The sequence below is a fragment of the Somniosus microcephalus genome, chromosome 4, assembly GCF_052327205.1.
Source record: "Somniosus microcephalus isolate GS21.2 chromosome 4, FLI_Smic_1.0, whole genome shotgun sequence".
Taxonomy (NCBI): domain Eukaryota; kingdom Metazoa; phylum Chordata; class Chondrichthyes; order Squaliformes; family Somniosidae; genus Somniosus; species Somniosus microcephalus.
In genome coordinates, this window is record NC_140990.1 from 352,060,409 (window position 1) to 352,348,766 (window position 288,358).

The following is a 288,358-nucleotide window of genomic DNA, read 5'->3' on the forward strand; positions in this document are numbered from 1 at the left end:
ACGTCATTCCTGCCATCCCAGGTATCAGTCTGGTGAAGCTTCACTGCACTCCCTCCATGGCAAGAACATCCTTCCTCAGATAAGGAGACCAAAACTGCACACAGTACTCCAGGTGTGGTCTCAGCAAGGCTCTGTATAATTGTAGTAAGATATCCTTGTTCCTGTACTCTAATCCTCTTGCAATGAAGGCCAACATACCATTTGCCTTCCTAACTGCTTGCTGCACCTGCATGTTTGCTTTCAGTGACTGGTGTACAAGGACACCCAGGTCTCGTTGCACTTCCCCTTTTCCCAATCTATTGCCGTTCAGATAATAATCTGCCTTCCTGTTTTTGCCACCAAAGTGGATAACCTCGCATTTATCCACATTATACTGCATCTGCCATGCATCTGCCCAATCGCCCAACCTGTCCAAATCGTACTGGAGTTTTTCTGCATCCTCCTCACAGCACACATGCCCACACAGCTTTGTATCGTCTGCAAACTTGGAGATATTACATCTAGTTCCCTCGTCTAGGTCATTAATATATATTGTAAATAACTGGGGTCCTAGCACCGATCTCTGCGGTACCCCACTAGTCACGGCCTTCCACTCGCAAAAAGACCCGTTTATTCCAACTCTTTGCTTCCTGTCTGCCAAACAGTTTTCTATCCAAGTCAGTACCTTACCCCCAATCCCATGTGCTTTAACTTTGCACGCCAGTCTCTTATGCGGGACCTTATCGAAAGCCTTCTGAAAGTCTAAATACACCACATCCACTGGTTCTCTCTCATCTATTCTACCAGTTACATCCTCAAAAAATTCCAGTAGATTAGTCGAGCACGATTTACCTTCTGTAAATCCATGTTGACTTTGTCCGATCCTGTCACTGTTTTCCAAGTGCTCTGCTATGACATCTTTTATAATGGACTCTAGCATTTTCCCCACTACCGATGTCAGGCTTACCGGTCTATAATTCCCCGTTTTCTCTCTACCACCTTTTTTAAATAGTAGGGTTACATTAGCTACCCTCCAATCCATGTGAACTGTTCCAGAGTCTATAGAATTTTGGAAGATGACCAGCAATGCATCTACTATTTCTAGGGCCACTTCCTTAAGTAGGATGTAGATTATCAGGCCCTGGGGATGTATCGGCCTTCAATCCCATCAATTTCCCTAACACCATTTTCCTACAAATACTGATTTTATTCAGTTCCTCCCTCTCATCAGACCCTATGTTCCCCGGCATCTCTGGAAGTTTATTTGTGTCCTCCTTTGTGAAGACAGAACCAAAGTATGTATTTAATTCGTCAGCCATGTCTTTGTTCCCCATTATAAATTCCCCTGATTCTGACTGCAAGGGACCTACGCTTGACCGTACCAATCTTTTTCTCTTCACATATCTATAGAAGCTTTTACAGTCAGTTTTTATGTTCCCTGAAAGCTTACTCTCATATTCTATTTTCCCCTTCTTAATTAATCCCTTTGTCCTCCTTTGCTAAATCCTAAACTGCTCCCAATCCTCAGGATTGCTGCTTTTTCTGGCCAATTTATATGTCCTCTCCTTGGATCTTATGCTATCCCTAATTTCGCTTGTTAGCCACGGTTGAGTCACCTTTTTTGTTTTATTTTTTATGGCAAACAGGGATGAACAAATTCTGTAGTTCATTCATGCGATCTTTAAATGTTTGCCATTGCCTATTCACCGTCAACCCTTTAAGTAACATTCCCCAATCCATCCTAGCCAACTCGCGCCTCATACCATCGTAGTTTCCTTTATTTAAATTCAGGACCCAAGTCTCTGAATCAACTACTTCACTCTCCATCTTAATGAAGAATTCCATCATATTGGGGCAGAAATTCGGATCGGGGGCTTGCCGCGCGTGCAAGCCCCCGATCTGCACTTACCCGACGCGCCTGCCGTTCACCTCCAGGGACGCCTGGAATTCCTTTTTGAAAGAGAAGAATCCCGGGCAGCGTCTGACGTCACGCCGCCCAGGAGTGCAGCCAGCGCGAAGCCTGGAGCGCGCTGTGCAACTGAGACACGCCCCTCGAGGTCTCAGTTTAATAGGACACGCCCCCAATGTTTCTCACAAGCTGCAAAGCATTTTTACATGCAGAGCAGCATTTCAAATAGGTTTTTGGTATTTTTATGAAGCTTTTGGTAACTTTTATAAACTTTTAAAAACGTTTACATTATTTTGAAGAATCTGAAGTAGTTTTAAACAGAATTAAAGCAATTTAAAGACTTTTAAAAGCCCTGAAAGAATTTTTTTCATTCCATTTATTTATTTAGTAACGTCGTCGTCATACATGTCTTCACATTGTTCCCTTTGAGGAACTGTATGAAGTGGTGGAAGGATTTATGGCCGTGATTAATGCTCCTTCCGTGACCATAAACATCTTTGTACCAGCCATTAGGGTGGTTAGTCCTATGGCGGGAGGGTTTTACGGGCTCCCACAAGCTATACGAGGAGGGGGGGCCACCCACACCCACGGACGCAAATATCCCACTGGATGTCAACCCAGAATTTAGAGCCGGAGCTCCGACTCCACTTGCCGGGACTGTCTGGAGCGGGGTTCGAAACCCTACCCCGTCTGGCCCAGCGGCGGGGATCCTACCGCTACGCCAAAGGCCCACTCCGATTAGCAACGTGAAATGGCTGGAATGAGCACAATTCACGGCATTAAAAGAACTCACAATTGAACTGATGATGACCTCAGCAATCTCCTCAACGAGGTGGAGGCACAGCGCCTGCTCATCATTGGTAATGAGAAGTCCAAGGCGCCGCAAAAAGGACAGATGATAGCTTGGTCTTTCAAGTGGCAGCATAGGGCTCCAGTCACGGGGAGGGAAAAGGCGTAGGAAACGTATGGGTGTCACCTTTTGCGCGGAGTGGGCCTTATGCATAGCGGTAAGCATCCCCGCCGCTGGGCCAGAAGGAGTAGGGTTTCGAACCCCGCTCCAGACAGTCCCGGCAAGTGGAGTCGGAGCTCCAACTATAAATTCTGGGTGGACATCCAGCGGGATACTTGCGTCCGCGGGTGTGGGTGGCCCCCACCTCAGATGGGTTGTGGGAGCCCGTAAAACCTTCACGCCATAGGACTAACCACCCTAATGGCTGGTATGAAGATGGTTATGGTCACGGAAGGAGCGTTAACGTGGCCAGAAATCCTTCCACCACTTCATACAGTTCCCGAAAGGGAACAGTGTGAGGATACGTACGACGATGACCTCTTGCGCAATGCACCTCCTTGGACCCTCAGTCGCAGATGCGAGGGGGCAAATCATGCAATTGTTAAATTTTTCATTTTATTGACATGTAAAATGTTGGCCCAGTAATTCCGTTCCAAACGCGTGAGTACGGTCGGGGTACTCACGCGTCTGGCCGGAGGAAATGCCGGTTTTCAGCATGCACAGCGCATGCCGGGAAAACCGGCATTTCCTGTCCTCTGAACGAAGGGGTTCAGAGGCAGAACGCGTGCGACTGCACAGGCAGCGCGTGCGCAGTAAAATTCGCCGGTTTCATTCATGCTTTCAGTGAGGTTAAGTCCTTACAACTTACACATGAAAAAAGCATGAGTACAGTTGCTCCAGAGGCTGCGGAGGAAGATATATTTTATCGTGGAGCTTCTGAAAGGCAATATTTTTGTTTGGGAAAGGGAGGAAAGTTATTTTAAGAAATGCTGAGGTAAGTTTTAAAGTTTATTTTTGTTTTTTAAAATGGGTTTTCAGTACTGTAGGTAGAAGGAGCAATTGTGGCTATGTGAATTGAATTTGCTGTGTTTATTAAATGTGAAAATGACTCCAACATTTTTAAGAAAGAAACTTTTCATCAGTAATATATTCTTTTAAGTAATTATGTATGTATGTCTGTATATATTCCTTTGCGTATATGTATGTATGTATATATTCCTTTACTTATGTGTATGAATGTATGTATTTAATTATGACTTTCAGAGAAAGTAACTTATTGGAAAATCATAATTAAATACATACATTCATACACATAAGTAAAGGAATATATACATACATACATATACGTAAAGGAATATATACGGACATACATACATAATTACTTAAAAGAATATATTACTGATGAAAAGTTTCTTTCTTAAAAATGTTGGAAATGTTACATTACTCATTTTAGAAGTCATTTTCACATTTAATAAACACAGCAAATTCAATTCACACAGCCACAATTGCTCCTTCTGCCTACAGTACTGAAAACCCGTTTAAAAAAAAAAAAAATTTAACTTTAAAACTTACCTCAGCATTTCTTAAAATAACTTTCCTCCCTTTCCCAAACAAAAATATTGCCTTTCAGAAGCTCCACGATAAAATATATCTTCCTCCGCAGCCTCTGGAGCAACTTTACACATGCTTTTTTCATGTGTAAGTTGTAAGGACTTAACCTCACTGAAAGCATGAATGAAACCGGCGAATTTTACTGCGCACGCGCTGCCTGTGCAGTCGCACGCGTTCTGCCTCTGAACCCCTTCGTTCAGAGGACAGGAAATGCCGGTTTTCCCCGCATGCGCTGTGCATGCTGAAAACCGGCATTTCCTCCGGCCAGATGCGCGAGTACCCCGACCATACTCACGCATTTGGAACGGAATTACTGGGCCATTATGATCACCCCTCCCCAAGGGGCCTCGCACAACAAGATTGTTAATTAATCCTTTCTCATTACATAATACCCAGTCTAAGATGGCCTGATCTCTAGTTGGTTCCTCAACATATTGGTCCAGGAAACCATCCCGTAGACACTCTAGGAATTCCTCTTCCACAGTACTGTTACTAATTTGGTTAGACTAATCTCTATGTAGATTAAAAGTCACCCATGATAACTGCTGTGCCCTTATTGCACGCGTCTCTAATTTCCCGTTTAAGGCCATCCCCAACCTCAGCATTACTGTTTGGCGGTCTGTATACAACTCCCACTAACGTTTTCTGCCCCTTGGTATTTCTCAGCTCTACCCATACAGATTCCACATCATCAGAGCTAATATCCTTCCTTACTATTGTGTTAATTTCCTCTTTAACCAGCAATGCTACCCCACTGCCTTTTCCTTTTTGCCTGTCCTTCCTGAATATTGAATATCCTTGGATGTTGAATTCCCAGCCTTGGTCACCCTGGAGCCATGTCTCCGTAATCCCAATTATGTCATATCCTTTTACATCTATTTGCGCAGCTAATTCATCCACCTTATTACGAATGCTCCTCGCATTAAGACACAAAGCCTTCAGGCTTTTTTTTTTTTTTTTTTTTTTAACATTCTTAGACCTTTTAGAATTATTGTTTACTGCGGCCATGTTTGATTTACACCCTTGATTTCTCTGCCTTCCACTTTTGCTTTTCTCCTTCCTGTCTTTTGCTTCTATCCTTGCTTCCCTTTCCTCTGTCTCCCTGCACAGGTTGCCAACCCCCTGCCATTTTAGTTTAAACTCTCCCCAACAGCACTAGCAAACACTCCCCCTAGGACATTGGTCCCAGTCCTGCCCAGGTGCAAACCGTCCACTTTGTACTGGTCCCACCTCCCCAGAACCGGTTCCAATGTCCCAGGAATTTGAATCCCTCCCCCTTGCACCATTCCTCTAGCCACATATTTATCTGAAATATCCTTCTATTTCTACTCTGACTAGCACGTGGCACTGGTAACAATCCTGAGATTACTACCTTTGAGGTCCTATTTTTTTAAATGACCTCCTAACTCCCTATATTCAGCTTTTAGGACCTCATCCCGTTTTTTACCTATATCGTTGGTACCTATATGCACCACAACAACTGGCTGTTCACCCTCCCCCTCCAGAATGCTTGGGGGGAGGGGGAACAGCCAGTTGTCGTGGTGCATATAGGTACCACATATTTAAGAAGGAGATAGATTTCTAGACACAAAAGGCATCAATGGGTATGGAGAGAGAGCGGGAATATGGTATTGAGATAGAGGATCAGCCATGATCATACTGAATGGCGGAGCAGGCTCGAAGGGCCGAATGGCCTACTTCTGCTCCTATTTTTCTATGTTTCGAAGTCCTCAGGACACGCCAAAGCACTGTTGTTGCGTAGACAAATGTGGCAGCCAATGTGACAACAGCAAGGCTGAACAAACAGCAAATTAATTAACTTACTTCAACTGAATATCAGAAAGATGAAAGCCATGGTTTTTGGTGCTCACAAATTCAGTTCCCTTAATGCGGACTCCATCCCCATCCCTGGCCTTTTAATTAGGCAAAGAAAGACCATGTGCACATTTGGCACCCTGTTCACTGAGCTGAACTTCAAATTGCATTTTCCCTCCATCACCAAGACTACTTATTTGCATCTCCACAACATTGCCTGTCTCTGCTCCTACTTCAGCCCTTCCGCCATTGAAACCTTTATCCATGTTTTTTTCAGCTCGAATCAATTGCGCTAGTGCTCTCCTCAATGGCCTTCCTTTGTCCATGTTCCTTAAATTCCAACTTGTTCAAAATGTAGCTGGCCACGTCCATCCTTCCTGTTCTCCACCGCAGCAAGTTTAAAATCCTTACCCCTTGTTTTCAGATCCCTACATGGCCTCACTTCACCCTATCACAGTAATCTCCTCCAGACTTAGTTTGCCTCCTGCATTCTTCAGTCCTCTGCTGTTGGCCTCCTACGCATCCCAACCTCAGTGTTAGCTGTGGTTCAGTGGGTAGCACTCTCACCTCTGAATCAGAAGGTGGTGGGTTCAAGTCCCACTCCAGAGACTTGAGCACCCAAAAAAAAAAAAAAAAAACTAGGCTGACACTCCAATGCAGTGCTGAGGGAGTGCTGCACTGTTGGAGGTGCTGTCTTTCAGATGAGACGTTAAACCAAGGCTCCGTCTGCTCTCTCAGGTGGACGTAAAAGATCCCATGGCACTATTTTGAAGAAGAGCAGGGGAGTTATCCCCGGTGTCCTGGCCAATATTTATCCCTCAATCAACATAACAAAAACAGATTAACTGGTCATTGCTGTTTGTGGGAGCTTGCTGTGCACAACTGGCTGCCACATTTCCTACAATACAACAGTGACTACACTTCAAAGAATACTTCATTGGCTGTAAAGCAGTTTGGGACATCGAAAGGCACTATATAAATGCAATCTTTGTTTCTTTCCCTCCACCCCACCACTGCCAGCAGAGCTTTCAGCCACCTAGGATCCCTCTGGAGATCCTTATGCCTCTTTACCCCTATAAAACCTTTTAAAAACTCATCTTTCCACCCATTCCTTCAATCACGCCTCCTTAATTCTCTCTCCAGTTCAGTGTTACATTCGCCTTGCTACTACTCTGTATAGTGCTTTGGGAAATTTTGTATATTAAAGGTGCAAGTTGATGTCACTCAAAGGGTTGACGGTGGATAGGCAATGGCAAACATTCAAAGACCGAATGGATGAACTACAGAATTTGTTCATCCCAGTTTGGCATAAAAATAAAACAAAAAAGGTGACTCAACCGTGGCTAACAAGGGAAATTAGGGATAGCATAAGATCCAAGGAGAGGACATATAAATTGGCCAGAAAAAGCAATAATCCTGAGGATTGGGAGCAGTTTAGGATTCAACAAAGGAGGACAAAGGGATTAATTAAGAAGGGGAAAATAGAATGAGAGTAAGCTTGCAGGGAACATAAAAACTGACTGTAAAAGCTTTTATAGATATGTGAAGAGAAAAAGATTGGTGAAGTCAAGCGTAGGTCCCTTGCAGTCAGAATCAGGGGAATTTACAATTGGGAACAAAGAAATGGCAGACCAACTAAATACATATTTTGGTTCTGTCTTCACAAAGGAGGACACAAATAACCTCCCAGAGATGCCGGAGAACATAGGGTCTGATGAAAGGGAGGAACTGAAAGAAATCAGTATTTGTAGGGAAATGGTGTTAGGAAAATTGATGGAACAGAAGGCCGATAAATCCCCAGGGCCTGATAATCTACATCCTAGGGTACTTAAGGAAGTGGCCCTAGAAATAGTAGATGCATTGCTGGTCATCTTCCAGAACTCGATAGACTCTGGAACAGTACCCATGGATTGGAGGGTAGCTAATGTTACCCCACTATTCAAAAAAGGTGGTAGAGAAAAAGCGGGGAATTATAGACCGGTAAGCCTGACATCGGTAGTGGGGAAAATGCTAGAGTCCATTATAAAAGATGTAATAGCATTGGAAAGCAGTGACAGGATCGGACAAAGTCAACATGGATTTACAAAAGGTAAATCGTGCTTCACTAAACTACTGGAATTTTTTTGAGGATGTAACTGGTAAAATAGATAAGGGAGAACCAGTGGATGTGGTGTATTTGGACTTTCAGAAGGCTTTCGATAAGGTCCCACATAAGAGATTAGCGTGCAAAATTAAGGCACATGGGATTGGGGGCAAGGTATTGACTTGGATAGAGAACTGGTTGGCGGTTAGAAAGCAAAGAGTTGGAATAAACGGGTCGTTTTCCGAGTGGCAGGCAGTGACTAGTGGGGTACCTCAAGGATCGGTCCTAGGACCCCAGCTGTTCACAATATGTATTAATGATCTGGACGAGGGAATTGGATGTAATATCTCCAAATTTGCAGACGACACAAAGCTGGGTGGGAGGGTATGCTGTGAGGAGGATGTCGTGAAACTCCAGTACGATTTGGACAGGTTGGGTGATTGGGCAGAAACATGACAAATGCACTATAATGTGGATAAATGTGAGGTTATCCACTTTGGTGGCAAAAACAGGAAGGCAGACTATTATTTGAATGGCAATAGATTAGGAGAAGGGAAAGTGCAAAGAGACCTGGGTGTTCTTGTGCACCAGTCGCTGAAGGTAAGCATGCAGGTGCTGCAGGTGGTTAAGAAGGCAAATGGTTATGTTGGCCTTCGTAGCAAGAGGGTTCGAGTACAAGAACAAGGATGTCTTGCTGCAGTTGTACAGGGCCTTGGTGAGACCGCACCTTGAGTGTTGTGTGCAGTTTTGGTCGCCTTATCTGAGGAAGGACGTTCTTGCCATGGAAGGAGTGCAGCGAAGATTCACCAGGCTGATACCTGGGATGGCAGGAATGACGTACGAGGAGAGATTGTGTCAATTGGGCTTATACTCACTGGAGTTTAGAAGATTGAGAGGGGATCTCATCGAAACCTATAAAATTCTGTCAGGCCTGGACAGACTGGATGCAGGAAGGATGTTTCCAATGGCTGGGGAGTCCAGAACCAGGGGTCACAGTCTAAGGATAAGGGGTAAGCCATTTAGGACTGAAATGAGGAGGAATTTCTTCATCCAGAGTGGTGAACCTGTGGAATTCTCTGCCAGAGGGCAGTGGAGGCCAGTTCATTAAATATATTCAAGAAGGAGTTGGATATATTTCTTAAGGCTAAAGGGATCAAGAGATATGGGGAGAAGGCAGGGACAGGGTACTGAATTTGGATGATCAGCCATGATCTCATTGAATGGCAGAGCAGGCTCGAGGGGCCGAATGGCCTACTCCTGCTCCTATCTTCTATGTTTCTATGTCGTCATTGTTGAATGAGCAGATAATCTGCTTTGGTCTCACTGGCTGAGGGAAGAAAGTTAGCCAGATGAATTCACTGCTCTTCTTGGAAAAGTGCTATGAGGTCTTTAATACCCCCCTAAGCAAGTTTAACATTACATCCAAAGACTGCACCTCTAAGACAACACTCCCTCTGCATTGCACTGAAGCATCATCCTAGATGATGTACTTAATTCTGTAGCAGGATTTGAGTCCAGAACTTTGACTCAGAGGAGGATATCCGATTAACTGAGCCAAGCTGACAATGACAATTAAAACAGAATTTTAAAACACTAAGGCATTAAGTTGCAAACCTAAGCACTGAGCAGAGCTGTCTTGTTTGTGACTAAAGTACCAATAATGACCAACTAAACTGAGCCATCTATTTAGATTTTGATAGTAATCCAACATTACATACAAACCATAGTCTTATTATCCAAAGTAGCAATCTAATTCTGGTCATTTATCTTTTGCCTTTCTTCCAGCTCTTTCCTAAGCATATCCATTCTGAATTAATGTTTGAAATGAAATAATCCAATTCATGGAACAAATGACAACTCAGTCAATGTAGATTTAAGTTCTTCATTTGCACCTAACGGACTGACTTAATACACAAAGGCATCGTCAAAGATGACATTGCATGTGCACTACAAAGCATCACATGCAATAAACATACAAAACTATCCTACTCTAGAAATGATCTTCCTGTTAAAAATCAGTCAATACACCTCCCTGTGAATCAGATCACATTGGCACAATCCAAGTTTTCTCATAAATGCTAGAAGCCTTCTTCCAGTCTCTTTTTTCCCCACTGCAGTTGCCAATCCTTACTGACTACACATTCCATTATACCTCCATCAAACTCATAAAATACTCTCAAAACTCCTTTATAAATGCATCACTCTACAATCTAATTACCTAAAGAGAACTTCAGTGTACAACATCCAGTGTATTTATCCCTATACCAGTCCTCTGCTTTTTCTATTAATTTGTTTATAAAACTATAATTATAGTCTAGCTGATGAAACCCTGCATATGTCTCATTTAATGGAGTAGCACACAGGGATGATGTCAGGCGAGGGGGTTCTTTTCCAGAGATGACAATATGGAACTTGCTTTGTGTGAACATGCCATTTACAGACTAATCTCAGCTTTTTATTTATGTTCTACTGGATAGTGTTTGTGTATGAATGGCAGAGAACAGGGTAATGTGAAGGGTCATACATTAAAAATAGTCACTTGCGTAGGGCTATCAGAGGGTGCTGGTGTTTATAAAAAAAAAATTAAAAATCACAATTTTCACATACTTTCTTGAACAAAATATCGAGTAGAATGGGTTATAAAAATATCACTTACAGACCTGGGTGCTCAGTGGATAAATGCATCATGTGCTGTGGTACTAAGAGGGTCCCAGTTAGTGCTGAATTAACTGATCTGAGCTGAGGCAGTAATATGGATGCCACAATTGGCCTCAGCATCCTAAATGAAAGAGTGGGGGGGGGGGGGGGGGTGGAATGTGCCCAGTGTTACCACTTCTGATTGACTCCTGATGGAAGTGTAAATGTGAGGGCATTAAATGGGATGAGGATCAGCTGTGATGCACCAGCACAGTCTGAGGATTGAGGTGTTGCCAGACCGGGAGCCAATGTCGGTCAGCGAGCACAGGGGTGATGAGTGAACAGGACTTGGTGCGAGTTAGGATATGAGCAGCAGAGTTTTGGATGAGGTCAAGTTTAGGTAGGGTGGAAGATGGGAGGCCGAACGGGAGGGCTCTGGAATAGTTAAGTCTAGAGGTAACAAAGGCATGGATGAGGGTTTCAGCAGCAGATGAACTGAGGCAGGGCAGGAGTCGGGCGATGTTACAGAGGTGGAAGTACGTACGGAACTCCCATAAGTATGAATGGGGAATCACTTAAAAAATACACGAACACACGAAATAAAACATTTTTAAATTACATATTTTAAATTAATTTAAATACCATTTAATTAAATATTTTAAACAAAAATTTAATTGTTTGAAAACATTTTTTAGTATGTTTTCACAGGGCTAAAAATAAACTTACCTTATTGGACAGGGTTTTTAATGTATAAATGTAAATGTAAATTTTTTTTTTCTATTTTTTAACAACTCATACTGGTAAAAGCAGGCCTTACGCCTGCTTTTACCAGGCATAAGAATTTCACGGGCATTCAGCGGGCGGAAGTTGGGCAAACCCGCGGAGGCCCTTCTCCCGGGGATGCGGAGGATCTGTCCTTGACAGGTCACAAGTTCGGGGTTTTAGCGCATGCGCTTCCCATGCCTAAACCAGGAACTTGCGCGGCCCCCAAGGGCACGTGCGCATCTCGTACACACCCATAGGGGTCGCAAAATACGGCCCATTCTTTTTGCTCTACTTTGCACATTTCCCTCCCTTCTTTGCTGCTCACGATGTGGTCTCCTCTACATTGAGGAGACCAAACGCAGACTGGGTGACCGCTTTGCGGAACACCTCCGTTCAGTCGTACAGGTGACCCCGAGCTTCCGGTCGCCTGTCATTTCAATTCACCGCCCCATTCCCACTCAGACCTCACCCTCTGCGGCCTCTTGCATAGTTCCAATGCAGCTCAGCGTAAGCTCGAGGAGCAGCACCTCATCTTCCGATTAGGCACTTTACAACATTCTGGACTCAATAACAAGTTCAACAATTTCAGATCATAACCTCGGCCCCTATTATATTTTCATACTTTTTATCCACACTTTTGTTTTGTGCCTTTTCCTTTTTTTCTCTCTCCCACATGGCAGCTGTCTTTCACTCTGCCAGCACATTTCACACTTCATCTAAAGCCATTGTTTGTTTCTTTACTTGTCCTATTACCATCTCGTCTCACCTTGAATATCTCTTAATGTCTCCTTTCATCCCCTCCCCCATTTCCCAGCCCCCAAACTGCCTTTTAATCAGTTTCATTTCCTGCCTTTTTCCTCAGTTCTGAAGGGTTTCGACCTGAAACGTTGATGCTATTTCTCTCTCCAGGGATGTTGCCTGGCCTGCTGAGTTTTTCCAGCGTCTTCTGTGGTTATTTCCCTCCCTTCTTTAATTGCTTCCCATTTAACATGAGTCAAAAAGAGAAGCTGCAAGATAAATGAGGGCTTAATAGGGCATAATTTCTTCCTTACCGCAATGATGTCTAATGTATTGTCACAGACTTTCCGTATCTCTGCATTTTTATCATGCATCAAGTCAATCAAGTATGCTGGAGCCTCTATGAGCAGCACATTAAGGAAAAGCAACATCCAAGTCAAGTATGCTTTATTATAATAAAAGGTCTATGGAAGAAAAGCATTTGAGTTGTATTACTGCCTACACACAATAACTGGCCCAGAATACAGAATAAAAAGTTGATAAGGAGTTGAATAGGAGATTTGTAGATAAAATTTTGGCACAGGTATTAATTGGAATACGGCAGTATAAATAGGAAGTTGGTTAAAGTACTGAATGTCATAAGCCAAGGAGAGACTTGCTCTGATCCATCAGTTGATGGGACTACTCAGCTGTTTATAACCTACTGAGACCGTTTAGTATGCTGGTAGCCCTCTTTGTGGCTTCACTAGGTTAGTACCTCATTTTAAAGTATGGCTGTTGCTGCTTCTGCACTCTGCAGTGAACCAAGATTGGTCTCCTGGCCTGACTGCGATCGAGGAGTTAGGAATGTATCATACCATCAGGTTACAGATGTCATTAACAACCATAGGGGACTGAGTGGCATACTGGTCATGTAATGATCATTCACCAAATCCTCACACAAATGCCACCCCGTCCCAATTTTAAAGATTCTAAAGGATACATCACATTAAAACCCAAGCTGCCAGTATTAATATCCACGGTACAAATCAGGAGTGAATAACAATCAGTTCATTTAAAAAAAAGGAAATCTCTGGCATTCTTAGGCATAAAAGGTGTCGAGTAAGTAAAATGGGTGGAACCAAGCCATTTATCTCACCACCAGCCATCTCATTCATGACTTTAACACACTGTTCAGTGAGTTCAATTGCCATAATATAGTCTGAAGTCCATAATGAACAATTTCACAAAATAATCATGTTCAGTCACTCTCTAACTGTAGTATTTAGCCTGTGTATTAATGAATTGCACATGCAGCCTTTTCATCTTTATTGTATATTCATCTGTAAGAAATTAACTTTAAAATATATGCTATTAACTTTTACAGATTTTTGTCTTTAAACATTAACAGGACATTGAAATCAACTGAGGTTTTTGACCCGTTGACCTAAAATGCCAAGATATTGTACAGTACCAGTATTTGAACAACTTAAATTTTTCAGTCTTGTACCCTTGCTTTCTGGATCAAGTTGACGGAAGCACTAAATAGAAAGGGGAGAAAAAATCTCTGTCATTCAGAAAGGATACGTGTTTCCTTTATAATCACATCTCTGGTAGCTTGGTGGAAAACCATCTGGTAGAAGACATATACAATCTGGCAAACAAATTCATCATCCTCTTGTTTGGCTATGGGAAAGAGCAGAAATATACAGTCAAAGGAGATTACATTGCAGGAAAGGCACCTGAATCCCAACTGATTACTGTAGTTAAAATGTCCTAAATGTATCCTCAAAATGGTTTTATCAACAATCATACTGAACCCTGGAAAAAAGAAAGAGCCAAACCCAAAAATCTGACTTTCACTAGAATTTAATGGCCCGAGTTTGTCAAGGTCACAACTTTGAGATGGCATGTCAGACGGCTAAAAACAATTTACTTCAGTGGTCCCTTTGTTATAGAAAGCTGAGAAGATAGGAGAGTAAAACCACCAATTGAAATGTCTGTTTTTTTTTAAATAGCTAGTCTAAGGTCATTATAATTTCTTTACATATCGGACACCAAAAGAGGTGAACCTTTCAATACATCTCACAATAGTTAATAACACCACAAGGTTTATTTGAGAATCAAAAGTATTAAAGATGGTGTTTTTTGACTCAAAAAAGTAGGTATGCATGCATGTGGGGTGAAAAGAGGCCAAAACGTCATCCCAGCTCTCTGCTAAAAAGCAACATTTTTTTCTCTATTTTATTTACATTTTATATATATTTTTAAGATTTATAGACTTCCCAAATCAAAGTACAGGCAAAGGTTTTGATATATGAGAAAGGAAAACAAAACTTGAACCAGTTGTAGTCCAAATATAGCTATCAACATGGAAAGTGGACCTATCCTTGAGATGGACGATTCAAGAGCGAACAGACATCACATCTACAGATGGCGGTCCACTCTTCCGACATCCCAGGAGATGACGAGCATTCCAGAAGGCAAGGCAACTAATTCTACTATGCCAACTCAGAAGGGCACGGTTGGATAAGGTCTTAGAATCACTGCTAAAGCTGCGATCACATCAGTAATAAGCTGATCAGTCTTTTAATATAGCCAATTGACTTGGAACTTTATATGGTTTCTCCAGCAGTGAATGTGCCACGGTTTAGATTATCTTACTCAAAATCACTGAAATGTCTGAATATCATTTTGGAAACACAGTACTCATGATAGAATTGGACTTTGAGACTTTAGTTATCCAACATTTTAATAAAACTTAAATAAATGCTAGAAAACTTCAAAGCAGCTAGGTGACTGCAAGAAGTTTCTTTTGGCTGTCTGTGCTGCCTTTCTTTAGGAATTTATGTTAGTTTTCCAGTTAATTCAGGGGTTTGAGTAATTTGGGTCGATTTCCATTGTGTGCCGCCACCTAGTGGATATTTGGTACCTAGCAACTGCAGTAAACTACTGTATATCACAGACAGACCTGCAGCCACACATGGTCTGGGAAGTTATATTGTTGTCACGCTCCAGCCTTGGACACTATTTGTCTGTAAGTACTTGAGAATGTTATAGATGATTAGTGTACACTATATTTTGCAGAAAATGTTTAGTTTGTAACTTTTCTTTGTAAGCAAACTTACACAGCTAGCCGTGAAGTGCTCGCTCCCTGTCTAGCTGGTTAACTTGTAGCTGTATTTTGATGCACTATGTACAGAGAATTTAAAGAGAATGCCTTCCAGTTTGCTAAATGTATATTCGCAGTAAGCTGTGTTTCCACATGTTTGGTAAGTTACATGCCAAATGTACTGTGTTGCTCAAGCGTACCTAAATTTGTGTATGCATATCAGTTATGTGTTTGTATACTAATATGTGCTTCCATTTCTGTATTGTATTTCAGTTTCACAATAAGAATCTTTCAGTAAAGTTTACAAGAAAAGTCAAGCCTTGTGATTTTTATGGGAAGGTATCAATTTGTTAGCTACCTGTCTAGCTCTGCATAGGAACGCGCTGTAAGGGCAGAATAGTGAAAAGACAACAGCACAGCGGGCTCAAGCACAAGAAGATACCACCCAGCTACCATGAGTCTACGCTCAGGAAGACAATATACCACAGAGGATGTCGACCAGCCAACCGAGAAGCATGAGCCTCTTCGAGCAAATGATGCCAAGTCACAGTCCTCTAAAGCATCCTCTAGATCATCTCGGCGGTCCAGCAGACTGTCGTCATCGACAACTTCTGCAGCCGCCAAAGCACATGCCAAGGCAAAAGCTGCCCAGGCTCAATTGTCCTTCGCTGAAAAAGAAGCTATTGTGATGAAGCAGAGAGCTGACCTCGACGCTAGTGTGATGAAGCAGAGAGCTGACCTCGACGCCAGTCTCCACATTCTCCAAAGCCAGAGAGCTGCCGCTGCCGCTGAAGCTGAGGCTTATGAAGAAGGTGAGGAGAACGAAGGCGGGGAGCACAGCCATGAACCATATGTTCCAGAACAGCCCCTCAGTCCAGTGCAACGTACAAGTGAGTATGTCCAACAACACTACAAATTGTTCTTCAAGGAAACATCCAGGTATCTCGACGCAGAACCAGCTACTCACCACAGTAACAAACAGCCTGTTTTCGGAGACACTGAGCTTAAAAGAGAAGAAACAAGTAAGACTTACCTGTAGAGACCTCCACAGCACTCGGCCAATCCAGCCAAGCAGTCCTCACCCGAGCCACAAGGTGCACAAGACCTCGCCAGGTACCTCATCCGCCGAGAATTGTTAAGTTCAGGTCTTCTAGAATTTGATGACCGTCCTGAAAATTATTGGTCATGGAAAGCGTCCTTCCTGAGTACCACCAAGGACTTGAATCTGTCAGCCAGAGAAGAACTAGATTTGATGACAAAGTGGCTCGGAGCCGAGTCGTCAGAACAGGCGAAGAGAATTCGCTCAGCGCACGTCCGCAATCCCACAGCAGGCCTCAATCTGGTTTGGCAACGTCTCGAAGACTGTTATGGGACACCAGAAGTCATTGAACACGCACTGCTTAAGAAGATTAAGGACTTTCCAAAGCTAACCAACAAAGGTAATGTCGAGCTTCGACAACTGGGTGACATTCTCCTCGAACTGGAGTGTGCTAAGGAAGAAGGTTACCTGACAGGCCTCTCGTATTTGGATACAGCTCGTGGGGTAAACCCAATAGTGGAAAAGCTCCCCTACAACCTTCAAGAGAAATGGATAGCTAAGCGATCCAAGTACAAGGAGGATTACGGAGTGGCATTTCCCCCCTTCTCTCTCTTCTCCAGGTTCGTCCAACAACAGGCAAAGGTGAGGAATGATCCAAGTTTCACTTTCTCCACCTCCAGCAGTTACGCTCCTTCGAGAACAGAGAAACCCACAAAGTACAGCAACAAAGCCTCTGTGAGCGTGCACAAAACAGATGTTCCAGCCAAACCCTCAGTCAACCAATCCAGTTCTGCTGGGAATAAAGTGGTTGACCCAGATCGTCAGTGTCCAATACACAAGAAGCCCCACCCACTCAAAGTGTCGAAGCTTTAGAGGCAAGCCTATTGATGAGCGCAAATCATACTTGAAAGAGAATTGCATCTGCTTCAGGTGTTGTGGGTCGACTATGCACATGGCAAAAGACTGCAAGGCGACAATCAAGTGCTTCGAGTGCAACAGTGAAAAACACATCGCAGCCCTGCATCCAGGTCCTCCTCCTTCGACCACCGAGTGTGCTGCGGTTGACAAAGAGGATAGCGGGGAGCAAAGCGAAAGCGCATCTTCTTCCGTCACCTCCAAGTGTACAGAGGTTTGTGGAAATGCAAGCAGCCCACGCTCATGCTCCAAAATCTGCTCGGTTAAAGCATATCCTGCAGGGAGAAAGGAGAAGGCAATCAAGATGTACGCAGTGCTTGATGAGCAAAGTAACAAGTCTCTAGCGAAGACAGAATTCTTCAATCTCTTTGAAGTCAAGGCCAGCGCAGCTCCGTACACGCTAAAAACCTGTTCAGGGACAACAGAGACTACGGGTAGGAGAGTTGGCAACTTCATGATCGAGTCCATGGATGGGAAACTACAGCTTCCCCTCCCCACCTTAATTGAGTGTGACATGATGCCAGATGATAGGACGGAAATTCCTTCCCCAGAGGTCGCACACCATCAGCCCCACCTACAGCCAGTTGCCAACAAGATTCCAGCTGTGGACCCGGACACTCCAATCCTCCTGCTCTTGGGAAGAGACATCTTAAGGGTGCACAAGGTGTGTGAGCAAATCAACAGGCCCCATAATGCTCCTTATGCGCAGCGGCTTGACCTGGGATGGGTCCTCGTGGGTGGAGTTTGCCTGGGAACAGTCCACAAACCAGCGGATGTCAACGTATATAAAGCAAACGTGTTGCACAACGGTCGTACATCCTTTCTCAGCCCATGCCCAAACAGGATCCAGCTAAAGGAAGACTACGATGGCATGACGCAGCATCATAGGTCAACCTCCTCTGCCTGTGAGGAAGAGGCAGGCCTCACTGTGAGCATAGACAGCCTAGGATGCTCAGTGTTTGAAAGGTCCAAGGATGATGACAAACCAACACTACCCATGGATGACAAAGCTTTCCTAACCATCAGTGCCCTGAGGAGGTTTTTCTCAATCCGTGGTCCAGCCAAACTTCTCCGCTCCGACAGAGGGACTAACTTCGTGGGTGCCTGTAAGGAGTTGGACATCCACACGGACGATGCAGCGGTAAGAAGCTACCTCCAAAAGAAAGGATGCACGTGGGTGTTTAACCCCCCGCATTCATCCCACATGGGTGGTTCATGGGAGAGGCTCATCGGTGTTGCCAGGCATATTCTGGATGCTATGCTGCTTCGGACGGGACCCACTCGTCTCACACATGATGTCTTGAGCACTCTCATGGCTGAAGTCATGGCGATCATGAACGCAAGACCCCTGGTGCCGGTGTCCACCGATCCAGACATGCCTGCAGTCCTCACCCCAGCGATGCTCCTGACTCAAAAGATGAGTGCTATTTCAGCCCCCTCTGGAAACTTCGACATGGCTGAGCTGCACGGGAAGCAAGTCCAGTGTCTTGCAGACACTTTTTGGAAGAGATGGAGAGGAGAGTATTTGTCCACCCTACAGAGCCATAGGAAATGGACAGAAGACAAGCCAAATGTCAAAGTGGGAGATGTTGTCTTGCTGAAAGACAGCCAAGCACACAGAAATGAATGGCCAGTGGGACTGGTTGTCAAAACTCTGCCGAGCAGGGACAAGAGGGTCCGCAAGGTGGAAGTGAAGATTGTCAAGGAGGGTACTGTCAAAGTGTTTCTGAGGCCAGTCTCAGAGATCGTAGTCCTCCTTTCTGAAGAAACCTAGAGAAAGGATTCTGAGTATGTTTGCAGCCAAAGAACGTTTTCTTTAGGTTTATTTTGTATCTGTAGTGGTACAACCAAGCAGGGAGTGTGCTGCCTTTCTTTAGGAATTTATGTTAGTTTTCCAGTTAATTCAGGGGTTTGAGTAATTTGGGTCGATTTCCATTGTGTGCCGCCACCTAGTGGATATTTGGTACCTAGCAAGTGCAGTAAACTACTGTATATCACAGACAGACCTGCAGCCACACATGGTCTGGGAAGTTATATTGTTGTCACGCTCCAGCCTTGGACACTATTTGTCTGTAAGTACTTGAGAATGTTATAGATGATTAGTGTACACTATATTTTGCAGAAAATGTTTAGTTTGTAACTTTTCTTTGTAAGCAAACTTACACAGCTAGCCGTGAAGTGCTCGCTCCCTGTCTAGCTGGTTAACTTGTAGCTGTATTTTGATGCACTATGTACAGGGCTAATTTAAAGAGAATGCCTTCCAGTTTGCTAAATGTATATTCACAGTAAGCTGTGTTTCCACATGTTTGGTAAGTTACATGCCAAATGTACTGTGTTGCTCAGACGTACCTAAATTTGTGTATGCATATCAGTTATGTGCTTGTATACTAATGTGCTTCCATTTCTGTATTGTATTTCAGTTTCACAATAAGAATCTTTCAGTAAAGTTTACAAGAAAAGTCAAGCCTTGTGATTTTTATGGGAAGATATCAATTTGTTAGCTACCTGTCTAGCTCTGCATAGGAACGCGCTGCAAGGGCAGAATACTGTCAGTCAGTTGAACAGGATGAAGCATAAAGAGGTGGAAACAATCACGTTACTTAACATCTTCAATCATAGTTATATTATGATCTCACTGAAGAGAAATGCCCGCTTCCCAAAATGCCCAATATTTTTGTACTCAATTCTGTTCATCTCAACCAAGGTACAGTTTCAAAAGGCAAGAACGCTATTAATAAATACGATGAGACATCAAAACAGTTCCAGTTTCAATAAATCCTAATGTTAATCCATTCAACAGCAATTTCATAAGTGCCAAACCAATCTATCATAAATCTTCATTATAAGCTGCAAAATGACAAAAGAGAGACGATTTTAATACAGGCCTGCAAAAAGCCAAAAGAGTTGCTATAAATATAGCAATTATTTTAGCACAGATGCTACCAAGCAACCACAAACTTTACACATCCCAGGGTGCATCAAATGGCTAATTCCAAAATGCTGCTCATGCGCAATAAAGCAGATGGTGTGCACAGGAGGGGGAGGGTAGACCAGAATGAGGAAGAGGTTCCATTAACCTCATAAGTACTTAATATTTTTTTCCATTTGTAAAAAGCAAAATCATTTTTAAATGCAAAATAAATATGCATATTCTTAATGTTTAGAATTATGAAACATTAGTAAATTATATTCTGACAAACTAAGCGCAAATATTAAGTTTTTAAAGTTGAAGTGCCCATCAGTAATCCAATTTTTAAGCGCAACAATACATCATTAGCTGCCTCTACCTTGCAGAACAAAAATGCTATAAGCACACAGGTCAGTCAGCATCCGAAAAAGATGCATTTCCATTGCAACGAAGGGTCACAGCTGAAACTTGTTTTTTTTCCTTTCAGCTGCTAACTGACTTAGTGTAATTACTGTATTTTGTTCTTATTTCAGGTTTCCAGCATTTATGAGTTTTATGTCCAAAAATTGAATCTTAAAAGCAAAAAGGTATCATTTCATTAAATTGTTCAATTATATTTAATTTTCAATGCAAATTTTATTTCACAAAATACAATTCCCTCTAATAGTCAATTAAAATGTACTTGATGTAATAAAACTCACTACGCACTTGGTTTGACTATAAAGCAAGGCTTTAATCAACTTGTTTCAGAACATGGAGGTCTAGTTGTACTTCACTAGTTCCTGTCATACAAAATGTCCCTGGGCAAGCTGGGCCCACGCCTGAGTATTTATACTCCTTGGACGGCGCCACCAGCTGGCTCTCCAGCGTTAATTCATGAGTAGTTTCTTGATGAGATTTATAACATTCTTCCTGCCTAAAAGATTTGGAAGTCCGACGACTTCCTCTTAACAGATTAGGCGGACCACGAATAGCCGCAGTCTTTTAGATCTTTGTTTATGGCTAGAAGGCACGTCTCCCCGGACTGTGTCTTGGTCCCTGGGCCGCTTGATCCGTACCGGTGGATCGACAGGGCCCGTGTTGCCCTGATCGACCCGAGGGAGGCTGGGGAGATCGTGACTCCGGGTGCGGGTCCCCACAGGCGCAGAGCTAGATTCATCCTGTTTGATAGGCGGGGATTGACCGGCATCCTGGCCTCGGGTGGCCATCCCACAGGGAGCACTCGGCTCCCTGAGTGAATCCGGTAGGGCAGCCGGCAGATCTCGATATCCCAGGTAGGGCATCATCCTCGCGGGAGCGCAGAGTGTCGGCATCATCACCGTGGGTCCCTCTATCAGTTGGGTCCGTGGAACCGGCTGGACAGGGAGCCAGGTCCCAGAGCGAAACAGTGGACTCCCGGCCATCAGGGTACCGCACGTGCGCGTACGTGGGATTGACGTCCGTGAGTTCTACCTCGTCGACGAGGGGATCGTTTTTAGAAGATCGGACTAATCTTCGGAGCAGCACGGGGCCGGGAGCTGCCAACCATGACGGTAGGGACGTCCCATGGGTGGAGCGACGCTGGAAGCTGAAGAATCACTCATGAGGTTGACATTGGTGGACGTAGAAAGCGACCTGATGGAATGCAACACATCAGGGAGCATAGTTTCCCACTGGTGACCTCAGCGCAAGACGAACAGCGTTCCAGATGATAGCGTTGTATCTCTCAACCTGTCTGTTACCGATGGGATGGTATGGTGTCGTTTTACTTGTGGCGATTCCCCGTTGGGAGAGATAACTTTTGAGTTCGCTTGACATGAAGGAGGGACCCCGATCAAAGTGGATGAAATTGGCCGTACTGCAAAGGGAAAAGACTTGATCAAGGCATTTGATCACTGTGGAAGTAAGCAGATTGGGACAGGGGAAAGCGTGAATATTCGTCCACCATTGTAAGCAAGTAGCTGTTTCGCATTGAGGAAGGCAATGGCCCTTTAAAGTCAATGCTGAGTCGCTGCATAGCGTCTATGAGCGAGCCAACCGATGGACGGAAGAATTGCGGTTTTAATTCCGCACAAATTCTACAGGAGCATATTCTTTTCACATCTTCCATAGAAAATGGGAGATTTTTAGATCGCACAAAGTGCAACATGCGGGTAACGCCAGGATGGCATAAGTCAGTATGAAGATCCGCAAGAGTCGAAGTTGACATAGAAGAGCAAAATGCCCGTGTGAGGGTATCCGGGGCCACATTCTCTTTGCCGGGTCGATAATGTATGGTGTATTCAAAGGCGGCCAATTCCATCCTCCAGAGTTGTATTTTGTTATTCTTGATCTTAGTGCGTTTCCGGTTATCCAGCATAAAGGCCACGGAGCGCTGATCGGTTATAAGTGTGAAATAGCGACGAGCGAGAAAATGACTCCATTTACATACAGCTTCGATGATGGCCGTAGCCTCCTTCTCGACAGGAGGATAATGGAGCTCGCTACCCTGCAAAGTTCTGGACAGAAATGCAACGGGTCGACCACCTTGATTCAAGGTAGCAGAGATCGCCACATCCGATGCATCGCACTCGACCACGAAAGGAAGATTTTCATCAATGGAACGAAGCATGGCTTTTTCCAGTTGTCGCTTGAGGAGGTTGAAAGCTGAAATAGCCGTTGCCTCCAATGGAAATGACTTTGCGTGAAGCAGGGGCTGGATCGTGTCGGAGAAGTGGGGTATCCATTTCGCATAATAGGCGAACATGCCGAGTGCCCAACGAAGAAAGCCGAGATTCATAGGGGGAGGGAGCTCCTGAAGCGGACAAAGTCGCTCCGGATCCGGTTTGATGACACCATTGCCCACCCAGTAGCCAAGGATGTTGACTGATGGTACTGATTTCACAGATTTGGACTCATTTAAGGTTAAGTTGCGACGACTGAGAACGTCAAAAAATTTCTGGAGATTGGCATCGTGCTCCTTCTGGTCATGACCAGCAATGGTGATATTATCCAGATATGGAAAAGTGTCCGTTAAGTTCTCCTGTTTGACTAGGCTATCCATTGCCCGTTGAAAGACAGCCACCCCATTGGTGACCCCAAATGGAAGGTGACAAAACTGGTAAAGCTGACCATTGGCCTCAAAGGACATATACTTTTTGTCAGAGTCCTTTAACGGTACTTGATGATATGCGCTCTTTAAATCAAAAGTTGAAAATACCTTGTAGTTGGCAAGGTTATTAACCATGTCATCGATGCGTGGTAGTGGGTAGGCATCCAGGTCAGTATACTGGTTAATAGTTTGCGAGTAATCGATGCAAAGACGTTTCTTGTGTTGCTTCAGAGGATTTTTAACAACGACGACTTGAGCCCACCAGGAAGATGAACATGGCTCAATGATACCATCAGCTAGAAGGCGAGAGATTTCTGCCTCGATAAAGGATCGATCATCTCGGCTGAAAAGTCGTGATTTAGTGACTATGGGCTTACATTGGGGAGAAAGATTGGCAAACAAGGAGGGCTCATCGAGCGAAGCCGCCGAAAGCGCACAAAACGGTACTTTGGTAATAGTAATCTCCGGCTTTGACCCTCCAAACTCGAAAGTGAGTCTTTTGTGTTGTTTCTGGAAATCCTGTCCCAGGAGCACATCACTGCATAGGTTTTTGAGCACTCCGAGCCAGGTGGAAAAATAAGTGCGGCCATTGAGAATATGGTCGACAAGACAAAAGCCGGAAGAATTGGTGGTCAGTGTCGTCAGAGCCATTGCAATTTCCCTGTCCGAGGGGTAAATACACAGTTTTAACTTACTGATAGCCCGCTCACTAATGAAGCTGTCAGAGCTGCATGAGTTGATTAGTGCGCTCAAAATGTGTCCATTTACCGAAACCTTCGTGGTTGCATGGGACAGACTTTGGGGAAAAACAGTTGTGAAGAGAGGAGGGGCAGTTTTACCCTTGACGGCTGTAACCTTAGTAGTGGTTCTTGGGGGAGGAGCAGTTTCATAGATAGCAGCTGTAACCTTAGTAGTGGCTCTTGGGGGAGGAGCAGTTTTATAGATAGTAGCTGCAAAACTAACAGGAGCTCTTGACCGGTATACCTTAGAAAAGTGACCTTTCTTATGGCAATGATTGCAGGTTGCGTTATGAGCAGGGCAAAATTTCCTATAATGGAACACACCTCCAAAGAAGAAACACTTCCTTCCAGATTGCCAAGGTGCCGCTAGGGCAGGGTCGTCATCAGTGAAGGCTTCTAGGGTAGGGTTGTCATCCGCTAGGTTAGAGTCATCATCAGTGAGGGCTTCCGCCCGAGACCTATCGAAGGAGTCATTCAAAGTGATAGCAGCAGCCCGTGCACGAGGTAAAAGATAGGTATCTACATTCCTCTTTGCTAAGTCCCGGGAACATGCCTGGTCATAGGCAGCCTGTAACTCGAGGGTTTTATTCTCCAAAAGACGCTGGCGTATGAAGGGAGACACAATCCCATTAATAAAGGAATCACTAATTAACTCCTCCTGGTACTGCTCAGCTGTGACAGCTTTAAGATTCCAATCTTTGCTGAGCCTGCGAAGTTTCTGAAGGAATTCATCAAGTGATTCCCCGGGCTGTTGTCGAGTTGTGGCCAGTAGATGCCGAGCAAAGATTTTGTTTGGGGCCTTAACATATAGTCGCTGTAATATTAGGATAGCGGCGTCGTAGTCTACACAGTTTTTGATATAGTCAAACACATGAGGAGATACATAATTGGCAAGTACCTCTAATTTATCAGGAACATTCTCACCACACACCCTGAGGAAGTTGCTGAAAGTACGATACCAGTGTTTCCATACCTTAGCAGTTGTAGGTGAATTCGGGTCCAGGTCAAGACAGGCGGGTCTGAGTAGTTTGTCCATGATGGATTGATTATTATGCCGGAGTTCCCTTCTGCTGTTGAAGTCATAGCTAGCTGTTCCCGAAATCACTCAGAGCGTGGAGTCGATATCAAGTTGATTAAATTGACGTAATAAAACTCACTACGCACTTGGTTTGAGTAGAAAGCAAGGCTTTAATCAACTTGTTTCAGAACATGGAGGTCTAGTTGTACTTCACTAGTTCCTGTCTTACAAAATGTCCCTGGGCAAGCTGGGCCCACGCCAGAGTATTTATACTCCTTGGACAGCGCCACCAGCTGGCCGTCCAGCGTTACTTCCTGAGTAGTTTCTTTATGATGATGAGATTTATAACAGTACTCAAAAATCACCAAAAGAATTTAACTAAATCTTAAAGAAAAAAATAATTCAATCTTGTAACCTATCATCACTGTCTGATTTTAAGGCTTAAGGGGGCAGGTTTTCAACTTGCTGTCAGGGCATAAAATTGGTGTTGCAGATTGGCTGCCCATTATAGAAACCGACCGATTTTCATTGTGATTGAAATCAACAGAAATGAAAATTATGCCTTTTCTATAACTGGTGGCCGATCAGTAACACAAGTTTTACGCAGGGGCGGGAAGTTGAAAATCTACCCCAAAATTTTCTTACGGGCTGTAACATATTAGGGACGTTATAAAAACTACTAGCAATCCACACCATCAGTTTTCACAAGTTGCATTTTTACACGTGCGAAGGTTAAAAATCGCAATTTATTTTGATCAGACAGCCATCTGTGTGCAAGCAAAAATGTATCTCCATCTTCACATCATGTAACTACTCATGTTACAGAAACGTTTTCATGAAATCATAATTACTTTGCCACTTCTTTTTTAAAAAACTGTTTTAAATTAAATTCTGGCTTTTACACCAGTTCAGTGACTAAATACACCACATGATGTGGCATCTAGCCATAGCAACTGAGAAGAATGCATTTTTGATTTCTTACCTGTGCTGAATTCTGCAATATCAGCCAAGAGGGAGGGGGGTGGGGGGAGGGGGGAGAGGGGGCAGGGGAAAGACACTAAAATTGTCCTTTGCATCCCTGGGCTAGGGGAAGGAAGAAAGGAAAAATAAACAGCAAGCATCTATGAAAACCGTTCATTTGAATGCCAGAAGACGATGAGATTGGGCTCAGCTGCGATGCCTCCCAAGTTCGAATGGTCTGTGTTCACTCATTGTCTAGCTTCCCATGTACAGAATGGTCACTTGGACGAGAGCTGCCATGAAACTGTACTCAGCCGGAGGTACCAATCTCAAACAGGGAGAAAAATCATACTACGATTCTGTGGGAAAATATGTACTTCTATGATAAACACAGGCGTAATCTGTGCAGCACCCCAGATCTTCCACTCACTGAGAAACTGGGATTGTTCTCCAAAGAGCAGAGAAGGTTAAGGGGAAAGGTATTCGAAATCATGATGGGTTTTAATAAAGTAAATAAGGAGTAAACTGTTTCCAGCGGCAGAAGAGTCGGTAACCAGAAGAGATAGATTTAAGGTAATTGACAAAAGAACCAGAGACGATTCAAGGAAAAAATACTGACTGAAAGTGTGATGGAAGCAGATTCAATAATACCTTTCAAAAGAGAATTGGATAAATACTGGAAGGGGAAAACTTTGCAGGGCTATGGGAATAGAGCAGGAGAGTGGGACTAATTGAATAGCTCTGTCAAAGAGCCGGCACAGGCACGATGGGCTGAATGGCCTCCTTCTGTGCTGAATCATTCTATGATTCTATGAGCTGAGCTGCTCAACAGTAAATACTACAGCTACTCCAATCTCATTAAAAGCTTGTTGAAATACTGCATCCAGATTACAGCGCTGATCCTCAATATAAACATATACTGCAGCACACCCAACCAAGTTATTCTTCTATTGCTCTGGTAGCTCCACTCACTGAATACTACCGCAGGCACTACAGCTGTACTCTATAAAAACATGCTTTCATAGTGAGGCACTTCCTGTTGCTTGTAAGTATTGTGACAATGATCATTCTACACTCGCTGAGAAATTGTATTGATCTGTGCTTGCTTTAAATAAGGATCTTCAGTCATGACCAGATCCAATAGTGAATAGCAATTTCAGATTAGTCATGAAAATTTATGCTAAATGTTGTGTTAGTTTACAAATCCTTGCCAATATGCAAATCATATGCCAATCAAATACCTACTAAAAAGGAAAGAAGATGTGGCTTCACTTGATCCAATCAGGGCATTTTGGCAGAATATACAAACGAGTCTGCCGGCACACAATTTAGTCACATAACATGCAACAAAATAATCGCTATTATTGTACTATATCTCTGAAAAAGGTAAAATATTCCTTTGTTATACTTGGTTGCAAGTGAAATGATTTGTTCTCATCAAAGTACTTATAATTACATTATTCAAGCAAGCCGAGTCCCCTTTTTCTAGTACAATAGCAAAATATTGCGATGCTGGAAATCTGAAATAACAACAGAAAACGCTGGAAAAACTCAGCAGGCCAGGCAGCATCCATGAAGAGAGAAACAGAGTTAAGGTTTCAGGTCTGGGACCCTTCATCAGAACTGGAAAAAGCTGGAGATGTAACAGATATTAAGCAGGTGCAGAGACAGGGGGGGGGGGGGGGGGGGAAAGAGAGGGGAGGAAGGAATTGAAGGAACAGCCAATTTTTCAATTTTAAGGCTAGAGCACTATTTTTGGAGTACAGAAAAATGCAGATGACATTATTAAATAAAACGTGGTTGCCCACTTGCCCTTTTAGATGTAGAATGTGTTCACTGTACTTTAAAAGGGAGTCTCACTCAAAGCAAAATAAATCTCAATACAAAATAAAAGTGCTATGAAAAGATTGTGCTGTATTTGGACTAACAGTAACATTGCGTACTGCAGGTAAGGAAAGAAACAATACAATTCAATAATCGTGAATGGTGGTGGACCATTAAACAACTAACGGGAGGAGGAGGCTCCATGAATATCCCCATTCTCAAGGATGGTGGAGCCCAGCACGTGAGTACAAAAGACAAGGCTGAAGCGTTTGCAACCAACTTCAGTCAGAAGTGCCAAGTGGATGATCCCTATCGGCCTACTCCCGAGGTCCCCACCATCACAGAAGCCAGTCTTCAGCCAATTCAATTCACTCCACGGGATATCAAGAAACAGCTGAGCGCACTGGATACAGCAAAGGCTATGGGCCCCGACAACATCCCGGCTATCGTGCTGAAGACTTGTGCTTCAGAACTAGCCGCACCTCTAGCCAAGCTGTTCCAGTACAGCTACAACACTGGTATCTATCCGACAATGTGGAAAACTGCCCACGTATGTCCTGTCCACAAAAAGGACAAATCCAACCCAGCCAATTACCGCCCCATCAGTCTACTCTCAATCATCAGCAAAGTGATGGAAGGTGTCATCGACAGTGCTATCAAGCGGCACTTGCTCACTAATAACCTGCTCACTGATGCCCAGTTTGGGTTCCACCAAGACCACGTTGCTCCCGACCTCATTACAGCCTTGGTCCAAACATTGGCAAAGGAGCTGAATTCCAGAGGTGAGGTGAGAGTGACTGCCCTTGACATCAAGGCAGCATTTGACCAAGTCTGGCATCAAGGAGCCCTAGTAAAACTGAAGTCAATGGGAATAAGGGGGAAAACGCTCCACTGGCTGGAGTCATACCTAGCACAAAGGAAGATGGTTGTGGGGGTTGAAGGTCAATCATCACAGCCCCAAGACATCGCTGCAGGGTTCCTCAGGGCAGTGTCCTAGGCCCAACCATCTTCAGCTGCTTCATCAATGACCTTCCCTCCAACATAAGGTCAGAAATGGGGATGTTCGCTGATGACTGCACAGTGTTCAGCGCCATTCACAACTCCTCAGATAATGAAGCAGTCCATGCCCGCATGCAACAAGACCCGGACGACGTTCAGGCTTGGGCTGATAAGTGGCAGGTAACATTCGCGCCACAGAAGTGCCAGGCAATGACTATCTCCAACAATCGAGAGTCTAACCACCTCCCCTTGACATTCAATGGCATTACAATCGCCAAATCCCCCACTATCAACAACCCGGGGGGTCACCATTAACCAGAAACTTAACTGGACTAGCCACATAAATACTGTGGCAACAGGAGCAGGTCAGAGGCTAGGTATTCTGTGGTGAGTGTCTCACCTCCTGACTCCCCAAAGCCTTTCCACCATCTACAAGGCACAAGTAAGGAGTGTGATGGAATACTCTCCACTTGCCTGGATGAGTGCAGCTCCAACAACACTCAAGAAGCTCGACACCATCCAGGACAAAGCAGCCCGCTTGATTGGCACCCCATCCACCACCTTAAACATTCACTCCCTCCACCACCGGCGTACCGTGGCTGCAGTGTGTACCATCTACAAGATGCACTGCAGCAACTCGCCAAGGCTTCTTCGGCAGCACCTCCCAAACCCGCAACCTCTTCCACCTAGAAGGACAAGGGCAGCAGGTGCATGGGAACACCACCACCTCCAAGTCACACACCATCCTGACTTAGAAGTATATCGCCATTCCTTCATCGTCGCTGGGTCAAAATCCTGGAACTCCCTACCTAACAGCACTGTGGGAGTACCTTCACCACACGGACTGCAGCGGTTCAAGGCGGCGGCTCACCACCACCTCCTCAAGGACAACTAGGGATGGGCAATAAATGCTGGCATTGCCAGTGACACCCTGATCCCATAAACTAATTAAAAAAATATAAAGATAAAGAAAGACTTGCATTTATATTGTGCCTTTCACGACCTCAAAGCGCTTTAGAGCCAATGAAGTACTTTTTGAAGTGTAGTCACTGTTGTAATGCAGGAAGTGCGGCAGCCAATTGTGCACAACAAGCTCCCACAAACAGCAATGTGATAATAACCAGATTAAAAAAAAAAAAATTAAGTGGTGTTGATTGAAGCAGCACTCCCTCAGTACTGTACTGGAGCGTCAGCCTAGATTTTTGTGCTCAAGACTCTGCAGTGGGACTTGATCCCACAACCTCTGACTCAGAGGCGAGAGCGCTTCCAACGGAGTCACGGCGGACACGTTAATTCACGTTAATGCATTAAATTTCTTTAATAGGCTTGTGTTGGAATGCTGGTGCAGAATACTTCGAAATATCTAAGTTATGAACTTGCACCAGGACCTAAAGTTGTATTTTGATGAAGCAGCAAATAGGTACCAACTCAAAAATTTGAAGTGCAAAGTTCATTCTGTTTTTGTTTGTACAAATATACTTCCTCTAGGTAGCTTTCAGGATTTTCCTCTGCCTATGTATGGCATATTTACACCTTTATGTCCATAAATTTATACCCAACTGGCAGCTTAAAATTGTGCATTAGTACTTCTGGTTGGCTTTGTCTGTTGTTCCTCTATTCTAATTGTCACTAGTAATTTAGCTGTAAATTATGACCAGTGCTTAAAATAAATGGAATAGGTCACGATATGACCTTGTACTACAAGGATTTTAGTGTATCAATTACAGTATTGTCAGAAAGCCAATGAACAAATATGTACAGCATTGCTGCATCTTACTTTGTGCCAGAAATTTCTGATGGAAAGCCAATACTTTTGTTTGTTTTTGTTGGAAATTGTCTGAACTCAAAAGGTGCAATATTTAAAAATATTTGTTCCCTGGATGTGGGCGACGCTGGCAAGGTCGCATTTATTGCCCATCCCTAGTTGCAAATCTGGATATGAAGCCTTATCTAATGACCACTATTCAAAAAAGGTGGTAGAGAGAAAACGGGGAATTATGGCCTGACATTGGTAGTGGGGAAAATGCTGGAGTCCATTATAAAAGATGTAATAGCAGAGCACTTGGAAAACAGTGACAGGGTCGGACAAAGTCAACATGGATTTACAAAAGGTAAATCGTGCTTGACTAATCTACTGGAATTTTTTGAGGATGTAACTGGTAGAATAGATAAGGGAGAACCAGTGGATGTGGTGTATTTGGACTTTCAGAAGGCTTTCGATAAGGTCCCGCATAAGGGATTAGCGTGTAAAGTTAAGGCACATGGGATTGGGGGCAAGGTACTGACTTGGACAGAGAACTGGTTGGCAGACAGGAAGCAAAGAGTTGGAATAAACGGCTCTTTTTCCGAGTGGCAGGCAGTGACTAGTGGGGTACCGCAGGGATCGGTCCTAGGACCCCAGCTAGTCACAATATATATAATAAATGATCTAGACGAGGGAACTAGATGCAATATCTCCACGTTTGCAGATGACACAAAGCTGGGTGGGCGTGTGTGCTGTGAGGAGGATGCCGAGAAACTCCAGTATGATTTGGACAGGTTGGGTGATTGGGCAGAAGCATGGCAGATGCAGTATAATGTGGATAAATGCGAGGTTATCCACTTTGGTGGCAAAAACAGGAAGGCAGATTATTATCTGAACGGCAATAGATTGGGAGAAGGGGAAGTGCAACGAGACCTGGGTGTCCTTGTGCACCAGTCGCTGAAGGTAAGCATGCAGGTGCAGCAGGCGGTTAAAAAGGCATATGGTATGTTGGCCTTCATAGCGAGAGGGTTCGAGAACAAGAGCAAGGATGTCTTGCTGCAGTTGTACAGGGCCTTGGTGAGACCACACCGTGAGTATTGTGTGCAGTTTTGGTCGCCTTATCTGAGGAAGGATGTTCTTGCCATGGAGGGAGTGCAGCGAAGATTCACCAGACTGATACCTGGGATGGCAGGAATGACGTATGAGGAGAGATTGGGTCGATTGGGCTTATACTCGCTGGAGTTTAGAAGAATGAGAGGGGATCTCATTGAAACTTATAAAATTCTAACAGGACTGGACAGACTGGATGCAGGAAGGATGTTCCCGATGGCCGGGGAGTCCAGAACCAGGGGTCACAGTCGAAGGATAAGGGGTAAGCCATTTAGGACAGAGATAAGGAGGAATTTCTTCACCCAGAGAGTGGTAAACCTGTGGAATTCTCTACCACAGAAGGCAGTGGAGGCCAATTCATTAAATATATTCAAGAAGGAGTTGGATATATTTTTCTTAAGGCTAAAGGGATCAAGGGATATGGGGAGAAGGCAGGGACAGGGTACTGAATTTGGATGATCAGCCATGATCTCATTGAATGGCGGAGCAGGCTCGAGGGGCCGAATGGCCTACTCCTGCTCCTATCTTCTATGTTTCTATGTCAGTTCCACTCAATTTAGCATTCATACCAATACTAGAGTTTAGTTTCAATTAAAGAAAAAACAATGTTGAATGGCACTGTAGACTTAGTAATAATGTATGGGAAATTGCATGGTACAATAGGTCAAGCATTAACCTTTCACCTCTGCGATCTGAGTTTAAATCCTGCCCAGACTGATGAAATGAAAGTCTCCCCTGTCTTTTGGCTGGAAGGGCCCTATTGAGTTTGGGTACTCTTAACCCAGTCTACTCCTTATATTGCATTAACTAGCAATCTCACTCACAAAGGCCTCATGACGCTGGTTGGCAATGGAAAAAAAAAAAAAAAAAAATCGGCATACTGTACTAGGGAGTGCCCTTGAGGTTGGGGCCAAGTACAGGAAGCTTTACTGTGCAGTGCATTATGTTTGATGCTGACACTGGATGCCTGAATTGGCAAAAGTTCCATTTCCCATCACATCCCCCATCTGGACAAGCACAAAATAAAAAATAAAAAAATATATTCTGTGATCCCTTACCATTTAGAAGTTCAATGAGAGCTGGAATAATTCCCGATTTTGCGAGCATTGCAGCACAGGAATCGTCCATGGACACCGTGCCAATCATTATTACCACTTCCAGAACCAGGTCATCTTCTGTTGAACCTGATAAATCAGACATACAAATGTGTTACTGCAACACACTCACCTACTGACAGAAACTAGTTACTCTTAGTTCTTAGTTTGAAGCTTCCACTTAGTCTGTTACTTTGCTGGGGGCCGCAATTCCAAGTAATACATTACTCAAGGCTCACTCGCATGAATGCTCCATCCTAAAATGAAGATAAGGCTTCCACTCTCAACTGCTCTGCTGTGAAGATTAGCTGAATGAAAGCCAGACACATTCCAACAAGGGGTGGAAGGGGGAAAGAGAGAAGAAATCAAACGCCAAAGTCATGCTGGGCCATTGGTGCACACTGTGGAGTGGCTGGGTTATAAAGGGTATTGGTGGAGGTCTAGAACATAGAAGCTGAGTGGCGGAAGAAAAAAAGAAAAAGAAATTACTGAGCTGACTTGGGGAGTAAAATTCTGTTTCTACCTCTTGATTTGTTCTGTCTCTATGCATGACCCACCTGCCTGTGAACTACTGCCAGTGTTTGATGGCAGCTCTATTTTCTTTCCTTAATTTGTTCTCCAGCAAAAGAAAGAAATAGAACACGAGTAGGAAACACAAATATCCCAGCATCCATAGCAGAACTGAAACATCTCTATAGTGTGAGAAAGGGAGAGTACTGCGGAATCCAAGTATCACAGCTTGTCTCAGTAGCAGCGTTCTCATCTCTAAGTCAGAAAGCTGAGGATTCAAGCTCCATTTCAGGGACTTGAGCACACAATGCAGCCTGATATTTCAATGCATTACTGAGTGTTACATTAGTGGAGGTACTGCCTTATGCACAAGATGTTAAAGCATATGTCTAATCAGATAAATATAAAAGTTCCCATGGCACTATTCGACGGACAGCAGGGAATTTTCCATCGTCCTCTTTCTACCTCCACCACAAACATATTAACTGGTCTTTCGTCTATTTTTGCTATTTGTCATTTTAACGTGCACAAATTGGCTGCCAAGTATTCCTAAATAACAACGGTGTCTGAAATGTAAAAGTGTTTTTTGACATTTGAAGGACATGATAAGGATATATTTATATAATAAATATGCATGTTCCTCCTCCTGCCCCAGCAACATTCCATAAAAAAGCAGGCTGGGAACAGGAGGAAAACAATCACAATGGTCTGCTGAGATCTACAAGAGAGAGAGGAGAGGTAGTCAAGTCATAGTAACAGTACCGAGTCAACTGACATTTTCAAAACTGAGATTGATAAATTTTTGTTAGGTAAGGGTATCAAGGGATTATGGAGCAAAGGTGGGTTAATAGAGTTGGAGTACAGATCTACCATGAACTAATTGAATGGTGGAACAGGCTCAAGGGGCTGAATGGCCTACTGCTAATCCTATCTTTGTGTACATTTGCACCATTTTCCACAAATTGGGCTGCACCACATTTCTAGAAATTCTCTGAAAAATGATTGTGCCATGTGTGGATATCCAGAACTAACCTCCAAGGCATAGTCTCCGAATTAAACAAAAACTTATTATAAATGAAGCAGTTGCTCGCGACAGGAATTAAGTACTACAGAAAGTTTTGAGATTATGACCACTTTGGGGAGGGAAATCCCACCATGCAAATTACATAAGAACCGTGAATTATTAATGGTCAACAGAAAATATAACCAGAACCAAAAAGCTTTCATGCTGGAATATGAAAGCTTTTTTCAACAAAAATTGCTTGAAGTGAAATAACCTGTACTACATGTTAAATGGCTGAATTTATTTCCACTTGCTGAAAGAGGTATATTGTACTCGAGCATCACTGTGATTAATGGGATGCCTGATAAACTTCATTAAGGCCAATTTCTGATTAAATTTATGACTAGAAAAAAAAAATCCAGTTGTCCTTGGAGAGTAACGTAACAAGCATCAAAGATGTCATGGTGTCAGATGCAAATGTCCCCATTTCCAAGAATTGTCTGTTCGTCAATATAGATGAGGTGCCAACTGCAAACCCAAATAGACTGAGCATAATACAAAAATAGTTTTATAAACTGAAGCACGATATTATGATAAAACATAGAAACATAGAAGATAGGAGCAGGAGTAGGTCATTCGGCCCCTCGAGCCTGCTCTGCCATTTAATGAGATCATGGCTGATCATCCAAATTCAGTACCCTGTCCCTGCTTTCTCCCCATATCCCTTGATCCCTTCACTCCTTCTTGAATATATTTAATGAATTGGCCTCAACTGCCTTTTGTGGTAGAGAATTCCACAGGTTTGCCACTCTCTGGATGAAGAAATACCTCCTCATCTCTGTCCTAAATGGCTTACCCCTTATCTTTAGACTGTGACCACTGGTTCTGGACTCCCCCGCCATCAGGAACACCCTACCTGCATCTAGTCTGTCTAGTCCTGTAAGAATTTTAGAAATTTCAATGAGATCCCCTCTCATTCTTCTAAACTCCAGTGAATATAAGCCCAATCGACCCAATCTCTCCTCATACGTCATTCCTGCCATCCCAGATATCAGTCTGGTGAATCTTCGCTGCACTCCCTCCATGGCAAGAAAATCCTTCCTCAGATAAGGCGACCAAAACTGCACACACTACTCAAGGTGTGGTCTCACCAAAGCCCTGTACAACTGCAGCAATACATCCTTGCTCCTGTACTCGAATCCTCTCGCTATGAAGGCCAACATACCATTTGCCTTCTTAACCGCCAGCTGCACCTGCATGCTTACCTTCAGCGACTGGTGCACAAGGACACCCAGGTCTCGTTGCACTTCCCCTTCTCCCAATCTATTGCCGTTCAGATAATAATCTGCCTTCCTGTTTGTGCCACTAAAGTAGATAAGCTGGCATTTATCCACATTATACTGCATCTGCCATGCATCTGCCCAATCACCCAACCTGTCCAAATCATACTGAAGTTTCTCGGCATCCTCCTCACAGCACACACACACACCCAGCTTTGTGTCATCTGCAAACTTGGAGATATTACATCTAGTTCCCTCGTCTAGATCATTAACATATAGTGAGTAGCTGGAGTCCTAGCACAGATCGCTGCGGTACCCCACCAGTCACTGCCTGCCACTTGGAAAAAGACCCGTTTATTCCAACTCTTTGCTTCCTGTCTGCCAACCAGTTCTCTATCCAAGTCAGTACCTTACCCCCAATCCCATGTGCTTTAGCTTTACATGCTAATCTCTTATGCGGGACCTTATCGAAAGCCTTCTGAAAGTCCAAATACACCACATCCACTGGTTCTCCCTTATCTATTCTACCCGTTACATCCTCAAAAAATTCCAGTAGATTAGTCAAGCACGATTTACCTTTTGTAAATCCATGTTGACTTTGTCCGATCCTGTCACTGTTTTCCAAGTGCTCTGCTAGTACATCTTTTATAATGGACTCTAGCATTTTCCCCACTACCGACGTCAGGCTTACCGGTCTATAATTCCCCGTTTTCTCTCTACCACCTTCTTTAAATAGTGGGGTTACATTAGCTACCCTCCAATCCATGGGAACTGTGCCAGAGTCTATAGAATTTTGGAAGATGACCAGCAATGCATCTACTATTTCTAGGGCCACTTCCATAAGTATCCTAGGATGTAGATTATCAGGCCCTGGGGATTTATCAGCCTTCAATCCCATCAATTTCCCTAACACCATTTCCCTACAAATACTGATTTCATTCAGTTCCTCCCTCTCATTAGACCCTATGTTCCCCGACATCTGAGAGGTTATTTGTGTCCTCATTTGTGAAGACAGAACCAAAGTATGTATTTCATTGGTCAGCCATTTCTTTGTTCCCCATTGTAAATTCCCCTGATTCTGACTGCAAGGGACCTACGCTTGACTTCACCAATCTTTTTCTCTTCACATATCTACAGAAGCTTTTACAGTCAGTTTTTATGTTCCCTGAAAGCTTACTCTCATATTCTATTTTCCCCCTCTTAATTAATCCTTTTGTCCTCCTTTGCTGAATCCTAAACTGCTCCCAACCCTCAGGTTTGCTGCTTTTTCTGGCCAATTTATATGTCCTCTCCTTGGATCTTATGCTATCCCTAATTTCCCTTGTTAGCCATAGTTGCGCCACCTTTTTTGTTTTATTTTTATGTCAGATAGGGATGAACAAATTCTGTCGTTCATCGATGCGATCTTTAAATGTTTGCCATTGCCTATCCACCATCAACCCTTTAAGTAACGTTCCCCAATCCATCCTACCCAACTCGTGCCCCATACTATCATAGTTTCCTTTATTTAAATTCAGGACCCTAGTCTCTGACTCAACTACTTCACTCTCCATCTTAATGAAGAATTCGATCATATTATGATCGCGCCTCGTACAACAACATTGCTAATTAATCCTTTCTCATTACATAATACCCAGTCTAAGATGGCCTGATCTCTAGTTGGTTCCTCGACATATTGGTCCAGGAAACCATCCGGTATACACTCTAGGAATTCCTCCTCCACAGTATTGTTACTAATTTGGTTAGCACAATCTATATGTAGATTAAAGTCACCCATGATAACTGCTGTGCCCTTATTGCACGCGTCTCTAATTTCCTGTTAAATGCCTTCCCCAGCCTCAGCATTACTGTTGGGGGTCTGTACGCAACTCCCACTAATGTTTTCTGTCCCATGGTATTTCTCAGCTCTAACCATACAGATTCCACATCATCAGAGCTAATATCCTTCCTTACTATTGTGCTAATCTCCTCTTTAACCAGCAATGCTACCCCACCTCCTTTTCGCCTGTCCTTCCTGAATATTGAATACCCCTGGATGTTGAATTCGCAGCCTTGGTCACCCTGGAGCCATGTCTCCGTAATCCCAATTATATCATATCCGTTTACACCTATTTGCGCAGCTAATTCATCCACCTTATTACGAATGCTCCTCGCATTAAGACACAAAGCCTTCAGACTTGTGTTTTTTTTAACACTCTTGGTCCTTTTAGAATTATTATTTACTATGGCCCTGTTTGATTTACACCCTTGATTTCTCTGCCTTCCACTCTTGCTTTTCTCCTTCCTGTCTTTTGCTTCTATCCTTGCTTCCCTTTCCTGCCTCCCTGCACAGGTTCCCAACCCCTTGCCATTTTAGTTTAAACCCTCCCCAACAGCACTAGCAAACACTCCCCCTAGGACATCGGTCCCAGTCCTGCCCAGGTGCAAACCGTCCACTCTGTACTGGTCCCACCTCCCCCAGAACCGGTTCCAATGTCCCAAGAATTTGAATCCCTCCCCCTTGCACCATTCCTCTAGCCACGTATTCATCTGAAATATCCTTCTATTTCTACTCTGACTAGCACGTGGCACTGGTAGCAATCCTGAGATTACTACCTTTGAGGTCCTAGTTTTTAATTTACCTCCTAACTCCCTATATTCAGCTTTTAGGACCTCATCCCATTTTTTTACCTATATTGTTGATACCTACATGCACCACGACAACTGGCTGTTCACCCTCCCCCTCCAGAATGTCCTGCAGCCGCTCCGAGACATCCTTGACCCTTGAACGAGGGAGGCAACATACCATCCTGGAGTCTCGTTTGCGGCCGCAGAAATGCCTATCTATTCCCCTTACAATAGAATCCCCCATCACTATAGCTCTCCCGCTCTTTTTCCTCCAGTCCTGTGCAGCAGAACCACCCAAGGTGCCAGGAAGTTGGCTACTGCTGCCTTCCCCCGATAAGCCATCTCCCCCAACAATATCCAAAGTGGTATATCTGTTTGAGAGGGGGATGGCCATAGGGGACTCCTGCACTAGCTGCCTGCGCCTACAACTCTGCCTGGCGGTCACCCATTCCCTTCCTGCCTGTGCAGCCTTTACCTGCGGTGTGACCAACTCCCTAAACGTGCTATCCACGATGTCCTCAGCATCGCGAATGCTCCAGTATGTATTAATTCGCAGCTCCAGCGCCACAATGCAGTCTGCCAGTAGCTGCAGCTGGATACACTTCCCGCACACATGGTCATCAGGGACACAGGAAGTGTCCCTGATTTCCCACATAGTGCAGGAGGAGCATGCCATGGGGCCGAGCTGTGCTGCCATGACTTACCCTTTAATTAATTCAAATTAAATGAAATCAAATCAATACCAATAATTACACTACAATTAAATGATATACTCAAGGGCCCTTGTTTACTAGCACTCCCCGCTACACAACAGAGACCCTAGGAACTATAAACCACAAAAATTAAGTTTGGAAAGTAATACATTAGGGAAGGAATGCCAAAATAAAGAGCAAATTACTAACATCAACATAGGAAAGGGGTGAGGGAAGCCTTACTATGCGGTTGTATTAACTGATTAAGGCAGGCTCGTTAAGCAATGATGCGCAGTACAGCTCTTAGACTCCTTCTAGTGGATAATGTGGCCTAGGAGCAGACTGCTCGTCAAGCCCCTTAGACGCGGAAGCTGCATTGTGACCAGGGACAGTAGTTTACAGAAATTGAATAAATCAAATTCTGGGGGGTTTTTTTGCATGGGATTCCAACTTGTGCTTTGAGAATGAAATTCTGTGATTTTTGTCCTTTTTGTCATGGAAACTGTAAATTAGTGGCCTTGATTATGACCCTTGGGAACCACTAAGGAAAAAAAATGGGGAAAGATTGACAAGAGTTTGGGAAACAATTCAATTTGTCATGACCTCTTCATTAAAAAAAAGTATGTTAACAAGCACATTAGTAGAGGTTTCTTTATTCCTTCCGAATACCTTAGAAACTCTTTTTAAAAACTTTGTGAAGTACACTACTTTAATAATTCTGACCATACATCATAAGCAGGGCCACTAAAAAATTATGGCCATGTTTTTAATCACAAGAATCGCTTCCCCATCCCCCCAAAAAATCACCCCTTGCTACAACCCCTACTTGATGTCGCTGCTGTTCTAGGAACTCGGAAGCTACTATACACTGGAGGGTATTTCTGATCGTGCAGTAATTCATCAAGTACAAGGGTGATAGGTGACTGAGACTTAGTGCGAGATAGGATACAGGCAGCAGAGTTTTGGATGAGCTGAAGGTTAATGAGGGTGGAGGTTGGAAGGCTGGCCAGGACAGCATTGTAAAGTCCAGAGGTGACAAAGGCATGGATGAGGGTTTCAGCAACAGATGGGTTGAGGTAGGGGCAAGATGATGTTATGGGCATGGAAGTAGACAATCCTTGTGATGGAGAGGATATAGGGTCAGATTTAGCTCGAGGTCGAAGAGGATGCTGACGTTACAAACAATCCAGTTCAGCTTGAGACAGTGGCCAGGGAGGGGGATGGAATCATTGGCATGGGTAGAGAGTTTGTGACAGGGGCCAAAGACTATGGGGGCCGAAATTGGGTGCCTCTGCAACTTCCGTTAGCACAGAAATCGACTCCCATCATATTCGGTGGGAGTTTTACGGCATTGTGCCCCGATCTCCTTCGCCCGGAGATCGTGACGTCATCGCTGTGTGCATCGCCCCAGACCCGAAATTGACTTCCGCCCCCTGCAACAGCTCCGGTCGAAAACACCGACAGCTGCAGGAGGCATGCATCGGGTGGCCGGCCGGCCGCTTCGGGGCGATGATTAAAGACGAGGTGGCAGAGGTAAATTTTAAAAAAAAACTTACCTTTCTTGTTCCCATTTTTTGCACGGATTCCTGCTCACGATCTATCAGCCCTGCACTCTGCTCGAGTGCCGGGCTGATCGCGCGGGATCGCGGCTGCCTTGGTGGTCCAGGTAGGTACTTTTTATGTTGCAGAGCCTGCAGCGATGGCCCTTCCCTTTAAGGGAGGGAAGGAGCCTTTGAACGCTGCAGCGCTGCTGAAGTCTCCGCCCCATCTGCTGCCAATTGCGCTCCAAGAAGGAAGTGGAACGCTCGATTTAGTGCTCCACTTCCTTCTCAGATTGAGCAGTGCGACAACAAAGGCGGTGGAGGGGTTGAGAGAGTTCGTGGAGAGGTAGAACTAGGTGTCATCAATGTACACATGAGACCTGGCCCCATGTGGATGATGTCACCTTGGAGCAGCATGTAGATAAGGAAAAGGAGAGGGTCAAGGAAGAGAAGTTGGATAGACAGCAGTTTAGTGGAAATGAGATGAAGAGAACAGGAGCTAGGTCTCAGACAAGATGAACTTAGAGAGGGCACAATGGGAAATGAGAGAGAAGCTGGAGAAATACACAGGTTCAGGGCTAGGGCAGAGGGGAGTCTTGGAGGAGGTTTGGTTTGGTGGACAAGAGGAAGGAAGGAATTACTTTTTTGTTTTATCAACAAAGGAAATTATAAATATATTTGCCTTTTTCTGCTTTTTAGGTGGTTACAAAATTATAATATGCTTATCAAAAATGCGTTTCACAATTTATAAACTCCTTAACTAAATTTTACAACCATGTTTTCATTACCCATTAGTCAGTATAATCCACCCCTCCAACAAACCTGGTTTCAATTTGTCCTTGAGGAATGGAACCAAGTTATACTCCTTCAGTACAAGCTCCCAGTCTAGATCCGGAACTGTAAGATTAGCAAGTGTTCCAAGACACTCGATAACAAATTCTTCACCTTCATTACTACTGATCTGAGCTGCCAGGTCCCCAACGTAATCCTGAAAGACAATACAATATTCAAATTGTGTTTTGTTTTCACTCTGTAGAACCTGGAGCTATACAAAAGCAATTCTTCTAAAAATTAAAACTTAATACCACATGAGGAACCCTACTGAGTATCAGAGCACACTGTTTAAAATTCATGAACTCCCAGAAAATTTAATTTACAATCACCTTGCAATTCAGTGCGTTGTACAAAACTATTTTTTTTAAAGCTGGAGTAGTAATGGACACCATGCTCAATATTCAAAAGCCAGCTTTACAGTCACATTGAAGGACCATAAATTTAATGGTGTTAAAAACCTGTGATTTCACAATTTTTTTTTTTTAAATGACACCATTACTAGTAAATATTATTAAATTGTAGCATTACAGTAACTTAATCGCAACATCTATAAGCACACTCTTCACAGTGCCTGCCTGACTCAATCAGGATATATAGACTCTAGTATATTCTTGGTCATGTGCTACAGAAGTAATGTCTTTCCTCTTCTCAACTACCCATTTTCATTTTATATGCAATGGAAATTTCCAAGATAGGTAACTATCGTTTGCTGACCCTTGGACCAGTGAACCATATTGCTTCAACTGACAGTTTGTTATTCTGCCCAACTTTTCATAACACTTAAGTAATTTTTCTGTAATTTATGACCTAAAAATTAATAGATAACATTTCAATACTGGTGCATTAGTACTTATGAAATTCTTGCATGGATGCAAAAAGTAGAATTCTCCCAAAAGGAGGAAAAGGAAGAGACAGGGATGTGTGACACTCGATAATTTTGGAGAAATTGCCACTCTGTGCTTGGTGTAGCTGGTATTCTATTAGGAAACTGAAGCAGCACCTAGTTTGTAAATCCGCTGCTATTGAAACTTAAAAGTTGCAAGTTTTAAAAACACCTTTATGGTTCTAATAACAGCATTAATTGTTATGGTCTATATCAAGTTCAGTTTGATTCAGTCTAGGGATTAATATTAAACATTCCCTGATGGGGAAACCCTATGGGGGTTTCTTTTTAGAACTGATGTCTACATAATTTGTTTTCCATTAACTAAATTGATGTGTGATAGAACTCTACTGCAACAGGCAACTAGTTGAATATCTTGGGAATCAGTACTGCGTCCTCAAATATTCATAAAGCTTTCCTTAATGGTCTTAAGTGAAGGATAATTACTAAAAATAAAACACAAATGACCTGGAAAGACTGTATGGAATGGGGAAGTAACAAATTGCCTTTAACGCCACTGTAGTGAGTTTGATCAGGAGTTTTCAACTGACCTCTTCTCAACTCTCTCTCATGGGCCAGCAATTCATTTACAAAGTTCAACATTAAAACTAAACTGCCAACAATATCGGCGCAGGGGAGGGCTCTGGGTATCGGAGACAGTGAAGGCTCGCCGCAGACTCAATGGGCCGAATGGCCTTCTTCTATGCTGTACTACTCTATGATTCTATGAGTACAAAACAAAGTATCGAGCCAGGATGAACATTGACTATTACATATGCCTGTGCTTGTCAAAGATACCTCCACGTCTTGACAGAAATGCTGCTCAGCACCAGCAACAAGTTTCACATTAAGTAAAACAAAAATATGTTTAACTGTACAACAAATTTTTTATACAGAAAAGATACTTGTATTGTGTTACAGGGGTCCGTGGAATATTTGTAAAATGGGAGGGGGGCAGGGGAGAAAGATTGGGAACCCCTAACTTAGATAATACTCAGCCCTGCTGTCTCCCTTATACTGTATCATTTTTGATGAAAACATTATAATCTAAGGCATGGAAGCTGGCCAAGTGATCCCAATTGCTCACCCTGGGTACAGATCTGACCAGACCATCAGTCAAATCTCACTAGTCTCAAATTACTTACAATGATAACAATAACAAACAGGAGTTTGAGGAAAATTAGAGGAAATGACTGAGGCATGGTTGAAAAAATAGGTTCTGAGAAGGCTTTTGACCTCAGTAAATGGTGGGACCAACAATGTATCTCCTTAAGAAATGAGATTTAAGGACTGAGAAAGAAACAGAGGAGTGACTGAGAAGGAGGGTGAATTAGAGTGGGTGAATTTAATGTCAAATCAGGTACAGAAAGATAAATAGAGAGGGAAAGAAAGATTTGATAGAGAGAGAGAGAGAGAGAGAAAGAAAAAGAGAGACAGAAAGGAAAAGTAAGTAAAACATTTTTAAATTTAACATTTTTAAAATCTCTAAGAACAATTTACCACCTGAAAGAATTAGATGCCACAGTTTAAATTGTTCCCTTTCTGGGTCAGAGAGGCTGCTTGGCACGGCATTAACACTTATGTCGTTAAAAAGGTACTTACGCTGTTAATTACCAGAGTTAACTTTCTGTGGCAAGTTTAATGGGCAATTAATGTGCAAAACCAGCAAATTCTTAAAAATTACAGGACAGCTATTGGCGAGAGGCCGTTTGTGTGAAGCTAACAGCAAAGTGGTATAAATTGACCAGCAATTCTGTAAATTCACAACTCATGGCGTATCTCTTAATCCCCTGAACTTGCTGGCCGATTTGCTCATTAATAATTGCATGCATCGTTAACACACTGTTATTTTCCAGCAAGATCGGCCCAATGAAATGATATACTGATGCAATGCACCAATCTGGGGAATCTCCCTGATGTCCCTTGATATAAACCAGATGCTTGAAAAATACTGTATTAGATTTTGCATTTACAAACTAGTCACTTGTGTCATCAATGACAAGTTGCTAAACTGGAAAAATGCCATTCTTAATTTAATTTCAGTAAGAGAACACTATAGAATTCAAAATGAAACAGCATCAATGGTACCGATCTGCAACCCAGTGTATCGGGGACCCAGCGAGTTCTTGATATTTGTCAACAGTGTCCCCAACAATGTAAAGTATGAAATAGATCAGATGACTATGGTAGTTATCAACCATGGATAAACAAGCAATGGGTAGCTCCTTTTATTCTAGCTTGGTGAGGACTATTAATTGAGCCATTTAAGACTAAAATACTGACCATCAGCTGGGCCAGAGACACTACAAAGATAAATTGAAGGAGAGCATTAAAAATAGTATTTAAGCATGGGACAACAGTGCAGGAAAGCATGATTTGGAAAATAAAGATTAAAATATTAAGTAGCCATAATTCCTCCTTTAAGGGAACAGTCCATATATGGAATAAACTATTGATTAATATGATGATACAATAGCAATGGACTCTTTTTTTTTAGTGGAGTTGACATGTTTATGTTCCTGGAGGATATATAAGTACTGCACAGGATATGGATCTAAAGATTAATAGATGGAGGTTTTAAAGGAAATTAAAATGGGAATGGCAGGCAACAATACAGAGATAGATAATAGGGTAATATTCTTTGTTATGGACAATTGATTCCATGGTCTAGATTACAGATCAATGGGATAAGCTGTGCTGAAAAGCCTTTTCTCAGTATTGGATTCCTAATATTTGTAATCACAACTCATCAAAAAAACCTGAACATAGCAAAACTCAGGATAATAAGTTGTGCTATTTGCAAGTATAATTACCTTCTGCATCACCGGACATAGGAAAACAGTAATTATCATTCCCATACTTAAATAGGCTATAAAACACCCACCACCTTCCTTTACCTCCACACCTTCCTCAAAATGTGTACAGGAAACTTTGTGCTATCCGGCAGCGACGGGACCAAGCTGTTGCCGTCCCATCAAAACTGCCGGACGAACCAGTGCTAATGTTGAAACATACGGAGATTTTGAGCTCCGTATCTGGCAACAAACCCATCTTCTAAACAGTCGGCCGTACCTTGCAAGCGTCTCTGTAGCTTAGCAACAGCTTCAGCGAGACCTTGCAGAGCCTGACTGGTGAAAAAAAAGCAACGAAAAGAAAAAAAACCTAACAAAACGGCTCCTGATTTTTGCCGGTGGCTCGAGCATTCCGGACAGTTAACCTCCGGATAAACCAAAGTTTCCTGTACAAACTAATGTATCGAGAGAACAAGACTGGCATGTTTTGCTACATTACAGATTGACCAGAGTCTGATTTTTCCCAAACTGTTGCAGGACACATGTAAAAAAATCTTTGTTCCTTCTATTAACCGTAAAATCATTTTGAAGTTAAAAGCTTAACATTGTAGGGATTTCTTTTTGTAAAAAGGCTCATTATACCTGTTTATCGTGACCCAAAGATGGGCAAATATAATTATACACTGGCTTTTTGCCACCTTCATTTCTAAAACAGCACAATATAACCAATCCATATTTCTGGAACTATGCTGCGCTTGCCAACTTTATTTATTTATTTTTTTTTAAAAAGCACAGCAAACAATTTTGGTTCAGATTAACTATAAAGCATCACAGGCCTCCCTCTCGTATGCAGTGGAGAATTTTTTTGAGGCTGGTAGGCGTTGAGGCAATGGGAACATCCTTTGTGTTACAGTGTGCTCTGTATTGAGGACAATCCAGACGACATTTTATGGGAGGGAAAGAAAAACCTATGATCAAGGTTCATGGAATCAACAGTGAGCCACAGGATTCAATTCCAGTCGAGTGAACAGCAATCCAGAGAAGCTGCTCCCCCCGTCTCCCCACCCCCTTACACTGAGGGACCACTCCACTTACCCAAAGGGACCACTCTCTCAAACTATACATAGTATCTGGCAATTAAGAGTTTGAACCCTCATGCTTAGATAGTGGGTGCAAAACAACAGGAAGCACTGCTACATTTGTGCTTTTGTAAAATAAATCTCTGGTGCAATCAACAGAGGGAGGTAGGTCAAGGCAGCCAATCATCAAGTAAATCTGAATTAACCACATTTGCGTGTACTCAAAAAAACACCCCACAAGCACTGCCCTAATTACTTACAGGTAAATCGCTCTACGGTACTTACAATAAATAATTTTTTGGTTTGACCTTCATGCTGAGAAATGTTCCTGATCATTTTCATCAGTAGTGAATCCTTGAATTTGAAGGCTCTTTTCATTAGCATTTTCAGGCCATTTCCTAAAATGTATAATGTTCAAAGTCAGCCATCTTGAGTCAATTTTCTCAGCAAAATGATATGATTAGACATATACCCACTTCAGCAATTTCCTGATTAACTATGTTCCATGTCAATTATTTAGTATTGTAAGTAAACAGGAATAACTACATCGCAAATCAAGGGATTACAAACATTAATTCCATTGATTTAAAAATGAATGTTAGAAAAAATAGAAGCTAACATAGAAACTATTTAAAAATATGAAGTTTCTTGCAATGGGATATCACATTTGTTTCTAAATGAAATTTCATACTGATTCGGTCTAACAGTATCAAATCAGCAAAGATTACAAACACAGAAAGTATATTGTGGAAGAATACATGGGACTCCAGCTTTATTAAAGAAATAGTAACAAGGTAATGTTCAAGTTATCCACAGATTACTTGCTCAAAAGGAGTCTATTACTGATGCCTGTATACTCATGCAGTTCCATGATAGCAAGTGTTTCGGTGTGCTGCAAATTTAACTCAAAACAAGAGACACTAGCAGTTCATAGAATGAAAGAGATCACAATCGGTACAAGCATTGCAAGCCACAAATAATCTTAGCAAGGGTGTGGAGACCACATGGCTAGAATACAAGGCACTGCTCTCCTTCTGCAGAAGTGTATCCCCAGAGTGAAAATTTATTAAAAAATATAAATTTTGCACAAAGGTGCAATAATTACAGAGTGGGCCCGACTGCACAACACCAGCACCAAAGCCATGAACTTGTTACAGTGGGCCCACTTGGATAAGCATATTACATCAGTAGTCACACGATATCCTAATATTTTCATTTTTTTTTAAATCACAATGGCATTAGATTTTACAGCAGCTGTCAATGACCGACACAGCTGATTTTGTCAGCTGGTTTGCAATTTTTAAACTGCAGTTTTCAGTTATCCCAATTGACATGGAAAACTCTGCATCACTTTGCAGAACACAATCAATACATATCACATTCAGCTACAACAGCAAACTGAAAATCTGTAACAGCAGATGCAAGTACTTAGTACAGTTTTGCACGTGGCTGAAAACAAGCTGAATTTGGCACAATTAAGCCTACAAAACAAATCAAGACCGTGGGGGGGGGGGGAAAGAGGGGGGGGGGTCCAATTTGTTATTGCTTTAAATGAGATCAGTTTAAATATTAAATATAATGTACTTATATTTCAGAATACTTTTGACATAAAAAGGAAGTCTCATCAGATCAGCTGGGATCTGCGTAGTACAATACTGAACATGCAGTTCATCTTGTTGTCCAGGTGCTGTCCTGCTGAAGACCACAGATATCCGACAGCAAAGGACCAACTAACAAGGCAGCTGAGCAGTCAAATATTTTCAGTAGGAAAAAAAAACTGAATTTGCAGAGGCTTTAGTCCCACTAATCTCTGCTTACACTGTTGAACAGCCACAAATTCAAATATTAGTTTCATCTTGTAACCTCAGTCCACTTTCTCTCATTTGAGAGATTGCTGTATTTAAGTCATAGGTGAAATAACCTTGTGTAACATCCTAAATTAAATAGCTCCAGAAGATATTTAATTACAAAGAAAAAAAACACCACAAATCACAAGTAATGCTACCTACAGCTGGAGATGCAAGATTTCAGTTTCTCAGTTGTCAAATAAATCAGCGAAAACGAATTACTTACGAATTAGAAGTAATTCCTTAAGAATATTCTTCACAAATATTTGCAGTTTAAATTTTTTAAATCTTAATTTACAATACTGCTCACAACATATTAAAACAAAAAATATAATCTGTAACCCCTTTCTGAATCAGTGTGCACACAAGTATGTTACACACATAAATTAGTAGCAGTACATGAAAAAGTGTGTCTGTAGCTTTCTCACAAAAACAGATGATCACTTGTGACAACCAGGACAAAAGAACTGTAAACATTCAACGGTCTTACTGGAATCCAAAATGTGTGGTCAATCAAGCATAAGTGGCTCTCTCGGAACTTCAAACATTTAAGAAAGTAGATTGAAAGGGTTTGCAAGTTGCTAGTAAGTGTAAAATCTGTTAACCTATATTTTATCAACTAAACTGACTAGAAGGGTTTTCCTCAAGTTATCTTACAATAAGTCAGGCCTTCTGTATCACAAATTTAAAAAAAATCTAAGCAATTAAAAGGCACAAAACAACTTATACTCAAGTGACAGCTAAATCAATGAAATGCCATAATACATAGCACGCTACAGAAAAGGACAACACTAGAATGTGGTTTTAGACTGAGCACTGCAGCCAAAAACACCCAAGTGATTCTGCAGGTTGAGAGTCACAGGGAAAGCTACTCCGCTCCTTGTCCGTAAATGTTCAGTATTTTGATGGCACAGGTGGGAGCGTTCACACTTTCAAAACATTAAAAATAACTCTGCTCGAGTGTGAAAAGTGCTTATGAATGCTAATGGACCTTCTGAGCACTTAGTAAGTCTGCCTTGACACCATACTAGAGTTATACTCATGTGATGTGGTGGTGTGAGGCAGCCTGCTGAGGAAGCCTCAAATCATTGCATGCCAAGAATCGGCCTGGGGCCTGAACATTGTCATTTCTGCATTGGATATTGTAAACATCTTCACAGTGACACAAAAGCATAAGTATAACTGCACCCTCAATCTACTTGTATCTATTATTACATACTTTTTAAAAATCACAATTATAAATAGAAGAAGTGAAAACTAAATCTAAGGTTACAGTCCCTCCGATTTTGATATAAAAGTTAAGATTCTGCTACATTTCAGATATCAGATAAATTCTTACCTTCGCAAATCAATTGCACATTTCTCTTGTTAGAAGCTAGGTTAATACAAAAGGATATTAATTCCATGTCAATGTGCTCCTCTGCACATTCAAACAACATCTTCATTAACTGTCAACAGATTAGCACACAAATGCATCAGTTCCTGCAATTGATCTTCAATGTTCAAATATTACTGCACCCTTCCTCTACAATATATTCACAGCTGTTCAAATAAAGTAACATGATTTACACTTTTTCTTTTGAAATGAAACTGTAATTATCTAACCCGCACTTGAACTGTAAAAATATTTTACATGTGGTTTGACAGGTAATTTTAACCTAACCCACCCAATGAGGAAACTGACTGGATTGGAGGGGCCAGAATTTTTAACATGCCTGATATTACATTCCATTGACTTCAATGGAAAGTAAAATTGGGCGGGGTGCAAAACGGACAGCCAATCCAGTCAGTTTCCCGCCAGACGGGTTTAGTTAAAATTTCCTCCAAGAAGTTGCAAGTAGTTGAACATTTAAATGAGAAAAAGGTAATAAAGTTTCACTCCTAATAAAACCATTGCTCAAACTTGCTAGCATTAGCTGCATCCAGTTTCAAGTAGGCTGCGAGAAAGAAAGCCACATGGAAGCAGGAAGATCCATATTTTAAGAGGTATAGAACGATGGTGGTGTTGGGAGTCTTAGATAAGAAACATTGGCCAGCTCACCTGTAGTGTATGTACCCGTCTATCTTTAAGGGAACTATTGAATGTAACCGTTCACCTTTAAGGGAACTACTTTAGGTGTGGCACTGTTTGTTTGGCTTCTGTATACTGTAATACCGATAGTGACCACACCAGTATATAAGTGTTGTGCCAGGAGTTATTGGGCAGATTCGCCCGGACCTTCGAATAGTAAAGACCTGTTTTGTTTGTTACTTAAGTCTGTGTATTTATTAACTGCACAACCCACAGACTTTACAGTGGCGACGAGTCCGATCGTACCCTGCGGCAAGATTACCAAAGCAAGAAGAGCGTCGAAGAGAGGCAACCGCCCTCGTCGTGCTGCTGGAAGAAAACACGAGGCTGCAGCAGGAGAGAGGTGGAAGACTTTAGCAACAAAAGCTTCCATTAGCAACAGGCACTGACTACCCTTCTACCACGGTGCGGAGTGAGCCGATCAGCAGGGAACAAGGCGGCCGAAGAGACTGTGAGTAGGGGAAGGTGTAGAGAATATCCGGAGGATAAGGGCAGAGCACTCGACCTCGGTCGAGGGGGAGCTGTGCCGGCCAAAAGTCGGGTCCAACGGCGTCGGGTGACAGCCGGACCGCGATCGGCGGGAAAAATCCGGGCAGCGACCGCAGCGCTGAGCCTGCGAGTAGGCGCGGGAAGAGAAACCCAGCCGCAGCCGGGGAGGGAAACACCGGTCTGCGAGAGGGCTGGGGAGGCGAACGGGAACCGTGCGGGTGAGAGCCGGGTGCGGAGAGAGAGACTGCGAGGAGCCAGTCCAGCGGCTGAGCTGTTCTCCACCAACGGGGTACTCAGAGCCGGCAAAACCGAACGTGCGGGAGTGGGTGAGAGACACAGCCGAAAACGGGGTGAGAGACTGCGCGAGAGCCAGTCCAGCGGCTGAACTGTTCTCCACCAACGGGGTACCCAGAGCCGGTAGCACCGAACGTGCGGGTGAGAGCGACAGAGCCGGGTACGGAGAGAGAGACTGCGCGAGAGCCAGTCCAGCGACTGAACTGTCCTCCGTTAACGGGGTGTACCCAGCGCCGGTTGGGCGGGAGGAAAAGACATAGCCGAGTAAGGGGAGCTGTGCGGAAGCCAGCCAGCGGCTGAACCTGTCCGCTGTGGGGGAAGCGTACCCCTTCCACCGGAAGAAACGCGGGAAGCCGCCATTAGGCGGAGAAGACGCCAGAAGCGGGATACCGCCATTGAAGTGGGCGGGGAGAGAAGGAAAGAGCGGGAAACCGCCGATTTCGCGGGAAAACCGCCATCTTAGAAATACACAAATAAATAAGAATACTTAAAGAAATACTGGTGCTGCTCCCAAGGGAAGAAAAATGCCTAAGCGAGGGAATATTAACGACTTTAATTCGGAAATAGAAGACTGGGCCACGTACGTGGAACGCATAGAGATCTATTGCGAAGCCAACAAAATAGAGGAAGACGACAAGGCGATAACATTGCTAAACTCGATGGGGGCAAAAACATACGGGCTCTTGAAGCATCTACTAGCACCAAATAAACCAGCGGATCAGACCTTCGAAGAGATTGTGGCTGTGCTGAAGGACCATTTGAACCCCACACCGCTGATGCTGGCTGAACGATTCAAATTCTACGCAAGAACGCAGAAGAAAGACGAAAGCAATGCGGAATACTTGGTCGAACTGCGTAGGCTAGCGAAATACTGCCAGTTCGGAGGGAATCTGACAGAAGCGCTGCGGGACAAGTTCGTATGCGGATTGTCCAAAGAAGGGACGCAGAAGCGACTACTGGAAGAGAACGACCTCACACTGGACAGGGCTGCCCTTATAGCTGCATCGCACGAAGCCGCAGCGAAAGGAACGGTGGAAATGCAACTAAAGGCGGCGGCACTTGGGGTGGACCAAATTACTTCAAGCACAACAAAATGCTACCATTGTGGGGAGACCACGCATGACCAGAATCAATGCTGGTTTAAGAACCAAGAGTGTAGGAAATGTGGCAAACTGGGTCACATCGCGAAGGTATGCCGGTCCGGGAAAAAGACCAAAAATCAAAGGAAGCCACCACAAGAAAAGTACAACAAGGTACACAAGGTGGCTGAGAAGAGTTCAGACGAACAGAATTCAGACTCAGACCCAAACAACCAGGAGCTGGGTAGGCTGAGAATCCACAATGTGGGTAAAGAAACGGATCTACAGGCCATCTGGGTCATACTAAAAATAGCTGGAGTCCAAGTAAGAATGGAGCTGGACACTGGATCAGCTCTATCAGTCATCAACCGAAGGGACTACCACCGGCTATTCTCTCACATACCTTTAAGAAATACCAAGTTCGTATTACAGACATACACTGGGCATAACGTATACCCCGTGGGGAAAATAAGAGTCAAGGTGAGAGATAGGGGTAAAGAACACCCAAGAATGAACTTGTACGTATTACCTGAGGGAGGACCACCACTTCTAGGACGGGAGTGGATTAAGAAAATAGACATGGAATGGCATTACCTAAAAGCCATAATGAGGGAGGACTCGGTGCAAGCTATTAGCTCAGATTCTGAAATGGATGATGATAAGACCAAGTCGAATATGGAAGACAAGGCTAAAAGGGACTTGCCGACGATGGGAAAGAAAACGAAGACATGCAGAAGGACTTATGGTACCAAGAAGAATAAAGCTGCAGAGCAGAACTCCAGGTTGACAGAGAATTCTGAGCCTGTTCAAGCAAAGGATTCATCCATGACGGAAGAACACCGAGCTCGGACGCAAACTTATGTCAAAGTACGACAACAATTAGAACAGTTGAGTGACCGTCTCGTACAAGAGATGAAAAATATGGAAAGGTTCTGGGACACCGAATGGGAGAACCTGGAAAGACTACAGAGACAGCTAGCTCAAGCAGAGAGCGACCATAGAGCCATCATGGTCAAATACCAATCACATTCCCCTGATGCTGTTCAGGAACTAGAATATTTACAGAATGAACCAAAGGAAGAGGAATCTTCAGGGAGCCAGGATTTTATTCCAGTTCTGCTCTACGACTCCTTACAAGCAGAGTGTGAGAAGTTGAAAGAACAGTATGAACAGGCCCAGGCTACAATTCTGGAGGGGGTCAACTCGGCAGCCTCCGAAAAGCTAGTTTCAGTAGAAGCATATGAACAACTAAAGGTTGAACATGAGCAAGAAGTCCAACGGCTGCAGGAAATTCTTGATGAGCTCAAGGCCAAGACAGACTCATCGGTAGGAGATCCATCCATCGATGAGAAATTAGAGGTGAAAATCATGGCAGAGCATGAAAGACAGGATGTCCAAGAACTCATAAAAACATTGAAGGACACCCAAGACAAATATGAGGCGGCAATGGCCGAGGTTCAACAACTTGAAGAACAGATTCAACTGGGAATCCTTTCAGTGGAAGAACAGGACACTGTAAGAATGGTCCCTGAACATGAACTAGAGAGCATCAGGGCGCAACTTTTCCGAGCGCTGAAAGCCAAAGTTCAAGAGGAACGTAAGGTGGAAGTATTGGAGAAAGAGGTGGAGGAAATGGAGAAGACTCTGATCCACCGTGTTCCCAGGGAAGAGTTAACGGTCAGCCAACTCCTTCATATGCTGAAGGACAAGACTCTGCAAGGGGAACAATCTGAACACGAGCTTCAATCTTCAGGGGGAACGAGTTCGGAGCTCTCAAAAGTCACGGAGATAGCTGAGGTGGCAACACAAATTTTACAAGGATGCCAAAAGTACGTTGAATCACGTCAAGGTGAACAGAAGAATGTGGAAACCGTTACTTCAGTAGAAGGGTTAAATAGCCTGATAACGCAATTACCGATGGAAAGGAAGGTATTGAACTCACAAATGAGGTCCGTCGTGAAGGAATGGCAGATAACCCAGGAAGAGCGGGATGAATATGAATGCATGAAGAAGGCTTTTCAAGAAAGATGTTTAGGGAAGGAACCACCGTCAGCTAACGTCCAGACGGGTGAGGAGGAAGAAGAAGTCTCTCTCGCTGGCCTAACTCAGGACGAACCCGAATATTACCATGACCTGTTGAGTGACACTGAATATTACGAGGATGTGGTCTGCCCAGCTTGTGATGAAAACTCTCAAAGTGCTGAAATCCGGATGAAGCACTTAAGGTCTAAGGAACATAGAGAGTTGGTGGCGCTACAGCTGGCAGCCGAGAAAGGAGCTCCGAGAGTTTCAAAAAGGCAGAAAAGAAAAAGAAGCAGAAGATAATAGCTGTCTAAAATATTAGCACTTCTACCATTCCAGGCGGGACATTACGAAAGGAGCTAAATTAGTTGAAAAACTGGAAAGTGTCAAGACAGCCAGTTGGTTGTAAAAGTCCGCACTGCTGGTTCAACAGGACGAAGGTTCAAGCTGTTACGTCAAGAAAAAGGCTATGGAGGAGTCACGCTAGCCAGGTAATCAGGCTACACCAAAGAAATGTTGTTCGGAACGAGTCAAGATCAGAGACTGAATCTATGAACTGTTTCCGCAGAGACTGAACCTGTGAACTGTTTCCACCGAGATTATATTTGTAAATTGTTTTATATGACATTGACTCCACCGAGATTATATCTGTAATTTGTTTTATAGGAAGTTGAAGATATGTATGTTTAACGGGGACTCTGTAAGTAATAAGCTAAAAAGGGAGGATTGTAGTGTATGTACCCGTCTATCTTTAAGGGAACTATTGAATGTAACCGTTCACCTTTAAGGGAACTACTTTAGGTGTGGCACTATTTGTTTGGCTTCTGTATACTGTAATGCCGATAGTGACCACACCAGTATATAAGTGTTGTGCCAGGAGTTATTGGGCAGATTCGCCCGGACCTTCGAATAGTAAAGACCTGTTTTGTTTGTTACTTCTGAAGTCTGTGTATTTATTAACTGCACAACCCACAGACTTTACATCACCTGCCTGAATCACTTCTTACAGGCCCAGTGGAAAAGCTTAGTATGGTGATGAGTCACACAGACCAGAAGGTTCCATGTTCAATACCAGATCTGTGCTGAGTAAAAGGATCTCAGCCACAACAGTTAGAATGCTGAAAATGGAGCTTTAGCATCTTTGCATTAAGGAGAGAGGGAAAAAAATCAACCAGAATTCCCATTGCTAATTGATGTCCAGTGACCCCTGCTGCAAAAGTGTACATGTATGGAAGTTGAGTGAGGCATGATGAGGCACGGCTGTGAAGCTCTTCACTGTCAAACAGCTTTGCAATACACAATGCCTAGGCTCATATGAAAAACTGCGCACGATACTAGAGCACTGCCAGTGCCAGAAGAGTCACACCCCAACACGGGTCTGTGTTTTAAGGAGAAGAGAATAAGAAAAACAAGCTGGGGGAGAATTAAGAAAATGGCACACTCATTTTCTTCAAAAAAAGATTTTAAAAAAGGTAGTGTAAATTATTTTTTTTTAAATGTTTCTGCTAAGAACAGATAGATTTTGAGTAATTTAATAAAGCTTAATCCACAGTATTTTCCAAACAAGTTATTTTTGATACAGAAGCCTGATCACCTGCTTTATAATGGGCCAGAAATTCCTAAACGGGGCTTGCAGCGCGTGCAAGCCCCGTATTTGCACTTACCCCGCGCTACTGCCGATCAGCTCCAGGGACGCCTGGACTTGGTGTTTGAAAAAGAAGAATCCCGGGCAGCGTATGACGTCACGCCGCCCAGGAGTGCAGCCAGCGCGAAGCAAGGAGCGTGCAGTGCAAGTGAGACACGCCCCTTGAGGTCTCAGTTTCACTGGACACGCCCCCAATGTTTCTGTCAAGCTGCTAAGCATTTTTACATGCAAAGCAGCAGTTTAAATTGGTTTTTGGAAGTTTTTTGAAGATTTTGGTAACTTTTATAAACTTTTTAAAATGTTTACATTATTTTGAGTAATCTGAAGTAGTTTTAAAGAGAATTAAAGCAATTTAAAGACTTTTAAAAGCCCTAAAAGAATTTTTTTAATTCCATTTATTTATTTAGCAATGTCGTCGTCATACGTGTCTTCACACTGTTCCCTTTGGGGAACTGTATGAAGTGGTGGAAGGATTTATGGCCATGATTAACGCTCATTCCGTGACCGTAACCATCTTTGAACCAGCCATTAGGGCGGTTAGTCCTATGGCGGGAGGGTTTTACGGGCTCCCATAAGCTATACAAGGAGGGGGGGCCACCCACACCCACGGACGCAAATATCCCACTGGATGTCAACCCAGAATTTAGAGCCGGAGCTCCGACTCCACTTGCCGGGACTGTCTGGAGCTGGGTTCGAAACCCTACCCTGATCTGGCCCAGCGGCGGGGATCCTACCGCTATGACAAAGGCCCAATCCAATTAGCAACTTAAAATGGCAGCATAGGGCTCCAGTCACGGGGAGGGAAAAGGCGCAGGAAACGTATGGGTGTCACCTTTTGTGCGGAGTGGGCCTTTTGCGTAGCAGTAAGCATCCCCGCCGCTGGGCCAGAAGGAGTAGGGTTTCGAACCCCACTCCAGGCAGTCCCAGCAAGTGGAGTCGGAGCTCCAACTTTAAATTCTGGGTGGACATCCAGCGGGATACTTGCGTCCGTGGGTGTTGGTGGCCCCCCCCCCCCCCTCAGATGGGTTGTGGGAGCCCGTAAAACCCTCCCGCCATAGGACTAACCACCCTAATGGCTGGTTGAAAGATGGTTACGGTCACGGAATGAGCATTAATCACGGCCATAAATCCTTCCACCACTTCAAACAGTTCCCCAAAGGGAACAGTGTGAGGATACGTACGATGATGACCTATTGCGCAATGCACCTCCTTGGACCCTCAATCGCAGATGCGAGGGGGCAAGTCGTGCAATTGTTAAATCTTTTATTTTATTGACATGTGAAATGTTGGCCCAGTAATTCCCTTCCAAATGCACTAGTACGGTCGGGGTACTTACGCATCTGGCCGGATGAAATGCCGGTTTTCAGCATGCACAGTGCATGTGGGGAAAACCGGCATTTCCTGTCCTCTGAACGAAGGGGTTCAGAGGCAGAACGCGTGCGACTGCACAGGCAGCGCGTGCGCAGTATAATTCGCCGCTTTCATTAATGCTTTCAGTGAGGTCAAGTCATTACAACTTACACATGAAAAAAGCATGGGTACAGTTGCTCCAGAGGCTGCGGAGGAAGATATTTATTATCGTGGAGCTTCTGAAAGTATGTATGTCTGTATATATTCCTTTGCGTGTTATGTATATATTCCTTTACTTATGTGTATGAATGTATTATTTAATTATGACTTTCAGAGAAAGTAACTTATTGGAAAATCATAATTAAAAACATACATTCATACACATTAGTAAAGGAATATAAAACATACATACATATACGTAAAGGAATATATGTGGACATACATACATAACTCATTCTCACATTCAATTCACACAGCCACAATTGCTCCTTCTACCTACCGTTCTGAAAACCCTTTTTAAAAAAATAAAAAAATAAAAAATTTTAACTTTAAAACTTACTTAAAATTTCTTAAAATAACTTCCCTCCCTTTCCCAAACAAAAATATTGCATTTCAAAAGTTCCACGATAAAATATATCTTCCTCCGCAGCCAATGAATAACTTTACACTTGCTTTTTTGAAGTGTAACTTCTAAGGACTTACCCTCACTGAATCCATCATTGAAATCCACAAAGTTCACTGCGCAAGCGCTGCCTGTGCAGTTGCACACGCTGTGAATAGACCTCGGGTCTGGAAATGCCGGCGTTCCCCGCATGCGCTGCTCCTGCTGAACGCCGGCATTTCCAACGGCCAGCTGCGTGAGTAACCCGACCGTACTCATGCTTCTGGCCTGGAATTTCTGGCCCAATATATGCCCGTTCCAACATCAAGTGGTGGGTACTGTTACTTCAATCTACAACTGAGGTCAAATATGATAATGTATTATTTATACTTCAATAATTGCTGCAAATCAGCTGCAAATCCAAGTCTGCAGCTGAAGTGTAAATATGGCTTCAAAATGTTACTGATTATTCATATATTATTAACGGAAGCCTAGTCACTACACTAACAATAAATTATAGTCCAAAGTATGCCTTGCTTAAATGTGCTTATTGTCACTCGTCACTGATTTAACAGGAAGGTATTTAGATGTTGAATCTATAGTGAAGAAGCAGTGGTATTCCTTCAGACAATTCCCATATTGAGTATCAGATACCACAGACCCGGACTGAAATCACTGTGTCTAGACTCTCTGGCACCTGACTTCACTTATTTACCAGCAACCAGAGGCCTACTCTGCACTCCCCACATCCACACACCTTCCCCTCCAACATCTTTGAATGATTACAGCAAAAAGCTTGCTTTCCTCTAGAATCGCTATCCTGACCAATGACTCCCGAGCTCACTGTTTGATCTGATCAACCAGCTTATGAACTTTGGCAGATAATGACTTCAAAGAGCAAAGGGCGCTGTATGAAGGGACCTTTAGCAGCATTCCATTAGCGGGAGAGAAAGGAGAGATCAAAGGGGACCATCAAAACAATGGTTTTAGAAAGTCTGGAAAGCCAAGACAGTAGTGTGTTGCTCCATGGCAAAACTGGTTTTAAACTGCATCATTATATAAGCATCTATTTTCATTGGTTCTGATAAATAAATGCCTGTAATTCTGTGGATCACTTGCAATGAGAGTTAAGCCACTTTTTTGGGCAATTTCTGGAGCTTTGCTTCCTGCTGCCGAAACCCACATTCATGCCTTTGTTACCTCTAGACTTGACTCTCCTGGCCGACCTCCCATCCTCCACCTTACATAAACTTGAGCTCATCCAAAACTCTGCTGCCCATATCCTAACTCGCACCAAGTCCCATTCACCCATTACCCACCCCTGCGCTTGCTGACCTACATTGGCTCCTGCTCCAGTAACGCCTCCATTTTAAAATTCTCATCCTCGTTTTCAAATCCCTCCCTGGCCTCGCCCCTCCCTATCTCAATAACCTCCTCCAGCCCTCCGCACTCCTCCAATTCTGGCCTCTTGCGCATCCCCGATTCTATTCGTTCCACCATTGGCAGCTGTGCTTTCAGCTGCCTATGCCCCAAGCTCTGGAATTCCCTCCCTAAACCCCTCTCTCCTCCTTTAAGACTCTCCTTAAAACCTACCTCTTGACCAAGTTTTTGGTCACTTGTCCCAATATCATCTTATATGGCTCGGTGTCAAATTTTGTTTGATAACGCTCCTGTGAAGCGCTTTGGGATGTTTACTACATTAAAGTCGCTATATAAATACAAGGTGTTGTCTATTATAGTGTACATAACACCAACTAATTTCTCCTTTACACATATGTACAACAAATTTGATTCCCTATCTGTGCTAGGTCCACTGATACGGACTAGTTGGGCCAAACGGCCTGTTTCCGCATTGCAACTTCTATGCGTAAATTAACTGATAACAGGTGGAGTGGCAGTAAGTGTTCTACTGTCAGCTTCAGTGCCTCTAAACTAGAGGAAAAATCACTCCCGACTGCTATCCAATTAATTCCCCAAAGTAAATGTGCATGTACATGCACTGGGCGAGGACAGGATTGGGTCCGACTGATTGCTTCTCCATCTCCCACAGAAACACCTGCAATGGCCCAAGCTCTGGAATCCCTGCCCTAAACCTCTCCACCTCTCTTTCCTCCTTTAAGACACTCCTTAAAACCTACCTCTCATCTGCTCTAATATCTCTTTAGGTGGCTCAGTGTCAAATTACGTTTGATAACGGTCCTGTGAAGCACCTTGGGACGTTTTACTTCATTAAAGGCACTACAGAGGTACAAGTTGTCGTTACTGCTTGCAGTGAATCCTTCATCATCCTGGAAGATTTAGGCCCAAAATCCAATTAACGTTAATATGCATGACAGGCCTCAGTGGAATACAGATTTTGCAGCACTGCTGAAGACTGCTTCATTGCTCATGACAAAGTGGTCATCCTGATAGAGAGCGCAGTGAGAACTGCCCGAAGATGAACACACAGCACCACCCAAGCCGTTTTTTTCCAGCAAGAACGTCTAACCTAGTTGGTACCCAAGTTTGCTTCCTCATTGATGAAAATTAGAATTTTTCACTTGAGTAAGAGAAATTTAGAATTTTTTTTTTTAATGCTCACTAAGACAAATATTTACTGGCAGTTCAATCATGAAGGAGCCCAAAGTGAAGGTGGAGATGTTTCTGCAATATTACTAAATCACCTGAAGGGGCTGGAGGAGATTACAGAGATAGGGAGGGGAGAGGCCACGGAGGGATTTGAAAACAAGGATGAGAATTTTGAAATCGAGGCGTTGCTTAACCGGGAGCCAATGTAGGTCAGCGAGCACAGGGGTGATGGGTGAACGGGACTTGATTCGAGTTACGACATGGGCAGCCAAGTTTTGGAGGGCCTCAAGTTTACATAGGGTAGAATCTGGGAGGCCAGCCAGGAGTGCACTGGAATAGTCAAGTCTAGAGGTAACAAAGGCATGGATGAAGGTTTCTGCAGCAGATGAGCTGAGGCAAGGGCGGAGACGGGCGATGTTTCGGAAGTGGAAATAGGCAGTCTTAGTTATGCTGCGGATATGTGGTCGGAAGCTCATTTCAGGGTCAAATATGATACCAAGGTTGCGAACAGTGTGGTTCAGCCACAGACAGATGTTAGGGAGAGGGATGGAGTCAGTGGCTAGGGAACGGAGTTTGTGGCGGGGACTGAAAACAATGGCTTTAGTCTTCCCAATAGTTGATTGGAGAAAATATTTGCTCAACCAGAACTGGATGTCGGACAAGCAGTCTGACAATTTAGAGACCGTGGCGGGGTCAAGAGAAGTGGTGGTGAGATAGAGCTGGGTGTCGTCAGCGTACATGTGGAAACTGGCGCTGTGTTTTCAGATGATGTTGCCAAGGGACAGCATGTAGGTGAGAAATGGGAGGGGGCCAAGGATAGATCCTTGGGGAACACTAGAGGTAACGATGCGGGAGCGGGAAGAGAAGCCATTGCAGGTGATTCTCTGGCTACGATTAGATAAGAATGGAACCAGGCGAGTGCAGTCCCACCCAGCTGGACGACGGTGGAGAGGCGTTGAAGAAGGATGGAGTGGTCGACAGTGTCAAAGGCTGCAGACAAGTCAAGAAGGACGAGGAGGGATAGTTTACCTTCGTCACAGGAGAGCCGTTTTGGTACTGTGGCAGGGCGGAAACCTGATTGGAGGGATTCAAACATGGAGTTGTGTGAAAGATGGGCACGGATTTGGGAGGCAACAACACATTCAAGTACTTTGAGGAGGAGAGGTTGGAGATGGGGCAGTAGTTTGCAAGGACGAAGGGGTCAAGGGTTTTTTTGAGGAGAGGGGTGATGACGGCAAATCTGAGGGAGAGGGGGACAGTACCTGAGGAGAGAGAACCGTTACCAATGTCAGCTAACATGGAAGCCAGAAAAGGAAGCTGGGTGGTCAGCAGTTTGGTGGGCATAGGGTCGAGGAAGCAGGTCTCATGGACAAAATGCAGAGAGGTCATGAGGAGGGATTGGTGAGAAACTGGAGAAAGATGAGAGTTCAGGGCTAGACACCAAGACAATAATCAAAAGGATAAAATGACATGAAAATAACCTGTACTTAATAAGGAAAGTTTCATAAAAACTGGGATATTCAAGAACTTTGTACATAGTGTAAAGAGTGGAATAAAAACAAAAACACTATAAATACAGACCAAGTTAGTCAGCGTCTGTAAAAAGAACGAACAAGTTAATGTTTCGGGTGTGTATACCTCTGCAAATGCAGAGGTCTGAAATTAAAATGCCACAGTGGGTCAAGTAGTACAGATAGAAAAGAAACAGGCACAGACCCAGCCGCTAACATGGTGCTCTGATGAACAGTCTAACCCCGATCAACCTGCCTACCTTCCTCCCAAATGCCGACAGATCTGCCCACATTACCATCACATTCTGTTGTAAAGAAAATGGAGGATAAAATAAGGTCTGAAGTTAATAAAGTCAGGACTGAACCAAAGAGCTCCAAAGCATCTAGACAAAAGATAAGACACTGCTCTTGAACCTTGAGTCGGAGGCCAAAGCGAGGGAGTTAAAGTGGCGAGCCACAGGGAGCTCCAAGACACACTTCCATACAGAACACAGGTGTTCAGCAATTGTGTCACCCAACCAGTGTTAGATAAGAGTGCACCATAAGCAGCAGTAGTTTGGAGGAAATACACATAAATCACTCTCGCAAAGTATGGATATATCTATCTATAGTCGTATTTTCTAAATGAAACAGATGTATATTTTAACAGTATCGTTCTCCGTTATCCATTCGTGAAAGTGCCAAATTAGAGACTCATTTAGTTGGTCATGCAGATATTTTTACCTGTGGGATGCAATCAGTGTATGCAAACATGGATTTGAAGCGATCATCCATGGTGACATGGTACAGAATACACATCACTATTTGTCTTTGGTTTTCAATTCCTGAAATAGAAAAGATGAAATAAAATGATAATGCTGTCACTTTCATCAAAATCTCAGGCTTTTTCCTTTTCCAAACACTTTCTAAGATAAGCATAGTAAAAGAATTCAAAAAATTATTTTGTAAAAGTGTCCATTGTAAATGGTGTGTTCTTAACAAAACTTTGATTGCTGTTTACTTATAGTACTGGAGTACTGTGTTCTGTTCTGGGCACCCCAGAAGGATTTCCTGGCTGACATTTGGTTGATGAGTGACATCCTCATTAAAAGATCATATCTGTGTATAATCACTGCACATCAGATTTAACCTGCAGTATATTAAGAGGAATAATGCACTCTGCCAATGCTTGTGTAGTGTAAACGGGAGTGTTATGCCCCAGTAGTCGCATATGGAGTACTGCATTCAGTTCTGGGCACTGCACCTCAGGAAGGATATATTGGTCTTGGAGAGGGTGCAGCGCAGATTCAACAGAATGATACCGGGGCTAAAAGGGTTAAATTATGAGGCAAGGTTGCATAGACTAGGCTTGTATTCCCTTGAGTATAGCATATCAAGGAGTGATCTAAAATTGAGGTGTTTAAGATGATTAAAGGATTTCAGAGGGTAGATAGAGAAAAACTGTATCCTCTGGTGGGGGAGTCCAGAACAAGGGCTCATAGCCTTAAAATTAGAGCTAACTGTTCAGGGGTGATGTTAGGAAGCACTTCCTCACACAAAAAGTTGTGGAAATCTGGAACTTTCTCCCTCAAAAAGCTGTTGAGGCTAGGACAATTGAAAATTTCAGAACGGAGATTGGTAGATTTTTGTTAGGCAAGGCTATTAAGGGATATGGAACCAAGGCAGGTAAATGGAGTTAGACAGATCAGCCATGATCTAATTGAATGGCGGAACAGGCTCAAGGGGCTAAATGGCCGACTCCTGTTCCTATGATCCTATTAGGGTTAGGATTAGGATGCATGTATACAACCCTTCATTAGAGAATGTCTATTTGTTTATTTTTCTAGTTCTTTTTGTAGCCTCTATAAGTTACATTACCAAATTTAACACTTTTCCTCTGAAAGTGTATTAAGGGTTGGTAACATGGAAGTAAATTACTCGCAATTTCAGATTCACTTGATCTCTTCCTACAGTCATTTTGGTTTATAAATAATTGCTACATTAAATCATAATATGCTAACATTTGGTCATATTTAACACTTTCGAGAAGTTAAGTTTTTTTCTCCAAGTCAGGTGCTGCCTCCTAAAATTATACTTTACACAAATAATTATTAGAAGTTTACTGATTACAAAGGTGGGTAAATAATGTGTAGCAAATATTTATTGTGTTTACAGCTAACTGTAATGAGTTTTGCCTTGTCCCATCTAAAGAGCCAAGGCCCCAATTAGATAAACCCCTGATAAACACTAATAACCTTTATTCAGATGTCATGCAGTGCAAATGCCAATGTAATGTTGAGTGCGATACCCTTCGGAACTTGTCATCTCAAAATGGCATCAAAAATGTACTTGTTTCAATTCAGCCTCATGTCATTAGCAAGCCACCTTCTCCTTAAGATAAAGCAAGCTGGAATGCATTCCATATTACGATACATAGCAGGCAGGGAAATTTCATACCAATACATTATGTTTGTGATGAATATCAGTGCCATGATTGCAACCCGAAGAACTGAAAGAAAGAAAATGCTGGAAAAAAAGTTTTCAATTGACAATAGAAAAGTGCAGAATGTATGAAACAAGCAGAATTTTCGTCAAACTCATCACATTTCCTGTTAACAGCAGCTTTCCCCAGTCCCAGCTAAAGTGCTATTATAGTCTTGCAATTGAACTCAAACATTGATGAGATGAAGGGCTGACAAGAAATATACCACAGAGGTAAAACTTCAGTTTGCAGGTTAGGACTAGGGGCTCTACACTGTGGATAAACATTATCTACACTGTGGAAAAACATGCTGTGGCATGGAGTATTCATGAAATTCTTTTTCAGTCCAATTCTTTTTGGCAAGTGAAGTGTTAATTTAACCAATCAGAAATGTTCCAATGGTCGAATGCTGTACAAATTTTCAATACTTTTTCAGCACTGACTCAGGCACAATTAAGTATAAATACTGATAAAATGCTGCAAAGTCAACACCATTTATTAACTTTCCATGTCTCCTTCATAACAGGATTGAAGTTTAATATTTGGTCTCACATCAGCACCACACCACTTCCTGTTAACACAAGTGGGTTTCATCCTGCACCTTGATAAATTCACTACAGGTTGTATTCTGTAGTAAATGGATAAAGCTGAAGAATTCCCAATAACAATCCAAAAGCTGGTTAGTTCTCCTAGAAATTAAGCAAATGGCCATTGTAAGGCAGGTAACTATAAATTTAAATCACTGATTGTTAATACAGTACACAAGATACAGTGCGCTATTTACATCTGTAAATGCTGCTCATATTATTCATAGAATTTGCACTTATATAGCACCTTTAATGTAGGAAAATGTCCCAAAGTGCTTCACAGAAGTGTAATTAGACAAAAACTGACATCAAGCTCAAGGAGGAAATATTACAATGGGTGACAAAAAGCTTGGTTAATGAAGTAGGTTTAAAGAGGATCTTAAAGGCGAGAGAGGTGGATATGCTAAGAAGTTTGAAGAGGGAATTCTAGAGCTTAGGACATAGACAGCTGAAGTCACAGCCTTCAATGGTGGGGCAAAGGGAGTGGGGGTTACACAAGAGGCCAGAGTTGGAGGAACGCAGAGTTCTTGGAGGGTTGTAGAGCTCTAGGAGTTAGAGATAGGGAGGGGCAAAGCCATGGAAGGATTTAAACATGAGGATGAGAATTTTAAAATCAAGACGTTGGTGGACTGGGAGCCAGTGTAGGTCAACGAGCATAAGGGTGAAGGGTGAGCGGACATGGTGCGGGTTAGGACGCAGGCAGTAGAGTTTTGGATAAGCTCAAGTTTATGGAAAGTGGAAAATGGGAGGCCGGCCAGGAGTGCACTGGAATAGTCGAGTCTGGAGGTAACAAAAGCATGGATGAGGGTTTCAGCAGCAGATGGGCTGAGGCAGGGGAGATATTACGGAGGTGGGAGTAGGTAGTCTCTGTGATGGAGAGGGGGCCAGTCCAGAGAGGGGGAGGGAACGGAGTTTGTGGCAATGGCCAAAGACAATGGCTTTGGTTTTCCCAATGACTAATTGGAGGAAATTGTAGCTCATCCAGGACTGGGTGTCAGACAAGCATTCTGACAGCACAGATGCAGTGGCAAGGTACAGAGGTGGTGGTGAAGTAGAACTTGGTGTTGTCAGCGGACATGTAGAAGCTGGCACCATGTCTTCAGATGATGCTGCCAAAGGACATCTTGCAGATGAGAAATAGGAAGGGGCCAAGGATAGATCCTTAGGAGGCTCTAGAGGTAACAGTGGGGGTGGCAGCAAGAGGAGCCATTGCAGGAGATTCTCTGGGTGCAACTGAATAGCTAAGAGTGAATCCAGGCAAGGGCAGCCCCATTCAGCTAAACATCAAAGGAGAGGCATAGCAGGAGGATGGTGTGGTCAACTGTGTCAAAGGCTGCAACAAGATCGAGAAGAATGAGGCAGCATAATATAGTTCACAGAGGATGCCATTTGTGGCTTTGATTCGGGCCATTTCATTGCTGTGGCAAGGGCAGAAACCCGATTAGAGATGTGAGAAATATGGGAACAGATTTTGGGATGCATCACAAAACATGTTTGACATTTGTACTGTATGAATACAAAAAATGAATACATCATCTTGGTATAGATTTTGTTCTGTGTAAATCCATTTTTCACTGCAGGAAATCATTTAAAGTGTACATCTTTAGTATTAATTTATGTGAAGTCATTTCGCTATGTGAAGCTGCTCAATTCAAATGAGGATCCACCCCTACGAAAAAAAAACCTAAGCGAGGCCATTTTTAAACTCCTTAATTCCCAAGACCATTTGTACATTGTAAAAATAGATTTGCGCGTAACTAAACTTCCCAATATAAAGCTCATCAAGAGTTTAATTTGTTTGATTGCTGTTCTAAAACAGAAGAGATACAGATTTCCACAAACTGCAATCTTACAAACGGACAGGGAAGATTCCATGTGTATTATACGGAACGCCATAACTTCATTCACTCATTGAGCGCTCAGGAGTTTAGGCAGGAGGAAACACAGAATTCTCCTTGTCCTCTCAATTTACTTTATTCTGTTCCTCATTTAACACGACATAAGCCCAACATTTTGTACTTCATTTCAGTGCCATGTATCAAAATAGCCAGATTTAAAACTAATAAAATGTTTGATTTCTGTAATCCACAAATTGAATGCAAGAAAGCACAACTTTACATCGCGACTCAGATGGTGAGGAGATTATGTTTGTGCGCTGAAGGGTACTTTTCAAAAGAGCAGTTTCTCTGCTAATCAGCTCTCTTATCCATACACAAAGAAAATACTGCAGATGCTGGAAATCTGAAATAAAAACAGAAAATGCTGGAGAAACTCAGCAGGTCAGGCAGCATCTGTGAAGAGAGAAAGAGAGTTTCAGGTCGATGACCTTTCTTCAGAACTGGAAAAAAGCAGGAAATGGAACAGATTTTTAAGCAAGTGAAGAGGTGGGGAAAAAGGGGAGGGGATGAAAGAACAAAAGGGAAGGTCTGTGATAGGATTGAAGGCGGGAGAGATTAAGAGACATTAAGAGATATTCAAGGCAAAAGGAGATGGTAATGGGACAGGTTAAGAAACAAAGGATGGCTCTAGACGAAGTGTAAATTGCGCTGGCAGAATGAAAGACAGCTGCCATGTGGGGGGAGAAGAAAAAAAGACACAGACAAATATATATATATCTATGATAGGAGCCGAGGTTATGGTCTGAAATTGTTGAACTCTATGTTGAGTCCAGAAGGCTGTAAAGTGCCTAATCAAAAGATGAGGTGCTGTTCCTCGAGCTTACACTCAGCTTCCGTGGAACAATGAAAGAGGCCGAGGACAGTGAGGTCCGAGTGAGAGTGGAGCGGTGAATTAAAATGACAGGCAACCGGAAGCTTGGGATCCCCCTTACGGACTGAGTGGAGGTGTTCCGCAAAGCGGTCACCCAATCTGCGTTTGGTCTCCCCAATGTAGAGGAGACCACATCGTGAGCAGCGAATACAGTATACTAAATTGCGAGAAGTAAAAGTAAATCGCTGTTTCACCTGGAAGGGGTGTTTTGGGCCCTGGACAGTGGGAAGGGGGGGAGGTATAAGGGCACATATTGCATCTCCTGCGCTTGCATGGGAAGGTGCCAGGCAAAGGGGGAAGAGGTGTTGGGGGCGATAGCGGAGTGGACAAGGGTGTCGAGGAGGGAATGCTGAAAGGGGAGGCGAGGGGAAGATGCATTTGGTGGTGGGATCCCGCTGGAGGTGGCGGAAATGGCGGAGGATGATCCATTGAATGTGGAGGCTGGTGGGGTGAAAGGTGAGGACAAGGGGAACTCTATCGTGGTTCAGGGAGGGAGGGGCAGGGGTGAGCGCAGAAGTGCGGGAGATAAAACGGACACGGTCAAGGGCTGTGTCAACCACGGTAGAGGGGAATCCTCGGTTGAGGAAAAAGGAAAGCATGTCAGAAGCACTGGTATGGAAGGTGGCATCGTCAGGGCAGAGACAGAGAAACTGGGAGAATGGAATCGAGTCCTTACAGGAGGCAGGGTGGGAGGAAGTGTAGTCCAGGTAGCTGTGGGAGTCATTGGGCTTGTAGTGAATGTTTGTCAATAACCTATCCCCAGAGATGGAGATAGAGAAGTCGAGGAAGGGAAGGGAAGAGTCGGAGATGGACCATGTGAAGGTGAAGGAAGGGTGGAAATTGGAAGCAAAGTGAATGAAATTATCTAGTTCAGGGCGAGAGCAGGAAACGGCACCGACACAGTCATCAATGTACCGGAAAAAGAGGTGAGGGAGGGGACCTGAGTAGGACTGGAACAAAGTGTTCCATATATCCCACGAAAAGGCAGGCATAGCTAGGACCCATGTGGGTTCCTATAGCCACACCTTTGATTTGGAGGAAGTGAGTGGAGTCAAAGGAGAAGTTGTTCAATGTGAGAACAAGTTCAGCCAGGCGGAGGAGGGTGGTGGTGGATGGGGACTGGTTGGGCCTCTGTTCAAGGAAGAAGCGGAGCACCCTCAGGCCATCCTGGTGGGAGATGGAGATGTAGAGGGATTGTATGTCCAGTGAAAAAGAGGCGGTTGGGGCCAGGAAACTGGAAACTGTTAAAGTGGCGGAGGGCATCCGAAGAGTTGCGGATGTAGGTGGGAAGAGACTGGACAAGGGGAGAAAAAAAGATTCGAGATAGGAAGAGATAAGTTCTGTGGGGCAAGAACAGGCTGAAACGATGGGTCTACCAGGGCAGTCCTGTTTGTGGATCTTGAGGAGGTGGTAGAAGCGGGTTGTGCGGGGTTGGGGAACTATGAGGTTGGTGGCCATGGGGAGATGCGGTCAGTGACCGTCTTGGAAACGGTGGCTTGATGTTCGGTGGTGGGGTCATGGTCCAGGCGGAGGTAGGAGGAGGTGTCGGAGAGTTGGCTTTCAGCTTCTGCTAGGTAGAGGTCGGTTCGCCAAACAACAGCACCACCCTTGTCAGCGGGTTTAATGACAATGTCGGGGTTGGATCTGAGAGAATGGAGTGCTGCACGTTCAGAGGGAGGTAGGTTGGAGTGAGTGAGGGGAGCAGAGAAATGGAGACGGCCGATTACACGCCGGCAGTTTGCAATGAAAAGATCAAGGGAGGGGTCCAGGTGGAACGAGGATTCTGAAAGCGGGAGAAAGGGTCAGCCATGCAGGGGGAAAGACCCCTGGCCAAAGAAGTGGGCATGGAGACGAAGGCGGCGGAAAAAGAGCTCAGCATCTTGCCAAGCTCAAAATTCATTTTGTTCTTTCATTCCCCTCCCCCCTTTCCCCGCCTCTTCACTTGCTTAAAAATCTGTTCCATTTCCTACTTTTTTCCAGTTCTGACGAAAGGTCATCGACCTGAAACGTTAACTCTGTTTCTCTCTTCACAGATGCTGCATAACCTGCTGAGTTTCTCCAGCATTTTCTGTTTTTTTATCTCTTATCCATACACCTCATTTAAAGTTTGCTTTCTTCCACTTAGTAAAAACAAGTTTTAATCATTCCAGAAATAAAACACAATCTTTTAAACACTCAAAACCATTTTTTTTGTTCTTTTCAAAGCTTGCTGCTTCACAATATGCCTAAAAATGCAGTGCTATCTGGCTGAATAACTATAATGCTCCTAAGTGCTTTTGAAAGAAAGAGGAAATCTCTTAAAATATTAACATAAATGGTTACTATACAGCAGCTGATCTCCCAATATGAGCTACAGTGTAATAATCAAGATTTGGCACACAAACTATGTTTCAACTTCAGCTCCCATCAAAATCCTCACCATTTGCTTCAAAGAAGGTACTGTAATGAGCATGAGTGTGTTGGGAGAAAAGACTGAACACCCAATTGGAAACACAACCTTACCTTAGTGTTGGAAACTACAAGACAGTGGAAATATATAACTGACTATTTTTAACTGGAGAATAATTTTAAAAGGATTTATTTCTACCAATAAATTAAAAATAAGGCCACTTATCTGAAGCATTTCTTGAAACTATTAGTATTCCAATAAAAATTTGCCAAAAAGAGTGCACATTATATTTTCCTGTACTTGGAATTTTTGCAAGCATCCGAATACCGACCATAGAACATATATATCAGAAACGCTGCCTACGGAGGGCACGGTCCATCATCATCAAAGACCCTACCCACCCCAGCCACAGTCTGTTCGCCCTCCTACCATCTGGAAGACGCTACAGATGCATTCGCACCCGTACGACCAGATTTAGGAACAGCTTCTTTCCCAGGGCTGTCATCCTACTGAACTCCACAAATAAACACTAAAGCCTGCACATTTGCCGATGCACTTTATTATGGTCATATTTATGCTAATATATATGTACAAATGTATGTTGAAATGTTTAAGTGTCCTAATCCAAATTGTACACTCTCGGGAGCCGCAAGCCTACATTTCGTTGTACTGCACTTGTGCACTAACAATGGCAAAAGTTGATTTGATTTGATTTTTTTATTCATTCTGATGAAATGTACAGTGTGCTATTACATTACAAGTATTTTCTTTTTTTAATTCATTCTTGAGATGTGGGCATCGCTGGCAAGGCCATCATATATTGCCCATTCCTAGTTGCCCTCGATGATGATGGGTCGCCGCCTTCTTGAACTGCTAGTCTGCGGGGTGAAGGTGCTCCCACAATGCTGTTAGGGAAGGAGTTCAAAAATGTTGACCCAGCGATGATGAAGGAGCAGCGATATATGTCCAAGTTGGGATAGTGTGCGACTTCGAGGAGAGCTTGGAGGTGGTGGTGTTCCAATGCACCTGCTGCCCTTGTCCTTCTAGGTGGTAGAGGTAATGGGGTTGGGAGGTGCTGTCGAAGAAGCCTTGGCGAGTTGCTGCAGTGCATCCTTTAGCCAGTAAACTCTGTAGTCACTGTACGCCGGTGGCGAATTTTTAGGCTGATGGATGAACTGCCATTCAAGCAGACTGCTTTATAGAAACATAGAAGTTAGGAGCAGGAGTAGGCCATTCAGCCCCTCGAGCCTGTTCCACCATTTAATGAGATCATGGCTGATGATCCAAATTCAGTACCCTGTCCCTGCTTTCTCCCCATATCCCTTGATCCCTTTACCCTTCACTCCTTCTTGAATATATTTAATAATTTGGCCTCAACTGCCTTCTGTGGTAGAGAATTCCACAGGTTCACCACTCTCTGGGTGAAGAAATTCCTCCTCATCTCAGTCATAAATGGCTTACCCCTATTCCTTAGACTGTGACCCCTGCTTCTGGACTCCCCCGCCATCAGGAACATCCTTCCTGCATCTAGTCTGTCTAGTCCTGTTAGAATTTTATAAGTTTCAATGAGATCCCCTCTCATTCTTCTAAACTCCAGTGAGTATAAGCCCAATCGACCCAATCTCTCTTCATACGTCATTCCTGCCATCCCAGGTATCAGTCTGGTGAATCTTCGCTGCACTCCCTCCATGGCAAGAACATCCTTCCTCAGATAAGGCAACCACAGCTGCACACAATACTCAAGGTGTGGTCTCACCAAGGCCCTGTACAACTGCAGCAAGACATCCTTACTCCTGTACTTGAATCCTCTCGCTATGAAGGCCAACATATCATTTGCCTTCTTAACCGCCTGCTGCACCTGCATGCTTACCTTCAGCGACTGGTGCACAAGGACACCCAGGTCTCGTTACACTTCCCCTTTTCCCAATCTATTGCTGTTCAGATAATAATCTGTCTTCCTGTTTTTGCCACCAAAGTGGATAACCTCGCATTTTTCCACATTATACTGCATCTGCCCAATCACCCAACCTGTCCAAATCATCCTGGAGTTTCTCGGCATCCTCCCCACAGCACACACGTCCACCCAGCTTTGTGTCGTCTGCAAACTTGGAGATATTACATCCAGTTCCCTCGTCTAGATCATTAATATATATTGCGAATAGCTGGGGTCCTAGCACCGATCCCTGCGGTGCCCCACTAGTCACTGCCTGCCACTTGGAAAAAGACCAGTTTATTCCAACTCTTTGCTTCCTGTCTGCCAACCAGTTCTCTATCCAAGTCAGTACCTTACCCCCAATCCCATGTGCTTTAACTTTGCACGCCAATCTCTTATGCAGGACCTTATCGAAAGCCTTCTGAAAGTCCAAATACACCACATCCACTGGTTCTCCCTTATCTATTCTACCAGTTACATCCTCAAAAAATTCCAGATGATTAGTCAAGCACGATTTACCTTTTGTAAATCCATGCTGACTTTGTCCGATAGCAAAATACTGTGGATGCTGGAAATCCGAAACAACAGAAAATGCTGGAAAAACTCAGCAGGTCAGGCAACATCCGTGGAGAGAGAAATAGAGTCAACATTTCGAGTCAAACTCTTTGTCAAGACTGGAAAGGCACAGGAAATGAAATAGATTGAGGCGCCAGGCTGGGAGAGAACAAAAGAGAAGAGACATTAAGAGGTATTCAAAACGAGACGAGATGGTGATAGGACTAGTGGAGACAAAAGACGGCTCTAGATTAGGTGTGAAATGTGCTGGCAGAATGGGAGACAGCTGTCATGTGGGAGAGAGAGAAAAAAAGAGGGGACGGGAGGAGGGCCAAAACAAAGGTGTGGATAAAAAAAAGTAAAAATGTAATGGGGGCCGAGGTTCTGATCTGAAATTGTTGAACTCGATATCGAGTCCGAAAGGCTGTAAAGTGCCTAATCGGAAGATGAGGTGCTGTTCCTCGAATTTGTCCGATGCTGTCACTGTTTTCCAAGTGCTCTGCTATTTTATAATGGATTCTAGCATTTTCCCCACTACCGATGTCAGGGTTACCGGTCTATAACTCCCCGTTTTCTCTTTACCACATTTTTTAAATAGTGGGGTTACATTAGCTACCCTCCAATCCATGGGAACTATTCCAGAGTCTATAGAATTTTGGAAGATGACCAGCAATGCATCTACTATTTCTAGGGCCACTTCCTTAAGTACCCTGGGATGTAGATTATCAGGCCCTGGGGATTTATCGGCCTTCAATCCCGTCAATTTCCCTAACACCATTTCCCTACAAATACGGATTTCATTCAATTCCTCCCTCTCATTAGACCCTATGTTCCCCGACATCTCTGGAAGGTTATTTATGTCCACCTTTGTGAAGGCAGAACCAAAGTATGTATTTAATTGGTCTGCCATTTCTTTGTTCCCTGTTATAAATTCCCCTGATTCTGACTGCAAGGGACCTACACTTGACTTCACCAATCTTTTTCTCTTCACATATCTATAGAAGCTTTTACAGTCAGTTTTTATGTTCCCTGCAAGCTTACTCTCATTCTATTTTCCCCCTCTTAATTCATCCCTTTGTCCTCCTTTGCTGAAGCCTAAACTGCTCCCAATTCTCAGGTTTGCTGCTTTTTCTGGCCAATTTATATGTCCTCTCCTTGGATTTTATGATTTCCCTTGTTAGCCACGGTTGAGTCACCTTTTTTGTTTTATTTTTATGCCAAACAGGGATGAACAAATTCTGTCGTTCATCCATGTGATCTTTAAATGTTTGCCATTGCCGTCAACCCTTTAAGTAACGTTCCCCAATCAATCCTACCCAACTCGCACCTCATACCATCGTAGTTTCCTTTATTTAAATTCAGGACCCTAGTCTCTGACTCAACTACTTCACTCTCCATCTTAATGAAGAATTCGATCATATTATGATCGCGCCTCGTACAACAACATTGCTAATTAATCCTTTCTCATTACATAATACCCAGTCTAAGATGGCCTGATCTCTAGTTGGTTCCTCGACATATTGGTCCAGGAAACCATCCGGTATACACTCTAGGAATTCCTCCTCCACAGTATTGTTACTAATTTGGTTTCCCCAATCTATATGTAGATTAAAGTCACCCATGATAACTGCTGTGCACTTATTGCACGCGTCTCTAATTTCCCGTTTAATGCAATCCCCAACCTCAGCATTACTGTTTGGGGGTCTGTATACAACTCCCACTAACGTTTTCTGCCCCTTGGTATTTCTCAGCTCTACCCATACAGATTCCACATCATCAGAGCTAATACCCTTCCTTACTATTGTGTTAATCTCCTCTTTAACCAGCAATGCTACCCCACCTCCTTTTCCTTTTTGCCTGTCCTTTCTGAATATTGAATACCCCTGGATGTTGAATTCCCAGCCTTTGTAAACCTGGAGCCATGTCTTCATAATTCCAATTACATTATATCCATTTACACCTATTTGCGCAGCTGATTCATCCACCTTATTATGAATGCTCCTCGCATTAAGACACAAAGCCTGCAGGCTTGCTTTTTTAACACTTATTATCTACTGTAGCCCTGTTTGATTTACACCCTTGATTTCTCTGCCTTCCACTTTTGCTTTTCTCCTTCCTGTCTTTTGTTTCTATCCTTGCTTCCCTTTCCTCTGTCTCCCTGCACAGGTTCCCAACCCCCTACCATTTTAGTTTAAACCCTCCCCAACAGCACTAGCAAACACTCCCCCTAGGACATCAGTCCCGGTCCCGCCCAGGTGCAAACCGTCCAGTTTGTACTGGTCCCACCTCCCCCAGAACTGTTCCAATGTCCCAGGAATTTGAATCCCTCCCCCTTGCACCATTCCTCTAGCCACATATTCATCTGAAATATCCTTCTATTTCTACTCTGACTAGCACGTGGCACTGGTAGCAATCCTGAGATTACTACCTTTGAGGCCCTATTTTTTAATTTACCTCCTAACTCCCTATATTCAGCTTTTAGGACCTCATCCCGTTTTTTACCTATATCGTTGGTACCTATATGCACCATGACAACTGGTTGTTCACCCTCCCCCTCCAGAATGCCCTGTAGCCGCCCCGAGACATCTCTGACCCTTGCACCAGGGAGGCAACATACCATCCTGGAGTCTCGTTTGCGGCCACAGAAATGCCTATCTATTCCCCTTACAATAGAATCACCAATCACTATGGCTCTCCCACTCTTTTTCCTCCCGTCCTGTGCAGCAGAACCACCCATGGTGCCAGGAAGTTGGCTGCTGCTGCCTTCCCCCGATAAGCCATCTCCCTCAACAATACCCAAAGTGCTATATCTGTTTGAGAGGGGGATGGCCACAGGGGACCCCTGCACTACCTGCCTGCGCCTACTACTCTGCCTGGTGGTCATCCATTCTCTTCCTGCCTGTGCAGCCTTTACCTGTGGTGTGACCAACTCCCTAAACGTGCTATCCACGATGTCCTCAGCATCGTGAATGCTCCAGTATGTATCCATTTGCAGCTCCAGCGCCGGAATGCGGTCTGTCAGTAGCTGCAGCTGGATACATTTCCCGCATGCATGGTCGTCAGGGACACAGGAAGTGTCCCTGATTTCCCACATAGCGCAGGAGGAGCATGCCATGGGGCCAAGCTGTCCTGCCATGACTTACCCTTTAATTAATTTAAATTAAATTAAATAAAATCAATACCACTAATTACACTACAATTAAATTATATACTCAAGGGCCCTTGGTTACTAGCACTCCCCGATGCACAACAGAGACCTTAGAAACTAGAACCACAAAAATTAAGACCTTCTAAATTTTATAAACTATTAATCTTAACTGTCAAACTATAGAGTAGTATAAATACTCACCTGGCCGTACTCACCCATGGATGGTGTTCAGTTTTGAGTGTTGTTGCAGTTGCACCTATCCAAGCAAGTGAAGAGTATTCCATCATACTCCTGCCTTTTAGGTGGTGGAGAGGCTTTGGGTAGTCAGGAAGTGAGCCACTTGCTGCGGAATACCCAGTCTCTGACCTACTCGAGAAGCTACAGCATTTATGTGGCTGGTACAGTTGAGTTTCTGGTCAATGGTGACCCCTCAAGATGTTAATGGTTGGGGACACAGCAATGGTAATGCCATTGGGTGTCAAGGAAAGGTGATTCGGCTCTTTCTTGTTGGACATGGCTGTTGCCTGGCACTTGTGTGGTGCAAATATTATCAGCCGAAGCCTGAATGTTGTCCAGGTCTTGCTGCACGCAGACATGGACTGCTTCATTATCTGAAGAATGGTGAATGCAGCTGAACACTGCAATCATCAACGAACAGCCCCGCTTCTGACCTTGTGATGAAGGGAAAGTCATTGATGAAGCAGCTAAAGATAGTTGGGCCTAGGACGCTGTCCTGAGGAAGTCCTGCAGCTATGTCCTGGGGCTGAGATAATTGGCTTGCAACAACCACAAGCATTCATATTTGTACTAGGTATGGCTCTAGCCACTGGAAAGTGCACTCTGACACTAATAGCACATTTATAACACAAAACCCCTTCTATAATACTGCATCAGGGAAATTGCGCTATAAAAATCATCGCACTTATATTGCAAGGTGACACAGCAGCTGTAACATAAATCAACTGCAAAATTGCTTGTAACTTCGTTTCTGCTCCCCAACTCTTCGCCAATGGCTCAAAAGGTTTATATAAGCAAGTAAATGCAAAATCAGTTTGCTGACCAGTATGGGCAGGCTGGGCTCACACAGCTGCCTTCAAACTCAATACGTGAGTTGACGTTGAACAGTGGGGTATCCAGGAGGTAAAAATATCTTCAGTTTACTAAGCTGTTGTGAATGAGAGTTCGGTCAAATATATACTACAAAATGGTATCTTCAGAGCAACAGTTATACTGTCACATTCATGCAAAATGATTTTGGGTGTGCATGAGGCAGTATAACTCAGTAGCTAGATTCCAACCCAACTCCCAAGCACACTAAAGCCAAGCAGTGAAACATACCTGCCAGTAAACCATTTCACATGTTTTCAACTTTAGTGCGGGTGCAGTATAACTAGTTCAACATGAAGCAGGGTTTATAAAGTGCTTACACCATCCACTGGGCCCCTGAGCACTTCATAAACATAGCACTGAGTCTTATATATGTAATGAGAAGCCAGATACTCCCGCTCCACACCCCCCTAACTTTAAAAAAGGCACTGTAGAGCTGAGGTCTATTATGCAGAGTTCTCTTCTCACAGCAGAGTGCCAGTCACAGCATAACTCCAATCTTGCCAGTTGCACTTCGCACTCTGTAGTTACTAGTGTCAGACCAGTAGCGTAATGTAACTGGAGAAAGCAACAAGTGGAACAAGGTGATTGGGAGATGGAGCATATCACGTACTTCCTTGCTTTTTTGAAATGCATTTCAAAAAAGCTTATACTTCTATTTTTGTGTTTGTTCAAAAAAATAAAAAATAACTTTTGTGCTAAGATACAGAGTGGTAACTTTAAAATAAAATGTACAGTATTTCAAAAATTATACAGCACCGCATCTTTAAATAAATGCTTAATCAAGTAATTTACTAATGGTTCATGGGGTCCAATCCAACTCAGGTACACTAACTATACCGGGTAGTTGACATTGAAAAGATTGTATAAAATTGACTTGAATTGATTGAGTGAATCATTGTAAAAGAGATACTCCGGTTTACTGGGTTTCATGAGTGATGCACACTTCACATTTAACAACCTATTTGTAAACTATATCCTCTTTAAGAAGTCTGCACTACAGAGACAGAAACTCGGGCAATATTTGCACATGATCTATTAAAACCATGTGTGCCCAGTCCAACACCAGGGGGAAAAAAAAAGCATCTCCATTTAATTGAGAAAACAGGAGGAAGCATAAATTTTACTGCCATCAATAACTTCAAGCAATCCTGATACAACTTTACTGCACCCCCACCGGCTGTGGCAGATGGTTTTAGTTAGGGTTTTTGCCACATCTGACCCCTGCTATTACCTCACTTCATTTGAAGGAAAAATGTATGATTGTTTATAAGCTGAATAGTAAAAGATTGGCCCTAAAAATAACAAGCAATGGTCTATTAAAACTAAAGAAGAACTACAGTAGCAATAAGGGCCTCTTTTATAGTAATCTGCAAGATTAATTGTCCCCCTAAGTCTGGTGAGGTAGTTAAGTTGAATACATACATTTTGGCAGCACTTATGTAAACTAAGTAGACAGCCAAAGGGTATCACAAACAGAATTATAATGCACACAATATTAACTCTTAGGGGACAGTGATGGTGATCCAAAACAGGGCACGATCATAGCTTCACATTTTTAGATACAAGAACAGTTTTGAAAAAAAACTAACCCAGTTTATTCCTCCATCAACATCTTCCTAAGGCCTCCCTTCAGTTGGAAGGATAGGATGGCCTGTGTCTCAGAGTTTGATATGAGTATCATTAATGTCATTCCATAACAGGGTTCAGGAGATGTGCTCAGCTAGGCTCTTTCTCTCACTCCACTACTTACAAGAACTCCTATTCGAGAACCAGTGAATCTTACTTACAGATGGAATACAAATTTCAAGAAATTTGAAGCGCGGTTCAAAATCAAGGAACCTCAAAGCTACTTTCACTGTACAGTGCTACTGCCAAAGGCAGCTACAATTTCACAGTAAAGTCAATGATGGCCTCTTGTCTGAGGCCATCTAAAAAGGTGTTTCTTGCTTGTACCTCAAGAGACAGCAGGTCAGAGACAGGGGAATGGTTGGCAGTTTTTCTGGCTGCACGTGTGCTGAACTGAAACATACTAGCAATGTCACTTTAGAACCTTTGGCCTGTACAGACCTGCCCCAGGTGTTAGGGAAGGTTTGTCAGCAAGAAAACAAAGTTAGGAACCGGGTCTTTCAAATAACTGCATGTGCGCAATATAAATTGGTGGATTGCAGATCATTGGTACTTTCTCAAAGAAGGCATGACCGCAACATTGAAGTCACTACACCAGCCCAAAACTGAGGATTTTCTCAATAACATTCAGCATTCAAAAGAATGAGTTTCATATTTTTTCTAAAATGTAACCAGATAGAAAATACTGCTTTGTGGACAAGAAATTTGGTATCTATACATGATGCAGGCAAATCTTGTCAATGTGACACAATTTCCATCTACCAAGAATAAGCTGTGTAAAGAACAACCACGTTATACCCTGGCAACGTGAACTGGATGACACAAAACTTAGTGAACAGTGAGGATAGGGATAGGCTTCAAGAGGATATAGACAGGCTGGTGGAATGGGTGGACACACGGCAGATGAAATTTAACGCAGAAATGTGCAAAATGATACATTTTGGTAGGAAGAACGAGGAGAGGCAACATAAACGAAATGGTACAATCCTAAAGGGGGTGCATCAACAGAGAGACCTGGGGATATATGTGCACAAATTATTGAAGGTGGAAGGGCAAGTTGAGAAAGTGGTTAAAAAAACATACGGGATCCTGGGCTTCATAAACAGGCATAGAGTACAAAAGCAAGGAAGTTATGATGAACACTGGTTCAGCCACAACTGGAGTAGTGTGTCCAATTCTGGGCACCGCATTTTAGGAAGGATGTGAAGGCCTTAGAGAGGGTACAGAAAGGATTTACGAGAATGATTCCAGGGATGAGGGACTTCAGTTACGTGGATAGACTGAAAAGGCTGGGGTTGTTCTCCATAGAGCAGAGAAGATTGAGGAGATTTGATAGAGGTGTTCAAAATCATGAGCAGTTTGGACAGAGTAGATAGAGAGAAACTGTTCCCATTGGCGGAAGGGTCGAGAACCAGAGGACACAGATTTAAGGTGATTGGCAGAAGATCCAAAGGCGACATGAGGAAAAACTTTTACACTCAGCGAGTGGTTATGATCTGGAATGCACTGCCTGAAAGGGTGGTGAAGGCAGATTCAATCGTGCTTTCAAAAGGGAATTAGATAAGTACCTGAAAGAAAAAATATTGCAGGGCTACAGAGAAAGGGCAGGGGAGTGGGACTAGCTGAAGTGCTCTTGCAGAGAGCCGGCACGAGCTCGACCGGCCGAATGGCCTCCTTCTCTGCTGTAACCATTCTATGATTCTATGAAATTGATACTGGATTGTGCACATGCTCTAGGTCAAGAAATTGCAATTTTGTTTCCAACTAATTCTGAAGTTAAAAAGGCCCGATTTAAGTAATGAGAGTTAAGTACAGTAGATTTCCAAGATAAAATGCATAGCATTAAACAGGCTTGTGAAAACAATCGAGATAAAAAAGAAAAAAAACAAAGCAATGAGAAACACAGATGAAATGCAATAAGCAAGATTGGCTCCAAGGTTCTAACTTCTAGCAGAAAAACCATTAACTTAAGTAGCAGGTAATGCAATCTCTTTTTTGTTTGCGTTTTTTCGGTAAAAATAGGGCCTCCACTCGTAAGATACTTCAGCATTGTATTATGACAGGTTTCCATGTAAAAGTAACACTCAGAAATGGGGGGGGGGGGGGGGGGGGGGAGAGAAGTGGGCGGGAAAGGAATAACGAAAATTGTATCGTACTGCCTTATGTGAAGTTTGCTCACATTGCACAGACACGGAATATTTAATAAAGCACACAAACCTCATTTAAGTCAGGGCAGGTACTCAGCACCTACATTAAAGACTGTGCGCGTTTGAAGCTGGAGTGAGAATTTTGAGACAAACCCCAAAGGAGTAAAGAAAAAGCCAAGACAGTTTTACAGGAATACTACAAAACAGTTGACAAGCACATAATAATAAATAAGGAAAAGCAGGAACCAATTAGCTGTAAATCTATTAATTAAATGTGTGGAGATCAAAATAGATTAAAAGATTAACTAATCATGACAAGAAACAGATTGTTCAGTCATTATGTTGGTTGAATTTAGTATTCACTGCCATTTAGAGATAAATTTAGATACAACAAATTCAGAACCCATAAACTGAGTTGCAGTTGTGCAGATAGTTCCAGTTATACAGTACAGTATCTAGAAAATGCTACAAACAAGCAGCTGGGATGATACCGTCCAATTGCACCTGTCAAGTCAGGAAAAGTGAAGTTTGTGCCTCTGTACTTAAATGCTCTGATCTCTGGTGACATTTTTAAAGTCAAAGAGTTGATAGGCGAGTTATCTCCTTCCTCACAATTGGCAATTTTAGAAAGCAGCACAACAAAGCTCGTTAAACTTCACCTTTTTGAGGTGGTCTCATTGCAGTCACAAAACCTTGGGAACTCAGAAATCAGCAGAATGATGATACACATTTGTGTCAGGCGAAGCACAAAAGATCATGTAGATGTGCCGCCAAATGTAACTGGGCGTAATAGAAATCGAAATGGAAGATGCTGGAAATCCACTGCAAGTCAGATCAGCATTCGAGAGAGGGAAAAATGCTTTTTCTTTCAGCTGCTGACCAACTTGCTGTGAATTTTTAACATTTTCTATTCCTAATTCAAATTTTCAGTAATCACAATGTTTCCTTTTTATCTCTGGCTCAATATAGCACAGTTTTTTAATCTGAAATTTAAAAGTTAACAGAATGTTATGATGTTAAAAATGCAGTAATTGAGATGTGTAGTGCAGTGCCATCCAATCATAAAAGAATGATTGGAGTTAAGACGAATGAGATGTGATTTGTCTGATTTTTTTCCTCCTGTGTGTTTACAAAGGCATTAGGTCATAGAAAACAGGGCGGCACAGCTAGGTCCAACACTGTTCTTTCACTCTGTGACCTGGGTTCAGGTCCACTGAAATAAATGGGATCTTTCAGACTGTTAAAGCGCATAAGAGAAATAAGTCCAAGCATCCAGACAACAACTTCCGTTTATATAGCACCTTTAACATAGAAAAATATCCCGCGGTGCTTCTCAGAGGAGGAAAAGTCTGGGGAATGTAAGCCTGGGGAAGGCTGAAGAGGTAGGACAGAGCAAGGCTTTGGATGGATTTGTAGATGAGTATGAAGATCTTAAATTCAACATTCTAGGGAACAGGGAGCAAGGAAGGGGCTAATAGGTGAGAGTGGCTTAGTGCGAGACAGATTGGGGTGGCAGTGTTTTGACTGATTTTGCATTTATGGAACATGGAGGTTGGGAGGCTGACAAGGGGGACTTTGGAAAAATCATGCTTGAAGTGACAATGATATGGAATGAGTTTCCACAGGAGTGGGTGTAAGGAAGGGACAGAAGTGGACAACTTTGTGAAGCCGAAGAGTAAAGAAATCTTCGTGATGGAGAGGAATTACAGTTTAAGGTACAGCTCAGTCAAACAAAATGGCAAAGTTGCACAAGGCCCTGTTCAGTTTGAGCAACCAGAAAGGGGAACAGAGTTGCTGGCAAGGGTGCAAGAGTTTTTACTGGGTGCTGAAAATAATGGGTTCCGTCTTCCTGATATTCAACTGGGGGAAATTCTGCCTCATTCACAACTTAATGTTAAATAGGCAGCCATGGGGTCAAGAGGAGTGATAGACATTCAAGAGAAAGATAGGAGGCTCAAATGAAGGGTCCCACCAGAATGTTAACCTAATATTGAGCATCAGAACTTATTTTTTTCCAGATGATGACTGGTCTGCTATTATTTAAGTACAGATGGAGATAGAGCAGGAGAAACTACCGTCAAATCCAGTCAGATGTGTTTTATGATTACATACTTAAGGCTTCCAAGAGTATTGTTGCTGCAGATTTATTCTAATGCCTTCCAATGATTTCTTAAAAGTATCAACATTCCAATTCAATAATCTTTCTAAATCACAGAGGCACCACTAGCACAGGGGGTGGCACCATAGTTTAAACATCACTCACAAAATAAAATTATAGCCATTTAGAGCCACCAGTAATGGCTGTGATCATGCCAATTAGAGGGTTTGGTTACGGACTGGAAGGAAAATTCCTCTTCCCTGAAATGAGCTAAAGAGGGGTTAGTGGCTCTTGTATTACGAACAGATTAACTGTAATAAATGAGTCATTGTTTTCTAACTCGAGGCCCAATTAGTCATCTTCACAAGGTTACTTTTTACAACCAACTGTCAAGTCAGCAAACTGGAAGACTCGACGAAAATATAGCTTGAACCTGTATTGAGCTAAAACTATTTGCCACAGCTACCACTTAGCTACCCATATGTCTGGAAATGTTCACAGTGCCATCACCGAGAAGGTTATAATTTTAGCTTTATTTTGTACGCCAAAACCTATACTGGTATTAATAGCTGGGCTCGTGGTTATGATGCACTCAACAGCCTACCAATTAACTTATTACGCAAGTAGCGACAGATAGTCTTGAGCAATTGAGGGAACAGCCACAGGAATGATGTGGTCCAAAAATATTGCCCACTAGAGGTCACTGTTGAATCTTTTTCAGAATCTTGGGGTCGATATTTTTGTGCCCAACACCCTGCTTTTCAACATGAACGCGGGGTGCAAATCAGGGGGAAAAAAGTTGAGTTTCTGCCACAGGCCCACCTATTGTGATTTTTGACCAAATAAATATATAAAAATGAGGGTCCTATTATATGATTAGGTCCTGGACTCCATTTTTGTGTAAGGCACCACTGCCACCACCACTTCTTCCTAAACCCACCCACAAATCATGAGCGGTACAAGGTGGGAAACAACCAGTTCCAGTGGTATTTAAAGGGGCATGCGTCTGTTACAAAGTTAACTCGCTGTAAAGGTTTGGAAGACATCTTGCTTATATTTTTCAGTCATGTTTGGGTGCAGAATCACTTTCTTATTTGCTTGTTGTTGCTCGACAACATTCATGAAGATTAAGGGGGCACTGGCAACATTCTCACTGAAAATGAGAATCCTTCTGACCATTCAATTCCATGGAGCTAGAACAGCAGCAACGGGTGGAAAGAGCACATAGAGCTGCAGCTGCAGGGAGAAAACAGAGGAGAGAGCTCACATCCTTCCCCTCCCAACAGGGTGTATAGGCCCAGAGTTAAGTATTTGGACTCAGAGGAGTAGCACATAAGGAGGCTGCACTTCTCCAGGAAGGCTGTCACTGACCTTTGTCACCTCCTGCAACCCACTGCAGGTGGCACTGCAATGCTTGTTTCTGCCAAAGTTGCTACGGCCCTCGACTTCTTTGTGTCCAGCTCCTTCCAGGCTGCAAGCCGTTATCAGCAACATCAATAAAAAGAGAATTTTTAAATGTGAGGTGCGGCCAGAGAGAATATAGTCAATTTGTAGATGATCAAAAAACAGGATTTTCCTAGGATCCCGAGGTAAATGAGAGAGGAAATTGCAGAGGTCCGAGAAATTATATTTCAGTGTTCTATTGAGTGTGGCTATGTGCTGGAGGACTGGAGAGTGGCCAATGTAGAACACATTTTTACAAAGCTAGACAGAGCAAACCAGGGTAATTCCAGGTCAGCTAGCTTAACATCTGTGGTAGGGAAAATGATAAAGTCCTTAGTTAAGGATGAAATTACCAGGTATATAGATAGAGAAAATAGTTAGAAGTTATCAGCACGGATTTCAAAAGGAATGACCATGCTTGACAAACCTCTTTAAAGGAGGGAACAAACATGGTCAATAGAAGAAATGCCATGCATGTGGAGTACATAGACTTTAGGAAAACCTTTGACAAGGTACCACACATATAATTACTAGAGAAGATTGGAACTAGGGGCAGAATAACAGACTGGATTAAAAACTGGTTCAAAGGGAGAAAACAGAGAGTAGGAGTTAAGGGCAGTTTTTCCAGAGTGGTTGGAAGTGTGTAGTAATTCTGGAGCCACTTCTGTTCAGTGTACATCAATGATTTGGATATAGGCCTCAAAGAAGTGACATCAAAATGATACCAAAATAGGTGGCATTAGCAATCAGAGGAGCAGTACATAAGCAGACGAAAGGAAACTGCAATGGGATATTGATAATATAGGGGTATGGACTAAAATGTGGCAGGTACAATTCAATGTCAGTAAAGGTGAGGTGATACACTTTGGCAAAAAAAAACACAGCAATAATTATATATTGCATGGAAGTTAGCTCAGTCTGTGGAAGAGGAGAGGAATTTGTGGGTATAGATTCATTGGACATTAAAAGGCAGTACCTCAGGTTGATAAAGTTGCAAAAAAAAAGCTAATGGAATTCTAGGTTTTATCACAAGAGGTATAGAATATAAAATTCAAGAGTTAATGATGAACCTATATAAAATCTATCCAAGACCTCAGTTAGAATACTGTGTGCCGTACCGGGCTTCACACTAGAGGAAGGATATTGAGGTATTAAAGTGCAAATTCACTAGCATGCTGCCAGGTTTGAGAAAATACAAATATTACGACAGACCTGAAAAATTGGGTCTTTTTTTGTTACAAGAATGTAGGTTACAGGGCGATATGACAAAATTGTTTAAAATTGTGAAAGAATGGGAGAGAATAGGTAGAAACAGACTATTTACAGCAGTTGAGGGGTTGAGGACGAGATGCCATCGATGCAAGATTAAATGCAAGAGATTCAGAAAGAGAGGAGAAATATCCTTGCACAGAAAGTTCTGAAGGTGTGGAATTCACTTCCAGGGTTCATGGTTGAGACAGGAACTTTCAAGATTAGATTGGAAAGTGGATGAAAGAAAAGGAGTTGAAAGTGAACAGGGCAGGTAAGCATGGTAAGAACTATTTATCATCATGGAAGATAAACAGCGACGTGGATTGGTTGGGCCAAATGGCCTGTACATAGCTTCTATGTATTAGTCTGTAGTTCATACTTGGATTTAGTAAGTCACTGATATCATAGAATGGTTACAGCATGGAAGGCGGCCATTCAGCCCATCAAGCCCATGCCAGCTCTCTGCAAGAACATTTCAGTTAGTCCCACACCCCTGCCCTTTCCCCATAGCCCTGCAAATTGTTTTCCTTCAGGTACTTATCCAACTCCCTTTTGAAAGCACGATTGAATCTGCCTCCACCACCCTTTCAGGCAGTGCATTCCAGATCATAACCACTCACTGCGTAAAAACGTTTTTCTTCATGTCGCCTTTGGTTCTTTTGCCAATCACCTTAAATCTGTCCCCTCTGGTTCTCGAACCTTCTGCCAATGGAAACAGTTTCTCTCTATCTACTCTGTCCAGACCCCCTCATGATTTTGAACACCTCTATCAAATCTCCCCCAACCTTCTCTGCTCCAAGGAGAACAACCCCAGCTTCTCCAGTCTATCCACATAACTGAAGTCCCTCATCCCTGGACTCATTCTCGTAAATCTTTTCTGCACCCTCTCTAAGGCCTTCACATCCTTCCTAAAGTGCGGTGCCCAGAATAGGACACAACACTCCAGTTGGGGCCGAAGCAGTGTTTTATACAGGTTCATCATAATTTCCACACTTTTGTACTCGATACCTCTATTTGTGAAGCCCAGGATCCTGTAAGCTTTTCTAACTGCTTTCTCAACCTGCCCTGCCACCTTCAACAATTTATATACATATACCCCCAGGTCTCTCTGTTCATGTACCCCCTTTAGAATTGTACCCTTTAGTTTATATTTCCACTCTTCATTCTTTCTACCAGAATGTATCACTTCGCACTTTTCTGCATTAAATTTCATTTGCCACGTGTCCGCCCATTCCACCATATCCCCTTGAAGTCTCACTATCCTCCTCACTGTTCACTATACTTCTAAGTTTTGTGTCATCTGCAAATTTTGAAATTGTGCCCTGTACATCCACATCCACGTCATTGATATATATGAAGAAAAGCAGTAGTCCTAGAACCACTACTCTCCGTTTCCTGTCACTTAACCAATTTTGCATCCATGTTGGCTTGTGTTCCTTGGAGTAGAAGATTGAGGGGTGATCTGATCGAGGTGCTTGCAAGGATTTGATAGGGTAGATACGGTGAGATGATATCCTCTGGTGTGGGAATCAAGAACAATGGGTCATAATCTTAAAATTAGAGCTAGGCCGTTCAGGAGTGAAATCAGGAAGCACTTTTCCACACAAAGGGTAGTAGAAATCTGGAGCTCTCTCTCCTCCAAAGATTGTGGATGCTGGGACAATTGGAGCTTTCAAGACCGAGATAGATTTCTATTAGGCAAGGGTATCAAGGGATATTGAGCAAAAGTGAGAAAAAGGAGTTGCAGATTAGTCATGATCTAATGGAAGAGCTCGAGAAACTGAATGGCCTACTCCTGTTCCTAATGTTTCTATATCATGTTGGCTAATCAAGTTCCCCATGGACAACTGGAAACAGCAGAATAAGGCTATAGAGTTCGTGCAGATTGCAGACTTCCTCAAGTAAAAGCATCACTGACAACACAAACGTCACCATGAGGGCTCTTGCAGACTGGCCCTCCGCCTTCATGAAACGCAGATTTGAATTTCATTAATGTGCAACTGGTGTGTGATCACCAGCAGTGCATCGTGCAGGTCTGTGCCTGCTTTCCTCACAGCTGCGATGACACTTTCACCGTACGCCAATCCTCCATCCCACCAGTCTATGCCTCTGCACAGCAAGAGGTTGGCTGATTGGGGACAACGGCTATCCCTGCACGTTTGGATCATGACTCGTCTCAGAAACCCATGCTCCTGGTATTTATTATTACATTACATCAGTGGGGTTATTTGCTTTGGCATTCACATGTTCAGCATCCTATATAGCAGAGGAAATTTTGAAAGAAGAAACTATCGTCTGTTGCTTGTGAGTAAAAAAATTACCTATCAGGGCAGTCAATTTTGGGAGCAGCCCCACTTGGACCATCTTATTCCGAAGCCCAGTATCGAAGGACAGGTTCAGCAGCAAGCGCAGAGTAATATTCAGGAGATCCTCATGTTCACAGGGCACCAACTTGGACAGCTTCTCAATGATGTTCAACTCTACCTGCAGTTTAACAGAACAAAATGCTGAATATTGGTCTCTTAGCATGTAAAGTTCTTTCCTCTTCAAAGTTCCAGGACTTTGTCAACACTGAGGGTACTGTACTTCATTTTCCCCATTAACAGTACGAAAGCTCAATGTTTCAAAAGCAGTTTCTGCTTGTAAAATCACAAAGGTGATTTGTTTGGTTGGATTTCACAAATATAAATAGCAATGGGCAACGAGAAGAGACAGAAAGAAATAGTACACAAATTATATGCATTTAACTCGTGTTGTTAAGGCCACTGCAGTTGAGAGACTGGCGAGATGGGGAAGTCAAGAAATTATTAATTTCACAAAATTTTCTAACTAGCCTTTCTCGGCACAGTTCCACCAATATATCTTTCACCAATACCATTTCGCCAACTGAAAATGATTTTCAAAAAGCACTTGTTTTACTGAAAAAGAAACAAATGCTTTTTTTCAGGTTCGAAGGATGTCCCCACTCCCTTGGTCATATTAAAAGGTTAGAATTTGGTCACGAAAAGTTTAGTATTTACTGAATAAAAGCATATCTTCTATCTCTTTTAACAATGAATTGCAGTGTTCTAAATATTTGATGCCACAGAACTTCCAACAAAATTATTCTCTGCAAATTTAGATGGTTGATAAACTAGAGTGAAGAAAACACATGTAACCTTTTACCATTTCTTAATTTACTACATTTTTGGATTTATTTTACTGCAGAAGTGCAGCTCCAGCCTTCAAAGGGGTTTTAAAAAGAAATGCCACATCATCTGTTTCAACACCACACAAGTAGCTGATGATGATGATTCAGACACCTGAACAGCAAATGTTCTGAAGAGAGGGTGAAGGTGGCATAAAAATATATAATTTCACAGCAGGAGTTTAATCAAGTCTTTATATGGGAAACATCAAACACTTTGTGATTGCAAAACACGCCTATGTGGTATTTGTAAAACAAATCCAAGGATTTGGTAACATTAAAGGACAGCTAAAGTACACTGATTTGTTTTGCAGAGAGCAAAACTCTAGAAATAGCACAAATAATTAAAAAGCATCCCACAGTACCTAGGCCTGCTAATTTTCACATATTCAGCAGAAATCTTACATGAAAGATTGTGATCCTCCATCCTCCCACTTCAGAATTACAGTGTCCTGAGAGCAAGAAATAGCCAGAGAGGCTCGGCTATTCAGCATTCATGGCAACAGTGAAAGCTCTCTGTTAAAACAAGTTTTAAGAGTGCTTTTACTATCAATATGAATGCTGGGTTAACTGTACCTCCATCACTATATCTACTTCCATAGCTATCTCTTGGCTGGTCTCCTCCAGCTAGAGGAGGAAAAAAAGCAACAGAAAAAAACTTGCAAATCCCACAGCCAGGCAGCGCTATGAAGAGAGACAATGAGAGAGAGAAAACATAAGAAATATAATAAAACCCACTTGTCAATCTGCTGGTGCTCATGCGACAGTTGCTCATTTAACCATGTTTATGCTTTTACTGCGAGTAAACACCACAGGTTTAAATCCTTTGGCTAACAATTTCCTATCTAAGATTTGTGCAATGCTAACAACTGCAAGTATCAACTTGTTACAATCCTCAGGTTAATAAATACTGCACTGAATTCCATAAACTCTACTGCACTTTGTTTTTATATTTATTTAAAAGTTTTTGAAAATATGAGTGGAACACTTTTTTGTTGTAGAACATCTTAAATGGTAGCGTCTCTGGAAAACCTGCTATCGGACACAAAGAAACCCAAGTCTAAACATTATTATAATGACTAGCAGGGAATCATAGACTGGTTACAGCACAGAAGGAGGCCATTCGGCCCGTCGAGCCCGTGCCAGTTCTCTGCAAGAGCACTTCAGCTAGTCCCACTCCCCTGCCCTTTCCCCGTAGCCCTGCAATTTTTTCCCCTTCAGGTACTTATCCAATTCCCTTTTGAAAGCCACAATTGAATCTGCCTTCACCACCCTGTCAGGCAGTGCATTCCAGATCCTAACCACTCGCTGCATAAAAAAGTTTTCCCTCATGTTGCCTTTGGTTCTTCTGCCAATCACCTTAAATCTGTGTCCTCTGGTTCTCGACCCTTCTGCCAATGGGAACAGTTTTTCTCTATCTACTCTGTCTAGATCTCTCATGATTTTGAGCACCTCTATCAAATTTCCTCTCAACCTTCTCTGCTTTAAGGAGAACAACTCCAGCTTCGACAGTCTATCCACGTAACTGAAGTCCCTCATCCCTGAAATCATTCTTGTAAATCTTTGCTGCACCCTCTCTAAGGTCTTCACATCCTTCCTAAAGTGTGGTGCCCAGAATTGGACATAATACTCCAGTTGATGCCGAACCACTGTTTTATAAAGGTTCATCATAATTTCCATGCTTTTGTACTCTATACCTCTATTTATGAAGCCCAGGATCCCGTATGCTTTTTTTAAACTGCTTTCTCAACCTGCCCTGCCACCTTCAACGATTTGTGCACATATACCCACCCCCAAGTCTCTCTGTTCATGCACCCCCTTTAGAATTGTACCCTTTAGTTTATATTTCCTCTCTTCATTCTTCCTACCAAAATATATCACTTTACACTTTTCTGCATTAAATTTCATCTGTCACGTATCCACCCATTCTACCAGCCTGTCTATGTCTTCTTGAAGTCTATCACTATCCTCCTCACTGTTCACTATATTTTCACGTTGATTAATTAGCATGAAACAGATAGCATAATGTATTTGCCAGATTTGGTATACAGCAACTTTCTGCCAACATCTAATAAATCTTACCTACTTTTTAAAAATATAATTAACAAGCTCAACTACACTGACAATACCTGTATTTCCTTTCACCATATTTAATACGAATGAAACATTTGAATCATCACTCTTAAAAACATCACAATGCAAGATTTTCCTTTTAACTGCTCAATTGAGATTGTGATTTATACTACAGTGGAAGGTAAAGAGACACAAAACTAGCAAGTCCATTAAGTATTAGACAGGTTTGTCCTTGAAGTACAGTACTACCATCCATCCAGTTACAATTCCAACAGAATGAAAGAACAGTTTGGTCATTCCACTTTGATGTGCACCATGGGTGTAGAATCTTTTATAGCTGAAAAGCTTTGACCTGTAGCAAGAAACTGCTGCCAGACGCAGTTTACAGTAGCTAGAACAAAATTCACACCAGATGTAATTTTTAATTTGCTGCATTATTATACACTATGTAGACGTCTACTCACAACCAGAAAGGAAACCAGCACTAGACAGCTGACCTTGGTCAGCTCTAACTGCAGCATCAGTGGATATATTTCAACTTAGACTGAATTCTGTTTTACAATCTGCCATGAAACGTTTCATGGAATTTTGCATAAACTTTAAAACGCTTTCATTCCATTAACATCACCCATTGTTAAAGCAGGCTAAAATCAGATATGTAACCTATTTCTAGAAACTATACTGTGCTGAGCCACGAGAGCCATTCTGAACATCAATTCTCAAATAACTATCAGTGACAAGTATTGTACCCCCGAGCCTTCCATGCCTTGGATAACTCCAGGAGGGTAAGCCGATTCCTCCTCCCAGAATCAGCTCAGCATTGCTTTACAACAATATGCAATTCCTTTCTGCACAGAAGTCCTCAGGTCCATTTAGTCCTCCCTTTCTGCAATTTAGGGAGGCAATTATGTGGCAAATTGCAGGAAGAAATGCAAGGAAAGACTGTAATTCTGTTTATATGTTTAAAATGCAGGAGCTATACTTATGTTGAACACCACAGAACTGTAATTATCTAACACCGATAAAACACTTACTTTAAATCACATTTCTGTATTTTTGAAATACAAAGTTTCATCCATTGGAATTCAGCAATGAAGTTCATAAATACTGTGTTATACAAAATGTGAAATGGAGGGACATGTAATATTAAGGAAACAACTGGTGTACGAATATTGTTCATCATTGGAGAACAGTGAATTTTCTTAGTCATACTGATACCTATTCGTGAACACAACCATTGCTGAATTTTTTGTAGATACAGAATAGTTTGTTGATGCATTAAAGGGAAACTGAGAAGGCAAGGAATAATTAATATACATACAGACCAGCGAGAGTTAAAAATAAAGCAAGTCACTCATTATCCACCAACAAGCTACAGTCTTCATACAGTACATTCGTGGTACTCAGCTCTCTTCATTGAACACTTTATATATGATCTAATTAAAAGAATTTTGGTGAGTTGCCCACTTTCAACAAATTCATACCACGTGTACACAGGTGGGATGAAAAAGAAATTGAGAACTTGTGAGGATGCCGCACATATGGGGGTCCATGTACAGATCATCTGGGTCTTAACCTGAAACATCTGCATGTCCAAATCGCTTTTCCTGTAACTCATTTTCAGCACTAAACAGTGCTTAATGTCTTTATAGGTTTTTCTTGATGCAAAAGCATTAGGCTAATGACAAAACACATTGAAGAAAAGCTGGCTTTAATTACAATATGGTTAAGATTTAGCACATCATTACAAAACATTTAAGGTCTTCAGACAGTCACACGTAACCCATGCTAGTTTCACATTTTTAATACCTCCAGGAAAAAAAGTTAGAAAGCATGCAATTATATGTAATGTACTTTTAATGATTAAGGTTATTAATGTTTAATAGGTAAACTGCATTTAAAGCCCTTTGGTTACTATGCAACATATGAGAAGATATAATCAAAACTCCCCATTTATTTCACAGTTCTCAATGGTATGAAATTAGCTCGATATAAAATTAAACTAAAATCTCTCATCCCGCACTTGTGCCCAGTATAAGCTCCATTTGGCAAGCGCAAGTGGGACCATTACTAATTCTAATTCTAAAGTGATTAATTAGCTTTCAGTAAAAACACAGCAAGCTACAAATGGGCTATTTTCTTTTTGTTTAAAAAAAAGTACAAAATCAACCAAAGAAAGCTTTCCTTGATGCTACGAAATAGAAAAAAAATTTAAACTTTTTGCCGGAGATTAACAATTTACCCAGTTATTAAAGTCAAGCTTTCAGGCAGACAAACGTCTTATTAATATCCCCAGTAATTATTCATTTTTACCAAATGTCCAGAGTAAATGAGTAAAATAAAACTATGGCTCCTTTTCTGGGACACAATGAAATACACAATTCTACAGTTGTAAACACATTAAAAAGTGCGCCATTATTCAACACTAAACAAACCTGCATTCGGAAAAGTGGCAAGATTTGAAACAACTGTTCATGTTTCAGCTTTGATGAATGCCTCTGTTACTCACATAGGATTACTTCCAGGTGTGACTTTTCAAAGACTTCCAAAGCTGATTAAAAAGTATGAAAAGCCTGGAAAATTTTGGAGTTACATTAACATGGTATTTTCCTCCCGCCCCCAAAAATATAAAAGTTCCGATACACATTTATTTAACATTTAAAAAAAGTGACAGAATACAGAGAAAAACAGTCTCTGTACTTTAGATAGAAAAAGGCCTAGTGGACTTATAGATGTAACTGTTCCCTGGCACTAAAAAAGCATGTAGAACTAGAACAATGTTGTTAGAACAGTTCAGGTTGTGTTAGCTCGAAGGCTCAGTGGGTAATCCACTGTCTAGTGTGGTACTGAGGCATTGTGATATACAGGCCAGGAACGTCCTAGACTTGATCCCCAAGTTGTGCTAAGTAACTGATTCAAGCCAGAGTGGGTAAAAGAGCTGCAATTGGTTTCAGCATCTCAATGGGTAGCGATGACAAAATCAGCAATGATTACCATCCCCAATGTCTGCAGGTGCAGGTGGCAGACAGGATTCGACTCGGTTCACAATCGAATAGCACACCTCACATCCAACACTTGCTGTCTAAGATCACGTAAAGGATGCAATGAGATACTGAAGGATTGCCAGCAGCCATAGAACTATATTAGCAATTAGGTAAAAAAAAACTATTCCAGGATGAAACCATTGTTACAACAACTTGTATTTATATAGCACCTTTAACGTAGTAAAACATCCCAAGGCGCTTCACAAGAGCGATATCAAATACAATTTGACACTGAGCCACATAAGGAGATATTAGGGCAGATGCTTGGTCAAAGAGGTAGGTTTTAAGGAGTGCTTTAGAAGAGGAGAGTGGTAGAGAGGCAGAGAAGTTTAGGCAGGAAATTCCAGAGCTTAGGGCCTAGGCAACTGAAGGCACGGCCGCCAATGGTGGAGCGATTCAAATTGGGGATGTGCAAGAGGTCAGAACTGGAGGAGTGCAAATATCTCGAAGGATGTGATGTGCTTGAGTAGGTCTTTAAATATAGAACTGACTACATAATTTTTTTTACACAAATCACATTCATACTTAATGAGTACATACAGCAGGTGATGGACTATTAGATGGTTTAGATAAGAGTAATTACATAGTCTAGAATCGAATAATTACTGAATAGGTAAATGTTCGCTTAATCTAGCCAGCCAATGAATTACCAACATTTGCAAAGATGAATGAGGCAACAAATGAATTTACCTTCATCAGTCTCTATATAACAAAATAAAATGTATTAAAATGAATAGAGAAGGCTAGCTTCTTAATTTAAAAAAAAACTATGCTCCATCAGAATATAGAACAGCAGTTACACAACCTGTCAGCTACACTAAGCTACAGAACTAACTCCTGAAATAGAAAAAAGTGCAAGGGAAAAATATTTAAGGCAAAAGCTTCAACTAAAATTCAAAAATAAAACTGGATTGAATTTTAGTTTTGCATTGGTTGTGCATACTCTGGTCAAATGCAAAAACATTTTCTTCTCTTTCTTTTCCTTTTTTTGTTTATTAAACGTATTTCCCTTTATGTTGCTTACCAATCTTTCTTCATATTCTTCTACTTTGCATGGTCTCAAATTGATTTTGACTTGTGAGCACTCAAAAAAATCTGATAAAGCCTGCTATTTGTAAATATTTATTTGGTTTTAAAATTTGTAAATTCTTTTGTATAATCCTGTTCGCTGACAGTATTATTTTGTACAGTAATTCAAATATTCATCTGAATTACAATCTAAATGATACTACTTTGAGGGGGGTGCAACAGCAGAGTGACCTGGGGCTACATATTCACAAATCTTTGAAGGTGGCAGGGCAAGTTTATAAGGCAGTTAGGAAAGCATATGGGATATTTGTCTTTATAAATAGGATCATTATATACAAAAACAAGAAATCATGCCTTTATAAAACACTGGTTATGCCTCAGCTGGAATACGGTGTACTATTCTGGACATCATACTTTAGGAAGGCATTGGAGAGGGTACAGAGGAGGTTTACCAGGATGATACCAGGGATGAGGAACTTCAGTTATGTGGAGAGATTGGAGAAACTAGGATTGTTCTCCTTAGAGCAGAGAAAGTTAAGGGGAGGTTTAATAGAGGTATTCAAAATAAGGAGGCGTTTTGATGGAGGAGATAAGAAATTGTTTCCTCTGACAAGTGGGTCAGTAATCAGAGGTCATAGATTTAAAATAATTGGCAAAAGAACTAGAGGGGAAATTAGGAGCATTTTTTTTCACAGAGCATTGTTAAGATCTGGAACGCACTACCTGAAAGGGTGGTGGAAGCAGATTTCATATGAGGAAAAGTAGGGGTGTAGAATTAAATTAGATAGCTCTTTCAATGAGCAGGCACAGGCATGATGGGCTGAATGGCCTCCATCTATGCTGCTGCAAGATTCTATGATTAAAAGAAAAACAAAATTCTTTGATCTTTTGTTCCTCCTTCACCGTACCATCCACCTTACACCTATCTCCTTAGAAGTGCTGACAGCCAGCTCAGAAGAGGTACTTCTAAGTCCAAGCAAAGTTCATTTATTCAAAATATTGTTTAATTCTCATTGCCCAGCTGAAAACTTAAAATTAATTATGCTTACTAAGTGCGCTGGTAAAGTTCACACCAGAGTGTAGCCCACGCCAGGTTTGTTTCTTTATGGATTTGGCAGAGTAAATAGCATTTCAGAAATTTAATTCAGTTTGGCCTAAAAGGCAAGAAATATTGGCTGAACGCCTCAACAGGCCAATTTTTTCCCCAAAAGTTGGTCTTTTTTGGACAACAGTTAGCCCCATCTTGACCTGGTCACCGGAAGATTAGTGAATTTCAGTGACTACGCTTTAGTATCAGGTGTAGCTGGACATAGTCAGTACCAACCGAGACTTTGTTTCTATTTATTCTCAGCTATGGGTGTTGCTGCTAAGGCCGACATTTATTTCCCATTACTAGCTACCCAAGTTCAGCCGTGGCTCAGTTGGTAGCACTCTTGTCTGAGTCAGGAAGTTGTGGGTTCAAATCCCACTCCAGAGACTTGAGCACAAAAATCTAGGCTGACACTGCAGTACTAAGGCATTAAACCAAGGCCCCGTCTACTCTCAGGTGGACATAAAAGATCCCATAACACTATTTCGAAGAGGAGTAGGGGAGTTACCCCCGGTGTCCTGGCAATATTTATCCCTCAATCGACATCACTAAAAAATGCTGCCACGTTTCCTACATTACAACAGCGACTACACTTCAAAAGTACTTCATTGGCTGTTAAGCAATTTGGGACAGCACTTTTTCTTTTTTTACCCTGATAACGGGGGGTCACTTTTTATCCCTTTGTTGATTTGCATATTCTCAACTTCATTTTGACATTTGAAAATACTAATTTCAATGTGATAAACTATTTTGTGATGGCTGCAGTTTTTCTTAATAATCCGGTCAGTGTAAATAAACGTGCCAGGAGCTCCAGTCTACCTACCATATCATTTTTGTTCTCCACAAATACACTGAGTTTCTTTAGGAAGGACATCACTAGGATCAGCAACTCAAAGTTTTCTCGATCGAGTGATTTCACAAGCATGTGGACAATGTTCTTGTTCCTCATTTTCAGTTCAGTCCTCGTGTCTTCAGCCAGATTCAACAGAAGATAGAAAGCAACTAATAAAGAACATACAAGAAGTTTGAAAAAAAAACAAGGATTCTGCGCTGCCATTAAACAATTCTGGACTATAATTAATAGTGGTATAAAGCATGACAATTGCACTCAAGCACTTGTGATAAAAAGAGGAAAATATATGAAACTAAACCAAATACAGTAACATGGAGTATGACTGAAGTCTCACTCAAACAAAATTACACATTAGGTATCATTTATTTTAAAATAATAGTAACACTGTTCAATGGAACTGAAAAATTGTTTCAATCATTCATATCAGAATTGTTCAGAAGTTTCATGCAAATACAAACAAAGATTGATTTTCACTATACATCAACTTCTGGAGCTACATCAGAACATAGAGGAGATTTCTATTTCTAACAAAACCATAAATGTCCGTACAGAAGAAAAGTTCGATTTCACTAAAAAAAACTAATGCAGGAAATCTTCTCCAACATCTAGAAGTGAGCATGACTGAGTATCAGAAATTCCTTAATCCCACTGCTATGTCTTGTAGCAACTTACTCTTTTTAAACCAGCACCACCTACCTCTCAACAGTTGCTCCTGCTTGATAACTAAACCTTGATATTTCTTGTACGTTTTCTCATAATCTTTCTTCAGTATTTGGTTATCAGCATCATCTTCAAGTGAAGGCTAAAGTTAAGGAATCATCAACATTTCCATTAAATTAATTTCGGTGTGATTAAATATACCATAAATATAAATGTACCATCTTTATGATATATTATTTAATCAGTAAAAAAAATAGGAAAATTGCAGTCTTCATTTAAATAAGGTACTGTATTAGGAAGAATTTTCAATATAAAACACCCCTTTATCTTAAAAAGAAAGTAAGCTGAATCACATCTAATTTTGCACTGTACTTTTAAACACACTGGGCTTGATTTTCATTGGGCCTTTGAGGCGGGATTGGAGGCGTGTGGGGGATTAAAATCGCGAAATCGGGGGGCACGAACCCATCCTGCCTCCATGCCAGTTTCAAAGGAGGCGGATACCCGACCTGTGCTGGGACCCTCCTCCCCGAGGCGGGAAGGGGATTAGTGCCAATTAACTGCCTGTTAACAGGTAGTTAACCGGCAGTTTTTAACCTAATCCCTATTTTTATCCCTGAAGTGTGGGATTCCCGATGGCTCCAAACCATGTCAAGTTAGCGAGGCGGACAGTCGGGCTGAAGGGTTCGAGATGTCCGGTGTTCAGGTGAGTGATGTGTGCAGAGGTAAGTGTGTTTGGTGTGTGTAAAGTGTTTAAATAAGTTTTACTTACCTTTACAGCTTCCTTCCTTCAGGTCTCGGGAGTCCCTCATCTCACCGGCACAGAAAGCAGAATGGCCGCGAGCTGTCAAAAGTTGCAGCATTCAGCTTTCTGTTCTGGAGAGATCTCTAAATCAGCTTGAGAGGAAGGAAGTAACTTGGAGTACAGATTGTCAGTGTTCGACAGCTTCAAAGAGCTGTCAAACGCTGATATTTCATCTGTCAAAAGCTCTTGACAGATGAAATGTCAATCTGTGACATCACCTGTTGCCGGGTGGCCCTTAATTGGCCTGCTGAGCCCACTGGGCAGGCTCAACAAGGTCAATCTAGTGAAAATCGCATGGGTTAGCCACAACTCTATGGAGGCGGGACTACAACCCCAAAAGTTGTAGTCCCGCCTCCAGTATCAAAATCCAGCCCACTATGTTCAGTTACTTTTGCAGTGGGCAGACAGGGAGGATCATAACCACCATTGAGGTAACCAGGCAGCTAGCTGGGGTTAACTTCTTTTCTGTTCAGAATTGCAGGGAGGACTGAAAACTAGGAGATAGTCTACCACCCATGGTCCATTTGGAATATTTGTTTAAGGTGCAAATATTTTATGTTTTATTCTTCCTCCTTTACATGATCATAAAGTTTTTTTTTCTCTTCCTCCTAACTTCCAACAGTGAACTTGCAATTCTTTCTGAAGCAGTCACTGTTCAGGGTGTTTTTCCCCACTATTAAGTACTCATTTACCAGCACCTTAATAATTGACCATTCATTATGGTTCAGGTCTGGCCTATTGACCAAATCTGTCCTTAACGTCAAAGGCTAAAATCAAAGACATCAAACATCAATCCCCCCCTCAGTGATAATGGGGGAGGGTTTAAACTAATTTAGCGGGGGGAGGAACACCAGGATGACGCATTAGAGAGGAAATACAAGGTGCACGGAGGACTGGGAGAGACAAACGGCGTCAGAATAAGGAGTAGTTCAGAAATAGGAGAGATCAGACGAAGGAACTGCGAAGAGACAATGATGGGTTTAGAGCGCATGTGCATAAATCCCTGGGATGCGATTAATAAGGTTGGTGAACTGCAGGCACAAGTAGCCACGTGGGATGATATAGTGGCAATAACCGAGACCTGGTTCAAACAAGGGGAGGAATTGGCACTTAATATTCCTGTATTCAGGAAAGATAGGAAGGGAAAAAAGGAGTCAGGGTAGCAGTATTGATCAAAGATACTGTTAGAGCACCAGAAAGGGATGATGTACTTGAGGGTTCAAAGACAGAATCTATTTGGTTAGAACTGAGGAGCTATTACACCACTGGGTGTATACGATAGGCCACCAAATCGTGGGAAGGAGATAGAGGAGCAAATCTGCAGGCAAATTACAGAGAGATGCAAGAACTTTAGAGTAGGGATAATAGGGGACTTCAATTGTCCTAATATAGACTAGGAAAATAACAGTGTAAAGAGCAAAGAGACAGAGGAATTCCTAAAAGGTGTACAAGAGAACTTTCTTGATCAGTATGTTTCCATCCCAATGAGAAAGGAAACAGTGCTGGATTTAGTTCTGGGAAATAAAGTGGGGCAAGTGGAGCATGTTTCAATGAGAGCATATTTTGGAAACAATCATCACAATATTAGGTTTAGAGTAGTTATAGAAAAGGACAAGAAATATGAAAATATGACTGATGTCCTAGGGGAGGTGTTTGCTAGTGCTCTGGGGGAGGGTTTAAACTAAAATGGCAGGGGGTTGGGAACCTGAGCAAGGGGACAGAGGAAAGGGAAACAAGGATAAAAGCAAAAGATAGCAAGGAGAAAAACAAAAGTGGCAGTCAGAGAAATCAACGCTTTAAATCAAACATGGCCACAGTAAATAATAATTCTAATAGGTCTAAGAGCTTTAAAAAAACAAACCTGAAGACTTTGTGTCTTAATGCGAGGAGCATTCGTATAAGGTGGATGAATTAGCTGCGCAAATAGCGGTAAACGATTATGATTTGATTGGGATTACGGAAACATGGCTCCAGGGTGGCCAAGGCTGGGAACTCAACATCCAGGGGTATTCAATATTCAGGATAGGCAAAAAGGAAAGGGAGGTGGGGCAGCATTACTGGTTAAAGAGGGATTAACACAATTGTAAGGATATTAGCTCTGATGATGTGGAATCTGTATGGGTAGACCTGAGAAATACCAAGGGGCAGAAAACGTTAGTGGGAGTGGTATATAGACCGCCAAACAGTAATGCGGACGTTGGGGATGGCATTAAATGGGAAATTAGAGAAGCGTGCAATAAGGGCACAGCCGTCATCATGGGTGACTTTAATCTACATATAGATTGGGCTAACCAAGTTAGTAACAATACTGTGGAGTAGGAATTCCTGGAGTGTTTACGGGATGGTTTCCTGGACCAATATGTCGAGGAACCAACCAAAGATCAGGCCATCTTACACTGGGTATTATGTAATGAGAAAGGATTAATTAACAATCTTGTTGAACGAGGCCCCTTGGGTCGGAGCGATCATAATATGATCGAATTCTTCATTAAGATGGAGAATGAAGTTGTTGACTCAGAGACTAGGGTCCTGAATTTAAATAAAGGAAACTACGATGGTCTGAGGCGCGAGTTGGGTAGGATTGATTGGGGAATGTCATTCAAAGGGTTGATGGTGGATAGGCAATGGCAAACATTCAAAGACCGCATGGATGAACTACAGAATTTGTTTATCCCAGTTTGGCATAAAAATAAAACAAAAAAGGTGACTCAACCGCGGCTAACAAGGGAAATTAGGGATAGCATAAGATCCAAGGAGAGGACATATAAATTGGCCAGAAAAAGCAGTAAACTTGAGGGTTGGGAGCAGTTTAGGATTCAACAGAGGACAAAGGGATTAATTAAGAAGGGGAAAATAGAATATGAGGGTAAGCTTGCAAGGAACATAAAAACTGACTGTAAAAGCTTTTATAGATATGTGAAGAGAAAAAAATTGGTGAAGTCAAGCGTAGGTCCCTTGCAGTCAGAATCAGGGTAATTTATAATGGGGAACAAAGAAATGGGAGACCAATTAAATACATATTTTGGTTCTGTCTTCACAAAGGAGGACACAAATAACCTCCCAGAGATGTCGGGGAACATAGGGTCTGATGAAAGGGAAGAACTAAAAGAAATCAGTATTTATAGGGAAATGGTGTTAAGGAAATTGATGGGATTGAAGGCCGATAAAGCCCCAGGGCCTGATAATCTACATCCTAGGGTACTTAAGGAAGTGGCCCTAGAAATAGTAGATGCATTGCTGATCATCTTCCAACATTCAATGGAATCTGGAACAGTACCCATGGATTGGAGGGTAGCAAATGTTACCCCACTATTCCAAAAAGGTGGTAGAGAGAAAACGGGGAATTACAGACCGGTAAGCCTGACATCGGTAGTGGGGAAAATGCCAGAGTCCATCATAAAAGATGTAATAGCAGAGCACTTGGAAAACAGCTACAGGATCGGACAAAGTCAACATGGATTTACAAAAGGTAAATTGTGCTTGACTAATCCACTGGAATTTTTTGAGGATGTAACTGGTAAAATAGATAAGGGACAACCAGTGGATGTGGTGTATTTGGACTTTCAGAAGGCTTTCGATAAGGTCCCGCATAAGAGATTAGCGTGTAAAGTTAAGGCACATGGGATTGGGGGCAAGGTACTGACTTGGATAGAGAACTGGTTGGCAGACAGAAAGCAAAGAGTTGGAATAAACGGGTCTTTGGCCGAGTGGCAGGCAGTGACTAGTGGGGTACCGCAAGGATCGGTCCTTGGACCCCAGCTATTCACAATATATATTAATAATGATATAGACAAGGGAACTAGATGTAATATCTCCAAATTTGCAGATGACACAAAGCTGGATGGGCGTGTGTGCTGTGAGGAGGATGCCGAGAAACTCCAGGATGATTTGGACAGGTTGGGTGATTGGGCAGAAGCATGGCAGATGCAAGATAACGTGGATAAATGTGAGGTTATCCATTTTGGTAGCAAAAACAGGAAGGCAGATTATTATCTGAATGGCAATAGATTGGGAGAAGGGGGAGTGCAACGAGACCTGGGTGTCCTTGTGCACCAGTCGCTGAAGGTAAGCATGCAGGTGCAGCAGGCAGTTAAGGCGGCAAATGGTATGTTGGCCTTCGTAGCGAGAGGGTTTGAGTACAGGAACAAGGATGTCTTGCTGCAGTTGTACAGGGCCTTGGTGAGACCACACCTTGAGTATTGTGTGCAGTTTTGGTCGCCTTATCTGAGGAAGGATGTTCTTGTCATGGAAGGAGTTCAGCAAAGATTCACCAGGCTGATACCTGGGATGGCAGGAATGACGTATGAGGAGAGATTGGGTCGATTGGGCTTGTACTCGCTGGAGTTTCGAAGAATGAGAGGGGATCTCATTGAAACTTATAAAATTCTGACAGGACTGGACAGACTAGGTGCAGGAATGATGTTCCCGGTTGTCAGGGAGTCCAGGACCAGGGGTCACAGTCTAAGGATAAGGGGTAGGCCATTTAGGACAGAAATGAGGAGGAATTTCTTCACCCAGAGTGGTGAACCTGTGGAATTCTCTACCACAGAAAGCAGTAGAGGCCAATTCATTAAATATATTCAAGAAGGAGTTGGATATATTTCTTAAAGCTAAAGGGATCAAGGGGTGTGGGGAGAAAGCAGGGACCGGGTACTGAATTTGGATGATCAGCCATGATCGCATTGAATGGCGGAGCAGGCTCGAGGGGCCGAATGGCCTACTCCTGCTCCTATCTTCTATGTTTTATGTAAATATTCAACTGGAGGTGGGCTAATTTCAGTGAGTTGAAAAGGGATCTGGCACAGGTGGATTGAAATCAAAGATTAGCAGGTAAAACAGTAAATGAGCAATGGGATGTCTTCAAAATAGTTCAAAAATTCCCATGAGGGGGAAAGGAAGGGCATCCAAAGCTAGAGCTCCCTAGATGACTGAATAGAGATAAAGATTAAAATGAAACAGAAAAATAAACCTTACGATAAATGTCGTGTTCATAATTCAGTTGGGAACTAAGCTGAATACAAAAAGTATAAGGGAGAACTGAAAAAGGAAATAAGAGGGGCAAAGAGAGTGTATGAGAATAGATCAGCAGGTAACACAAGAGGGAATTCAAAAGTCTTTTATGAACATATAAATAGTAAAAGGGTAGTCAAGAGAGGGTGGGGCCGATGAGGGACCAAAAGGGAGATCTTCATATGGAGGCAGAGGGCATGGCTGAGGTACCAAATGAGCACTTTGCATCTGTCTTCACTGAAGAGGATGCTGCCAATATCACAGTAAAGGAGGAGGTAGTAGAGAAATTGAATTTGATTTTTTTTTTAAAAATAGGTAAAGGAGGTACTTAAAAGGTTGGCAGCGCTCAAAGTAGAAAAGTCACCAGATTCAGATGGGATGCACCCTAGGTTGCTGAGGGAAGTAAGGGTGGAAATTGCGGAGGCTCTGGCCACAATCTTCTAATCCGCCTTAGATACGAGAGTGGTGCCAGAGGACTGGAGGACTGCAAATGTTAGACCCCTGTTCAAAAAAGGAGACTGATAAACCTGGCAATTACAGGCCAACCAGCCTAATGTCGGTTGTGGGAAAACTGTTAGAGACATTAACCGGGACAAAATTAATTGGCACTTGGAAAAACATGGGTTAATAAATGAAAGCCAGTACGGATCTTTTAAAGGCAAATCATGTTTGACTAACTTGATTTGAGTTCTTTGATGAAGTAACGGAGAGGGTAGTGCGGTTGATGTTGTGTATATGGACTTTCAATAGGTGTTTGATGAATTACCACATAATAGACCTGTTACCAAAGTTGAAGGAGTAGTGGCTGCGTGAATACAAAATTGGCTATGGGATAGAAGGCATAGAGTAGTGGTGATCGGTTGATTTTTAGACTGCATGAAATATGCAGTGGTGTCTCCCAGGTGTCAATATTGGGACCAATGCTCTTAAATGACCTGAACTTGGATATACTAGGAATAATTTCAAAGTTTGCAGATGACACAAAACATGGAAATGTAGTAAACAATGAGAATAGTAACATACTTCAGGAGGGCACAGACAGATTTGTGAAATGGGCAGACACATGGCAGTTGAAATTTAACACAGAAGTGTGAAGTGATTCATTTTGGTAGGAAGAATGAGGAGAGGCAATATAAACTAAATGATATAATTTTAAATGAGGTGCAGGAACAGAGCGACCTGGGATTATATGTACTTGAGTCTTTGAAGGTGGCAAGACAAGTTGAGAAGGCTGTTAAAAAGGCATAAGAATCCTTGGCTTTATAAATAGAGGCATAGAGTACAAAAACAAGGAAGTTATGCTAAACCTTTACAACACAGGTTAGACCCCGGCTGCAGTATTGTGTTCAATTTTAGGCACCATACTTTAGGAAGGATGTCAAGGCCTTAGAGGGTGCAATGGAGGTTTACTAGAATACCAGGGATGAGAGACTTCAGTTATATAGAGAAACTGGGGTTGTTCTCTTTAAAGCAGAGTCGGTTAATGGGAGATTTAATAGGTGTTCAAAATCATGAAGGGTTTTGATAGAGTAAATAAGGAGAAACCGTTTCCAGTGTCAGAAGGGTTGGTAACCAGAGGACACAGATTTAAGCTAATTGGCAAAAGAACCAGAGGCGATAGGAAGGAAAAAAAGGACGCTGCAAGTTATAGAAACATAGAAGATAGGGGCAGGTGTAGGCCATTCGGCCCTTCGAGCCTGCTCTGCCATTCAATGAGATCATGGCTGATCATCCAAATTCAGTACCCTGTCCCTGCCTTCTCCCCATATCCCTTGATCCCTTTAGCCTTAAGAAATATATTCAACTCCTTCTTGAATATATTTAATGAACTGGCCTCCACCGCCCTCTGTGGCAGAGAATTCCACAGGTTCACCACTCTCTGGGTGAAGAAATTCCTCCTCATTTCAGTCCTAAATGGCTTACCCCTTATCCTTAGACTATGACCCCTGGTTCTGGACTCCCCAGCCATTGGAAACATCCTTCCTGCATCTAGTCTGTCCAGACCTGACAGAATTTTATAGGTTTCGATGAGATCCCCTCTCAATCTTCTAAACTCCAGTGAGTATAAGCCCAATTGACATAATCTCTCCTCATACGTCATTCCTGCCATCCCAGGTATCAGCCTGGTGAATCTTCGCTGCACTCCTTCCATGGCAAGAACGTCCTTCCTCAGATAAGGAGTGAACTGCCTGAACGGTTGGTGGGAGCAGATTCAATCGTAACTTTCAAAAGGGAATTGAATAAATACTTGAAAAGGAAAAATTCACTGGGCTACAGGGAAAGAGCAGGGGAGTGGGGACTAATTGGATAGCTCTTTCAAAGAGCCAGCACAAGCACGGTGGGCTGAATGGCCTCCTTCTGTGCTGTATCTTTCTATGATTCTACACAAAAAAGCCTTTTATCCCAAATAACTTAACTGAATTTTTATTCACTGCTTCAATTCTATAAATGTATTTTTCGACTACTCTTTCCTCACAGTGATTGGTAAATGTTCTGATTATTGTAGCTACACAGAACCAGTTGAAAACTACAAAGGCTCAGTTTTATCATTCACACACAATTTCTCCACAGCAGCAAGAACTCCCTGGTACTTTTCTATCTGGATGTTAATTCTATGCTGCTTGTCAGACATCCAGTACTGGATGAGCAGAAATTTCCTCCAATTAAACAGAGTGAAGACTGAAGCCATTGTCTTCGGTCTCCGCCACAAACTCTGCTCCCTAGCCACCAACTTCATCCCTCTCCCTGGCCTCTGGCCGAGGCTGAACCAGTTCACAACCATGGCACCCTATTTGACCGTGAGCTGAGCTTCGGCCCCAAACCCTCTCGACTGCCTACGTCCACCTCCGTAATATCACTCGTCACCACCCCTGCCTCAGCTCATCTGCTGCAGAAACCCTCGTCCATGCCTTTGTTACCTCTAGCCTTGACTATTCCAATGGTCTTGTGGCCGGCCTCCCACCTTGCAACCTCCATAAACTTGAAGTCATCCAAAACTCTGCATGGCGTAACTTCACACCAAGTCCTGTTCACCTATCACTTCTGTGCCTGCTGACTTACATTGGCTCCCAGTCCGGTAACGCCTTGATTTTAAAATTCTCATCCTAGTGTTCAGATTCCTCCATGGCCTCGCCCCTCTCTATTGTCTGTAACCTCTTCTAGCCCTACAAGCTTCCGAGGTCTCTGCGCTCCTCCAATTCTGGCCTCTTTCGCATCCCAATTTTAATCACTCCACCATTGGCTGCCATGCCTTAAGCTCTCAACTTCCCTCCCTAAACCTCACCGCATCTCTTCCCCTCTTAGACGATCCTTAAAATCTCCCTAATAGGCCCTTATCTGGCTCAGTGTCAAATTTTGTTTGATAAGTGCCTTGCGATGTTTTACTACATTAAAGGTGCTATATAAATTCAAGTTGTTGTTGCACTGGATATCGTTGCGTTTAAGACTCTCAGACTTGAGGGAGTAAAGATAGGGACTATTGAAACGGCAAGGGTGGGGGGAAAGTGATAGCTGTGCTGGGAACAAGAGCAAAAATCAAAGTGGTCAGAGATAGCTTTGTTAGAGATTGAGACAACAGGTGAAGAGAGGCCATAAATTTTGGTGAGTTTGAGGTGGTCATGGATATGGGTAAGGAATTTTATATGAAAGGTGAGAGTGAGGGAGAACAGAAGCAGGAGTAATTGAGAGGAGAGAGCACTAAAGGAGTTTAGGGAAAAATTGAAATCACTCAGTGCGGAGGCTAAGTGAAGAGAGATGAGGGGAAGTAGATGTGGGGCTTGGAGATTACCTTTTAAACAGAAAGGCAAGCAAGCTTATGTTAGGGGGAAATTTCTTGCAGGCAATTCCAACATTAAATAACCAATATTATGGGTATGTTTACTAATTGTTTTCCTGTGTCATGTAATTTTTTGCATATTTTTGATGTTATAAATGGTGATCGACAACAGTGTGATGCAATTATTTGATCAATAGTCTTTTAACTGATTGGTTTTGTGATACTTGCTGATCCCTGAATAGTTAAAAAAAAGTGACTGTTCAGTTTTCTGTTGGTTACTTATTCCATCACTGAAGGAGAACATTGGTCATTTACAACTAAGTGAAATTAATGTGGCGTGGTGCTGCTGTGGCAATTATTTCTCAAACCTTTTATTTGAGGTAAATGGAAACAAAGTTGCAATTTGTTGTTGCTGTTAGATTTTGTTACATACAAGAAAGGATATCTACTTTCTTCTTCTTATGAAGCTCTTCTTGCCATAGGTCATGTCTCTTCAGTTCATGCTCGATAATGTTCATACAGAGTGCACCAATTTTATAGTGAGTGATTAGTCCATGAAATTGGGAAAAACTGCAAGACACATAAAATAAAATCAGTTTGGCACACAGCAACATTGTTGTTCTTATTACTCCAAGCCCCAACTGATCCTTGTAATGTCCATACCATGAAGCATTTCCATCCAATACAACTAAAATGTGTCTATAAAATGTGCTCTACAGGATTCTGAAAGTAAGAAGGATCCTGAAGCAGTTTAATTTCAAAATGGTGACAGCTAATGAGTCTAATAAAGCCCAGTGTTCAGAAGTTTGCTGTTGTAAATCTACATCTTAAACATTAGTGTGCAAAATAGCCATTCTCTGCCTTTTCACTTCAATTCAAAAATTCACTGAGGCCTGAAGGGTTATCAGTGCTTCATATACTCACCCCCATCCAATCTTTTGAAACAATTATTTCAACAAATTTTTAAAAAATAACATGGTGTTTTCCTGCAGTTTGGAACTGCCAATAATTCATCATTTACATGGCTCAGAAATGTAACGTTCTTTATACTCAGCCTCACTGAGTAGTACTCTGCACTACTCACTCCTTTCAGTAAATCAGTACAAGGTGCTGAGAGCCAAAGTAAAGCAAATAATCACCAGGTTTCCACACCCTAAAGCTCAAAATTGCTGATTCATTAACACTTTAAAAAAATATATACACACAAGGGAGATTTCACAAATATTTCTGCAATATTTCTTTAATAAACACATTACAATGAACACATATTACTGCAATACGATACTGAACAATTCTCCCACATTTTTAGGTTAACATTACAGTTTATTTGTAGATAATGACAAAATTATATATGCATTTTAAAACAAAAACGAACTTGCATTGATATAGTACTTTTTAAACATAAAGAAACATCTAAAAGTGCTTCACGTAGGCATAATAAAACAAAAGACGTTGAGCAGAAGGAGGAGATATTAGCAGGAGTGATCTAACTCTTCATCCAAGAGTGTTGTCAAATAGAAATCGCTGACTAGCCACAGGTGTGGCTATGGTGACATTTTTTAGCCACAAGCACTAATTGTAGTAAAAAAAAACCTTACATACACTGACACAGGTAAACATACTTGATGTATATATTTATTTAACATCTACCAAGGAAGTAAACCAGTGATCAAAAAGCACTCACACACTCTGCTTTTCATCTTATCATTTTACCAACAAATGCACAAAAAGGATTAAGTACAAATGTACACGCCATCCAAATGAGTATTGAGATTGCATTCCCAACGATGATGTCCAGTATTCATTTTTAAATTACTAATCAGAAATGCAATTTGCCACATCTGGATTCCCAATTCACCACGTGGCTAGTGGATAATGCTTTTGCTCTGTTGGACGGAGTATCAATCAGGAAATAGTTGAGGCTTGTAATAAGGGAACATCTATAATTATGGGGGATTTTAACTATCATATTAATTGGACAAATCAAATTGGGCAGGGCAGCCTTGAGGATGAGTTCATTGAGTGTATTAGGGATGGGTTTCTTGAGCAGTATGTAACTGAACCGACCAGGGGGCAAGCAACCTTAGATCTGGTCCTGTGTAACGAGACGGGATTAATTAAAAACGTCCTAGTAAAGGATCCCCTTGGAATGAGTGACCATAACATGGTTGAATTCCATATTCAATTAGAGGGTGAGAAGGTTGGATCTCAAACAAGCGTGCTAAGCTTGAATAAAGGAGACTATGAAGGTATGAGAGCGGAATTGAGTAGAGTGGATTGGGAAAATAGATTAAAGGGTAAGACGATACATGATCAGTGGTATACATTTAAGGAGTTATTTTACAACTTCCAAAAAATATATATTCCACTGAGAAGAAAAGGGTGTAAAAGAAAAGACAGCCATCCGTGGCTAAGTAAAGAAATTAAGGATAGTATTCAAATAAAAACAAGGGCATATAAGGTAGCCAAATCTAGTGGGAGGATAGAGGATTGGGAAAACTTTAAAAGACAGCATAAAATAACAAAAAGATTGATTAAGAAAGGGAAGATAGATTATGAAAGTAAATTAGCAAAAAATATAAAAACAGATAGTAAGAGTTTTTATAGTTATATAAAAAGAAAACGGGTGGCTAAAGTAAATGTCGGTCCCTTAGAGGATGAGACCGGGAAATTAATGGTGGGAAATATGGAGATGGCAAAAACACTGAATGAATATTTTACATCAGTCTTTACAGTAGAAGACACTAAGAATATCCCAACACTGGACAAACAGGGGGCTAAAGGGGGGGGGGGGAGGAGCTAAACACGATCAAAATCACTAAGGAAGTGGTACTCGGTAAAATAATGGGACTCAAGGCGGATAAATCACCTGGGCCTGATGGCTTACATCCTAGGGTCTTGAGGGAAGTGGCGGTAGGGATTGTGGATGCATTGGTAATAATTTTCCAAAACTCCCTGGACTCGGCAAAGGTCCCGGCAGATTGGAAAACTGCTAATGTAACACCCTTATTTAAAAAGGACAGTAGACAGAAGGCTGGAAACTATAGACCGGTTAGCCTAACATCTGTGGTAGGTAAAATTTTGGAGTCCATTATTAAGGAGACAGTAACAGGACATTTGGATAATCATAATTTAATAGGGCAAAGTCAGCATGGTTTTATGAAGGGGAAGTCATGTTTGACAAATTTGCTGGAGTTCTTTGAGGAAGTAACGTATAGGGTGGATAAAGGGGAACCAGTGGACGTAGTGTATTTAGACTTCCAAAAGGCATTTGACAAGGTGCCACACAAAAGATTATTGCTTAAGATAAAAAATCACGGGATTGGGGGTAATATTCTGGCATGGATAGAGGATTGGCTATCTAACAGAAGGCAGAGAGTTGGAATAAATGGTTCATTCTCAGACTGGCAATCAGTAACTAGTGGTGTTCCGCAGGGGTCAGTGCTGGGTCCCCAACTCTTTACAATCTATATTAACGATTTGGAGGAGGGGACCGAGTGTAACATATTAAAGTTTGCAGATGATACTAAGATGGGAGGGAAAGTAGTGAGTGAGGAGGACATAAAAAACCTGCAAGGGGACATCGACAGGCTAAGTAAGTGGGCAGAGATTTGGCAGATGGAATACAATACTGGAAAGTGTGAGGTTATGCACTTTGGCAGGAAAACTCATAGAGCAAGTTATTATCTTAATGGCAAGAAACTGGAAAGTACTGAAGTACAAAGGGATCTGGGGGTCCTGGTGCACGAAACTCAAAAGGTTAGTATGCAGGTGCAGCAAGTGATTAAGGCGGCCAATGGAATGTTGGCTTTCATTGCTAGGGGGATAGAATATAAAAATAAGGAGGTGTTGCTTCAGTTGTACAAGGTATTGGTGAGACTGCACCTGGAATACTGCGTACAGTTTTGGTGTCCATACTTAAGGACATACTTGCTCTCGAGTCAGTACAAAGAAGGTTCACTCGGTTAATCCCGGGGATGAGGGGATGGTGGACATATGAGGAGAGGTTGAGTAGATTGGGACTCTACTCATTGGAGTTCAGAAGAATGAGAGGCGATCTTATTGAAACATATAAGATTGTGAAGGGGTTGGATCGGGTGGATGCGGGGAAGATGTTCCTGATGATGGGTGAAACTAGAACTAGGGGGCATAGTCTTAGAATAAGGGGCTGCTCTTTCAAAACTGAGATGAGGAGGAACTACTTCATTCAGAGGGTGGTAGGTCCATGGAATATGCTGCCCCAAAAAGCTGTAGAAGCTACATCATTACATAAATTTAAAACAGAAATAGACAGTTTCCTAGAAGTAAAGGGAATTAAGGGTTACGGGGAGCGGGCAGGAATTTGGACATGAGTCTAGGTTCGGATCGGTCATGGCCCTGTGGGTAGCGGAGCGGGCCCAGGGGCCGTGTAGCCTGATCCTGCTCCTATTTCGTGTGTCTAATTCTGTTAGATTCAGGAGATAGTTCTGTGATAGTGGATTGGCGGTTAGGATCAGATCAGCCATGATCTTATTGAATGGCGGAGCAGGCTCGAGGGGCCGATTGGCCTACTCCTGCTCCTATTTCTTATGTTCTTATAACACTGGTCTAAGAGTTGGATTTTAAGGAGGTTCTTAAAGGAACAGAGGGAGATGGTAGAGGGGTTGGGGGGGGGGGGGGGGGGGTGATTCAAGAGCATGGGGCCTAGATTTCCTAAGACACAGCAGCCAGAGTGAAGAAGGGACGCACACAAAGCCAAAGTCAGGAATGGAGAGTTTGGGGGAGTGGATGCAAAGGTAAGGATTAAAAGGCAGGGGAGAGTGGGTTAAGGAGATGGTTTGTGGTGGAGTAAAGTAGTTGAGTTTTAGATTTGCTTTCTAGGATGAGCTTAGAGTACTAGCCAGTTTTGGCACAGGAGATTGAACCCACTGCTAGATCTGGCAATGGATGGCTAAGCTAGCTATGCGCTCAAGTCTGAACCCCTTAAACGCGAGAGAGCAAAGAAATGGGGCCATATGGCGGGGGGGGGGGGCAACTGGGATGGGAGACAGCAAAGGTTTTGCTGGGGATAAGGGCAACAAAGGTGGAGATGGTTGAGAAAATTGATGGTTGCAGAGGTATTGTGGTGAATGGACAGCGAAAGATTCATCTTGAGGCATGAGGTTGGAAAAAGTTTTGCTTTAATCATCTGCTAATTCTCACCAGCTATTTCTCTTGGGTTTTTAAATCTGCTTCTTTGTTTTAAGTCATTTGCCTGATGGTTTACATTATTGATATATTTACATATGGAAGTTTGAAAGTCCAGTTGTAAACAACTTTTAGAGAGGGAAAGACATTCCAAACTCTTAACAACTCTCAACTGGTACACATACTGCTACAATTTCAAAGATAGTCTTACCTAGAGAAACAGAAAAATATGTAAATAATGTTGGTTGCAAGCTCCACACTTTGCTTCCAGTCCTCTCGCAACACTCGAGCCAAAGCTCTCAATGCAGTCTCTGAAGACAGAAATATAAGCATTTAAAAAAAATCAAAATGGGGAAAATTCACACAAAATTAACTCTCGAATACTGTATTCTGAAACCAACATCAATATTACCTAAAAGAAAACATTCACAAAATTGGGCCAATAGGTGGCAGGTGCAATTCAATGTGGATAAGTATAAAATTATTAAAATGGAAGCAAGGAACAAAAAGAGCAAATATTTGTTAAATGGGAAATGTGTGCTGATCAGTAAAGAAATCTCATTAGAACCTGCCTTAGATCAAAGGCGGGTAAATAAAGTTGAGGTACAAATTAGCCATGATCTAATTAAATGGCAGAACAGGCTCGAATAGCCGACTGTAGTTCCTATATTTTGGCTGTGAGGCCTTCTACTGGTGGAAATGGAAAAGAAGTAAATTTAATTTATTTATAAGGGGTGGAAGACTATAAGATAAATGACCCAATATGTGAAGCAAAGAAAATGCAAAGCTACCGAATAAAGTGGATGGAGAATGAATACAGGAAAGTAATTAGTGAGAAAACCTGGAGTGAGACTAATGAAGCCTATGTGACAATGGTCGGGGGGCAGGGGGGAAGAGAGACATGCAAAAAGTAAAAAGCAGATACCTGAAGCAGAGCACCGGTGCTTTTAATCATAAAGTTAGCTTACCATTTTGTAGCAATTCTTCCAAATTATCAGGATTGCGAGCTAGTTGAAGAATGAGTGCTGAACCTCGCACTTTGTCAGGTATGTCCTCATACAGCAGTTCTATGTAATCTTCTATATCATTAATATTTGCTATTTCATCAATCTGTGGGTAATAAGGAACATGTAGCAGAAACCAGATACAGTATTCCTTATGCAACACATCTAATGTCAATACCAAAGGGGTAACATGTCTCAACCAAAAATGATAGAAAGTCTGCTTTTCCCCATAATTAATATACCACTAACAAAATTGCAGGAATGCATAACTTTGTAATACAATTTTGTACAAGTGCTATTTTGTTAATGGGTCATTAAGAAGCATGCCATCACTTTTCATTAAAAGTGGAATTTCACCCCCTTTAGGAGTTTATTTTGCACAGGCTAACATAAATAACGAAACTATATATTTAAAAGGAAACAGCCTTTAATCCAGATAAAATTTTAGACTTATTCCAATATTTGAATTTGATAGCTTTGTAAATTGATTAGAATTGATTCTATTGGTCAATTTAAGAGAATTTGCAAGGTTCAATTTCTCACCGGTTTTTGTCTCTTATTCTAGTGTATTTTGCATGCATTTAACACAAGAACGACATCTAGTGATATTTGAACTGAAAACTATTTTACTGTCTTCATATCCAACTCATGACTACATGGGGCCATTTCCATTCTGAGAAAAGTTAATTTATTTTCTCTTTCAGGTGCTGGCTGAGCTACTGTGCATTTTCTGTTTTCAATCACATATCAATATAGAATTGGCTTCAAATTGTCCATATAAAAAGGACCAGCTGCAGCAATCACAATTATTGAATATTTTATTACAGTAGCAACTCTGCATGCTGCTCTTACATTGCAACTTAGTTATGCAGCATACAGTGCATCCAAGTCTCACTATAATGTCACTTTCAGTTTCAAGTTCAATTTATTTTTGTCACTCACTTCCATTCCTTCAAAAGGAGGTGGGTCCTTAGGTTTGCTGACCTTTTCTCGCTTTTCTGAAAAGAAGACAAGGCCAATGGTTCTTACTTTGTGCAAGAAAGACACATTTTGTTCTGGCCCAAACTACAAAAACACCATCTTGATTATACGATGGCCCTTGGAAACCAAGTGCATAGTGTTTGATGAAGTTAATAATATAGAGATTGCACTTAAACAAATAAATAACAACAGTACTGAAGCCAGGACTCAAGTTACTGCAATCATATAATGGAGCATTACAATGAGGGTTGCATTTACAACAGTCAGATTATTTGAAATGGTGTTTTAAAAATTAAATTAAAATACTGAAGCCAATAATTAAAGACTAATCTAATTCAGATAAGCAGGCAATATTTGAGGTAGCATATTTCGACATGCAATTTAAGGGAACGTGAAAACCAGCGTTCATTACATTAGTCAAAATGTAATAATATCCATTTGGTTTCTACTAACTGCTGATCTTAAAACAGTATCACAATATAAAACCGAGTTATAAATTTCCTGTGTTCCCCAATTTCTAAAAGGTCCAATAACAAGTGCTTTTAACAATGCAACACAGTTTTTACAGTATGACTGGAAGGGGGTGGTAAAGATGCTGATGCAATGGTGCATTCAAGGGTTCTCCACTTTGGCTTCTCATTGGCTAGCTGGGCTACAACTGCATGTCGAGCAAGACAAATTTTCAAAGGTTCTCTGGTAGTACTATTTCAAACCTTAATTAGTAAGATTAGCAAAAAGTAATCTCTTCACTAGCATTAAAAAAATAACTGGTGTTCAAACACTTGAGTGGGCCTCTGGGCATGCAAGTTCAGACTAGAATCGGCAGTATAACCATGCCACAAATTACTCAAACTGGGCTTTTCTGCTGGCAAGCAACATATTAAAATCTAAACATACACCAGCACATTTAACTTCTCCCTAAGGCATGTTCCATTCTTCTCATATGAGGAAGGAGATAAATCTGTGGCACAGATTTCTCTTCTACTACCATCCTATTCATTGCTCAGCCAATTGAGGAAACTGAAGTGGAAGAGTTCCAGAAACATAACTCTGCAGGGTTACTGGTCCAAGACTATTACAGACTGCATTACTAATCCACAAGTTCCTAAAAATTGGAACAAGATAAAAGACCAACTACAAAATGTGGATTTTTAATCCATCACTACGACCGTTGTAGAATCAGAAAATAGCTTTCACTGGAAATGCATAATCTTGTAGCATCCATAGAAAAGGACACATCATGGGGTTCATGCACTTTTTTTTAATTGTAATCGGATTGAGTGATTTCCTGCTTTTAAATATACTGCAATATTTACCATATAGAAATGTAAAAATAAACCTCATTCTACATTGAAATAAACATTGACAGCACACTGCGGCTATGTACATCCTTCAGGTAAATTTCAATAGCTTGGTATAAATTTGAAGTTATCCATGCCATCATTACATATTGTGAAAGAGATCAGTTTCCATGCTGCTGCCTATGCCTGCCCTGTAATTGTGGATCAGCAAGTTACTATTACAGCCGGTTTCAACAGCAGCTCAAGCCAACTTCATGTTGTATTGGTGAATCAGGAACTACACATTTAAAATTAAATCAGATTTTGTCAGTCTGCCTAGGGTATACTTCATAGTTTTTTTAAAAAAAAACATTAAATGTAACAGCTCAATCATAAGTAATCTACAGTCTTAAATTGAAACTACTGTTAAAAAAAATTGTACAGACCTCCAATTTCTTTAACGTTCCAATTGGTGCTTCTCCCCACTTAAAACAAAATATATATTTTCATAAACAAAGATTGCCTACTACATATATTTCATAAAAATGAAAAATGAACCATCTTATTGTGCCTTTCCATCTTTTCAATTTGTCACCCAGCTCTGTACAAGATAAATAACTAACACAAATTATTCTGATGACTACCCTCCCCCCCAACAAGGTGTTAATAACAAAGGTTGGGTCAAAAGATCAATATTGGGTCAAAAGATCAGGATAATGAAACAGTTTGGGTGGAGGTAAGGAATAATAAGGGGAAAAAACCACTAGTGGGCGTATTCTATAGGCCTCCGAACAGTTGCAACTCTGTTGGACGGAGGATCAATCAGGAAATAGTTGAGGCTTGTAATAAGGGAACATCTATAATTATGGGGGATTTTAACTATCATATTAATTGGACAAATCAAATTGGGCAGGGCTGCCTTGAGGATGAGTTCATTGAGTGTATTAGGGATGGGTTTCTTGAGCAGTATGTAACTGAACCGACCAGGGGGCAAGCAACCTTAGATCTGGTCCTGTGTAACGAGACAGGATTAATTAAAAATGTCCTAGTAAAGGATCCCCTTGGAATGAATGACCATAACATGGTTGAATTCCATATTCAATTAGAGGGTGAGAAGGTTGGATCTCAAACAAGCGTGCTAAGCTTGAATAAAGGAGACTATGAAGGTATGAGAGCGGAATTGAGTAGAGTGGATTGGGAAAATAGATTAAAGGGTAAGACGATACATGATCAGTGGTATACATTTAAGGAGTTATTTTACAACTTCCAAAAAATATATATTCCACTGAGAAGAAAAGGGTGTAAAAGAAAAGACAGCCATCCGTGGCTAAGTAAAGAAATTAAGGATAGTATTCGACTAAAAACAAGGGCATATAAGGTAGCCAAATCTAGTGGGAGGATAGAGGATTGGGAAAACTTTAAAAGACAGCATAAAATAACAAAAAGATTGATTAAGAAAGGGAAGATAGATTATGAAAGTAAATTAGCAAAAAATATAAAAACAGATAGTAAGAGTTTTTATAGTTATATAAAAAGAAAAAGGGTGGCTAAAGTAAATGTTGGTCCCTTAGAGGATGAGACCGGGAAATTAATGGTGGGAAATATGGAGATGGCAAAAACACTGAATGAATATTTTACATCAGTCTTTACAGTAGAAGACACGAAGAATATCCCAACACTGGACAAACAGGGGGCTAAAGGGGGGGAGGAGCTAAACACGATCAAAATCACTAAGGAAGTGGTACTCGGTAAAATAATGGGACTCAAGGCGGATATATCACCTGGATCTGATGGCTTACATCCTAGGGTCTTGAGGGAAGTGGCGGTAGGGATTGTGAATGCATTGGTAATAATTTTCCAAAACTCCCTGGACTCAGCAAAGGTCCCGGCAGACTGGAAAACTGCTAATGTAACACCCTTATTTAAAAAGGGCAGTAGACAGAAGGCTGGAAACTATAGACCGGTTAGCCGAACATCTGTGGTAGGTAAAATATTGGAGTCCATTATTAAGGAGACAGTAACAGGACATTTGGATAATCATAATTTAATAGGGCAAAGTCAGCATGGTTTTATGAAGGGGAAGTCATGTTTGACAAATTTGCTGGAGTTCTTTGAGGAAGTAACATATAGGGTGGATAAAGGGGAACCAGTGGACGTAGTGTATTTAGACTTCCAAAAGGCATTTGACAAGGTGCCACACAAAAGATTATTGCTTAAGATAAAATATCACGGGATTGGGGGTAATATTCTGGCATGGATAGAGGACTGGCTATCTAACAGATGGCAGAGAGTTGGGATAAATGGTTCATTCGCGGACTGGCAATCAGTAACTAGTGGTGTTCCACAGGGGTCAGTGCTGGGTCCCCAACTCTTTACAATCTATATTAACGATTTGGAGGAGTGGACCAAGTGTAACATATCAAAGTTTGCAGATGATACTAAGATGGAAGGGAAAGTAGTGAGTGAGGAGGACATAAAAAACCTGCAAGGGGACATAGACAGGCTAAGTAAGTGGGCAGAGATTTGGCAGATGGAATACAATACTGGAAAGTGTGAGGTTATGCACTTTGGCAGGAAAAATCGTAGAGCAAGTTATTATCTTAATGGCAAAAAACTGGAAAGTACTGAAGTACAAAGGGATCTGGGGGTCCTGGTGCACGAAACTCAAAAGGTTAGTATGCAGGTGCAGCAAGTGATTAAGAAGGCCAATGTAATGTTGGCTTTCATTGCTAGTGGGATGGAATATAAAAATAGGGAGGTATTGCTTCAGTTGTATAAGGTATTGGTGAGACCGCACCTGGAATACTGCATCCAGTTTTGGTGTCCATACTTAAGAAAAGACATACTTTGAGAGTCAGTACAAAGAAGGTTCACTCGGTTAATCCCGGGGATGAGGGGATGGATATATGAGGAGAGGTTGAGTAGATTGGGACTCTACTCATTTGAGTTCAGAAGAATGAGAGGCGATCTTATTGAAACATATAAGATTGTGAAGGGGTTGGATCGGGTGGATGTGGGGAAGATGTTCCCGATGATGGGTGAAACTAGAACTAGGGGGCATAGTCTTAGAATAAGGGGCTGCTCTTTCAAAACTGAGATGAGGAGGAACTACTGCACTCAGAGGGTGGTAGGTCCATGGAATATGCTGCCCCAAAAAGCTGTAGAAGCTACATCATTACATAAATTTAAAACAGAAATAGACAGTTTCCTCGAAGTAAAGGGAATTAAGGGTTACGGGGAGCGGGCAGGAATTTGGACATGAGTCTAGGTTCGGATCGGTCATGGCCCTGTGGGTAGCGGAGCGGGCCCAGGGGCCGTGTAGCGTGATCCTGCTCCTATTTCGTGTGTCTCATTCTGTTGGATTCAGGAGATGGTTCTGTGATAGTAGATTGGCGGTTAGGATCAGATCAGCCATGATCTTATTGAATGGTGGAGCAGGCTCGAGGGGCCGATTGGCCTACTCCTACTCCTATTTCTTATGTTCTTATGTTCTTACCAAGTAATCATAACATCTTAGCAGCAGCACCAATTTGTCATTAATGATACGGTGTCTCCACTGTGATGATGCATGGCTGGCACAATGCTAGACCATGAGAAAGTTTCAAACGCTTGCTGATAGATGGTCACAGGACAAACTAGAATGTTCTGCCTTTGGCAGCAATATTTGACATCTCCATTTGACAAGTTAGGGCTGCAATCTGCCCCACAAAGTTGTGCCACTACCCGTATTTTTGGTGGAAACAGCTGGCAAGTGTTCAGGAACACCTCCTCCAAATGTCTCCCAAGCAATCGATCAGTTTAGCTGTGCTGGGAAAAAAACAGCTACCAGCCCACTCCGTTCCAGGTCCATCTAGGCCATTTTAACCCACCTTTAGTCCAGGCCATATTAAAGATCCTTATCCTCTTCCACCATGTGAAAGCAGCTATTTGAATAGTCAGTGATTAAAAACAGATTTGCCAATTTTAGCACCTCAGTGGGGTTTTCTTTGGTCACAGCCTATTTCTATTGGCTTTTTGAACACTTTTGTTTAAAATGGAAGTGCTGAAGACATTGTTGTGAGAACACAGACATTAAAATGACCAATCCACTGAAACCCCTTGCTGTTGATGTGGGGGCTAAAGAAAACATAAGGCTCAGTTGCTCCTCCACGCTACTTTCCAAGATAATGTGACCAGCACTCGCCAATTAAATAATCACACTTCAGAACTAGACTAGGACAAAGAGGGTGTTAATATTTATCAAAGTGCTTTAAGCCACTTTTCAAAGAAGGGAACTGTACTTGATATTAAGATCCCCTCTCTAATGGAGATGTAATGTCTCTATGAATAGGACATGTATATACTGGCTTATACAGCATCACTTCAAAAGAGATGTAAATACTTCACCATAGCTACAATATATCCACATTAGACCTATGCAGATCGTAGTCCTTCTAATTACTTCAAAGTAGTGGTTAGACAAGTCACTAACAGCTCCACAAGTGGCTTCCTACCTCTTCCTGGGGGACTTTCCCTGCGGTTCTGAAGATAGTAGAGCAGCTGCTCCACCTCTGCTAGTTTACTTGGATGGATGAGCTTGCATTCTTCAACCACCTTCCGTGCCAGAGATGCAATGTCGGTGTTAGCATTCAGGCTTTTCAGACGGATACTGAAAAGGAGAAGATTTTGTTGGTACCTTCCAAGAAAATGAATTTATTGAACAACTGCAACAAAGTTAATGGGCCAGAACTTGATGTCAACATATGGCAAGGCTAATGGCATTCACCGTTATTTATGGGTAAATGGTATAGCACAGTTAAATATGTATATCCAAACGTTGCTGTCCGAGTTCTACCGTTAGCTTTGCGCAAACGGCATCGCACCCTTTATTTTTAGGAACTTCCTGTCTTTGCCCATTAAACTCACCACAGAAATTTAAACCTGTTCATTACAAGTGCAAGTACCCTTTTAATGATGTGCTAAGTGTTAATGACTGCCAATCAACCTCCCTGGCACCGAACATTAAATATTACAAGTGTAGCATCTCATTCCTTCAGGTTTGGTATTTCTCAGGGCTATTTTTTAAAATGCCAATTTTTTCTTACTTTTCCTTTCTGTCTCTTTCTTCTCTCTCTCTCTCTCTCTCTTAATCCAATCTTTCTTAACCTTTCTTTATTTGACTGATTTGACAAATTCACCCTAAAATACTTTCTGGATAGCATAACCCTCTGTGTCCACTTCCAGCATCTTGCTCAAACATAGAAGATAGGAGCAGGAGTAGGCCATTCGGCCCTTCGAGCCTGCTCCGCCATTCAATGAGATCATGGCTGATCATCCAAATTCAGTACCCTGTCCCTGCCTTCTCCCCATATCCCTTGATCCCTTTAGCCTCAAGAAATATATCCAACTCTTTCTTGAATATATTTAATGAACTGGCCTCCACCGCCCTCTGTGGCAGAGAATTCCACAGGTTCACCACTCTCTGGGTGAAGAAATTCCTCCTCATTTCAGTCCTAAATGGCTTACCCCTTATCCTTAGACTATGACCCCTGGTTCTGGACTCCCCGGCCATCAAACATCCTTCCTGCATCTAGTCTGTCCAGACCTGACAGAATTTTATAGGTTTCGATGAGATCCCCTCTCAATCTTCTAAACTCCAGTGAGTATAAGCCCAATTGACATAATCTCTCCTCATACGTCATTCCTGCCATCCCATGCATCAGCCTGGTGAACCTTCGCTGCACTCCCTCCATGGCAAGAACGTCCTTCCTCAGGTAAGGTGACCAAAACTGCACACAATACTCAAGGTGTGGTCTCACCAAGGCCCTGTACAACTGTAGCAAGACATCCTTGTTCCTGTATTCGAACCCTCTTGCTAGGAAGGCCAACATACCATTTGCCTTCTTAACCGCCTGCTGCACCTGCATGCTTACCTTCAGCGACTGGTGCACAAGGACACCCAGGTCTCTTTGCACTTCCCCTTCTCCCAATCTATTGCCATTCAAATAATAATCTGCCTTCCTGTTTTTGCCACCAAAGTGGATAACCTCACATTTATCCACATTATAGTGCATTTGCCATGTTTCTGCCCAATCACCCAACCTGTCCAAATCGTACTGGAGTTTCACGATATCCTCCTCACAGCTTACCCTCCCACCCAGCTTTGTGTCGTCTGCAAATTTGGAGGCATTACATCCAATTCCCTCGTCCAGATCATTAATATATATTGTGAACAGCTGGGGTCCTAGGACCAATCCTTGCGGTACCCCACTAGTCACTGCCTGCCACTCGGAAAGCGACCCGTTTATTCCAACTCTTTGCTTTCTGTCCGCCAACCAGTTCTCTATCCAAGTCAATACCTTGCCCCCAATCCCATGTGCCTTAATTTTGCACGCTAATCTCTTATGTGGGACCTTATCGAAAGCCTTCTGAAAGTCCAAATACATCACATCCACTGGTTCTCCCTGATCTATTTTACCAGTTACATCCTCAAAAAATTCCAGTAGATTAGTCAAGCATGATTTACCTTTTGTAAATCCATGTTGACTTTGTCCGATCCTGTCACTGCTTTCCAAGTGCTCTGCTATTACATCTTTTATAATAGACTCTAGCATTTTCCCCACTACCGATGTCAGGCTTACCGGTCTATAATTCTCCACTTTTTCTCTACCACCTTTTTTGAATAGTGGGGTAACATTAGCTACCCGCCAATCCATGGGTACCGTTTCAGAGTCTATCGAGTTCTGGAAGATGACCAGCAATGCATCTACTATCTCTAGGGCCACTTCCTTAAGTACCCTGGGATGTAGACCATCAGGCCCTGGGGATTTATCAGCCTTCAGTCCCATCAATTTTCCTAACACCATTTCCCTGCAAATACTGATTTCTTTCAGTTCCTCCCTTTCATCAGACCCTATGTTCCCCGGCATCTCTGGGAGGTTATTTGTGTCCTCCTTTGTGAAGACAGAACCAAAGTATGTATTTAGTTGGTCTGCCATTTCCTTGTTTCCCATTATAAATTCCCCTGATTCTGACTGTAAGGGACCTACGCTTGACTTCACCAATCTTTTTCTCTTCACATATGTATAAAAGCTTTTACAGTCAGTTTTTATGTTCCCTGCTAGCTTACTCTCATATTCTATTTTCCCTTTCTTAATTAATCCCTTTGTCCTCCTTTGTTGAATCCTAAACTGCTCCCAATCCTCAGGATTATTGCTTTTTCTAGCCAATTTATATGTCCTCTCCTTGGATCTTATGCTATCCCTAATTTCCCTCGTTAGCCACGGTTGAGTCACCTTTTTTTGTTTTATTTTTATGCCAAACTGGGATGAACAAATTCTGTAGCTCATCCATTCGGTCTTTGAATGTTTGCCATTGCCTATCCACCGTCAACCCTTTGAGTGCCATTCCCCAATCAATCCTACCCAACTCGCTCCTCAGACCATCGTAGTTTCCTTTATTTAAATTGAGGACCCTTGTCTCCGAGTCAACTACTTCATTCTCCATCTTAATGAAGAATTCGATCATATTATGATCGCTCCGACCCAAGGGGCCTCGTACAACAAGACTGCTAATTAATCCTCTCTCGTTACATAATACCCAGTCTAAGATGGCCTGATCTCTGGTTGGTTCCTCGACATATTGGTCCAGGAAACCATCCCGTAAACACTCCAGGAATTCCTCCTCCACAGTATTGTTACTAATTTGGTTGGCCCAATCTAGATGTAGGTTAAAGTCACCCATGATGACTGCTGTGCCCTTATTGCACGCTTCTTTAATTTCCCTTTTAATGCCATCCCCAACCTTACTGTTTGGAGGTCTATATACCACTCCCACTAATGTTTTTTTCCCCTTAGTATTTCTCAATTCTACCCATACAGATTCCACATCATCAGAGCTAATATCCTTCATTACAATTGTATTAATCCCTTCTTTAACCAGTAATGCTACCCCACCTCCCTTTCCTTTTTGCCTATCTTTCCTGAATATCGAATACCCCTGGATGTTGAGTTCCCAGTCTTGGCCATCCTTGAGCCACGTTTCCGTAATCCCAACCAAATCATATTCGTTTACCTCTATTTGCGCAGCCAATTCATCCACCTTATTACAAATGCTCCTCGCATTAAGACACAAAGCCTTCAAGCTTGTTTTTTTAACGCTCTTAGACCTATTCAAATTATTATTTACTGTGGCCACGTTTGATTTAAACCGTTGATTTCTCTGACTGCCACTTTTGTTTTTCTCCTTCCTATCTTTTGCTTTTATCCCTGTTTTCCTTTCCTGTGTCTCCCTGCTCAGGTTCCCAACCCCCTGCCATTTTAGTTTAAACCCCCCTGAACAGTGCTAGCAAACCTCCCTGCAAGGATATTTGTCCCGCTCTGGTTCAGGTGCAACCCGTCCGACTTGTACAAGTCCCACCTTCCCCAGGAAACTAAAGCCCTCCTTCCTGCACCAACTCTTTAGCCACGCAATCATCTGCTCTGTCCTCCTATTCCTATACTCACTAGCACGTGGCACCGGGAGTAATCCAGAGATTACAACCTTTGAGGTCCTACTCTTTAATCTGCTACCTAGCTCCCTAAATTCTTGCTGCAGGACCTCATCCCTCTTCCTACCTATGTCGTTGGTCCCAATGTGAACCACGACCTCTGCCTGTACACCCTCCCCCTTCAGAATGCCCTGCAGCCGTTCAGTGACATCCTTGACCCTGGCACCAGGGAGGCAACAAACCATCCTGGAGTCATGTCTACGGCCACAGAAACGCCTCTCTGTTCCCCTACCACTATTGCTCTCCCACTCTTTTTCCTCCCTTCCTGAGCAGCAGAAGCACCCCTGGTGCCAGGAAGTTGGCTGCTGCTGTCTTCCCCTGGAGTCATCCCCCTCAACAGTATCCAAATTGGTATACCTGTTTGAAAGGGGAATGGCCACAGGGGTCCCCTGCACTACCTGCCTGCTTCTATTGCTCCGCCTGGTGGTCACCCATTTCCCTTCTGCCTGTGCAGCCCTACCCTGCGGTGTGACCAACTCATCAAACGTGTAATCCACGACCCTCTCAGCATCGTGAATGCTCCACAACCCATCCATCTGCAGCTCCAGCGCCTCAATACGGCCCGTTAGTAGCTGCAGCTGGATGCATTTCCGGCACACGTGGTCGTCAGGGACGCTGGCAACGTCCCTGAATTCCCACATAGAGCAAGAGGAGCATAACACGGGGCTGGGCTCTCCTGGCATGACTTACCCCTTTAATTAATTTAAATTAATTCAATACCACCAGTTAAAGATATACTCTAGGGCGCTTATTTACCAACTGACCCCACTACACCACAGAGTAAATTTTTTAATACTTAAGTAGGGATAAAGCACTAAATTCCCAACCAAGTGGTACTGTGTTTAGCTAACTTCACAACCAGATGATCATGTTGTGAGACGCACTGTTCTGACTGCAGAAGTCATGATGTCAGCACGTAATTGTGCATTTTGGTCTGCTATACTTTGTGTCTGTGCATCTGCCAGGATTCAGTTTTTTGTGCAAAAAATAATTTTGACAAACACCTGAAAAGACCTGGGTTTTTAGATTGGCAATAAAAACAGACTTTAAGGGTCCTTATATGTAGGGCATTTGCTGACATTGGAAATGAACATGTGCAGTAAAGCCAAGAATCTGCCGGTTCACTCTGGTTCTTTATTATGCCTTTTTAAAAACAAAATTAAAACAGATTTTTATTCCAGCACTTAATCAGTCACAGTTCTGAATAAAATTAAGCCATAATTGAAAGAAAAAATAGCAAATACTGCAGTAAAATAAGTGTAATTTTTCAAGCTATTATTGCAAAGCACTGGTAGTAAATTAGAGGGGTATAACCTATCTATTATCATGTTTAAGTGCCATTTACAAAAATATGCCCCCTCCAGAAAAATTGCTTCCCATTTACAGTTTACTATGCTTCCAGTATAAATTGGAATGATACAACCCTCATAATAGTATGATAGGCAGTTTTCAGTGCTTGCTGTTTTGATATCTCTGACCGTCAATACAGGAAACTCTCGATTTACCGGCACCTAAATAACCAGAAATCTGTTAGCCGGCAAAATTCAGGAGTAGGTTCAGGTAAGTTTTACTTCATATTAGTGGTCGTTCCTGGATCTGTGGCTGTATAACTGTGGTTCCTGCACCTGTTGCTAAGCAACAGGGACGCCTGGATCTTGTGGCCGGGGTTCCTGCACCTGTTGCTAAGCAACAGGGACGCCTGGATCTTGTGGCCGGGGTTCCTGCACCTGTTGCTACCATATTACCATAAGCCTGGATCTGTTGCTGTGTACGGGGCTCTCGTACCTTTTACTATACCTCTCTGTAATTTGGACTTTTTGATAAACCGGCACCACGCCGGTCCTGGATAAAAGAGAGTTTCCTGTAGTTTGAAAGCAAATTTGATGATATGCATGCTGCAGCAACTTTAGAACCTAACCAGATGCCACTAAATACTGATCTCTAAATGTTGACACTTCAGTGCAGTGCAGTTCTTACTTCAGTATTGTCAGAGACATTTTGGATGAGACATTAAACAAGACCCCATCTGGCTTCTCAGGTGAACATAAAAGATCCCATGGCACTTTTCGAAGAAGAGCTGAGGAGTTGCCCCGGTGTCCTGGACAACATTCATTCTTCAACCAACACCACCAAATCGAATTATCTGGTCCTTTATCTCACTGTGATTTGGGTAGCTGTTTCAGAGATCTTGCGGTGCACAAAATGGCTGCCGCATTTCCCAACATTACAACAGTTACAACTACACTTCAATTGGTTGGTTTGAAAATTGAAAAATTCACTTTGGGACATCCTGAGGTCATGATTGGTGCAATATAAATGCAAATTCTTTCTTTAATTCTGTCATAGTACAAAACCAATTAAAAACCCGCTTTACTGACAGAAATTATGCCCAAACGTAACGTGGTACTTTGTTGCAATGATGGTCCAGTTGGTCATGTAATAGTTTGCTTGAGGGAGGAGCCAAGTGTAGTGTCCGCGTATCAATAACACACGGACTGCAGGAGAACGGTAATAACAGGTGTTTACTGAACAGAGGGTATGCTGGAACTGGAAGTACAGAAGCCGGCTACGGCTTTATATACAGGTGGGGTCACTGCCGGTACTACAGTATAAAAGCAGTTCTCTCTTAAAGGTACATACACAATTCCTCCCCTTTTAGATAAACAGTACATAACATTCATTTAACAATTAAATAATAACTAATGACAATTACAATTTTCTCTGTACTATATACATCAACTGAAGTAATCATTTGAATAAAGGAGACTATGAAGGTATGAGAGCGGAATTGAGTAGAGTGGATTGGGAAAATAGATTAAAGGGTAAGACGATACATGATCAGTGGTGTACATTTAAGGAGTTATTTTACAACTTCCAAAAATTTTTTATTCCACCGAGAAGAAAAGGGTGCAAAAGAAAAGACAGCCATCCGTGGCTAAGTAAAGAAATTAAGGATAGTATTCGACTAAAAACAAGAGCATATAAGGTAGCCAAATCTAGTGGGAGGATAGAGGATTGGAAAAACTTTAAAAGACAGCAAAAAATAACAAAAAGATTGATTAAGAAAGGGAAGATAGATTATGAAAGTAAATTAGCAAAAAATATAAAAACAGATAGTAAGAGTTTTTATAGTTATATAAAAAGAAAAAGGGTAGCTAAAGTAAATGTTGGTCCCTTAGAGGATGAGACCGGGAAATTAATGGTGGGAAATATGGAGATGGCAAAAACACTGAATGAATATTTTACATCAGTCTTTACAGTAGAAGACACGAAGAATATCCCAACACTGGACAAACAGGGGGCTAAAGGCGGGGGAGGAGCTAAACACGATCAAAATCACTAAGGAAGTGGTACTCGGTAAAATAATGGGACTCAAGGCGGATAAATCACCTGGACCTGATGGCTTACATCCTAGGGTCTTGAGGGAAGTGGCGGTAGGGATTGTGGATGCATTGGTAATAATTTTCCAAAACTCCCTGGACTCGGCAAAGGTCCCGGCAGACTGGAAAACTGCTAATGTAACACCCTTATTTAAAAAGGGCAGTAGACAGAAGGCTGGAAACTATAGACCGGTTAGCCTAACATCTGTGGTAGGTAAAATTTTGGAGTCCATTATTAAGGGGACAGTAACAGGACATTTGGATAATCATAATTTAATAGGGCAAAGTCAGCATGGTTTTATGAAGGGGAAGTCATGTTTGACAAATTGCTGGAGTTCTTTGAGGAAGTAACGTATAGGGTGGATAAAGGGGAACCAGTGGACGTAGTGTATTTAGACTTCCAAAAGGCATTTGACAAGGGGCCACACAAAAGATTATTGCTTAAGATAAAAAATCACGGGATTGGGGGTAATATTCTGGCATGGATAGAGGATTGGCTATCTAACAGAAGGCAGAGAGTTGGGATAAATGGTTCATTCGCGGACTGGCAATCAGTAACTAGTGGTGTTCCGCAGGGGTCAGTGCTGGGTCCCCAACTCTTTACAATCTATATTAACGATTTGGAGGAGGGGACCGAGTGTAACATATCAAAGTTTGCAGATGATACTAAGATGGGAGGGAAAGTAGTGAGTGAGGAGGACATAAAAAACCTGCAAGGGGACATCGACAGGCTAAGTAAGTGGGCAGAGATTTGGCAGATGGAATACAATACTAGAAAGTGTGAGGTTATGCACTTTGGCAGGAAAACTCATAGAGCAAGTTATTATCTTAATGGCAAGAAACTGGAAAGTACTGAAGTACAAAGGGATCTGGGGGTCCTGGTGCACGAAACTCAAAAGGTTAGTATGCAGGTGCAGCAAGTGATTAAGAAGGCCAATGGAATGTTGGCTTTCATTGCTAGGGGGATAGAATATAAAAATAGGGAGGTATTGCTTCAGTTGTACAAGGTATTGGTGAGACCGCACCTGGAATACTGCGTGCAGTTTTGGTGTCCATACTTAAGAAAGGACATACTTGCTCTCGAGTCAGTACAAAGAAGGTTCACTCGGTTAATCCCGGGGATGAGGGGATGGACATATGAGGAGAGGTTGAGTAGATTGGGACTCTACTCATTTGAGTTCAGAAGAATGAGAGGCGATCTTATTGAAACATATAAGATTGTGAAGGGGTTGGATCGGGTGGATGCGGGGAAGATGTTCCCGACGATGGGTGAAACTAGAACTAGGGGGCATAGTCTTAGAATAAGGGGCTGCTCTTTCAAAACTGAGATGAGGAGGAACTACTTCACTCAGAGGGTGGTAGGTCCATGGAATATGCTGCCCCAAAAAGCTGTAGAAGCTACATCATTACATAAATTTAAAACAGAAATAGACAGTTTCCTAGAAGTAAAGGGAATTAAGGGTTACGGGGAGCGGGCAGGAATTTGGACATGAGTCTAGGTTCGGATCGGTCATGGCCCTGTGGGCAGCGGAGCGGGCCCAGGGGCCGTGTAGCCTGATCCTGCTCCTATTTCGTGTGTCTAATTCTGTTAGATTCAGGAGATGGTTCTGTGATAGTGGATTGGCGGTTAGGATCAGATCAGCCATGATCTTATTGAATGGCGGAGCAGGCTCGAGGGGCCGATTGGCCTACTCCTGCTCCTATTTCTTATGTTGTTATTTATAAATTCAGTCTTTGAGGAGGCTTCCTGATCCTGTCTGGATAGCGCCTTTCTCGAGTATCCTGTTCTTGCGGCAGTGTCGATTCTGGCTCATTGTCATTGGTTGGTTCGTCAGCTTCCAATACCACGGATTCTGAGGTAGATGCAATCTGTACTTCAGGTTCATCACCAGGTGCGCATGCTCGTAGTATGGGTTTGACTTGTTCCTGTGACTCTAGAATCTGGTCAGCATGGCATCTCACGATGCTCTCTCCAACGTCCACTGTGTACATTAGTGGTCCCTGCTGTGTGCATATCGTTCCTGGCTGCCATTTTTCTGTTCGGTAGTCGCGGGCCAAGACTGGTTCCCCTATCTTGAAGTTCCTGGTTGGCTTCTCATTGATGTGCTGGAATTGCTTATCCTCAACATCTCGTCTTGTTTGGTTTGAGCAAATCCAGGCGACATCTTAACCTTCAGTTAAAGCACATTATGGCTGGAGCTTGGTTGGTGACTGCATGTGTCGCATTCCGGTAAGCAAACAAGAAATTATCCACCTTGTGTTGTAGAGGTATGTTGTCGTTATACATCGTCTTCATTGCTTTTTTAAAGGTCTGAACAAACCTCTCCGCCAATCCATTTGTGGCTGGATGATATGGGGCAGATGTGTAATGTTTTATACCATTATTCCTCAAAAACCTCCGGAAATCCTTGGACACAAACTGTGGTCCATTGTCGGAGCACATCTGTTCTGGCAAGCCATTCCTGACGAAGATGGTCCGTAGGACTGCAATAGTTTTCTCCGTGGTGGTGGAGGACATTTTGATGACCTCTGGCCATTTCGAATGTGCATCCACGGCGATTAAAAACATTGAGTCCATAAATGGACCAGCAAAATCAATGTGTACCCATTGCCATGGAGATGAGGGCCACTCCCATGGGTATAGCGGGGCCTGTGGTGGAGCGTTTTGGACTTTCTGGCATCCTGTGCATCTCTTGGTCATATCCTCGATTTCTTTATCGATTCCCGGCCACCACACAAACTCCCTGGCTAGGCTCTTCATTTTTACCCCTCCCAGATGACCCTCATGAAGCTCATTGAGCACTCTATCTCTCAACTTGGGTGGAATTACCACTCGGGATCCACATATCAAGGTCCCCCGGCACACTGACAGCTGTTCTCTCCTTGGCGAGAATGCTGGCAACAGTGAGTCGCCATGTGCTGGCCATCCCTTCACCGTCAAATCATAGACCCGTGTGTCGGGTCATTTCGGGTTTCCTTCTCTATACTTGAGTTTGTAACAGGTAGACATTCGACTATGGTCGAATGGAATATCTCAACAGGGTCCACTGCAGGTGCTTCCTCTACCGTAGGCAACGGCAGCCGCGACAGCCTATCAGCGTTTCCATGCTGTTTCGTACCCTTGTACTCTGTCGTATTGATGTGCCCCTAGAAAAAGGGACCATCTTTGCAGCTGTTGCGCCATCATCACCGGAACGCCCTTCTTTAGGTTAAAAATGGAGACAAGAGGCTGATGATCAGTCAGTAGGGTGAATTTCTGCCCGTGCAGATAGTGATTGAACTTCTTCACCCCCCACACCAGGCTGAGGGCCTCCCCGTCAATCTGGGCGTAGTTACGCTCGGCTGAGGTTAACGAGCGCGACGCAAAGGCTATTGGCCTCTCTGAACCGTCAAGGAATTTGTGTGACAGCACCGCTCCAATGCCGTAGGGAGACGCATCACATGCCAGCCGAATCGGTAGTGTTGGATTGTAGTGGGCCAATACTTCCTTTGAAGTGATTAGGCATTTACATTTCTGAAAGGCACGCTTACACTCATCACTCCATTTCCATGCTACTCCAGTTTGCAGCAGGGCATTCAGTGGGTGCAGAATTGTAGATAAATTTGGCAAGAACTTATGGTAGTAGTTCACCAACCCGAGGAACGACCTCAGTTGCGACACATTTTCCGGTGCTGGAGCCTTGACTACTGCCTCAATCTTGTCTGGGGACTTATGTAACCCCTCTTCATCAATCATGTGGCCACAATACGAGATTTGTTTCCTGAAAAACTCACATTTGGGGCGGTTGGCTCATAGCCCATATTCTTGTAATCTAGTGAGCACCTGCTCCAGGTTGGCAAGGTGTTCACCGTCATTTTCACCCGTAACCAGGATGTCGTCCAAATAACACTGGGTCCCCGGGATCCCTTGCAGGACTTGTTCCATCGCCCTCTGCCAAATAGCCGGAGCTGATGCTACCCCGAATACCAGTCGGTTGTACTGGTAAAGACCTTTGTGAGTGTTTATCGTGAGGTATTTTCTAGATGCTTCTTCTACCTCCATTTGTAGATACGCTTGGGCCAGATCAATCTTCGTAAAGCGTTTCCCTTCAGATAGTGAGGCGAAAATATCTTCTATCCGCGGAAGTGGATATTGTACTATGTGCAGGACTGGGTTCACAGTTACCTTAAAAGTCCCCACAGATGCGAACCTTCTTCGGCTCCCCAGGCATGCTGCTCAATTATTTCTTCATTACAGGAACGATGGGTGTGGCCCACTCGCTCCAATCCACCTTGGACAGCACACCCGAACGCTCCAGACTCTCCAGCTCTGCTTCGACGGCTGGATCACGTACGGTACCGGTCTGGCCTTAAAAAATTTTGGGTTTGCGTTATCTTCCATTTTTATCGTTGCCGTTACTCCTTTTGGAGTCCCAAGTCCTTGCTGGAACACCTCTTTCGCGTCAGTTAGAATTTTTGACAGTCGTCCAGGTGTGACGTCGTCATCCTTTTTGTGAGCCACAGTTAGCGCCTGAATGGAATGCCAATCCAATTGTATTTTTCGGATCCATTCACATCCCAATAATGGTGGTCCTCCATCTTGTAGTATATATAGATACAGTTTCTGTGTTACCTTGCCGTTGTATTTAACAGGCACCCTTATTTTTCCTCTGGGGTAGACTTTTTGCCCCGTATAGGTCTTCAATACAATGGACGTGTCCTTCAAGGGTATGTGAGAGAATAGCCACTCATAGTCTCGTCGATTCATGACTGTTAGGGCTGATCCTGTGTCCAATTCCATCTTTACTTGGGACCCTGCTATCATGAGGGTGACCCAAATGGTTCGGTGATCCTCCTTTGCGATCACGTTGTGTAACTTTAGACAACTTAGTCTCCTGCTCCCGGAGTCATTATCACTCTCCTGATCTTCCGAACTACTGTCTGTCATTTTTTTTACTTTCTTGTACTTTTCCTTAGTAGTTCTTTTAGTGTTGGTTTTCTTTCCCGACCTGCAGACTCGTGCTATGTGTCCCACTTTTCCACATTGCCTGCATACTTTGTCCTTAAACCAGCAGTCCTTCTGGTCATGGGTTGTTCTGCCGCAGCGATAGCACTTTTCTGCTCCAAATGCCATTTTGTTGGTGCTATATTCTTGCGGTTTCTGTTGTATTTCCGCAGCGCCCCGTGCTGCTGCTTCGTAGGATACTGCCACGCTGAAAGCCTTTTCTAGCGTAAGGTCCTTTTCCAAAAGTAGTCGTTTCTGGGTTCCTTCAGTCTGGTGCCCGCAGACAAACTTATCCCTTAAGGTATCTGCCAGTCCTGCTCCGAACTGGCAGTGCTTCGATAACTTGCGTAGTTCCGTAAGATAGTCAGCATTACTCTCATCTTTGTGCTGGTTTCTTTTATGGAACTTGAATCTTTCTGCTATCAGCAGCGGTGTAGGGTTTAGATGTTCCTGTAAGATATTGACAATCTCTTCAAAGCTTTTCTCCATTGGTTCAGCTGGGGTAATTAAATTCCGCAATAGGCCGTACATTCTCGCGCCCATCAAATTTAATAATACCGACGCCTTCTTTTCATCGGCCACCCCATTTGCCTTGCAGTACACTTCAATTCTTTCCACATGCGTGGTCCAGTCTTCTATTTCGTTGTCAAAAGCAGTGATACTGCCATTCTTCGGCATCTTGGGTGGTTTAAAATGGCGCCTCCCGCGCTTTTCCTTCTTCCCCAATGGATTAAAATGGCGCCTCCCGCGCTTTTCCTTCTTCCCCTTGCTGCCAATGCTGCTCCTAGCGTTCTAAATAGTCATTGCGGCGCCCCGCGGCTTCGGCGCGTCTCTCTTTTGTTAGTTAAATTCCTTAGTTTTATTCTTCTTCGACGCTGTCCACTGCGCGTCTCTTTTCCTTCCCCTCTTTTTATTTTCTCTAACGCTGCCCGGCTCTTGAGCACCGACCGCGCCCTGTGCGCTCCACCCTCTCTCTCTCTCTCTCTTTTCCTTCCAGACGACGCTGCACGGCCCCCTTGCAGAGCCGCTCGATCAAGCTCAAGCCCGCCGCAGTCCGGAAGGGTCAGCGTACTACCTGCTACCAGCACGATTTGCTGGAACACCTTGACTGGGGAGCCAAGCCCAGCTCTCCACAGCTTCCCGTGCGATTCACTGAACTCCGATGGATCACTGGGCGGTTGCCCACGGTCGACGCCCGTTGCTCTGGCTTCGACCTCCAAGAAGCTTCTTTTCAGGGATGGATCCCCGTGAGGTGATGCAGTACTGCAGGCGAGTTCGAACCTGCTCGTCGCCACTGTAGTGTCCGCGTATCAATATCACACGGACTGCAGGAGAACGGTAATAACAAGTGTTTACTGAACAGAGGGTATGCTGGAACTGAAAGTACAGAAGCCTGCTATGGCTTTATATACAGGTGTGGTCACTGCCGGTACTACAGTATAAAAGCAGTTCTTTCTTAAAGGTACATACACAACACCAAGCTACACAATTCAAATAGAAATATGAGGAGATTTTTTTTTCCCCAAAATATGTCTGACTGGCAGCTTTCTGAATTTAACAGGCAAGTTATTTAAATTCATGAAGCTCCAGTTACAAAGCACTGAATTTTGATCTATAGCCTTCGAAGAAAGGTTATTTGAATGGAACTCCTGAATTAAGATAGGCCAGACAACATCCGTAGTTAGGGAGGAAAAGGTTAAAGAAAAGTTTAAAAAGGAACCAGACATATTTTTACCACTAAAGTTGTAAATATTTTCTCATTGCCTCCTATATAAAGAGCTAGCAAAGGGTAATAACGACGATAAAAAAGTTATTCTCTGCTTGCTCTATTGCTGTTTAATAAATTTGCGTGGCAGTTAAAACCCAAAACAAGGGCTAGTGTTACACTACCGCCTTTGAAGAAAAGGAGGATCAAGTGGAGGCATGGGGTAAAGCCAAATGTAAAACAATGAACTACTGTAACAGAAAGTTTGTTTCTCCAAGAGAAAACTATTCATTTCTGCTACACATATGGCTTTTTAACACTCAAATTTACAATTACATTTTGTAAATTATACTGTGAAATTGCCCCACCCTTCCTAAAATACACAGAACCTTTCCTGCAGGCCTAGAGACTTTCAAAAATTACAAGTAAAACAAAAGTAACACCCAACCAGCTACTGTGCTGTGTACATAAATGTAAGACTGAAAGCTTTGATTGGCAACATATTGAGATGATAAAGGACCTCAAAGCTAGGCTTTCCTTACTGCTATTATGGCCACTTACTATATCTCACTGTAAATGGCATAATCTCCTTGCTACATACATGTAATTTAGAAGTAGCTGAAAATTCAGAATTTCCACCAACATGAATTTAACGTAATCTACAGTTGAGCACGAAAACCAAATAATTTTTGCGCTTTTTTTTTTATATAAAACAAAAAGGGCCCAAAATTCCTGTCTTTTTTTATTTCATGCAAAAAAGTCATTATGAATAAAAAGTAGGGTTGCAAAGGGGTGGAAAGTTTCCGGTAAATTTCCGGAAATTTTCCACGGGAAGTTTAGCTTGGGAATTTTGCCCAAAAAAGCACATGCTAGCATAATTGGTTTTTTTGTATTTCTTTCTTTTTTCCCCCCACAGGTCCGCTCTTAAAATTACTAACAGAGATGGAATCTTAATTATTAAGGAATTTCTTAATCAATATATGTTTATCTTCTTACTTGGCTTGTTTTAATAATTACAAGTTTTGTGTGTGACTGTGAACAAATGTGTCCTGATTGGTTGGATGAGTGGATGAGCGATTCGCTCCCTCTATTTGTAATATTTGCATATTGAATTGTGATTGGCCTGCAGGCATCTAAGACTGCTATAGTTTTTTTAAGATCCAGGTTAGGGGTCCTGAAGGAAGTCATTTTGTTTTCTGCTGATGTTGTGATGATGCAGTAAGTAAATCAGACTTTATACCAAATAAACCAGTTACTTGTTGAACTCTGTTGTCCTTCAATTTAAAATATACAAAATAATACACTATTGGTGATGTAGCGTCGTGTGTGTACAGGTCATGCTTCCATCACATGGAGCATCAGCAAAAATGTACTCACCCTGTTGCAATCGTGCTGATCGACCGCAGTTCGACACAGAGATGAATGCCCTTTATTTCTCTGCATAGAACAATGCCACGTTTACCGTCGGATGTGTGGAAGCATTTTACCCCAGGCATTAAAGATGGAAAGACTGTGTACATGTGCAAACACTGTAGAAAGCCATATGTAAAGAATGCCACAAAGATGCAGCAGCATTTATCCAAATGCAACAACTTCACTCAAAGCTCACAGCAGTCAGCCCAGAGTTCCTCTGCTTCCATTCAAGAAGATGATGGTTCTCATTCAGCATCAGGCTCCTTATCATCAGCAACTCCTGGCCCACTTGGAAGGTTCTTTGATACAATGGATAACCATAGCCAGAAGAATGCAGATGAGTGCCTTGCTCGAGCTGTATATGCAACAGGCTCACCCCTCATGCTCACAGCCAATGTGTACTGGAAGAGATTTTTCAATGTTATTCGCCCTGCATACTGTCCTCCCACCAGACATGCTTTGTCTACTTATTTGCTGGAGGCTGAGTATAACAGAGTCCAAGGAAAGCTCAAAGACACGAAGGACAACAGACACACAGGCACATACATTGCTGATGAGCTGAAAGCGGTCATCAACGATCTTGGATCACAAAAGGTCTTTGCAGTAGTTACTGACAATGCTGCGAATATGAAGGCTGCTTGGGCTCAAGTGGAGGAGGCCTACCCTCATATTACGTCTATTGGGTGCGCAGCTCATGGGCTTAACCTGCTCCTCAAGGACATCATGGGTTTGAGAACCATGGAAGCACTGTACAAGAGAGCTAAGCAAATTGTTAAGTATGTCAGGGGAAAACAGGTAGTTGCAGCAACCTACAACTCCAAGCAAATGACAAAGAACAAGAACACCACACTGAAGCTGCCCAACAACACTAGATGGGGTGGTGTTGTCATAATGTACAACAGCCTTCTGGAGGGCAAGGAGTCGCTGCAAGAAATGGCAATATCCCAGTCTGGGGATATGGAAACCACCATCAAGAAAATACTGCTGGATGATGTGTTTTGGGAGAGAGTGGTTAGCAGCCTTAAACTACTCTCACCAGTAGCATCTGCAATTGCTCAGATTGAAGGAGATGACGCTGTCTTGTCAGATGTTCTCAGGCTTTTTACTGATTTAAAAGAACAAATCAGCATTGCCCTACCCACATCCCTGCTGCTCAAAGCAGAGGAGAAGGCAATTGTTCAATTCATACAGACACGTCAAGAATTTTGTGTCAAGCCGATTCATGCTGCAGCATACATGCTGGACCCAAAGCATGTTGGGAGACCAATACTTTCTGGAGAACAGATCAATAGCGCTTACAGTGTGATTTCTACCCTCTCACACCATCTCAATCTGGATGTGGGCAAAGTTCTGGGAAGTCTGGCAAAGTTCTCTACCAAACAAGGTCTTTGGAATGGGGATGGGATATGGGAATCATGCAAGCATATCAGTGCACATACCTGGTGGAAGGGACTTTGTGCATCTGAGGCCGTGTCACCTATTGCATCGGTGATACTCCAAATCCCACCTTCATCAGCGGCCTCTGAACGAAACTGGTCACTTTTTGGGAATACGCATACAAAGGTGCGCAACAGGCTGACTAACAAGAGAGTGGAGAAACTGGTGGCTATCCGGGCGAACCTACAACTTATTGAGCCAGATACAGAAGTGTCCACCACACAGCTAGACACTGACACAGTGGAGGAAATGGACACGTCAGAGCCAGAGTCAGAGAATCAGGAGGAGCAGTGAGGAGTAGAAGACTCATGAGTAGAAGACTCAAAGGGACAAAATAAGGACAAATTACAGGCTAAATAAGCTGACGCTCTTTTTATTTTATTTTAGATGGGTCTTTTTTGTGGGGGTTCAATAAAGTTCAAAATTATAACCTAAATAAAGTTTTGAAAGCCTGTTTTTATTTGTATGGAACAGTGTGTCTATTTTGACGACAAAGATAATATAAGGGTCAGAGACAAAAACAATCAGTGTGCAAAAAAACTCTAAATTCCCATAAATTCCCGAAAATTCCCATGGAAAGTTTCCTCTTTTAAAAATTCCCAGAATTTTGCAACCCTAATAAAAAGTGATGGAGCAAGAGTTGAGAAATAGCAGACTACCCAGTTATCCCACGAGGAAGGAAACCCTGATTAGTCACTCGATCAAATTGCAAATGAGTTAGAAGAGTTTTCCTCACGCGTTGAATCAACTAATAATTCCACGATTTCCAAGTGCGTATTGTTCACAGAATAGCTATGCAGGCCACCATGGTCTAAACATTAAAATTTTTTAATTAAGTTTTTATTGCAAGCTTTAATATTCCCCATTGTTTTATCATAGATACCTACTCGGGTTCAGCAGCGCCAGTCGCTCCCGTAAGCAGTCTGGGCATCCTACTTTTGTGGGAGTTCACTCCCACTGCCCAAAATCTCCTTGCATGTTATCATAACCCGAGAGTGACAATAGAACCCCTTGTGACCTGAACTGGATATTTATGTCTTTTGCTGGTATTTCTTCAATCTCTCTAAAGGTGTAGATGAGGCAGAGTTTGGTATAAATTGTAAGCTGCTTTATAATATTGTTATAGGTTACTTATTTTAGACTACTCTCACAGGCAAATCTTAGTTCCCTCTGCCTTAAGAGCATCTTCACTTTCTAGAACATGTCTATGATAATAAATGAAAAACCTTTCTTTAGCTATTGGGTCCATTCTGTCACCATAGTATTCTCCTCATTTTTGAAAGCTGCAGAATAACATCAACAACAGATCTCATTATAGTCTTTAACTGCCAAATTAATTTATTAAATAGATGAAGAAAATAACAGCATTATAGAATGTATATATTTACAGTAGATGCTTGACAATGAATAATAAAAGCAACTTGCTTTCTATCGCTATGCTGATTTATAATTTTATAATTGACTTCTGAGTCTACATTATTTTTTTCTTCATGTATGTTCTTATGTAATCTTACCAGCTATAGAATCCACCTGGTCTGACTAATCTCTTCTTAGCTCCAAATCAACTCTCTTTTTGAATTAAACAGACCAAGCTTATTAAATATCCTAAAAAGCAGTCACCAGGGCTTTGTGGATTTGACTAACTGTCAGCTAAATCCAAAAAGGAGTTGCCTATCATCATGCATATAACTGAACAAACAAAAAAACATCATAGCATATTTTCATTGTGTGTGGGGCGTATGTAGGAAACCGTCACAGACACGTCACAAGGTTTAATCAGCCATAAATGGACGCCGAGCCAAATGAGATATTAGGAAGGGTGACCGAAAGCATGATCGAAGAGGTGGGTTTAAGGAGGACGGTAAAGGAAATGACAGAGGTGGAGAGGCTTAGGGAAGGGTCAGACTGGGCTCCTGTAATGTGTCAGGGTCAGACTGGGCTCCTGTATCCAGCTCCCAGTAATGTCAGGGTCAGACTGGGCTCCTGTAATGTGTCAGGGTCAGACTGGGCTCCTGTAATGTGTCAGGGTCAGACTGGGCTCCTGTAATGTGTCAGGGTCAGACTGGGCTCCTGTATCCAGCCCCCAGTAATGTCAGGGTCAGACTGGGCTCCTGTATCCAGCCCCCAGTAATGTCAGGGTCAGACTGGGCTCCTGTATCCAGCCCCCAGTAATGTCAGGGTCAGACTGGGCTCCTGTATCCAGCCCCCAGTAATGTCAGGGTCAGACTGGGCTCCTGTATCCAGCCCCCAGTAATGTCAGGGTCAGACTGGGCTCCTGTATCCAGCCCCCAGTAATGTCAGGGTCAGACTGGGCTCCTGTAATGTGTCAGGGTCAGACTGGGCTCCTGTATCCAGCCCCCAGTAATGTCAGGGTCAGACTGGGCTCCTGTATCCAGCCCCCAGTAATGTCAGGGTCAGACTGGGCTCCTGTATCCAGCCCCCAGTAATGTCAGGGCCAGACTGGGCTCCTGTATCCAGCCCCCAGTAATGTCAGGGTCAGACTGGGCTCCTGTAATGTGTCAGGGTCAGACTGGGCTCCTGTATCCAGCCCCCAGTAATGTCAGGGTCAGACTGGGCTCCTGTATCCAGCCCCCAGTAATGTCAGGGTCAGACTGGGCTCCTGTATCCAGCCCCCAGTAATGTCAGGGTCAGACTGGGCTCCTGTATCCAGCCCTCAGTAGGGAGTTCCAGAGTTTAAGGCCTAGGCTGCTGAAAGCACAGCTGTCAATGGTGGGACAAGGAAAGGGAAATGTGCAACAACCCAAAATCAGTGGAATGAGAGTTTGGAGGTTAGAGATAGGGGGTGATAAGACAATTAAAGGATTTATACACAAGGATGAGAATTTTAAAAATGAAGTGTTAGGGTTCAGGAGCTAATGTAGGCCAGCGAGCACAGGGGTGATGAGTAATTGGGAACTGGTGCGAGTTAGGATACAGGCAGCAGAGTTTTGGATGAGCTGAAGTTTGTGGAGGGTGGAGGATAGGAGGCCAGCCAGGACAACATTGGATTAGTCGAGTCTGGAGGTGCCAAAGGCACAAGTGAGAGTTTCAGCAGCAGATAGGCGGAGGTAATGATAGAGGTGGGAGTAGGCAGTCTTTGTGATGGAGAGGATATGGGGTCAGAAACTCAGCTCAAGGTCAAATAGGAAGCTTTGTAACTTGTTGGCATGCATCATTATTTTTGCAAAACATTTTTACATTGCAACCTTACAGCTGAAGACAATGGGAAGAACACTCTTCAATTCCATACCCAGCATATTTTCTCCAATATACCAGGTGCCAAAATGAAGCAATAGTGCTTCTCCACAATTGCTGATTACATGCAAGGTCACTTGACTCAGATATTTAGAAACACATTTCAATTATGTAATGTCCACAAAATGAGCTTTCATGCTAGAACTTCAAACTATTGAATAAACTGTTTTTAGAGCTATACCCAAGACAGTTGTGGGAATCGAAGGACTTATTGCCAGCCCACATAGGTGAATGAATTTCACAATCTATACCCACTCACTTGATTGGCCTACTACATGAATGGTTCTCAAGGTAGCCATCAACTTTGTAGTATAGTAAAGAAAGACCTGCATTTATATAGCATTTTCACAACCTCAGGATGACTCAAAGCGCTTTACAGCCAATTAAGTACTTCTGAAGTGTAGTCACTGTTGTAATGTAGGAAACACGGCAGCCAATTTGCACACAGCAAGCTCCCACAAACAGCAATGTGATAATGACCAGATAATCTGTTTTACTGATGTTGGCTGAGTGATAAATATTGGCCAGGACACCGAGGAGAACTCTCCTGTTCTTCTTCAAATAGTACATGGAATGTTTTACGTCTGTCCTCTCAGGTGGGGCCTCTGTTTTAACGTCTCATCCAAAAGAAGGCACCTCCGACGGTGCAGCACTCTCTCAGTACTGCACTGGAGTATCAGTCTATATCTTGTGCTCAAGTCTCTGGAGTGGGACTTGAACCCACAACCTTCTGACTCAGAGGCAAGAGTGCTATCACTTAGCAACAGATGACAATAGGTGCAACTTGCAGCTGCAGATCAGTCACTATTGTAACACTTCTTTGTCAATGCTCAACTAATATGTGCACTGCCTACTGTGGAACTCAGTCATGTACATTAAAATGATTCCTGATTTGATCCCAAATCTTTGACAGGTTAGCTTTTCTCATCTCAATTAGGACAACAGTTAAGAAAGCTATAATTAGGATTAGCACTCTTATATTTATCATCGAAGTTTTACACAAGATTGCCCACTTGTTTAAGGTACTAGAGGGTTGATGGTGCCTACAAAGTCATATCTTACTCTTGAGCTTGCACTTTAAAAAGAGGTGCAGAAGAAAATTGAGGGATTCAAAAATACTTATGAAGGAAGTTTTGGATATTGAAAATAACACACTTGCACAATGTTTTAAGGGGGAAAAAAACTAAAAACACAGCCAATTCAGGTGTTGCCTGGAGTAATGAGCTGTTTTGCTGCCATGTTTAGACAAAGATAGTTTGACAGCGACAGGTGCAAAGATCTAAACAGTAACATTTAAAGCTCATTACAGAACAAACCCTGCCTATGCAGCTGCTGTGGAATAATCCATGGTTGGGGAAGGTGAGATAATGACCCCCTGACATGATAATGGAATTTCATTAGATTCTGACTCTAATAGGGCAAATTAAGAGTTTCACAGGTTAGGATCAGACAGTCCAATAGTCAAACCTGCATAGCATTGCACTGTGATCCAGAGTGGACTACAGTGCAATGCGATGAGAGTTCTCCCATCAGTGCAGATCCTTCAATTTTACAGTAAGATTTTCTATCTGGAAAAGCACTCTGGTAAACTTTTAACATTCCACATTCAAAAGCTAATCCCCAAGACTGCATAGAGCTATAAAGTACTGATTCATGTTTTTTTTCTGAAAAATGAAATCAAACTTGCTACGTTTCACTTTTTGCATTAAAATGCTTCAACTATGCAAATTTAAAAGGTTAAGGGCAAGAGATTACACCACTGACCTGCTGATGTTTTGATATCATTGCTATGGGTGTATGTTACCTGAATTATTTGATTAGGTGCTGAAAGATGATGGGAGATTAATGGTGTTAGATTAGCCCCATTGGACTTGTATTAAGATTAATTGCCGTAATATAGACAAAATGTTTCAACAAAATAAGTAATACATATTTGCAAATCACTACTAACTGTGAAAGAATTCCCTGCGTTGATCTGTCAGCAGTCAGCTAGCTTTGACTTAAAAGCCGCTGTGGCTGGTCAAAAGTTCATTTCCTTCCAAGCCTCTGAAGATTTTGACATGAATTTTTGAATGAGTTTTTCTTTCTACCCCAAGAGGTTTGCAGATGGTGCAGGGCGGGGGGGGGCGAGGGAACGGCGGGGGGGCCGAGGGAGCGGCGGGGGGGGCCGAGGGAACGGGGGGGGGGGGGGGGCGGCGAGGGAACGGCGGGGGGGGGGGAGCGGGAGGAGGGAGCGTGGGAGAGAGAGGGAGAGAGAGAGAGAGAGAGAAAAACGGAGGGAGAGAGAATGAGATGGAGGGGGAGGGAGCGGTGAGGGTCCAGGCACATGTAGTCCATTCCCGGGGACTGAGCGGTGTCCGCACTTTGAAACAACACGGGTAGAGCGCAGCACATGTACAATGGCCACTGGAAGGAAGCTCCGCAAACAAGTTTTAGGCCCCCAGTGAAACAAAAATGAGAATTTTCATTTTAAAAATTCAGAAAATTGTTTTAAAGCTGGAAAAAAACACGGGAAACTGATGTTGAATGTCCCGCGGTAAGTTCCAGTTAAGTTTTGCCAGGTGGTGACCCCTTTTCGAAAGAGTCTATCAGGGTTTTTTTTTAAATCATGTTGAGAGAGGGGAAAACGTTTGTGCCCCTGTTTGTACCTCGGAGTCTGAGAGCAACAAAGGGAACAGCAGCAAAAAATGAGGAAACAACTTCTCCAAAACTGATCCCAACTCATCGCCAAGGCTGGGGATAGGTAACCTCACCGCCTTCTTAGGAAGTGTGACCATTTTATTCACTTCTTATTTGAGCTCCATTTGGTATTAAGAGTTTATTTTTATTATTTTTTTGTTGTATGTTTAACGACAGCGTTGAAGAGGGAAAGAGAAACTTGGAGCAACTTCTACTTCTGTCAAAGCTGCAACGAGACTTGAAAGAATTTAAAGATTTTTAATGAAGCTTTCACAAAAAATGAGTGTTAAAAACACGTTTTTCCCCCCTAAGTTTCGAATATGATTTTGGAAGAAACAGAAACAAAAATCAATTTTCCCCTCATCTAAACAAGTTTCAACCAGGTCTTGAAGTCCAAACACTTGTAAAGAGGTTCTGAAATGCTTAAAACATTTTAAAATTGAAATTTCTCAATATTTGATTTGAACGATCGACTGACGTGGGTAGCTTTACACAAACATGCAACCATGCTGTTGAGGAGGGGGAGGGTGGGGAGAATTTGTAGGAGTTACATATTAAATGATATTTTTTTGAAAGTCAATAAAATAAGGCGTTTAGGAAGAGAACCAAAAAAGGGGAAAAATTTTGTCTGTCATTCTATAGTCCTAACAAGTCCCAGGAATAATGTAAATATAGATTTCCTCTTAAACATTTAGTGGAGTGTTAATAGATACAAGTTATGTAATTATGCATAAAAATTGCAGGAAGCTACTTTAGAAGAAACTACAATTTGTTGATTGAGAAAGACACAGAAAATACTTTGATTAAACTGATAATGTACAATTTTGGTTTGGTATAAATGTTTGAAATAGGAGATTAAAATCGAGAGTACAATGAAGTTTGTTCCCCACTATTTAATTGGGAAGTACCTAAAATAATTCAACACTTTTCGTGATAAGACCAGGGATTAATATTGTGGAGAATGTTTGAGAGAAAAACATTAGAAGCAAAATTTGTAAATTAACATCTTTACATCAACACATTAGTAAACATTTCCAAGTCAGTCTAATTGGTTCTCCTGTCCAGGAAGAAAGATGAATGTTTATTTCTGTTAAATCAAAGCTTTTCCTGCTTTTGTTTTTAATTCAGTGACGCAAATTGTGTATGTGGTTTTTCTGCACTTGTGGATAAGTGCTGCATTTCTGACATGTTACATGGGGGTGTGTTGGTTCAAGAAAACAACATTTATTAGTGGAAGTGATTGAAGTTGGAAATAGATACCCATTTTTGTTCAATTCTTATTAATACTGTGAACTAAAGAACTACAGCACTTTATATTTGTTGGTTGTCTAGTTGTAGTGGGTGGACGTCCAGTACGTCAGCACCATAGGAAAGCCGCTGCTCCTGCTGCTTGTGCAGCCACTGCTATAGTGGCATGAGGGATGGACTAATACGTTGAAAACTTTAAAATTAAGACAAATTGCACAAATAGATATGCCTCTTTCAGCTCACCTTGTGCTTTTGGATTGTTTGTCGATGCATAACCTGTGTAACTGAGTGACGTTTCTGAAGTGTTAATACATTATTATGCAGTTCTTTTATATCCCACTCATTTCTGACAAGTATTTTTTTATTAAATAGAGTTTATACATGATGAACTAAAAGCTTTTAATTAATTCTACCGTAAACAAACTTGCAGAATGGGCATGTGAATGAAAAATGAATTTCAATATAGATAAGTGTGAGGTGGTGCATTTTGGTAGGAGGAATAAGGAGGCGATCTACTCCTTAGAAAATAAGAGTCTAAATGGGGTAGAGGTGCAAAGGGATCGAGGGGTATAGATTCACAAATCATTAAAAGTAGCGATGCAGGTTAAGAAAGCCATAAAAAAGTGCAAATAAAGCACTGGGGCTCATTTCTAGAGGAATAGAATTCAAAAGCAGAGAAGCTATGTTAAACTTGTATAGAACCTTGTCTGAGTGTCTCATGATTTGAGACGGTAGAGTGGCAATATGGCATTACTGTATATATGCTTTTAAGTGGTTGCTGCTGTTGTTGTTTTCAAATTTGCTCACAAAGGAAAAGGTCGCACTCAAAGGAGTTCGTGGCCCACTCAGTAGAAAAAAAATTAGAGGGAACAATGGAGAATGCCCCATTTTCCAGGGGGGAGCTGTTCTTCAGTGCTCCTCCTGTTATTCAGTTTTAATTGAAATTCTGTTCTGTTACACACTTGATATTTTGCACACTTAGCCATTCCTTCATTAATGACACTACGTAAATGCAAGTTGCTGTAGTTGTACAGTGTAGAAGATGGATAATACCCATTCTTTCATTTAATCATAAAGAAAGACATTGGAACAGCACAACTTGTTGGCTATTACTCACATCTTCTGACATTCCTTCCGTTCTCCCAGCATGGTATCGCCCATCTCGCCCAAAATTGTAGCTTCCACTTCATAGTGAACAACCAAAGCCTTCTCTGTTGGGTGGACATCTATGTTACCCCCTTTCACTTTTCTAAAAAGAAATAGTTATTAGGGCTACAAAGAAATCAGAGGTCCGTACTGATATGAAAAAAATACGAGCAACTACACAAAAAACTCAAACATGTCAATGTAGTGATCCGCAGCCTTAATTTTAAAACCAGATGTTTCAGACAACATTCAAAACTGAATCTCAGTCACGGGGAATTTTTCATACCAACAGTATATCAGTAAAATTAAGAGAGTAAAAAATCTAACTTCCAGGGTTAAGTTATGAGCTGTTCTTGTGAAAACAGCATTTGTACTATTTGACAGTATCTCAGACTCAATGGATGATTCTTGCGTGCTATTGCAATGGAATAGACAAAGATGTCAACGTCTCTATCTGCTTGTTAAAAGCAACATAACTTGTGTGTATTATCAATTTACAAAGATCGTGCACATCATGCACATCACTGAACAATTATGGTTACCTCTATAATTAGAGTCCATGTCTCTTACATAGCAGATTTGATCTTACATCACACATTACAGAAGTGAAATATAAAATAACACCTGCAAGTGATTAAATGGCAGTAAACTAACCAAGGGATTCATAAATTATAAACCAGAAAAACAAAAGTAAAGCAACTGATTAGAACTTTGAGATGAGATTGCCGTCTTGAAATCACTGAACTACATGGACTGGTTTTATCCCAAATTGTTGTCCATGCACTGACATTGGTTCTCAGTGTCACACTCATCTGACCCCATTAACAATGAAGTTAACAAAAATAAAGTCACAGTGATTGCAGTTGATCACTAGGAAATATAGCAATTGGAATAACTTGGCAGTGACTACAAAGCAGTAATCTCAGTATAGAAGACAAACAACAGCCCTCCTTAATAGAGGGACTTATTGACAGCTTGCGGTTGGATTACTAGATATTCTATGAAGAAAGGAAGAATTGCACTTATATAGTGCCTTTTACATCGGTCTCAAAACACTATAGAGCCTCAAGGCTCAGGAGTTGGGCTTCAATCCATGACCTTCTTACTCAGAGGTGAGATTTTTACCACTGAGCCAAGGATGTCACCAAGGCCATGAATAATACATAATAATAACACACACCTTTATAGAGCGCACTCTCCTGACTGAGGGGCAATTTTGATTCACAAAATACCTACAATAACAGCTTCATCTAAATGCTTATATGGGCAACATATCTTCTTAGGCAGTCCCTCGGAACCGAGGATGACTTGCTTCCACATTAAAAATGAGTTCTCGGGTGGCTGATGTGTCCAATGCGGGACCTACAGTCTCTGTCACAGGTGGGGCAGACGGTGGTTGAAGGGGCGGGTGGGTGGGGTGCTTGGGTTGACGTACACTCCTTCCGCTGCCTGCGCTTGGCTTCCGCTTGCTCCCGGCGAAGAGACTCGAGGTGTTCGGTGCCTTCCCGGATGCTTCTCCTCCACTTTGTGCAGTCTTGGGCCAGGAATTCCCAGGTGTCGGTGGGGATGTTACACTTTTTCAAGAAGGCTTTGAGGGTGTCCTTGAAGCGTTTCCTCTGCCCACCTGGGGCTCTCTTGCCGTGCCGGAGCTCCGAGTAGAGCGCTTGTTTTGGGAGTCTTGTATCGGGCATGCGGACAATGTGACCCATCCATCGGAGCTGATCGAGTGTGGTCAAAGCTTCGATGCTGGGGATGTTGGCCTGAGCGACAACACTGACGCCTATCCTGCCAATGGATTTGCAGGATCTTGCGGAGGCAGTGTTGGTGGTACCTCTCCAGTGCTTTGGAGATGCCTGCTGTACATGGTCCATGTCTCTGAGGCATACAGCAGGGCAGGTATCACTGCTGCTCTGTAGACCATGAGCTTAGCGCCAGGTTTGAGGTCCTGGTCTTCAAACACTCTCTTATCTTAATGCTTATTACATGGGCAACATATAGGAGATGGACAATGGAAACATTAATACAATAATTGCACAGGTGAGGATGATGGCATCATCCTCAAATGAGAATTTTATTCAACTTGAAAAATATTCCAACTTCCCCATGTACATTAAAAATGTTTAATAGTAAGCTACTGCTGTTTTTTCTGATTAAAGTCTCAGGATCTCTTTAAAAATAAAATTTGAAGATTTATATCCTTTAGTATTTGATTTCAGAGGGTAAGAGAAGCAAGAAGTTTACTGTTTTCAAGGAGTCCAGCAGTGTGAGGAATGATCAGAATGTGAACCATTTTTAGCCAAGCACACCCAATTACACACTTGGGGTTTTAAAATAACATTAAATTGGGCATCAAAAAGATTCAAGAAAATCTTTTTTTGACTAATCATTTTAAAGAGGAATCTTAAGAGTTAGACTTTTGTTTTGTACCTCACTTTGTTTCCTGAACAACTTGAAAATTATGGTTTCAATCTGTAGAGTTCTGACTAACATGGAGATGTTAATTTAGTAATGTAATCGTAATTTCTAAAGACAGGAATGTACAGCAATTAACAATAGCAGATTGTTTAAACAGCAACTGCTTAAACTATAATTGCATTCCATCGTTATATTCTTCACTGATGGAAGAACTCTGCAGCCCCACAGGAACTAGTACATTTTTAGTTAAGAAAGAACGAACAAACTACCGTTTATATAGCACCTTTCACATCCTCAGGACATCCCAAAACACTTCACAGGTAATGAAGTACCTTTGAAGTGTAGTAAGTGTTGTAATGCAAGGAAATGCAGCAGCCAATTTGTGCACAGCAAAATCCCACAAACAGCAATGAGATCAATGACCAGATATATTGGCCCGGCTACTCCGGGACCTATGACCGCATATCATGTCGTAAGTGCCCCGCAAGTTCTGGCTTTCCACATGACAGATCATACGAATCCGCAGGAAATGGACATTCGCTGGCACAGGGAATGCCCACAAAACCCTTACGCCTGGTAAAAGGGTTTAAATAAATATGAAAATATTTTTTTTTAATGATTTAACCATACAAAAACCTTTAAAATTAATTTAGGGTACTTTTGGCCCCTTGAAAATGTTTATTTATTTTTCAAAAAAAATTTGTTTTAAATGTTTAATTAAATTGTATTTTAATTAATTTTGACCATGTGATATTTATTTTTATAAGTGTTGTGAAAGTGTGTTTTTTGGGGGGATTTCTATTCATGCTTATGGGGATTCCGTACGTAAATGGAATCCCCATAAGCATAATGGGAATCCTCCTTTGTGATTGGTTGGGCCAGCCCATGTGATCCCAGGAACGCTTGAGAATCGCATGCGCCTTTACGCAGGCATACACCTGCAGACCCAGGAGCATGAGTCTTCCAAGGTACAGAGGCACCAGGTAGGTGCGGAGTTTACTTGCGGTTCGGAGGCATTCGCCTGTGGGAAGCCTCCGACCGCAATTTCCAGACCATTATTTTACTGGTGTTGGTTGACGAATAAATATTGGCCAGGACACCAAGAGAACTCCCCTGCTCTTCTCTGAATAGTGCCATAGGATCTTTTACATCCACCTTGAGGTGGCAAATGTGGCCTCAGTTTAATTTATTATCCAAGATGGCCCAGCATTCCTACACTACCGAATTGAAGTGTCAGCCTAGATTATGTGGTCAAGTCCCTGGAGTGGAGCATGAACCCATGACCTCGACCACTGAGCCAAGAATAACACCTGCGCACATTAAGGCGCAGCATGTCAGCACAAGAATAAAATAATCTTTTTTTTGTTACAGACTGGCTACCCTGTGTCAACAGTAAGGACAGTAGTCAAGTAGAGAGCAGGCGAGGTGCAAAATAAAGCTATCCCGCCCCAATCATGTGCTTTAGCCCCAACTTTAGAAAAGTATTCCTAACTCCACTACTGTGAAATTTTCCACTTAAGGCCACAAATTTGTTCATAACTGTGCAATGGATTGAGATTGAGATTGCCTCAAATTCAGTTCACTTAGGAGTCTTACAGCTTATAGATCAAAAGGTCTCAAAGATGTAAAAGTTAATGCAATGCCTCACCCAATTCCCAAACTCATGCAACTTAGGCTGCATCTACACTACAACTTTAACATCACTATGAAGCAGGTCTGGCATGGTTGGGGCCTGACTCTGGATTTACACTATAACATTAGTATTGGTGCAAAGCAAAACCGCTTCTAAGGATGGGACTGAGGCACAGTTAGGGCATCGTTAGGGCAAAGTACAGGGAACTGGACTCTGCTTTTGACTGCTATTCCTGACCTGGGAGTGCTGAATGCTGAAAGTGGATGCCTGAAATGGGAAGCATTCCATTTTCCCAGCATCAACATCCATCACCACTTAGTGCACGGTGTTGCCAGCAAACCACCACCACCCCCCCTCCCCACACCAGTGACTACACTTCAAAGAGTATTTCATCGTCTATAAAGTGCTTTGGGACGTCCTGAAGTCGTTAAAGGCACTATATAAATGCAAGTTATTTCTTTCTTACTAACTTCATTCCAAAAATAGGTTAAGAATTTTACCAAAAGCTGAATTTTGTCACCAGAATGTATTTTTACAATCCAGCAAGGATCAATTTGTAACGAAAGGGATGCTGGAATACAGTTTCTTCCCTCCCACCACCTGCTCCTCTCTCAGGCCTTTTCAAAATTGTACATTGCTATCCTTGAGAAGATATTTGGATGGCTGTAATTATTTCAGTAAGATATTTTTCCTGAACCCATGTTAGTTTTACTGCATTAATCTTTTCTCTAATGTTTTATTTTCTAAAATAAGCAGAGATAGGAAGCGTTTTTATTTATTTTTTAAACCCAGAAAAGTTCTACAGCTGTAATGTGCAGAGCAGTTTTGGGAAATTTCTCCAAAGACACCTCCAATAGTGGCATATTTGACAATTGTAATATGTCAGAATTAATCATTTTGTTGATTACATAGAAAGTATGTATATTCGACCCAACTGATCCTGATCCATGCCCGTGTTTATGCTCCACATTATGGCATTAATAAAACAACAAATTAATCTACTATATTAAAAGGAATGAGAAGTAAACCAAACTAGCTCAAGTACCTCTTGCAATTGCCCAATTACCAAATTTTTACATAGGAACTTCTACAGGACCAGAAAAGACAATAGACCATCTGGACCGTCCCAAAAATGAATAACTCCCAAACACTCACTCATAGAATCATAGAATAGTACAGCACAGAAGGAGGCCATTTGGCCCATCTGCACCAGCACTCACTCAATTATTTGTCTAATTCTGCTTTAAACTCAGAGTACTTCAGTCCTCAAATCATTGTAGGAAAACAGATAAACTAATCATAATGGTTTTGCACTGTGGAGAGAAAAACATTTTTTGCTGTGTATTTTAATATGCTTCCACAACAAAAGAAAAATACACACAGCATGGCTTTGAATGTAATCCAACATTGCTTTAGTCATATCTAATTTACAAAAGCAGTAATATAGAATAAACAGAAAATAGTGGTGTATTTGTAAGCACTCATGTATGTAGGAGAGGTTAATATTAACTGGAAATAGCTACTAGTTTGGAATGACAAAGTATTTTTCTGTTGTAATCTGGACTATAAATGGTAAGCCCCACCCTTAAAAGCTTGAGAACGAGGGTTTGTTACAAATACAGCACATATTTCCCCATGATGAAACACATTTATTTTAAAATACATCATCCCATTTTTTAGTTTGCTCCTTTATAAAAGATTGACAAAAATTCAACCTTCCCATCCTGCCTGTTATCTGCAGAAATGTATATTTAAATAAACAAACCTAGTGAAAATGTTTGCACGGCAAAGTGCCCTAAACAAAACATACCTCAAACTGCGCTCCATCGCATCTATCTATGACTATGTACTTAGCACACAATCAACATCCTGTCCTGAGCAAGCCCTGGGCTGAATGCCCAGTCATCGCTGCAGCATAATTTCTGCTGCAGATTTCTTATTGGATTAGAATTTGTTAACAAGCTGCACTCTGCAGTCCTTTGGTGAACTGATCTGCGAAAGGACCTAATGTGTGATAATGTCTCCACCTAAAGAGATTTTATTACACCCACCATAAATATACTTTTATTATGTAAAATATTAACTTTTTCCTGTCTCCTTTTAGATTCTGCATCTTTTATCATTCATCTGTTATATGTATTTTGTTAGTCTTATCAACTGTATGGGGGAAATCACTGTAGCATCACCCTGCGTGCTATAAAATTGGTTAACATTTAAAAACACACAAGGTCAGAGATCAATCACTGGAGTGCATGTAATCTCCCAATGTTTTGGGGATTCAGCCACAAAACATTTATTATTCAGTATCTTAGGGTCCTTCCCAAAAATTAAACATGTCAGCATGGAATCAGCATAAACTAGTCATTATAAATGAACAGCTTGGAATGTGTCCTGTCCTACGAGGAATCTGGAGATACATTCATTGAATCATACTGCTGGATCAGCAATACAAGGTTTCTGACAGGGGTCAAAATACTGAATTATGAAAACTATACTTAGGATTTCCCAGAGTTAAACTCTGGTTTGTGTATTTTCCCCCCACACACTCATCCTTATTTTCTTTTTCAGAAGCACACGTTTACAAAGCTTAAGAATGGCTGCAAATCAATTGAAAATGTTCTACTGACTATGGCAAAATTACCATGGAAAGCAATGGGCTAAAACTTCCATCCCACAAATAAGCAGGTCAAAACTCTCAGTAACTTGTAGCCTTCCCCTGAAAAAAATCACTATCAGCACTACAAGGTACATGGCATGATTGGACTTGCCCAACCAACTTCATTGGCTATTTGAGGCTATGCTTCAGAAAATGATGCTACTTGCCAATTCTGATTTTTCAGTATAGAAAAAAACTGTAAACACAAAGAAAGAAAACATTCAACACAACTATACATATATCCAATATTAAAATACAGTAGAGAATTGTCATATTTATCCCCCAAGTAAAAACACAAATAGGTGGTACGGCAGAGTTTAAATCCCATAACCAGGTGGTTGGTATCTCTGCAGCAGGTTTCCAAATTGAAACTGAAATGTCACAGGGCTTTAGAAATGGCTACTGGATCTTCCCAATGGCCTCCGGCATCTTTCAAATTGTAGAAGTTCATAAGTATTCCATCAAAACATCCACAATTTCAAGCTATGTGACAACTAAGAATGAATGGATACATAGAAACATAGAAGATAGGAGCAGGAGTAGGCCATTCGGCCCTTCGAGCCTGCTCCGCCATTCAACGAGATCATGGCTGATCATCCAAACCCTAGCACCCTGTCCCTACACCGACAGCCATCCCACCCAAGCCCTATCCCCGTAACCCCGCGTATTTAATCCCCCCTAACACTAAGGGCCAATTTTTATCATGGCCAATCAACCTAACCCGCACAATTTTGGACTGCAACAGCAGAAAACTGACATCACATTCCCTACTCATCAGTGTTCAATATTTATAGAAATGCCCTAGAAGGGATTTGGGGTTAATTTCTATTATGATGTTTCTATGAATTAAATTCAAGATAGAAGGAGTTAACTTTCAGTAACACACGAGTTGTTCAGCCTGTGGATTAAATACACTAGCTGGGGCATGAAGTGTGTTTCTCGCATACCATATCCGTTTGAGACAATAGAGATCATTAGCACATTCCAGAGAGGTTTGCACAAACTACGTTTCATTCACTGGCAACAGCAGGAGGCCTAGTCAAATGGGAGGTTTCTGATCCAAGGATGCCGCTTGACTGGCAACCTGATGATCCAATCCTCGACAAAGTTGGCTGAGGGAAGAGTGAGAGGCCAAGTCTGCAATAAGTTTCAAAAAAGTCAGAAAGGAGATCACTCTCTATCTAAGTGAATGCCAGTCAGTGAGAGCGAGTGACGGCAAGCCCATATCAAGGCCAAAGTTGCATAATTCATTATTTTTGATGTTAACAGCACTGTGGGAGTACCTTCACCACACGGACTGCAGCGGTTCAAGGCGGCAGCTCACCACCACCTTCTCAAGGGCAACTAGGGATGGACAATAAATGCTGGCCTTGCCAGCGACGCCCACATCCCATATACTAATAAAAAAAAATGGTGCAATAGAAAATAGGTAAACCATGCTGTGAAAAGAACATTCTGTTCAGTCAAGTATTTCATATAAAATAAACCAACTTGTCAGTTTACAATTGACTTCATCTCACTATACAGCTCATTAGTCTGATTTACGGATGAAAGGAGACATGCACGAGGCATGTGCGAGATCAATGTATCCAGTACGCAGTGAAGGGTCTTACTGTTGCGGTTCCAGGTCACACCATCATATAACTGGATAACAGGCGCTAAAGGTATACTCCTGACCGTTGGTGATATGAGATCTACTTACAGAGGCTACCAGCAACATTAAACCTGAAAGAATATCTAGTGCAGGCCTAAAATTAGTAACAGTCAACGTAAAGTCAAGTATACATCAATTGAACTGAAATCATAACATGAACAAGTAAATAAAAAGGGATATCTGATGGAATGCAAAATCTACTTTGTTGAATTCTGACCATTTTACCTTCCTTTCCAGTTGACATGTCTTAAAGCAGAACCAGATAAGTGAGGTAGAGAACATCTCCCCGTACACACATGAAGATCAGGTCCCAGAGAAGGTAAGAGCCCATGGGATCCAGCCTTAGCGCGTTGGATCCTAAACTGGCTGAGTGGCAGGAGGCAGAGGGTGATGGTCGAAGGTTGCTTTTGTGACTGGAAGCCTGTGTCCAGTGGGGTACCTCAGGGATCGGTGCTGGGTCCCTTGTTGTTTGTGATCTACATAAATGATTTGGATGAGAATATAAAAGGTATGATCAGTAAATTCGCAGATGACACGAAAATTGGTGGGGTGGTAAATTGCGAGGAGGAAAGCCTCAGGCTACAGGACGATATAAACGGGTTGGTCAGATGGGCGGAAAAGTGGCAAATGGAATTTAACCCTGAAAAGTGCGAGGTGATGCATTTTGGACGGACAAATAAGGCAAGGGAATACACAATGAGTGGTAGGACCCTAGGAAGTACAGAGGATCAGAGGGACCTTGGTATACATGTACATAGATCCCTGAAGGCAGCGGAACAAGTAGATAAGGTGGTTAAAAAGGCATATGGGATACTTGCCTTCATTAGCCGAGGCATAGAATATAAGAGCAGGGAGGTTATGATGGAGCTGTACAAAACGCTGGTGAGGCCACAGCTGGAGTACTGTGTGCAGTTCTGGTCGCCTCACTATAGGAAGGATGTGATTGCTTTGGAGAGGGTGCAGAGAAGATTCACCAGGATGTTACCTGGGATGGAGCGCCTCAGCTATGAAGAGAGGCTGGACAGGCTGGGGTTGTTTTCCTTGGAGCAAAGAAGGCTGAGGGGGGACCTGATTGAGGTGTACAAAATGATGAGGGGGGTAGATAAAGAGGAACTTTTCCCCTTAGTAGGGGGGTCAATAACAAGGGGGCATAGATTCAGGGTAAGGGGCAGGAGATTTAGAGGGGATTTGAGGAGGAACTTTTTCACCCAGAGGGTGGTTGGAATGTGGAACTCAATGCCTGAAAGGGTGGTAGAGGCAGGAACCCTCACAACATTCAAGAAGCATTTGGATGAGCACTTGAAATGCCATTGCATACAAGGCTATGGACCAAATGCTGGAAAATGGGATTAGACTGGACAGGGATGGATGGGCGGCGCAGACACGATGGGCCGAAGGGCCTCTTTCTGTGCTGTAAAACTCTATGACTCTATGACATAAGGATCAACTTACATACATTTTCTGTAGGACTTTGAATGTAGAAAAAAAAGCACTACACTTCACAACATCCTTTGAATTGCCAAATACAAGATAAATCATTGATCATTTCCTTTAAACTATTGTAGATATTGCACAAAATCATCTTCATTTTTAATTGACAAAAAGTATCCCAGTCACAAATATTAACCAGTAGCAAGAAATCAAATTTTCAAGCAAATTCTCCCTTGAATTAATCATTGTTATTCTGCTTTGCATACAACAGAATATTTAATTTTTGTCATAAATTAAACTGCTATCTTCTCAGATCAAAATCAGTCCTTAATAAAAAAATAATTCTGCATATGAACTTAGCTATAACTGGTTTATTTTCTGAAATAACACCAGAAAAAGCTGGAAAAACTCAGCAGGCCAGGCAACATCCGTGGAGAGAGAAACAGAGTTAACGTTTCAGGTCGAAACCCTTCTTCAGAACTGGTTTATTTTCTAATACTTTTCCCAGGGCATGTGCAATTTAACCCCTACCTGGAAAGCATTACATATTCAATCTGCAGGAAACTTTTCTTGGAATGTATTATAGGAAAATAGCAAGGAGCACATTTTTAAGACAGCTACAGAAGGTTAGGATAAAAAATACCTTGAACACTACATCAGCATGAACCATAAGTTCAATTATCTCCTTGAAACACACACCTAAGCACGTTTTAATCTAGAAAAAACTTGGATGCAGCTGAGCACAAAGTCCTCAAATTTCTCAATTATCATGGATAAAAATGTCGGAGTACTAAGTGGCTCCAACTTTGAAAATATTGCGCCTAGTGATTCAAACTACAGCATTATCAACTTCTACTTAAATCTTAGAGTGGAAACATCACATCTGGTATATAAAACATTGTTAACATTATGTTATTAGGGCATTTAAAGTTACTTTTGATGTGTTACTGCAGGGAAAACATGTCCATGCACTTCATGAATACGGGCTCAAATTCATAGCTTGTCTGCCATAACTCTCCTTGCACTTATATTCCTGCTTAGAAGTCAGTCAGGAAATAAGCCAATGTAACTTACATTTTTTACAGCACAATTTTGCCAATACATTATTTTGCTTACAAATCTGGCAAGGCAGCTCTCAAGAACAGTTTATTACAAAGTGACTTTGGCCACGCTGTAAATGTGAAGGAATTGTTTTTATTAAAATACATTTCAGAACCAGTTTATTACTTTATATCCCAATGGTATGGCAATTATTTCTAACCACTAATCCTCAATTTCCAGAATCTCAAACACAGCTTTAAGAAATCGTAACTAGGTTTTCCTCTTTCTTAAATTACTATATATTTTGGCGCATTCTATTCCAGTTATTTATTTCTAAATATATCTCTACTGGTATTGGGGACAACAAGGTAGGTAAAGGCGAGTTAGGAAAATATCATAGGAGGCAAGGAGAAGGGACACAGATGCTCAAATAATTGGAAACAGCAGGAGAAAAGAATTCAGAGACCAGAAATGATTAAAAGGGCATCTGGGAAAAGATTTTGCCAACAGTAACAATGGAAGACATGGAAATGGAAAGAACAAAGGCAATACGTGAAGATAATCCAGACAGGAACCAAGGTATCAAAGGAATTGACTGGACATGTCAGTAACAACAGATATTTTTTGTGGGGGATGGGTGAAGGGCAGCCAATGCATCTGAAATTTTAGGAAAACAAAACAATAAACTAATTCCATATTCTCAGGCAGGCTCCAAGTAAAAATAGTATCACTTAACAATCTGAAGACTAATTTAGAGGTGTGTGCCATGTCTTGTTTTTTGTTGCTAAAAAAGCTAATTTAAACATAAATAGCTTTGGCAATGCTCGTTTCAGTGTCATATGAATCATTGATGGGTGCTGGGACAGAAAAACATTGTCACTCTTGTACACCAGACCATCAACACTTAGTAAAGCGAAACAGCTACTCTGCAGCGTGAATACTCAGCCATGTGCAAACATGAATCGCCACTGAAAAAGGCATAAAGCAATGAGCAAGGAAAATAAAGAGAACAAAGAGTACTGGTCTTTCTTTCTAAAATACAGTGCAGCTATTAGACCAATATTCACCGACTGACATTACCTACATGTGGTTTATCAATTCTAAATCCTGCAACAGGAAAGCATATCCTAGTTCTTGAAAGAGTTAACTACTATTACAACCCTCCCCTAGTTTGGTCAAATATACGCCTCCCCCGATCAGGTGATCCACAGACAGCATGAATTAGAAATAACAACAGAAAATGCTGGAAAAACTCAGCAGGTCAGGCAACATCCGTGGAGAGAAATTTGAGTTGACGTTTCGGGTCGAACCCTTCTTCAAAACTGGAAAGAAAAGAAACTAGATTGAAGGCAGGGCTGTGATCGGACAAAAGAATAAAAGAAACAAAAGAAGTAAAAGAGATTAGAAGCTAGACGAGATGGTAATAGGCTGAGATTAGGTGTAAAGTGTACTGGCAGGGCAAGAGATGAATTAGAACTTGTTTGGGGGAGGGGTGAGGTGAGGGACAGGGGAAAGGGTGGTAAAGACAGTGTAGTCATCTTACTGCCTTTCCCATCACACACAGCTCTTACCATTAACCCATCCTCTTACCAAACTATTATTCCCAACTAACTAAACCAAGGGCTTTAACCAAAAATCATACAACCTAGTCCTCCTCTCCAATCTGCTCCATTGCACAGATTATGCCCTACAGATTATTTTAATTTCTTTCACGCATGAATAATCCTGTCCCAATGCTAAAAGCACCTCCATGCAGATTTTAAGTGCTAGAACAGTTCCAAACAAATTCTAATTTATAGCCATAAAGAAAAATCATTCTGGACTTCAATGTCAAGCCACAAGGGAGTAAAAAGTCTGAGCAGATCATGTACATGAACCTAAAAACATCAGGTTGTACTAGATGGTCTGAGCAACTTTTGATCATTGTGCTTCATTTCGGTTCTTATACAAGGGGCATGTCCAGAGAAATAAAATAAGGATCAGGTTCAAAGAATGTTGAAACATCAAGCTGCCAACCCCATCCACACTTTGCTCGTGGCTTGGTGTGGGAGGTGGAAAGAAGAAGAAATATCTGTACAGAAGCAGAAACCTCACCAGTTATTCCCCCATCTTACACAATTAAATCCAAGTCCTGTTACTGTGTTAAATAAAGAAAAACAATTGCGATGTCAACTCCTTCAAAGACTGGAGCTATTCCTTACTCTGCTATCAAAGAAGCCTAATCCAAACACCTCTGGGTGCCCATGTTCCTCTCCCAACACAGAGATTAGGAACTCAGTGTGTGATGAATTGAATGGGCAATCCCAGGTCTTGTACTTCAACACCATGCTGCTCTGCCTATTACAAGAAACATTAAAAGAAAATAAATTTCATGCATCAAGGTCAGGACCAGAACATTCCACTCAATTATCCAGTTACTTTCCATCTGTTACACCTGGTCCTTGGTGACCTGCTGCAGGCCTTCTCTACCCCGCGTTTAGCTTCTTATTTATTCCCAAAGCAGTCTTTCATTTGAATTCCGAGGATTATGTCCTAATGTTTAAAGTTCAAGTAACTGTTTCTGACAAGTCAAAAATGAGCTTAATTCAAGAGTCTTACTTGCCAAACAGCAAATACCTTGAACATCTGTCCAGCACTAACACGACCAAGGAGCACAGGAGAGAGTTTAGTCTTCTTTGTCATTGTGTAATATATCTCTAATGCACAATATCCAGAACTACCATCATGGAAATGTTATGAGTGGAATTTATACAATTAAAAACAAAGAGACCTGTTAAAAATCTATCCAGAGATATGGAGTAATGCTTACTCTGCAGAGTGAACTACATTAGAATCAATTATTACATTTTAAATCAGAATGAACTCTCACTCTACGTAAATGTGACAAGTCTGAAATCTATCAAACAGGAACAGCAGCAGCAATTTGCATTCATATCACGCCTCAAAGAATAGAAAACATCCCACGGCACTTTAGAGGTTAGGTGGAAGTGGCGGGGGAGGGGGAAGATAAAATATAGATAGTGAATGGATCCCAACTCATGGAAGGAGAGATTAGAGAGGGTGATCAAAAGCTTGGTTGAAAAGATGGGCTTTTAAAGGTGAAGAGTGAAGAGGCAGAGGATATTCTGGAGGGAGGTTCATCCACCAGAGGGGGCAGATTGGGCCTTGATTTAACGTTTCATCTGAAAGATGGCGTCTTTGACAGTGTAGAACTCCCTCAGTGCTGCATTGAAGTGCCAACCTAGATTATGTGCTCAAGTCACAGAAACCCCACAGTGCAGATAGAGGCCATTTCGGCCCATCGAGCCTGCACCGACACATATCCCACCCGATCCCCGTAACCCCTACATCAACACATATCCCACCCTATCCCCGTAACCCCACGTATTTAATCCCCCAAAGTATGGCTTGAACCCACAAACTTCTGACTCAGGCGAGTGTGCTACCATTGAAACAACAATGACAAATGAAAAATGTTCTCAATCAGTATTGCTCCTTCCCTACATTAACATTGTAACTGACTTCTACTACAATGAGGCACAGAGTCATTTGTGGTCAGCAAAATAAAACAATCACTGAGACATTAGTGATATAGTTCAATTCTTCAATTGGCTTCACAGTAGCCTGCGGTCACATTAAGTTAACATATATTTGGGTTTATATGGCACCTTATTACATCAGAACATTGCAAAGCACTTCACATACAAGGAATTACATTTGAAGTTCAGTGATTGTTGTTATGTAGCCAAAGTTAAAAGGAAGAAAGGTGAGTGTGGATTAATATTTTCTGTTAAACAAACTAAAAAAAAAGCTCTTGCATGGAAGGAGACATTTAAACTGGAAGTAAGCAAGCCAGAAGATGCTCATGTTTCCTAACACTAGCTCCCACACAAGGTGTTCCAGACACACGAGCCATCTTCACGATAAAATCAACGATAAAATGCTGGATCTCCATAACAATCAAAATATGCTAACAAAAATTAAGATATCACAGAATGATGTGTTATCTTAAGTTATCTTTTTTGATTATGCCCAAGACTTCACTAGGTTTTGTTGCACACAGCGATCAACAGGAGTAGTGAGTCAGTATCATGGTTTGATTGCATTAGCATACTTCAGTGCAATTTTTGTTTAAAAGCAACAGTAAAGTTATAGTTTAAATGTGGAGTCAGGGCCTGAGCTGACTCCAGAAAAGCAGAGAGACTTTCTGGAAGAGGTAATCTCACACCACTTTGGTTTGCACTTCCTGGAGTGTAAATCCAATGTAATGTCAAACTATAAAAAAAAAAGCCCAGGGGACCCCTGGACAACTTTTATATGTCCCTTCAATTCATTTTGATGTTTGGACAATGGGGATACTCAAAACACACTATTTTAAGATTCCTCTTTTAAGACGCTCCTTTAAATATACTTCTTTGACCGAGCTTTGAGTCATCTGTCCTGATGTCTCCTTCTTTGGTTCTGTCGCTGTTTGTCCGATTGCGATCCTGTGAAGCACCTTGTGACATTTTACTACGTTAAAGGTGCTATATAAATGCAAGTTGTTGTTTTTAGACATCTAACATTTTGCTTTATTTTTCAAAGGAGCTCTGCACACCTGGACAGAACTGTCTCCTAGGCAATAGAATTTGTCAGCCAGAGAGTAAATGGGGTTCTGCCTGGTTGAAATCCAATCTGCAGCTTGCAGGCCAGCGACTGCAATCTAAATGCATCTGCTTTCTCACTGGATTTGGTTTGGCCCCAGCTCTCTCTTACCATCAGTTAATTTTTCCCATAGCTTTTTCTTTGAACTGGCATGTCTTAATTATGAACCTCAATGTCTGTTCACATTGCCTGGTGCCTGGACATGTCTCCAATATGATCTCCTAACCTATTCTAATTTCTTAATGTTCTTCACTCATGAGTATTGGAATATCTGCTGCTACTTTGTCTGACATAACGTAAACCTATCATTTGCTGTTGTAGATATTGAATTGTATATACAGTATTTGGTTAACAAATTTGTAGTTTGCTCTTGTTTGTTTTCCAACCTGCTATTGTTTTGTTTTGGATTTCTGTAGGTAAAGTTTAAAACAAATTAAAACATATATATATATGCACGGTGGCATAGTGGTTAGCACTGTTGCCTCACAGCGCCAGGGACCCGGGTTCGAATCCGGCCTCGGGTGACTGTCTGTGTGGAGTTTGCACATTCTCCCCGTGTTTGCATGGGTTTCCTCCGGGTGCTCCGGTTTCCTCCCACAGTCCAAAGATGTGCGGGTTAAGTTGATTGGCTATGATAAAAATTGACCCTTAGTGTTAGGGGGATTAAATACCTGGGGTTACGGGGATAGGGTGGGATAAGTGTCGGTGCAGGCTCGATGGGCTGAAATGGCCTCTATCTGCACTGTGGGGTTTCTGTGATTTTCTGTGATATACAAACAGGTAGGATATATTTTATTTCAATCAAGCAGATGGAATACTTTGTACAGAAAGTACTCCCCATCCTGGATCAGTTCACAAGATGCGTTTCCCCATTTTTCCCCAAGATCACAATAAACAATATCAAACTTAATGTGAACTCCCAAATGCCACACATCTTGCCACGAATTCCCGACCTCAACCAATTTGCCAGCTAGTACCTGGTAGCAGCCTGATGACAACCAGCATTGGCTCTTCTTATGGCTCAACAAGCTTATCCAGTGAGTAGCCCCAATCATCACAGCCATCCATAGTGGCATTAAGGGCACTGTAACTGACCTCAACGAACGAGATGGAGGAGGACATCAGCCAGTGTTGCTGATCAGCAACCCATGCTGAAAGTGCCAACATCAAGGGCAGGATCAGTTTAGCTGTGAGGCTCCCCATTTATTAAAGAACCTACCAATATTCACCATCAAGGCCGACTTAAGAATAACGCCACTAAATGTATCCAAGAGCACCTTGCACCAGAGAAACTGTGTCCCAGGATGGTGTCAGCATCTTCGGGGGATCGGGGGAACCGGGGGAGGGGGGGATTTGCAACCATCCGCACATTTACACAACATGGCTGCAAAACCCGCGCCGTAGATACCAGCCGTGAAAAGGGCAGTAACGGCCGGATTAAAAGGTGTCGCGGCCAGAAAGCCAAGTGCAGTCACGGCGGCTGCAGGCTCAGGGGCCCAGCCCGTTCCGTTGACAAGACAACCGGCACCGCCCGCTCGCAACAGCCAGTCGCTATTGCCACTGCTGCCGTACCAACCTCTTCAGATAGCGAGCATCCTCCGGCTGCATCGCCGCCGCCGCTCCAGCTCCGCCTGGAATCCGCTCCTTTGTTTGCTTATTCTCACCCAGCACCGCGGCCACCCTCACAGCATCTCCCCGGTTACCAGGGACAAGTGAAACGCCCACAATGCGCAGCGCCGGCTCGGAGGGCGGAGCCGCGGGGAGAGCAGAGGTGCGACTCCGCCGGCAGCGCCCCCAGTAGGCCAGGCACTGTAAACCCAGGTCAACAAGAATAGAAGAACTAGGAGCAGGAGTCGGCCATTTGGCCCCTTCGAGCCTGCTCCGCCATTCAATAAGATCATGGCTGATCCCTTACCTCATCTCCACTTTCCCCGCACCATCCCCATATCCCTTGATTCCCTTAGTATCCAAAAATGTCCTTAGTATCCCAAAAAATCCCTTAATATCCAAAAAAAATGGTCAATGTTGCAGTGCAAGATAAGCCAACAGCGACAAAAACAACTTGCATTTAGATAGCACCTCTCACATAGCAAAAACGTCCCAAGACATTTCACAGAGGTATAATCAGACAAAAGTGGATACCCAGCCAAAGAAGGAAATATTAAATAGGGTGACTAAAATCAACACTTGTTTTTACCCTTGCCTCAGCCTGTCTGCTGCCTAAACCCTCATCCATGACTTTGTCAGCTCCAGACTCAACTATTCCACTGTTCTTCTGGCCGGCCTCCCATCTTCCACCATCCATAAACTTCAGTTAATCGAAAACTTTGCTGCCTATATCATATCTCGCACCAAGGAACCACTCAACCATCACACCTTAGTTCACTGACCTGCATTCTCCTGGTCCCTCAACAACTCAAATTTTAAATTCTTATCCTCGTGTTCAAATCCCTCCATGGCCTCATCTATCCCCATCTCTGTAACGTTCTCCAGTTCTACAGCCATCCAGGAATTCTGCTTTCTTCCAACTCTGGTCTCTTGCATATCCCCCACTCTCTTTGCCCCACCATTGATCACGGTGCCTTCAAACGTCTAGGCCCTAAGCTCTGAAATTCAGTCCCTAAACCTCTCTGCCACTCCACCTCTCTCACCTCCTTTAAGACCCTCCTTAAAACCTGTCTTTTTGATCAAGCTTTTAGTCACACTTCCTAATATCCCCTTCTTTGGCTCAGTGACAATATTTGTCTGATTACGCTTTTGTGAAGCCTTTGAACTTCTTAATACATTAAAATATTATATAAATGCAAGTTGTTATTGCTGACGTAATGTGAAATAGTCTCCACACTTCAGCCAGCCACTGTTTACCGATTTTCCTGTTCAATCTCTGTAGGCGTTTGAACTGTATACGAGCAGCATTGCAACACTGCGTGTCATTTTCACATCCAATAAAGTTATTTTTAAGATCTTTTTACCCCAGGATTTAGTCTTTACAGAATGTGCTTGTATTGAATCAGTGTACGTAGAGCTGACAGTGCATAGATCTGGTGGGTGGGGAGAGTTGTAATTCAGACAGCGAGGCGCGTTTTCAGCACCTGCTTGTGGAACAGAGCTTGATCAGTTTCAGGGCCAGCGCCGAGTAGTTGGGAGCTGAGACCCCGGACAGTCGCACCGAAGGATCTGAATCACATGGAGAAACGGCCGATAGCTACCCAGGGGGAGAGAGAGAGAGAAAATCCGGTGACTTACGAACTCTCACAGAAAATGGCAGAACAGATGGAATGGAAAAAAGCCCACTACGCTTTTAAATCGCGGTGGGACAGAACCGACGATGATATGTGCCGCCACAGCATGTCTTTCTTCCTTCATAAAACCATCAGGAGTGACTTTTTTTTCGAGTTACCTCTTCCTCTTGGAGCGATTGCCTTTGGGTGAGTTGGAGAGACCGCTGCGCTCTGGCCTGCAGAGGATTAGGCGAGGCTGCGTGAGTGGGAATATCCCAGTGAATATTAGCAACAGCTGAATTTTAATATTAAACGTATCATGGGGCTAAACGTATTTCGGATTCCTGGAATGTATTGACCGAGTTTTATATCATTATATATTTGGTTGAAATGCCGTCCGACCGTACAAGAACGTTTTGCAAATTTAGAATTTATTAAAGAATATCCCGAATTATAACACCTCCCCCCCCCAAAAAAAATCGAATGTATTCAGAATAATGCCTGGACTAGGATTTCTTAATTACTTAGGATATCAGGTATTTTGAGAGAAGTGATTATTAACACAGTAAAACATTGTTAAAAAGGCTTTGTGTGTTGGTCATGATGTGATTAGGTAAGGCAACATTTAGTTAGGAGTGTGTATGAAGCGAATAACCCGCATTAGAAAAGTTTAATTTTTCTTCTGATAAAAAGGGTGGCATTGATTAAAAACCCATTAAAGGGTCATGTCTCCATGAAAAAGCAAGGTGGGGGAGGGAGAAAACTCAGACCAGCATGTCATTTTTGTGCAGATGACTGCACACCGGACGCGGTTGGTATTTATTTAAACACAGTTTATTATTCTATTATTATGTCACACGCTCGCAAACAAGCGAAAATAGTCTTCCAAAGGGTTAGATAAACCGCAGAACAAAGCTCGTGGCAACATCACCTGAACCCCTCAATATGTTACTGCCTCACTATGTTATTATTTATGTAAAGTACTTGGACCAGTTTTACCAAATTAGGTAGCGGGATTGAGTGCGACGTTTCGAGATGGCAGACCCTGCAGCCGCAGCAAGTGACGCAAACCATTGAACCATCTGGCTGGACTATAGCACTATTATACCATGTGAACCTCACTGCATTGATAGGTCATTTTCCTTCATTGCATATTATAGGGGATTAACATGCCTTCTATATATTATAGTTATTTCCCATTGTGGATTGTACAGTTACAGCCTTTTGTGAATACCAACGCAGCACTGTTTATATTTTTATGACACATGGCATGTAAAAAGACGTGCATTTATATAGCGCCTTTCACGACCACCAGACATCTCAAAGAGCTGTACAGCCAATGAAGTACTTTTGAAGCGGAGTCACTGTTGTAATGTGGGAAACGCAGCAGCCAATTTGTGCACAGCAAGCTCCCACAAACAGCAATGTGATAATGATCTGATAATCTGTTTTTGTTATGTTGGTTGAGGGATAAATATTGGCCAGGATACCAGGAATAGCTCCCTTGCTCTTCTTTGAAATAGTACCATGGGATCTTTTACATCTACTTGGTTTAACGTTCTCATCTGAAAGATGGCACCTCCAATAGTGCAGCACTCCCTCAGCACTGCACTGGAGTGTCAGCCTAGCTTTTTGTGCTCAAGTCCCTGGAGTAGGACTTGAACCCACAACCTCTGACTCAGAGGCAAGCATGCTACCCACTGAGCCACAGCTGTACTATATTTGCTGTTATAATACCAGGGATTAATGAAACCTTTTAAAATGTCCAAACCACAGTACATGTGATACTGAGAGAAACAAATTCGGAATGTAATTTTTAAAAATCACATTGTCGCAAGATGCAATAGAATGTATTATGCATCAAAATATCAATGAGCACGGTAGATAAAGTATAAGCTACAGTTGAACATTTTTTTAAAAACACTGAGCAAATTCGATGTTTGGTGATTAAAATCTTGATGTACATTATGTCCTTAGCTTTCTGGCGTCCTCAGGGCACACTGAATGCCCTTGTTTCAGTCATTATCTGAACTTGCTGTTCATATGCAGCATATATAATCGGAGATGCATTGGAGGGAGCTAAGGACTGTGGTTTCTGTAAACATTCATAACAATCTCTGTTGAATTACAACTTTTTCCATTGCCTGCCAATGTTTATGCATGAGGATAGCTTTTTAACAAACACAGATGAGGGACCAAGGCTCAACAGGAACGGTAGCATAGTGGTTATGTTACTGGACAAGTAATCCAGAGGCCTGGACTAATGATCCAGAGACATAAGTTCTAATCCCACAATAGCAGCTGGGGAATTTAAATTCAGTTAATTAAATAAATCTGGAATAAAAAGCTAGTATCAGTAATGGTGACCATGAAATTATCGGATTGTTGTGAAAACCCATCTAGTTCACTAATGTCCTTTCGGGAAGGAAATCTGTCATGCTTAAATGGTCTGGCCTATATGTGACTCCAGACACACAGTTGACTCTTAACTGCCCTCTGAAATGGCCCAGCAAGCCACTCAGTTGTAAAAAAACCACTACGAAACAAAATAATATGAATAAAACCGGACGGACCACCCAGCATCAACCTCGGCACCGGCTACGGACACAACAATGGCACACCCAGCCCAGTCAACCCTGCAAAGTCCTCCTCACCAACATCTGGGGACTTGTGCCAAAATTGGGAGAGCTGTCCCACAGACTAGTCAAGCAAACAGCCTGACATAGTCATACTCACAGAATCATACCTTTCAGCCAATGTCCCAGACTCCTCCATCACTATCCCTGGGTATGTCCTGTCCCAGCAGCAGGACAGACCCACCTAGGGGTGGCGGCACAGTGGCATACAGTGGGAAGGAGTGGCACTGGGAGTCCTCAACATTGACACCGGACCCCATGAAGTCTCATGGCTTCAGGTCAAGCATGGGCAAGGAAACCTCCTGCTGATTACCACCTACCGCCCTCCCTCAGCTGATGTATCAGTACTCCTCCATGTTGAACACCACTTGGAAGAAGTACTGAGAGTAGCAAGGACACAGAATGTACTCTGGGTGGGGGACTTCAATGTCCATCACCAAGAGTGGCTCAGTAGCACCACCACTGACTGAGCTGGATGAGTCCTGAAGGACATAACTGCCAGTCTGGGCCTGAGACAGGTGGTGAGAGAACCAACACGAGGGAAAAACCTACTTGACCTCGTCCTCACCTATACACATCGCAGATGCATCTGTCCATGACAGTATTGGTAGCAGTGACCACTGCACAGTCATTGTGGAGATGAAGTCCAGTCTTCACACTGAGAACACCCTCCATCGTGTTGTGTGGCAGTACCACCGTGCTAAATGGGATAGATTCAGAACAGATCTAGCAGCTCAAAACTGGGCATCCATGAGGCGCTGTGGGCCATCAGCAGCAGCAGAATTGTATTCCACCACAATCTGTAACCTCGTGGCCCGGCATATCCCTCACTCTACCATTACCACCAAGCCAGGGGACCAACCCTGGTTCAATAAGGAGTGTACAACAGCACCAGGTGTACCTAAAAATGTGGTGCCAACCTGGGGAAGCTGCAACACAGGACTACATGCATGCTAAAAAGCAAAAGCATCATGCTATAGACAGAGCTAAGCGATCCCACAATCAATGGATCAGATCAAAGCTCTGCAGTCCTGCCACATCCAGTCGTGAATGGTGGTGGACCATTAAACAACTAATGGGAGGAGGCTCCATGAATATCCCCATCCTCAATGATAGTGGAGCCCAGCACATGAGTGCAAAAGACAAAGCTGAAGCGTTTGCAACCATCTTCAGCCAGAAGTTCCGAGTGGATGATCCATATCGGTCTCCTCTTGAGGTCCCCACCACCACAGAAGCCAGTCTTCGGCCAATTCGATTCACTCCACATGATATCAAGAAATGACTGAGCGCACTGGATACAGCAAAGGTTGTGGGCCCCGATAACATCCCGGCTGTCGTGCTGAAGACTTGTGCTGCAGAACTAGCCGTGCCTCTAGCCAAGCACAGCTATAACACTGGCATCTATCCGGCAGTGTGGAAAACCGTCCAGGTATGTCCTGTCCACAAAAAGCAGGAAAAATCCAATCCGGCCAATTACCGCCCCATCAGTCTACACTCAATCATCAGCAAAGTAATGGAAGGTGTCGTTGACAGTGCTATCAAGCAGCACTTACTCACCAATAACCTGCTCACTGATGCCCAGTTTGGGTTCCGCCAAGACCACTCGGCTCCCAACTTCATTACAGCCTTGGTTCAAACATGGACAAAAGTGCTGAATTCCAGAGGTGAGGTGAGAGTGACTGCCCTTGACATCAAGGCAGCATTTGACTGAGTGTGACATCAAGCAGCCTTAATAAAACTGAAGTCAATAGGAATCAGGGGGAAAACTCTCCACTGGCTGGAGTCATACCTAGCACAAAGGAAAATGGTTGTGGTGGTTGGAGGTCAATCATCACAGCCCCAGGACATCACTGCAGGAGTTCCTCAGGGCAGTGTCATAGGCCCAACCATCTTTAGCTGCTTCATCAATGACCTTCCCTCCATCATAAGGTCAGAAATGGGGATGTTCGCTGATGATTGCACAGTGTTCAGTGTCATTTGCAACTCCTCAGATAATGAAGCAGTCCATGCCCGCATGCAGCAAGACTTGGATGATATTCAGGCTTGGGCTGATAAGTGGCAGGTAACATTCGCGCCACTCAAGTGCCGGGCAATGACTATCTCCAACAAATGTAGGAAGTCACACAGCACCAGGTTATAGTCCAACAGCTTTATTTGAAATCACAAGCTTTCGGAGCGCTGCTCCTTCGTCAGGTGAAGTGAAGAGAAGTATACAGGCACAGCATATATAGTCAGAGAAAACTGCCAGATGATTACCGGTAATTTTTCTAACTGCCCTTTATCACACCTTGGCAGAGAGATAATCACAGCAATCAAAGGTGTGAATGGTGTCCAAACAGATCAGTCAGGAAAACATTACATCAAAGAACAATGAGGTGGGGTCACAAGGGGTCAAATGTTGCAGATGCTGGGGTCTGTATGAAAAAAAGAAAAAAAGAAAAAACTTTGCTGGAAATCACAGCAGGTCCGGCCGCATCTGTGCAGAGAGAACAAGCCAACGACGACTCGAGTCTGGATGACCCTACGTCAGGTGGGGTTACATGTAGTGTGACATGAACCCAAGATCCCGGTTGAGGCTGTCCTCATGAATGCCGAACTTGGCTATCAGTTTCTGCTCGACGATTTTGCATTGTCGTGTGTCTCGAAGGCCGCCTTGGAGAATGCTTACCCGAAGATCGGAGGCTGAATGTCCTTGACTGCTGAAGTGTTCCCCGACTGGGAGGGAACACTCCTGCCTGGCGATTGTTGTGCAGTGTCCGTTCATCCGTTGTCGCAGTGTCTGCATGGTCTCGCCGATGTACCATGCTCCGGGGCATCCTTTCCTGCAACATATGAGGTAGACAACGCTGGCCGAGTCACATGATTATGTACCATGTACCTGGTGGGTGATGTCCTCACGTGTGATGATGGTAACTGTGTTGATGATCTGGCATGTCTTGCAGAGGTTGCTGTGGCAGGGTTGTGTGGTGTCGTGGTCGCTGTTCTCCTGAAAGCTGGGTAATTTGCTGTGAACGATGGTCTGTTTGAGGTTAGGCGGCTGTTTGAAGGCGAGTAGTGGAGGCGTGGGGATGGCCTTAGCGAGGTGTTCGTCATCGTCGATGATATGTTGAAGGCTGTGGAGAACATGACGTAGTTTCTCCGCTCCGGGGAAGTACTGGACGACGAAGGGTACTCTGTTGGTTGTGTCCTGTGTTTGTCTTCTGAGGAGATCTATGCGATTTTTCGCTGTGGCCCGTCGGAACTGTCGATCGACAAGTCGAGCGTCATATCCTGTACTTACGAGGGCATCTTTCAGCGTCTGTAGGTGTCCATCGCATTCCTCCTCGTCTGAGCAGATCCTGTGTATTCGCAGGGCTTGTCCATAGGGGATGGCTTCTTTAACGTGGTTAGGATGGAAGCTGGAGAAGTGGAGCATCGTGAGGTTGTCCGTGGGCTTGCGGTAGAGTGAAGTGCTGAGGTGTCCGTCTTTGATGGAGATTCGTGTGTCCAAGAATGAAACCGATTCTGAGGAGTAGTACATGGTGAGTTTGATGGTGGGATGGAAGTTGTTGATGTCATCGTGTAGTCTTTTCAGTGATTCTTCGCCGTGGGTCCATAGGAAGAAAATGTCGTCGATGTATCTGGTGTATAGCGTTGGTTGGAGGTCCTGTGCAGTGAAGAAGTCTTGCTCGAACTTGTGCATGAAGATGTTGGCGTATTGGGGTGCGAATTTGGTCCCCATGGCTGTTCCGTGTGTTTGGGTAAAGAACTGGTTGCCGAAGGTGAAGACATTGTGGTCAAGGATGAAGCGGATGAGTTGTAGGATGGTGTCTGGTGATTGGCTGTTGTTGGTGTTGCGTACTGAGGCTGTCGCAGCGATGCCGTTATCGTGGGGGATACTGGTGTAGAGTGCTGAGACGTCCATCGTGGTGAGGAGTGTTCCTGGTTCAACTGGTCCGTGGGTGCTGAGTTTCTGTAAGAAGTCTGTTGTGTCGCGACAGAATTACCCAGCTTTCAGGAGAACAACGACCACGCCACCACACAACCCTGCCACGGCAACTTCTGCAAGACATGCCAGATCATCAACACAAATACCATCATCACACGTGAGGACACCACCCACCAGGTACATGGTACATAATCATGTGACTCGGCCAACGTTGTCTACCTCATACGTTGCAGGAATGGATGCCCCGGAGCATGGTACATCGGCGAGACCATGTAGACACTGCGACAACAGATGAACGGACACTGCACAACAATCGCCAGGCAGGAGTGTTCCCTCCCAGTTGGGGAATACTTCAGCAGTCAAGGACATTCAGCCTCCGATCTTCGGGTAAGCATTCTCCAAGGCGGCCTTCGAGACACACGACAACGCAAAATCGTCGAGCAGAAACTGATAGCCAAGTTCCACATTCATGAGGATGGCCTCAACCGGGATCTTGGGTTCATGTCACGCTACATGTAACCCCACCTGACGTAGGGTCATCCAGACTCGAGTCGTCGTTGGCTTGTTCTCTCTGCACAGATGCGGCCGGACCTGCTGTGATTTCCAGCAAAGTTTTTTGGGTTTTTTCTGTTTTTCATACAGACCCTAGCATCTGCAACATTTGACCCCTTGTGACCCCACCTCATTGTTCTTTGATGTAATGTTTTCCTGACTGACCTGTTTGGACACCATTCACACCTTTGAATGCTGTGATTATCTCTCTGCCGAGGTGTGATAAAGGGCAGTTAGAAAGATTACCGGTAATCATCTGGCAGTTTTCTCTGACTATATAGGGCAGCACGGTGGCATAGTGGTTAGCACTGTTGCCTCACAGCACCAGGGACCCGGGTTCGAATCCGGCCTCGGGTGACTGTCTGTGTGGAGTTTGCACATTCTCCCCGTGTTTGCGTCGGTTTCCTCCCACAGTCCAAAGATGTGCGAGTTAGGTTGATTGGCTATGATAAATTGACCCTTAGTGTTAGGGGGATTAAATACGTGGGGTTACGGGGATAGGGTGGGATATGTGTTGGTGTAGGGGTTATGGGGATCGGGTGGGATATGTGCCGGTGTAGGCTCGATGGGCCAAAATGGCCTCTATCTGCACTGTGGGGTTTCTGTGATTCTGTTGGAGCGAGAGAACGGGACAGTATGGAAAGCAGTCACTCTAGCTCTAAGGACCAAGGGCCTCCCTATCTCCCGCTGGCAGGAAGTCCTCTCGGATGTGCTCCATTCGATATGGTCGCTATTGTGTACGGCCACTAATACCACGCCTCATGAACGAATGTTTGTCTTTCCCCGGAAATCCACCTCAGGCGTATCCATGCCGTCATGGCTCTCCACCCCAGGTCCGGTACTCGTGCGAAGGCATGTGAGGGGCCACAAGACGGACCCTCTCGTGGAGCCAGTACACCTACTCCACGCCAACCCCCAATACGCATATGTCCGGCACGCCGACGGAAGGGAGGACACCGTGTCCATAAAAGACGTCGCCCCAGCCGGCATCGACAACAACCACGGCAATAGCGGCAACGACGATCACAGCAACTCTTACCCACCCACTACTCTTTCATCACCCCCGGAAGAACACCGACCAACGGCACCCCCACCAACTACCCCTTCAACAACCCTGGCGGCACCCCTGGCAGAGACCCAGGAGGCTACCGGGGACACCCAGCCGACACCCGCGGCACCGCAACAGCCACGTCGGTCGCAGAGGACTATCAAATCCCCGAACAGACTAAATCTATAGAAGGGGTGAATGTGATGAAATATTTCCATTCATCACTGCCTGTGACTGAGATCGGTTTCAGTGTCATTTCCCTTCCCCCAGACCTCATTGTATTGTGTACTGGAATGTGCTGTATTGTGTGCTGGAATGTGCTGTGTGTAGGGCTGCGCCCATACCTGGCCCCGTTTGTAAGCTAGCTTCAGTCTAGCCCCAGTCTCCAGAAGGACGACATCTCTCTCGCTTACGTGTTTCGTTCTAAGTTAATAAAAGCCTTGTTTTGTTCTGCTACCTTCGAGTCTCGGAATTATTGAGGCACATCACACATTACGGTCAGAGGACGGGAGGGGCCCCTTAAAGTCGATGCTCAGGCGCTCGAAGGGGCGGGTGGCCTTGATCAGGCTTGCTCTGTCCGGCCTAAAGAAGTGCGGTTTGCACTCGGCACAGGTCTGGCAGTTCCTGGTCATGGTCCTGACCTCCTCGATGGAGTAGGGCAGGTTGCGGGCCTTAATGAAGTGGTAAAGTCTGGTGACCCCGGGGTGGCAGAGGTCGTTGTAGAGGGTCTGAAGTCTATCAGTTTGCGCGCTGGCGCATGTAATTCGTGACAGAGCATCAGGGGGTTCGTTCAGCTTACCTGGCCGGTACAAGATATCATAATCATAGGTGGAGAGCTCGATTCTCCACCTCAAGATCTTGTCATTCTTGATTTTGCCCCTCAGCTTGTTATTAAACATAAAAGCGACCGAGCGCTGGTCAGTGAGGAGGGTAAATCGTTTGCCTGCCAGGTAATGCCTCCAGCGTCGTACCGCCTCCACAATCGCCTGGGCCTCCTTCTCGACCGACGAGTGTCGGGTCTCAGGGCCCTGTAGGGTCCTTGAGAAGAAGGCCACTGGTCTTCCCTCCTGGTTAAGGGTAGCGGCTAGGGCGAAGTCGGATGCATCGCTCTCCACTTGGAAGGGGATGGACTCATCCACTGCGTGCATTGTGGCCTTGGCAATGTCTCCCTTAATGAGGGAGAAGGCTGCGCACGCTTCCTCGGTAAGGGGGAAGGATGTGGACTTCATGAGGGGTCTGGCTTTGTCTGCATAATTGGGCACCCATTGGGCATAGTAGGCGAAGAGCCCCAGGGTTCTCTTCAGTGCCTTTGGGCAGTGGGGGAGGGGTAGCTCCATGAGGGGGCGCATTCTTTCGGGGTCGGGGCCGATGACTCCGTTCTCTACTACACAGCCGAGGATGGCAAGGCGCGAGGTGTTAAACACACATTTCTCCTTATTGTAGGTGAGGTTCAGCCGTTGGGCCGTACGGAGGAATTTCTCCAGATTAACATCATGGTCCTGCCGGTCGCGGCCGCAGATGGTGACGTTATCTAGATAAGGGAACGTGGCATGCAGCCCGTTCTGGTCAACCATCCGGTCCATCTCCCTTTGGAAGACCGAAACCCCGTTGGTGACGCCGAAGGGAACCCTAAGGAAGTGGTAGAGGCGGCCATTCGCCTCGAAGGCGGTATACTGGCGGTCCTCCGGGCGGATAGGGAGTTGGTGGTAGGCCGACTTAAGGTCGATGGTAGAGAATACTCGGTATTGTGCGATCTGATTGACCATATCAGATATGCGGGGAAGGGGGTATGCGTCCAGCTGGGTGTACCTGTTTATGGTCTGGCTGTAGTCGATGACCAGGCGGTTTTTATTGCCGGTCTTAACGACCACGACCTGGGCACGCCAGGGGCTGGTGCTCCCCTCGATGATGCCCTCCTTCAGGAGGCGCTGCACCTCAGAGCTAATGAAAGCTCTGTCCCTGGTGCTGTACCGCCTGCTCTTGGTAGCGACGGGTTTGCAGTCGGGGGTGAGGTTAGCGAACAGGGAAGGTGGTGGGACCTTGAGGGTGGATAGGCCGCAGGTGTTACGCGGTGGGCGGTTTAAAATCTGCTGGTTGTCGACTGTGAGTGGGGGGAGGGGTCAGCCGTATGCTAGCGTGACGCTTTGGAGGTGGGATTGGAAGTCTAGCCCTAGTAGGACGGCAGCGCATAGCTGGGGCAGGACGAGGAGTTTAAAATTTTTGTACTCCGTACCCTTAACCGACAGGGTCACAACACAGTAGCCGCTGATGTCTGTGGCGTGGGACCTCGATGCCATCGAGATCCGGTTGCGCGTTGGCTGGACAGGGAGGGAGTAGTGGCTCACCGTGTCTGGGTGGATGAAACTCTCCGTGCTTCCGCTGTCGAACAGGCAGGTCGTGGCGTGGCCGTTTACTTTGATGTCCATCATGGACTTGGACAGGTGATGCGGGCGGGCTTGGTCCAGTGTGACGGAGGCTAGTGTATAGCTGAGCGAGTTGTTGTAGTCTGCGGGTGAGGCGGTAGTCGGGTCTAGAGGCACGGTGGCGGTCGAGCGTGGTGGGTAAAATGGCGTCTCCCACGAGGTCGGACAAAATGGCGGAGAAGATGGCTGCCCCCGTAACTCACATGAGGCACTGCTGGTGTCGGTTGCCTGGATCAAAGATGGCCGCCCCCATGACTCACATGTGGGGATGCTGGCCTCTGTGGCCTTGATGGAAGATGGCCGCCCCCACAGCTCGCATGAGGCACTGCTGGCCTCTGTTGATCCCCCTCTGCAGGCCTTTGCAAAGTGGCCTTTCTTCAAGCAGGTCGAGCAGGTCGCGTTTTTGGCAGGGCAGCGCGACCTCGGGTGTTTCGCCTGGCCGCAGAAGAAGCAGCCGGCGGCCCGATCGCGGGGGTCCGATGTCGGAGCCGGTACCGGGGGTGGCGGTCTCGATCGGGTCCGGGACGCCGACGCTGAGGTAGGTCCCAGGGGGGTTGCTGCGGGGGGTATTGCGGTCGGGGTCGGTCCCAAGTCCCAGGGTCGCGAGTTACAGTACCTTGAGTATGCCTCGAGGTCCCGATGGGCCACTTCTAGAGAGCGAGCGAGGGCTGCAGCTTTGTCCAGGTCGAGGTCCTTTGCTTCCAGTAGTCTTTGCCGTGAGTAGTCGGACCGCAGGCCTTTCACGAAGGCATCGCGGACATTGTCTTCAGTATTTTCTGCCGCCGTTACCGCTTTCAAGTTACAGTCTCTGCCGAGTGCTTGTAGCACCCGTAAAAATTCATCCACGGGCTCTCCTGGCTGTTGCGGGCGGGATCTTAGGAGGTGTCTGGCATACATGGAATTTACCGGGCTCTGGTACTGTCTTTTCAGCTGGTTGATGGCGTCCTCGTATGTTTTAAGGTCCCGGATGAGTGCGAATACTTTAGGGCTCACTTGGGCGGTCAGAACTCTTAGCTTGGATCTCTGAGGCACGCCGGATTCTCCCAGGTAGGACTCGAAACAGCTCAGCCAGTGTTCGAAGTCGAGGGCTGAGTTTGCAGCCTGTGGGTTTAGATCCAGGTACGGTGGTCTGAGGGCTCGCAGCCAAGCTGGCTGCTGTGGCTGTTGTAGCTCGGCGTCTGGCTGGTCGTTTGGCTGCTCGCTTTGCTGCTCAGGGAACGACATTTTAAAATTTAGCCAATAAAATTGATATACCTAGCAATTCATCCAATGAAAAGCGACGAGTTAAGAAAGTAACTATAGGTTTTTATTGGCTAAATAACAGAGCCCACCCTCGTGGGTGATCGGATCCAACAAGGAGGAATACCAGCCAGTCGACCACCTTTATACCTGGGCAGGTAGGTGGAGCCATGGGCGGAGTCAGCAGTGGTCAGCCCAGGTATAACAGTGTGACAAGAGGCGACCTCATATAGTGATACAACAGTGTGAACAGTGATAACCATAGAGTAATGATATAACAGTGATAACTATAGTGTAACGATAGTGAACGATAAAAGTGGTTTACCACAGGCCATTAAGGCCCTTAACAAGCACTAAATTGCCTCTTTAATCCCATTTTGAAAGGCCTTTGCGATTTTAACCCTTTTCCCACGTGAAACACGCCTGTTCTGAAACATGCCGGTGAAACCTGGCGGGAGCACAATTGGATTGCTGACTATCAGCTGCAGGTCAACCATTAAAGAGGAGATTTGATCAGCCATCATTTGCAGGTGGCAGGACTTTGTTGTCTCAGGTCTGGGGGAACTATTAGAAGGCTTAACCACAGCTGTGGAAGTTTGGAGCCTGTCATCCATCTCCAGTGTGACCTCCTGGGAAACCCCTCTCGCCACCTTCACTGAGCACTTCCTCAACTGAGGCACATACCAGAAGCATGGGAGCCATTTATTTCCTTCCCTTCTGGGCATTAGATGAGCTCGAGCACCAGCTGTGGCACCAGCAGAACTAGGAACAACAGCAGCACATACAGCAGCAGCAGCAACAGGAGCGCCAGGCTGCTGCTCACCTACCTGAAGCTGCACAGGCCAGAAGGGGCCAGCACATGGAAGCCCGTCCGCACAGGAAATACCCCCCAAACAGGGTCTACAGTCACAGGGTCAGCTACCTCAACATGAGTGAGCAGCAGTGCCAAAGGCGGCTCCGACTTTCGCGAGAAGTAGTGAGTGACATCTGCGCAATGCTGCAACTGTACCTGCAGCCCAGAGGACCAGGTGGACAAGCCTTACCAGTGGCCGTCAAAGTCACCACCACACTCAACCTTTTTGCCTCAGGCTCATTCCAGGGATCAGCAGCAGACATCAGCAGCAACTCCCAGGCGGCCGCACACACTTGCATCACGCAGGTAACCAATTCCCTCTTTGCCATCGTGCACAATCACATCCATTTCACCAAGGATCAAGCTAGTGTCACGGCGCAAGCAGTTGGATTAGCTAATCTGGCAGGCTTTCCAAGGGTGCAGGGCTTCGTTGACTGCACACGTGGCCCTTAAGGCACCCCATCGCAATCCAGATATTTTTGTCAACCGCAAGGGCTTCCACTCCCTTAACGTTCAGCTGGTGTGTGACCACAAGAAGGAAATTTTGCATGTTTGTGCCAAGTACCCTGGCAGTTGCCATCACTCCTTCATACTGTGCCAGTCTAGTGTGCCTCTGCTCTTCAGTCTGCCAGACCAACTTTTCGGATGGCTACTTGGAGACAAGGGCTATCCCCTGAGGACGTGGCTAATGACGCCGTCGAGGAGCCCATCCAACAAAGCTGAGGAGAGCTACAACTCCAGCCACATATCCACCAGAGCCATAATCGAGCAAACCATCGGTTTGCTGAAGATGTGCTTCAGATGCCTGGATAGATCCGGTGGAGCCCTGCAGTACTCAGCAGCCAGGGTCTCCAGAATCATCGTGGTTTGCTGTGCACTTCACAACATGGCACAGCTTCATGGCTTGCAGATTCCCGAGGACCAAGTGGCTCCTCACATATCCTTCTCAGAGGAGGAGGAGGTGGAGGAGGAGCAGGAGGAGGAGGAGGAAAGCAAAAACGAACATCCTGCAGAGGCCCATCAACCAGCGGCAGCATTACGCGAGAACATTGCTGCTCGGGATGCAAGGAACGCACTCATCTTGGCCAGATTTGCTTAGCCTAGCCGATCAAGCACTTTTGCCTCGCAGCTTCTTACCTGAGCATCGACAATGGCCAAGACCCTGCGGATTCCTAGCTATTTGACCAGCATACTGACAATTGCAAGTAATCCTAAGCCCTCAATGTGAAAGTCCCATTCGTGAAATGACACACGCCACAACTACAGCAGTAGCCATCAGATCTTTTACTAATATTATTAATCTGATGGTTTTGTCTAACAATACATCAAATTTCACCCAAGTGACTACCCTTGTGACTATTTGTGCAGTATCTTTCGCTTACGCGTGCTCCTACGTGGTGCTTCCCCTGTGGCTTCAGCAGATGTGGAGGCTCCTTGCTCACTTTCCTGCTGCTCCTGTCTCAACACCTTTGGCGGGTGTCCTCTGGGGTTGCGAGCCTGTGAGGGCTTGTCAACAGTCTGCTGCTCCTGCGACTGTGCAGGGGTTGAAACGCCGATCTCAGTTGGGTGTGGACTCTGGTGGGGCTCTGACCGAGGGCTCTGCAGTGGCATGGAAGTGTGAGCGCTTGGAGAGTAGCCCCCACTTCCTTGATGTCTGCCACCAACTTCCCTCTCATGGGTCAGGTCCCCCTCAGCACCTGCAAGTGGCTTGAGAGCACCTTGCTGCACATCAGGGGGGCCATGGGGACCCGTATCTGCACTGGCAGTCCTACTCATAAGGACTTCCATGAAGGTCTGGTTTCTCTGTTAAATAGATGCCCATCGCTCCTCCAGAGATGTCATTCTATTCTGAACACTCACCATGTTTTCTGCACGCTGGCGACTTATCTCCTCCGTGGCCACAGCCATTCTCTCGTCTACTGTAGCCATCCTTTCGACGGAGGTTGCCATCATTTCCACTGAGGTTGCCATCCTTTCCATGGTGATGCGTTCATGCGCCAATGACTCCACAAAGGCTCTGCTCATGTTCGCTATGGACTCCTCCATTCGCTCCACACTCGCAGCGACCCTGGAGACAAAACCTGCCAGAGACTCCTGCATCTGTTCCTGGAGTTCCAGCACCGCTGATCTTATGGATGGACCCAGAGGCAGAGGGTCGACATGCAGCTGAGCCGAGCTGGCAGAGTCCTGCGCCCTCCGACTAGGACTCTCCACAGCTGTCCTTGTCTCCACAATCTGCTGATACTTACTTGTGAGCTGTGATACACCAGGTGACAACACTACTCTATGCCCCGAAGGTCCTACCGAGGTGTGAGTGTCTGGGTGCGCTGAATTCTGCTGACGCTGCGCCCTCAGAGGTTGCAGCTTCCTCTGTGGAGTCTGGCTGCTCAGGCTGTTCCTCCTGGGTAGTGGGGACGGGTGCTTGCGATGGTCCTGTGGGGGAGTAAAGGAAAGAGTCAGAGATGTGATGCCAAGGTTACATGCACATTTCACATTGCAGATGCTCATAAGTCCATCTGTTAGAGCTTCAGAATCATTATCAGCAACTCATGCAATGTCAGTGAGAGAGATGGTAAACTATTCTGTCACCAGCTTGCTGTGTTGCACCCGTCTGTCCGTCCCCCACTTGCGCATCTTCCTCAACTCCAACGATTTCCAGGACCGCCTCCTCCCAGGGGGGTGAGGTGGGCTAGTGAGGGTGTCCCTCCTCCTGTCCTCGCTCTTTCTCTTTTATTGTGAGCTCTCTTTTCCTGCAATGAGGGAGACAAGTGGAGGTTGAGTGAGAAGGAAAGAGTGAGTGTAGAGATTCCATAGCATAGATACTTAGAAGGAGACAAAGATGGAGTGAGGTGGCAAGACCAAGGGCCCTCCCTGTGTATTGTCAGTTGTTTGCATAGCATCACAGTGATAGGGAGTGTGAGGGCTGCATAGTTGAATAGTTAGGTGAATTTGACCATAGAGAGAAAGGGAATGGGTAAGGATGCATGGATGTCAGTGTCAAGTGGGATGTGGAGGAAGAGATTGCTAAAGCTGAGTGCTGGTGAGCAAAGGCAATGGGGATCAGATTGAGGGTGATGGGAAAATCATACTCACTTTTCCAGTGCGCTGAAGATCATGAAATCTCTTCCTACACTGTATCCAGGTTCTGCGGGTCATTGCTAAGGAGTTCACCTCCTCTGCCACCTGTATCCACATGGCCGTGGTCTGCTGGGGAGGCTTCTTCCTTCCTGTAGAAGGGAAGAGCACCTCCTTATGTTCTCTAGCTCCATCGGAGGTGACTTTCAGACTGGAAAAACTCATTTGCCAAGGGTTCCCACACGTTGGAACTCAATTGGACAATTAAGTTAATTTCACATCAATCTCCCACATCGATTTAGATTCGTGTGGATAACACGAAATGCGGATTACACGACCCCAACCCGCCCCTGAATTAAAATCCAGCCCATCATCTTTGGGCTCCACTACACCTCTGTACTCGTGGCACAAACTTCATTCCCTTCCTAGCAACTGTCTCAGGCTGAACTGGACTGTTTGCAACTTCAGAGTCCTGTTCAACTCTGCATTAATCCTGAGCTGAGCTTCCAACCCTACCTCCTCCCCAACATAAAGACTGCCTACTTCCACCTCCATAACATTGCCGACCTCTCCCCCTACCTCAGCCAATCTATCACTGTACTTTATATCAGCTTGAATGTGTGCTCTGAAGTATGGGTATGTATGAGACACAATGAAAGAACTGTAGGTTGTGCAAGGGCTTGGCATTGGCAAGTGGTACATGTGGGACAGGTTGAAAGACAATATTTTGTGCATATAATATTTCACCTCAATCTGGCAGATGGTACTGTTAACTAGTCCTAGTTTGCAAGGTTCCTTACATTATGCCACCTTCTCCTACATCCTTTCCCAGGTCTTGTAGATGCTGTATACAGGGTACTTCTTCCATGCAAATCATGCAGCAGAAAATCAACTTTGTTAACCATCAAACAGGAGATCAGGCTGCATTGCTCTACCAATCCTCTTGTCTATAGTCTCTTTTTTTGTGCCTTGACATTGGCTTGCTGTAAGTCTGCCATTATTTTTCCTTCTTTTCTCTCCCACCCCATGCAGCCTTTGAAAAGCTAACAATTTTTTAAAGCAGTATTCCGTCTTTCTAAGAGCTGGAAGACTTTTCTTCATCAATGTAGCTAATTACCTTTAATTGGCCACATCTCAGTAAATTTTCCCTCTAACACTAAGTTGCAGCCCATAATATGCTCCCAGCATATCATGTGCAAAGTGTTGCGAGTGTCAGAAAAATATTTAAGTTAGCTGACCTCGTATTCTGGTATAAGGCCAGTTGCTGGCCCTCAATTCACATGCTGCTCATGGATGGTATTATCGGCCCCATAGCATAAATCATGTACTCAGCCAACAGTGCTTTACACTGGCCCAGATTTTCTGGGGCTATGACGGCGTATGCCACCGTAAGTGCCCCACAAGTTCTGGGTTTCTGCATGCGATGCATATGCGCAAGAACCCGACACTTGCAATCTGTCAAGATTCTGCTTGACAGATCATATGCATCCATTGGAAATGGACATTCACCGGTGGAGAGTTGGGCTATTTGCCAAACTACTGCCCAGCAAAACTCTTAAGCCTGGTAAAAGCAGATGTAGGGCCTTCTTTTACCAGCATAAGGGTTTAAATAAATATTAAAATAAAAAATTTAAATGATTTAAACATACAAAACCTTTAAAATTAGTGACATGAATCTTGCCATTCATGTAGAAATGACTTATGAAATAATACTGGGCGGCCTGCTGGTGGCGTTGTCCAGGGAGAGTATAAATACTCGGGCACGGGCCCAGCTTGCTCAGGACATTTTGTAAACAGGAACTAGTGAAGGACAACTGGACCTCCATGTTGTGAAACAGTTGATTAAAGCCTTGTTTAATATTCAGACCAAGTGCCTAGTAGTTTTCTTATGGCAATTTAAGCAACTGTTTGCTGCTCCACGCTCTGAGTGGTTTTGGGCGCAGACAGCTACGAGTCAAACGGTAGAAGGGAACCAGAGGTAGTAATCAATCCATCATGGAGAAACTACTCCGACCCACCCGTTTTGACCTGGACCCGAATTCACCTACAACTGCTAAGGTATGGAAACACTGGTATCGTATCTTCAGCAACTTCCTCAGGGTGTGTGGTGAGAATGTTCCTGATAAATTAGAGATACTTGCCAATTATGTATCCCCTCATGTGTTTGACTATATTGAAGACTGTGTAGACTATGACTCCGCTATCCAAATACTACTGCAACTGTATGTTAAGGCCCCAAATGAAATTTTTGCTCGGCATCTACTGACCACAACTCGACAACAACCCAGGGTATCACTTGACAAATTCCTTCAAAAGCTTCGCAGGCTCAGCAAGGATTGTAATCTCAAAGCTGTCTCAGCTGAGCAGTACCAGGAGGAGTTAATTCGTGATGCCTTTATTAATGGAATTGCGTCTCCCTTCATACGCCAGCATCTGTTGGAGAATAAAACCCTCAAGTTACAAGCTGCCTATGACGAGGCATGTTCTCTGGACTTAACAAAAAAAAATGCAGATGCCTATCTTTTACCACGTGCACGGACTGCTGCTATCACTTTTAGTGACTCCTCCAATGGACCTCGGGCGGAAGCCCTCACTGATATCGACTCTATCGTAGCTGATGACAACCCTGCCCTAGTGGCATCTTGGCAATCTGGAAGGAAGTGTTTCTTCTGTGGAGGTGCATTCCACTATAGGAAATTTTGTCCTGCTCATAACGTAACAATCACTGCAGTAAGAAAGGTCACTTTTCTAAGGTATGCCAGTCAAGAGCCTCTGTTAGTAAGAAAGGTCACTTTTCTAAGGTATACCAGTCAAGAGCCCGTTAGTTTTGCAGCTGCTATCTATAAAACCGCTCCTCCCCCAAGAGCCACTACTAAGGTTACAGCTGTCAAGGGTAAAACTGCTCCTCCTCCCATCACAGCTGTCTTTCCCCAAAGCCTGTCCCATGCAGCCACGAAGGTTTTGGTAAATGGACACATTTTGAGTGCACTAATCGACTCATGCAGCTCTGACAGCTTCATCAGTGAACAGGCTGTCAGTAAGTTAAAACTGCGTATTTACCCCTCGGACAGGGAAATTGCAATGACTCTGACGATACTGACCACCAACTCTTCCGGCTTTTGTCTTGTCGACCTTATTCTCAATGGCCGCACTTATTTCTCCACCCGGCTCGGGGTGCTCAAAAACCTATGCAGTGATGTGCTCCTGGGATAGGATTTCCAGAAACAACACAAAAGACTCACTTTTGAGTTTGGAGGGTCAAAGCCGGAGCTTACTATTTCCAAAGTACCGTTTTCTGCGCTTTCAGCGGCTTCGCTCGACGAGCCCTCCTTGTTTGCCAATCTTTCCCCCTGATGTAAGCCCATAGTCACTAAATCACGACGTTTCAGCCAAGATGATCTATCCTTTATCGAGGCAGAGATCTCTCGCCTTCTAGCTGATGGTATCGTTGAGCCAAGTTCATCTTCCTGGCGGGTTCAAGTCGTCATTGTTAAAAATCCTCTGAAGCAACACAAGAAACGTCTTTGCATCGATTAGTCGCAAACTATTAACCAGTATACTGACCTGGATGCCTACCCACTACCACGCATCGATGACGTGGTCAATAACCTTGCCAACTACAAGGTATTTTCAACTTTTGACTTAAAGAGTGCATACCATCAAGTACCGTTAAAGGACTCTGACAAAAAGTATACGGCGTTTGAAGCCAATGGTCAGCTTTACCAGTTTTGTCGCCTTCCATTTGGGGTCACCAGTGGGGTGGCTGTCTTCCAACGGGCAATGGATAGCCTAGTCAAACAGGAGAACTTAACGGACACTTTTCCATATCTGGATAATATCACCATTGCTGGTCATGACCAGAAGGAGCACGATGCCAATCTCCAGAAATTTCTTGACGTTCTCCGTCGTCGCAACTTAACCTTAAATGAGTCCAAATCTGTGAAATCAGTACCATCAGTCAACATCCTTGACTACTGGGTGTGCAACGGTGTCATCAAACTGGATCCGGAGCGACTTCGTCCGCTTCAGGAGCTCCCTCCCCCTACAAATCTCGGCTCTCTTCGTCGGGCACTCGGCATGTTCGCCTATTATGCGAAGTGGATACCCCACTTTTCCGACAAGATCCAGCCCCTGCTTCAAGCGAAGTCATTTCTGTTGGAGGCAACGACTATTTCAGCTTTCGACCTCCTCAAGCAACAACTGGAAAAAGCCACGCTTCGTTCCATCGATGAAAATCTCCCTTTCGTGGTCGAGTGCGATGCATTGGAGGTGGCGATCTCGGCTACCTTGAATCAAGGTGGTCGACCCGTTGCATTTCTGTCCAGAACTTTTAGCGAGCTCCATTATCCTCCTGTTGAGAAGGAGGCTACGGCTATCATCGAAGCAGTATGTAAATAGAGTCATTTTCTCGCTCGTCACCATTTCACGCTTATAACCAATCAGCGCTCCGTGGCCTTTATGCTGGATAACCAGAAACGCACGAAGATCAAGAATAACAAAATACAGCTCTGGAGGATGGAATTGGCCGCCTTTGGCTACAACATACATTATCGACCCGGCAAAGAGAATGTGGCACCGGATACCCTCACACATGCATTCTGCTCTTCCATGTCAACTTCAACTCTTGCAGATCTTCATACTGACTTATGCCATCCTGGCGTTACCCGTATGTTACACTTTGTGCGATCTAAAAATCTCCCATTTTCTACGGAAGACGTGAGAAGAACGTGCTCCACTTGTAGAATTTGCACGGAATTAAAACCGCAATTCTTCCATCCGTCGGATGGCTCGCTCATACACGCTACACAGCCTATGCAGCGACTCAGCATTGACTTTAAAGGGCCACTGCCTTCCTCAACGCGAAACACCTACTTGCTTACTATGTTGGACGAATATTCACGCTTTCCCTTTGCTTTCCCCTGTCCCAATATGCTTACTTCCACAGTGATCAAATGTCTCGATCAGGTCTTTTCCCTTTGCGGTACGGCCAATTTCATCCACTCTGATCGGGGTCCCTCCTTCATGTCAAGCGAACTCAAAAGTTATCTTTCCCAACGGGGAATCGCCACAAGTAGAATGACACCATATCATCCTATTGGAAATGGACAGGTTGAGAGATACAACGCTATCATTTGGAACGCTGTTCATCTTGCACTGAGGTCACACAACCTATCAGACCAGCACTGGGAAACTATGCTCCTGACGTGTTGCATTCCATCAGGTCTCTTCTTTCTATATCCACCAACGTTATTCCTCATGAACGATTCTTCGGGTTCCAGCGTCGCTCCACTCATGGGACGTCCCTACCATCATGGTTGGCAGCTCCTGGCCCCGTGCTGCTCCGAAGATTCGTCCGATCCTCTAAAAGTGATCCCCTCATCGACGAAGTGGAACTGACGGATGTCAATCCCATGTCGCATACGTGCAGTACCCTGATGGCCGGGAATCCGCAGTGTCACTTTGGGATCTGGCTCCCTGCCTAACGTGTCCCACAGACCCAATCGATGCTGGGATCCGTATTAATGACACCGATACCCTGCGCTCCTCTGAGGATGACGCCCTACCCGGGACGTCAAGGGATCTGCCAGCTATTCCGCCGGATCAACCCGGGGAACAGAGCGCTCCCTGTGGGATGGCCACCCGAAGCCAGGATGCCGGTCAGTCACCAACTACTGGGCAGGGTGAAGCCAGCTCTGTGCCTGTGGGGGCCTGCACCCGGAGCCACGATCTCCCCAGTCCCCCTCAGGTCGATCAAGGTGACACGGACTCTGCCAGCCCGCTGGTACGAACTAAGCGACCCAGGGATCAAAACACGGTCTGTGCTGTGAAATGTATTTTTTAGGTGATTCCTATTATGATAATGGAGAATTCCGTACGTAAATGGAATTCCATATGCATAATAGGAGTCCCCCTTTGTCATTGGTTGGGCCAGCCCACGTGATCCCAGGGACGCTTGCGAACCGTGTCCGCCCCTGGGAAACATGGGCCTTTACGCAGGCGTATGCCAGCAGGCCCAGGAGCGCGAGTCTTCGAAGGTCCGGAGCATTCAGGTGGGTGCGTACTTTTCTTGCAGTTTGGAGGCGTTCGCCCGCGGGAAGCCTCCGACCGCAATTTCTACCCCACTATTTATGTGGTTCATTTTATTACAGTCCAGTTTGTTCTTGGTATAAATATTGTAAGCTATCAGGAGTAAATCATCCTCTGTGCATTACTCTGATAGTCACAATGGCCCCAATATTTACGGGGAAGTGGGGAAGGAGTGTGGGAGATCGAAAACGGCCGAAGAACCTGGCGAGGCCAGGGATGCATAGGTCCTGACAAATTTAACGACACGACCTCATTATCATCATTTTCTTCCATTTCCCATCCGGCTGCCAGCCAAATTGACAGGTGGGAATAGCAGCAGCAGGAGGCCGCAGCCTGGCCCTCGGCAATCGGTCGCAGAGCACGCTGCAGATCGTGGTCAGCCGTGATCGCAGGGCAGGCTTGCGGGACACTCACATGGCATGCTACCCGCTGCCGTAAAAATGGCGTACTTGTCAGCTTTGTGTTGCGTTTTATGTTTTTTAGGGTTTAACTCCCTCAGACCTCCTCTTGCACTTCGTGGGGGCTGGGGGGGGGGTGGGGGCGGGGGCGGTGGTGTGGCCCTGGTTAATATCAAGGCCAAAGTATCCATATATTCAACTAACGATGCAACATACTGATGAACGATTGCAACTTTCAATTATTCGAGCACATGATTCAGAGACCCAGAAAATTACCTAATATTTATTGCCTTGTGCAAATCAAGTTATTGCATTTGGCATTGTGTATCAGTGCCTTATTTCAGTGATTTAAAAAACTGTTTAAAAATGTATTTTTAAATAAATACCAATGTTGAAATGATATCATTTGCCTGAGTCCTATTTGTTTTAATGCTAATTAATTAACTGGAAGACCAGTTGCCCCTCCTTCTTCAGATTCTCATTATCCTTCCCACCAAACTGTTCCTTTACATGCAACATAATTCTCACAAGCACACCCATAAATCCAAATGTAACACCTAGTTCCTTTAAGTGCATATGACACCTCTCTCTCTTAAGCAGTCCCTCAAAACCGAGGATGACTTGCTGCCACATTAAAAAATGAGTTCTCAGGTGACTGATGAGTCCAATGCGGGACCTACAGTCTCTATCACAGGTGGGGCAGACGGCGGTTGAAGGGGCGGGTGGGTGGGGTGCTTGGGTTGACGTGCACTCCTTGCGCTGCTTGCGCTTGGTTTATGCTTGCTCCCGGCAAAGAGACTTGAGGTGTTCGGCACCTTCCCGGATGCTTCTCCTCCACTTTGTGCGGTCTTGGGCCAGGGATTCCCAGGTGTCAGTGGGGATGTTGCACTTTTTCAAAGAGGCTTTGAGGGTGTCCTTGAAGCGTTTCCTCTGCCCACCTGGGGCTCTCTTGCCGTGTCGGAGCTCCGAGTAGAGCGCTTGTTTTGGGAGTCTCGTATTGGGCATACGTACGATGTGACCCGTCCATCGGAACTGATCAAGCATGGTCAAAGCTTCGATGCTGTGAATGTTGGCCTGAGTGAGAACACTGACATTGGTGCGCCTATCCTGCCAATGGATTTGCAGGATCTTGCAGAGGCAGTGTTGGTGGTACCTCTCCAGTGCTTTGAGGTGCCTGCTGTATATGATCCATGTCTCTGAGGCATACAGCAGGGCGGGTATCACTGCTGCTCTGTAGACCATGAGCTTAGTGCCGGGTTTGAGGTCCTGGTCTTCAAACACTCTTCCTTAGGCGACCGAAGGCTGCACTGGCACACTGAAGGCGGTGTTGGACTTCGTCATCGAAATCTGCCCTTGTTGACAGTAGGCTCCCGAGGTATGACACCTTACAAGTAAAGTGTGCAACATTTTTTGAATGTGTTCTCAAAATATTTTAATCCTCCCCTATTCAGGTCTCCTTGCATCACAAACATAAGAACATAATAAATAGGAGCAGGAGTAGGCCATTTGGCCCCTCCAGCCTGCTCCGCCATTTAATGAGATCAATAAGTGACCTGTTGCTAAGCATCTGCTGATCCTACTCTTGTCCAGTTGACAGGAGATATCAGCATGCAACCCACATTAATTTGTTTGCTAAGAGGGTGCTAATGGGGCACAAAGCAACTAGCGCACGTGCGCGGCGATGTTTGCACCGCTCGCGAAATTGACCAGACATTTTGCGGCGGCGCTAAACACTACCGCCATGATCTCCTGCGCCCACAGTTCGTGACGTCAGTCGAGCGTGCAACGCCTCGGTAGCGCCACAGACCGAATATTGAGTGGCACCGCCTGCCGCTAGCAACGACAGGTTGAGCGGAGCGTTTTGCAGTCGGGAAGGGACTATAAGGAGCTCTATTTAAAGGCGGCCGCTTCCTGACTTTTTTTGTTGGCGACATTTTTGCACCACGCATTCTGAGAGAGAGAGAGAGAGAGAGACTTCTGGAGAGATTCAATGCTATGTGAAGGAGTTTTGGGTACTGAGCAGCACTTTGCAGGTTCATTTTGATTTGACCTTCCTTGCATCGATTTAGAAGAGCCTATGGGGGCTGCACTCTGAGCTCTTTCCCTGGACCTCTTCATTGTTCTTTCCAGCAGATTGATGTACAGGTCTCTCCAGGTCAAAATTCAAGGCTGCTACGAACATGGTGCGAATGGAGAGCAAGATCGACCCTCCCCTTTCAGAACTGACTGGCGCCAGTGTGTCTGTGTTCCATTGCTGAATGACATCACAGAGCGCTGGCGAAGCTCATGAGGTAGCACCTCGCTCCTCGGCGTTAGCGCCTTAAGAGAGGTATGTAGCGCCTGATTTAGCGCTCCAATCGCCTCCGGGGCAATAGAAGTCAAGTTTGCAGTCGGAGGCGATAATTAGTGCCAGGCGCAAAACTTTGCACCCGGCCGATAATTGCGCCCCAAACGGGGCGATACCGAATTTCTCCCCTTGTGTCTTATCATGTATTCCTAGTGCCAGGGAATGCTCTTCTTCTACCAGATAGCAACTGGATTACATATCCTCCTCCTCTTCAGTATCCCTCTCCCCCACTGGAATCCATTCCATGGGCCAAGGTTGTGTGTTGCAAACTGCTCCCACTGTCTTTGCCAGTTCTGCAGTTGAGCTGTCCTCTTGGAGATACAAGATTTGATTCAGCCCTTGATTGTTATCTCCATTAACTTAGGGAAGCACCTTTGCACCTTCTTTTGACACATTTGAAATGAAAGATTCGCTCTTCCCTTCCCCCAGTTATTTCTTTTAGTTGAATAGCAGGGGCTCTGGCAGCAAATAACCTCCAGATTGCTACCATGAGGTGTGCTTGCCCACAGATCAGCAGGTATGGTTAAGCAGAGCCCAGGAACAGGGAAGGCATGTACTAGCAAAGGAGGACATTACTATCTTTCCTGGTGACAACAAATCCACCCAGTCTGCCACTCCCCTCCAATTACTACACAGGTGCCAGGAAGTGAGCCAAGTCAGGCTTCCCCTGCCCCTGCAGAAGAGCAGCAGCTTGAAACAATTCCATGCTCAGAGATCAAAAGCCACCTCAGTCCCAGGTACAATGTCTCAGCCTCTGCCCGACTTACGATTGGAAATGTGCATGTAGCAAACAGGATGGTAACCAGATGTAAGGGGTCTCCGCCTTGGACGCAATGCAGAGAAAAAATGCCCCCAGTTCTTTAGCAGTTGCCTCTGGCTGCATATTGTTGCTGTACCACCTGATAAACCAAAACACATTGTGATGAAATAACTGTGTTCTGATATTTGCACTTGCACTTGTAATGTCTGGAATGTTCCACTAGGGGGAACCACTAATGCTCCTCCCTGGCCCCGCCCCTCTTCTGGTATGTTCTACCAAGGGCTCGGTCGATGATGGACTCTGTTAACTCTGCCATGATTCTTATTTAATAAAAGGCTTCAGTCTTAAGCTTTAACTTTGGATTCGGGCAGTTATTTGGCACATCAATTTTATTAAATAACTACTTTTGGAAGATGGATCGATTTTTGAAACCAGAGCGTCTGGATATCGATCCCCATTCGGCAGATGCGTCAAAGAAATTTACGCATTGGCTCCGATGTTTTGAATACTTCATCGCATCATCGACCGATCCGACGGTTAACAAGTTGGGTCTTCTAACCAACTTGGTAAGTCATCAAACTTACTCTATAATTGAAGATATTACTACATATGAAGAGGCCCTCGCAGCTCTTAAAGCCCAGTACCTTAAGTCGGTTAACAAAGTATACGCCAGGTATCTCCTGTCTACTCGCAGGCAATTACCCGAGGAATCTCTGGACGATTTCCTGCAGGACCTTAAGGCTTTGGCTAAGAGTTGCAACTACAAGGCTGTCTCTGCCATAGTGTATCAGGAAGAAGCCATCCGTGATTCTTTCATATCTGGCCTCCGATCTAATTATATTAGACAGAGACTCCTCGAGAACGACTCGTTAGTTTTAAAAACGGTTGTCGCTGCTGCTCGATCGTTAGATGTAGCCCAGAAGAATTCAGAAGTGTATGCATCAGCCCATGCATCTCTCTCAGCCTCGTGTGTTCCGAGTATGGAGGCATCCATAACACCAATGGAGCCCCCACTTAATCCTATTGTTGCGGCTGTGCCCCATGGGTCTAAGTGTTATTTTTGTGGCCAATCTAAACACCCCAGGCAAAGTTGCCCAGCCAGAGAGGCTCCCTGTTTTAAATGTAAGAAACGGGGACATTTTAGTAAAGTGTGTAAGGGTAATCCTGTACCCGATGTCTTCTCTGCTGCCGCCTATCGTTTTACTCTAGCCTCGGCTACGGTTGACCAGACCATACCGTGTTCCTTGTCAAAATCTATGATGGACATTAAGATTAATGGTCGTCCTACTGGGTGTTTGATAGACTGTGGCAGTACTGAAAGTTTTATACACCCCAACCTTGTTAACTCCTGTTCATTAAAGGTGTATCCTACTCGAAATGAAATTGTGATGGCGTCCAAATCCCTTACTTCGGAGGTAACTGGATATTGTAAAGTCACATTGACCGTTAAGGATACGGACTATAAGGATTTTAAACTCCTCATATTACCTCAGTTGTGTGTGAACTTAATATTAGGCTTGGACTTCCAGTGTCAGCATGAGAGTGTTACCCTTAAGTATGGTGGATCCCAGCCTCTGCTCACAGCCTGCGGCCTTTCTACTTTAAACGTAAGCCCGCCTTCTTTGTTTGCGAACCTTGCTCCTAATTGTAGACCTATAGCGACTAAGAGTCGATGGTATAGTTCAGAAGATAAAACATTTATAAAAGAGGAAGTGGAAAGGCTTCAACGGGAGGGAATCATCGAACACAGTGGTAGCCCGTGGCGTGCCCAGGTGGTGGTGGTTAAAACTAATGAGAAGAAAAGACTTGTGGTCGATTATAGCCAGACTATAAACTTGTATACCCAATTAGACGCCTATCCTTTGCCTCGTATTTCTGAGATGGTGAACCAGATAGCTCAGTACCGCGTGTTCTCCACCATTGATTTAAAGTCTGCCTACCATCAACTCCCCATCAAAATAGAAGACCGACCTTATACGGCCTTCGAAGCTAATGGGCGCCTGTTCCAATTCCTTTGGGTGCCCTTTGGAGTGACGAATGGGGTATCCGTCTTCCAACGGGAGATGGATCGTATGGTGGATGCAACATTCCCGTACCTGGACAATGTTACCATCTGTGGGCATGACCAACAGGAGTATGATCAAAATCTCGCGAAGTTCCTAGAGACTGCAAAGAGGTTAAACCTGACCTACAACGAAAACAAGTGTACCTTCAATACTACATGTTTGTGTATTCTTGGTTGCGTTGTGGAGAATGGGGTAATCGGGCCAGACCCTGAAAGATTACGCCCACTTAAGGAATTACCTTTACCTCACACTGTAAAAGCTTTAAGAAGGTGTCTGGGATTCTTCTCGTACTATGCCCAGTGGGTGGCTAGCTACTCAGATAAAGTTCGACCTCTTATTAAGTCGACGTCTTTTCCGCTATCGGCGGAAGCTCAGGAGGCTTTCCTTAATATCAAACGGGACATTGAGAAGGCAGTGGTATGTGCCGTGGATGAGAAGATTCCATTTCAAGTGGAAAGTGATGCATCTGATTTTGCGTTGGCAGCAACTCTTAACCAAGCTGGTAGACCAGTAGCCTTCTTCTCTCGTACATTGCAAGGACCAGAAGTTCAACATTCTTCAGTGGAAAAGGAGGCACAGGCAATTATTGAAGCAGTCAAGTATTGGAGACATTATCTCGCTGGCCAATGTTTTACGCTCATTACTGACCAGCGATCTGTGGCCTTTATGTTCAACACTAAACAGAGAGGCAAGATCAAAAATGATAAGATTTTAAGATGGCGAATAGAACTGTCAACATATGACTATGATATTCAGTACAGGCCTGGAGTATTTAATGAGCCATCGGATGCTTTATCACGAGGAGTATGTGCTAGTCTAGGTACAGATAAGCTTCAAAGTCTCCACGACGCACTCTGCCACCCTGGGGTTACCAGAATGAACCACTTCATTAAGTCCCACAATCTACCCTACTCTATTGAGGAGGTCCGGACAATGACCAGAACCTGTCATGTTTGTGCTGAATGCAAACCCCGCTTCTATAAGCCGTCCGAGCCAGCTCATCTTATTAAAGCAACTCGACCATTTGAGCGTTTGAGTCTCGATTTTAAAGGTCCCCTTCCATCGAGCGACCGTAATGTCTATTTTCTTAATATTATAGACGAGTACTCTCGGTTCCCTTTTGTTATCCCCTGTCCGGATGTGACTAGTGCTGTTGTAATTAAATGCCTCTGACAACTGTTTTCCTTGTTCGGCATGCCTAACTATATACATAGTGATAGGGGTTCTTCCTTTATGAGCGAAGAATTACGACAGTTTTTGCTATCGAAGGGGATTGCAATGAGTAGAACTACCAGCTATAACCCTCGTGGTAATGGGCAGGTCGAGAAAGAAAATGCGACAGTGTGGAAGGCTATCGTACTGTCTCTGAAGTCACGAGGCCTGCCGACCTCTCACTGGCAGGATGTCCTGCCAGACGTGCTGCATTCCATAAGGTCTCTTTTGTGTACAGCGACGAATGCCACCCCTCATGAAAGGATGTTTAGTTTTCCAAGAAAAGCTACTAATGGAGTATCGTTACCCACATGGTTGACGACCACGGGCCCTGTGTTGTTGCGCAGACATGTGAGAGGCCACAAGACTGATCCACTGGTGGAGGAAGTACAACTCCTCCATGCTAATCCCCAGTATGCGTATATTCAATATTCGGATGGGCGAGAGGATACGGTCTCTATTAAAGATCTTGCACCTGCTGGAGCTCGAAAAGAGTTCGACTCTGAGAGAAGAGTTTTCAATCGTGGTATTGGACCTTCAGAGACACAAACCCTCAGTGTGGAAAATACTGATGATTCTGGGAATTCGAATGAACCGGAGTTAGTACTCTGGGAGGAGCCTCAGCAAGAGTTACGTCGTTCCCAGAGGATTATCAGACCACCTGACAGACTGAATCTATAGCAGGGGGTGAATGTGATGAAATAACTGTGTTCTGATATTTGCACTTCACACATCACTGGTGTCTTTTGAATAATTCATGGCATCTGAAAAATTTCAGCACAAAAGGAGACCATTCGGCTGATCATACCTGTGCAGGTGCTAGCTCCACAATGGAGTTATCTACTCTACTCCCATTTCCTTGATCTTTCCCTGTACACTTTAATATTTTTCCTCTTCAAGTGCTTATCTAAATCCCTCTCAATGTTGCGACTGAGCCGGCTTCAATAGCCACTTGTGGTAGTACATCTCATAGTTGAGTAATCCTTTGGGTGTATTTATTTTCCCCAACATCTCCCTTTATGCTTCTAGTGTCAATCCTTAATTTACATCCTCTCGTTACTGATTCATTGATTAGTAGAAATAATATTTATTTAACCTCTCAAACCCTTTCAAAACTTTGAAGACTTCGATTATTATTTTGTCCATGTCCAAACGACAACATGAGTTGCCTGACAGGAGGTGATAGCTGGTACAGTGCTGAGTATATTACCTGCACAATCTGGGAACAGATGTGGAAAAACCTTAAGAAAGCTGCTAAGGTAAAACTACCCAATAACACCATTTACCAGGTAGATGGACCAAGTAGGTATGCCACAAAGCGTCGCCTGTCAACTTGTTTCACTTTACTACAGGCCGATGCGGAGTCTTCACATAATCTAATCGCTCTTTTATTGCATATACTCAAACTCCAGCAGTACAGACATTCCAGCTCCCACTTACAATTCAAAACTCACACCTTCAAAGTTTTCACAGATCAAATCATTATAACAGAATCCAACTGCGTGATGCATGGTCAATTATTGATAAAGAGAATGGGCTGAAGGTTGGTCACATGTCTGTCACTATGTATGTGCTCTTTCAACTTACAACATCTCAAGAGTACTTCTCTGTGTGCACAACAATAATAAGGGACCAGACATGAACTAGAGAAGGCTCAGAAATCACAAGCCTAGATTCCCTTGTTGGAGACCACTTTGGACATCCTTGCATATAAGAACATGCAGGGAATAAAGGAAGGTGAATTAGGTCACAGCCCTCTCTCAAACAGTGGACGTTCCATCCAGCTTTTGTGTCTGGTTACTCCTACTCACTCCCGTAGAAACTTGCACACAACCATTATACATAATTAGTGTCTTGTAATGTGAACTCTGTTTGAAGGCATGTCGTGCAGCCAACATTCTAAAATTTACTCCTTTTATGTCATTGTAGGCCTGGAAGAGCAGCTTGCCAGTACTTCCAGTAGCCCAGAACAAGGCAGCACCTCACAACATAGTGCATTACTCTCACTAGTGTTTATAAACACCAACACAGCTACACAATTCCCTGAGGATGCAGGTGGTGAGCTTGAAGAGGGAGCACCAAGTGGGTCACGGTGCACAAATGCAGAGGAGGAAGTGGTAATGATGCTGTCATAAAGGTCAACTTCTCCGCTTGTTCCTGTTGGAAAACAGACAAGATGTCCAGTGTTTCGACTGGTTTGTTTTGCTTAAAGAAAGAAAATCTGTAAACATAGCAACACAATGGCACCATTACATCCATAAAACCAGCTTGCATGCATGTCAAAATGAGTTTTCAGGAGCCCAAACATCTGAGAATATAGTCAATGTCATACAAATGTTGTTGCTTTGGGATACAACAGAGATTTTGAAACGTTACTGTGTGAGGGTCCCTGCGCACTCCCTGGACCCCTGTCCTTAATTCCAAAAGACGATGTTAGTTACACAAAGAAAAAAAAGAGTGCTATCCTGGCAGAAAATGTTTCTTATGAGAAATAATGGGGAGAATTTTAACCCCAAAAAATGGGTAGGTTGGAGTCAGGTGCGAGGTTAAAGCGTTAAAAAACTGAATCCTGACCCCAACCTGCCCACTTTTGGTCTTAATGGAGGCGGAGTGTGGGGCGGGCAGCAAACCCACTCCCAGGAGGTGAGGCCCAATTTAAGTATTATAATAAGGCTGGCGTGCCTCAGATTTAACCACCATTACAAATTTAACTCTGGCTGGTCAGATTTCTCAGGCCTCGGGGAACCCGCCAGCTAAAGTAAGGCAAGGACTGCTGGATCCAGAAGATAAGTTCCTTTACACTTACCTCCTGGATCCAGCATCCCTGCCTCATCCACCACCCGCGATTGGAAACCGCCCACAAGGCCTCTGATCTTCCCTCCTCCCCACCACCACGAGGCTTCCGATCGCCTTACCTCCAACCCCGATGCTCCTCCGGCCCAATTCCCCCCACACCCCGATGCTCCGGCCTTGATCCTTCCCCCTGCCTGATGTTCCAGCTCTGATCCTTCCCCCACCCTGATCCTCCTCCAGCCGGCCCCAATCCTTCTCCCCGCCCCCACCTGCCCCCTGCCCCCTCCTGCTCGATCCTCCTCCGGTCGGCCCCAATCCTTCTCCCCCCCCCCCCCGCCTGATCCTCCTCCGGTCGGCCCCAATCCTTCTCCCCGCAACCACCCCCCCCGCCCAATCCTCCTCCGGTCGGCCCCAATCCTTCTCCCCACCCCGCCCGATCCTCCTCCGGCCGGCCCCAATCCTTCTCCCCGCCCCCACCTGCCCCCTCCCATGCCCCCCCGCTCGATCCTCCTCCAGTCGGCCCCAATCCTTCTCCCACCCCCCGCCTGATCCTCCTCCGGTCGGCCCCAATCCTTCTCCCCGCCCCCCCACCCCGCCCAATCCTCCTCCAGTCGGCCCCAATCCTTCTCCCCGCCGCCCCCCTCCCCCGCCCAATCCTCCTCCGGTCGGCCCCAATCCTTCTCCCCGCCCCCCCTCCCACCCCCCGCCCGATCCTCCTCCGGTCGGCCCCAATCCTTCTTCCCGCCCCTCCCTCCCCCTCTGAACGATCCTCCTCCGGTCGACCCCGATGCTTCTCCCTCCCCCACAACAATCCTCCTCCGGCCCCCGAACAACGCCCGGCCCTCACCGGTCCCCTCCCTCCCTCTGCGCTGCAGCCTAGTGTTGCAGGCCTACCCACCCGCAGCTAGCCAGCCTCTCCATCTGGCTGGCTGCAGGTGGGAAACAGTGCTTTGAAATGCAAATCAGGCCCTACCGTTAATTTTGATAGGGCCTATGGGAAAACCGTTCTTCTGGGTTTCCCAACTGTTTTCTTATCCCCTAGGTCTCGACTCGCTATCAGATTAAAATTCCGGCCAATGTGTTGGTGCATCAACAAATACAGACTGGCAAAAGGTGGGAAGTGGTGTTCCACAAGGATTGGTGCTGGTACTGTTGTGTATGTAATATGTATGTTACTTTAAACCTATGGCCAGGGCGGCACTACTTTGTAGGGCGTAGTGATACCATAGTACCACTCCTGGTCATAGGGGTATAAATAGTACTGTGGGTACTGATCTCCCCTCAGTTCCCGCCTGTTGGTATTAAGTAAAGACCTACGTTGAATCTTCCAAGCTGTCTCTTCATTATTGGATTAAGTATAGACACATACTTTACACTGGCGACGAGTAAGGTTCGAACTCACCAGTACACGGTGCAACAAAGGAACGGCAGCAGTACGGAGAGAGAAGGAGAGAGGCTTCTTACCAGCCAGCCTGCAGAGTCCAGCATCGACCAAAGGAAACCGCCCAGCACTCCAGGTTCGGGAGGAGCAGCAGCAACAGAGAGAGAGAGAGAGGGTTCCAACAGAAGCTGCAGCAGCTGAGAGAAGAGGCTGAATGGGCGCTCCAGCCACGGGGCAAAAGTCCACCCAGGGCCAGGTAAACTGAAATCCTTCCCGGGGAACGGGAGCTGCAAGGGCCAGAACGGGCAGGCGATCTGGGGAATAAACGGAGCCACGAGGACTAGCAAGCCACGAGAGGGGAAGGCCGTGGCAATAACAGGAGCTGCAAGGGCCAAAAATAACGACGCTGGAGAGAGGTCGTTAGCAGCAGCAGGAGAAAAGGCGGGAAAAACGCCATCTAGTGGACAAAGGGGAAAAGTTTTTTCTCTTCAGCAGTTTAAAATAAAAAAACAAAAAAAAACGCCATCTAGTGGACAAAGGCGGGAAAAGCTCTTCAGCAGTTTAAAATGTCTAAAGAAGGTTGGTTGTCAGAATTTGTTGAGGACACAGAAGAGTGGGATGCCTATGTCGAAAGGCATGAACTTTATTGCATAGTACACAAGGTGAAAGATGACGAAAAGGCAGCAACCTTATTAAATTTTATGGGGGCAAAAACATACGGTCTGCTGAGGAATCTTCTTACTCTAGAAAAGCCAGCAGACAAAACGTATGCCCAAATTGTTGATACGTTAAGGGAACATTTAAACCCTAAGCCACCATTTATAGCGGAAAGGTACCGCTTCTACAGACGCGACCAAAGGAATGATGAGTCGCAGGCAGCCTATTTAGCTGAGCTCAGAAGGTTGTCCAAACATTGCCAGTTTGGAGCCTTTTTGGTGGACGTGATCAGAGACAGATTTGTCTGTGGCATGTTAAATGAGAGTACACGAAAACGGTTGCTAGCCAAGAAACAGCTCAGCCTAGATCAGGCGATTGAAATAGCATCGGTCCATGAAGCAGCAGCACAGGATGCTGCTCAAATGCGACAAAACACAACCTGCTATGACACCCATGAGGTGACATTTCACAAAGGTAAATGCTACCGTTGTGGCAAAACCACCCACGACCAAAGTAATTGTTGGTTTCGTGATAAAATATGCCGGCAGTGTGGGAAAAAGGGGCATATAGCGAAAGTTTGTCGGTCGGGGACGAAACCCAATAGTGGGGGCAGTCCGAGCAGTACCAAGGCAAGGACAAAAATACATAAGATGTCTGACAGTAGCTCAGACGAGTCACAGGAAGGCACAAAAGCAGAGCCTAAAGGTCTGGGATGTCTCAAGTTATATGGTGTAGACAAAACGGAGGACCACAGCACAATGTGGGTTAAAATGAAGGTAGCAGGCGTCGAAGTTAATATGGAGCTGGACACGGGTTCAGCCCTATCAGTAATTAATGAACAAGATTATAACAGGCTGTTCAAACGCATTCCCTTAAAGGATACGGAAATTAAATTAAAAACATATACGGGACAAAAAGTTTACCCGAAGGGAAAAATGCAAGTAACAGTTAAATACAACGGCAGAAAAGTGCCAGGACTTTATTTATACGTCCTACCAAACGGTGGACCACCACTTTTGGGTAGGGAATGGATAAGAAAAATCCATTTCGACTGGAAGTCGATACACGAGTTAAAAGTAGAGACCACCAAGGATGATACAACCATTACAAGCAGGCTGTCGAAAATATTGGCAAAAACACCAGAGGTGTTCCAACAAGGGCTGGGGACCTTAAAGGACATTAGAGCAAAAATAACTATTGCTCAAGACGCAAACCCCAAGTTTTGTAAGGCCAGACCGGTGCCTTACACCATTCGGCCAGCTGTGGAAGCAGAACTGGATGCCTTAGAGAGTGCAGGTGTCCTTACAAAGATTGAGTGGAGTGAGTGGGCCACGCCCATCGTCCCAGTTATAAAGAAATCTGCAAATAACACACCAGGGGAACCAAAGAAGGTTCGCATTTGCGGGGATTTTAAGATAACTATTAACCCAGTCCTGCACACGGTACAGTATCCGCTGCCGCGGATAGAGGACATATTCGCATCGGTAGCTGGGGGTAGACACTTTACGAAGATTGACCTTTGTCAAGCTTATTTACAGATGGAGGTGGAACAGGACTCGAAAAAGCTCCTAACGATTAACACACACAAGGGATTGTACCAGTACAATCGCCTGGTATTTGGTGTGGCGTCCGCCCCGGCAATATGGCAGAGGACCATAGAACAGGTCTTACAGGGCATTCCAGGAACGCAATGCTACCTGGATGACATCCTGGTGACAGGACAAACGGATAACGACCACCTCGCTAACCTGGAGCGAGTACTTCTGCGGTTACAACAATACGGACTCAGGGCGAGCAAGCAGAAATGTGAGTTTTTCCAGGAACGTATCTCATACTGTGGTCACATTATAGACAAGGAAGGCCTGCATAAGTCCCCGGAAAAGATCGAGGCAGTAGTGAAGGCCCCGCCCCCTGAGAATGTATCTCAGTTACGATCATTCTTAGGCCTTATAAACTATTACCATAAGTTCCTCCCGAACTTATCGTCCATTTTACATCCACTAAATTCATTGCTGCAAAGGGGAGTCTCCTGGAATTGGGACGAAGCGTCTGAGGCTGCTTTTAAAAAGGGTAAACAACTCATTACATCAAAGGAAGTGCTCGCACACTTTGACCCAAAAATGCCAATGAGGTTGGCATGTGACGCCTCCCCGTATGGTATAGGGGCAGTGTTGTCACACAAATTTCCCAATGGGACGGAGAGGCCAATAGCATTTGCCTCAAGGTCGTTAACTACAGCCGAAAGAAACTATGCGCAAATCGACAGGGAGGCCCTCAGTCTGGTGTGGGGTGTAAAAAAATTCCACCACTACCTACATGGGCAACGTTTCACACTACTGACGGATCATCAACCGTTGGTGTCGATATTTAATCCAACAAAAGGGGTGCCCCTGATGACGGCCCAAAGGCTACAGAGATGGTCACTGTTCTTAGGCGCACACCAGTACCTTATCGAATATAAGGGTACCAAACAGCATGGCAATACGGATGGCCTGTCGCGGCTACCATTGCATGCCGAGATCGAAGAGATAGTACAGGACCCCGTGGAAATATATCATACGGCTGTTATGGAACACTTGCCCATCACCAGCCAATGTATCGAGCGGGAAACACAGAACGACCCGACCCTGGCAAGGGTTTACGAATTGACCGTGAAAGGCTGGCCGGCGCAGGGTGACGCATCATTGCCGGCGTTTTCGGCAAGGAAGGACCAGTTGTCCGTCTGCCGGGGCACATTGATGTGCGGAGCCAGGGTGGTGGTCCCTCAAAAATTACAACATAAAGTGTTGCGGGACTTACACGAAGGTCATCTGGGGGGTGTCAAAATGAAAAGCCTCGCCAGAGCCTACGTCTGGTGGCCCGGCATTGACGGGGACATTGAGGAAGTAGCAAAAGCATGCCAAGGGTGCCAGATGGTACAGAACGTACCACCCCAAGCCCCACTACATCCGTGGGAGTGGCCCTCAACGCCGTGGCAAAGGATCCACGTGGACTTCGCTGGGCCCTTCCTGGATGCGATGTTCCTTATTGTAGTGGACGCCCACTCAAAATGGCCGGAGGTCATAAAGATGTCATCAACGACAGCCGAAAAGACGGTCGCAGTCTTAAGGACCATTTTTGCCCGAAACGGGGTGCCCGAGCAAGTCTGTTCGGACAATGGGCCACAATTTGTGGCAGAAGAATTTCAAGCATTCCTAAAAAGGAATGGAGTGCGACATTATATGTCCGCACCATATCATCCGTCTACAAATGGGCTGGCAGAGCGCTTTGTACAGACTTTTAAAAAGGCCATCAAGGCGATGGGGGAGGAAAGGTTGCCACTACAACACAAGGTGGACAATTTCCTATTCGCGTACCGTAATGCTGCACATACGGTGACCAACCAGGCCCCCGCCGTCATGTTCTTTAATAGAAGGTTAAGGTCTCGCCTTGAATTGCTCAGACCAAACATCCGGAGAGATGTGGAAAACCGAGTATTTCGTAGGGCTCCTGACAGACACGGAGCTTCGAGGTGGGGCAGCAAGTGTTGGCCCGTGATTATAGAAATGAAAAGTGGCGGTCTGGTACGATAAAGGCCCGCCAGGGACCTTTGATGTACACAGTGGATACAGGGGACGGCATAATCAGACGACATGCTGATCAACTTGTGGAGTCCAGAAACCCAACTGATTCACTACCTCAAACGTCTCAGCACATTGCTACAGCGGAATCACGGCCCAGCTCGTCGTTACAGAGGTCTCAGGATTGCGAGGAGTTCAGCACTTCAGTGATCTCCACGGCACAGGATGTGCCATCAGACACCGACGACTCCAGCGATGAAGTGGTGACGGAAGTACCGCCGCCTACACCGAGACCGACGAGAGAAAGACGTTATCCTAGTCGAGACAGGAGGCCTCCTCAGAGACTGAATCTATAACATGTTTCTTTTTATATATATATATAGGTAGACAACTCTGATGTAAATATGTTATGTATATTGTGTTACCAAATGTTATTAGCCCTAGTTATGGTGCATCTGTTGACTTAATTGCACGGGTACGTTTTAATTAAAAGGGGAGGAATGTTGTGTATGTAATATGTATGTTACTTTAAACCTATGGCCAGGGCGGCACTACTTTGTAGGGCGTAGTGATACCATAGTACCACTCCTGGCCATAGGGGTATAAATAGTACTGTGGGTACTGATCTCCCCTCAGTTCCTGCCTGTTGGTATTAAGTAAAGACCTACGTTGAATCTTCCAAGCTGTCTCTTCATTATTGGATTAAGTATAGACACATACTTTACAGGGACCACTGTCGTTCACAGTTTACATAAGCAATTTTGACTCGGGGAATCAGAAGTACAATTTCAAAATTGTGGGATTATAGTTAAATACTGAGGAAGACCGCAACAAAATATAAGAAGACATTAATAAACTTGCAGAATGGGCATGTATTAGGCAAATTAATTTCAATACAGATATGTGTAAAGTGTTACATTTTGGTCATAAGAATAAGGAGGCCACATACTGCTTGGATAATAAGAGTGTAAATGGAGTAGAGGAGTAAAGGGATCTGGGGTACAATACACAAATCACTAAAAGTAGCGACGCAGGTTAATAAGGCCATTAAAAAAGCAAACCAAGCACTAGGGTTCATTTCTGGATGGATAGAATTGAAAAGCAGAGAAGTGATGTTAAAGTTGTATCGAACCCTGCTTAGACCACACTGAGAGGACTGTGAACAGTTCTGGTCTCCATATTATAAAAAGGATATAGAGAAACTGGAGAAAGTGCAAAAAAGATTCACAAGGATGTTATCAGAACTGAGAGGATATACTTATCAGGAAAGACTGAACAGGCTGGGGCTCTTTTCTCTAGAAAAAAGAAAGCTGAGGGGTGACCTAATGGAGGTGTTTAAAATTATGAAGGGGTTTGACAAGGTAGATGTAGAGAAGATGTATCCACTTGTGGGAGACCAAAACTAGTGGCCATAAATATAAGATAGTCACCAATAAATCCAACAGGGAATTCAGGAAAAACTTCTTTACCCAGAGTGGGAAGAATGTGGAACTCGCTACCACAAGAAGCAGTTAAGCCAAATAGCATCGATGCATTCAAGGGGAAGCTAGATAAGTACATGAGGAAGGAGAAGGATATACTGATAGGGTTAGATGAAGAGGGGTGTAATGACATCGGTTTGTCTTGCCTGTGTTCGTTTTGCACTCATGTATATTACCCTCCCCCACACGGTGTATAGTTTCACTTCCTCTTCCCTGACTAACCTGGAAGGTTCCAGGTCTTGGCTCTTGGCTCCGCCCCTGACCTCTCTTACTTAAAGATCCCAGGATCTGTATGACTCATTCCTGTGAGCCAGTCAGTGTGTTGAGATGTTAGCTCTGATCTTAGTGATTAAAAGCCAACTTGTTAAAGTCTATAACTTCTAGTTTTGTGGTTATTGAAGGCACATCAATTTTAATCACTAAAGAATACTAGGTTGGATCGACTCCTAAAACCAGAGCGTCTGGACTTGGATCCACATTCTGCTGAAGCATCAAATCAATTTGGACACTGGCTCAAATGCTTCGAACTCTTCGCGAGGGCCTCATCCGCTAGCGAGGTAGATAAACTGAGTCTACTGACTACTCGCGTTAATCATCGGATTTATTAGTTCATCCGGGACGCCACCTCTTACACGGAGGCCATCACTATCCTGAAGGCCCAATACCAGAGGCCAGTAAACGAAGTGTACGCCAGACATCTGCTGGCTACACGCAGGCAGCGACCTGAGGAATCAATGGACGATTTCTTACAGGGCCTAAAGGACTTGGTCCGGGACTGTAACTGCAAGGCCGTGACGGCCAACGTGTACTCTGACGAATTGGTCCGCGATTCCTTCATCACGGGCCTCAAATTGAATTATATCCGGCAGAGACTGCTGGAGAAGGAGGTCCTGGACTTTAAAAAGGCAGTGGCCACTGCGCGATCGCTGGACGTGGCCCAGAAAAACTCTGACTCTTATTCTTCCGGCCATGCGGCCCTCACCGCCTCGTGCGCGCCGAGCGGGCCGCCATCTTGGAAACAGCCATCTTCCCCATCCAGGTCTCAGACCAGCTCTACACCGCCGGAGTCCCCACACAGAAGTTCACCCAGGAGTCCTACTACAGCGGCAATGTCTCGAGGCCTGAAATGCTACTTCTGCGGCCAGGCCAAGCACCCCAGACAACGATGCCCAGCGAAGGACGCTACATGCTTCAAATGTAAGAAAAAGGGGCATTTTAGCAAAGTCTGCAGGGGGAATCCGATTTCCAACTCCGTCACCGTCTCGTGCGTGCTGTGCGGGCCGCCATCTTGGGATCCGCCATCTTTTCCCGACTCAACGGCCGCCCAGGGCCCAACAGTGGCTCCGATCACGGTGGATCAATCCAGGCCACACCCGTTGACAAAATCTATGATGGACATACAGGTAAACGGGAATTTAACGAAATGTTTAATTGACTGTGGGAGTACCGAGAGTTTTATCCACCCTAGCCTGGTACGGCGGCACTCATTAACGGTAACACCTACACGGAGCAGAATTGCTATGGCTGCTAAGCCCCACACTTCGGACATTTTGGGCTACTGTGTGGTAACACTGACTGTAAAAGGCACGGACTACAAGGATTTTAAACTCCTCGTGATGCCAGAACTCTGTGTTAATGTAATCTTGGGCCTGGACTTCCAGTGCCACCACGAAAGTGTCACGCTAGCATATGGCGGGTCCCAGCCGCCACTCACAGTCTGTGGCCTATCAACCTTAAAAATCAGCCCGCCCTCTTTATTCGCTAATCTCGCTCCGAACTGTAGGCCCATAGCAACCAAAAGTAGACGGTACAGTCTGGAAGACAGACACTTTATCAAGGCGGAAGTGGACAGACTCCTGCGGGAAGGCATTATTGAATGCAGTACCAGCCCGTGGCGTGCCCAAGTAGTCATAGTTAAAAATAGCGAAAAGAAACGGATGGTAATTGACTACAGCCAGACTGTTAATATTTATACCCAGCTGGACGCCTACCCTTTACCCCGCATATCAGAAATGGTCAACCAGATTGCGCAATACCGAGTCTTCTCGACTATCGGCCTCAAATCCGCATATCACCAGCTCCCCATTAGAACGGAGGACCGCCCATACACCGCCTTTGAGGCGAACGGACACCTCTACCATTTTCTCAGAGTGCCCTTCGGGGTAACAAATGGGGTCTCGGTCTTCCAACGTGAGATGGACCGCATGGTTGACGAGAATAAACCACAAGCTACCTACCCCTATCTGGACAATGTCACTATCTGCGGGCACAACCAGCAAGACCACGATCTAAATCTTGCGAGATTTTAAAAAACTGCCCTAAAGCTGAATCTAACCTACAACGAAGACAAATGTGTCTTCAACACAACCCGTCTCTGTATCCTCGGCTGTGTGGTGGAAGATGGGGTAATTGGACCGGACCCTGACCGATTACGCCCCCTAAAGGAACTGCCCCTGCCACACAATCCCAAAGCTTTAAAAAGGTGCCTGGGATTTTTTTCGTATTATGCCCAATGGGTGCCCAATTACTCTGATAAGGCCCGACCCCTCATTAAATCAACGTCCTTCCCACTATCAGCTGAAGCTCGGGAGGCTTTCACCAGTATCAAACAGGACATTGAAAGGGCTGCACTGTGTGCAGTGGACGAAAGCATTCCCTTTCAAGTCGAAAGCGATGCGTCAGACTTTGCCTTAGCTGCGACCCTCAATCAGGCTGGGAGACCTGTGGCCTTCTTCTCCCGAACCCTTCAGGGACCTGAAATCAGGCACTCTTCTGTCGAGAAGGAGGCACAGGCTATAGTGGAGGCAGTGCGGCACTGGAGACACTACCTAGCCGGCAAACGTTTCACCCTGCTCACCGACCAGCGGTCGGTGGCTTTCATGTTTAATAACAAAGGGGGAAAATCAAGAATGACAAAATACTCAGGTGGAGGATCGAACTATCCACGTTCGACTATGATATTATGTACAGGCCGGGAGCCCTTAATGAACCCCCAGACGCCCTATCGCGGGGAATGTGTGCCAGCATTCATACGGACAAATTACAGGGTCTCCACAACGACCTCTGTCACCCAGGGGTCACCCGACTATACCATTTTATAAAGTCCCGCAATCTGCCCCACTCCATCGAGGAGGTCAGGGCAATGACCAGAGCCTGCCGCACCTGTGCGGAATGCAAGCCTCGCTTCTACAGGCCTGACCGTGCATACCTTATCAAAGCCACACGGCCATTCGAGCGCCTAAGTCTGGACTTCAAGGGACCCCTTCCCTCTGCCGACCGTAACGTATACTTCCTCAATATCATCGATGAATATTCCCGCTTCCCCTTCGCCATTCCCTGCCCAGACATGACCAGTGCCACGGTCAAGTGTCTCTGTAATCTATTCTGCATGTTTGGCATGCCGAACTACATACACAGCGATAGGGGGACGTCATTTATGAGTGACGAACTGCACCAGTTCTTGCTCTCAAAGGGGATAGCCACTAGCAGAACCACTAGCTACAACCCCCGGGGTAATGGGCAAGTGGAAAGGGAGAATGCTACTGTTTGGAAGGCTGTCACGTTAGCCTTAAAGTCAAAAGGCCTTCCGACCTCCCGCTGGCAGGAAGTCCTCCCAGACGTGCTCCACTCCATAAGGTCTCTGTTATGTACAGCCACTAACGCTACCCCTCACAAAAAGATGTTCATTTTCCCCCGGAAATCCACCTCGGGCATATCTCTACCCGCGTGGCTGACGTCTCCGGGGACAGTACTATTGCGGAAGCACGTGAGAGGCCATAAAACGGACCCCCTTGTGGAAAAGGTACAGCTCCTCCATGCAAACCCTCAGTACGCCTATATCGAATACTCTGACGGGCAAGAGGACACTGTTTCCATAAAAGACCTCGCTCCCTCGGGGAGCGGAGAGAACGATGAGAGACTACCCGAGGAAGACCTACACCAAAAAGAGACAGGACGCCCAGAGGTATCAATACCCAACTTTAACCTGGAGGACACTGCAGATAACCTGGAAGACACTGCGGAGGCCCGGACAGCGGAGGAACCAGAATCCACTCCCCTAGAGGCACCCCAACCGGCTTTGCGCCGATCACTGAGAACCGCAAAACCTCCTGACAGACTCACTTATACCAACTTTTAAGAAACATCACCCCGATGGACTAAATCTAAAGAAGGGGTGAATGTAATGAAATCGGTTTGTCTTGCCTGTGTTCGTTTTGCACTCATGTATATTACCCTCCCCCACACGGTGTATAGTTTCACTTCCTCTTCCCTGACTAACCTGGAAGGTTCCAGGTCTTGGCTCTTGGCTCCGCCCCTGACCTCTCTTACTTAAAGATCCCAGGATCTGTATGACTCATTCCTGTGAGCCAGTCAGTGTGTTGAGATGTTAGCTCTGATCTTAGTGATTAAAAGCCAACTTGTTAAAGTCTATAACTTCTAGTTTTGTGGTTATTGAAGGCACATCAAGGGGTGAGAGGTGGCTTGTATGGAGCAGAACCACCTGCATACACCAATTGGGTTCAATGGCCTGTTTCTGAGCTGTAGGCTCTATGTAAGCCTAATGATGGAGGGACATAAATCTGATGATCCTCATAATCCCTCTTGCAGGTCTCTTACTGCCCGCAGATCCCAGTTTGAAAACCATGGGGAAGCAAAGTTGGCTATTCCAGAGATTGTAGAAATATCCAGAGAACACAGTGCCCATTAAATGTGATCAGGGGCTTTGTGCTTTCTTCATAGAATTTCTAGAATAAATGAGAATATTTGTGTAAGTGTTTTAAGAGGCTGCATTTAGAAAACAGACTGTCAAATTTACACATTCCAATATGGTGACAGAATTTGGGTCCCCTGCCGTTATTGTAATAAGAACATAAGAACACAAGAAATAGGAGCAGGAGTCGGCCATACGGCCCCTTGAGCCTGCTCCGCCATTCAATAATATCATGGGTGATCTAATAAATCAATTCCACTTTCACGCCCTATCCCCATAATCCCTTGATTCCCTTAGTGCCCCAAAATCTATCAATCTTTGCCTTGAATATACTCAACGACTGAGCATCCATAGCCCTCTGGGGTAGAGAATTCCAAAGATTCACCACCCTCTGACTAAAGAAATTTCTCCTCCTCTCAGCCCTAAATGGCCGACCCTTATCCTGAGACTGTGACTCCTAGTTCTAGACTCTCCAGCCAGGGAAAACAGCATCTCTGCATCAACCCTATCAAGCCCTCTAAGAATTGTATACATTTCAATGAGATCACCTCTCATTCTTCTAGATTCCAGAGAATATAGGCCCATTCTACTCAATCTCTCCTCATAGCACAGCCCTTTCATCCCAGGAATCAATCTAGTGAACCTTTGTTGATCCCCCTCTGAGTAATAGTGATGTTTTTGAAACATTTGAAAAAGGCGCTGTCCATACAGAAACTTTTACTTCAAACTCTCATCTATGAAACCCTTCAAACAATAGCAGTGTAAGAGAGGTTACACTGTGTTGTGTATGTAACCTGTTCCACCTTAAGAGAGCTTAAGCCTGTTCCACCTTAAGAGATGTACTACTTTCTCAGGCTGCTGTAGACGTAATACCGGGGGTGAACACACCGGTATATAAGCACTGTGCAGTAATCTTGTATTCAGTGTAGTCCCTACCTCCAACCAGTAAAGACCTGTTTTATTGTTACTGATTAAGTCTGAGTATTAATTACTTGAACAACTCACAGACTTAACACTGGCGACGAGTCAGGTTCTTACCCTGCGGCAGTTATTCCACGGCGGCTTCGTCCAAAGACAGGACGTTGAAGAGAGGTTTCAATCCTCAACACCCCACTCAAAACTGAAGGGCAGCAGAAATCCTGACAGCTTCCAGCGACTGGAAGCGACAGGCATTAGGACCCTGAAGCCTCCATAACCTCGTGGGTAAGCCAGAGCCCGGGAGGGAGCGAGCAAGAGCCGCGCGAGCGGGTAAGCCAGAGCCCGGGAGGGAGCGAGCAAGAGCCGCGCGAACGGGTGAGCCAGAGGCCGGGAGCCGCTTCAAGTGCGAGGCGCAGCGCGGGCCAGCGATCGGGACCAAAGATAAGGGCCGCACTCGGGCGATCGCGGCGAAGATAAGGGCCGCACTCGGGGGCTGAAGGGAGACGGCGTCGGGGGACGGGTGAAGACCGCCAAGCGCGGGAAAACCGCCATTTTGTGGGCGGAGGACGACGGCAAGAGCGGGAAGCCGCCATCTTTGATAACAAGTAAAGAAAATAAAATCTGAGAAATTGCAAATCTACAATGCCTAAACATGGGAATATTAGCACCTTTGATAGTGACCTCGAAGATTGGGCCATATATGTTGAAAGAGTAAAAAATTATTGTAAGGCCAATAAAATTCGTGACCAAGATAAAGCTCTAACATTATTAAATTTAATGGGTGCGAAGACATACGGGCAATTGAAACACCTGTTATCACCAGATGAACCGGCGGATAAGACGTTCGATGAGATTGTTACTGTCCTGAAAGATCATCTAAACCCCACGCCGCTGATGCTAGCGGAACGATTTAAATTTTACGACAGAAGGCAGCTACAGCATGAAAGCAATGCTGAATATTTGCTGGAATTGCGTAAATTAGCGAAATATTGCCAGTTTGGAACGGGACTGACAGATGCACTACGAGACAAATTTGTGTGTGGTTTATTTAAACAGGATACACAAAAGCGACTGCTCGAGGAGAATGAGCTGACGCTTGAGAAGGCGGTCACTATGGCAGCAGCACACGAAGCCGCAGCGAGAGGCACGGCAGTAATGCAGCTACGGTCACCGGAGCTCAGTGCACACAAATTGGGTGTGAGTTCTGGCAAATGTTATCGTTGTGGAAAGACAACGCATGATCAGAACCAGTGTTGGTTTAAAAACCAAGAATGTAGAACTTGTGGTAGGCTTGGACATATAGCTAGAGTATGCAGGTCAGGGAAGAAGACCAGCAACAAGAAGTCACCGCAAGGAAAATACGCAAAAGTACACAAGGTGGCCGAACAGGAGTCCGATTCAGACGCTAGCAGTAATGAACTGGCTGGCTTAAGCAGTATTGAACTGGCTAGCTTAAGGGTACTCAACGTTGGTAAGGGTGCAGACCTCCAGACAATTTGGGTTACTCTTCAGATAGAAGGAGTCCAAGTAAAAATGGAATTGGACACTGGATCGGCATTGTCGGTCATGAATAAGAAAGATTACAGAAGGTTATTCCAACATATTCCCCTACAGGATACGGAGATTATATTGACAACCTACACGGGGCAGAGAGTGTACCCCATCGGGACAATAAAGGTTGCAGTGGCCAACAAGGGCGAAGGAAGTCAAATAATGGACTTATATGTGCTACCGGAGGGAAGTCCACCACTACTAGGCCGGGAGTGGTTTAGAAACATAAATATGGACTGGCATTCGCTAAAAGCCATAAAGAGTGAGAACTCGGTGCAGATAATCAGCCCGGACTCTAGAACTGATGATGGTAAGACCAAACCATGTGCAAAAGACAAAGTTTCAGCACAGAATTCCACTGAGCAACAACAACATAGTTTAACAGAGAATTCTGAGTCTGTCAAGTCTACTGATATGCACATTTTTGAGGGACACTGGGCTCGAACTCAACTCCATTTCAAACTACAACAGCAATTAGAACAAATGATTCGCCGTTTTGAGCAAGAGATGAATGAAATAAAAAAGTTCTTTGTTACAGAGTGGGAGAATCTGGAAAGGCAACAGAAGCAACTGATGGAGAAAATGGAGCAGGAGCACACCAACCATCTGCGCGAGGAGGCCGAACGAATCAAAGCTGATTCAGGTTCTGAAGGTGCGTGCCATAATCTGGTGTCAGAAGAGTTAACGGTCAGCCAACTCCTTCATATGCTGAGGGACAAGACTCTGAAATGGGAAAAACTTGAACACGAGCTGCGATCTTCAAAGGAAAAGGGTTCGGAGCTCTCAAAAGTCATTGAGATGGCTGATGTGACGACACAGACTGAAACGACTGCAACAGAGCAGCCATTGGATGCCAAAAGTACGCTGACTCATGTCAATGTAGAACAACAGACCGCTGAAACAGCTGCTCCGGTAGAGGGATTGCATAGTCCAATCAATCAATCTCCAAAGGAAGTTGAAGTATTAAAATCACAAATGAGGTCACTAATAAACGACTTGCTGAAAGCCCAGAAAAAGCTGGATGCAGAGGTACACATGAAGAAGTCTCTTCAGGAAAGATGTCTGGATTTAGAACAAGAGCTGGCTAACGTCCAGCTGGGTATGGAGGAAATAGACGACCCTCTCGCTGACCTGTCGGACGACTCCGAATATTACTATGTCCTGTCCTGCCCAACTTGTAACTTCGACTCCCACCATACAGAAATCATGGAGGAGCACCGAAAGTCTACGGAACATCGGGAGAAGGTGGCTCTACTACGAAAAAAGGAGGAAGAGAAGGAGGAACTGCGCATGCAGCTGGCAGCTGTGGCAGCTGACAATGGAGCCCAGAGAGTCTCCAAGAAGCAGAAAAGGAAAAGTAAAAACAGAAGATGACCCATCTGAACCATTATCACCTCTACCAGATCACACACGTGGTCCCTCCGAACGGAGCCAAATTAGTTCGGAAGTTCAAGCTGTTAAATCCATGAAAGGACTATTGAATGAGTAACGTGAACCGACTACACCACAGAGATTGAATCTGTGAACTGTTTTCCGCAGAGACTGAATCTGTGATATGTTACGTTAAACATGAAGTTATATATGTATATATGTTATTACGTTATGTTAAATGGGGGGGATGACTATAAAGCTAAGAAGGGAGGAGTGTTGTGTATGTAACCTGTTCCACCTTAAGAGAGCTTAAGCCTGTTCCACCTTAAGAGATGTACTACTTTCTCAGGCTGCTGTAGACGTAATACCGGGGGTGAACACACCGGTATATAAGCACTGTGCAGTAATCTTGTATTCAGTGTGGTCCCTACCTCCAACCAGTAAAGACCTGTTTTATTGTTACTGATTAAGTCTGAGTATTAATTACTTGAACAACTCACAGACTTAACACACTGGACTTAAAATGCACTATTCTTTTGAACAGACTCAAGGCAGTGACAATGTTAACAATTGTGTCTGTTCTTTTTGTCATGATGTTCCCTGCCCTCCATTTTTATATATTTTCTTCCCCTGTGTTTTAGTCTTTCTGGCCAGGCAATGAAGCATTTACTGAACAAGCTGAGAGACGCCATCTCGTCTCATTTTGAATACCTCTTAATGTCTCTTCACTTCTCTTTTGTTCTCTCATCCCCATTTCCCAGCCCCCAAACTGGCCTTTTAATCTGTTTCATTTCCTGTGCTTTTTCAGTCCTGACGAAGGGTTTCGACCTGAAACGTTGACTCTATTTCTCTCTCCACGGATGTTGCCTGGCCTGCTGAGTTTTTCCAGCATTTTCTGTTGTTATCACTACATAACATATGTATGAAAAGCTGAGTTTGTTTGGTTCACTTTTTTTTAAAATTCATGTAAGAACAGCAACACCCTTGCCTAACTCCAGCTGGGTGTCTTCACATGGCGTTGCCGTATGGATTGATGGTGCGATTATATTTTGATGGCAGAGTCTGCCTGCTCACACATGGAGAAAAAAACAAAAGCTCCAAAAATGAGCTGAGAAAAGCACCATCCTTACAAAAACAGACATGTGGAGATGGAGGTACAGGGTGATAAATCACTGCCAAATGCTAAACTTTGAATGTCTTTGGTCCTTAACCATTAAACACCAATTTTGATTGAAGCTAAGGGGACATTAATGCTTTCAATTGTTTGAAACTACACCGTATATCTTCTTGTCCAAAAATCCAATTCATTTATCTAATATTCTACTTCCCAGCCATTTTCACTGGGAAGTAAAGTGCTAATATATTTGCTGCACGGCAAAAACTTTAAATAAACACAAGCTTGGTTTGTTGATGGAGTGTGATGAGTAGTTTTGAATAATCTTATATTTTTTAAAATACATGATATATATCAGGCGTGGCAACTTCAAGCTAATGGGTGATTTCATGAATAGCACTCAAAAAATAACCTTAACTCAGTTTTTGTCTGGCAACATCTCATTGTAAAGTTTATTTGCAAACTATTTGGACAAGTATTGTGGCATATTACAAACCTTTTCCTCTGCTGGCGCTCTAATTGAGGCTTACAAACGAACAAGTGAAACAATGAATGAGAGAGAGAGAGAATGTTAAATGACAAGCTTGGTAAACAGCTTAAATTCTTTTCATACAAGCATAATTTATATTTTTGTTTTTTCTTTCAGTGAAACTGTTCACTTTGACAAGTGAAGTTATTAATGGTGAAATGCAGTTCTACGCCAGAGCTAAACGCTTCTATGAAGAGGTGCCAGCAACAGAGGAGGGTATGATGGGAGACTTTTTGGAACTGAACAGCATAGATGTGGAGGCCTCCAGTATGTTTCTGAGGAAGTTTGTAGGAGTAAGTTCAATGCTGCAGCTACATATAGTTAACACACACTGTAAATAATGTATGTCAAAAGAGCATTGTTACATAAAAGCACTTCTATATACTTAAATCAATATGGTAGTAATTTCTAGGCTAACTTAAGTATAATTCAGGAGTGGCACTTACTGTGACACTACTTAACTCTTTAAAAAAATGTGAATTTTGTATCCCTTAAAGTGAGGTATGCCAGAGTTAGAGAATAGAGCACAAAAGTTTGGAGCCATGCCAGGAAGGTCCCAGGTTCAGTCTCAGTCTGTACTGAGTTAGTTGTAGGGGAGCTTAAATCAGCCAGGGGTTCCATTCCTCATTGCTAGCCATCAAACCCTATTTGTATGTGTGGATATTTGTATGTGAGAACAGAATCAGACTCAGCTGTGATACCCCCATGATTGAATAGCTTGCCATCACTGTCAGGTCTCATGCAGCAACAACAAAGAAATGTGCATTTTTATAGCATCTTTGATTAAATAAAATATCCCAAAACACTTTCTAGGGATGAAACAAATTAACCAGACACCAAGCAGTGGTTGGAAAAGGATTAGGGGTTGGTGACCAAAGGCAAGGGAGGTAGAGATAGGTTTTAAGGAGGCATTTGAAGGAGCAGTGAGAGCTCGCAAAGTGGGGAGTTTAGGGCGAGAGTGCCAGAGAGGTGCTGAAATGACTGAAGGTTCTACCACTGAAGACGGAGAGAGGTGGGAGCTGAAAAGGAAGCCAGAGTCAGAAAGCAGAGAGTGCATGCTGGAACACAGGGAGGTTGAAGAGGTAGGGCGTGATTAGGTCATGGATGGAGCAGATATGGAAAGGACTTAGAAATTGCATTGGGATGGGGAGCCAAAGAAGCTTGGTAAGAATAGGGCAGCACAACTTAATATGAAATTGTATATGGGCAGTGGAGTTTTGGATAAGTTGCAATTTGTGAAGGGTGGAACTCAGGAGAACATTGGAGTAACCAAGTCTTGATGCGATAAGGCATAAATAAGCATTTCAGTAGCAATGGGAGTGAAGTATGGATGCAAGTGGATGAGGTTGCACAAATCAAAATAGATGGCCTTGGCAGTAGCAAGAATGTGGGATTTGAAGCGTAGCTTAGGATTAAACTGTGGTTGCTTCAATCAAGCTCAGCCAAAATGGGCATTGGAGGAGATAAATGGATTTAGAAGCTAAGGTCTGGAGATTTTGGTGGGAGCCAAACAGGATAGCTTCAATCTTGCTGATGTTGAGTTAAAGGAAATTGTTGCTCATACAGGAATTGATGCCAGCTAATCAATTGGGCAGCACAGCGGTGGTCAAGGAATCGGGGGTGGCGGCGGAGTGCAGGGTATGGTGGTAGAGAGGCAGATCTGGGTGTCATCAATATACACATAAAAGCTGACCCAATCCCAACAAATTAAGTCACCAAGGGGCAGTATGTAGACAAGGAAATGAAGATGGCAAGAATGGAGGGTTGAGGCTTGTAATGTATATACCTTTAAGGGGGGAACGATCTTTTACAGCTCATGTATACTGCAGTACCGGCAGTTACCACACCTGTATATAGTACTGAGTAGTAATCTGTACAGATCAGTTCCAGTGTGAGCCACGTTGAGTAAACACCTGTTGTACCGTTCTCCTGCAGTCTGTGTCTTATTATACACAGACACAACATTGGCGACAAGGCAAGTTCGAACCTACCTGCAACTCTGCATCACCTCCCAGGGATTCCTTCCTGGAGATCAGTGGATTGGAGGTCAAGGCCAGAGACTCGGGCGTCGACCACGGGCAACCGCCCAGTCATCCAGCAGAGACTCGAGAATTGCAGGGGAGGCTGTCGAGAGCCAGGCTTGGCTTTCCAGTCGAGGTGGTCCAGCGAAACGGGCTGGCAACAGATAGTGCGCAGACCCTTCCTGGGCAGCGGCGGGCTAGAGCCCGACTGAGCGGCACAGCAAAGGGCTGAGCAGCGTCGACGGGGGAGAGAGAAGGGCAGAGCACACAGGGCGCAGCCGGTGTTCAGGGGCCGAGCAGCGTCGAAGAGAGGGAGAGAGAGACGCGCAGAAACCCGCGAGGCGCCGCCATTGCCACGAGGACCGCCGAGAGCGGCGTTGGCAGCAGCGCAGGAGAAGCGCGCGAAACCTACAGGGCGCCACCATTGCCACGAGAACCGCCGGGAGCGGCGTTGGCAGCAGCGGGGGAGGAAGGAAAGCACGGGAGACGCCATTTTAAGCCATTGGGAGATGCCATTTTAAACCACACCCAAAATGCCGAAGAGTGGCAGTATCACGTTTGACAATGAAGTCGAAGATTGGACTACATATGTCGAACGAATAGAGGTATACTGCAAGGCAAATGAGGTGTCAGATGACAAGAAAGCGTTGGTATTGTTAAATTTAATGGGTGCAAAGACGTATGGTTTATTACGAAATCTAGTAACCCCAACGAAGCCATTGGAAAAGAGTTTTGAAGACATAGTAACGATACTACAGGAACATTTAAACCCCACACCGCTGCTGATAGCAGAAAGGTTCAAGTTTCACAAACGGAACCAGCATAAGGATGAAAGCAATGCTGATTATTTAACAGAACTGCGCAAACTATCGAAACACTGCCAGTTTGGAGCGGGACTGGCAGATACCTTAAGGGACAAGTTTGTGTGTGGGCTTCAAAGTGAAGGAACCGAGAAACGGCTTTTATCTGAAAAGGACCTTACGCTGGAAAAGGCTTTCAGCATTGCGGTATCATATGAAGCAGCAGCACGGGGCACTGCAGAGATACAACAGAGACCGCAAGAATATGGCACAAAGGAAATGTCATATAGAACAGAGAAGTGCTATCGCTGCGGCAGAACAACACACGACCAGAATGATTGCTGGTTCAAAGACAAAGTGTGCAGACAGTGTGGAAAAGTAGGACACATAGCACGAGTCTGCAGGTCGGGAAAGAAAACCAGCAATAAGAAACCTACCAAAGAAAAGTACAAGAAGGTACATAAGATGACGGAGAATAGTTCAGACGAACAAAAGAGTGATAACGACTCCGAAAGCAGGGAACTGAGTTGTCTGAAACTACATAATGTGATCACAACGGAGGATCACCGAACCATTTGGGTCACTCTCAAGATAGCAGGAGTCCAGGTAAAGATGGAATTGGACACAGGATCAGCCCTAACAGTCATAAACCGACGGGACTACGAGCGGCTATTCTCACACATACCCTTGAGAGACACAAAAATTATTTTGAAGACGTACACGGGGCAAAAAGTCTACCCCAAAGGAAAAATAAGGGTGACCGTTATATATAACGGTAAGGAAACACCAAAACTAGACCTGTATGTATTGCAAGATGGAGGACCACCATTACTGGGACGTGAATGGATCCGGAAAATACAACTGGATTGGCATTCCATACAGGCACTGACTGTGGCTGACAAAAAGGATGACGACGTCACACCTGGGTGACTGTCAAAGATCCTAACTGACGCGAAAGAAGTGTTCCAGCAAGGACTCGGAACACTAAAAGGCATGACAGCGACGATTAAAATTGAAGAAAACGCAAGCCCAAAATTTTTTAAGGCCAGACCGGTACCTTATGCGATCCACCCAGCCGTCGAAGCAGAGCTGGAGAGTCTAGAACGTTCAGGTGTATTGTCCAAGGTAGACTGGAGCGAGTGGGCTACACCCATCGTCCCTGTGATGAAAAAGTCGTTGAGCAGCACGCCTGGGGAACCAAGGAAGGTTCGCATCTGTGGGGACGTTAAGATAACAGTGAACCCGGTCCTTCACACCGTACAATATCCACTTCCGCGGATTGAAGATATTTTCGCCTCGCTATCTGGAGGGAAACGCTTCACTAAGATTGATCTGGCCCAGGCGTATCTGCAAATGGAGGTAGAAGAAGCATCAAAAAAATACCTCACAATCAACACCCATAAAGGTCTCTACCAATACAACTGGCTGGTATTCGGGGTAGCATCAGCTCCGGCTATTTGGCAGAGGGCAATGGAACAAGTCCTGCAAAGGATCCCAGGGACCCAGTGTTATTTGGACGACATCCTGGTCACGGGCGAAAATGACAGTGATCACCTTGCCAACCTGGAGCAGGTGCTCACTAGATTGCAGGAATATGGGCTCCGAGCTAACCGCCCCAAATGCGAGTTTTTTAGAAAACAGATCTCGTATTGTGGCCACGTTATCGATAAAGAGGGGTTACATAAGTCCCCAGAGAAGATTGAGGCAGTAGTCAAGGCTCCAGCACCGGAAAATGTGTCACAACTGAGGTCGTTCCTCGGGCTGGTAAACTACTACCATAAGATCTTGCCAAATTTGTCTACAATACTACACCCACTGAACACCCTACTGCAAACTGGGGTGCCATGGAAGTGGAGTGACGAATGTAGATGAGCTTTCCAGAAGAGCAAAACACTAATCACATCGAAAGAGGTATTGGCCCATTACAACCCGGCATTACCAATTCGGTTGGCATGTGATGCGTCACCCTACGGCATTGGAGCGGTGCTGTTGCACAAATTCTAGGACGGCTCAGAGAGGCCAATAGCCTTTGCGTCACGATCACTAACCTCATCCGAGCGTAACTATGCCCAGATTGACAGCGAGGCCCTCAGCCTAGTGTGGGGAGTGAAAAAGTTCAATCACTATCTGCACCAGCAGAAATTCACCTTGCTCACTGATCACCAGCCTCTTGTCTCCATTTTTAATCCGAAGAAGGGCGTTCCGGTGATGACTGTGCAACGACTACAAAGATGGTCACTTTTTCTTGGGGCGCATCACTATGAGATTGAATATAAGGGCACGAAACAGCATGGAAATGCTGATGGGCTATCACGCCTGCCACTGCCTACTGTGGAGGAAGCACCAGCAGTGGATCCTGTCGAAATATTCCATTCGACTATCGTTGAATACCTACCGGTAACTAACGCTTGTATCGAAAAGGAAACCCGAAATGACCCGACACTGTCTCGGGTATATGATTTGACGGTGAAGGGATGGCCAGCACATGGCGACTCACTGTTGCCAGCATTCTTGACAAGGAGAGAACAGCTGTCAGTGTGCCGGGGGACCTTGATGTGTGGATCCCGAGTGGTAATTCCACCCAAGGTAAGGGATAGAGTGCTCAATGAGCTTCATGAGGGTCATCTGGGAGGGGTAAAAATGAAAAGCCTAGCTTATGTGTGGTGGCCGGGAATCGATAAACAAATCGAGGACCTGACCAAGAGCTGCTCAGGATGCCAGAAAGTCCAAAATGCACCACCACAGGCCCCTCTACACCCATGGGAGTGGCCCTCATCTCCATGGCAACGGGTGCATATTGATTTTGCTGGTCCATTCATGGACTCAATGTTTTTAATAGCCGTGGATGCGCACTCAAAAGGGCCTGAGGTCATCAAAATGTCCTCCACCACCACGGAGAAAACTATTGCAGTCCTACGGACCATTTTTGCCAGGAATGGCTTGCCAGAACAGATTTGCTCCGACAACGGACCACAGTTTGTGTCCGAAGAGTTCCGGAGGTTCTTGAAAAAGAATGGGGTAAGGCATTACACATCCGCCCCGTATCATTCAGCCACAAATGGATTGGCTGAGAGGTTCGTACAAACCTTTAAGAAGGCAATAAAGGCTATGTACAATGACAACATTCCGCTGCAGCACAAGATGGACAATTTCCTGTTCGCCTACCGGAATGCGACACATGCAGTCACCAACCAGGCCCCAGCCATGATGTTCTTTAACCGAAGGTTAAGATCTCGCCTGGATTTGCTCAGACCAAACGTACGAAGAGATGTTGAGAGTAAGCAATTCCAGCACATCCATGAGAAGCCAACAAGGAGCTTCAATGTAGGGCAGCCAGTCTTGGCCCGTGACTACCGAACAGAAAAATGGCAGCCAGGAACGATATGCACACGGCAGGGCCCACTAATGTACACAGTGGACGTTGGGGAGAGCATCGTGAGATGCCATGCTGACCAGATCCTAGAGTCACAGGAACAAGTCAACCCCATGCCTCGCCCATACGTACCTGGTGATGAACCCGACGTACAGGTCGCATCTACCCCAGAAACAGTAGCATCGAAAGCTGATGAACCAACCGACGACAGGGGGCCAGAATCGCCTCTGCACCAAGAGCAAGACACTCGGGAAAGGCGCTATCCAGAAGGGATCAGGAAGACTCCCCAAAGACTGAATATATAAATAGACTATTTTCAGCTAATGTTGCATGTTAAAAGTGTTAATTGTAATTAGTTTGATATTTAATTGTTAAATGAGTGTTATGGTACTGTTAATCTAAAAGGGGAGGAATTGTAATGTATATACCTTTAAGGGAGGAACTATCTTTTACAGCTCATGTTGGTCCCTTAGAGGATGAGACCGGGAAATTAATGGTGGGAAATATGGAGATGGCAAAAACACTGAATGAATATTTTACATCAGTCTTTACAGTAGAAGACACTAAGAATATCCCAACACTGGACAAACAGGGGGCTAAAGGGGGGGAGGAGCTAAACACGATCAAAATCACTAAGGAAGTGGTACTCGGTAAAATAATGGGACTCAAGGCGGATAAATCACCTGGACCTGATGGCTTACATCCTAGGGTCTTGAGGGAAGTGGCGGTAGGGATTGTGGATGCATTGGTAATAATTTTCCAAAACTCCCTGGACTTGGCAAAGGTCCCAGCAGACTGGAAAACTGCTAATGTAACACCCTTATTTAAAAAGGGCAGTAGACAGAAGGCTGGAAACTATAGACCGGTTAGCCTAACATCTGTGGTAGGTAAAATTTTGGAGTCCATTATTAAGGAGACAGTAACAGGACATTTGGATAATCATAATTTAATGGGGCAAAGTCAGCATGGTTTTATGAAGGGGAAGTCATGTTTGACAAATTTGCTGGAGTTCTTTGAGGAAGTAACGTATAGGGTGGATAAAGGGGAACCAGTGGACGTAGTGTATTTAGACTTCCAAAAGGCATTTGACAAGGTGCCACACAAAAGATTATTGCTTAAGATAAAAAATCACGGGATTGGGGGTAATATTCTGGCATGGATAGAGGATTGGCTATCTAACAGAAGGCAGAGAGTTGGGATAAATGGTTCATTCTCAGACTGGCAATCAGTAACTAGTGGTGTTCCACAGGGGTCAGTGCTGGGTCCCCAACTCTTTACAATCTATATGAACGATTTGGAGGAGGGGACCGAGTGTAACATATCAAAGTTTGCAGATGATACTAAGATCGGAGGGAAAGTAGTGAGTGAGGAGGACATAAAAAACCTGCAAGGGGACATCGACAGGCTAAGTAAGTGGGCAGAGATTTGGCAGATGGAATACAATACTGGAAAGTGTGAGGTTATGCACTTTGGCAGGAAAACTCGTAGAGCAAGTTATTATCTTAATGGCAAGAAACTGGAAAGTACTGAAGTACAAAGGGATCTGGGGGTCCTGGTGCACGAAACTCAAAAGGTTAGTATGCAGGTGCAGCAAGTGATTAAGAAGGCCAATGGAATGTTGGCTTTCATTGCTAGGGGGATAGGATATAAAAATAGGGAGGTATTGCTTCAGTTGTACAAGGTATTGGTGAGACCGCACCTGGAATACTGCGTACAGTTTTGGTGTCCATACTTAAGAAAGGACATACTTGCTCTCGAGTCAGTACAAAGAAGGTTCACTCGGTTAATCCCGGGGATGAGGGGATGGACATATGAGGAGAGGTTGAGTAGATTGGGACTCTACTCATTGGAGTTCAGAAGAATGAGAGGCGATCTTATTGAAACATATAAGATTGTGAAGGGGTTGGATCGGGTGGATGCGGGGAAGATGTTCCCAATGATGGGTGAAACTAGAACTAGGGGGCATAGTCTTAGAATAAGGGGCTGCTCTTTCAAAACTGAGATGAGGAGGAACTACTTCACTCAGAGGGTGGTAGGTCCATGGAATATGCTGCCCCAAAAAGCTGTAGAAGCTACATCATTACATAAATTTAAAACAGAAATAGACAGTTTCCTCGAAGTAAAGGGAATTAAGGGTTACGGGGAGCGGGCAGGAATTTGGACATGATTCTAGGTTCGGATCGGTCGTGGCCCTGTGGGTAGCGGAGCGGGCCCAGGGGCCGTGTAGCCTGATCCTGCTCCTATTTCATGTGTCTAATTCTGTTAGATTCAGGAGATGGTTCTGTGATAGTGGATTGGCGGTTAGGATCAGATCAGCCATGATCTTATTGAATGGCGGAGCAGGCTCGAGGTGCCGATTGGCCTACTCCTGCTCCTATTTTTATGTTCTTATGCTGCAGTACCGGCAGTGACCACACCTGTATATAGTACTGAGTAGTAATCTGTACAGATCAGTTCCAGTGTGAGCCACGTTGAGTAAACACCTGTTGTACCGTTCTCCTGCAGTCTGTGTCTTATTATACACAGACACAACAAGGCTCACCCAATGTGACCATGTGGGGTGGAAAAAGAGGCCATTGCAAGAGTCATGCTGACTGTGTTGCAACAGGTAGAAGCAGAACCAGGCTCGGGCAGTGCCATAGAGGAGACACAATGGAGATTAAATGGTCGCCGATGTCAAATGCCACAGAGAGATCAAGGAAAATAAGGAGACATTGCCGACCGCAGTTGTAGTCACAAAGGATGACTCTGGTGACTTTGACCAACGCAGTCTTGGGCAGCTGGTAACAGGAGCAGATAATGAGTGGCATGGTGAGCAGCACAATTCACCATAGCATGTGTGAGTATGTTGCCACCATCATCCTAACCATAACACGGACACACACCAATGACTGGTGAATTCTGCTGCTCATCATGCCAATTGTAAGGAGTTCCTGGTAGCTGTCTATTGATGGCTTGTTAGTTGTCTAACAAACCACATAATAACTATCATTCTTGGCGATGGCAGGAGATGAGCTGACTCCAAGGTGGCATGCCTGGCAATGGAAGTTTGGAACCAAACCAGTGCTCTGTGGCAGACTCAGTAATCTAATATTTGAGGCTTGGTGGGTCACAGTACACAAGGACACTGTTGATGTTTGAACAGTGAATCTGTCTTTCTAATGGAACCTGGGAGAGTAGATCTGTCACAAGAGGCTGGGAGTTTTTGGACCTAGCTCCAGATAACCCTGAAAACAAATGCCATAATAAATAAGATGGTCCTGGCTGGACAGTCAGAAGCTTACCAGTGGCCTGTACTGGTAGTATGCACAGTTATAAACTCCAGTACTAAGCCTGTGCACACCTGGGGGACTTTAAGCCTTGGCTTTATCAAGTTACACTTAAGCTCTCTGGACTTAGGTAAGTGAGGTATGTCCCTACGGGTGAGCGTGCTCAATTCATATCGGGCAAACTGAAACTCTACCTCTGGTGAATTTCTCAGTAGTTTGGCTTTGAGTCTCTTAAGCATGGTTTTTGAATGTGTCAGATCTTCAAATAAACAAAAGAAAACTTATACATAATTGCTCACCTGCCTTCTTGGCTGCATGGAGTCTACAGAAGAATGTAGAAAATACAGGGGAGCGGGTTAGGAAACAAGGGTGCCATGCTCGTAAAGAAGATGATAATGTAGAGATAAATAGAAATGTATAATAAAAAGGTTAAATAAAAACAAACCGCTGCAAATCCGCAGCAGGTCAATCAATGTCCCAAAGAGAAAGATCGTGCAATGCCTCTGCTTTTCAGATGATGGGTTATACGCAAAGGGGGAAAAATTCTGTTGTTTGCGCCTCCCGTTAGCGCCTTAAGAGGGCGCTAATGGGGTGCAAAGCAACTAGCGCCCGGGCGCGGCGATGTTTGCGCCGCTCACGAAATTAACTAGACATTTTGCGGCGGCGCTAAACACTGCCGCCACGATCTCCTGCGCCGGCAGATTGTGATGTCAGTCGAGTGCGCAACGCCCCGTTAGCACCCCGGACCGGATATTGAGTGGCGCCCCCTGCCTTACCGCCTGCCGTTAGCAACGACAGGTTGAGGGGAGCATTATGCTGTCAGAAAGGGACTTGGGGAGCACTATTTAAAGGCGACCGCTTCCTGCCTTTTTTTGTCGGTGACATTTTTGCACCACGCATTCTGAGAGAGAGAGAGACTTCTGGAGAGATTCGACACTGTGTGAAGGAGTTTTGAGTACTGAGCAGCACTTTGCAGGTTTATTTTGATTTGCCCTTCCTTGCTTCGCCAGCGCTCTGAGGTAGCGCCTCGCTCCTCGGCCTTTGCGCCTTAAGACAGGTGTGAAGCGCCTGATTTAGCGCTCCAATCACCTCCAGGGGCGATAAAAGCCAAGTTTGCTGTCGGAGGCGATAATTAGCGCCAGGCGCTAAACTTTGCGCACGGCCGATAACGGCGCCCCAAATGGGGCGATACCGAATTTTTCCCCCAAACTGTTAACCTATCTCTCTTCTCCCAAGACAATGATGGACCCAGCATCCATCATTGTCACCTCATAAGAAGCATTGTTTGCCAATATTCAAAAATGTCCTTTTATATTTACTCTCCTATACACCAATGGCACGACCTGTGTATTTTCAAATTCAGAAACTATCACACTCCTTCCTTTCTGGCCAGTCTTCCACCAGTCACACATACACAAAGCTGCAGCCACACTTTGCCCGGCAAATAATAGTAAACTCTGCTGTGCTGAATCATCACTCAAAGGTCAAAAGGCTAAAAGTGGCTAATTGACAATTTTTGTGCTCTCAGAGCCTAATCTATTTTCAGTCCTTGATGTGGAGCTCCCTCAGCCAGCTGCCTTCCTCTGTCAAAGTGGAGAACCCAGAGCTATGTGAGTGTGCTTAAGTACTTACTCTTCGGATTGGTTTGGCCTTATTTCCCAAATTAGAAATCATTCATATAAACAACTCACATAAGAGCATCAGTTTGTTTGTTGAAGATTTTGGTAAAGAAGTGATTTAACAGATTGTTGACAGGGTGGAATCAAATTCAGATATGTGATTAGATGAATTAAAAAACAAAAAATCTTTTCAAAGAGCAAGCTGTTTGGTTCTTGCTTTGGGATTTCTTCATTTCCATTCAAATGGTTGGGGTTGAATCATTATGCATTTCACACATCACTGTGCTTAACTAGCTTGGCTATTTAATTGTTTTTCTTTTGTATAACAAGAGATTTTCACTAGCAAGGAGAGCTAATCACGGTATACTATTAAAAACGAACCACGTTGAATGATTGAAAGCATATATAAGCTGACACCAAGCATTAGTGAGAGGTATTTTTGTAACATTTGCAGTATATTCTCTGTATCCACACACAAGCTAGTACAACCCCAAATCATACACTTTGCACATTAGTGCCCTTAAACCAAACTTCAGTCTGATTTTACTGACTGTGATTGGATTCCCGCCATTCCACCATATTGTACTCTGCGGCGATTAATGTTTTACATGAATCCCCTTCTGAATTTAATTTTCAACATTTTTATAACTTTTTTCACATTATAATTACCTTCTTAGAGTCATATCTCTTTCTGTGACTGCTTTCCTTTTTATTTCCTTTTGTACCCATGTCAAATTGCATTTTAAAGCCTCCAACCTATTGTATATCATAGGCTAGCATCTACTGAAAGTACAAGGCAGCTTCAAAAACATGTTTACATTGCTCATTCATAAATATTGGCCCAGAAATTCGGGTCCCAATGCGTGAGTACCCACTGGGTACTCACGCGTCAGCCCAATGAAAGTACCGGTTTCGTGCATGCACTGTGCATGCGCGGGAAACCGGCACTTTCGTTCCCCTGAAAGAAGGGGTTGAGAAGTGGAACGCGTGCGCCGGAGAGGCAGCGCTTGCGCATCGAACTTACGTTTTTTTCCCCAGGTTTTTCCGGGAGGGTAAGTCTCCAGCAGTTACACTTTTAAAAAGTAGGCGCAAGGCCTGCTTTTAGCCCCGTTAGAAAATGTAATTAATTTTTTCAAAAATTTAAATTATTGTTTAAAATAGTTATTTCATGTAATTTATAGTTATTTTAAAAATGTGATTTAAAAAAAATTTTATTTGAAGTTTTAGTGATGTTTTGGGGCTAATAGTATTTATAGGTTTAACAGGTCTTCCTGTCAAACTTATGAATGAAACATTCCCTGCTACCATTGGCTCTCCATGGCCCACGTGATCCCAGGGGACGCATTGAACTAACTGCGCCCCTGGGATATGCAAGCACTGCGCGCCGGCAGTTGGAGAAGGCCCAGGATCGGAATCCCATGCGGGCCCACAGCTCAACAGCCGGCACACGAGGTAAGTGCAGGTCGGGGGCTTGCACCCGCGGGAAGCCCCCGACCTGAATTTCTGGGCCATTACCTAGCGCGCCGGCCGTTGAGCCGTGGGCCCGTGTGGGATTCCGATCCTGGGCCTCCTCCAACTGCCGGCGCGCAATTCTTGCGTATCCCAGGGGCGCAGTTAGTTCGATGCGTCCCCTGGGATCACGTGGGCCATGGAGAGCCAATGGTAGCAGGGAATGCTTCATTCATAAGTTTGACAGGAAGAGCTGTCAAACCTATAAATACTATAAGCCCCAAAACATCACTAAAACTTCAAATAATTTTTTTTTTAAATCACATTTTTAAAATAACTATAAATTACATGAAATAACTATTTTAAACAACAATTTAAATTTTTGAAAAAATTAATTACATTTTCTAATGGGGCTAAAAATAAACTTACCTTTCTTTAAAGTATTTAAAAATAATAAACCTGTGGAAAAAATGTTTTAATTTTAATTAATTCACCACTTACCTTGTTAAAAGCAGGCCTTGTGCCTGCTTTTTAAAAGTGTAACTGCTGGAGACTCACCCCCCCCGGAGAAACCTGCAAAAAAATTGTGAGTTCGATGCGCACACGCTGCCTCTCCGGTGCACGCGTTCCACCTCTGAACCCCTTCTTTCAGGGGAACGGAAGTGCCAGTTTCCCGTGCATGCGCAGTGCATGCACGAAACCGGCACTTTCGTTGGGCCTACGCGTGAGTACCCCGTGCATATTCACGCGTTGGGACCCGAATTTCTGGGCCAATGTCTGAAACCAACACACTGTGGTTTCAAAATGTCTGCACAAGTAAGCGACAACACAAGACTTCTAGGCCACAGACTGAACGGTTCGAAGACATATTGGAATTGGAGGGAAAAGATCAGGAATTACAGACAAATTACGTAAGTGGGTTGAACCATAGCAGATGAAATGTAAAGAGACAAATGTTACACACTGCATATAGGAAGGAAAAATAGGCAATACACCTACTCCATGAACGATGCTGCAATAGCTGAGGATGAACCTGAAAACTTAGGAATCTTAGTAGACTGAATGCACAATAAGTTCAACCAATGCAAAGCAACAATTGCCAAAGCCAATAGAGCGTTGAACTATGTGTCCAAAATAGTGGAATACAAGTCAGGGGAAATCATGATCAAACTGTCTCATGCTATGGTCAGGCTGTTTCCAGTTCTGGTCACTAAGAAACAAGCTATGGAGGTGGTTTAGAGCAGAACCACTAGTTTAACACTGAGCCTTAAAAGTTCTCAGTTCTTAGGAAAGACTGGAGAAGCTTGGACTTTCAGCTTTGAAAGAAAATGCCTGAGAGATGATCATTTAGAAGTATTTAAGATAGTCAACAGTATGGAAAAGGTAAATATGGAAATATACTTTCAATTAAATTGCAAGAGTAGGAAAAGTGCCACATGTTCAAACTAATTTAAGGCAAATTTAGGACTGATATCAGGAAGTTCTTCTTCATACAAAGAATGATTAACACATGAAATGGATTTCCGGACAGAGTAATGGAGGCCAAAACTCTGGAATCATTTAAAAACCAATTGAATGGTGCAATGGGAGGATTTCAGGGTCATTCTGGATGGATGAATTCAGATGGTCCAAAAGACCTTATCTGTAATTATATTGAGGTCACAATATAAATGGCCGGAGAAACTCCTAGAACTCTCAGATTGTCCAGAGATCTTACTGGAGTACATGGTCCTGAGGAAAGTGGAACTTTTTAGGGAAGAGGAAAATCCTCCAAATAGAACTGGTGTATGATAAGAGGTAGCCAATTGTGTCAATGTTGTCTCATCAGCCCATCATTATTGGGAGCAAATGAGAAAAAAGTATTCTGGACTCAGGAAGAATGCCACAGTAGGTGCCCATTCAAAGCAAGAGGATTCCCACATGGTGCATGAACCAAGCTTACCGCATCCTGCCACATCTACAATACAGTCAGCAAACCAAACTTTCACTTATATAACTCCACCATGTTTTCTCACCAACTCAATAGATAGCTCCTAAAACTACTTGCCTGTTCACTGCTTATCCTTTCACACCACTGAAATGTAGTCTGCTCACTAGGGTGCCAGCTCAACAAGATAAGGGTTCACTTCAAATTCTACTTCTTGCTAGCACCTACCACTCAGTGACTAGCAGGCAGCTACATCTGCCCCTCTGCTGCAAAGCACCATAGTGGCCTTGCAAATAATCTCGGAGACTTTCTCAGGGCTGTGGAATAGGGTCCCACCTGATATCAGGTATAGAAGCGCTGCTTCAACATTCCGATAGTATATGTTCTATGAGTGATGGCATGAACCTCATTGTACTTTCGATTGGGAAACTGACAAATGTGTTGCCCCCTAGCAAACAAGACCTGCTTGCTGCAGCGGTACATAGACAATTGACTTAACTATCACCAGTAGTGTCTTAAAATGAGCTAGTAACATAAAAGTTTAATGCAATCCAGACTTTAACCACAGCGGGTGGAATTGTCCTTGTATTGGACGTGGTCTGCAGATCATGCTCCAGTATACAGCACAACTTGGTGACTGCCTCCGTGCTGAAGCAAAGGTGGTGAAGGCAGGTCTCTTCTAATATGCCTAAGTTGTTGTGCCTGGGTCCTATGATGTAATTTCCAGGCTGCCTGCAGGCAAGTGCCAGGTGTCTGCTTTGTCTCTCCTCCTTCCTCAGGAATTCCTCTTCCTCCACAAAGACTCTAGCACAAGGTGATCAACTCCCCCCAGCCCCACAACCACACCACTGCACCCCCCCCTGCTTCGCCGCCCCACCACCACCACCACGCATGCGATCCTTCCTGCACTCCCTGACAGACCTGCGTAGACACATCTAGCCTGAAAACCTTCAAGATAAAATACAACACTAAAATTCTGAAGCAGTCCTGGGAATGAAAAAATAACAATGTTTGATTGGTAGATAATAGAGAGCTGGCATAAATAATCTTTCAGGCTGGATTTTGACACAGGTCATATGTTATGCATCTCTCCTCTACAACAAGAGGTGCTTTGAAGGCAGTATCTGTGCATAAACATTCTGATTATATATCTGTCCAATAGCAATCTATTATAAACTAATAATGTACATTCAATCTTGACAGGGCCCAGGAAAGGCTGATACCGAATATGCCTTGGACTGTGGCTGTGGCATTGGCAGAGTCACCAGACATGTCCTGCTGCCAGTTTTCTCCTCTCTTGATGTGGTGGACATGATGGATATCTTTCTCTTTGAGGCTCTTTCCTACATAGGAAAAGATGTGACAAAAGTGAAGGATTATTTCTGCTTTGCCTTACAGGACTTCACTCCACCCATCAAAAAATATGATGTCATCTGGATTCAGTGGGTAACAGGTGAGTCACGACTCGAGTACAGCAGAGTATTGCAAAAGTAACAAATCTGCTGTTATGCTGATACCTTTACCAGTTAAAAGTTATTGTTAGATTTTTCATCCATTTATAATCAATGGGCAGTCCTGTGTACAGTGCATACGTCCTGGAAGTGTCATACTTTCCCATCATGTTTTGCTGAAATTTGCTAAATATTGAAAAATTAACTAATTGAAAATTGGATGGAGCAGATAACAAGATTCAAAATTGATTTAAAAAAAAACAAAAAAACAATTGGGTTGATAACTTTGGCTCCTTTAAAAAATGTATAGTAATCAAGCTCGGCCATGTCATTATGGAGAGGTGCGAAAGAATGGCTAAGCTCTTCCCCATCGAGAGGGAAAGGAGGATCACTCAGGCCACCTTTGTGCACCTCAAGACAATATGTTATAGAATAGCATTTGCAGCAGTCAGGAATAAACTTGGCTTTTTACTTTCTTGACTGAGAGTGGTATATGGTACAAGAAGACCAACAGAGAGGAAAACAGAAAAACAGTAATTGCATTAAAAATAAACTGAAAAGGTCAGGATTTAAGTACAATTTTTCTCCCAATTCAGGACATTTAACTGATAAGGACCTGATGGGATTCCTAATAAAGTGCAAGTGCAGCCTGAAGGATGATGGAGTTATCATCATTAAAGATAATGTTGGTCGACAGGGATGCGTCCTGGACCAAACGGACAGTAGTATAATCCGGGATATTGAGATTCTGAGGAACATCATAGCAAAAACTGATCTGGAGATCATCTGTGCGGAGAAACAGCTGGACATCCCTGAACAGTTTGTACCTGTGTGGATGCTGGCCTTGAAATAGTAATTCCTTCTGACTAACTTCAATCAGTCTACGTATGTTAGGCCACGATTTTTTTTGAGGGAAATATCCATATCATATCCAATAGTTAACACTAGATAAAGACATATCTTGAGCCATAAAAGTCCAATGTAATAAACCATATCCCATTCACTTCTTTTGTACATAATTCAAGTATAAAATGCTTATCCAATTTTCTGTTTTTTATATTTATTTTTAATTTGATTGAAAGGTATAAATGTTTTACTTTTCCTTCCCATGCAACACACCAATTATGGTCAAGACAGATAAATGGGCTGTCAGGTCTATACCAACATTGTTCAGTCCAACCATGCCTAGAGCAGTGAAGTCATCTAAACATTGGTTGTTTTGTGCAATTAAATAGATTAAACCGTTTCCAGAATAAGACAATTAATGGAGGACATTTTAAATGTCCTTAATTTAAACCTTTAAAATGATTTTTGTAAAGGTGCTTCATCCTAAATGGATTCTTTATCAGTTGGAAGAGTGGAACAGACTGGGTCTACAGAACCATCAGCCAGCCCAGCACAGCTGTGTGCCTTGCTGCAGTTCCCTCTGTTCCGTCAAATCAGAGCATGTGGCAGTTTTTAGACTTTGAGAGGGAAATAAAAGCTCCCCCAAATCCTAATCAAAAGCTTGGACAAATTTTGTGTTTAAAATCGCGCTTCAACTATACACAAAGGGCCGTATTTTCCGATCGGAGGCTTCCCGCGTCTGGAAAAAATCTACGCACTTACCTAAGGGCTCCCGAGGTGCGTATAGTTCCAATGCTGGGCCTCTCGAACTCCAAGTGTGCAGGGCCTATGTATCCCAGGGGCGCACGCGGTTCGCAAGCATCCCTGGGATCACGTGGGCCATGGGGAGCCAATCATAGATACATAGATACATAGAGATAGGAACAGGAGTAGGCCATTCGGCCCTTCGAGCCTGCTCCGCCATTCAATGAGATCATGGCTGATCTTCGTCTGAGATCATAGCTGATCTTACCAGTTCAGTACCCCGTCCCCGCCTTTTCTCCGTAACCCTTAATCCCCTTAGCCTTCAGAAATATATCCAATTCTCTCTTGAAAATATTTATTGAATTAGCCTTCACAGCCCTCTGTGGCAGGGAATTCCACAGGCTCACCACTCTTTGAGTGAAGAAATTCTTCCTCATCTCTGTTTTAAATGATTTGCCCGCTATTTTTAGACTGTGGCCCCTGGTTCTGTGCTCCCCGGCCATTGGAAACATTCTCTCTGAATTCAGCCTGTCCAGGCCTGCCATAATTTTATATGTTTCGATGAGATCCCCTCTCAATCTTCTAAACTCCAGTGAGTACAAGCCCAAACTATTTAATCTCTCTTCGTAGGTCATTCCCGCCATTCCAGGTATCAGCCTGGTGAATCGCCGTTGCACTCTTTCCATGGCAAGAACATCCTTCCGCAGATGGGGCGACCAATCAAAGAAGGGAATCTCCCTTCATACGCTTGACAGATAGACTTGTCAAATATATGAATGGAGATCACCCCAAAAACACTTTAAAACATTAAATTAAAAAAAATCACATTTTTAAAATTAGTTGAAATTACAATAAATTAAATATTTTAAACAAAAATGTAATTTTTTGAAAAAAATAATTAAAGTTTTTCACAGGGCTAAAAATAAACTTACCTTTTTTAAAAGTATTTTTAAATGATAAATGACTGGAATTTTTTTTTTTTACCTTGTTTCAACTCTTATCCTGGCAAAAGCAGGCCTTACGCCGGCTTTTACCAGGTGTAAGAATTCTAAAAAATTTCTGCGGGCAGAGGGGCTTCAGAAAGCGGAACTACCCGCCCGCAGAAGCCCTTCTCCAGGGCAGGCGCCCGATCTGGCATTTCCGATGTCCCTACGGGTGAGTACACAGCGCGTACCCACCCGTAGGGATCAGAATATCTGGGCCAATTTGTCCAATACCACCAGCTTTGTGCTCTGGACTACCAACAGGGGGCTTGCTTGACTTTGTGTAAAGCAGACACTAGATATTTTGCCTGGCTTGTGTGCACACAGCAGGAAATAGATTGGAAAAAATATGTTTGTCGGTTTATTGGAGCTCTCCATTCCCAATGTACAGCCACAATAAAGATAACTGATGGAATGAAAAAAATGTTTTTTACACCATCACTACAGTGTCAATGGCATCATGAAGTGCATAATGTCACATGACTATATGGAATTATACAGAAACATCTGCTATGGTTATGTTTTGGATTAACACTTACTGGTGCTTGATACACTCTTCTCTACTTGTTTTTTTCTCCATTTGATCCCATCGGATTCCCTGCCCTGCCAAAATGCCAAGCTGCCTATTAGCATTGGAAATGCATGGGAAGCTCGACAGTTCAATGCAAATGAAGCCCACTCATCAAAATGGTTCAGACCCCTCGCTGGCAACATCTACAGGAGGTTCCGTCCAATCGCCCTGCCCACCACCCGCCCGATAGACACCGAAAATGAAAATCAAGCCCCATGAATCAATAGGTGTAGTAGCAATGACGTCATGCAAATGATCTGATTGTTATGGAGTTTCTTGTGAGCTTACTGATTAAAATGATTGTGTCTTTAGTGCGAGACTCATCACTATCACAAGGTTGAACAGTTCTGCTGCCAACCTTTGACCTACGGATGATGTGAGGGGCACATGCAGCAAGCTGCAAATGTCCAGCTTCAGAGTAGTTGTGTCCAATGCGAATGTGGAGGAACTTACTGTGTTTTTTCAGTGCTACATTAGAAAAGTGAAATTACAGATGTGCGCACAATCACAGAGGTATCTTAATTCTCGAGGGAGGTGAGGGGGCGGGGGGGGGAAGGTGTGCTCGCAACATCGTAAATATAACAAGATTTCTCATGTTCTCTATTTCTGGTGAAACTGTAAAGCATTGTTATTTACAATTTTGCAAGAAAATGAATGGAGGAAACCTTTCTAGTGTGTTTACAGTGTTGCAAAGGTAAAGCAACCAGAAGAAACCTCCCCCCCATCCATCCTCATTCCCCCTCACATTCCCTAAAAAGAAGAATAAGTGACACAGCAACACTCCCTGGGGTTAACTGAAAAGATTGCTTTGCTCTTCAAAAAAAATGAACTACATCAATCATAGGCTTTTTCCAGAGAACCAGTTTAAAGCACCGCAGCAATCTGACCAAAAGCTGCATCAGATTTTATAAAAAGGGGATGAGAAGCTCCAGCTGAGACAGTCTTCAGTTAATTCAGCATGTGGTTTAGAAGGAGCTTCTTAAGTTTCAACAGCTGCACAACTGCTGAATCTCAGACTCTCTTATGTCAGTTAAGCAGACAATCATGCTTCAGATGTAATCAGCAAACTCCAAACACTGATAACATTACCACCGAATATTGCAGAGCAAACTTTAATTTGACGAGGTGTGAAAAATATCTGATGACCTAAGTTGCTTTTTAACATGGTGTGAAAATACCATTTGAACATCTCTCTTTCCTCTCCCCTTCCCCAGCCATAAGGAAATCTCCTGAGCCGACAGTAAATAAGGACAAGGTGCTGTTTGCAAGCATCCAGTAGTTGGTTGATTCCCATGATGAAATGCAGATTGTTTCCATTTGCAAACATGTCGGGGAATTACCACCCCCCACCCCACCCAATCTCCAATGATCATGAGAAATTGACCTAGCCTGGCATTGACACTGAATCACAAAGTAAATCACACTTAAATAATTTTTTAAAATACATCACTTCTGGCTCACACATGGTGAATTTATGAACATCAAAAGCAATAGGAGTACTTGGGGATCTGCAAAGAAGCACATGTGTGTGCTCGCCCTCCAATTCAGAAAGCCATATAGAGAGAAAAAGATTGCAAAACAAAAAGAAAGATACAGAAAGAATTAAAGAATGAGAAAGGAGCAGAGAAAGTTATAGGAAGAGTGCTTCATTTGTCCATGAGCAATGTCAACATCAGAGGGTTGAGATTTAAATCCTGCTCCAGGACTGGCGCACATAATCTAGGCTAACATTCATGTCCAGTACTAAGAGAGTGCTGTATTATCAGAGGTGCCGTCCTTTGGATGAGATATGAAACTGTGATCCCACCTGCCTATTGTAATAGCTGAAGTGGAAATCAAAGATCCCAAGACACTATCTGAAGGAGAGTGCGAAGCTCTCCCACTGCCCTGGCCAAAATTCTACCCACACCCAACTTCAACAGAAACAGATGAACTGATTATATATCTCATTGCTGTTTGTTGGACCCTGCTGTATGCAAAGTGGCTGCTGGCCCTGAATCACAATATTAAACACACTTAAATGATTTCTAAAAACACAAGTACGTCACTTCTGGCTAACACATGGTAAATTCATGATTGTACAGCTCCATCATAACCCCCCTGCTCTTATATTCTATGCCTCGGCTAATGAAGGCAAGTATCCCATATGCCTTTTTAACCACCTTATCCACCTGTTCTGCTGCCTTCAGGGATCTATGTACATGCACACCAAGGTCCCTCTGATCCTCTGTCTTTCCTCGGGTCTTACCATTCATTGTGTATTCCCTTGCCTTGTTAGTCCCTCCAAAATGCATCACCTCACACTTTTCAGGGTTAAATTCCATTAGCCACTGTTCCGCCCATCTGACCAACCCATCTATATCGTCCTGCAGACTGAGGCTACTCTCCTCGCTATTTACCACCCCACCAATTTTCGTGTCATCTGCGAACTTACTGACCATACCTTTTACATTCACATCCAAATCATTAATGTAGACCACAAACAGCAAGGGACCCAGCACCGATCCCTGCGGTACCCCACTGGACACAGGCTCCCAGTCACAAAAACAACCTTCGACCATCACCCTCTGCCTTCTGCCACTAAGCCAGTTTTGGATCCAATGTGCCAAGGCACCCTGGATCCCATGGGCTCTTACCTTCTTGACCAGTCTCCTGTGCGGGACTTTATCGAAAGCCTTACTGAAATCCATGTATACCATGGCTATGAAGCACCTTAGAACATTGTACTATGTTAAAGGAGCTATATAAATGTAAGTTGTTGCTGTAGTTGGTTGCATTTTCTCCAATCAGAAAACAGTACCTTTCTTTTAGCTCCACCTTCCTTCATTATACAGGTAGACTACCCTTTATCCGGACTTCCGAAAACCGAAACCCTCTAAAAACCGAAGGTTTTTTCGGTCAGCGTAAGTCGTGCGCACGACATGACCAGAGTGGCGCACGACTTACAGGCCTAGCCGGATAAGGGATAGTGTAGCATTTTTCCGCACTTCTGAAAACCGAAATCGCTCAGCGTAAGTGTACCAGCCTTTATCCGCACATCCGAAACCAGAAAACCTCTGAAAGCCGAAAGTGGAGCAAAGCATGACTTCTGAAAACCGAAATGCGCACGACCACAACCCCCGCCGACCCCCACCCCAGTATTTATAGTCGTTATTTATCCCACCCTTTCGGATAAGGGATAGTGTATCCTTTATCCGCACTCCCGAAAACCGAATTACCTCTGAAAACCGAAGTGTTTTCGCGCACCTTCCGAAATCCGAAATTTTCCTAAAACCGAAACACGGCTGGTCCCGAGGTTTTCGGATAAAGGATAGTCTACCTGTATTGCAATCCAGCAAGGTGTGCAGTGTTTATAGTTACCATCATCTTCAGCTTGTTTTGCATGACTATGTGCTACATTTTTGCTCATTGCAGTACGGATTTATGATGGGTTTGGCTTGGTTGTATCAGTTCACATTTCTACTCCAATATTATGCAATTCTACATCATTTACTGGTTCTCTTTTACGAGTTAGCTACAATATCACGTGGGGAGGGAAGATCCTTGGTGTGCTATATGTAAACTCACTCTTTAGTCAGGGTCAGCACACTTAGGAAATTTCCCACCATGGTGTCAATGATATCAGCACAATAATTGTGACAGGAAATCAGCTTTATATCTGAAGGTTTGGCTAAAGGAGTTTTCGATGTGACTTAGACTGGCAGAAAAAATCTCCACACCATAATTCTTTAAAATATATCCCTCAGGCCATAGCGTAATAGAGGGAAGCGATAACTTACAGGCTCATGTCTGCTATTCCCCAGATTGTAAATTCCTAATCTCTGCCCCAGAGAACTGCTGAGAAGGCAAACAGGGACAATTACCAGGGCTTGCTCTTGCATGGCTCCTAGTGGCCAGTTACAGTAGCAGAATCCTGGGAGCAGTTCACTTTGAGATATTGCACAGGGGCATGGGAAAACCTTATGTAGGGGAATGCACTGATGAAATATAATCTTACAAGAAATGTTTAAAAATAGATAGACAAACCAAAATGGAGCACATAATGAAGATATCGCACAAACATCTCGATCTTTGAGCACAGAGTGTGGGAGGTCAGATAATGCTCTTAAAGCGTAAATTTGAAGTTTGTTCCTCAAGAACCTACAAAAACAAGGTAATCTTGCCAGATGTGGCATCAGATTTTCAGATGTACAAATCTTTCTCCTGTCTTGTTTATTCCACAAATAATAACCTTAACTGTTAGTCACAGCTGCATGTACTTTCATGCTGTCACTTAATATGTGCTTAATTAGTTATGAAGGGAATGACAGAATTTGGACTCATTCCATAATAGATGTTGACAGAAAATTTGTCAATCTGTGATACAGATTTTCAACTTTGATCACCATAAAATACCTATCCTAAGCATAGTAACTGTTCACTAAATCACTTCTGTTGGGAGCTCCATAAAGTATTGTACTGGAGGGGAGACATTTTGTACAATTTTATCATTAATCAGCGACCTGTAAACAAGTGGTTCACATCAAGTGGATTTTTTTGTCAGATTCACTTTGTCAACAAAATGCAAAATAATTAATTTACCCTGTTTACATGCAGTCAATGTAGTTGACAAGTGTCAGATTTACCTTCCCAACAGTTGGTACGTAAACCAGAAAGCTAAACGACGAGTAAAACTGAACCTGTTTTCATTAGAGAAAAGAAAATTGAGAAGGGACATGATTTAAGTTTTTAAAATGCTATAGTAAGGTGTAAGTAGGAGTTCCCACTGGTGGGGCCCACAAGCAGCCTTGCGGACTTCGATACATCTCACGTAACTTGGAGTACCAGCTTCTAGAACAACACTAGATCCCTACTGAGCCTAATGAGCAGGAACTCCTGGAGTAGGAAGTCTGGATCCACCTCATTGCCATTATTCGCTCTGCAAGGTAGGACACCCAAGGAATTTTGTCCCTAATATTTTCAATGCATGGTTGATAAGTCATCTTATCAATATCCCTTTGCAGGTACTTTTGGTCTTCTAAAGAATTAACGACAACTCCTATTTTATTATCAAATTTCAACATTTCTCCCTCTAGGCCTATATGCAAATGACCCAATGGCCCAAGTCTTTTTCCACATCTATTTTTACTAATAGACATTCATTCATTGTCTGGATGTTTCTTATTTCCTGTACCGAGCTGTATTACCTTACATTTATTTACATTAACATCCATGTGCCATTCCTTAGCCCAGCAGCAAATCAAATTCTTTAAAGTTGTAAGAAAACATAGCTTGCAAAAAAGAAATCAATTGCAGATAATGCATAGTTGCAATATGTAAATCTTGATTCCCCATTTAATAAGTTTATGTTTGTTTAGCATTCAAGTTACGTAACTGGTGCTTGTTTATCTCTATATCACCAATTTCAGAACTCTTGAAAGGTTGGAAGGTCTGTCTGTGCTTGTTTCCTGTCTGGTCTAGATGCTGGATATTCTGCCAGCTAATCACTGCAAATTTCAATCCTCCCCCCCCCCCATCCCTTCGTCTCAATTTGAAGGAAGCAAGCATAAATAGACAAAAAATAACAAAGATTTAAAAAGATTCAGCATCAGCATACTAGTCAGTCAGGAGCAGAGGTGAGTCTGTGCTAGGAATTTCTTTACACCTGCCAATGCAATAAGGATGCTACAAAGCTCTTTCAAATGACTTTGCTGAGAACTGTAGAGACCTGTCTAACTGAGGCAAATATATTTGAGCTGGAGGTTGCCCTGGAACTTGAACCTCACGACCTTCTGACTGCGAGTCAAAGTCTGAACTCCATAAGCTACCATGTCCCAAACTCTAAAACATAATCAACCATTTGAAATACACAGCAGCATTGCTGAATGTCAATGAGAAAATGGAACAAGGTTCAAATGCTTCAGCTTATTCAAAAGAATTTTTCTTTGCCATCACAATATTGTATTAATTAGATTTCATAATGTATCAGGCATAACAGTTGTATAGAATATCCTGTCTTATTATTAAAAAAATCCTGCAGTTTGCAAGTTCAAAAAGTTCTTCAGACCTCAAAAGTTTAACTGTTACACAGTACTACATAACTTAACCCTTTGAGGAAAGTAGCAGACTTCTTTGCCAAATCTAAACTATAAGGATCATAATTATGTGTTTCAGAATGCAAAGTTATGTAACATTTAATAGCCTGTCCATTTCTCAAACTTGACGACTCAATATGAGTTTAGTGGTTGTAATTGTGATTATTATGGGATATGGACTACAAGACAATGGTTAGCAATTCCTTTAGGCCATATTTAAAGCTCCAATGGGCAAAGGGAATGATCCCTGCGCCTGCAAATGGAGGCCCGAAGATCACAAGAAGTTGGTCCTTGGGCCTCATATATGCAGGGAGAGCTGCTAGTGCCTGTTGCACCTCCACATGCTGCTCGTTTCACAGAAGCATGCAATTGCAGGTTGCCTGCCTCATTGGAAGCAGCCCTGAGGTAAGTCCTGGGAGGGGAGATGATCATGGCTGGCAGCGGCTGTCGGAGGTACTATGGGGGTGGGAAGAACATTCCTGCTTTTCAAAAAAAGTTTTAAAATTGATCTACCTTTTTGACGGCAGCCACTGGCTCGGCCACATGCATGTCCTGAAAACCTGAGCGGAGCAGGCCCAATTTTTGGTAAGGGTCCTTAAACAGGCGTTAGGACACTCATTAGCATATGCAAGGATTTAGTGCTTTCTTAGTTGGCCGCTTGAACAATGGCCTGACCCAATTTTGGTTTAGAAGTTTTTCAGGTACCCTTAGGGCGCAGAATTTTGCGCCCTGAAATTGGTTCTTTTTCGTCCATTTTATGCCTGTAAAACAGATTCAACAAAGACCAATTTCTACCCCAATACACTCAACTCGTTAGCCTTATCATATACTTAACAGAACACGTTTCTTTAAAAACAAAGTTGGGCATTTTGACCTTATGCTGTGCATTAATGACAGCACACAATTACATGGAGACCTCTGCAAGAATTTCACTGGTCTGATTACAATGTCATGATGAGGACCCTATATTATACTTACTATTTCTCACATAGGCAGAAACCAAAACAAACTCATAAGTTGGGGGAGTGCAGAAGTCAGCATTTGCATCAGTGGGGACAGGAATTTGCAATGGGACCCTAGATCCACTGGGTTTCTACTTTAAAAGTGCCACATTGTATGCTATGGCAGATTTCAGGACAGCCATGTATATATCATGGAGTTCAGCTGGACCGATGCCAGTGAGAAGGTGGCGGTGGGCCTTCTTCTGGAACTACTGCAGTCCTTGTGGTGATGGTATTGGGTAGGGAATTCCTGGATTTTGACCCAGAGATGATGATGAAATTTATGATATATGTCCAAGTAAAGGTGGTGTGTGGCTTGAAGACGAACTTGACGTGCTTTTGTCCTACTCAGGTAGTGGTTGCAGGGGAGGTAAGTGTTGCCCAAGTAACCTTAATGAGTGGCTGCAGTGCATACATACTGCAGCCACATTATGCTGGTAATAGAAGGGGTGGGTATTGAACCTGGTGACAGGACCGTCAAGCAAGCGAACTGCTCCATCCTGGATGGTGTCAAGCTGCTTCAGTATGATTGTGGCTACACCCATCCAGGTAAGAGATGTATATTCCATCTGACTTGACCCTTGTGGATAGGCTTTAAGGGGTCAGGAGGTGAGCCACTTGTCGCAAGTACCCAGACTCTGCCCTGTGCTTAATGTTGGAGGAAGAGGAGCAGCAGGAAGCTGTACGCAAAGCAAAATGAACCAGGCAGCATGAGAGGAGAGCCAGATCTTTCCGACAGAACCCATCCAGCAGGATGCATCAACCCAGATGAATTTCCAAGATCGTGAGCTCTACCTCAGGAGGCTGTACTTCAGTCATGAAGCTTTGAAACAGCTCTGTCATTGCTGCAGCCAGTTCTAAAAGAAAGAAAGACTTGCATTTATATCATGCCTTTCATGACCTCAGGACATCCCAAAGCGCTTTACAGCCAATTAAATAATTTTGAAGTGTAGTCACTGTTGTAATGTAGGCAAAGCGGCAGCCAATTTACGCTCAGCAAGCTCCCACAAACAGCAATCTGATAATAACCAGATAATCTGTTTTATGGATGCAAACAAGGTCCACAGCATGGACAGCTCTGACTGTTGTAGAGAGAATAACCACAGCGCTGAACATTTATACTACAGGTTAATTCTAGAGAGACACAGGGAACTTTTGCCAGTCAATTTGATGTACACTCCTCTGTAAGGCAAATCATCAATTTTCTCTTTGCAAGGCAGTTAAGATTTCAACAGTAGTCCCAGACAGATGACTAACAGGACAATAATGTTTTTCAGAATCCCTGTATTCCCCAGGGTATTGGGGTTATTAATTGCACCCATGTGGCATGCCCCAAATTTAAACCCCCATTCTTACATCAACTGCAAAGACTTTCATTCCCTAAATGTGCAGGCCATAGGCACAGCTTCCCTTGCGTGAATTCACAATATGCTGGGAGCTTCATGGTGCTTTAACACTTGTTCAGTCCAATGTACCAGTTCTATTTCAACAATGGGGCAAGGGCCAGGATGGCTGCTGAGTAACAAGGGATACCCTCTACTCCCATGGCTCATGACTAACATAGAAACATAGAAAAATAGGAGCAGGAGTAGGGCATTCAGCCCTTTGAGCCTGCTCTGCCATTCAATATGATCATGGCTGATCCTCTATCTCAATACCATATTCCCGCTCTCTCCCCATACCCCTTGATGCCTTTTGTCTCTAGAAATCTATCTATCTCTTTCTTAAATATATTCAGTGACTTGGCCTCCACAGCCTTTTGTGGTAGAGAATTCCACAGGTTCACCACCCTCTGAGTGAAGAAATTTCTCCTCATCTTAGTCCTAAATGTCCTACCCCATATCCTGAGACTCTGACCCCTCGCCAGCCAGGGGAAACATCCTCCCTGCATCGTCTGTTTAGCCCTGTCAAAATTTTATACATTTCAATGAGATCCCCTCTCATTCTTCTAAACTCTAGTGAATACAGGCCTAGTCGACTCAATCTCTCCTCATACGACAGTCCTGCCATCCCAGGCATCAGTCTGGTGAACCTTCGCTGCACTTCCTCTGTGGCAAGTATATCCTTTCTTAGGTAAGGAGACCAAAATTGCACACAGTACTCCAGGTATGGTCTCACCAAGGCCTTTTACAACTGTAGTAAGACATCCTTGCTCCTGTACTACTCTTTGTAGGACTGCTAATCCTGCAAAGGAGTAATAAAATTAAGCACACAGTACGACAAGAATTAGAATTGAGCAAGCCATTGGGAAACTTCAAGAAAGGTTCTGGATAAGTCTGAGGGTGCCCTGCAGTACGTGCCCAGCACCGATTGGCAATTCATGGTACCGTGTTGTGTGCTTCATAACTTTGTTATTCAGAAGGGACCAACTGTAGATGTCCCAATGGATGCCAGAGAGGCTGATGATGGCACTGTTAATGCCAAAGACCAGGCTAATGAAGAACATGAAACAGGTGCAGTGGACAGTGCTACTAGACAACTGAGAACCAAATTCATTTGGGATATTGGTCACAGATACATAGAGCAAAATGTTCAGAAGTCTCAGCACATCAAAAAGCATCCCGCTGTCTATGGGCTAAGTTAAATCCTTGCTCCTCACAGCTAACCATCACATCATAATCATGACCTCAACATCAGCAGACTACGCATTTCCCATTGTTCCACAAGAGAACCAAAAATCAACTAGTCACTGTAATTTCACTGATACCTTACAAATATTTACAGAAACCTACTTGGTTTCTTCACTGTGCACACCCCGAATCAGCACACAACCATTTCTCTGCCCTATTCTACCACTTCTTCTACAGGCCACCTGAGGGCCTGGGGTCTGAGATATAGATGGATGCTCCAAACTATTATGAGCCTTTTGGGATGGAAGTTGCCCTTCTTCAGGGCATTTGAGTCTTGGAATGAACATGGGACAGGCGGCTTTGTGACAGCAGTTGAAAGCTTCTGCAGTCTGTTTTGGTACTGTGAGGGAAAGCAACTTTGTTGGCACTCACACCAGCTTCACCACTGATACTGAGAACAGGATGCTGGTTACCAGAGGTCAATGGGAGAACTGACTTTATGGAAGCAGAAAGACCCTTAAATCTATGAGAAAGAGCAAACTAAGTATCCTCTAATCCCAACGTGATGCTGCCCTATATACTTTGCAATCCAAATGATCCCCAAGACCTATAATCCTTCATTAAGTTAGCCAATGTCCCAAACTCCTCCATCCCCATCGCTGGGTATATCCTGTCCCACCGGCAGGACAGACCCACCAGAGGTGGCGGCACAGTGGTATACAGTCGGGAAGGAGTGGCCCTGGGAGTCCTCAACATTGACTCTGGACCCCATGAAGTCTCATGGGTTCAGGTCAAGCATGGGCAAGGAATCCTCCTGCTGATTACCATCTACCACCCTCCCTCAGCTGATGAATCAGTACTCCTCCATGTTGAACACCACTTGGAAGAAGCACTGAGAGTAGCAAAAGCACAGAATGTACTCTAGGTGGGGGACTTCAATGTCCATCACCAAGAGTGGCTCAGTAGCATGGCTACTGACCGAGCTGGCCGAGTCCTGAAGGACATAACTGCCAGTCTGGGCCTGCGACAGGTGGTGAGAGAACCAACACGAGGGAAAAACCTACTTGACCTCATCCTCACCAATCTACCTGTTGCAGGTGCATCTGTCCATGACAACATTGATAGCAGTGACCACCGCACAGACATTGGAGAGACGAAGCCCCGTCTTCACACTGAGATCACCCTCCATCGTATTGTGTGGCACTACCACCGTGCTAAATGGGATAGATTCAGAACAGATCTAGCAGCTCAAAACTGGGCATCCATGAGGCACTGTGGGCCAACAGCAGCAGCAGAATTGTATTCCACCACAATCTGTACCCTCATGGCCCGGCATATCCCTCACTCTACCATTACCATCTGTAATGATCAGTAACATATCATTCTAGAATGGTACACTAGGTGGAGCTGTATGTTTAGAGTGGGCTACCCACAAGGCAGTAGTCAAAATGGATGCCTGTACACTAGTCCACATGGCTGAATAAATGACTAGCTCAAGCTAGCTGTTAATAATGAAAACGTCTATTTATTTATGAACATAGCATGGTACCAGAAATGGTAATATCTGCTGAATATTGTGAAACGCGACATGGAGAATTTGAAGCCACCGGAGGGTTTGAAACTCACGGGGAATGTCGACTGCAATTGGCGGACTTTCAAACAACAATTCGAACTCTACATTGCCGCCATCGGGTTCGGTACGAAGCCAGACGCAAGGAAAATAGTGTTACTGCTCACGGTTGCAGGCCCACAGGCGATAGAGGTATTTAATACGTTTGTATTTGATCAAGAGGAGGACAGAGAAAAGATGGATGATGTGCTAAAGAAATTTGATACACATTGTTCTCCCAAAAAGAACGAGACCTATGAGAGGTACGTGTTCCGTTCACAGACACAGCAGCAAAATGAGACTTTTGATAGCTTTGTGACCGATCTGAAACTGAAAGCACAGACAAGTAATTTCTCTGAACTGAAATCATCCATGATTCGTGACCAGATTGTGTTTGGTATTCATGATAAAAAAGTCAGGGAACGTTTGTTGAGAGAAACCGAACTAACATTGGAGGATGCTGTGAAAATATGCCATGCCAGTGAGCTAGCTCAACAGCACGCAAAGACTTTCAGTGAAATTAATAATAATGCGACTGTAGTGAATGACTGTGCTGCTGTCGGTGCTGTGTCCTATGAGGGGAAGAAACGTGGGCAGAACAGAAATGCAAAGCAATCGGAGGATGGAATTTTTAATTGTAAACGCTGTGGTTACCAGCACCAGTCAAGACAATGCCCAGTGTTTGGGAAAATGTGCACAAAATGTAATGGAAAGATTCACTTTGCCAAACAATGCTTTTCAAAAGTAAAAACAAAGAAAGGGCAACAAGTCAATGTGATTGAGGACACTGATTTAAGTGAGACATTTTTTGTAGGAATGGTGTCATGTGACAATATAGAAAAGGATACAGAAAATGTGCAGCCCTCAGGAATGGACAATGCTGAACATAAAGTTAATGCAGTAAAAGAGGACAAATGGATGATGCCGCTGCAGGTAAATGGAGCATTAGTTACATTGAAACTAGACACTGGGGCAAAAGCAAACTTAATCAGTATGAGTGACATTAAAAATATGAAAGAAAAGCCCAAAATACAGAAAAAGTCAGTACTACTGAAGAACTATAATGGACAGAAAATAGATAGCTTAGGTGTATGCAGACTTAAAGTGACAGTCAAAGACAAAGTGCATCATCTCATGTTTTCTGTTGTGGCTGAAGGACTTGATTCACTACTAGGTGACAAAGCTTGTGAGGACTTAGAACTGGTCAAGAGAGTCTACTGTATAAACTGTGCCATAAGCAGACCAGATGACTCGGTGGATTCTGTAGTGAGTAATTTCTAGGATGTGTTCAAAGGATTTGGAGTGCGACCATTCACTTACAAGATCCAGCTAAAGGAGGATGCTCAGCCAGTGGTACATGCTCCACAGAGAGTTCCAGCACCCCTGCGTGACCGGCTCAATAAAGAACTGGACAGAATGACCACAATAGGAGTTATCAGGAAAGTCGAAGAGCCAACAGACTGGGTTAACTCCATGGTATGTGTAAAGAAAAAGAACAATGATCGAAGAGTATGCATGGATCCAGAGGACTTAAATGCAAACATAAAACGTGAACACTACCAGATTCCCAAGCGAGAAGAAATCACCAGTGAAATGTCAGGTGCCAGATACATCACAAAGCTCGATGCCTCACAAGGATTTTGGCAACTAAAACTGGATGAAGAGAGCACCAAATACTGTACCTTCAACACACCATTTGGCAGGTATTGTTTCCTCAGAATGCCTTTCGGGATAATATCTGCATCTGAAATCTTTCATAGAGCGATGGAACACATAATTGAAGGTCTGGAAGGAGTTCGGGTCTATTTTGATGACATCATCATCTGGGGCTCCACACTGAAAGAACACAATGAGAGACTGACTAAAGTGCTACAGAGCATACGTCGGAATGGACTGAAGCTCAACAAAGCCAAGTGTCAGTTTGGCGTCCAGGAAGTCACTTTCCTAGGAGATAATCTATCTGATAAAGAAATAGAGCAAGATATGGAAAAAGTAAACGCCATACTCAACATTCCCCGACCCACTGACTAAAAATGAGTGCTATGCATCATGGGGATGATAAACTTCATTGGAAAGTTCATTCCTAACTTGTCAGCCAAGACAGCCTGTCTGCGAGACCTGCTACATAAAACAAATGAGTTCGCATGGACAGAAAGACATGAACAAGAGTGGCTGAACCTCAAAACAGTGCTGACAACCACACCTGTACTCACCTTCTTTGACCTAACAAAGAGAATCAAAGTGTCAACGGATGCATCAAAAGATGGCCTAGGCGCGGTCTTGCTACAAGCAGAGGGTGAAGATTGGAAGCCTGTTGCCTATGCCTCCAGGTCTATGACTGACTCTGAGTGTCGATACGCCCAGATTGAAAAGGAATGTCTAGGCTTGGTAGTTGGACTAGAAAAGTTCCATGGCTACATATATGGACTTCCCACCTTCACAGTTGAGACAGACCACTGCCCACTGGTTGCCATCATAAAAAAACATCTGAATGAGATGTCTCCAAGGATTCAACGACTCATGATGAAGCTGCAAAGATATGACTTTGAACTGATCTACACACCAGGCAAACACATAGTGTTAGCAGATGCACTATCCCAAGCACCCACAATGAGTCATGTGAGCTCTACTGAGGAAGACGTGGATGTTCATGTGAGTATGGTCACTGCTGCGCTGCCCATGTCAGACACAAAATCAAAGCAAATAGCAGAAGAAACAATAAAAGGTGCAGTGTTACAAACAGTAATAGAGAACATTCATCATGGTTGGCCAAAAGTTCCTGTCCAAAGTACTATCACATCAGGTCAGAGTTGAGTGTCGCAAGTGAACTATTACTAAAACAGAACAGAATAGTCATTCCACAGGCTCTACGTCAAGACGTGCTCAAAAGGATTCATGAGGGACACCTCGGAATTGAAAAATGCAAAAGGAGAGCAAGAGACACTGTTTATTGGCCTGGCATAAATAAGGACATTGAGAACATGATAGGCAGATGTGAGACATGTCAGAAACACCACAACAAACAAGCAAAGGAACCAATGATAGTAGCTGACTCACCAACAGCACCATGGCAAAAGGTTGGTATGGACCTTTTTCATTTGAATGGTAAAGACTATCTAATAGTGATTGACTACTATTCTAACTATCCTGAGATGGCGCTGCTCTCAAGCACATCAGCAAGCAGTGTCATAATGCATGTTAAATCCATCTTCGCCAGACATGAAATTCCCAGGATTGCCGTTAGCGACAATGGTCCGTGCTTCAACTGTAAGGAGTGGCAACAGTTTGCAGCACATTATGACTTTCAACACATCACATCCAGTCCTCTGTATGCTCAGTCGAATGGTAAGGCAGAGAAAGGTGTTCAAGTTCTCAAACAGCTACTGAAGAAAGCAACAGAAAGCAAGTCTGATCCTTATCTCGCCCTGCTGAGCTACCGAGCCTCCTCTTTAGACTGTGGTTCTTCACCTGCTGAACTCCTAATGGGTCGCAAGTTGTGCACCACGCTACCCTGCTGTGCAAAAGAAAAGCAGAGTAAGGAACTGAGACAGAGACTTCAACTGTTAAAGCTGAAACAGAAATCACACTATGACAAGTCATCCAAAACTTTGAAACCATTGACAAGGGATGATGTTGTCAGGATTGAGGATCCAGATGCATGGAACAGGAAAGCTACAGTTCTTGAGGAAGTAGGACCAAGGTCATACACTGTTAGAAATGAGGAAGGACAGATTCTCAGGAGGAACCGCCGTTCCCTCCTGAAAACACAAGAAACTATCAAAGAGCAAATCGATGACAATGCTGCAACTGAATCTTGTCACTCACCACCAGAACAATCTAACACAAACACACATACAGGCTCTCATGCAAACACATCAGACTTACCTGTGCTGAGAAGATCCACACATGAAGTAAAAAAGCCTGATAGACTTAATCTTTGAGCACAAAGAAAACTATAATAAAAGAATGAAAAGCTTAGAGTTTGTAAAGTAAAGCTTTGAAAATGTGTTGACTGTTGTGAAGATGTTTATGTCGTTATGATTGATGGATATTGATTTTATTTAACCTCTAAGGAAGGGGGATGTAATGATCAGTAACATGTCATTCTAGAATGGTACACTAGGTGGAGCTGTATGTTTAGAGTGGGCTACCCACAAGGCAGTAGTCAAGATGGATGCCTGTACACTAGTCCACATGGCTGAATAGATGACTAGCTCAAGCTAGCTGTTCATAATGAAAACGTCTATTTATTTATGAACATAACACCATCAAGCCAGAGGACCAAACTTGGTTCAATCCGGAGGCACTGAAAGAAATCAGTATTTGTAGGAAAATGGTGTTAGGGAAATTGATGGGATTGAAGGCCGATAAATCCCCAGGGCCTGATAATCTACATCCGAGGGTACTTAAGGAAGTGGCCCTAGAAATAGTTGATGCTTTGCTGATCATCTTCCAGCATTCGATGGAATCTGGAACAGTACCCATGGATTGGAGGGTAGCTAATGTTACCCCACTATTCAAAAAAGGTGGTAGAGAGAAAACGGGGAATTACAAACCAGTAAACCTGACATCGGTAGTGGGGAAAATGCTAGAGTCCATTATAAAAGATGTAATAGCAGAGCACTTGGAAAACAGTGACAGGATCGGACAAAGTCAACATGGATTTACAAAAGGTAAATCGTGCTTGACTAATCTACTGGAATTTTTTGAGGATGTCACTGGTAAAATAGATAAGGGAGAATCAGTGGATGTGGTGTATTTGGACTTTCAGAAGGCTTTCAATAAGGTCCCGCATAAGAGATTAGCATGTAAAGTTAAGGCACATGGGACTGGGGGCAAGGTACTGACTTGGATAGAGAACTGGTTGGCAGACAGAAAGCAAAGAGTTGGAATAAACGGGTCTTTTTCCGAGTGGCAGGCAGTGACTAGTGGGGTACCGCAGGGATCGGTCCTTGGGCCCCAGCTATTCACAATATATATTAATGATCTAGACAAGGGAACTAGATGTAATATCTCCAAATTTGCAGACGACACAAAGCTGAGTGGGCGTGTGTGCTGTGAGGAGGATGCCAAGAAACTCCAGTATGATTTGGACAGGTTGGGTGATTGGGCAAAAGCATGGCAGATGCAATATAACGTGGATAAATGCGAGGTTATCCACTTTGGTGGCAAAAACAGGAAGGCAGATTATTATCTGAATGGCAATAGATTGGGAGAAGGGGAAGTGCAACGAGACCTGGGTGTCCTTGTGCACCAGTTGCTGAAGGTAAGCATGCAGGTGCAGCAGGCGGTTAAGAAGGCAAATGGCATGTTGGCCTTCATAGCGAGAGGGTTTGAGTACAGGAACAAGGATGTCTTGCTGAAGTTATACAGGGCCTTGGTGAGACCACATCTTGAGTATTGTGTGCAGTTTTGGTCGCCTTATCTGAGGAAGGATGTTCTTGACATGGAAGGAGTTCAGCGAAGATTCACCAGGCTGATAACTGGGATGGCAGGAATGACGTATGAGGAGGGATTTGGTCGATTGGGCTTGTACTCGCTGGAGTTTAGAAGAATGAGAGGGGATCTGATTGAAACTTATAAAATTCTGACAGGACTGGACAGACTAGATGCAGGAAGGATGTTCCTGATGGTCGGGGAGTCCAGAACCAGGGATCACAGTCTAAGGATAAGGGGTAGGCCATTTAGGACAGAAATTAGGAGAAATTTCTTCACCCAGAGTGGTGAACCTGTGGAATTCTCTACCACAGAAGGCAGTAGAGGCCAATACATTAAATATATTTAAGAAGGAGTTGGATATATTTCTTAAGGCTAAAGGGATCAAGGGGTATGGGGAGAAAGCAGGGACCGGGTACTGAATTTGGATGATCAGCCATGATCTCATTGAATGGTGGAGCAGGCTCGAGGGGCCGAATGGCCTACTCCTGCTCCTAACTTCTATGTTTCTATGTTTCAATAAGGAGTGTAGAAGAGCATGCCAGGAGCAGCACCAGAAATGAGGTGCCAACCTGGGGAAATTGCAACACAGGACTACATGCATGCTAAAAAGCAGAAGCAGCATGCTATAGACAGGGCTAAGCGATCCCACAATCAATGGATCAGATCAAAGCTCTGCAGTCCTGCCACATGCAGTCATGAATGGTGGTGGACCATTCAACAACTAACGGGAGGAGGAGGATGAATATCCCCATCCTCAATAATGGTAGAGCCCAGCACATGAGTGCAAAAGATAAGGCTGAAGCGTTTGCAACCATCTTCAGCCAGAAGTGCCGAGTGGATGATCCATATCGGCCTACTCCTGAGGTCCCCACCATCACAGAAGCCAGATTTCAGCTAATTCGATTCACTCCATGTGATATCAAAAAACAGCTGAGCGCACTGGATACAGCAAAGGCTATGGGCCCCGACAACATCCTGGCTATTGTGCTGAAGACTTGTGCTCCAGAACTAGCCGCACTTCTAGCCAAGCTGTTCCAGTACAGCTACAACACTGGCATCTATCTGACTATGTGGAAAACTGCCCAGGTATGTCCTGTCCACAAAAAGCAGGACAATTACCACCCCATCAGTCTACTCTCAATCATCAGCAAAGTGATGGAAGGTGTCATCGAAAGTGCTATCAAGCGGCACTTACTCACCAATAACCTGCTCACTGATGCCCAGTTTGGGTTCCACCAAGAACACTCGGCTCCTGACCTCATTACAAGATGCACTGCAGCAACTCACCAAGGCTTATTCGGCAGCACCTCCCAAACCCGCGACCTCTTCCACCTAGAAGGATAAGGGCAGCAGGCACATGGGAACACCACCACCTCCAAGTTCCCCTCCAAGTCACACACCATCCTGACCTAGAAGTATATCGCCGTTCCTTCATCGTCGCTGGGACAAAGCCCTGGAACTCCCTCCCGAACAGCACTGTGGGAGTACCTTCACCACACGGACTGCAGCGGTTCAAGAAGGCAGCTCACCACCACCTTCTCAAGGGCAATTATGGATGGGCAATAAATGCTGGCCTTGCCAGCGATGCCCTGATCCCATAAACAAATAAAAAAAAGTGCCTCCACATTAAATTGGCTGACTTTCCTGGATCTCTCATGAAGCAGGGAAAGATTTGCAGATGTTTCGGCAGCTGTCACTTTCTCCATGATGCCCTGCAATGATAAGAAACCCTTTGGGATGTTGGCGCACAGCAAGACAGTGGACTCCATTGCTAATCCAATCATTTTCTGCAGATCCTGGGAAAGGCTGTGCAGAACGCCATATGTGTTTGATGCTCTGCTAGCATGTTTCATTTCACAGCAGGACCTCTGAGCTCATCATTCAGATGCTCTGACAGTTTTTAAGCCTACGCTCGGCTACATCAGGATCCACTTGTGCACCTCCATCCTCTGGCTTTTTTGTGTTCTGTGTCTCACCAAATGTCACCTCATCTACACAATCTGTACTCCCTTGAGTGGGTATCACTGGGCTAATGATTGCAAGGGAGAAGGTGAATGATGGATCAGGTGAGTGGGCAGCAATCCTGCTAAACGTAGAGGGGAACTGCAATGTCATCACTCTTCTCTGCTGTTTTGTGGCTTGCAACCTCTGGAGGAAGAAAAGACTACTGTTAACTTGGATCTGTTTGACCAGCATAGTATTTTGTACAGCTACATTTTGGATCGCTTATGAGGAATCTAAGGCTGGTGGAGAGATTGAAGAATACATAGAAACATTTGAGACAATTATATGTTATAACAAACCAACTGCATGCTTATTGATTCCCACATCTCCATTTCCAACTGCCAAGACCAGAGTTGATTCCAATGATTGATAGTGCCTCCTCTTCCTGACTTAGTGTACAGTTGTCTGCACTTCCCTCTCCCAGTGGCCTGCTGCTCCTTGGCATGAGCTGTCTTCTTCTGCAGGAGGAATGCTTTATGTTAATTGGTTGCAACAGTCACCACATCCTGTCGTCAATCTGTCAGAGTTTGTGGAACAGATGTTAATAATAATAGGTGGAAGGCAACTAAGATTTGAGATTTCAAGATGCTAGCATGCATTACAGGATGTGAGGTAGTTGACATGAGTGATGCCGGGTTACAGTGCTTGTGGGACAAGGAACAAGGTGCCATGTAGTACTCCAAAAGTACACTGCTTGAATATTAGGGCTGAGACTACCCATTTGCTTCCCCGTGTTTCAGTAAGCTTCCAGTTATTCAGCCGAATTGCTGAATTCATGAGGCCTTTAAACTTCTTTTAATAATGTAAGGGGTCCTTGAGGTTCTGACAGTGCCACTCAAAGTCACAGCCATGTCCTTCCATATGACTTATGCTGCTGCATTTGATGGCATCTTCCCAGTCATTCCAACAACTGCATCTTTCCTTCATCTGATTTCTGGCAGCAAAACTTCAACACCAGCATAAGAAAAATGTGATGCTCACCCTTTTCCTCCTCTTCCAGCTGCCATTGCATTCCCGCTTACCAGATCCTCTCCACCTCTTTAAATGAGGAAGTTGCACCCTTGCTCCACTCCTTTCTCAATTCATAGCCTTATCCTGCCCAGATTTCTGATGGGATCAGCGTCCTTGAATATTGGCATCAGAAGCCCTACCCCAACCGTACACTGGGGATGCAGGACTTTCAGGGCCTAAGTATCTAAACAATATTCTGTCCAACCTAAAGAGTATTAATCTGATCGCTCATTTTCATAAGTCTTTGTAAGTTTGTGAGAATGCATGAAACACTAAAGCCGAGATTTTGCCAGCGCTCAGAGTGTGGCTTTGGAGGCAGGTCCGCTGTCAAAATCTAAAAGATTGACAGCGGGGCGGTATCCCACTCTGAACCTGCCTCCTTGTAAATTTCCGAAGTGTTGGGTCTGTCTTCACTTCACAGACCTGACACCAAGCGGCAGGCAAGCCAATTAATATCATTAAGAGGTAGTTTAAAGGTATTTAAAAAGAATTTTACCAGGTACTTACCATTTTTCCAACTTTTTCAGGAGGTTCCCATCACTCGGGCATCATATCAGGTAAGTGTGTCTGGTTCTCAATGACTCTCCATTGCTGTGAATAGGTGACAGTTGCAAAAGTGGTATAAAAGCTATCATCTCACAGCTGTTCACTTTCCAATGTCAGAAGCTTGAGCCTTCAGGATTTGGAAGACACTTTTGAGCTGTATGCAGTTTGGAAGTGTTTGGAGTAAACTCTCTATCCACTGTCACCTCCCTGGAGCAACCTCTGTCACCATTGACAAATTGCTTCTGTCATCTCAACTTCAGCTGCCATCTACTCCAGCAGCATCGGTACCCTTGAAAAAATCTTACCTTGGTCCTCTAAATCCCACCACGATCAGCTCCAACACCAACATCACCAGGTACACCAACATCACCAGGTACACCAGCAGCACCAACAACAACACCAACCTTCTCCGCAATCACCCGATGCTGCACAGGACAGAGTGCATCAGCACCTGACAACATTGCTGCACGGGACGCCAGCGATGGTCTCACCATGGCCAGATTTACTTCACTTGATGCTGTACATCCTGGCTGTCACATGATGCGCCAGGTTGACACGACCCCACACCAGCACCATAAAGCATCCCTACAATGTCCAAGCCATTCCTTTCACACTCATCATCATTGTGCGGGGGTGGGGGGAAGTTATGTCTCACCATTCACTGGAACTCACTAAGACACTTCCAAAAGTGCACACAAATCTGTCCAAGAAGGCAAAGTGAGATGGGGATGTGGTAATGTAGATAGATAGAGAGGGATGGGTGGAGGTGCAAGGTAAGTTGGTGTGAGTAAGGATGTGCAGGAGAAGGGTAGGGAAGGCAGAGTGATGGGGATGTAATGAGTGGCACAGCTGGATGAGATTGAGTGTGGCTTTGCAGTAACGTTTCGTGATCTACTGAGATCATTGAAAGGTTTGCGCCACTGCAGCCAGTTCCTCCTGATGATATCCCTGCTTATGCCCTCCTGTGCAATGTGCAACCGAGGTGCGTTGGTGTCTTGGGGAGGTCTCTTCCGCCCATTGGAAGGGAAGAGAACCTCCCTGCATGCTGTGACTCCCTCCATAAGCATATGGATGGAGTCATGGGAGAGTCTGGGTGCAGCCATGCACCTCTGTGCAGTGCTTGTCAGTGTTTGCAACACCTCAATGCTGCAGAACACTGACAGCACAACTGTCAAAATATATGTGGCCGTGGCCCCTTTAAGGAAACCGGCTGCTGACGCGTCATCAAATGACGTCATCAGATCCGCTTCCTATTAATTGGCTGGGAACCTCGCAGAGTGGGCTTAACAAGCCCCATCAAGGTAAAATCATTTCAGAGGCCGGGATCGACACAGCTGCGGGTTCGGAACCCACCACGGATGTCGCACGCCATGGACTCGTCGAGGTTGATAAAATTCAGCCCTAAAGGTGTTATTCAGTCACGCACAGCATCAACCATCTCCCGTAAATGGGAATGTATTTTTTCTCATGACTTGTGCCACACTTTTTGATAATGGGAATTCTCATTAAATAGTATTCAGGTGATAGAAATGCTGTGCAGAATTTCAGCACTGATGAAGGATCACTAACAGGATAAATATTCTGACGAAGGGTCATTGACCTGAAACGTTAACTCTGTTTCTCTCTTCACAGATGCTGCCTGACCTGCTGAGTTTCTCCAGCATTTTCTGTTTTTATAGCATAAATATTCATACTATTGGATCCGGATAACTGGCCAGAAATCAAATCTCCCTATTTTCCTTAATCAACATAACACACATATTTGATTATAGACTGAACAAAATAAAAGGAACTGACACTGCGGGATACACATTCCCATTAGAGTTCCCACTTTGTGTCATTATATAGGACAGTGTTAATCAATTAAAGTAGAAATGGCATCTTTTCCTAACACTGACAACCTTCACCATAATGAGCACAAAATTTATGGAATTTCCTTTAAAAAAAAAATGAATAACAGATCTGAAATACAATGAAATGGAGGGAGATTTTCAGTAAACTTTATTGAGTTAAAAAAGTTGAGCGTTTTGGTTTCAAATGACACCACATGATGTAATCACAGATGAATAGCAGAGCGATCAGATTCTATTACTGACTGGTGACTATTAGTCGATCACAATGTGTGAACTGTGTCAAATTACCACATGATATCATCACAGAAAATAATGGAGCAATAAAAAAATAATGTTACAAAAAAAGATTGTAAATCTTTGACAACAAGATCAAATAAAACTAAATTGCAAGTAAAAAATTAACTGAACTAGTGCCAGTCCAGGCAATCTATCTCTGTGGGTCCTATTTCAGTTATGACTCCCGCTTTCTCTCTGTAACTCTATATCACTGCAACTCCATCTTTCAAATGTGACTTCAATAGTGTCTTGATGCTTGCCAAAAATAATCTGTCTCGCATACTGTCAAGTCACCAACAAAGATGCACACACATTAACTCGATCACTGGCACATCAGCTGCTACACCTGCCTATAACTCCAGTATTTTGTGCAGAGAAATTAAATTATACTTTTACGTAAGTCCAAAAGCCAGAAAAATATTTTGTTCTACATGCAGTTTTCATAGTAATTATTTAAAGGGAGCTGCTAGCGAGAAATTTTCACCCTGGAAAAACCTGTTCTGAAAACTCCACGCCTTATTGGCCATTATGGCAAACCTGCACCATAGTCAGTACTGTATCTGATACAGGCACCATGATACAGGCACTGTATCTGATACAGGCACCATGATACAGGCACTGTATCTGAAACAGGCACCATGATACAGGCACCATGATACAGGCACTGTATCTGATACAGGCACCATGGTACAGGCACTGTATCTGATACAGGCACCATGATACAGGCACCATGATACAGGCACCATGATACAGGCACTGTATCTGATACAGGCACCATGATACAGGCGCTGTATCTGATACAGGCACCATGATACAGGCACTGTATCTGATACAGGCACCATGGTACAGGCACTGTATCTGATACAGGCACCATGATACAGGCACCATGATACAGGCACTGTATCTGATACAGGCACCATGATACAGGCACTGTATCTGATACAGGCACCATGATACAGGCGCTGTATCTGATACAGGCACCATGATACAGGCACTGTATCTGAGACAGGCACCATGATACAGGCACCATGAATGGGGCGAAGCAATTGGGAGAGGGCAAGTGGTGGCCGGCAGTGGCCTGTGCATTTAATGTGGAGCCTGGAGGAGCACTCCTGCTCCTCTGGGCTCCGTAATAAAGTAAGTAAAAAAGTTCAACTTACCGTCCCGATGGTTAGATTGCAAAGCAACTGAAGAAACTGACCGCATAATGCATGGCACTTGCTGCCATCATGAGTATTCAAATTTTGGAAAGGGGGCCTCAAACAGGTGTGAGGCCCCCTCGTTGCATATGCAAAGGGATTATTGCCTGTTTCAGGAATGCGCAGAGGACGCCTACAAAGGAGCCTTTACCAATATGGCAGGTAGCACTCCTCCAGCGTGGAATGAGCACACTCACACCGCATGTCATATTGGACCCTGTAAAATGGGGGCAGCACAATCTAATTTTTAGACTACTATGTCTGGTTCAAGCACTGTCTCTGATACAGGCACTGGCCCTCAATTTCCACACGGTGAGTTGTGTCCTCCAATGGTCTGCAGAGATGGTTCCACCAAAGTTTTGTGGGTCAGCTCATTTGCACTTTCCATTAGACATTTCATTGGTGTAAAACCTGTGTAAATCAGGACGAATATCCTGGGGTGCTTGGCCTTTAAAAAGATAATTCTGGCTGAAGATTGTAGCAACACGCTGGGGGAGCAGCAGGTAAGTAGCAAAGTACTTGGCTCACTGAGTTCATTGTCAGCTAACCTGACTGGATGTCTCAGGAGTTGTGGGACTCAGAACTCATGACTACTCACCTGGAAAGAAGGTTATTCAAGGAAAATCACACCTATGTGCAGGCTCTGAGGTCTGCCTGAGGATGTGCGGCAACTGAGAGATGTGTCTGCAAAGCCTCTCATTTGCAGCAACCGAGGGGTCACTTTTCCTTCATTGCAGGCATCAATGGAGTGTGTAACCAGCTTCACATAAAGCTGCAGCAGACTCCCACCTAAGAAGTCACTGCCTCCACCTCCGCGGTGAGGGAGGAGAATAATATCTGGTGGGATGCATCCTTCTTAAATACTGACACACTCTCCTTTCCACTGCTCTTCCTCCTCTGTGATAATGGTACGCCTGTCGGGAATGCCGTACCTGCTCCTGAGAAGCCATCACTGTGGGTAGGGTGGGGGGAATCAAAATTTCCCGGTGATCTCACAGTGCCAGAAGCAGCAGAAGCTACATCAAAGGATGTTGGCAAAATGCCCCAAAAAAAATCATTCCAAAAAAGTTGTTCCCAGCTGCAGGAATCACTAACTCTCCACACTCCTCAGGCTCAGAAGTTCTTCACTTCCATCATTGCTGGCTTACCCTGGCAATGGCTGTGTCTTATGTTTCTCGTTGTAACTTACCCTGAGTGCATTGCGAGTGTAAAACCAGGAAATTGGGGGCTGCTGCACCCCTGGCCCTCATTTAAACCAGCAGGGGACTCGATGGGTGGATAGCGAGAAAGGCCAAAAATCATCTGGAAACTCAACAAACCAATTTTGGGGTTGAAAACTAGTGGAAATGATTTCCGGTCCAGTTAGCTGCCCAGTTTAAAAAGATACCTGATTTTACACTGGAGAAATGCCAAAAACGGCATGACATTTTGGAGCAACTAACTCCAAATTTCTGCTGGGGTTCTTCTGATTGGCCGCCGTGACTTTGACAAAAACCCTGGATAAACCATGTAAATGGGGTATTCAATCTTCTGCCAAAGATACATCAGCTGATTGGGAGAACATCTGTAATGTATATACCTTTAAGGGGGGAACTATCTTTTACAGCTCATGTATACTGCAGTACCGGCAGTGACCACACCTGTATATAGCACTGAGTAGTAATCTGTACAGATCAGTTCCAGTGTGAGCCACGTTGAGTAAACACCTGTTGTACCGTTCTCCTGCGGTCTGTGTCTTATTATACACAGACACAACATTGGCGACAAGGCAAGTTCGAACCTACCTGCAACTCTGCATCACCTCCCGGGGATTCGTTCCTGGAGATCAGTGGATTGGAGGTCAAGGCCAGAGACTCGGGCGTCGACCACGGGCAACCGCCCAGTCATCCAGCAGAGACTCGAGAATTGCAGGGGAGGCTGTCGAGAGCCAGGCTTGGCTTTCCAGTCGAGGTGGTCCAGCGAAACGGGCTGGCAACAGGTAGTGCGCAGACCCTTCCCGGACAGCGGCGGGCTAGACCCCGACCGAGCAGCACAGCAAAGGCTGTCGACGGGGGAGAGAGAGAGAGGGCAGAGCGCACAGGGCGCAGCCGGTGTTCAGGGGCCGAGCAGCGTTGAAGAGAGGGAGAGAGAGACGCGCAGAAACCCGCGAGGTGCCGCCTTTGCCACGAGGACCGCCGAGAGCGGCGTTGGCAGCAGCGCAGGAGAAGCGCGCGAAACCTACAGGGCGCCGCTATTGCCACGAGAACCGCCGGGAGCGGCGTTGGCAGCAGCGGGGGAGGAAGGAAAGCGCGGGAGACGCCATTTTAAGCCATTGGGAGACGCCATTTTGAACCACACCGAAAATGCCGAAGAGTGGCAGTATCACCGCATTTGACAATGAAGTCGAAGATTGGACTACATATGTTGAACGAATAGAGGTATACTGCAAGGCAAATGAGGTGTCAGATGACAAGAAAGCGTCGGTATTTTTAAATTTAATGGGTGCAAAGACGTATAGTTTATTACGAAATCTAGTAACCCCAACGAAGCCAATGGAAAAGAGTTTTGAAGACATAGTAACGATACTACAGGAACATTTAAACCCCACACCGCTGCTGATAGCAGAAAGATTCAAGTTTCACAAACGGAACCAGCATAAGGATGAAAGCAATGCTGATTATTTAACAGAACTGCGCAAACTATCGAAACACTGCCAGTTTGGAGCGGGAGTGGCAGATACCTTAAGGGACAAGTTTGTGTGTGGGCTTCAAAGTGAAGGAACCGAGAAACGGCTTTTATCTGAAAAGGACCTTACGCTGGAAAAGGCTTTCAGCATTGCGGTATCATATGAAGCAGCAGCACGGGGCGCTGAAGAGATACAACAGAGACCGCAAGAATATGGCACAAACGAAATGTCATATGGAACAGAGAAATGCTATCGTTGCGGCAGAACAACACACGACCAGAATGATTGCTGGTTCAAAGACAAAGTGTGCAGACAGTGTGGAAAAGTAGGACACATAGCACGAGTCTGCAGGTCGGGAAAGAAAACCAGCAATAAGAAACTTACCGAAGAAAAGTACAAGAAGGTACATAAGATGACGGAGAATAGTTCAGACGAACAAAAGAGTGATAACGACTCCGAAAGCAGGGAACTGAGTTGTCTGAAACTACATAATGTGATCACAATGGAGGATCACCGAACCATTTGGGTCACTCTCAATATAGCAGGAGTCCAGGTAAAGATGGAATTGGACACAGGATCAGCCCTAACAGTCATAAACCGACGGGACTACGAGCGGCTATTCTCACATATACCCTTGAGAGACACAAAAATTATTTTGAAGACGTACACGGGGCAAAAAGTCTACCCCAAAGGAAAAATAAGGGTGACCGTTATATATAACAGTAAGGAAACACCAAAACTAGACCTGTATGTATTGCAAGATGGAGGACCACCATTACTGGGACGTGAATGGATCCGGAAAATACAACTGGATTGGCATTCCATACAGGCACTGACTGTGGCTGACAAAAAGGATGACGACGTCACAACTGGGCGACTGTCAAAGATCCTAACTGACGCGAAAGAAGTGTTCCAGCAAGGACTCAGAACACTAAAAGGCATGACAGCGACGATTAAAATTGGAAGGAAACGCAAGCCCACAATTTTTTAAGGCCAGACCGGTACCTTATGCGATCCGCCCAGCCGTCGAAGCAGAGCTGGAGAGTCTGGAACGTTCAGGTGTACTGTCCAAGGTAGATTGGAGCGAGTAGGCTACACCCATCATCTCTGTGATGAAAAAGTCGTTGAGCAGCACGCCTGGGGAACCAAGGAAAGTTCGCATCTGTGGGGACTTTAAGGTAACAGTGAACCCGGTCCTTCACACCGTACAATATCCACTTCTGCGGATTGAAGAAATTTTCGCCTCGCTATCTGGAGGGAAACGCTTCACTAAGATTGATCTGGCCCAGGCGTATCTGCAAATGGAGGTAGAAGAAGCATCAAAAAAATACCTCACAATCAACACCCATAAAGGTCTCTACCAATAGAACCGGCTGGTATTCGGGGTAGCATCAGCTCCGGCTATTTGGCAGAGGGCAATGGAACAAGTCCTGCAAGGGATCCCAGGGACCCAGTGTTATTTGGACGACATCCTGGTCACGGGCGAAAATGACAGTGATCACCTTGCCAACCTGGAGCAGGTGCTCACTAGATTGCAGGAATATGGGCTCCGAGCTAACCGCCCCAAATGTGAGTTTTTTAGAAAGCAGATCTCGTATTGTGGCCACGTTATCGATAAAGAGGGGTTACATAAGTCCCCAGAGAAGATTGAGGCAGTAGTCAAGGCTCCAGCACCGGAAAATGTGTCACAACTGAGGTCATTCCTCGGGCTGGTAAACTACTACCATAAGACCTTGCCAAATTTGTCTACAATACTACACCCACTGAACACCCTACTGTCTCGTGTATATGATTTGACGGTGAAGGGATGGCCAGCACATGGCGACTCACTGTTGCCAGCATTCTCGACAAGGAGAGAACAGCTGTCAGTGTGCCGGGTGTTGGAGTAAATTTTAAAATGGCACCGTAGTGCCTGCTGAAATACTTGACATTCATTGACATTTTGCAGACATTGGCATAACAGACAGCTGACTTGATCTGCTTACACCAAACGTGTGATGTCACTTGTACAGAACAGTAATATAATTAAGTTGTTTGCTAACGGTATAATAATATAATCAACTTGTTTTTGACAGAATGTGATTAAGGGTTGTTAAGGTATCGGATTGGCCAAAGTTAAAGGATGCTAAAGTACCAGATTGGCCAAGGAATTAATGTAATATGGTATCTTTCCTGTTTTTAAATTGTATAAAAGGAGCGCAGCTGCTATTGTAAAGCTGAGAAGCTGGCGATTGCACCAAGGGGGTGTATAGCACTTCTCCCAGGGCGCTCTGTAAATAAAAGTGTACTTGCACATTCCAGCAAGGTCCGCAGTAGTCTGAGTTTATTGCTCTATAAGTCGAAGTTGGGTATACGTCGACCCTGTATCACTGGGTCCGTTCAGGCTCCAATTCGGCGGTAACAAATTGGCGCTGCGAGCAGGGTCACCGGTGTTTTAGTACTCTGATCAAGTATAAGGACGCCGAGTGATCAAAGAATAAGTAAGTGGACTAGTGGAGTGTGGGACTACACTTGACATTTGTCTGTGATGAACTTATATTCGTATCTGTATTGACAAAATTTTAATCCTCAGGTCTTATTCGGGACTAACAGACTGATGTTAGCAACTTGTGGAGCGGGGTAAAACGTTACACATCCGGGCACTCTTGAAAGACAGAGAAACCCAGACCTCTGAGAACGCCGTTTCGAGTACGTTAAAACGCCCGGGTATTCTTAGAAGAAAAGAATAGGGGGGCTTTCAAAAACGTGACTCCAGACAAAGAGGAAAGGTCGGTGGACTACTGATGTCAGGTAAGGAGATTAAGAGGGGGCCCCCGGGCTCCCTCATCGATTCTTATATGACAGACAGGCATTCACTAATTTAAAAAATGCAGAAGGACGGATGGGACGTATCACAGACATTAGAACTTCAGAGAAATTGGCTGAGTAAACAGAAAAAGGATAAAACTAAAAAGGCGGGCGTGTTACTAGTACACCAATTGTCAGGACTGATAGAACAAGTAAATGTAATTAAGAAAATTGTTAAAGGTAAAACACAGGACATTAAAACTCTCGAAACAAAGATAACTTGCCAAGATAAGGTAATTAAGGATTTAGAAAAGAGGGCTACATGTGAGGGCGGACGAATGAGTGGTTGGACGGATACTACTTCCCTTCCCCCATACGAGACACTAGATCCAACGGCTCCCATGTTTGAGGAAAAGGTCGAAAGTGTCGACATGGCCCCAGTACCCCGGGGTGGAACCGCCGCTGCACCAACAGCGAGTTATAAACCCTTTACCCCCGGGGAGAGACAACAAATCATGACAGTCCTGGGAAAACTCCAGACCCGTAGCCTGAACACAAAGTTTTGGACAGAACTCAACACCGTTTGGGTGGGGCATCAGTTACATCTAAGAGACATCCATCAGTTAGTTCGGGCAGCCTGTCCGGCGGACAGGTGGCGACTTGTGGCGGGCGATCCCGGTGCGGGCGCCGCCGCAGCCACAAGGGATTACAGTGGGGGACGCTGGACACATGCAGTAGCCCTCACTGCCGAAGTAGACGTCCAACAGGCACCCTTTGTTCTCTTTAAAACTGAAGTCCAACGGGTTTTAGGTGACTCCCCCACTAATTGGAGTAAAATTACAGCGACTAAACAACAAAAGGGAGAAGGGGCCTCAGAATATGGCGAGCGACTATTTAGTATTTACCAGGAAAGTTTGGGCCAACCAAACGCAGTCAGGACAGATCCGGCATTTATACAAGCATTTAAGGACGGCTTATCACCGGCACACCAAACAATCATAAAAATGGGAGTAGTGACCGCAAGAAATTATGATGACCTGGTAGAATGGGCATGTGAAATAGATGGAAACGGGATGAAGGATGAGATAGTGACAAAAGTTAAACAAGAAAAAATAGCTGCGGTTGGCCAATTGGAAACTGGAGCAAGACCCAAAAAGGGACCATGCCATAATTGTGGAAAGATGGGTCACTTTGCAAAAGAATGCAAGGGCAAAAAGAATGAGAGACAATGTAACTATTGTGGAAAAAGGGGACACTTGGAAGCCACTTGTTATAGCAAACATGGCAGGCCAACTAGCGGGCAAAATACGATGTCCGCCGAAGACTACAGGGAGTGGCAGGAGTATAAACGACAGCAACAGAATAAGTGATGTCCAGCGGCCCCCGTAAAAAGCAAAAAGGAGGGTAGGATTTATGTGTCTGCACTAGTAGGGGGCCGACAGTGTGAAATGCTAGTGGACACGGGAGCGTCAATATCCGTAACTGACCTTCCCCTCCCTACAACCAGTAAGATGATATATTTAACAGGGATCGGCGGCACCAAGGTGCCCGCCTTCCTAAGTACCACCCAAATGGTAGAAATAGACAATCTTTACATCCCGATGAGATTCTACGTATGTAAAAATAATGAGGGCACAATAATGGGTAATGATCTTATGAAAGAATACGAAATATTAATCGATTGTGGCAAGGGAAAACTAATGTGGCCAAAAACAGACGGCCACATAGCAAAGGTAGGACGACTCGCAAATAATACCGGCATGATTGGAGTAGCCACAGTAACCAAAAGAAACTGGCAATTAGATACAGGTGATTACGGGGCCATTTGCGCCTCCGTCCCCGGAGTTTGGGCAGAAACAAAACTAGACACAGGAAAAGCTGGTATTGACCCTATCAAGATCCCCGGACCAGAACATAAGCCACACCGCCAGTACCCCATAAAAACCAAGGCAAGAAAGGCAGTCATAGACATAGTAAAAGGACTTGTAGAGAAAGGCATCCTGAGAGAAACAACAAGTACCACCAATTCCCCTACATGGCCAGTAGGAAAACCTGACGGAAGCTATAGGTTAACTATAGATTACACTGCCCTCAACAAGGTCATCCCTAAGTTACACCCTATCTGTAGTGTATGTACCCGTCTACCTTTAAGGGAACTACTTTAGGTGTGGCACTATTTGTTTGGCTTCTGTATACTGTAATACCGATAGTGACCACACCAGTATATAAGTGTTGTAGCAGGATTTCTGGGGCAGATTCGCCCGGACCTTCGAATAGTAAAGACCTGTTTTGTTTGTTACTTCTGAAGTCTGTGTATTTATTAACTGCACAACCCACAGACTTTACAGTGCCGACGAGTCCAATCGTACCCTGCGGCAAGATTACCAAAGCAAGAAGAGCGTCGAAGAGAGGCAACCGCCCTCGTCGTGCTGCTGGAAGAAAACACGAGGCTGCAGCAGGAGAAAGGTGGAAGACTTTAGCAACAAAAGCTTCCGTCTGCAACAGGCACTGACTACCCTTCTACCACGGTGCGGATTGAGCCGATCAGCAGGGAACAAGGCGGCCGAAGAGACTGTGAGTAGGGGAAGGTGTAGAGAATATCCGGAGGATAAGGGCAGAGCACTCGACCTCGGTCGAGGGGGAGCTGTGCCGGCCAAAAGTCGGGTCCAACGGCGTCGGGTGACAGCCGGACCGTGATCGGCGGGAAAAATCCGGGCAGCGACCGCAGCCACGAAGCGCTGAGCCTGCGAGTAGGCGCGGGAGGAGAAACCCAGCCGCAGCCGGGGAGGGAAACACCGGTCTGCGAGAGGGCTGGGGAGGCGAACGGGAACCGTGCGGGTGAGAGCCGGGTGCGGAGAGAGAGACTGCGAGGAGCCAGTCCAGCGGCTGAGCTGTTCTCCACCAACGGGGTACTCAGAGCCGGCAAAACCGAACGTGCGGGAGTGGGTGAGAGACACAGCCGAAAACGGGGTGAGAGACTGCGCGAGAGCCAGTCCAGCGGCTGAACTGTTCTCCACCAACGGGGTACCCAGGGCCGGTAGCACCGAACGTGCGGGTGAGAGAGCGACAGAGCCGGGTACGGAGAGAGAGACTGCGCGAGAGCCAGTCCAGCGGCTGAACTGTCCTCCGTTAACGGGGTGTACCCAGCGCCGGTAGAGCCGTGCGGGCGGGAGGAAAAGACATAGCCAAGCAAGGGGAGCTGTGCGGTAGCCAGCCAGCGGCTGAACCTGTCCGCTGTGGGGGAAGCGTACCCCTTCCACCGGGAAGAAACGCGGGAAGCCGCCAGTAGGCGGAGAAGACGCCAGAAGCGGGAAACCGCCATTGAAGTGGGCGGGGCGAGAAAGAAAGAGCGGGAAACCGCCATTTTCGCGGGAAAACCGCCATCTTGATTGACATACCGCCATTGAAGTGGGCGGGGAGAGAAGGAAAGAGCGGGAAACCGCCGATTTCGCGGGAAAACCGCCATCTTAGAAACAAACAAATAAATAAGAATACTTAAAGAAATACTGGTGCTGCTCCCAAGGGAAGAAAGATGCCTAAGCGAGGGAATATTAATGATTTTAATTCTGAGATAGAAAACTGGGCCACGTACGTGGAACGCATCGAGATCTATTGTGAAGCCAACAAAATAGAGGAAGACGACAAGGCGATAACATTGTTAAACTCGATGGGCGCAAAGACATACGGGCTCTTGAAGGATTTACTAGCACCAGCTAAACCGACGGATCAGTCTTTCGAAGAGATTGTGGTTGTTCTGAAGGACCACTTGAACCCCACACCGTTGATGTTGGCTGAACGATTCAAATTCTATGCAAGAACGCAACGGAAAGACGAAAACAACGTAGAATACTTGGTCGAACTGCGTAGGCTAGCGAAATACTGCCAGTTCAGAGGGAATCTGACAGAGGCACTGCGAGACAAGTTCGTAGGCGGATTGTCCAAGGAAGGGACGCAGAAGCGACTACTGGAAGAGAACGACCTCACACTGGACAGGGCTGTCCTTATAGCTGCATCGCACGAAGCAGCAGCGAAAGGAACGGCGGAAATGCAACTAAAGGCGGCGGCGCTCGGGGTGGACCAAATTACCTCGAGTACAACAAAATGCTATCGTTGTGGGAAGACAACACACGACCAGAATCAATGCTGGTTTAAGAACCAAGAATGTAGGAAATGTGGCAAACTGGGTCACATCGCTAAGGTATGCCGGTCAGGGAAGAAGACCAACAACCAAAGGAAGCCATCACAAGAAAAGTACAACAAGGTATACAAGGGGGCTGAGCAGAGTTCAGACGAACAGAATCCAGACTCAGATCCAAACGGCCAGGAGCTGGGTAGTCTGAGTATCCACCATGTGAGTAAGGAAGCTGACCTACAAACTATCTGGGTCATGCTAAAAATAGCTGGAGTCCCAATGAAAATGGAGTTGGACACTGGATCAGCTGTATCAGTCATAAATCGAGGGGATTACCATCGGCTATTCTCACACATACCCTTAAGATATACCAAGTTCGTATTGCAGACATACACGGGGCATAAAGTATACCCCATGGGAAAAATAAGAGTCAAGGTGAGAGATAGGGGTAAAGAACACCCAAGAATGAACTTGTATGTACTACATGAGGGAGGACCACCACTTCTAGGACGGGAGTGGATCAAGAAAATAGACATGGAATGGCACTACCTACAAGCAATGACGAGTGAGGACTCGGTGCAGACAAGCAGCTCAGACTCTGAGCCGGAAGACGATAAGTCCAGCCCACGTATGAAAAACAAGGTTAACATGAACTCACTGACTAAGGGTGGAAAAACGATGGCGTGCATAAAGACAGAGAATTCTGAGTCTGTTCAAGTCACAGACATATGCATTACAGAGGAACACCGAGCTCGAACTCAACGTTATTTCAAAGTACGACGACAATTCGAACAATTAAGTTACCGTCTCGTACAAGAGATGAAAACAATGAAAAAGTTCTATGACACCGAATGGGAGAGTCTGGAAAGACAACAGAACCTGCTGGCTCAAGCAGAGAGCGACCATAGAGCCATCGTGACCAATTACCGATCACACCTCCCTTATGATGTTCAGGAGTTAGAATATTTGCATGATCTAGAGATACAGCATAAAGGCAAACCACGCTACACTGAAGATTTTGTTCTGCAATTGGAGACGGAGCTAGTGCAGGCAAGGTTAAGAGAAGCTGAATCGCAGTGTGCACTTAAAGAGATGCAGAAAAAAATCTTGGACATGGAAAAGAGAAACGCTTCTTTACCTGATGTGAATAATGTGGCCATGTTGCAAGAGGAGCTTATCACTCAGTTAAATGAAAATAAACGGAAAATGACTGAGATAGACTGCAAGAATAAAAAAGATTTGATGGCAGTGAGACTTCAAGAGGCAGATAGCATAGCAGCCTTGGCTGAACTCCAACAGGAAATTGCGAAAGAAGCAAATGAAGAGGAATCTTCAGGAAGCTGGGATTTTATTCCAGTTCTTCTCTACGACTCCTTACAAGCAGAGTGTGAGAAGTTGAAAGAACAGTATGAACAGGCCCAGGCTACAATTCTGGAGGGGATTAACTCGGCAACCTCCGAAAAGCTAGTTTCAGTAGAAGCATATGAACAACTAAAGGTTGAACATGAGCAAGAAGTCCAAAGGCTGCAGGAAATTCTTGATGAGCTCAAGGCCAAGACAGACTCATCGGTAGAAGTTCCATCCATAGATGAGAATTTAGAGGTGAAAGACATGGCAGAACATGAAAGACAAGATGTCCAAGAACTCATAAAAATATTGAAGGAAACCCAAGACAAATATGAGGCGGCAATGACCGAGGTTCAACGACTTGAAGAGCAGAGTCAACTGGGAATCCTTTCAGTGGAAGGGAAGGAAACTGTAAGAAACACAGAGACTGTAAGAATGGGCTCTGAACATGAGCTTGGGAGCATCAAGGCGCAACTTCTTCGAGCGCTTGAAACCAAAGTACAAGAGGAAAGGAAGGTGAAAGCATTGGAGAGTAAGGTGGATGAAATGGTGAAGACTCTGATCCACAGAGTCCCCGTGGAAGAGTTAACGGTCAGCCAACTCCTTCACATGCTGAGAGACAAGACTCCACAATGGGAACACGAGCTTCAATCTGCAAAGGGAAGGAATTCGGAGCTCCCAAAAGTTACGGGAATAACTGAGGTGGCAACACAGATTTTGTGTTACAGTTTACTCTATGAAGAGTTCGTTGAATCACGTCAATGTGAACAGAAGAATGTTGAAACAGCTGCTTCAGTAGAAGGATTAAATAGCCTGATACCGCAATCCCCGGTGGAAGGGAAGGTATTGAACTCACAAATGAGGTCAGTAGTGAAGGAATGGCAGACAACCCAGGAAGAGCGGGATGAATATGAATGCATGAAGAAGGCTTTTCAAGAAAGATGTCTAGGGAAGGAACCACCGTCAGCTAACGTCCAGACGGGTGAGGAGGAAGAAGAAGGCTCTCTCGCTGGCCTAACTCAGGACGAACCCGAATATTACCATGACCTGTTGAGTGACACTGAATATTACGAGGATGTGGTCTGCCCAGCTTGTGATGAAAACTCCCAAAGTGCTGAAATCCAGAGGAAGCACTTAAGGTCTAAGGAACATAGAGAGTTGGTGGCGCTACAGCTGGCAGCTGAGAAAGGAGCTCCGAGAGTTTCAAAAAGGCAGAAAAGAAAAAGAAGAAGCAGAAGATAATAACTGTCTAAAATATTAGCACTTCTACCATCTCAGGTGGGGCACTACGAAAGGAGCTAAATTAGTTGAAAAACTAGAAAATGTCAAGACAGCCAGTTGGTTGTAAAAGTCCGCACTGCTGGTTCAACAGGACAAAAGTTCAAGCTGTTACGTCAAGAAAAAGGCTATGGAGGAGTCACGCTAGCCAGGTGAACCGGCTACACCAAAGAAATGTTGTTCGGAACGAGTCAAGATCAGAGACTAAATCTATGAACTGTTTCCGCAGAGACTGAACCTGTGAACTGTTCCCACCGAGATTATATCTGTAAATTGTTTTATATGACATTGACTCCACCGAGATTATATCTGTAATTTGTTTATAGGAAGTTGAAGATATGTATGTTTAACGGAGACTCTGTAAGTAATAAGCTAAAAAGGGAGGATTGTAGTGTATGTACCCGCCTACCTTTAAGGGAACTACTTTAGGTGTGGCACTATTTGTTTGGCTTCTGTATACTGTAATACCGATAGTGACCACACCAGTATATAAGTGTTGTAGCAGGATTTCTGGGGCAGATTCGCCCGGACCTTCGAATAGTAAAGACCTGTTTTGTTTGTTACTTCTGAAGTCTGTGTATTTATTAACTGCACAACCCACAGACTTTACACTATCGTCGCCAGCCCCTCAACCATCTTAAACGGCCTAACCCCAGAACACCAAATCTTCACGGTCCTGGACATAGCCAACGGATTCTGGGCCTTACCCTTGGACCCAGAATCACAGGAAAAATTTGCGTTTACGGTAGGGGACAAACAGTATACCTGGACCCGGCTCCCACAGGGGTTTCACAATAGCCCGACTATCTTTCACCGAGTCATGAGCGACATCTTAAAAAGGGTAGAACTGCCCAGCGGGAGTACGATTCTCCAGTATGCTGATGACATACTAATAGCTTCGGAAATGAAAGAAGGGCACCAGACGACCCTGTACCTAGTATTAAAAACATTGGAGACGGCTGGCCTAAAGGTGAGCCCCAAAAAGGCACAGATAGGAAAAACCCAGGTATTGTATCTGGGACACCTTATCTCCCAGGGACTTAAAGAAATGCCACCGGACAGAAAGGACGCTGTCCAGAGTATGCCCAGGCCCGTAACAGTGAGGGGAGTAAGGAAGGTATTAGGCCTCTTTAATTATAGTAGAAATTTTATCCCAGGGTTCGCTAAAATAGCAGAACCCATACAGCGGCTAGTGAAAGGGGGCAAACCAGCACTGGACTCAATAGAATGGGGCCCAGAGCAGGAGGAAGCTAATATCCAACTGAAGTCAGAATTAATATCAGACCCACGATTGAGATTACCAGACATGTGCAAAGACTTCCACATACACTGCAATAATGAAGGGGGATTTTATACCGCGGTGGTAACACAGGATCATGGGGACAAGCGCAGGCCAGTGGCATACTACTCCACTGCAGAAGGACCTGTAGTAACCGGGCTTTCACGGTGTATAGCCGCATTCGATTGTGCTGCCTGGGCCATAAAGGTCAGCGAGCCAATTGTGATGACAGGAAACATTATCCTTCACACCAAACACACCTTGGTAGAAATGCTGAACACGGGAAAATTGAGATCCGTCTCAAATATGAGACGAGCAAAATGGGAAGCGGTCCTCCTCCCTCCGAGTAAAGCAGTAACCATCATTAGGGATATGGGGGATGTAGTGTCCGTGTGTAGATAAAGACACTGAAGACAGGAGTTGGTTCATAGGTATTTACTAAGCAAGTCTGGCGGGGGGGAGTTCTAAAGGATATACACAATATACAAGCTTATATAGCCCAAGTGGCAATTACCGGCATTACGCACACCTGGGGCTCTTAAAGGCACATACACCACAATTGCTCTTAAAGGCACATACACCACAATTCCTCCCCTTTTAGTTAACCGGTACATCATATTTTTAAGTAATTATTAATTACATGTTATATGCAAAATAATATACATTGCTGTATTAATTAATTATAAGTTAGTCTCTCAGGAGGCTTCCTGACTCGGTCCGGATAACGCCTCGGGGGTGTAGTAGTTTCTGGTGGTGTAGTAGGTTCTTCTGGCAAGGCTGATTCGGCTTGAATGCCAGTGTCGGGTTCATCGGGTTCCAGTATCACCGGATCGGAGGTAGATATGGGTATCTCTACTTCATCGTTAGATGTATAGAGTGGTGGTGTAGGTTGTCCCTTTTCGGATGACTTGATGATTTGGTCAGCATGGCGCCTTATTATGCTTTCTCCGATGTCCACGGTATACATCAGTGGTCCTAGTCGTGTGCAGATAGTTCCAGGCTGCCATTTCTCGGTACGGTAGTCCCGGGCCAAAACCGGTTGGCCTATCTGAAAGGCCCTAGTTGGCCTTTCATTCATGCCCTGAAACTGCCGGTTCTCCACGTCCCTTCGGATGTTGGGCTTGACCAAATCCAGCCGGCATCTTAGGTTTCTATTGTAGAACATCATGGCGGGAGTTTGGTTGGTAACCATGTGTGTTGCATTCCTATATGCAAATAAGAAGTTATCCACCTTGTGCTGAAGTTTTATGTCTTCATTACCCATGGCCTTTATGGCCTTCTTGAAGGTCTGGACAAACCTTTCAGCCAATCCATTGGTGGCGGGATGGTATGGGGCGGACGTGTAGTGCTTTACCCCATTGTTCTTTAAGAACTTTCTGAATTCTTCGGACACAAATTGCGGTCCATTATCAGAACATATCTGTTCCGGCAGCCCATTCCTGGCAAATATGGTCCTTAATACTGTGATGGTTTTTTCCGTGGTGGTGGAGGACATCTTTATTACCTCCGGCCACTTGGAGTGTGCATCAACTGCGATTAAGAACATTGAGTCCATAAATGGACCAGCAAAGTCGATGTGCACCCTTTGCCAGGGAGATGAGGGCCACTCCCATGGATGTAGAGGGGCCTGTGGCGGAGCATTTTGGACCTTCTGGCATCCTAGGCAGCTCTTGGTCATGTCTTCGATGTCTCCATCGATACCTGGCCACCATACAAACGCTCTAGCTAGGTTCTTCATTTTCACTCCACCCAGATGCCCCTCGTGAAGCTCCTTTAGTACTTTATCCTGGAGTTTGGGTGGAATCACCACTCTGGATCCACACATCAAGGTTCCTCGGCACACTGACAGTTGTTCTCTTCTTTGCGAGAATGCTGGCAACAGTGGTTCGCCATGTGCTGGCCATCCCTTCACTGTTAAATCGTGGACCCGTGAGAGAGTAGGGTCATTTCTTGTCTCCCTTTCAATGGCAGAATTTGTCACCGGTAGACATTCCACTATGGTAGAGTGGAATATCTCTACTGGGTCTACTGTAGGTGCCTCTTCTATCGTTGGCAACGGTAGGCGCGATAAACCGTCAGCATTCCCATGCTGTTTTGACCCTTTGTATTCAATGTTGTATTGGTGTGCCCCTAGAAAAAGGGACCACCTCTGTAATCTTTGTGCCGTCATAATGGGAACACCTTTTTTAGCGTTGAATATGGAGATGAGGGGTTGATGGTCAGTCAGCAAGGTAAATTTTTGTCCGTGTAGGTAATGGTTGAATTTCTTCACTCCCCATACCAGGTTGAGTGCTTCCCTGTCTATTTGGGCATAGTTACGCTCAGCTGAGTTTAATGAGCGTGACGCAAAAGCTATCGGCCGTTCTGAGCCATCAGGGAATTTATGGGATAATACTGCTCCTATGCCGTAAGGGGATGCATCGCACGCCAGTCTGATTGGTAGTGATGGGTTGTAATGAGCCAAAACTTTCTCGGATGTGATTAAGTCTTTACATTTATGGAAGGCACGTTTACAGTCTTCGTTCCATTTCCAAATCACTCCTGTCTGTAGAAGATCATTAAGAGGGTGTAGAATAGTTGATAAGTTCGGTAAAAATTTATGATAGTAATTTATTAACCCCAGGAATGACCTTAATTGTGAAACATTTTCAGGTGCTGGGGCTTTTATAACTGCTTCAATTTTTTCAGGTGACTTATGCAACCCTTCCTTATTAATTATGTGGCCACAATATGATATCTGATTTTGGAAAAATTCGCACTTGGGCGATTTGCTCGTAGGCCCCGTTCTTTCAGCCTAGTGAGCACCTGCTCCAAATTGGCAAGGTGCTCGTTGTCGTTTTCTCCTGTTATAAGGATGTCGTCTAGGTAGCATTGAGTCCCCGGAATCCCTTGCAGGACTTGCTCCATAGCTCTTTGCCAGATAGCTGGAGCTGATGCTACTCCAAAAACCAGTCGATTGTACTGGTACAGGCCTTTGTGTGTGTTTATTGTGAGATACTTTTTAGAGGTCTCCTCAACCTCCATCTGTAGATAGGCCTGTGCCAAGTCAATTTTTGTGAAACGTTTCCCTCCGGATAGTGAGGCAAAAATATCTTCTAAGAGGATACTGTACCGTGTGAAGGACCGGGTTTACAGTCACCTTAAAGTCCCCACAGATGCAAATTTTTCTCTGTTCCTCAGAGTTATTTTTCAATGCTTTTTTCATGACTGGAACGATGGGTGTTGCCCATTCGCTCCAATCTATTTTGGATAATACGCCTGCCTTTTCCAAATTCTCCAGCTCTGCCTCGACCGCCGGACGTATTGCGTATGGTACCGGTCTTGCCTTAAAAAATTTGGGAATTGCTGCATCGTCCACTTTTATTGAGGCGGTGATGCCTTTCAAGGTTCCTAGTTTCTCTTGAAACACTTCTTTGGCGTTGGCCAAGCTGTCTTTTAATCGTTCAGGTATGATGTCATCATTGTTTTTTTCCTTACTGGTCACCATCAGTGCCTGAATGGAGTGCCAGTCTAAACGTATCTTCCTTATCCATTCACGTCCCAACAACGGTGGACCACCATCTTGTAGAATGTATAAATACAACTTTGGTATTTCTTTGCCGTTGTATACCACAGGCACCCTTATTTTTCCTTTGGGGTATACTTTCTGCCCCGTATATGTTTTTAAGATAATGGATGTGTCTTTTAGAGGTATATGCGAAAATAGCCTCTCGTAATCTCGTCGATTTATTACGGTTAGAGCTGATCCTGTATCTAGCTCCATTTTAACTGGGGACCCTGCTATTGTGAGGGTAACCCAAATGGTTTGGTAATCCTCTTTGGCAAGTACATTATGTAATTTGAGACAGCTTAGTCTCTTGTTTCCGGAGTCGCTATTGCTATTCGGGTCTTCGGAGCTATTGTCCGTCATCATTTGTACCTTCCTGTATTTTTCTTTATTGATTTTTTGTTTTCTGTCCGTGGATTTATTCTGTCCAGATTGGCATACCCGTGCAATGTGTCCAATCTTACCGCATTGCCTGCATGCTTTGCTCTTGAACCAGCAGTCCCTCTGGTTATGGGTGGATCTGCCGCAGCGATAACATCTTCCGAACTCCTGTGTCATTTCATGGGTGCCGAAGTCCTGTGTCTTTTGTTGTATCTCTGCAGCTCCTTTTGCTGCTGCTTCGTATGATACAGCCATACTGAAAGCTTTGTCCAATGTTAAATCTTTTTCAGAAAGCAGTCTTTTTTGTGTTCCTTCACTTAAGAGACCGCAAACGAATTTGTCTCGAAGATAATCCGATAGTCCTGCTCCGAATTGGCAGTAATTTGATAGCTTTCTTAATTCGGTTAGGTAATCAGCGTTACTTTCATTCTTGTGTTGATTTCTCTTGAAGAACTTGAATCGTTCCGCTATCAGCAGCGGTGTTGGGTTTAAATGCTCCTGCAGGGTATCCACAATTTCTTTAAAATTCTTGTCCTTTGGTTTGGCTGGAGTGATTAAGTTTCGTAACAGCCCGTATGTCTTCGCGCCCATTAAGTTCAGAAGTACTGAAGCTTTTTTTTCATCTGCTATTCCATTTGCAGTGCAATAAACCTCTACTCTTTCCACGTATGTGGTCCAATCTTCTATTTCACCATCAAAAGCATCAATATTACCAGATTTAGGCATTTCAGAAAGGATATGGCGCTTCCCGCGCTTTTTTTTTCTCTCTGTAGCAACGATATGGCGCTTCCCGCGCTTTCCCGCCGCTGCTACCGATAACAACGCTGCTTTACTGTGGTTTCCGTTTATTCACTGTTGGAGACTCGTTCCCGACGGAGGTCTAAACTCTGACCTGCTTGCCGCGCCGGCCGTCTCCCGAGTGCACCCTCCCAGTCCGTTATTGCTTGCCTCCGATTTCGCTGCCTGTCTCAGCTGTAGAGCCCGCCGCTGGAGCCCCAGCCTGACGCCCAGGAAGGATTAGCGCAGTACCTGACACCAGCTTGGCCAGCTGGTGAAACCACAGTTTTTCTTACTTCCTTGAGTCTTCTGGACGCTGGAGGAATCGATGTCCTTGAGGTGCTGCCGAATTGCAGGTAAGTCCGTTTCCACTTCGTCGCCACTGTAGTGTCCGTGTGTAGATAAAGACACTGAAGACAGGAGTTGGTTCATAGGTATTTACTAAGCAAGTCTGGCGGGGGGGAGTTCTAAAGGATATACACAATATACAGGCTTATATAGCCCAAGTGGCAATTACCGGCATTACGCACACCTGGGGCTCTTAAAGGCACATACACCACAATTGCTCTTAAAGGCACATACACCACAGGGGACAATCCGGCAGAAGGAATATTAGGAACTGGAGAGCCTCATAATTGTGGGGATGTAGATATGAACTTAGAAGAAGGTAGAATAAAGGATACCCCTCTGGCGACGGCCGAAGGAACACTTTACGTAGATGGGTCGCGCAAATATATGGATGGACTACCCCGCACAGGGTGGGCCGTAGTTAATGACCGACTGGAAACAGTAGAGTCAGGGCGAATCGACAGGTGTTTGTCAGCCCAAGTGGCCGAGTTAGTGGCACTCACTAAGGCACTGGAGATGTTGGAAAATAAAGTAGTAAACATCTATAAAGATAGTAGATACGCCTTTGGGGTAGTCCATGACTATATGACCGCCTGGGGTAGGAGAGGATTCATTACGACAGGAGGCAATCCTATAAAACATCAGAGAAGGATAGAGGCCCTCCTTGAGGCTAGTAATAAGCCCCAACAAGTTGCAGTAATAAAAATCAAGGCACACCAGAGAGAGCCGGACAGAACTAGCCCAGATTGGTTAAACCACCAGGGGAACCAAGCAGCGGACAAAGCTGCACAATTCGCGTTAGAACAAGAGGAGATTAGCGACACACCAGTGGCTAGCATAAGTAACCCAGGAGATGAGATAAGTACTGAAGAACTGCACGAGGACACACCAGATGTTGAGAAAGGTACGTGGGAGAAACAAGGCGCTATACGAGGAAGCGATAATGTCTGGCGAAAGGATGATAAGGTAATGGCCCCAGAGTGCATACAAAACACTCTGTTGGAAATTCAGCACGGGCTCTCTCACTCGGGAAGAGAGGCAATGACAGGAAGTCTCAGTACAGAATGGTGGTGGAAAGGGATGGGAAGAGATATTGCTAAACACTGCCACCGGTGTGTTACGTGTGCACAGTACAATCCAGGCAGGCCAATAAAGGTTAATATGGGACATCAACCCAGGCCGCGAGGCCCATGGGAACATTTGCAAATCAATTTTACCGGCCCTCTACCCCCGTCCCACGGTAAAACATACTGCCTGGTAATCGTAGACCAATTCACTCGATGGGTGGAGGCTTTTCCAACACGGAACTGCACCGCCCTGACAGTTGCCAGAATCCTAGCAGAAGAAGTAATTCCCCGATGGGGAGTGCCCCTTCAAATCGACTCCGATCAAAGCACTCACTTTACTGGTAGTGTCATAAAAACCGTATGTAAATTAATGGGTATAAAACAGAAGTTCCACATCCCCTATCACCCACAAAGTTCAGGAATGGTGGAACGGATGAACCGTACCCTTAAAAATGCATTGGCCAAGGCGATGCAAACATCGGGAAAAACATGGACTGAAGTGCTGCCCATCATCCTGATGAAACTTCGGGCCACTACAAACCGAACGACTGACCTTACCCCTTATGAACTAATGACAGGAAGGGCGATGCAATTACCCGAAGGCATCATAACAGGTGGGGCCGATGTAGGTCCTCTAAAAGATAAATTAAAACGATACGTTTTGGAACTCAGCACTCAATTAAAGGAGATGCGTAAAAATATCCGTGACCAACAGCGGGAAAGGGACAAGGAGCTAGAACTTAACACGCTCCCGGACGTTCCCCCCGCCAGAGCGCGGGTCATGGTAAGAAATCTACCTGGCAAACCGGGGTCCGCGCCGAAATGGAGCGGACCCTATGAGATCATAATCAGTGGGGACACCTGTGCCTGTCTGGACATAAGGGGAAAGGGCATATGGAAACATTGGACTCAGTTGAAGTTATATAAAGGACATGAACGTGAATAATTACCCCCACTGTTCTGAATCTGTTCCACAGAAAAAAAAGGGAGACCCCTTCGGCAATAACTGGAAGAAGAATATTGCATCAAAAACATGTATAAGTTACTGTGCATAGTTGCGTTGATACGTATTGTCACGGGAGATGCGGCGACAGGACCGCATAGAAAACGGGGATTGCATGTTTTTATATATGTCATATAAGTATGCCAAACGGAATGGGATAGATGCCTGTTGGGTATGTAGCCATACTCCCACTCCCACTCATGCGAAAGGAGGGATACCCTTGCGACCAATACCCTTGAACCTCACAGATATGGCAGAATGGATAATTAATAGAAATCATACGAAACAGAAAAATACCACTTTATCCACCTTCGGAAAAACCTGGGAACAGAAATGGACTAGCCTAAGGAATGAGTTCCGGGGGGGAGGATATTCGTTAGAAAATTTTAAAGAATGGTATAAGCCAACATATAATTATACGAAAGAAACCCCCTTTTTAGTTCTTACCAACACGTCAGGAAAGGGCCAGCCGATCGGGGAGATATGTTGGGAGCGCGGTACAGAACAGACTGAAGGGATCAGAATTGATGTGGGGAAAAGTCATTGTATACAAAATTTTACCACATATAATGCAGGAAATTCCATGGAAAGCTGGTGGTTCAATACCACCAATTTGATGAATTTGACCAATAATAAACCATGGAATGGGACCAGGTGAACAAATACTGACAACCAGATGGGTTTTACCGTCTTCCGCGCCAACATAAACCCCGAACAACCGGGACAGATAATGACAGCCTATAATGGGACATACTTCATATGCGATCATAGAGCATACCCCTGGCTACCAGAGAATTGGGCAGGATCATGCTATTTGGGGTATGTAGTACCATATATACACCACATAAAGGAATTGAAAGACCACCACAAGCATAGTCGTACTAAAAGAGAACTTCCCACCTGGCAGGTGGTACTAGGAGCTATGTTCCCCACGGCTGGAATAGTGTTTACTTCTCAAGAAATATGGTTATTGGCAACCATAATTGAGGGAGTAGCCAATGACACGGCTGAATCCCTGAGAGAGATGAGTGCCGAAATGGTAGCCCTAAGAACTGTCGCCCTACAAAATAGAATGGCACTAGATTACCTACTAGCTGCACAGGGAGGTACACGTGCCATGATCGGAGCAGAATGCTGTACATACATCCCAGACAGTTCTGAAAATATTACCAACCTAGCGGACCATATTCAAAAACAAGTAGCTTTGCTCCATCAATCCAATATTGGAGGCGGATGGTTTGATTGGTTACTGGGAGGATCAGGCTGGGGTGCTTGGCTAGTGCAAATGATATTGATCATGGTTGTGATATGTATACTGCTGTGCTGTGCATTGAGTATCACTAAAATGTGCTGTCAAACTGCTGTGAAAGCTGTGCTGCCAGTAGCTTCTGTCGAAGAATACACCGACCTCCTGCCCAGAAATATGGGTGAAGAAGAAGAAACATATGATGACGTGGCCAGAATGGCCGGTTCTCACGAGATGAGTCAGTGGCTGTAAACCAACCCTGTGAAGAAACGAAGAATGATGGTTGATGTAAGAAAAAGGAGACTTACCATCAAGTAACTTTAAAGTAAGCTTTAAGTAACTTATAAACACACTATATACAAGAGAGGTCTTTACCATGCCTCTGGTAGAAGCCTCTTACAATACTGAACAGACCAGTATTTATACCAGTCCAACAGGAAGTGACATTTACAGGAAGTGAGGTATGTACACAGTTCATAGTTCATAGTTCACAGGAAGTGATGACATAACTTCCCGGAAGTTAGCATTTTTATCACATTCTTCCCTCCTGCAGGATTAGGAGGCTGTGGTCTACCTTTTGGTGCGCAGCCGCCGAACAAGGAAGAGTCGCACCCGTTTGGATTCCCGTCGTAGAGGGTCGCTGGTCCGCTTACATGCGGTTGGCCATTGGTCAGAGTCTGTGTGGCCTGGATTGCCCTGTGAAGGGTCGGGGAGATCATGGCTTCGAGTACGAGCCCCAATAGGTTCAAAGTCGGTCTGCCTCTGTTCAGAGGGAGGTGCAGAGCTGGTCTGTGGCGGATCAGTACTTTCATGCGCGGTACTGGGAGGGTCGCAACCTTGAGCACGGGGTTCTACCGGCACCAAGCTAGTTGGTGTCCGATCAGGATCCTGGAGAGGGGTACCCGATAGGTCCCAAGAGTTTCCTGGTGAAATGCCATCACCCGATGTCCCACTCGGTCCTGGTGGGCAGGGAGCCAGATCCCGTAATGATACGGTAGATTCTCGGCCGTCGGAATATCGTATGTTTGCATAGGTGGGGTTGGCATCGGTTAGTTCGACCTCGTCTACAAGAGGGTCATTTTTAGACGTCCGAACGTATCTTCGGAGTAATACAGGTCCAGGAGTAGTTAGCCATGACGGGAGTGATGTTCCATGAGATGAGCGACGCTGGAATCCAAAGAACCGCTCATGAGGTGTAGTATTTGTGGCTGTAGAAAGCAGGGACCGTATAGAGTGCAATGCATCCGGAAGCACTGTTTCCCATTGCTGGTCTGGTAGGCCCCGAGATCTTAAAGCGAGACGTACGGAATTCCAGATGATACCGTTATACCTCTCTACCTGCCCATTTCCGATGGGATGGTATGGTGTTGTTTTGCTTGTAGCAATTCCCCGTTCTGAGAGGTAGTCCTTGAGTTCCCTTGACATAAAGGATGGACCCCGATCTGAGTGAATATAAGCCGGCATGCCACAGAGAGAAAATACCTGCTCAAGGCAGCAGATTACTGTGGACGCCAGCATATTGGAGCAGGGGAAGGCAAACGGAAAACGTGAATATTCGTCGATCATGGTGAGCAAATATGTGTTCCGAGTTGAAGAGGGCACTGGGCCCTTAAAATCGATGCTAAGTCGTTGCATCGGTTGGGTTGCATGTATGAGTATACCATCTGAGGGGCGGAAGAACTGAGGTTTTAATTCCGCACAAAGCCGGCATTCTGAGCATATTTTTTTTACATCTCCAGTGGAAAAAGGGAGATTCCGTGATCGTACGAAATGTAGCATGCGCGTAACGCCAGGATGACACAAACCATTGTGGACATCCATGAGAGTGGAGGATGACATAGTGGAGCAGAATGCCCGTGTGAGGGTGTCCGGGGCCACATTCTCCTTGCCAGGCCGATAGAGAATGGTATAACCAAAAGAGGCCAGTTCCATCCTCCAAAGTTGTATTTTATTATTCTTAATTTTGGTTCGTTTTCGATTATCGAGCATGAAGGCGACTGATCGTTGGTCCGTGATCAATGTAAAGTGCTGGCGAGCTAGAAAATGGTTCCACTTCCGTACTGCCTCTATGATGGCTGTGGCTTCTTTCTCAACCGGAGGATAATGTAGCTCGGCACCTTGTAAGGTCCTGGACATAAATGCTACAGGACGACCTTCCTGATTCAGAGTAGCCGAGATCGCCACCTCCGAGGCATCACATTCAACCACGAAAGGGAGATTCTCATCGATGGAGTGAAGAGCCGCTTTCTCCAACTGTTTTTTGAGAAGGTTAAAGGCTGCAACAGCCGCTGTTCCCAGTGGAAATGATCTAGCATGCAGCAAGGGTTGGATTTTGTCCGAAAAATGAGGAATCCATTTAGCGTAGTATGCAAACAGACCGAGAGCCCGACGTAAAGAAGCCGGATTCTTAGGTGACGGGAGCTCTTGGAGCGGGCGAAGTCTTTCTGGGTCTGGCTTAATGATACCATTGCCTACGCAGTAGCCAAGGATGTTGATGGTCGGTTGCGACTCAACAGATTTGGATTCATTCAGGGTCAAATTACGGCGATGGAGGGCATCCCGAAATTTTTGGAGGTTGGAGTCGTGTTCCTGTTGATCGTGACCTGCAATGGTAATGTTATCAAGATAGGGAAAAGTGTCCCTTAGGTTTTCCTGCTTAACCAGGCCATCCATTGCCCGTTGAAAGACAGCCACTCCATTAGTAACCCCGAATGGGAGGCGACGAAATTGGTACAGCCGTCCATTAGCCTCAAAGGCTGTGTACTGCTTATCTGAGACCTTCAAGGGTAACTGATGATAGGCACTTTTTAAATCGTAAGTTGAGAACACTTTGTATTCGGCCAGTTTATTAACCATATCATCAATGCGTGGCAATGGGTAGGCGTCCAAGTCGGTATATTGATTGATGGTTTGTGAATAATCGATGCATAGTCGCTGTTTGTGAGGTTTTAGAGGGTTCTTGACAATGACGACTTGAGCCCGCCAGGGCGACGAACATGGTTCAATGATATCCTCTGCTAGAAGTCGAGAGATTTCAGCCGCAATAAAAGATTGGTCTCCCTGATTAAAGCGCCGCGATTTCGTTATTATCGGTTGGCATTGAGGCGGAATACTGGCAAATAATGAGGGTTCATCAAGTGAAGCTGCTGATAATGCACAAAATGGTTGTTTAGATGGTATATTAGAAATAGTAAGTCCGGGTTTGGATCCACCAAACTCAATGGTGAGTTTCTTATGCTGTTTTTGGAAGTCCAGCCCTAAGAGGAGATCACTACATAAGTCTTTGAGCACTGAAAGTCGGGTGGAGGGATACATACGACCATGAAGTGTCATATCAACAACACAAAAGCCGGAGATTCTGGTATTAAGTGATGACTGGGCCATCGCAATTGCCTGGTCCGATGGGAAGACATGTAGTTTCAATTTCGCAACAATCTGTTCCTTAATGAAACTATCAGTACTTCCTGAGTCAATTAAGGCATCTAAGGTATGCCCTTTAATTGAAATTTTTGTGGCTGCCTGAGACAGGTTCTGTGGGCAAGCAGCTGTAATTGGTGTCGTTGCACAGAGAGTGGCTAAAACTCTCGGTGTGCTTCTTCGGGAGAGAGCTCGAGAGGAAGCTTGATAGGTCCTAGCTGGAGCATCTTGATAGGCCCTAATTGGGGCAGTTCGGTAGGCCTTAGCTGGATTGGCCCTCGTAGAGGCCCTTGATAGGCAAACTTTAGCAAAGTGTCCTTTTTTCCGCAATAACTGCAGATTGCATTGCGAGCAGGGCAGGTTTTCCTAGGGTGAAAAGCATCTCCACAAAAGAAGCATTCCTTCCTAGATTGCCAAGAGGCTGCTAAAGTGGGGTCGTCCTCCTCTTCTTCATCAGAATTATCAGAATTAGATTCCCCCATGATAGGGTTCACCTGAGACCGCTTGAATTGTCTGGTTGCAGCTACAGCAGCAGATCGAGATCTGGGCAGCTGATAGAGGTCTGCATTTCTCTTTGCCAAATCCAGTGAACAAGCTAGTTCAAAAGCTTTTTGTAGCTCAAGTGTTTTACTTTCTAGTAGACGCTGGCGTATAAATGGAGAGGCAATCCCGCAGATGAAAGCATCACGAATCATTTCTTGGCGGTACAGCTCAGCTGAGGCTGCCTGAAAGTTACAATCTACGCTGAGCCTGCGAAGTTCTTGCAGGAATTCGTCAATTGATTCCCCTGGCCCTTGTCGGGCTGTGGCCAGTAGATGTCTAGCATAGACCTCATTTGGGGTCTTCGCATACAGTTTCTTAAGTGCCCGAATCACCTCTTCGTAATTATCCCAGTCATCAACATATTCGAACACTTTTGGGGTCACATAATTGACAAGTATCTTCAATTTAGCAGGAGCATCCACTTTACATTCATCCAGAAAATTCTCAAAAGTACGATACCAATGCTTCCATACCCTGCCAGCTGCTGGTGTATTCGGGTCCAAGTCCAGACGAATAGGTCTAAGGATTTTCTCCATGATGGGTGGTTCCCTGGATCCTTAACTTCCGAGTTTGTCTGAAGGTCTAGTATTTGTCAGTGTAAATACTAAGTTACTTAAATTGATGTAAGAAAAAGGAGACTTACCATCAAGTAACTTTAAAGTAAGCTTTAAGTAACTTATAAACACACTATATACAAGAGAGGTCTTTACCATGCCTCTGGTAGAAGCCCCTTACAATACTGAACAGACCAGTATTTATACCAGTCCAACAGGAAGTGACATTTACAGGAAGTGAGGTATGTACACAGTTCATAGTTCATAGTTCACAGGAAGTGATGACATAACTTCCCGGAAGTTAGCATTTTTATCACAATGGTCATCTGGGAGCAAGAGGATCGTGCTCCAGGACCAAAAGGAGGGGCTGTTGGAGGAAATTTTAAAATGGCACCGTAGTGCCTGCTGAAATACTTGACATTCATTGACATTTTGCAGACACTGGCATAACAGACAGCTGACTTGATCTGCTTACACCAAACGTGTGATGTCACTTGTACAGAACAGTAATATAATTAAGTTGTTTGCTAACGGTATAATAATATAATCAACTTGTTTTTGACAGAATGTGATTAAGGGTTGCTAAGGTATCGGATTGGCCAAAGTTAAAGGATGCTAAAGTACCAGATTGGCCAAGGAATTAATGTAATATGGTATCTTTCCTGTTTTTAAATTGTATAAAAGGAGCGCGACTGCTATTGTAAAGCTGAGAAGCTGGCGATTGCACCAAGAGGGTGTATAGCACTTCTCCCAGAGCGCTCTGTAAATAAAAGTGTACTCGCACATTCCAGCAAGGTCCGCAGTAGTCTGAGTTTATTGCTCTATAAGTCGAAGTTGGGTATACGTCGACCCTATATATCACTGGGTCCGTTCAGGCTCCAATTCGGCGGTAACACCGGGGGACCTTGATGTGTGGATCCCGAGTGGTAATTCCACCCAAGTTAAGGGATAGAGTGCTCAATGAGCTTCATGAGGGTCATCTGGGAGGGGTAAAAATGAAAAGCCTAGCCAGGGCTTATGTGTGGTGGTCGGGAATCGATAAACAAATCGAGGACCTGACCAAGAGCTGCTCAGGATGCCAGAAAGTCCAAAATGCACCACCACAGGCCCCTTTACACCCATGGGAGTGGCCCTCATCTCCATGGCAACGGGTGCATATTGATTTTGCTGGTCCATTCATGGACTCAATGTTTTTAATAGCCGTGGATGCGCACTCGAAATGGCCTGAGGTCATCAAAATGTCCTCCACCACCACGGAGAAAACTATTGCAGTCCTATGGACCATTTTTGCCAGGAATGGCTTGCCAGAACAGATTTGCTCCGACAATGGACCACAGTTTGTGTCCGAAGAGTTCCGGAGGTTCTTGAAAAAGAATGGGGTAAGGCATTACACATCCGCCCCGTATCATCCAGCCACAAATGGATTGGCTGAGAGGTTCGTACAAATCTTTAAGAAGGCAATAAAGGCTATGTACAATGACAACATTCTGCTGCAGCACAAGGTGGACAATTTCCTGTTCGCATACTGGAATGCGACACATGCAGTCACCAACCAGACCCCAGCCATGATGTTCTTTAACCGAAGGTTAAGATCTCGCCTGGATTTGCTCAGACCAAACGTACGAAGAGATGTTGAGAGTAAGCAATTCCAGCACATCCATGAGAAGCCAACAAGGAGCTTCAATGTAGGGCAACCAGTCTTGGCCCGTGACTACCGAACAGAAAAATGGCAGCCAGGAGTGATATGCACACGGCAGGGGCCACTAATGTACACAGTGGACGTTGGGGAGAGCATCGTGAGATGCCATGCTGACCAGATCCTAGAGTCACAGGAACAAGTCAACCCCATGCCTCGCCCATGCGTACCTGGTGATGAACCCGACGTACAGGTCGCATCTACCCCAGAAACAGTAGCATCAGAAGCTGATGAACCAACTGACGACAGGGGGCCAGAATCGCCTCCGCACCAAGAGCAAGACACTCGGGAAAGGCGCTATCCAGAAAGGATCAGGAAGCCTCCCCAAAGACTAAATATATAAATAGACTATTTTCAGCTAATGTTGCATGTTAAAAGTGTTAATTGTAATTAGTTTGATATTTAATTGTTAAATGAGTGTTATGGTACTGTTAATCTAAAAGGGGAGGAATTGTAATGTATATACCTTTAAGGGGGGAACTATCTTTTACAGCTCATGTATACTGCAGTACCGGCAGTGACCACACCTGTATATAGCACTGAGTAGTAATCTGTACAGATCAGTTCCAGTGTGAGCCACGTTGAGTAAACACCTGTTGTACCGTTTCTCCTGTAGTCTGTGTCTTATTATACACAGACACAACAACACCCACCCCCCAAAGGGAAATCCCAGCATATATCTGATATGGGTAGTGTTTCTGACACAGGCTAGAAGTTTCAATCTGTGGGACCATTCCAGCCTGCATTGGTCAGATATGTGGGAACCAGGAAATATTATAGTCCATGATCTCACCCACTGCCTCCCCGCACATGAATTTCTGTGTGGACTTTACGCCAGTGCCCTCAGCAAGTCAATTGATGATGGGAGTTGGTTTCGAACCACCACAAACTGCTTAACAATATTAAAAAAGAAGCACATTTTATAATACTGGCTGCAGGACACTCCTTAAAACTGAGCTTGCATTACAAGATGCTAACTGTGTGTTGTAATGTATATAAGTGTGTGGGAATGAGTGTAACACAAGATCTGGTTAGTGATGCCCCTCAGATTGAGGTAGGCCTAAAGCTTTATCGTGCCCTAATCCGTTTATACTGTTATGTGTAAGGATGTCCAGGGTGGCCTTTTCCAGGCGAATCTAGGGTCTAGGGCTTGTAACTTCTGAGCCCTCCTCCACTTCATGTGTCATCCTGTTGTGCGAGCAGAGGAGTACTCTTGAGATGTTGCAAGTTGAAGAAGCACATGCACAGTGACAGCCACTTGGCCAACCTTCAGTCCATCTGGTGTATCGACTCATCATTTGGTTACATTGTGTTGGAATGATTTGACTTGTGAACCCTTTGAATATTTCAATGTAGCATAGCCTTTAATCACAAGTTGCAGCTTGAATGTGAGTTGTGCTGCAATATAGAGAAATGTATGATTAATAATGAGAGAGTGTGAAGTTCTGTAAGGGTTTGGCGTGGGACAGCAGTAAATGTGGAATAGGTTGACAGGCAACATTTTGCGACATACGCATTTGGTTAAATGGTGCTATTGTCTTTCATTATCTTGGCAGCTTCCTTAAGGTTTGGCATCGTCTTCTGCATTTGTTTCCAGGTCATGCAAGCATCTGTTTCCAGGTATGCTGCACTGCTGTCCTCTGGGGAGGATGCCCTGGAATGTCAATCAAGGCAACCCTCTTTACCGGTTTTCCTGGTTTTCCATAGCTTTTCAACCGAAGGTACGGTGGATGTGCGGAGAATCCCTATGGAAATTTAGTTCCATTATCCTAGATGTTTAGAATGACCCTGAAACTAATCTAAATACTAATATAGCAAAGCAAAGGGCAGAAAAGTGGTTCAAAGGGTGATGTGTGCATTGGGCCTCTCAGAAATCCTGTATCAAATACAGGAGGAGTTTGCTTTCCAGTTCTATTTGCAATCAGTTGCTATTTTCAAATCAAATCAAAATCAAATTAGCTATATCCTTGAAATATAATCCAGTTCATTGGCTGGAGACCTAATGTGAAAGACAGATAAATAACAAGACATATCACTGTTTTATTTGATTGACATTTGTAATGTCCTATAGTTAGAAATAGCAGGCAATGTACAAAAAATGGACAAGGGCACAGGAGTAAAATGGGAACTGCAGCACCTTGGGAGGGAGGGAGGAGAACAAGGGACACACACAATGTCAGAGCTATGCGTTAAATTTTATTTTTGTAAATTCAATCCAGTTTTTTCCCTTCCTATCTTCTAGGTCTGCCAACAGGATGAGGAAGTAACTTTCTCCTCGCATCTGTATCTAGTTGCTAGGAGACATGAGAGTGGCTTGATGTAACTGGCCCCTAAACCTTTAACTCTCTCTCATTCCCCCCCATTGGGTAAGTGCCTGGCCCCCACTCAGCAACTCCCTGGCACCAAAGATCAGAACTCATTGCACACAAAATAGCAGGCACAGATCCACATTAAATTGCATTAAAAATGTGTTAGGTAAGTCAATCTGATTGTAGACTGGGTTTATGGTCGAGGGAGATGAGTTAGCGGAAGTATTTATATCCTGCAGTATCACAATTTAACACATAAACACCTCCTCTCATCAACTGGCTTGTTCATCAAAAGCACAAGTGTACAGTTTTGACATTGTGCATTTGGCAAGGTCAGGCAAAAGGAGTCTATCTGGAAATTAAGTAGATCATATTTTATTGATCTATTTATTTAAAATTCTTGTATCCGATGAGTATCCACAGCATCACACCTCTCAGCGGTGTCACATTTTAAAGTGACACATCTCAGAAGTGTATGTAGGGCAAAAGATTTGAGACTGGCTCACATAGAATGATAGAATCATAGAATGGTTACAGCACAGAAGGAGGCCAATCAGCCCGTCGAGCCCGTGCCAACTCTCTGCAAGAGCATTTCAGGTAGTCCCACTACCCTGCCCTTTCCCCATAGCCCTGCAATTTTTTTTCCTTCAGGTACTTTTCCAATTCCCTTTTAAAAGCCACGATTGAATCTGCCTCCACCACCCTTTCAGGCAGTGCATTTCAGATCATAACCACTCGCTGCGTAAAAACGTTTTTCCTCATGTTGCCTTTGGTTCTTCTGCCAGTCACCTTAAATCTGTGTTCTCTGGTTCTCGACCCTTTCTCCATTGGGAATAGTTTTTCTCTATCTACTTTGTCTAGACCCCTCATGATTTTGAACACCTTTATCAAATCTCTTCTCAACCTTCTCTACTCTAAGGAGAACAACCCCAGCTTCTCCAGTCTATCCACGTAACTGAAGTCCCTCATCCCTGGAACCATTCTTGTAAATCTTTTCTGCACCCTCTCTAATGCCTTCACATCCTTTCTAAAGTGTGGTGCCCAGAATTGAACACAATACAGGAAACTTTCGATTTACTGGCACCTAAATAACCGGAAATCTCGGTTAACTGGCAAAATTCAGGAGTAGGTTCAGGTAAGTTTTACTTCATATTGTACTTGCCTTCCTCGATCTGTTGCTGTGCAAGGGTGTGGCTGCAGCTGTTGCTAAGCTACAGAGACGCTTGGAACTTGTGGCCATTGTTCTGCACTCAACAGGGTTTGTTGCTTTATACGGAGCTCTCAGCTCTCCGTATCTTTTACTATAGCTTTCGGTTATCCGGAATTTTTGATGAACCGGCACCACGTCGGTCCCGTCGGTGCCGGATAAAAAAAAGTTTCCTGTACTCCAGTTGAGTACGAACCAGTGTTTTATAGCGGTTCATCATAACTTCCTTGCTTTTGTACTCTATGGGCTCAATTTTGCCAGGCCCGAGGAAGCGGGATTGGAGGCGTGTAAGGTGGTAAAATCGCAAAAAATGGCGGGTGGGCCTGATCCGCCTCCATCCCACCTCCGAGCAATTTTCCCAAATGCGTGTTTTCTGACCCGCTTTCCATCCTGCCTGCAAGAGGCGGGATAGGCCCTTAACAACCACTTAATTGCCTCTATAATCCCATTTTGAGAAGCTTTTCTGATTTTAACACTTTTCCCATGAGCTGCACATCTCCTCTGGAACACGCCAGTGAATCCTGGCAGCATCACAAGTGGATTGCTTACTAACAGCTGCAGCTCCACCATTAAAAAGGAGATTTTAGCAATCTTCATTTGCAGGTGGCAGAACTTTGTTGTCTCAGGTCTGGGGGAACTTTTAGCAGGCCTACTCATTGTTGTGGAAGTTTGGAGCCTGACACCCATCTCCAGTGTGACCTCCTGGGAAACCCCTCTCTGCACCTTGAATGAGTGCTTCCTCAACTGAGGTATAGACCTGAAGAATGGGAACCATTTATTTCCTTTCCTCCTGGACATCAGATTCAGATGAAGACCAGCCGTGGCAGCAGCAGAACCCTGAACAACAGCAGCACCAACTGCAGGAGCAACAGCAGGAGCTCCAAGCTGCTGCTCACCCACCTGAAGCTGCACAGGCCAGAAGGCACCAGCGCATGGAAGCACGTCGGTGCAGGAGATACCCCCAAAACAGGGTCTATAGACAGAGGATGAGCTACCTAAACATGACTGAGCAGCAGTGCCAAAGGAGGCTCAGACTTTCGCGAGAGGTAGTGGGTGACATCTGTGCAATGCTGCAGCAAGACCTGGAGCCCAGAGGACCAGGTGGACAACCCTTACCAGTGGCCATCAAAGTCATCACTGCACTCAACTTTTTTGCTTCAGGCTCCTTCCAGGGATCAGCAGCAGACATCAGTGGCGTCTCCCAGGCGGCCGCACACACTTGCATCACACAGGTAACCGATGCCCTCTTTGCCATCGCGCAGAATTACATCAATTTCTGCAAGGATCAAGCCAGTGTAACTGCGCGTGCGGTTGGGTTTGACAATCTGGCAGGCTTTCCAAGGGTGCAGGGCGTCGTAGACTGCACACATGTGGCCCTTAAGGCATCCCATCACAATCCAGGTATTTTTGTCAACTGCAAGGGTTTCCGCTCCCTCAACGTACAGCTGGTGTGTGACCACAAGAAGGAAATTTTGCATGTTTGCGCCAAGTACCCTGGCAGTTGCCATGACTCCTTCATCCTGTGCCAGTCTAGTGTGCCTCCGCTCTTCAGTCCACCAGACCAAATTTTTGGATAGCTACTTGGAGACAAGGGCTATCCCCTGAAGACGTGGCCAATGATGCTGTTGAGGAACCCATCCAACAATGCTGAGGAGCGCTACAACTCCAGCCACATTTCCACCAGATCCATAATCGAGCAAACCATCGGCTTGCTGAAGATGCGCTTCAGATGCCTTCATAGGCCAGGTGGAGCCCTGCAGTAGTCAGCAGCCAAGGTCTCCAGAATCGTCGTGGTTTGCTGTGCACTTCACAACATGGCACAACGTCGTGGCTTGCAGATGCCTGAGGAACAAGTGGCTCATCACATAGCCTCCTCAGATGAGGAGGAGGAGGAGGAGAGCGACAACGAACAGCTTGCAGAGGCGCATCAACCAGCAGCAGCAGCATGCGAGCACATTGCTGCCCGGGAT

At 44.2% G+C, this 288,358-nt stretch overlaps 2 protein-coding genes across 5 annotated transcripts; one reads left to right on the forward strand and one right to left on the reverse strand.

The window, feature by feature from the left end:
• Nucleotides 1-12,456: 12,456 nt before the first annotated feature.
• On the reverse strand, nucleotides 12,457-161,974 carry LOC147120766 (kinesin-associated protein 3-like). 4 transcript variants are annotated; one of them, XM_085987000.1, is made up of 18 exons: nucleotides 161,836-161,974; nucleotides 144,757-144,888; nucleotides 119,505-119,659; nucleotides 115,458-115,496; nucleotides 113,693-113,748; nucleotides 112,715-112,856; nucleotides 111,958-112,057; nucleotides 107,026-107,150; nucleotides 97,027-97,125; nucleotides 96,297-96,479; nucleotides 87,376-87,534; nucleotides 62,261-62,361; nucleotides 49,247-49,355; nucleotides 46,346-46,458; nucleotides 41,295-41,460; nucleotides 32,804-32,929; nucleotides 13,894-13,992; nucleotides 12,457-12,727 (listed from the first exon to the last, which is right to left on the reverse strand). In XM_085987000.1, exons 1-18 carry the CDS (start codon nucleotides 161,865-161,867, stop codon nucleotides 12,483-12,485), a joined length of 2,181 nt encoding a protein of 726 aa, XP_085843126.1. In that variant the 5' UTR covers nucleotides 161,868-161,974; the 3' UTR covers nucleotides 12,457-12,482. The 4 variants fall into 4 exon arrangements, with proteins under 4 accessions (XP_085843126.1, XP_085843128.1, XP_085843127.1 ...); XM_085987001.1 differs by lacking the exon at nucleotides 161,836-161,974 and adding an exon at nucleotides 150,644-150,675 and having other exon boundaries at nucleotides 12,458-12,727; XM_085987002.1 differs by lacking the exon at nucleotides 115,458-115,496.
• A 1,225-nt stretch (nucleotides 161,975-163,199) lies between these two features.
• On the forward strand, nucleotides 163,200-229,811 carry LOC147120767 (N-terminal Xaa-Pro-Lys N-methyltransferase 2-like). The gene is given in 5 exon segments (XM_085987004.1): nucleotides 163,200-163,643; nucleotides 163,645-163,687; nucleotides 212,288-212,463; nucleotides 227,832-228,081; nucleotides 228,676-229,811. Coding segments are annotated over 5 exon segments (924 nt in total). The 5' UTR covers nucleotides 163,200-163,445; the 3' UTR covers nucleotides 228,933-229,811.
• The last annotated feature ends 58,547 nt before the right edge of the window (nucleotides 229,812-288,358 follow it).

Coding starts and splice junctions, on each gene's coding strand:
- LOC147120766 (XM_085987000.1), bottom strand. CDS start 161,867: ATGCAGCCGGAGGATGCTCGCTATCTGAAGAG. Junction 107,151..111,957: donor ATATTTTTCTGTTTCTCTAG/GTAAGACTATCT, acceptor TGTGTCTTGCAG/TTTTTCCCAATTTCATGGAC. Junction 41,461..46,345: donor AAACCAAAAAATTATTTATT/GTAAGTACCGTA, acceptor ATTGTCTTTCAG/GATTACGTTGGGGACCTGGC.